General features: G+C 39.9%; 1 protein-coding gene and 1 long non-coding RNA gene across 7 annotated transcripts; one reads left to right on the plus strand and one right to left on the minus strand.

Moving 5' to 3' along the window:
* The first annotated feature begins 28,092 nt into the window (after positions 1-28,092).
* On the plus strand, positions 28,093-228,253 carry SATB2 (SATB homeobox 2). 6 transcript variants are annotated; one of them, XM_030855438.2, is made up of 12 exons: positions 28,093-28,282; positions 37,228-37,306; positions 41,669-41,896; positions 63,479-63,655; positions 112,693-112,819; positions 113,937-114,060; positions 127,828-127,930; positions 149,129-149,601; positions 170,861-171,073; positions 175,304-175,459; positions 192,219-192,416; positions 227,100-228,252. In XM_030855438.2, exons 3-12 carry the CDS (start codon positions 41,728-41,730, stop codon positions 227,559-227,561), a joined length of 2,202 nt encoding a protein of 733 aa, XP_030711298.1. In that variant the 5' UTR covers positions 28,093-28,282; positions 37,228-37,306; positions 41,669-41,727; the 3' UTR covers positions 227,562-228,252. The 6 variants fall into 6 exon arrangements, with proteins under 6 accessions (XP_030711298.1, XP_060158076.1, XP_060158075.1 ...); XM_060302093.1 differs by lacking the exon at positions 28,093-28,282 and adding an exon at positions 32,750-32,780; XM_060302092.1 differs by lacking the exon at positions 28,093-28,282 and adding an exon at positions 34,713-35,138.
* LOC132597598 (uncharacterized) lies at positions 32,096-35,610 on the minus strand. The gene is made up of 2 exons (XR_009564578.1): positions 34,865-35,610; positions 32,096-34,370 (listed from the first exon to the last, which is right to left on the minus strand). It is a non-coding gene; the product is annotated as an uncharacterized lncRNA (long non-coding RNA).
* Positions 228,254-288,358: the final 60,105 nt, after the last annotated feature.

The raw sequence follows: 288,358 nt of genomic DNA on the forward strand, positions 1-288,358 counted from the left end.
CGCATTAAAAGCAAAAAGAGTGAAGCCTTTTCATGAAAGTTGTTAATGAAAATTACAATCATTCCTGATACTGAGTTCTGAGAGAAATTTCTCCACTGAGTAACCATAAAGAGAATACTGCCCCATGACCTAGTTGATAAAACCCTCAGCAACATATAAGCAGCAACAGTATAAGCCCTCCAATGTAGGCAACTAAGGGGAGTACTTGATATTTTTACATCCAGTGAGTCTCATACAAAAAGGGTTGAAAATGTCTCCCCTTTCTTGATTAGAAGATTCTCTTAGATAAGGGAGAAAGATGTTATGAATGTTCATAACATTCGGTTCAAAATACACGTGGCAAATTTTGTTCCTTTGAATTTCTGTAGTCAAATTTTCAATGTTGCAGGGCAGGCTTGGATAGGAATTTTGTAGCAGAAAAGGACTTTCACATTAAACTGTGTAATTCCTTGCTGGCTTTTTATTCCTACCCAGTGCAAGCTATCCTTTTTATAATTCTGCAGGGTACTTAATAAACAAAATTTTATTGTAATAATGATTTGAACTACACAGTTGATTTGCTACCCACAATGACTACTTTTCTCTTCCTTCTATTAAGAGTGGTTTTGTATATGTTTTCAAATAAGTCGATTGAGCAATAAGAGTGATGAAGAGGGTAGCTTAGAGGAAAAGAGTTAACAGGAACTAAAGGGAGGATGCGGCACGCATTTTTGTGTCATCTTATTTTTGTCCTGGTGCTCTTATAGACAGAAGTGGAGCGAATGCACACTTTATGGAACACAGTCGGCCTGGGCAAAAACTGTCCTGTATTTGGAATGAGTTTTGGAAGCAGAACAGAGGTGTGTTTTTCATTATGCCACATTGGATTTTTGCATTCGAGAGTATAATTACCAAACCCAGCCCTCAAACCACTGCAAAAACATCACATGTTTCTTACACACATTTTTTCCCTTCAAACTAGCACTCAAGTGCCCACCAAGGGCCCTGCCCACAGTAGGGTTCGTTTAAAATTCTTTTCAAACACAGTTGTAACATGGCCCTCATCCACAAAACAAGTATTATCAGCAGTTAAATCATAGGATTATTCTTACATTACAGATAACTAGGTACATTCAATGTATAATAGTTGTTATATTAAGACCTTGGGCCAGGCTCTCCCTGTGTATAAAATTGCCATGCAGAAGGCAAGCTCTCATCAATGCACCAGTATCTCTTTCAAGCTTATAATGAATCCGTGCTATAAACTTGAAGTTTAGAAGGTCAATTCAGTTTGGAGTTTAACTTATATTTAAAGTTTAGAAGCAGTGCTAAGGAGAAATAAAGACAGAAAGAGGTAGATATTTTATGCTTCTTTTTTTCCCAGAGAGCTCTTTTGGGGTCAGTGAGAAATTCTAGGCATCAAGCTCTCTTACGATCCTCCTTCCTTACTGCATATTGCAAACCCATGATTCTCCCCACTCACCCCTGCAGGCTGGGGGACAGCAGTTACTGAGGCTTCCTGGGCAGGAGGAGTTTCTAACTGAATTGTGTTCTAGCAGCTTAAAGATTTAATGCAGCTTTTTGAAGAACCTTAGTCAAGAGGAGTAGCATGGGAAAGGGAGTCATTTATCACCTATGGGTTAGTGTGGAATATACACTAATATAATGCAAGAAGCTTACAGGTGGTACACAAACACTTATTTTAATAGTGAAGTGTTTAAAATAATAATAATTATTGCATTTAAATTGTACTTACTATGGGCCAGACATTATGCCTTATCTCTACTAACTCATTTAGTCCTCAGAACTCTAGGAAGAGGGTAGGTAATATTATGGTCCCCTGTTACAGATGAGGAGACCAAAGCACAGAAAGATCAAGTGATTTGTCCCTGGTTGTTTAGGAAGTTACAGGTAAAGCCTGGATCTGAACCTATATAATCTAGCTCCAGTGTCTATGCAGTTAAGCCCTCTCCAGCTCTTCTCAGCCACATCGAGGGCATCCATTGTGTGTAATGAATTGCCTCCTCACCTATGCGTCTAGAATAGTGATAGCTATGTACCATCCTTGGGTGCATAGTGTCTATCTAATGACTTCAGAAAAAGTCAGTTAAATAACTTTCTGCTTAATTCTCTCACATAACCCCAATTGGAAAAGGCCATTCAATTATACAGTATAACACGTATTAGAGAAATACATGACTAGCTGTATTAATTATTGCTATGGACTGAATGGGGCTTCCCCTTCATATGTTGAAGCCTAATCCTTAATTTGATAGTATTTAGAGGTGGGACTATGGAAGGTAATTAGGTTTGGATGAGATCGTGGGAGTGGAGCCCCCATGATTGTATTGGTGCTCTTGTAACAAAGAGCCCAGCGCTCGCTCTCTCTCTCTCTCTCTCTCTTTCTCTCTCTCTCTCTCTTTCTCTCTATCTCTATCTCTGCCATGTGAGGACACAGCAAGAAGATGGCCATCTGTGAAGCAGAGAGTAGCCCTCACCAGACACCAAATCTGCTGGCACCTTGATCTCAGACTTCCCAGCCTCCAGAACTGTAAGAAATAAATTTGTTGCTGAAGCCACCCAGCCTATAGTATTTCTGTTATCGCAGTCCAAACTAACAAAGACATTTATCCATTATTGTATTAAAGATTACTCCAAAACTTAATGGCCAAAACAGCAAATATTTATTATCTCATAATTTATATGGGTCAGAAATGAAAACTTATGTTTATATAAAAACCCATACACAAATGTTCCAAAAACTGGAAATAACTCAAATATTCTTCAGAAGGTGAATGGTTAAGCAAACTGTGGTAAATCCATACTATTGAGTACTACTGAGCAACAAAAAGGAGCAGACTACTGATACATGCAGCAACTTGGGCGGGTATCAAGGGAGTTATGCTAAGTAAAAAAAGCCAATTTCAAACGGTTACATGACTTCATTTACATAACATTTTCAAAATGACAGAATTATAGAGGAATTTGAGAACAGATTGGTGGTTGTCAAGGTCTAGGGAGGGCGAGGAAGAATGGTGGCTGTGTCTGTAAAAGGGTAGCACGAGAGATCTGTGTGATGGAACTGTTCTGCTGCTTGATGTGACGGTAGTCACGTGCATCTACACACGTGATTCCAATTACACAGCATGAAATACACACAAAAGGAGTGCATGCAAATCTGGTGGATGATATCAATGTCAATTTTGTTTGGGATATTATTCTATAGTTATGCAAAATATTGTTGTTGGGGGAAACTGGGTGAAGGGTATATAGCATTTCTCTGTATTATTTCTTACAACTGCATGTGTAGCTCATTTAGATTAAAAATACAACAGTCAACTTATTTTTTTAATCAATAAAATGAATAGAATGAGTACATTAGGATGAGAAAACCTACAGAAAGTAGGACAAAAAAAGTAAAGATGCAAAATATAAGAGACAAGAAAAATGATTATAGAATCAATCCAGGTGGGGAATAAGGAATGGCTGTTATTATGTGGTTTCTTTTGGGGATGATGAAAATCTTCTAAAGTTAGTTTATGGTGGTGGTTGCACAATTCTATGAATATACTAAAAAATGATGAATTATACACTTTAAATGGGTGAATTTTATGGTATGTGATGCTTTTAAAAATAAAGAAAAAAGAATCAATCCGGGAGCGTTAAGACCAGACTAATAGAACTTCCACAAAAAGAGAACATGAAAAATACTAGGGAGGGAATTTTCAAATAAATATTTCAAGAAAATTTCATAGAATTAAAAGATATGCTTTTATAGATTTAAAAGACCTATGTAAAAGACTTAGAACAACGAAAATAATTTGCATACCAATGCACAACAATGTGAAATTTTAGAATACTAGGCACAAAGAGAAAATTCTAAGTTTCCCAAAAGAAAAAAAGTCACAGACAATGGATAAAGAGTAAGGATGTTAACCAGATTTGTTTAAATTTATTTTTAAAATTTACACACAGTAAAATTTGCTTCTTTTGGAGTGTAGTTCAATGAATATTGACAAATGCAGAGTCATGTAACCACCACCACAAATGAGATACAGTTCTATCACCTCAAAAATTTCCTTGTGCTGCCCCATTGTAGTCAGACCCTCCTTCACCAGTGTTCTCTGACAAGCACTGATCTGTTCTCTAACACTATAGCTCTGCCTTTCCCAGAATGCTATGTAAGTGGAATAGTGCAGTATGTAGCTTTTTGAAATTCATCCATGTCATTGCATGCATCAATAGTTGATTCCTTTATGGGGCTGAGTTGTAATCCATCATATAGATGTCCCATAGTTTGCTTATCCATTCACCAGGTGAAGGATATATGGCTCCTTTACAGTTTTGGCTAGTATGAATAAAGTTGCTAAAAACATTCACGTATGGGCTTTTGTGAAAATATAAGTTTTCATTTCTCTTGAGTAAATACCTAGGAGTGGAATTACTGGGTCCTATGATAAGTGATTGCTTATAAGAGACTGATAAACTGTTTTCCAAAGTAGTATATATTTCCACCAATAGCATAAAAGAGTTCTAGTTGTTTCCCATCATCTCTGTCACTTGGTTTGCTCTCTTTGTTCTGTTTTGTTAAATTTAGTCATTCTAAAAGATATGTACTGGTTTCTCAGTGTGGTTTTGATTGGTATTTCCCTAACGACTATTGATGATCAGCATCTACTTTGAGGAAATGTCTCTGCAAATATTGCCCCTTTTTTACCAGGTTGTTTGGTTTTTATAGTAGAGTGTTGAGTTCTTTTTATATTCTGGGCACAAATTTTCTGTCAGATATATGTTTTGCAAATATTTTATTCCAGTCAGGGAGTTGTCTTTTCATTCTCTTGTGTACTGCATGAAGTAAAGATCTAAGTGGTTGTTTGTTTTGCATATGGCTAGTCCATTGTCTCTGCTCAATATATTGAAAAGATTATCCTTTCCCCATTCCATTGTTTTGGCATGTTGTTTGAAAATTGACAAATCATAAGTGTAAGCATTTCTTTCTGGACCTTTTATTCCATTCCACTGGTGTATATATATATATATATATATATATATATATATCTTTTTTTAGAAGATCTTAGGGGTAGGAGTTAATTCATTAATTTATTTATTTTTGCTGTGTTGCGTCTTCGTTTCTGTGCGAGGGCTTTCTCTAGTTGTGGCAAGCGGGGGGCCACTCTTCATCGCGATGCGCAGGCCTCTCACTATCGCGGCCTCTCTTGTTGCGGAGCACAGGCTGCAGACGCACAGGCTCAGTAGCTGTGGCTCACGGGCCTAGTTGCTCCGCGACATGTGGAATCCTCCCACACCAGGGCTCGAACCCGTGTCCCCTGCATTAGCAGGCGGATTCTCAACCACTGCGCCACCAGGGAAACCCCCACTGGTCTCTATTTTTATCCTCAGACACTATCTTGAATATATAGCTTTATAGTAAGTTCAGGTAGTGTACCTCTTCCAACTTTATTCTTTTTCAAAATGGCTTTGGTTATTTTAAATTCTTTGCATTTCATGTAAATTATAGGATTAGCTTGCCAATTTCTTAAAAAAAACAAAGAAACAAAAAGAAACAAACCTGCTGGGATTTTTATTGGGATTGTGTTGAATCTATACATCAATTTGGGAAGAATTGACACCTTAACAATATCTCATGAACATGGAACATTTCTCCCGTTATTTAAATCTTCTTTCATTTGTCTTAGCAAAGTTTTGTAGTTTTTAGTATACAGGTCTTGCACTTTGTTGAATTTATTCCAGAGTATTTTATTCTTTTTGATGCTATGGTGAATGAAATTGTTTTCTGATTTTCACTTTCAGATTGTTTGTTGCTAGCATAAAACAATTGAATATTTATATTAATCTTGCATGCCATGACCTTGTTAATCTAGTTTATAAGTTCTAATTGTATCATAGGTTCCCTAGGATTTTCTACCCAAGGGATCATATTGTTTGTGAATGGTTTTATTTCTTTCATTTCATCTGCATGCCTTTACCTTTCTCTTACCTTATTATACTGGCTAGAACCTCTAGTACAATATTGAATTTAAGCAGTGAGAGTGGAAATCCCTGCCTTGTTCTTGATATCAAGGAAAAGCATGTAGTCTTTTACCAGTAAATATAATGCTAAGTGTAGGTTTTTCAGAGATGCTTTTTATCTGGCTGAGGAAGTTTTCTACTATTCCTTGTTTGCTTGTAATTAAGAGAGGGCATCCTATCTATATATGGGAGCTCTTTTCTCTCTCTCTCCTGGATTCAGCATAATTTTTCTGCCCGTTGTCATTTGCCCACAGTTATTCATGAGAATTCAACCTGGAGTGCTAAATTCAAAGAAACGGTCAAGACATTTTCAGTCTCTTCACTGTGGCCAACATGGGCTTCTAAAGCAAAGACAGTCTGTTCTTCTACAGCTTATTTTTCTTTAACAAAATCTAGCTTGTATGCAATTAGTAATTAGGATAAGGATATCAATATAATGCAGAAGTTGTGTTCACTTAAATGGGATTTTTCCTAGGTTTTTAACATTTTGTGCCAACAGGTAACAGCAATTGAAACTAAAGCACTTAACACAGCTGAAGACAGGAAAGCCATGGGGGTACAATCGCCCCACAGTCGTCTCCTTGGCTCAGTCTTACCTGATTGCCTGTTTCTCCCCATCACGGTATATTTTTCATTCTTTGCTGTAGTTCAGCAACCTCAACAATTCCTTTCAGATATGTTTCATTTATCTATTGCTGTATAACAAGCCACCCCAAAACTTAGTGGTTCAAAGCAACATAAATGTTTAATTTACCATTGTTCTGGCAATTTTGGTGAGGCTGGGAAGGAACATCTTCTCTTTGTTTCACAGTATCTGGAGCCTCAAGATGACTCCAGTGGATTGGAGGCTGGAAGACCTGGGAGCTGGCTGGGTTTCTCTATTTCTGTCTCTTTTTCTCTCTCTCTTCCCTTTCCACATGAATAGTTCAGACTTCCTCATAGCACGTTGCCTTCAGGGTGGTTGCACTTCTCACAGAGCAGGTGACTTCTCCCAGCGGCAGCATTCCCAAAGTCCGTGGTGGAAGCTCCAAGTTTTCTTGTGATCTAACCTCAGAAGTACTAGAACATCCCTTTTGCTGCGTTCTGTTGGTCAAGCAAGTCATTAGGGCCAGCTCAGATTCCAGGAGAGGGAACTAGACTCTGCTTCTCAATGGGAGGAATAGCAAAAAAACTGTAACCATCTTGCATCTACCTAAAGCCCCTTTCATCAAAACTATTTGACTTTTTTTTTAAGCTTAAATTCCATATTTACTGGAATACTTTTATTAGGAATTTATCGTATCTTTTAAAATTTGGCTAGTATATTCATTTTAAATTGTGCTAGTTATTTATTTAGATGGTGCTCTAATTATCAAGTTCCATAGATTTTGGGTGGTTTGTGCCAACTATATTTTGTCCACAAACTTTGTTGTTTTGAGTGCAAGATTTCACAGAACTCAACATTTTCAGGAATACATATATCATGTATACCCCATTACAGCAGAAACACCTGTAAATGCATGTGCTTACAGTCCTAGGGTCTTCACTGAGTGTTCCAGGCCTCTGCTTAGACCCACAATTTCTTAAGAAGCCCCAATTTCTTATTTTACCCCTTGATCCCAATGCAGAAGGACATTGTTACATCAAACAACACTCATTCTTCAAGCAGAAACTGCCACAAAGAGGCAGTAATAAAACTGATCTTCTGTGATGAAAATGTAGGTTGACTTCAAGGCAAAACTGGGAAAGTGATTTTTTTCAGATTATTGTTGTTTCTGTTTTAGTCATTTAGCACATTGTTACGTATGTGGCATGGCAGAGAATCTCATGCAAGATTAGCTGAAGACATGTAAGGCATTCAGTGGGCATAATGCCCAGAGGAATTTGTGTTTGTGTGTGTGTGTGTGTGAGAGAGAGAGAGAGAGAGACAGAGACAGAGACAGACAGAGACACAGAGAGGCACAGAGAGAGGGAGAGAGAGAGAGGCTGGCTGATTTGTCATTCAGAGCTCTGCTGAATTCTTTCCATGCCTACTTGCATCTTCATCACTTTTTTGTTAAGTACTTTTCAAAACACAGGAACACTGTAAGGAAACCAAATACCATTTACAACTAAAGCTAAGATTGACTTTTCTTCCGGCCACTTTCTCTGTGGAAATAAAACCACACACACGTACGTGCACATGTGCGCTAGCGCGTGCGCACACACACACACACACACACAGAGCTTAGCGCTCAGAACTTGAGCACCACCGATGAAGGGTAGGTCCTAGCACCAGATTTCTGACATAAAATTCCATATCAAGATAAGAGCGTTCATAAAAATGCCATATGATTGACTAAATTAGTAGCACTATTGAGATGAAAGTCATGACATCTTATAGTCGCAGACCAAATTTCAACAAAAATTTCTTGACAACCTGCTGTATATTAAGCACCATATGAGAAGGATGTATGAAAAGAAACAAGAATTCATTTCCTATTACTCAGTTGCTGAGGCCGAAAACCTAGACTCCCCTTTGACTTCTCTCTTTTCAAAGCTCTCAGTAACTGCTGTAGAATCTACCATTCCGAACATATCTAATCCGGACGCTCCTCACCACCTCCTTGTGCTGCCTTCTTAGTTCAAACCACCACCTTCTCTTCCATGGACTATAGCAGGAGCCTTCTAATTGTTCTTCCTTCTCCCACCCCGCTCGGACCACATACTGTCTACTCTCCACACAGCAGCCAGGATGTCCTTCTTAAAAACAAAATCAGAGGGACTTCCCTGGTGGCGCAGTGGATAAGAATCCGCCTGCTGATGCAGGGGACACGGGTTCGAGCCCTGGTCCAGGAAGATCCCACATGCCGCGGAGCACCTAAGCCCGTGCACCACAACTACTGAGCCTGCGCTCTAGAGCCCGTTAGCCACTGACGCCCTCACACCTAGAGCCCGTGCTCCGCAACAAGAGAAGACACTGCAATGAGAGTAGCCCCCGCTCACCACAGCTAGAGAAAGCCCGCACGCAGCAACGAAGACCCAACGCAGCCAAAAATAAATAAAATTAAATCTTTAAAAAAAACAAAATCGGAAAGCTCCAACAACACTCAGAATAAAATCCCAAGTCCTTACCACGTCCTTCAAGGCCTCTGTCTCTCTCCTACCTCATCTTTTGTACTTTGCTCCTTGCTCACTCCAGCACACTGACTTTGAACATACCTAGTTCATGTTCAGTTCAAGCCCTTTGCACTAAGCTATTTCTTCTGCTTGGAGTCCTCTTCCCCTCACCTTACCTCCTGCCCCAAGACATTCACTTGATTTGAGTCTCTACTCAACTGTCACTTCCTCAGAGAGGCCTTCTCTGACCTAAAATACCATAGCTTAAAATAGGAGAGGCTGCCAACTCCTCGCTCTGTCCCCTTACCCTGAATTGTTTTTGTCTTCCTAGCCTTTCATGTTAAATATTTATCTTTGTTGTCGTTTTTCTTCCCCACTAAAATGAAACCCCAAGAGCTTCGTCCGTCTTAACTGCTATCATCCCAATGCCTAGAACAGTGCCTGCCACATAATAAATAATAAATATTTGTTGAATGAATGCATGCATGAGTGAAAACCTGTCCTGGCAGAGCTCTGATCTGTATTGGAAGGCAATCTTGGAGACAGCCAAGGGCATACAATGTGATTGTGCTGTGACAGGTGCATGTGCAAGGTGTTTGGGGAGCTCAGAGGACTGCGTCACTGGCTGCTTAGGGAGGGAAGGGCCAGAGTTTTTTCACCTGAATCTTAAGGATTCATAAGGGCTCACCAGATGAAGTCTGCAGAGGACATTTCAAGCAGAAGAAATAGTGGATGCAAAGGCCTGGATATAAAAACATAACACACAGGGAAGCTCGTCATTTCGTCGTGCCTGGAAAGCAGGATGTGCAAATGTGCCGCAGAGAGAGATGAGAGACGAAAGTCGCAGAGGTGAGTTGATCAGGTCAGAGCCAGAAATGACTCTGCGAGAAACCTGGAAGGGCCATTGGATTTGAGGAAGACAAAATCATCCTCAGAGTTTCAGAGAGAGTTTACTGGCCTCTATGTGGTGGATAGTGTGAGGCAGAACAGTCATCACAGGGGGAATGGAGACAAGGTGCACTTTGAGAGAGTGTGGAGGGGGCTTGGTGACCTAGTTGTGGGGGACAGTGGAAAGGAAGGAACAGGCCAGCAGAATTTTAAACTTGGGTGACTTGATGACTGTATCCTAGTAAGGAAACCCAGGTCTGGGGAGTAAGGAAGAGAAATAGTTTCCGCCCACATTTGCCCAGTGTTCTTCCTCTCCAAGCCCCTGGATAGCCATCTTCTACTTTCCAGCCGTCCATTAGTGGGGGAGCCCACCTGCCGGGTTCCACAGCAAACTGCACAGGGCTGGGCTCACACCTCCTCATCCCTTCCACCCACTGAGCCTCGGGGATTAGGTCACACACGTGTGCCTGCCTCTCTCTTTCCTTGAGACAAAAACCTCTCTCAGGTGGCTCTTTGTCTCGAACATAGATTCCTAGCAATTCTGCTCAGACACAGCAAGTCCTAGCAGGGCCAAGACTTAAGCTCAAGCCTAGATCCACCCAAACTCAAGTCTAATATTACTGAACTTTTGTTATTATTTTATGTAATTTTTAAATTATACAACTAATACATGAATACTTTCCCATTATAAAAAAATTCAGACAATACGGAAGTACACAAAGACTTGAGAGTTCCTTTCATGGCCACCCCTTGAAAAAGAAAAAAAGTACACTCCCCCTCCTAAGAGTAAGATGTTTCTCTTCTTCAGTCCTTTATTACACGCACACACACACACACGTTTATATACACACACGCATACATACATACATACATACATATAGAAACAATATATGGTTTTATATGTTATCTTTGGGCTCAGATTATTTTGAAAACTTTTTCACTTAAATATATGTCTTCTAAGATTTTCACAGCAGTAAATGTAAATCTACTTCTTTCTTTGCAAACTACTGAATAGTATTCCATGGCAGAGATGTATATATTTGTCACTGAATCATTCCCCTTCTCATGGATACTTGGGTTGCTTCCAAGTTTGCAAGATTTTAAACAGTGGTACAGTGAGTATCTTTATACACTCTATTTTGTACACGTTTGCAAATGTTTCTCTAATGTGGATCCCTGGAAGCAGAATTGGTGGGCCATCCTAAAGGTGTTCCATTTTAATTTTGCTAGAGGCTGCCAGTTTTCCTATTCTATCTTATTAAGTGCTTCCAGATGTACTAAAACAAGAAAATTTCCTGAAATTTTCAGTTATATCTTGACAGGATCCTTAACTGAGGCTAACATCAATCCAGGGACAAGCCCAACGCTCATGCTGATAGATGTGCAGTATCCCAGAAGGCTAGGAATGATGGGCTACAGGCACAGTTCTTAGGGCGTTATAGCTTTTCAGGGGCCTGCCAAAAGGTTTGGAATCTGAAAAAACTGTTTGCTTCAGTAGATGAAAAGAAAAAGAGAACATTGAGGTTAATACAGATTTATTAACTAATTATAAAATGTAGCATGTGTCAACTTCATGGCTATTAGATTTAGTATTTACAAACGTTTCCTTATTGAGCAACCTGGTATTCTCCTGAATTCTTTCCCTGACCTTCTCTACTCCCTAGTTTGAGGGACCAGCCCAGCCCTCTTGCCTTGTCCTTCTCATGTTCAGGGAAGATATTCACCCAGAAAATATTATCAGGGCTTCCTTTTTTCCCTTCCCTGCTTTGGGGGTCTTTCCAAGGGGATTCCTTTGTGATCCTCTTCAGGAAGGAGGCAAGTTTAACTTGGACAGCAGATTGAGGAAGGGAGCTCCTTCTCCAGGAGGGGGCAGTATTAGGGAAGGAACTGCATTTGTCAGGTGTCAAACACGGTGAGGGGCGGGGGGCGGCGGGAATTCTTCTCTCATCTGCGGGAGAAGACGAAAGGCAGTGAGGGCCTGGAGGGACCAGTCCCAAGCACTCAATGGGTGGGTGGGGCAGGGCCTCTGGGTCACAGACTCTCTGCTATAGGGATGAAGAGGCAGGTAATAGTCGGGATCTCTCTCTGACCTCAGCTTTTATTCTGAATATCAACCTCTTTTTCAGTGAATTTATTTTCCGCTAGTGCTTAATTCCTGGTGTGGCAGTGACATTGCACCTTACTATTTTTCATCACTAAAGTATCATATTTCAGCAGCACTGTGGGCTAAACAGTCCTTGCAGGACATGATGGGGACCTGATCCATTATAATGTTTCTGTGGGAAAATGCTTTGGGGTTTCCAACAGTGGACTTAACAGAGGAACCTCCGGAGTACATCCATTCCTGACTGAGCGCTGTTCACGTGGCCCACATATGAGATGATCAGACGTTTCTGTTTTCCAAGGAAGTTCCAGTTTGTGATTCCCTGGGAAATGTCCCAGGTCAGGGAGTTTTTTCTTCAAGTTTCTCTGTACTAAACTACATAGTACTGTGGATGTGAGATGCCTTATGGATTGACCTGGCTAAATTATGTTGTTTTTTTAAGCTGGTGACTTTGTAGTTTACAAAATGACCCATGGACTTTGGCAGTGTGCAAGCCTTGGAAGCTCAAGATGCATTTCTAAGCGTATAAACATTCCCTTTGGCCACTTGGACTATAAAACCCAACAGGTTCCCCTGCTGGGGATTGTTGGTGGGCTTCCTTTCCTCCTTTTCTATTACTCCTTTTTTTTTTTTTTTGCGGTACACGGGCCTCTCACTGTTGTGGCCTCTCCCGTTGCGGAGCACAGGCTCCGGACGTGCAGGCTCAGCGGCCATGGCTCACGGGCCCAGCCACTCCGCGGCATGTGGGATCTTCCACGGACCGGGGCACGAACCCGTGTCCCCTGCATCGGCAGGCAGACTCTCAACCACTGTGCCACCAGGGAAGCCCTCTATTACTCCTTTGTTCCTGCAGCCCAGCCTGGAGCTCTGGGGTCTTTAAAGATGTAGTGAACTAAGATCTGTTGAAATTCTAGCAATTGCCCAACTACTCGTCCCGATACCCTCCCCGCCCTTCTCCCCAGGAAAATGACCTGATTATAAAACTCTCTTTATAGATACATTCAAGATGTAGTGACCTCAGTTCCCTCCTTTGTTAGACAATGGAGGTTGAGTCTAGGTCTTCACCCTGGAATTCTCTCCCACACACACTCAGGAGAGCTCCACGTGGGCACGAAGGGTCCACTAACGAATTTCATGTTTGAGGAAACCTCCCAAATGTTTAGTTATCTGAAATAAAGCCGCACAGGAAAATGAAAACATCAAATGTCTTTTGCTTTTGGCTGAAATTGCATAAACTCACCAGTTGAGACATTGACCATACGGAGATGTGGAAGAGATGGACCTATTTTCAGAGTTTTCACTGTCTAGCAGGATACTTGGTAAGTACTAAACACATGCTTGTTGAATTAAACTGAGAGCCAAGAAACACTGGAGGTGATTACATTCACCAGCTCTGCCACCCTGAAATTTCCAGAACCCTCAGTTATTCTTTGTCTTGGCCACTGCACTCAAAAGAAGGTGGGTAGCTGCCCATACCTTTTGCTCTGAGGAGCCCTCCAAGGGCTTCCCATACTCCCAGCACATCGGTCACTGTCTCCGCACAACTTGACCTGAAATTCTCACCTTAATACCACTTTGGGGGGTTAAGCCACTGTTCCCATTTAAATACCTACATTACCAGGAGGAGAGGGAGGAACCTGCGTGATTCAAGTATGTGTAGAGATGCGTGTGTGTGGCGTGTAGTGGTTATTAAGGGAAAAGGAAGAGTAGAGCGGCTGGATGCCTGTAGTTCCCTCTTTTTACCATTGAGCCAAAGACCGTTTCTGTCAGGTTATCTCATTAGACCTTTGGAAGCCCTAGAAACTTGGCTTTGAGGATATAGAAAACGAAATGGCCCTGGGTGATGCACTTTAGTGCTACACTCTCCAGTCCAGTAGCCACCAGCCACATGTGGCTCTTGAGCTCTTGGAATTCTGTTCCAAATTGAGATGTGCTGTACATATAAAATACACCAGTTTTCTAAGACGTAGCGTGGGAAAAAACCCATAAAATATCTCATTAGTAATTTTTTTATATTCATTACATGGTGAAATGAAAATATTTTGGATATATTGGCTAAATAAAATCTATTATTAAAATTGGTGCTAATTTGTTTCTTTTTATTTTTTTAATGATGGCTACTAGAAAATTTTAAGTTATGTATCTAGCATTGTATCACTACTGAACAACAGCGCTCTAGTGGTAGGAGGAAATATCCCACCCGAGAGGGCACTGAAGTCCAGTGCACCGGCAGAGGTGCCAGAAGGATGAGACTGCAAAGGCAGAAATGTCACTAGGGGGAAAGGGTGGCCTCAAGGCAGGGGGAGTAACAAAGACTCCCTTGTGTGTCTTGTTGGCATCCTGGCTAAGCACACAGGGACGCCCACCGTCCCCTTGCATCCCAAGGTCTTAAATCGGTTGGCTGATCTCCCTCGTGTTGACTCCTATGGCAGGGGAATGGGGCAGGGAAGAGGAGAAGATCCCTATGGCTCTAAGATTTGGCTCGGGGTTAGCTTCTGGGGTGATCTCTGTACCTTCTGATTCCTGGTTCTATATGTAGAACTTACACTGTAGGTGACTGACATGTTAGCTGTGAGCTCGATATCCCAGTCAGGCTTGGCAAGACTAATAATTCTATGGATTTGACTGATTTAAAATTTTCAGATAATACATTTTAATTGTAAGACCTTGTTTTACTGTTTTCCTAAACTGACTTTGCAGATTAGTGCATAGACTTTGGTATCAAGGCAGGAATAACTGGATTTTTCATAGTGGTTTACAGTTTTCAATGTCCTTTTCAGCAAATTATCACTTTTTATTGTCACAACATCTTGCAAGGCAGGCGAGGCATGTATAGATTTTTATCCATATGTTATAGCTAAGAAACCAAAAAACAGGTTGCCTTGACCAGCATTTGAAAGCTGTTAAGTGACAGAATTAGGAATGGATCATGGATGATCTCATTGGAAACCTTGGCTCTGGTCTTTGGTGGTTTCTTCTGGTGTACAGAGGATCACTGAGTTGGGCCAGGGCATGAGTAGTTAACAGCTTCCTGAATTCAAGCAATTCTGCCCCCTTAAAGATCAGGAAAGTAATTTACAGGGCCTGCACATGCAGATTTGGAAAGATGCCATTTGGGGATCCAGAGAAGGAGCCTAATTGGAGTACCACCTTCCACTCAGCAGGAATGCCTTTGAAGTCGGTGCCTCTGTTTAATTCCCTCAGGTGGCCTCCCTGGTAGCACTGGGAAAGGCCCAGCCAGTTCCTCTGCAGAGAAAGGCTCTGAGCTGCAGGCAGAGCCCAGCAGAGGGTGCTGAGAGCCTACTATTTCAGGGTGAGATTGGTTGGGGGGGGGGGGCGGGGGTGGAGAACTGTGTGCCTTGCAGGGATGGACGCTGGAAGAGGAGGAAACTTAAGGAAACAATGGTTATAAGAGATTTCCTATCCGGTAGAGCGATGAAGACGATGATGGTGAGATGTGATGATGATAATGATGGTGATGGTGGTGGTGGTGATGATGACAATGATGATATAAGTGGTGGCCAGGACTCACCTGGTGGATGTGGTGTGATTTGGAAATGTTAGAGGATCTGGAACAAGTACTAAGTTTCCACCATATGTTTGAGTTAAGGCACCTAGTTCTGAGTTGGCAGCCAACAACAAGCAGGAAATGTGAGGCAGAGAAATTATAGAATCAGAGGGCTGGGGGGAATAGTATACATGATCTCTGGGTCAATGCCACAGAGTATTTCACTGGTCTTGACTGTACCTTTGTGATATTTTTAGAGATCACCATGATCACTGACATACTCCATGCTGGGAAAATAGTTTCAGTTATTTGTCTAGATACTCACAAATCATTGCACAACCAAAATTAGAACCACAGTTATTCAACAGGATGATGGAATCAAAGGAGACCCAAGTGACGTCCAATGCCTTCATTTTATAATTAAGAAAATGAGATCCAGACATGGGAAATAACTTGCCAAAAGTCACATAGCTAGTAGTGACCTTGGATAAGAACTAGAGACAGTGAAGTATCAATATCACAATCAGGAATACAGGCTATGGAATGAGATCTGGCTTCAAATCTGGGCTCTGACAATTATTTGTTCTGTAATTCGGGCAAGTTATGTAACTTTTCTGATCTTAGTTTCCTCATCTGTACAATAAGGATTTTAAAAAAGTATCTAGGGCTTCCCTGGTGGTGCAGTGGTTGAGAGTCCGCCTGCCGATGCAGGGGACACGGGTTCGTGCCCCGGTCCGGGAAGATCCCACGTGCCGCGGAGCGGCTGGACCCGTGAGCCATGGCCGCTCAGCCTGTGCGTCCGGAGCCTGTGCTCCGCAGCGGGAGAGGCCACAGCAGTGAGAGGCCTGCGTACCACAAAAAAACAACAAAAACCAAAAAGTATCTACCTCAAAAGTATTAAGTGGGATAATAGATGTGAAGTATTTACATATTATATGTTAATTGCAAACATTCAATAAATAGTAACTGATATTATTATTAGAATTCAATTTTTCTGACTTCCAGGTCAGAATTCATTCTTTATTAGGCAGCCTTCCCCAGTCCTCCTCAAGTCTTTGGCATGCTTATACAGTTCCCTATTTATAAGTTCTGCTGTGATATCTCCATGGAGGATTGTTTGAACGATATTAAGGAAGTTATTTGACTTCACAGTTTCCTTACATACAAAATGGGAGAAAACTATCTGGGCTCAGGCCAGCTGATATAACAAAAAGACTCCTAAATAGAGTGGCTTAAGCAGAATGGGAGCTTGTTTCTCTTTCGTGTAACAGTTCAGAGGTGGCAATACAGCGTTGGTATCTGTCACGGAATCCCAAGGGCCACCCCTAGAGCAGTGGCAGTGGGAATGGGGAGGAAAGGCTGAATTTGAGAGACCTTCCAGAGGAGGTCACCAGCAGGCATTCTTCTGATAACTGAAATGGCACAGCAAGTCCCCTGAGCCTACTGGAGTCCATCTTTAGCTTCAAAGTGACTTCTCCAGTTCTTGTATTTTCTCAGGCAAATGAGACCAGAGGGCACATGCCTGACACTTTCACCATCATTTCTCTCATTTATTTTTTTTATTGAAGTATAGTTGATTTACAATATTACATTAGTTTCAGGTGCACAGCATAGTGATTCAGTAATTTTAGTTTGTACTCCATTAAAAATTATTACAAGATAATGGCTATAATTCCCTGCACTTGTACAATATATCCTTGTTGCTTATCTATTTTATACATAGTAGTTTGTATATGCTAATCCCCTACCTCTATCTTGCTTCTTCCCCCTTCCCTCTCCCCACTGGTAACCACTAGTTCTCTATATCTGTGGGTCTATTTCTATTTTGCTATATACATTCATTTGTATTGTTTGTATTATTTTTTAGATTCCACATATAAGTGATATCATATAGTATTTTTCTTTCTCTGTCTGACTTATTTCACTAAGCATAATATTCTCCAATTTCATCCATGTTGCTGCAAAGGGCAGAATTTCATTCTTTTTTATGGCTGAGTAATATTCCGTTGTATACATATACCACATCTTCTTTATCCATTCATCTGTTGATAGACGCTTGGGTTGCTTCCATATCTTGACTACTATAAATGGTGCTGATATGAACAATGGGGTGCATGTGTATTTTTGAATTAGTGGTTGGTTGGTTTGTTTGTTTCAGATATATGCCCAGGAGTGGAATTGCTGGGTCATATGGTAGTTCGATTTTTAGTTTTTTAAGGAACCTCCCTACTGTTTTCCATAGTGGCTGCATCAATTTACATTCCTACCAACAGTGCACAGGGGTTCCCTTTTCTCCACATCCTCACCAACATTTCACTTCTCTCATTTAAATGTCCAAAACTTAGTCACATGGTCACACCTAGCAGCAAAGGGAGCTGGGAAATATAGGCCTCAGCTGGGCAGCCGTGTGACAGAAAAAAGAAGAATATTACACGAAAACCTGAAATTTGTCACAAGGTCCTTACTGTTATAGACTTGGGAGTTGCTGCTAATACAAGTGCCGATATTTCTAAAGATCTATTCACCCCACTTTTCACAGAAGAACCTAGAAAATTCTCTTCTCTCAAAATCTTCTGATTTTTGGCTTGTGATTCAAAAGTAATTTACAAGCAAGGTGGTTGCTGGTGGTTATAGAAAGAGTGATCAGGGATTACTAATGTAAAACTGAGCTGGAAAAGGAGTGGGAAAGTCATGAAGCAATTGAGAGAGGTGATGTTTTGATGGAGAGGCAGAGAACAAACAAGGAGGTGCTGTGCTGTGTTATGAAATACAGATGCTGCTTTGACCGTTTGGGGGATACATTCCCTTCCAGGAAGGAGATGCCCATCCAGACATGGCTGACCCAGAGACCCTCTACATCTGCTCAGTCTGGAGAAGGCTTCTGGAGGCCACTCCAAGAGTCTGGGTCCATAAAAATTTTTCTGAAATGCTGGAAAATATTTTCCAGTATCTCTCTCAAGCAGATAATAATTTCTAGAACTTTAGCACCCTTTTGACCTACTTTGGGGCCACCTAACCAGGATCAGACCAGTTTGTGAGATGCTGGGTGATCCAGTCTCTGGAAGAAAATGATTGGGATGGGAAAATCCAGGTAAGGATTCCGGAGGGTATGCCCTGGGGCTGGACTCCAGTAGGCTCAGGGGACTTGCTGTGCCATTTCAGTTATCAGAAGAATGCCTGCTGGTGACCTCCTCTGGAAGGTCTCTCAAATTCAGCCTTTCCTCCCCATTCCCACTGCCACTGCTCTAGGGGTGGCCCTCGGGATTCTGTGACAGGCTTGTTATCCTGTTTAACTTGTCTCCTTGCTACTTGCCGTTTGTTCCTCAAAGCCATCCTGCACATTCTTGCCATGATAATTCTCCAAAATCCTTTTCATGATGAGCCTTCTTTACCTTAGAATTTACCAAGCAGAATTATTAGGGTTCTTTTATATTTCTCTCTCTCTCTCTCTCTCTCTGTCTCTCTCTCCGGAGCTGGACTTTTTCTTATACGTACTTTTAAAAGCCTCTACAATAAACATGTATGATTTCTGTAACAATGAGAAGACAAAGTCAGTTTTAAATGCCTTAAAAATTGGGAAGGAGAAGTTGGGAGCCACTGTGACTCTCATTGCTTCTTCATCAAGTCTGTATCCTTTGGGGCACTATTTGAGGCCTCCATAGATAGTCCTACCCTAGCTACCAAACACACTCTCTCTCAGTTCTTCAAATCTAGGCTGTTATACTTTCTACATGGCACACAGCTTCTGCTCCTGTCAAAACCTGTCTTCTCAGCCCACTTAAGTTTTAGCCATCTTTCCAGAGCCAGTTAAAATTTCACCTTCCTGGGCTATTTTAATTCTAAAACTTATGTATCACTTCTTTGACATTTTATTTATGTCTGTACCTCACCCCTAGAAAACTGATGATACCGTTTTCGTTGTTGCCAACTATTTTACGTGCGTGAATCTTGTCCCCTAAGTGAATTCCAAGTTCTCTTTGAGGACAAGGGTGAGCTCTTATAAATTCCTTGCTTTCCTCTCACCATCTGGAATAATTCTAAATACATAATAAGTAATCCATTTATAATTATATTTTGAGAACTTTATTCACATCTTAGCTAAATGATTTAACATGTGTCAGACCACTTCCTACAAAATATTTGAAGGAGGATTTCATAGGGGTGGTAATCAAGAATACAAAGGAGTAAAAAGCTAATGGGGGAGTTTGGGGTATCAGTAACAACCTGACGGTGTGGCCTTGGGAGACATCACCTTTGCCCTGACTTGCCAGCCAGTCGCTCTCTACGTAACTTGTTTGTTCTTCTGACCACTGCCCCGATGAGTTCCTTAGCAGATTGGGAACTCACTGTGTACACCAAGTTCCTGCCTCTGCCATTGTGGACAGCTCTGTCTGTTCATTTGTCTCAGTTCCATCAGCGTCTGAGGTACCCCTTTCTCCAAGAGGCAGGCTTTAAATGCCCTCAGTGATCACACGTCCTCTAAGCCTGAATTTCCAAAGAGGCTACTCTTCTGCAATTGTCACTCAAAAACAGGAGTTTTTGTGTCAGTGTACATTTGGATATAAAATCTGTTTGCTTACCCATATATTTTGTCCATGATCTGCATGGTCAAGCAGGATATGGTTCTATTAACAGTTAGTCTTAGATTATCAGTTCTTAGAGGATATTCACGTTGTATTTTTTAAAATGCCTGCCTATTTCCTGACCTGAAAACACCCTTCCAAAAGATTGGTAAATGGTGCCTTTAAAAAAGGTCACCTGCATAAAAACTCATCTCTGACTCTTCACTGTTAGGCTGATGATGGAACCAGATAGAAAGTCTAAGTAGCTCAGATCTACTCATTAAAACCACTCCTAATTAGCAGTGTGACCTTGTGACAGTTATGTAACTTCTCTGAACTCACTTTTGAAAGTGAAATGTGGATGATAATAGTACCTATCTAACAGTATTGTTTTAAGGATTAAATGAGATAATACATGTAAAGCATCTAGTAACATTCATAGCTCTTATTTTTGAAGTTGTGTCAATTATTCCTTGAGATAGAAGATAGCTGAACAATGGAATGTACGAACCAGTAGCTTCTCAGTATATTTGTTGAACTGATGTGGCTCTGAGTCCTGGGTTTTGAAGTCCCCAGTGTCAGCAGAGACCTGAGCCTTTCGGTCAATCCAGTTTGGTGGCCATCATTCCAGATCCATTCCCTTTTGCTTCTCCTTCTCCCTTCCCGAGGACTGAAAATATAAACAATACGGGCACAATAAAAACAAATGGCTGTTATGCAGAAGGGGAGGCAAAGGGTGAGAGTTGCTACCTCAGGCTCCATAGCTGGGCTTTAGTTTATAATAACCCAACCCACCCCAAAGAGCCTGAGGGGTTTCATCCAGGGACAAGGGTTCCCCGTGTGTTAGTGGTGTCTGCCCTTAAGCTGCTGTAGAGAATTGATTGGTAAAAAGCAATCAATTTGTGTTTGGTTTGTGGGAGTGAACACACCGTCTGGAAGGTCATTGAAATTTTATTGTATGAATGTTTCAAACTGATGTAGATATCTAGGCAGAGCTCACAAAGGACAAAACATTGAATCAAAGAGAGAACCATACAGAACAGCATCTTGGGTGTTTCCCCTCCGAAAGCCTCTTCCTGGGCCTCACGACTCTGCATTTGAACACTTACATCTGAAGTCAAAGGCAATGGTAGGCCAGGTGTCTAACCAACCTGCCGCAAGCTGATTTGGCCTAGTGTGTAGACTTTGAGAAATCCTCAGGAAAAGAGACACAAAGCCGCAGGACAGAAGAAGTGGGTCTTTGGTGGTAGCCCGTACAGTCTGCTCTGCTTTTGCGAAAGGCTGGAGAGGCCGCTTCAAGCATGGCCCCCACGGGTTTGTGCTTGGTCTTCCAGGTAAGTGAAGAGAATTCTGATTTGGTTTTGCTGCCCCTGAAGTCTCTACTTTGTCATTGTGCCCTTCTGGGGCTGCTGGTGGCCTCAGTGTAGCTAAAAGAACACAACCCAGAGAAAAATCTGACCACAGTGAGAACAGCAGAGGAATTTATAAACCGGATGGAGAATACCGCCTAACCCAACAAGGTATAACCATTTTGTTCCCTAAAATCAGATGACTGTAATAGGGAAATGGCAATATTTTATTTCTTTGTCAACAGCAAACAAACAACACCGGTGCCTGGGCAAATTTAATGCAGAGAGATGTTTCTCATAGTAAGCCTAGGTCTTCTCACCATTTGATAAGACACCCTGTGTCCCTGTAGCAAGAATCAAAGAATCTTGCATTTCTTTTTCTTTACCCTGAACCAATATAATATCACAACTCTGAGGCCATATGATAAGTTCTACCTGCCTGAGCACAGTCCTCTGAAATGACCTCTTGGAAGAAAGTCCTGCTAACCTCTGCCCGTCTTGCCCAGCGGAGGAGCCTCCAGTGTAGGGGAAGAAAGAGTACAAAACAGCTGAGGAAAAGGCTCTAGACAGATGCTTAATACAATTCAGAAAAATCTCACTGGTGATGAAGTGCTATAAGGTCCTTTGCATTATTTTGTCTTAAAAAAAAACTGGATCTAAGAGAACAATGTGATCTAACCTTCAACTCCTTGCTCACTCAATAATTTTTCAGTATGAATTAAGAGAGAAGGCCAATTGGATTAGGAATTCCCACATCATAATAATAGAGTAAACATTCTCAAGGTTTTTACTATGTTCTAAAAGCTGTTTTAAGCAACTTACATAGAGTATTTCATTTAATCCTCTCAGCTTTATGAGATAGCTATTAGTATCATGCCCATTGGACAGATATGAAAAATGAGGATCCGAGAGGTAAGTTAACCTCCCCAGGTTTACACTGCTAGTTAAGTGGCAATGACAGAATTGATGTACACTATAGGTTTAAAATTCCTAAGCATAATGCTTCATTGCCCCCAATATTTACATTATTTTTAAGAATTTTTCATAGTCATTAAAGTTACCACTACAGGAAGATGGATACTATTGTTTAAATACGTTTAATCTTTTTAAAAAGAGACTTCTTTCCTGCACCAGCTCCCAGCACACACTGGCATAACCTCCTTAAGGGTGGTCAGAGTTCTCCTTTCCTTTCCATCATACTCCCTACCCAACATCTTATTCACCACCAGTCTTCTGGGTGAGGAAAGAGGTGCAGGCAGTATTCCAGATTCTTCTTCACAGGCCTCTCCATCCACTGTCTCTTTGAGAAGAGAATGCCTGGAGTCTAGCCTCCAGGAAGGGTGAGGGGGCACGACCAGGGTAAAGTGAATTACCTGTTCTGGAAGCTCACCCCTCTCCTGGGGGAATGAGAGAGAGAAACTCTTCACCGTAGACTTCCACCCACTCCCACAGACACAGGTGGAGAAACGTGGACTCACCTTAGTGGGAAGGGATTTCCTAGATCATGGCGCTAAACCCAGAGGATTGAGCTAAATGAATAGAAAGCTATGGAAGGCAAAGAGGTTCAATTCTTCTTGGAGTAGGGGAGGGAACAGGAAAAACAAAGTAGGTAATATGCAGTTGTGTTTAGAATGCATTCGAGTAAATCTTCCCTGTTATTCAACGCAGCTCACCCACACGGAGTGCCAAGGGAGAGGAAGTCTGAGGTTTGTTTTTATTCGTATAGTTTCAGCTTTGCTGTAGATACTGTTGTGTGTGGTAATTCCTAGGCAGAGGTTACAATGTAGAGTTTCTCCAGCCGGTTTAGTTGGTATTTTTAAGAGGACTCGGATTAAAGTCTTTCTCCTCAAAAACCGGTTCAGTGATTGAGGCTGAAAGGAGCCAGGCTTTGAAATCCTCTCCTACAGAACCAACGATAATCAGAGCAGCCTTATATTCTTTTGCCATGAGTCTGCTGTGAACCATCACAGGTTTAGGCCACAGGAATCTCTCAGACCCCCCAGGTGGGAAGTCACTCCAGCCGACGGACCATGGAGACCCCTTGTGAGATCCACAGCAAGTGTCAGTCTTCAGGGATACAACAGAGCTTACAGGGCCCTAGAGCAGGGCTAACGGGATTGTGTGTTTGAAAGCAAACGTGTCTATTCTGTTCCCTTCCCAGAGAACCTCCTCTTTTTCTGTTGTTGCCATTGTTGTGTGTAGGCTAACTGAAAACTTGGTGCTTTTTAACTTCTAAAAGACTGAAATGGGAAGGGCAAATGACTGGGTTGGGGGGTAAGCAGGTTGATGAGCTGAGTTGCCTTAGTGTCATTCCATTATGAATTTCTATAAGCAGTGCTTCTGAATTGTCAATTTTATCAGCCAAATATAATTTTTGTATGTGTATGATAGAATAAGTATCGCACATCTCAGCCAACCTATGCTTTTCCTTCTTCTCCCCAATTCCCAAAGGACTTTGAAGAAGGGAAATCAATAAATCAATTGGTACCTTGTCCAATACCCATTTCAGTGACATAACAATGCCATTTGCTAAAGATCAGATGTTAGTTATGGAAAGAGACTGAGACGTTTCCATTTGATAATGTATCTCTTTGCCTTTGTGAATCAGATACAAAATAGGAATAGTGGAGTGTCCTTGTAAATAATTATTTTTGTGCTGACCTTATCAAAAATTAATCAGAGGGTAATTATGGAGAGAATGATAAAATATCATTTATATCTCAGGGTTTATTACAAAAATAGTTGGGAATGTTTTCTAGGCTTATCTGATAATATTTCATTCAAGAAATGTCCCTACTGTGGCTAAATCAACTTTTTAGTAATTAGATTTTTATTTTTTTTCAAATCTGATTTTAGAAATGTATGTATTCTTTCCTCTTGGTCCTTAAAAATGACACCAGAATTTAACATTTACAAATCTATAAACAAACACTTAAATGCACTAAATTAGCTCTGATTTTTGGAGAAAAACTATACAACTTGAAAGAATGCGTTTATAATACCAGGAATCCCACATTTTTTGTTCTGTTTTGTTCATTCAGACACATATTTGCACATATCCAATGTTCTTAAATTGGGATAAAACAATACTATTTTTGTTTAGTCTTTCCCCCAAATGCTTCAATGCTATATGTAACTTCATTTCTAAAATTTCCTCCCTTTGAGCCAATACTCTTTTCACACAGACCTTGAAGATTTTATTATCAATATATTATTAAAGGAGTATGCCTTACTAAGAACCCTAAAATATGTGGGAACATAATAATTACAAGGATAATAACCACCGTAAAGTGCATATCTAAAGCCCCATAGTCAAACTGTACTGGACTGAGGGTCAGAAGAGGCGACTTTGGGGCATTTGGGCTTTCCCACCTGGCGTGTGATTCTTTGCCTGTATTCAGCTCAAGTTCCTCACCAGCAAACTACAACTGTAAGAATAGATGGTCTTTAAGTTTGCTTCCAAGTGTGAAATTCTTTGTGTTTGTGGTTCCCCGAAGAGACTTTGATGACTTAGCATTAGGAGAGCTCTTAGAAGGTAGTTGTGAGTTCCTGGGGGAATGCTGGATTTTGTATTGGAGAGCTTGCAGGCTTTTATCTGTGGGAGTATTGACCAGGAAGTCTCTGGTCCCTCAGCACTCCTGTGCGGCCACACTGGGCACAGTGTGGTGGTCTGTGGGCTAACAGTCCAGCTAACTGCTTTCCTCTTGACCCTGGAATAGGGTTGTTCTCTAAACATTGGTCATATCTTAAAATGAAAGCTTCCAAACCCTTGCTTAAGCATATGGAGTCAGAAAGAAAGAGAGTCTGTTGTGAGACTACTACAGCAAAGCCAGCAGGTCTCCTCTGAGCTACTAGTTTGTGCTGGGACCATCTAAAGCTCCCGGAAATAAAGGACTTGGAAACACAGTGAGAAGGGATTAGATCACCTCAAAATTTGTGGAACTAAGGACAGTCCTTAACCACTGGGGGCGGGGGGGGTGTGGGAGATGGGGGTGAAATCTATATAATGAATATATGTCCCATTGGATATGGGCAAAGGTGGTAATCTCGTCACCTACAAAGTTATTTAACTACATCTGGATCTAAAGATTATACTTCGCTCTCGCCTATGTTCTTCGCTATGCAGCAACCGGGAATTAGTGGGCTTGGCCCTGTGATCCCTTCTCTACTGGCAGCTCGCACCTGGAGAGCAGGTGAGGCGGCCACACGCGCTCCGCGTTCCGTTTGCCGCCGGCGGCAGGGCCAGCTTGAGGCCTGGACCCGAGCTGGCCTAGCGCCTGAGGCGGCTCCCCCTACCGGGAATCCGGAGCAGCGCCGGTGGCTGAGCGCAGGGTGGCAAAGCCGCCTCCCCGAAGCCCGTTCCTTCGTGGCTTCGCGGGTGGGATCCATGAGCTGCCGCCGGCGAGGTCCGCCAGCGCAGGGCGGAAGCGTTCGGTCCGAGTGACGACCATTTTCCTGCATAAGCACTTAGCTATGAATAAACATCTGAAACGACGGCTCCTTAAACCGAGTGGCTGCCGCGCGCCTCTAAGTGGTGTGGCCGCGGTTGGGCGGGGGTGAGGGTAGGGGTAAGACAGGAGAGTGGAGGGAAAGATGCGAGGCAAAGGAAGGAGGTGCATGCGTGCGTGTGTGTGTGTGCGTGTGAGTGTGTGTGTGCGTGTGCAGGGAGCTGCCCCAACACGCGGTCCCCGAGTTCAGAGGCGCTTAAGTTACTAACAAGTCAGGGACGACCCCTGGAGAGGTAGCCGACCATCCCCGTTACACGGCGCCCTTTTCTCCGGCCTGCGATCCGTGCGCGCTGCAGGTAGTCAGGACAACCCACCTCGGCTCCGGATGCCCTCGGAGACCCGGCCTCCAGGATCGAGGGCCTCGGCCGGGGCGCAGCTACCTTGCACTCCTAGGCTCTGATACAACCGATAGTTCACTGGGGCCTTCGAATGTCTCAAGTTCAGGTCAGCAGAGGAGTTCCCAAGCTCCAGGCCTCGGCTTCTCCTTCGGGACTTCTCTCCCGGGTCTTGGGTCCTAGCAGTGCCCCGAAGGCAAAGCCGTCTGGAGTGAAAGACAAGAGGGCGAATTGATTTCAAAGTGGGAGAATGCTTGCACGTGCTCGGGGGCCCCCAGCTCGTTTAGGAGCGCGCGGTGCTGGAGCTCAGACTAGGGTGCATTTTGGGCGCGCAGATTTGAGCGATGCACACTCTGCTGGGCCAGAACAGCCATCAGTTCTGTCTGAGAGCTGCCGTGGGAATCCACGTGCGAGGTGGGTGGGTCGAGAACCGAATCTTGAAGATTGGTCACCAGGGAAGCCGAATTTGCAAAGCCTAGCCCAATCCTTGAGGCATTTTATGTAGGCTAAGACGCTGGAATATAGCAGCCATACACCTAACAAAGATGGGACATGAAAAAAAATGATAGGGAGTAAAGGGGTGAGGGTTTGACCTACCACGGGGCATCTTGCCCTTGCCTCCTTCTCCTCAGGCCGAGGGCAGCCCTGGAGGTAGCGCGAGGCGCAGTGGATGTCACCAGACCGCGCCCGGGGTTCCTGAGGTCGCACCCCCCTCCCCCCCACCCCAGGCAAGAACCCGGCAGTCTCGGAGCAGCCAGAGGCCTCCTAGGCATCCTCGGCCGAGGCGGGGCCTAATCTAAGAGCCCGGGTGGGTGTCTGCAGCCAGACTCATACCGCAGACCAAGCTCCAGGGAGTCTAGGGAAAGGAGGCCCGAGCTCCGGGCACTGCGGGCTGCTTCCCGGGAAGTCTCAGGCAGGGGCTTCGACCTGTGAGTGGAGAAGTCGCCTCAACGGCTTTAGCTGCAGGGAGGTTTCGTGGGTCAAGGGTGCCACAGGAGACTGTGACGACCTTCTCCAGCCGCCCGCGCTTTCTTGCCCACCTGGGGCTGAGCCGGAGCGGGGAGAGCTGATGCTCTCCAGCACACGCCCGGTTCTCTGCCCGGGCGCCTAGGCTGAGGGCGCTGGCAGGGAGCTGGCGGGGAGGAGGAAAGGATTCGTTTCCCGCCTGCTTCCTCTTCCTTTTCAGAATAAGCCAGCGATATGGTGGTTGTGCTGTTACAGAGACTGACTTTCTAAACTCCCCTCCCTTCCCAGTTTTTCTTGAAGGTCTTGCAATATCCACCCCCCCCCCAAAACACGCGCGCGCGCACGCACACACCTTTCTCCAACCTGCTCCTGCCCCCACTTTCGCCGAAAATGTAGTATATGTGAAAGGCAGCTCAGTCCAGTGTCTACAGCAGAGCCGAAAACTAAGTGCTTGGGGAGGGGGCTTCCCTGAAGGGTTTGGTGTTTCTGAAGTTGCTGATATACCCCCTTGCAAAGGAGCTCGGCTAGTTGGCGAGTAAAACTCGAGCCCCGGGGTGGGTGGGGAGGGGAGGCTGTGTGCGCCTCTCCAGAGCACTGTCTGACCTCCCAGTCTCTGGGCTGGAGGCCCCTAGGCTCAGCCAGGGGCCAGGATCAGGTTCCTAAGGTAGCAGATGAATCAGACAAGTAATCTCGCTCCTTTATCCTCCCCCGCCTCCCACCCACCCCACCACTTCTCCTTTTTTTCTTTTCGTAGACGGGCTGTGCAATAGGCAGGTAGCCAGAAGCTGCGATGTGGGAATGGTGAGCGATCCCGGGGCTGGCACTGCCCTCTTGGATTTAGGAACCGTCTAGGGATGGAGGAGGGTCAGAGGAACATCCGTTTCTTTTGAACGAGGACGCCGTTTACTTCCCCTAGACTGCTCGCGCGGGGAAGAGCTCGGAGCGGAGGGCTCTCTGGGATGGCTCTCTGAGCAGGTAAATCTGCGGCGGGGTCGAGAGCAGGTGACTGACATTTTCGGTGACGGCAACCAGGCCGGGCAGCGCCCTTTCCGGTTATCAAGAGGATTAACCTCGGGGCCTTGCCTCTGGTGGGATCTCTGCTCCCCCTCGCAGGGATTAGGGGGCGCTCCTTTCAGAGGAGGACCCAAGGGTCGCGGCCTGGGCCCTTCCTTACCTCCGAGCGACCTCTCCTCTGAGCAGGGCGGAGAGAGGAGGGGGCGGCACGCAGCCCGGTCCCTTCTTGTCGCCCACCTCGCCGAGTAGGGTTCACCGGGCCGGTCCCCCGCGTTCCCCCGGGTCACCTTCCCCGCCCCCCACCCCGCAAACACTTGTCTGAAACTTACCAGATTCCAACCTTTAGGCAGGAAAAAAAGTGTTTCATATACAAACCGATCAGGGTATTTGCAGATAATTGCGAATGTCAAATACTCGGGCGTGATGACAAAGTGCAGAGATTGCCAGGGCCCGAGCTCCGCCTGATGGGCGGGGGCTGCTGGCGGGGCTCCCGGGCCACCACACGCCTGCTCAGAGGAGGGGAGGGGGCAGTCGGCCGCAGCTGCCCGCAGCCCATTTAACCGGGGCGGCTATTCCTTAGACCTCTCCGCCGTGGAGCTGCTTCATGAATTCATTCACTGCGTCCTTACTCGAGCCCCGCGCGGAAGGGCAGTGCGAGGCTGGGGACCGCACCAGCCCAGCAGCCCTCACAGCCCCAAGAATGCACAAACACCCCAGGCAAGAGGCGCACACGAGCGGGGCTACTGGGCCTCAGTTGGACGCCGAGGCCCAACGCCCTGCCAGGCTGCGTTCCCAGAGCTACTGCCAAACTGCCACCCTCTGCTGCGTGACGCACAGGAGAGGGGCGAGTCGCAGGTTACTTTGGGGCCAACTGCTGCCCAATTTTAGCGCCAGCATCAGCCCTCTACAGAAGTAAAGACAAACTAAACTAAACTCAAATAAAAGATCCCCCCCCACACACACACACGCACTCAATTCTCCAACCCAGTCCTCCTATCCTGGTTGCAGGAGGCCGTGGTGTCGGAGGGGGGTTGTCCCTGGAGCCACAGCGCGCAGCCTGCCAGAGCTGAGCCTGTCGAGAAGGTGGCTGCTCTCAGCAGCTTTCGGACAGTTCCTCTGAGACCTCCTGCGGGCATGCTCAGAATGTTTCAAGCGCCCCAAAGCCTAACATAATAAAGTTACCCTTGTTAAATTCCAGATCTACTGCAAACCGAGAGGAGCCATTATAGATGGGATGATACAGTTAGTGGCAGATCTGCAGCTTCCCGGCGGTCAGAACAGCAGGGGTGGTGGGGTGATGGGGATTTGGGCGCTGGCCCCGGGGGCTGGAGAGGAGAGGAGAGGAGCAGTAGAAGTACGCACAGTGCGTAAGGCATCGTAAGGAGCACCTCAGGCAACCCGGAGCTGGCTCTTGTGTTCTGGGAGGAGACTGAGAGACCTTGGCGCGATCGGTCCCTTTCCTTTCCGAGGGCCGAAGAAGTGGCGGGGATGCTTCCGAAGGCCGGGCAGAGGGGAGGGAAGGGTGGAGGAGTGCGTGGGCGTGTGCAGCTGGGCTACAGATGGCGGCAAGTCCAAGAGAGCGCGTTGGGACGTCTGTCCTGGGCGTCCCTGTCCCCGACCCTCACCCCGCCCCCGCCCCTTCCATTGAATGCCTGAAGTCAGCATATCCCTGGAAGCCCTTGAAGTTTTACACTACAGTTGTCTGAGGTTTCCAACGACGACAAATTAGAAAAACGCTTCGGCTGCAACCCAGTACCTCAGTCTGAGAGTTGGGGGGCGGGGACGTTACTAGATGCAGAACTGGGGAAAAGGAGAGACTGGCCTCCCCAGCTTTCTCTGCCTCTAAAACTGCAGGGTTGGGGTGAGGGAGGGCAGGGGACTAAGGCCTGGGGCCGGAGAAGCTCTTCCGCAGTTGGGAAGCCAGATCTGCAGAAGCTGGGCGCTTGGCTACTTAGCCAAGGGCCACCAGGAGTGCTCCGGGAGCTCGGCTTTCCATATCCTTACCAGGAAGGCCTCGATCTTGCCGGAAAAGCCGACTGGAGGTCACCAGGGACAAACAGGGTGGCAAGCTCTGCAGGGGACTCATCCAAGTCCAGTGAGGCTAGTGTAGACAGACAACACTGTCTGTCCCCAGCCTGGGTGGCAAGCTGGGGCCCCACGAGTGCAAGATGTGATTCTATTTGACTTTCCAAATCAAAATGCATTGACTGGGGCCCAAAGAGTTCATGGCACATAACTATCTTAATTAAACCTGTTATAAACAGACAAATCACTTCTCCTCTTGCACATAGAGCTCTGGGAGGTCGCATGGGGTCTGGCAGAAGCCTGGCTTGGGGGGATGCTCTTTTTTTAAAAGGAGCATGAATGAGTCAAAGAGAAAAAGAGTAAGAGTGGAGTTTCCACAGCCTCAGAAAACAGGTTAACTGCAACCAAAACATAGGATGGCAGGGAGGTAATGGCGGGGGTAAGGGGGTACTTAAAATCCTAGGGACCACTTGAGTTCACAGAGCAGCTCTGACAGGAACCCGCAGCCCAAGGTGGACCTGAGTGGAAGGGCAGGGAGGGAAGGGGAGGCCCCGGGCTTTTGGGGCAGGCTGAGGTGCCCATTGCTGAGGTTCTAAGTTACCCTACTCAGCCCTGCTCTTTCCTTGCTAATCCTTCCATCTTTCTCTGCCACTGTTTTCAACTTCCTGTCACTCGGAGGACTGCACCAAGAGGACACGTTCTTCCTTAATATGGTCAGCTTGGGGGACAAGGGAGCACCCCTGTGAGTGCCCTGAGCACTTAGAGACTGGAGTTGGCAACACTGGGGAGGATGGGCGGGAACTGGAGGCTGGCCCACAGCAGATGGTAAGGAAAGTTGTCTGTAACCTTCTGGGAAAGCAGGGGATGGCGTGTATACACCCACAGCTCAAGGTTCGCTCCCTCTGCAGCAAGCACCAACACTGGGGCATTATCTGGAGAAGGGAGAAGCGGGTCGGGTGCTCTGATGCCCTCAGCCTGCGGGTGCGGAGGAGAGGTTGGGGAAGTGGTGGCTCAGAGAAGAGTCGGTAAGACACCCTTCTCCGCTGGGAATGCTCAAAGGGCTGAGTCTATCGCCAGGTAACTCTGGTCCTCCGGAAGTTACAAGGCAGAAGGCTACCTTCCGCTGACTTTGGGTCTCACAGACTAAAACAAGCCGAGCTAAGGAAAAGCTCATCAAGTTTTAAACTAAAAGTGGAAAGCAAAAGTTCTCCACAGTACGTAAACACTGAAGGTGTGAGCGCACAGGTTGGGGTGTGTTCCTTGGAACTTCAGAAGCCGGTTTTCCCCTCCCCCCAACCTGGTTTGCAAACATGAATTCTCTTTGCTTTTCATTGAGTAGCTTCTGACCTCAACAATAATCTGGTTCAGCAGTACTCTTCATTTCGTTTAGGCTGACGTTGGTGGGCACTAGCTCTGTTGTATCTAGTGGGGAATTTAAGTTCAGGTAAATTTTAGCATAACACTTTTCTTTAAAGTATTTTAAAATACTTTTTTACTTCCATACAACAGTGATGAAATATATATATTGCTGTGATTGTAGAGAAACATGCTCAGATTGCCTTTAGATTTCCGAGATTTTGTGTAGGCGCCAACACCTCTGTGGACACTAACGAATGGGCTATTTGCAGTTATTCATGAAAGGTCTTTTATATTTTTAAATTGAGACTTGTTCCCAGGTGGAAAAATTCCTTATGACTAAGAATATGCTTTCAAAAAGATTAGAAAATCAAAACAAAAAATTAGATGGCATTATAGTATAGAAGTCTTTACTGAAAACAACAGATATCATTAAAATCTAGGAGTTGAAGTTAAAATGTAGAGAGACTTAATTAAAATGCAAACTATTACGGAAGCACTGCAAAAGTCTTTGTCACATTCAAAGGGAAAAATCTTAAGGACCCCTGCCCTTCTTATATTATACGTGTATTGTGAGACTTGAATTGTTGTTAACATTTTCCTCCTCTGAAATAACAACAGTTCACCTTTCAAAACTCTTCACCATAGAACGACAATGATGATTGTTCTCCAGGAAAAGGACTTTTGAAACAACTTCTTTCACACACTCGCACACCCGACACAAACGCACCCACAGTTGCCGGTTTTTTAAAACGTTGCTTCTGAATAAGAGAGAGAGAGAGAGAGAGAGGGAAAGAGAGAGTAAGAAGGAGAGAGAGAGAGAGAGAGACTGGGAAACTCGAGCTTAGGTAACCAACAAACCCAATTACTAGGCTTTATTGATACTAAAAGGAAAAGTTCCCCTTGTAAAATGTCTCTGAGCTTATTAGTTATTTAAATCAGCCCCAGGGCCGGACGAGCGACGCCGCAGGCTCCCGCTGTCTACTCCTGGAGGAGAGCAGACGGCGTTTGCGCCCTGACCTGCCGCCACTCGCTCGGTCCTTGGCACCGGGGGTAAAGGCAGGCGCCGTAAGCAGAGGTGAGCCACTTGGCAGGGGTGCCGGGCCGGGCCCGCTTGGAGACAGCTCCGCGTGGCCTACGGGGATTAGATTTCAGAAATTAGAATTCAGAGACAGGTGATGAGGCGTGGATGAGCAGGCCAGGCGGACGCCCAGCCCCGGAACTCAGCAGGCCGGCGCAGCTTCCCTAGGGCGCCGCTGGGCACCGGCCGGGGCTGGAGCGCGCGAACTGGCGCGGCTGGCCGGGCGCCCCGCGAGAGTGCAGCTTCTGGACGCCTCCCGAGCGGCCGCTTGGGCGTCCAGGGCTCGCTCCTCTTTTGTGTGGGGCTGGGAGCTTTGTAACAGGGTGGGGACCAGGTGAATTTCCACCTTTGCGTCGTTGTCCCTTTTCATAACTGACAGTCTCAAAACGTCTGTGCGTGTGTGTGCGCACTAGCGCGCGCACGGGGAACAATTGAATTTAAGATAAGCCCCAGCCTACCCACTAAAGTCCTCTAAGCCCGACGTGGTGGCTCTGGAGTCCTGACGTAGCGTCCGGGCAGCGCCAGGTGATGCCCGGTTCGGCGGGGCTTAGCCTCTGGGCTCGGAGGCAACGCATCGCGGGGTGGGGAAGAACCGAGCCCCAGGGCACTGTGAACAGAGCCCCAGGACACTAACGCTGCCTGGGCCTTAGCCCGAGGGTCAAGCCTTGCCGGACTGAGAGAGTGGGCTTTGGGGTTCGTGAGACCGAGAGAACTGGCGAGTTGCCAGCCCAGAAAGCCCTCCAGGTTCCACGCCACTCCGGACGGCTTTGGGCCGCCGGATAGACCGACACCCGCTTGGTCCTCGGTCCCAGTAAGTGCCTGGGACCTTGGGTCTCGCAGCAAGCGCTCTCGCTCTCTCTGGCGCGGTTCGAGACCGGCGTGGGCCCAGAGCCGCGAAACGCTCCTGGAGCCGCTTGGCCTTGGGCTGCCTCGGATTCGGCTTCCTGGGCTCGCTCGCCCCAGCTAGGGGTGGGCGCGGATTTCACGACGCGGGCCGGCCTGCCTGGAGTTTGGGGTTCGGGTGGGGCGCCGCGGCCTGGGCTTTCCAGGTGTACTTTTCATTACAAGGAGTTGGGGCAAACTGAGGGCGCCGGTGTTCTGTCTGCCGGCCGCGTTTTTGTGTTGGGTGGTCCGGTTGTGCCCGGGGCCGGGGACCTGCCCCTGCCCCGCCGCGTTCTGAACCCGAGGACTTGGGGCGACGTGTAAGGCCGGCTCCGGGACGCAGCGGACTGAACCGGCGCCGCAGGTTCGGGCCGCAGCCCACGCGGTGGCGCTGTCGGGAGAGGACGCCTCAGCTCAGGTCTGGGACACGGGCCTTGACCCGGGCTTGGGGGTGACGGGGCCGCGATGACGAGTCGAGGCCGTGGGTTTCTTCGCCACCACCTTGGGCCCGAGATTTGGAGATGGGACCGACCATCTTCTTCCTGGCTCAGTGTTTCCCGACAGAAAAAGCAGCGGGTCCGGAACGCGACTCTGGGCTCCCATCCCGGCCGCCCCGGGGTGGGGGCGGGGAGGTAGCGGCGGCTTCTTTGGCGTTTCGTTTTCTTTCCCTCTTTGCCTTGTTACCCCGTGGTTGAAAGTCGATTTCTACTTAAAAAAAAAAAAAAGAACAACAACAGCAACAACAACAACAAAACCCCCAACTAGATTAGCAGGGCCGTCGTTCTCTCGCTGCGCGGCTGCAGCAGGAGATCCAGCTCTTAAGCTCTTGGGTCTGAAAAAGAATGAAGGGACCCGGGAGCCCTGGGGGCGTTGTCCTGTGTCCCTGGAGTAGTGCTCGGTGCCCGCAGGCCCTCCGCCCTCCCGGGCCTCCCGGCCCGCCGCCACGGCGAAAGCACACCCAGCGACTTCCCTTGGCTTCGAAACCTGTCCGCTGACTTTCCTTGCTCCGGGCAGTCAGTGCCCACCCCCGACGCCCTCTCCCATCCCCTACATGTGGGACCCTGGTGCCGAAAGCTCTCCGTCTTCGCCCGAGGCAGCTCCGGGGGCCGACCTTCGCGCGTTCCCTCCCGAGCTCTGGGCCTCTGCACTGTCTGTTCCCCTGACCCCCGACCCTCTGGCATCTTGGGTGTTCCGCTCACCGTCTAACGCGGACTAGTCGCCCACCACCTTTCCCCAATCAGCCGTCTCCCTGGGACGCATCTCGCTGTCCGGGCTGCAGGGGCTCGTTCATTTGAGGATGGGAGCACGACCTCCACTGCCCCTGCCTTAGGCGGCCCGACGGTCTCCTCACCGCTCCGCCCCCGCCCAGGCCCCTGGAGCCGCTGGGGGAGCCAGGAGGAATTTATCTTTGACTGGCGCGGGCTGGGATTTGTCCGGCTCTGATGCCAACGAGGAAGACGTGCGGATAACGAAGTAAGTGTCCCCCGCCCCTGCGCTCCGGCCAGTCCCCAGACGCCCCGGGGCAGCCTGGGAAAGGGCAGGAGCCCACCCTGGTCGATCGGTCCTTCTAGGCGCGTTCCCCACGGGGCTTTCTGGCGCCGGGCCCTTGTCCCCTCGGCGCATCCAATTTCCAATCCAAGCCCCGCGCAGTTATGCGGCCTGCGAAAATGTTGGTCACCCAGCTCTCCTCGGACAGTCAGTGGCGGAAATTGGCTTCAGAGCTGGTGTGGGCTTCAAGTGAAAGGAACGATTCCCTCCCGCCTCCTCTCGCCCCCAGCAGAGCAAGCCCCGGGCGGGGGGTGGGGTGGGGTGGGGGAGAGGCAGGCCCGCGTGGGTTCCTAGGAGCCGTCAAAGGTTTTTTGACGCTGGCTATTCCCATAGAATTTTCTCCTGTGCTTGCGGCAGTGGAGGGGAAAGGCGGCACAACTTTCCCGTGTTCTCTAAGATGCAGCGCACGGCTGGGAGGGCCTCTTGGGTGACCGGACCTGAAATCCCGGGAGCCTGGTGATAGATGCTGGGCACAGGCCACGGCGGCCCAGCAGAGAGCCAGGATCCCACGCCCAGCACCCGGCACCCTGCGCCGGGGCAGTCGGGCCTAGGCCGTCCCGCGCGGGCATCAGGGAAGGAAGGTTGGCCAGAGTTGACAGCTAGCACGGCACAAACCTCGGTGTCGAGAGACAGAAATCAAGAAATGTCATTAAAAGTGCAGGCCATAAAATAAGGGAGAAGAAAGGCCCGACGAGAGATAGAGAGCAAAAGGGAGAACATGGAAATAAGAAAAAGCATATATACTTAAGCCCAGCGTATAAAGACCCGTTGATTTTTAAAATAACAAATCTCGGTGTGATTATGAAAGACAGACGACCTTTGACTAAATAACATATGAAAAAAATTGGGAGTGGGGGAGGATGGGGGGAAAAGTCTGAGTAGATTCCCGACAAAAACGTCAGTGAGAAGCAATCTGAGGTATAAAAATGTCCCCCAAAGTGAACTTTATGCTTTGAGCACTGGAGCAAACTATCATGTAATGCGTAAAAATGCGTTCGGGATCAAATTATTTTTTGAAAAAGTAATTAAAACCAATTCTTTTCTTGAGTGTGATTTTGTTTTAAAACTGTTTGGAAATAAGCCACTTGAGGAATATAAAACAAAACCAAACAAAACTTTTGAATCATCATAATTTATTTACTGTTTTAAAAAGTAGAATATCCTAGCAAAGGGTAAAAATATTATTTAAAATTTCTTATTGTCGAAATCAAACATGCTGGAAATAATCACTTACTTCAGTTGAAATAAGGTCAATACAAAAATTGTGTAGTAAAAAGCTTATGTAATTTGAAACAGAAAAGGCCTTCATTAGAGACAAAACTCAAGAGGAGAAAGAAAAAAAAAAACCATACCGGGCATATATCACAAAAATCCCTAAAATTCTTCCTTTTTAAATCGAAAGAAATTTGTAAAATTTCTGAACACAAATCTCCAAACATTCAAAATACATTTTTGGTAATAATTCATAGTATTTGACATTTTCTTCTACGTTAAATGCAATTTAAAATTTTTGAGTTCTTTTGCCCCAAATGACAGATTTGTTCATTACCAAAAATGATCAAGAGTAAACTCCAATTAAAAGAAAAATCAATGAATTAAAAAGAGTGCAGAATCTGAAAACAAACTAGCCACAATGTACATTTAATTGTACTTAACTGTAAACTTTATTTAAATCGCCCGTCTCAGGAGTTTAATAATTTAGAATCAATAGTTCCTTTCAAAACATAATAAAATATTTACACTTTATAAAATATTAACCGATTAACAATACGGCTGTGTTGTTTATAAGAGTGTAACTGAAGTCCCCATAATCATGCTGTTGACATAAGCCTGTGAGGTTAGCGAAGTGATCCTTCGCAAAATGTAAATGAAGATCTTCAGACAGTGGTGTTTATAAAATAGCTCATTAATGACTTAAGATTGAATCGCTCCAACCATTCGCATCATCAGATATAATAATAGTGACGAATCAGACAGGAAAGATCCTGGCTAAACCATTTGCATTTTTTTCCAGAAGTACTGAAGTCCTAATATCACCAATTCTTCTAAGTTCCTGGACATTGATCCGGAGGATTCTGCAGTTCAACACCAAGGTAAGGAAAGAAACAGCATTATTATCGTTGTTAAGGTATTAATAAGAAATGCGTCTTTTCCCCATTTTGAAAACGGGCTTAAACTTTTGACAGTGGTAGTAGTTGGCTTTTGCAACACCCTCTTCCCATTCCGACTTGATATTACAGATTTTTTAAAAAAGTTTGTCAATCGAACTTACAGTTTGTTTCTTTGCAGCCCCAAACCTTTTAGCTAGCACCACGAAGTTGGTTTGCTAGAGCCACTTTGTTCTCACAGACTCCGAATTGTGCGTTTTCTCTAACTCGTTCTTTTGGGGAGGTGGGAGGGGGATGAGGTTGTGGACGGCACAGGGAAAAGCAAACGCAGCCTAAAACCCCCAGGCTGGCTCCCCGAAGCTTTGCTATCCATCTCGCTTCCTTTCTCCGCTTGTCTCCCACCGCCTCTCGGGTCGCCTAGCGCTCCTTTGGAACTTGGTGGGCGGCGACTGGGTGCGGGGTCCTTCGGATTCTGGGCTCTGAGACTTAGGCCGGGGGCAGGTTTCACTTCTGGGACCCTTTCTCTTCCAGAGTCTCCCCCGCCTCCTCCCCTGCTTTTGAGGGGAGGCCAGGTGCACGCCGCGCGCCGGTTCGTGCGGCGAGTGGACGGCGGCCTGGCCCCGGGTACACTGGGCTGACGCGGCTTCCCGCGGCGGGTGCACCCGACCGAGATTTCCATAATTGCCCCCCGAGCGCGTTTCCCGAGATCGAATTTAGTTTGGCCCTCTGGCGCCGCCGTAGAGTCAGCGCTTCTTAAGGGAGACCGGCGGCTCAGGCGACGAGATGGTTGGGAGTCCTCGGGGTCCCAGGGGTTAGGAGGGAGAACCAAGGTGTGCGGGAGCGACTAGAGATACCGCCAGCTCAGGAGGCTTCATTGGCCTCAAGACGGGCGGGGACGCGTCCACATTTTCCCGCTTCAGGTCGGGACCGGGAGTGTCAGCAGGCGCCCCCGGGGTCTCGCGGGGGCCGCGGCTCCTTCCCACGTGCTTTCTTTAAGGAGGTTCCGCGTCCAAGAGGGATCTTAGGGACAAAAGCGCGGCCAGAGCCCGGTCTGCTCGGCTAGCGCCCGGGCCACCTTAAATGAGCACCGCGGCCGGAGCCGGGCTACGGGCGACCGCGGCCGCGGGAGTCGGCAAAAGTTTGTGGCTCAGTTACGCCTTCGCGGGACCTGCTGGGGACGCCCCCGCACGGCCTCCCCCGGGATGGGGAGGCCGGGTCCCCACCGCACAGCTCTGACCGCGCTCTCAGCCTAGGGCCCGAGCGGCTTGGGATCCCAGGAGTCCCAGCCCAGCAGCCAGCGGACAGGGAGCCCCGCCGCCCTCGCTGCCACCGCGTCACGGCCTGCAGGCTGCCCGGGCTGCGCCGCTCGAGATGTCGCCGGCGCTGCCAGCGCTCCAGGGACGTCATCCAGGGATGCTCCCCGCCCTGCGACCCTCCTGCAGCCCCCTTCCCTGTGCCACCCGCCGCCCGGCGGGCAGTGCTGGTGCTCCTGCCATTCGGGACACCCGGGCTATTGTTCTGGACCCACGGCAGCGCCAACTGTGAGGGAGAAGCGGCCTTCCTAGCGCGTGCGGCGGCGCGGCGGGCCCGGACGGCTGGCTCCGCACGGAGGGGGAGCTCGAAGGCACCGGGAAAAGTTGTTCGGAGGGGCGGAGGCGGTGCGTGGTGGGCGGAGGCGGTGGGTGGGGGAGGTGATAGCCCTCCTATCTCCAAAGTCGAAAGTACTCCGCGTAGTTAGCAGAACCCGGAGCCGAGGCAGCCGTGGTTGCCTCCTGCGCGTGGGTCTGTGCCTCCGCCGGGAGACGAGGCAACCACCGCCTACCTTGCCGCCGCCTCCGAGCCGGGACTAGTGCGCCTCAGGGCTGGGCGAGGCGGCCGCGCCCTGGACCCGCCGCGAGAAGGAGGAGGAGGACGAGACCCCGGGCCCCAGCTCCCGCCTGTACCCGGGCGCACCCACCCACCAGCCGCGGCCACCGCCTCGCGAGGCCCTCGGTTCCCTGCCATAGGTCCCCCGCCGCGCCGCGCGCGCGCGGTCCTCGCCACACCGCTCTCCCACCGCCGACTCTCTCCTTCCTTCTTCTCCCTCCTCCCTGCTTCCCACCCGCCCCTCTCCAGTCCCTCTGCCTCCTCTGCAGCTCCGCCGCTGTTCGGTCGCCGGCCTCACAGCGATTGATTGATTGATGTTTAATTTCCTGCCAGGCGGGGCCCCCTCCCCCCGCAACCTCCCCGGCCCTCCTCCCCGCCCCCCCACTCTCCTCCTTCAATGCGGTGGACCAGTCTGGCTCGGGTTTAGATCTTTTCCCCCCAACCCCCATCCCGAAATAACCCAGAGACTTCCCCTACCCCCACCCCAAATTATTATTTTGAAGGCGCTAGATCTGGGGACGGACAGGGGGAGGGGGAGAAATCGGAAACCGAGGACAACCCAAAAGGACTCACTTTGCCTGATGACTCAACGCAACTAATAATCATCTCCCTCTCACTGTGTCTCTCTCTGCGGCTTGTCAGTGAGTCCGGCTTCGGCTGCTGGCGGCGGCGGCCGAAAGGGGAGAGGCTGGAGGTGACAGCTTGGGCGGCCGCCGCTTTTCCTCCCGCGTGCGGTCCCAGGTCCCTGCGCCTTCTCGCTTCTCGGTGGCACCGGCCCTACGGCTCCGGCCGCGCCTCCTCGCGAGCTAGCCGCCCTGCGAAGCGGCAGCCCCGGCCCGCCTCCGCCGCCTCCCAGTTTTCAGCCCTTTCTCGCCAGAACGGGTCTCCTTCCCGAAGGTGTGAAAAGGCTTTTTCAGCCTCCTTCTCTCTTCTCCCCTCCTCTGTCGCCTCCTCCCGCGCTCGCTCGGGTGTTCCTTTGGAGGAGCCCTCCTTTCCCTCTTCTCCTCCTCCCTCTACTCCCCCCACCCCCCATCATCATCATCATAACAACCATCGCCGCACTAAGAAGACACCCTGACCCAGGACCCTAAACGTTTGGACCTGGGAAAGAGGAAAGGGAAAGGAGGAAAGAGAAAGGAAGACTAGGAGAACACTGCAAGGCAAATCACCAGAAACTTTCCACCCTGGATTCTCTACTTTTGCTCCATGGACAGAGCCCCAGCCAGCCAAGTTACAGACAGACTGTGAGCAGTAAGTACTCAGCGCGAAGGCGCCCGCGCCAGGCTCCGGAGTTCGGGGAAGCCCCGGGGTCCTGCTGAGTTCCCTCCCCGCAGCTCTCGCGCTGTTCGTTAGACAGCGCAGCCGAGGGAATCCGGGCGGAACCTTCGCCCTCAGCCCTGGCGCTCTGTCTCTACATCACTCGCATCTCTTCTCACCTCTCCTCTGCCACCCCCACCTTGTCTCCTTGAGCCGTGGCCACGCGGCTTCTCCCACGGCCAGAGCGCCCGCGAGGATTCCCAGCGCACTTTGTTGTGCCGGGTTCCTCCTGCTTCTTGGGGATGTCAGTGACAATGTGAGTGCCGTTTCATCAGGTGTTTCCTCCTCCGCCGCCGCCCCCCAAAAATCCGGGGGTGCCGAGATCTGCGGGTTCCGTGAGGAGCGCGCTGCCAGCCAGGCGACCCAGGAGAAAACTTTTTGGAGAGATTTTAAAATTGGGGTTGATGAAGGCTGCTCCCGCACCTAATAATTTAAATTCTTTTGCTTTTGTAATTTATGCGGAAGAGCTTTTTAAAAAAATCACTCAGGATCGGATGAAGATTAGAACTTTCCAAAATAATAACGATTGTAGACCCCGCTTGAGGTTATTTTGATGAATACCGCCAAGTGTTTGGGGATGCTTATTAATGTGGAATCAGGGTTGATTTTGTGCAGAGTGTGTGTGTGTCCCAGGACGTGCTCGGTAAAGGTAAAAAGCGGGGATTCAAGGGTCTTTTTGGCAGGCCTTTGCCTACTGCCCCGCGATTCAGAACGCATTCTTCTTGTGGTTAATTTGTTTTCATATGGACTTACGTACACCCGCACCCACTCCTTGAGTGAGTGAGATGTCTTCTTAGGAAGTACACTCCTTCCGCAGCCCTGACCCCCCGACAGCAAGGTCGGCGCACTGGAGAACGGGTTATGTCAACCCTGTCCCAATGAATGGATTACTTCTGGGCGCCCTGGGCGGACTTCGTGACCCAGAGCTAACTTCTGGGAGCAGCGACTGGGCAGAATCGCGGCACACCAAGTTCTGGGTTTCCTTTGGGCCGCCCAGTGTAAGGTTGGGACCGGCTTCCCTGTTCGGGCCCCTCGGGCAGCGTGGGAGGAAGTTTGTGTGGCTTTGGTGCAGCGCTCTGCCACTGGCCTAAACGTCTATCACGTGTGTGAGCGGTTTTCCCTCTTTTTTTTCCCTCCCCCTTTCCCCCCCCGCCCCCTCCCTAGGTCCCTGTGCATTTTATTGCGACCTGCCGGTGGGAACTTTGTCTCCGAGTCGGAGCAGCATGGAGCGGCGGAGCGAGAGCCCGTGTCTGCGGGACAGCCCCGACCGGCGGAGCGGCAGCCCCGACGTCAAGGGTCCTCCCCCGGTGAAGGTGGCCCGGCTGGAGCAGAACGGCAGCCCCATGGGAGCCCGCGGGAGGCCCAACGGCGCAGTGGCCAAGGCCGTGGGAGGTAACAGCCCGGAGCAGGGAGGCGCGCGCAGCCCGCGGCCGGGTGATAAAGGCCCGGGTGTCAGGGTTCAGGTTGATTAGGCGATGTCGCGGTGTAGGATTACAGGAAGTGAATTCCAGGTTGCCAAATAATGCCCCCGTCGCCTCTCCTCTGCAACTGGTAGCTTCATCTCGAGTTAAAACAAGAAAGTGGTTTACCCGGAGGGTGGCATTTTTTGGGCACTTTGCCACTGTGTGCTGAGGTGTTGGCAGGTTTATGTCACAGCCAGCTAACTGTTTCTAGATTTTCCTAGAGAGCTTTTTAGTGATTTAACTCTTTTGCCTTGCCTCAGAGTATCTGTTGTAGGGATGAAGTTTAGGTGCGTTCGCTTTTATGGACTAATGTTTAATGTTCAGGTTAGTACAGGAGCAAGTGTTGGTGTTACTTTGTAGTTAGGACAGTGCTTCGAGACAAATGATTAACAACTGGGAATATTTCCAGCCACATTTCAAGTGGGAAATAAGGAATCACTATGAATCTGTCAGGCCCTTAGAGACTTTAATGCTACCGTTTTTTTAAAAATAAAGTTTAAAGTCATGCATTTGTAACTTTGTTATGAATTATAGCACAACAGGTAAAAATAGCATAGTAGTCTTATTGACTGCCTGCTGTTTTTCTTTCCAAGAATTTAACATTACTTAAAATCTTTCGTAGTTTTTGCTATTTAAACAACCACTTTCTTTTAAAGTGGTTAGGGAAAGTAATTTTATAAAATAAAGATATGCAAGAAATTTAAACATTATTGAAATATTTTGAGGTTTATATGACATTTCCTTAGTTGTTTTTTAAATATAAATGCACAGTTCTACATGGCATGCAGTTTTTTTGTGTTTGACGTCAATTACTAGTTTAATCTTTTTTTTATTTTGCTTCTAAAGGTTTTTTTCCCCCCTAATATTTTCAGTAGTAGTCTGTTTAATATAATTCTTATATTAGCCAGCCTGAAATGAAACAAAACCCTGGCAAAAGTTAGTGATAAATTCCCATGTTCTAAAGAGCCATAGTTGGTATTTCCAAGTAAAGCCTTAATTCAAAATATCCACTCCCTTTTAAAGACATTTTATAAACAGACAACAATTTATAAAAGAACACGTTTTTATTTTTACTTATTTTGCTATTACTATTTCTTCATGGTAGACATTCAAGAAGGTTTGCCTTAGTTCCTTACATTAAGGAACTAATGTAAGGAGAAGCACTCATTCTCTCAGTTTTAGAAGCTTTAACTAAATTATTTGACCACAGATTGTGACTTATGTATCTTTCATTTTAGGGACTTGAAGATATACTTTAATGAAGCAAAAGAAAACTTGATAGTTTTGTGACTCACTTTTTAGAAATAGTGTTTATTAATGTGTTGTCTTGAGATTGAAGCAATAACTTTGGACTTTTCGGATCATTTTTTAGTATATACATATAAGAAAGAAAAATATATGGTGAATGTGGTGGGACCCAATGTGAGATGGTTATGATAAGTGCTGGTAATGTTGGATTGAAAAACTTTTGGAAATCCTTGGAGAGGATGTGTTCTCAAAGTGGCCTTATGCATTAAAGAAAAAAACCTGGACTGAAATTTTGGTTTCTTTCTAAGCTCACTAAGTTGAAAGAAGTCTCTAAACATTTTAGAATGTAATGGTTACCAATCGTGCTTCCCTACAAAAAGTTTTTTTTCCCCCTATATCTTACTGAAGGAAACTGCCTGATTTTGTTGACCTAGGGATACCCTCAGTGTAAAATAGTGGTTACTTTTCATATTTTCTGAGACTATAATTCACATTTGGCCACTTACCATAAATTTGATATAGACAAATATTATTAAGTCTTGGTGAGGAATAATAAATTTGTTTCGACAAGCTCGTATAGTCACTTTTTTCTGAGCTTTAACTTAATTTAGTAATATCAAAGGTCTTAGCTGCTTCCCAAACTGAAAATAAAGATGACATTATTTTGTCTCAGTAAGTACCATTTATGATACCTAACAGTAAAGCGGTTACAATAGTTTACCTATGGTGGATTTTTTAAGATTTTTTTATAAGAAAGATTTTACTCGATAGAACTTAATAGATTGTTTGGAAAGATTTTAATTTAGAAAGCTTTCAAATATAACAACTTAGAACGTAAAATTTCAATAGTACAAAGTTTTCTTATGAATGTTAATGATTATTTTGTGGGTTTAAGTTTATATAGTTTCCAAATGTACATTGAGATGTTAATAATTTTATTTCATTATGACTTTTAATCATGTATATAGACTGGAGAAAAGCAAAGCCTTTTTAAAAATGCACATTCTAAATTTTAAAAATGTTTAAAATATATTTCTATTTAGCGGTTCTTTTATAATTGAAATAAGTTTTTTTTTTAGAACATAGAGTAAATATAAAATAGATTATATTTCTATCACCCTACCTCCTTTTGTTTAAATTTTCTTTATGAAGCAATATAATAAGTATAGAAAACTACAAAAATATTTGTAGCTCTGCGTCATTTATTACCATTTTCAGATATATTGCGGTCTTGTCAATGTTGTAAAGATGGCTATAATCATATATATTTTAAAAATAGAGCTCAGAATTTGGGAGGATGTATTTGTCAATCTTCAGTGATTCTCTTTTTAAATGCTTTCCCCCTAAAAATAGGGGAAATCATTAAGTTAATTGGTTGCTCAATAAAATGTCAGTTTATCTTACTGCTTCTGATAAATAGGTGAATAAATGCTTCTGAATGCATTGGTTGCCCTAATAAATTCTGTTGCTGTTATTCTACCTTTTTTAGGGAGAGAGAGAGTTTGCTATGTTTCTGATGAGAACTAAAAAAAAAAGAGAGAGACATAATTTTAGTGTCTGGATTTGACTAGATGAGGTGGTAGAAACACTGTCACAGTCTTCAGGGTTCTGTTTTAATAGGGGACGTAAGAGTGTGTTGTTTACAATGTGGTTAGCTTTAGAAGACTATTAGAAAGTAGATCAATTTTGTTTTGTATTTCTAACACTTTGTAGGCTATATTTGCTCTTATCTAAGCAGTGCGTTTTAAAGCATGTATGTAATAAAATATAAGTGCTCATATGTGTATGACAGTCAGCTTTTATAGAAGGTCCTGGAAAAAAAAAAAGGCTAATATCTCTTTAAAAAACATATGAAGGCTGGGAGAGAGTTTAGAGCAAGCAAGAGCACCATGGTGTTGACAGCTTTATATCCCTGCTGGGTAACATTCACTTACTAGAATTGGCGTCCTCTCTCAGCTAGTAATTCACTCCATAAGGATTTTGAAAAAGGATGATTAATGGTGGGGAAATTTATATTTGTGAAATTGTTGATTAAAACTTACAGATCTATTTGAAGATTTAGAAAAAGAAAAGATTATTAAGGATGATGAATATAGAATCAGATGATCCTTTTACCACCATTAGCATAAGTACCTAAAATGTTCTGCTGTATGTAATGCTTCAGCCACACAACCTACAGCATAAAATGAAAGTGATGCCAATCAAGTTTCCAGAGGAAGCAAGGCATTCTGCTTTCCTCCTGGACTGCTGAAAGGCGCTGGCCAGTTGTGCTTTAATAGCAATAAATTACTGTGCTTCATTCATTGTTAACACAAGCATTTTCATTTTTTAATGTTTGGCTTAAAGAAGAACTTTTCAGACAGCTTTATTTAAACTGAATGAACAGCGCTTGAGTGTACCAGATGGTGTATTTGCTGATAGGAGGCATTAAACATCAGAAATCTTTTTGATATTTTTCATTTTCTTATGAATTTTGATGACTTTTTTTTGTGTTAAATCTTCTAGAGTTCAAGGAAAGATGTTTAAACACTGAGAATATCTGGATTTTTTTGGAAAAAAATAGCTTTTTGGGGAAAAATTAGTTTTTAAAATAACTTTAATTTTGTTGAAGAATTGTCTGTTGAAGTTATCTTGTAACTCTTTGACCCGAAGTAAACCTATTCTTCTTGCTACCAGGCAGCCCCTTCAAGAACATAACTGCCTTGTTGCAAGGGGAAAAAAAATCATTATGCAATACACACTGATGTACTCAAATAGGGAAGCAAATGTGATCATGATTGTTGCGCAGGGCCTCATTTAGAGCTGAACACTGTCTACAACAACAGTTAGTTTAATTGTCTGCATGTGGAACATTTCCTTTTAGATAAGAGTAAAAGAAATGCAGTTCAGGTCAGGTGTAGTCACCATATGAGCAGTTGTAGAGAGATATTTTACTTTTTGAAAGGAGGGCAGATATGAAAGAGTATAGATATTGACCTATTGAAATGTATAAAATATTTAGAAATTTGAAACGTATTGTCAACATAGGCAAAATGGAGAAAACTCATTAAATTCATTTTAACCTAGGATGTTATACCATTATGCTTGTAGGGAAGACTCGTTATTACTTTAAAAGTGAAAAGGTTGTATTTCGGTCTTGTACTCCACTTTTTTTTTTTTTTTTTAAGGGTTTAAGATCTTTTAAATAGAATGAACTTAGGCTTTGGGGTCATCCAACAATCTAGCATGTCCTCTGTAGTTTTGCTGAGGTAGAAAAATAGCCCTCTCTAAAGTGTTTTCAGTCCTTGGCCTGTTATTAAAATAAAGATATACTTGGTTAAAAAAATATATGCAATGGAACATACACATTAAACAGAACATAGGGTATCCGCCCCTCAAAGTCTTGAGCATAATTTGATGTTTTGAGTAATTTTGGAAGCCTTATATTCCATCAGTAGAAACCCCACTGACCATTATATATTCAAGATCATCTGCAGTGAAATGTGTGTGTGTGTGTGTGAGTGTGTGTGTGTGTTAGAACTACATAGATGTCCCTTAAGGTGTCTGTTTTCTAACCACTGCAGACAATAAGCAGTATCCTCTTTTTTCAGGGGGTTGTGACTAAGAGTATCAGTCTGTACATATTAGATATCCTGTGTTAATTCTTTTCTCCTTGTGTGAATGTGTGTATATATTTTGCCTATCTATCTCTGTAGGGAGGGAAACAGACTAATCATAATTTATTAGATATCTAAGAATGTTAATTTTGAGTTATTTTAAGAATATGGAAATCAGTTTTATTCCAGGCAAGACATGGTAATTATTTGGTGTATCTGACAAGGCGTATCTGGTAAGCAGTCAAATTTGGTGGTGCTACTTTGATAATTTAAAACTCTTTTTTAAGATTCAACGTGGAGACAGTTTATATGATATATAAAAAAGACAAATTGACAGAGTTAGATGAATTTCAAATTGCATTATTTTCTTTTGTCTTTTTAGAGTTTTTAGGTTTCTTTTTTTTTTTGACTGAAAATAAGGTAGAAAACTTTATGTTTCCAGTATAGAGCAAAATGACAATTTCTCATCATTAAAAAAGTTTTTTATAACTAGTAATCTCACATTAGGTGCCGAAAACATGTACATAGTTTATTTCATTTCAAGAAGCCAAACTTTATCTTACATAGCATGTAAATAAAGTTATTTATACTCTTTTACCTAATAAGTAGGCTTTTTTTTTTTAACCTATGTAACTAATGTGTGGTAACATAGTTTTACTATCTCCCTTACATGAATGCTGAGATACAATGGCATTTTGGAACATATTTAAGGATGGAGCATTTGACAAAAGTTGTATGTGTAACAGTTTGTCAGTGGAAAGTGACAAGTGGGAAATGACAAATGAAATGTTGGCATCATCACTCTTTATTTTGATAAAAATGTCTCAATTTGCAGTGATATAATACTGTTTCATTTTATTTCATGAGTTGTGTGAGATGCATAAGGGGAATTTAGATTTTGTGAACGGAAAATTAGCAGCCTAAACTCTCTTTTCTGAAGCTTTGGCAGCAAGTTCCCCCTCCCCCCCAACTCCCCAAGAATAAGAACAGCAGTGAAATGTTGGATCTAACTCACACATTTTAACTCATTACTTTTTGGAAAAAAAGAAAGAAAGAAAGGAAGGAAGGAAGGGACAGGGAGAGGGAGAGAGAGAAAAGAAAGAAAGAAAAGAACTGAAAATGGTTTCAAATAGGAGACATTTATGCTTAGCTCAAAAAATGAAGAAGAGAGTTTGCCTTTTGTTTTCTTTTTAGGGATTTAAAAATGAGTGATTTCCTTCTGCTGACTTTGTATTGGGCCTTTCTCACTTCCAATTACCACTGCTCTCCATCCTTAATTGAGGGTGTCAATGTGGAGAGCCGTGAATTCCTTTTATTTTAAGGTGCAACAGAGGTTTGGAAATGTCTATGCGTTAAAAATTGATTTTTATATACAAAGGATTCATCATCCTACTACTTACGGATAATGTGATAGATATTTCAAAGTCAAAGTAGACTGCCCTGCGTGGAATTGGGGTATGAGTTAAAACAAAAGCCAGTTGAGAACTTACAGATTTCCAAAAAAGTACAGATGTGGCCTCTATAGGGTGCGATTTTCTTTATTTTCTGAAGTCAGTGAGCAACCAAACATTTATTTTCTTCTTTTACATGAAACAAGCCCCACAAGGACTTCATGCTATACAGTGTTTATGTAAAAATGCTCTATGGTGGAGTTTTCAAAATCATGGCACTCCATCTATACATATAATTTTTTTTGCTTTCAATTAACAGAATTGTTTTGCTGTTTAATAGCAAGTGATTTAAAAATTGTGGTAAAATCAGTATAATTACGAGGCAGTGAAAGGGTGCATCAAAAATTGTCTTCTACAACTTGTCTTTGGCTTCTCATTTGCAAAGTTTTACTTATTCCAGATTTTTTATTAACCAGGTAAAAATGACCTAAAATGGAGTAAATGTGCCATAGATATACAGTTATGGCAGTTGGGCTTATCGTGTGTATTTTTTCCATTTTTAATTGATGTGTATACCTTTAAAAAATTTTTAAATAAACTAGTGAATATTATAGTTATTAGTTTGACAAATGCTTAAAATGAAGAAAAATCCTTAATAGAAATTTCAAGAATTTGAACCTTGCAAGAAAGTTATGAGCAAATTATGGCAGTCTTATATTGTACTAAGAATATTATTTGTGCTTATGACACATTAGGGTAGTAAAACTCTCTGGGGGATGTATATTTCAATTTTAATTGCTCCCAGTATTATTACTGTTGGTTAGTGGGTGAGGCGGATTAGGTTCTGCCCTTAACTAGTTGCCTTATCATTGGAATGGAGTTCTACCTTAGCACAGTGGGCTGTTAAACTATAGCATAACGTAACAAAAAAGATTAAAAAGTTAAGGGGAAACCCTTCAAGCTACCGTATATGAAAAGGGGTGCATTTCACACCAGAGTAAATGTTAGGTGCCTACTGATGGTTGCACAGTTATTGAAATGTGCACAGCAGCTCAGTGACTTTCTTTGTTTTGTTGAAGACTTGCACAGATATGAACAAATTAATAGAGACTCTAGTTAGAGAAAATGTTTTCCAAAGCACTAAGATCTGACAGAGGTGATTTTCACTTTTCGTAGAAACAATTTTAATTTCATAATGTTAAGGAAAGATGTCTTTTATTTCTTTTAAAAATATTTTTTACTTTAAAAAAAAAATTTGGCTAGAAAGCAAGTGTATCCATTCTTTTATAACTGACTAAGATTGATTTTCAAATTTCCTGATTATTCCCCACATTAAAATTGCATGTTTTTCTTGCGTTGGTTCCAATTATTTATATATACATATAAGAAAAGCAAAAATTGATCGCTTGTAAGGAAAACGCATTCATATCAAAACTCTTCAAATAGCAATGTTTTCAAAACATTATTATTATTTCTTTTTGGTTAACAGAACAAGAGCTTTCTTTAGTCATAACCCGAAGATGCTAACAGAGAGGCATGATAAATGTCTCTTTAAGTGTCGTAGTAAAAGAAAATGACATGCCTTCTGAGGCAGTGGAGAGTTTATGTTGTTTCGGACCCATTTCCCAAGCAGTGATCGAAGACAGATTACAATAACAATTATACAGTCAGAGATGCAATATCCATTTCTGCTTTAATTGAGTGAAAGAATAATAAAAACATCATTAAGAAAAATGAGGGGGACCTGTCACACAACGTACAAATTTTTAGTCTTGAAGAAGATGCAGAATAACTCAAGTACTTTTCACTTACTTTGCTGTATTTATTAGCTAAAATCTGTTTTGGGGAGAGACCATTTGGTTCTTGCTCCTCCCTGGGAAGTTCAGAGAGGAGCCCCCGGGAGGTAGTTGCTCAGGAGACATGAGAAGTGCTCACTGATTTGTCTTCATATACAGTTTACGATGGGAAATCAGTTTCTTATATCCCACCTGAGGTGTAACTACCTTCTCTCTCTCTCTCTCTCCCTCCCTCCCTCCCTCCCTCTCTCCCTCCGTGTCTCTCTCTCTCTCTCTCTCTCTCTTTCTTTCTCTTTTTCATCTATGTAAATGGAAGTAAAAAGTAATGAATGTTCCTCTTGTTACAAAGTCCTGCAAAGTAAGGGTTAGGTGTGGTCCCTGGATCTGCTGTTCTTCCTCCCCTGGCTGAAGGGGAGGGAGAAAGTTGAAGGTGAATAATGAGCACCCTTATTTTTTCTCGGTTCATGTGGGGTGTTGGGGACCCCGAGTTTCTACATGGACACATCACCTGACATTCATGTAGGTGACATAGACTGTCACCTGAGATGCACAGGATCTGGCCTCCATCTGCAATCATTGGAGCCATTGAATCGATAATCCTTCACAATGCTGAAGCCTCCAGCCCTCATTACCCAGAGTAGAGCTTTCAGCAACTTGGAGCGAGCTGGCTGGCAGCCGCTGAAATCAGTGGCTAGCGTTCTTTCACCCTAGGCTGTATTTCTTACTCTATTCATAGAATTGCGTGTGCCTGGAAACTTGGGTGATGACAGTGGAGTTAGCCCAGACAGTGGAGTTAACCCCTGCTCGTTGTGGGGATACTGAAACCGCAAATGGTGTTGGCCATCAAAGCAGCTGGAGCCCGAGGTTGGACTTAGTGGACAGAGATAGAGGAGACTGTGTCTTTGGTCTGTAGCTAAGAGTTTTCTTGGGTTCAATATTTAAAAACCTTCCTCAAAGCAAAATGAAAGGAATAAGATAGGCAGTAAACCCTTCCTGGTGGAGTTCTCATGATCCCGGAATTGTCCCAAGCATAATCCCTTTCAGACTGGAATTTATGTCATACAGCTCAAAAGGCTTTTTTTTTTTTTTTTTTTAATTCAGTTTAGAGAGTCTAGTTAATAGTGCCTTCATTAAAATACTGTTGTCAGCAAAAGGTTTTTCAGTTTTAACATTTACATAACCTAACATCATCGACTAATGCCACGAGCTTTAAGGGTCTATTAGTGGTTCCGTTTTTTTTCTGGGCTTTATAATTTAAACCTAAACATTAATTCTGGGAGGAACTTGGCATAATGTCTTTTTGCCTTGGAGAGAATTTTTGTTGTACAATCAAAAAAAAAACCTATATATTTTTTTTCATACAGTCACCTTCTCCATGTCTCCCCTCCCGTAAGTAAATAGCAGTTAAATAGTCAAGGTTTTAAAAGGGCTTATTTAAATCAAAAAAAGAAGTGATTATTTTAGGTGAATTTAACAATTTTCCATTAGTTCATATTGCAAACTAGTGCTTTTGATATTAACAAAAAAGATCTGTGAGGCTGCTAATGCAATGAAAGTATTTTTCCTCTCTCTCATACTAAAGTCACGTGGCAAATTTTTTTTAATAAAATTATATTTGAGAACCCTTGAAACTTACAAATCAGTTACCTGTCTTATTTATTAGAAGCTGAGAGACGTAAAAAATTCTTTATGTCACCTGAAATTATAGCATTGACTAGGAGGAAAGAAGTTGGGATCTCAGTATTAAGTAATAAAGGGACTAAATTCCCCAGTATTAGTTATTTTGGAAAACATACTTAAACTAGGATTCTTAAAATGATCTTTTAAATATATGATATTAATACTATGTTAAAGTTGAGTTATTATAGGAATCTGGTTACAAGGTAATTGTGAAATTAAGAAACAATTGAGGAAACCCTGTGATGATCAGTTGCCATGATCTGCAAACCAGAAAGTGTTCAGAACCCTAGGAAGAATGCATGCCTGGAAATCGCTCATGGAGGAGAGTGAGGCTAAGTCAGGGTTCTCCTGAAGCTTTGCCGGCTTTCAGCTTACCAGGCTCCATTTAGACAAGATTTTGTCCTGTATGTAGGTTTGGCAGATGTGGTATTAGATGACCAAATACCCTTCATTATTGAGGAGCGGTATTATAAGAGGAGCAAATTGTTCACTGAAAGGGAAGTTATTACACATTTAAGACCCAAGTAAAGACATTTTACAAGGGTAAACCAGGTGATTCTGATTTTTTTTTTCCTTCTCAAATGGATCTCCAGGTAATATTCAGCACAACTCACTCTATTTACAGGTCCATTCATATAGTAAGCTTGAGCCTTCAGCACGTTTTTACAGGTAACTTATAACCAAACCCCACCGCCCCCCAAACTAGAGCTTACTATTGAAAGCCTGCCAGTGCCGTCACAAACGGTCATTAGTTCCCAAGAGACTTGGAGGAAAAAAGAACTGGAGGAGAATGCCATGACTTCAGTAAGAACCATTTTGCTGCATGTGTATATTTTTGCTGCCATGGCAAAACTGTCTGGGGGCTGACCTTCATATTCAGAACTGATACCACACACTCTCCCATGGAAATGTATAGAATTCCAATTAGCACAGGGTCAGAGTATAAATGTACCTCTTTTCACACTGTTCCAAGTGGTTAATGGAAGACAAGCTGCAAAGTAATTCCCTTAGTCCCCCAATAAAAAGATTTATAGCAAGATAATTCTCGGCCCCATAATGGGAGTGTTGTAGGTTTGCGTTTGATATTTATAAGACTGAAATACAGTCCATGTGCCCAAACTAAGCATTTATTGTAAACAAGTTAACTGCCGAGAGGTTATATTCTGTCCAACATAATTATATTGAAGATTGATGTATAGCTTGAAAGCAGGTTTGAGGGAGACAGTTCTTTTTAACCAAGGAAGGCTTCTGAGACGCAGCTCTTTTCTTCCTTTGATGTGAGTCAGTGAAGTCGTCTTTCTCACAGCCAGCCTCTCATGTATATAATAAACACAGGCTTGCTCTCTGAAAACATATCTGTTTGTCATCCTACTTCTATTAACAAAATAAAGAAATGAACCTATATTCACTGAAGCTGTTAGGTATAGTTTCTTTTGTCATCTTTACCTGGACCTGGGCAGTGATGGTGCTAAGATAACATAGTTGCTGTCAGTATGGCAGGCAGGTGCGTTCACACACAAGCCTAAACCTACATCTCCGAGTTAACCTCCAAAAGAACCCCTTTCTCCTTTCATGCAAATTTTGAAAAAGAGCCTTTGCCTTGTCTTTCTATTATCTTGTGTTGAGCTTGTGAGATGAGAACTATTTTTGAAATTGTGGCCTCCCGGGATGGGGAGAAACTATACTAATACGCTTCATTTTATGGCTCAGAAATTATTCTAGAGTTAAAGAACTTGTGAATCCAGGGAATCTAGGGAGAATGAAATCTTTCTGAGGTTGAGGTACTCCATATCTGGGATTACCCCCAATTTAAAATAGTACAGTGCTCTTCCAGGGTTTCTGTGCTTTAAGGAAGGTAGAAACTTACATTTTCTTTAGGATAAAGATTTATGACTTTTTTTTCCAGGAGAAAGAAAAAGGGTTTTTGTGACACTTTTCAAAGATAGTTAAAAATGGAATAACATTCCTCCTTTGGTTGGGTGGTATCCTTTAGATAACATTAAGAATGAGAATAAGAGTTTCAGTGGATTTACATGCAGTGGCTGAAATGGTCTCTTTGGTTTTTTAATATCAAACTTAATAGTGTCTTTTGGAAATGATATAAATTATAAAGGGGATGTCAGAAACATAACGTGAAAAAAAGCAGTGTAATAGTTTTCTCTGTTCTGTTTTTCTTATTTAAGTAATTGCTATAAATTGTACAGGTACATATAAGCTTAAAATATCTTGTGTGGGAAGTATTCCATCAGTGGGGACCTGAGTTTCCCCAGTCTGTATGCTGGGTTTTATTAACTTCATCTCAGTCACAATAATAATATCCTATGTATTGCCATCCAGAGAGCCCAGTGTACCCTTAGGGAACTGCAGAATACACAGCATGATTTTGACTTTCTTGCTTTCTCCTCCTGTTCCTTTCTTTTTCTTCTCCCAGTGTTAGCCATTTCAAGGACCTGGTTGCTGTTACATCTCAGTGGAGGCATTTGTTGGGTATAAGAATGAGAGTGGCTTTTAGTGGTTGGGAAAGGATGGTAATGGCTGCCTGTCTGTTTAAGCTCGGCCTTGTGAAATCTGCATTCATTTCACAGTGACGATCTTTATACATCTATTAAACATCCATATATGTTTTGCTGTTTGAACCCTAAACATAGACAGTAGGATTTCCTCTTGTAAGGGAGAAAGTCTTTATTTTTCACTATACAAACTTTACCTTTTCAGATTTTTATTTGCTAAAAATCTCTCCACTCTAGTATGATTTCCTTTGGGGCTTTGCACCAGTGTTTGATCTCAACTTTTAATAATTTTGGTGAGTTAAACTCCCCAAAGAAAACATGCTTGTGCTCTGAAATATTCCCACTAGAAATCTGGGTAGTCTTGTCTTATTGAGAGCCGAGTGCTTGATTCCTTTATTAATTCCTTGCTAGAGAACCTCAGTACAGTTAAGCTTTCCTTACCACTACACTGGAGAAATCAATCAAGGGTTTTTATTTTAATTATTAAATTAGATAAAATAACATTTAAGGCAGAGCTCAAAACCTGAGATGACGAAGCAAATGTTAGTATAAAGATAATTTTTATTAACCCCTTTTTTGACTCCTGGGGCTCTGAGTTGCAAATAGCTTTTCCAGAGAGGATAATAAGAATGAAGGGAGCGGCAAGTACATCTCTAGTTCAATACTATTTAAAAAATTATCCTCCCAGAAACCTCCAGAATAAAATTTTACTTAACGGAGGAAGGAAATCCTAATGTTGATGAATTATGGTACAGTCATTTCAGCATGCCATTGAGTCTCAAGGCTTACTAATACATGCATTTCTAACCCAGTGAGAAAACAACCTCAAGAATTTAGTTGGGGATACTTACACAGTATGCCATATGTTTGAACTCTTCTGTGATACACAGACTTGCATATTCTACTTTTTTTCCTTTTCTTAATTTTTTTTTTTTGATTCTGGGATCAGTAAACATTTTGTCTCTCTGTAGTTACTACATTTAGAAGAGATGCCGCAGTCCTTCAGTGCAGGACATGGGTAGGACTGCAGATAAGATGCCCAGGGCTCCAGGATGTGCACAGTCACAGAGCACAGTGCTGCTACCCAACAGAGTCCTACGCCAGTTGACTGTGATGCCTTCGTGGTGATAAACCAACAATTTCTGTGGACAGTGGTCATGCCAGGGCCCTGTGGTCTGGTGCGCTTCCCCCAGAGAACATGGAGTGAGCTCCTGAATCCACTTGTGCGGATCCTTTCCTAGAAAGCTTTCCTTGTCTACCAATGCTGAATGCTGTGTAGTAGGGCCAAAGTGATGTGGACAAGTTAGGTAGCCAGGGAGTCATGAGACTTTAGAACCGACACTGCCTGTTAATGGTGGTTACTAATGTCTAGGTGGAATTAGCATTTTGTTAAAATAAACAAACATTTCTTTTGGGCCTGCTGCAGGTCAGCCTGGGAGTGGAAGGGAGAGTGGGAGGGTGAAGACTTAATCTAAGTCCAGTTCATGTTGGAGAAGGAAAAGACCGGCCTCTCCTTCACTCTAACTGGACATTCCTGACAGCTGGGAATTTAGTTCCTTGGGTCAGGCTTGCTGTGGCTGTGTTCCCAGGTGTAGCTCAGGCATTTTTGTTTAGATAAGTAGGCACCCTGTGCCTCCTGTGTGCCTGTGAAATCCCATTTTGCAGATTGCCAGGCCAACTTGATCCTGCCACTGCGTTTCTATAACTGAAGAGTACTGAGAGACCTGGAGTTTATCCTTCAGCCTTCAGATCTGACTTCAGGTTGAATTGTGGCTTCTCAGTTTGGGGACAGGCCTGGAATCAGAGGTCTGGAAGACCAGAACCCATCTCCCTTCCCTACCACTTTAAACCCAATTTGAGCCTTTGAGGTGATAAGTGAGAGGACCAGAGTTTACGAGGCCATCCCTACCCCTGGCCTATTTTTCGTTCTTATCTTCCAAAGTTAAGACCTGCCCCAAGGGCTGCACAGTAGTGTCTGGTTTTACTAGAGAGATTTCTGAAAATAAAATATTTCTTGGTAGTCTTACCTCTCCCCACCTCCCCACAGAGTAAGTGGCGTCAAGGAGCTATATTGTTAAAGCTTTACTTGGAGGCCTAATTCTCAGGTCTAAGCAACTGGGTCATGGATGAACAGGAGATCGAATTTCTGCATATGTGGCTTCGTTTGCACTTAGAGTAATTATTAAGTGCATTTTGCCTTCCCCATAATTGTAGGATTGATTGGTCCTCCACCTGTGAACGACCCAGGACTTTCAGCTGTCCCACCTCTGTCTCTGCTCCTGCTTCCTCTTCGGGAAGAGTTAAAAACAAAACCAACAACAAAAACGAATGAATCCTTCTGAGAATCTGTAGTTCAGAAGCAAAAGACAGAAAGGAACTTTGGAAAGTGGAGCAGTTTAGGGGAGCTTGGAGGTCCTCTGGGCCACCTGTGGGTGGCTCTTTTGCCCCCAGATGTTTTTGCTCTTCCCCCCCAAGACTGGTGAAAGCATGTTTTTCTTTATGACAGTACCTCAAATTCTTTCCATTAGAAGTTAATGTGGGATACAATGTACTTCTTTTAAAATGAAAATATATCTGAGGAAATTAAGGGACTACCAAGCCATTGAAACAGTGAAGTGTAGCATCTTTTTATCTATTAATCTCTTTGGAATTTCAGCCCCTGGGGGAATGGGAGGCTGGAGTGGAATGTGGAGCCTGGGGCCACCAGAGCTCAGGAGGTTAGGCCCTGGGAGTGAAAAGCAGGGGCAGAAAAGAAGAGAGTAGGGAAGACACACTTGATCCATTTTGAGATTTTGCCTGGGACCCCAAGAAGGAGGTGAGGAACACCCTATCCTTTCTTTCTATTTCTGGTAGCAGTTCTTGGTGCTCAAACTTGCCTTTATTGTTTTAGGGTGGGAGGAAGCATCTACAGGTTAATATTGGCGAGTTCTTTCTGTTCTTGTCTGTGACGCAGGGTGTGTGTGTGAATGTGAGTGTGTGCTTGTGCGTGTGTGAGAGAAACAGAGACAGAGAGGGAGAGGATAGGAGGTTAAAGAGCAAGGAAGTGGGTGTTTTGTTTTTCTAGTAAATTTGCAATAAGAAAAGATAGCTGCCACCCCTCACTCCCTTCTCTGCCAGTCCTTTGGAAAACCCTGTATTATTCACTTGGTCTCCAGGGTAGAATTTGTTTCATTGTTTCTGGGGTTCTATGATTTATCGATTGTGGTGGTTGCTGAGCGTGATGTTTTACCCCAGGTTCAGTTTTATACAAAGAACAGATATATATGAGAGACTCTGCCCTAAAGCCTTTGTAATCTTCATTTAGCCCAGGGACCTTCTCAGGTAATAGAACCATATCTACTGCCAGCCGGAGGGAAGGGAGTGGGCCCTGTGGCCGCCTTTCTTTTGGAAACAGATGGTTTTAGGAGCCCTTTGAAAGAGGGGAGGAGAAAGGCTGGCTTCCTGTCATCTCAGACTGATTCCTGTCATTCAGGGGGCAGGTCCAGGAATGAAGGTGGACCCAGGAGGCAAAGGGGCTGGGGAGGAGACCAGAGACCGTTGGCACCACACAAGAGAAGGACCCAATATTTGAGCCTTTCTTTGTCTGTGAGTGACTGAAGGGCAGGATCTGTGTTTGGTTCCTCCTCTGCGCCCAGCACAGTGCCTGACAGGTGATAGGCCATTGAAAGGCAAATTCACTTACAAGCGACGCAGGTCACCCACTGGACACAGCAAGTGTGGTGAAGGGCCCTTTACTAAAAGCCCACACCTTTAGATTTCTGTGGACATGGGCTTTGGAGTGTTGTTTTCGACCCCCAAGAAAGCTGTGTGCTTGGGATTTAAAGTTGGTTAATCGGAGCTGCTCTACTCTTTCCTCTCTTGGTTTCTTTGGACATCTTACTTATTTTCCTAGAGTTTCAGCTTCCTTATTTATCAGATGAGGGTAATAATAACCCTCCCACAGGGTAAACGTGGGGAGGAAACAAAGGTAAGTATGTATGTCAGAGTACACGATGACTTAGGAGGCGCTGTGCAAATGAGCGTGTTGTTTTGTGTCCAGCTTTCGCAGAAGGCGGTAGAACCCTGTCATCTAGACCCCCTGCCTCTGGACCTTCTTTCATCTTTCTCTGTTAGGTTAGATCTAGCCCATTAAAGAGTACTTGTTCCTCGGGTCACATTCATGCCAGTGTCTTGTCATTTCCTGAACACTGTAACTGTTCTCTAAAATGAAGGGAAGGGGAAAAAAAGCCTTTCTTTAATAAAGAAGTTGGATTAATATAATTAGGAATAAAACAATAGCCTACAATTTGCTCAGTGATGCGGAGAAGATATCACGTTAGATATTGGAGTTTAACCAAGAATCCATCTGTACTCAAGTCTCCTAAGATCTGGAGCACAGAGGAAAGATAAGTGAGGGGCATCAAGACAATCGCACAATTGTCCTGCTTATCAGTTTGTGGTGTATTTATCCTGGGTCAGAAAAACCACTGTATATGTTGGTATTTGGCAGATTGCTTAGAGCAGCTTTGTCTGATCGAAATGTAATAAGAGCCACGTGTATAATTTTTCTTGTAGCTTCTTTTAAAGAAATGGTAAAGAAACGGGTGAAATTAATTTTAATAATACATTTTGTTTAACTCAATGTATCTAAAATATTATCTCTACATGCAGTTCATAAAATTTTTTTTTGTGTTAAATATAATTATTTTTTGGTATTAAATTGTTGAAATTGAGTGTGTATGTCACACGCCACATCTCAACGCAGGACTAGTCAACATTCAAGTGCTCCGTCACCACTTGTGGCTCCTGTATTGGATAGGCAATTTTAGAATATATTTTAGAATATAAAGTATGGTGCTTTTAACACTTTCACCCTTTTGCTCTGGGGCCTGTTGAACATTTTTGGCCTTAATTATTTGCATCTGCAGTAATTAGGCCATTCAGTGATTATTAGTATAATTTTTATTCTGAAGAAATGCTTTTTAGGAAGTATCATGAGCATTGATTATGGACCCTGAAGAAAATGATTGGTCTCATTTTTTTCCTCTGTGAAGTGGTATTAATACTGTTTTTGTAGAAAGAAAACCAAATAGGGACTTCCCTGGTGGCGCAGTGGTTAAGAATCCGCCTGCCAATGCAGGGGACACGGGTTCGAGCCCTGGTCCGGGAAGATCCCACATGCCGCGGAGCAACTAAGCCCGTGCGCCACAACTACTGAGCCTGCGCTTTAGAGCCCGCGAGCCACAACTACTGAGCCCGCGTGCCACAACTACTGAAGCCTGCGTGCCTAGAGCCCGTGCTCCGCAACAAGAGAAGCCACCGCAATGAGAAGCCTGTGCACCGCAACCAAGAGTAGCCCCCGCTTGTTGCAACTAGAGAAAGCCTGCGCGCAGCAACGAAGACCCACAACGGCCAAAAATAAATAAATAAATTTATAAAAAAGAAAACCAGATAGGTTTCATTATTTGAGGGCTACCTGTCAGACAGTTTAACTACCTTCCGCTGTTTAATTGTCACGACCAGTCTAGGATGTAGATGCTATTGTTCCGCATTTCAGCTGGGAGGAGTTTGAGCCTCAGAGAGGTCAGGTAAATTTCCCAGGATCACTCCCACAGGTTAGTATGGTAGTGCCAGGACTCCACCTAAGAGTGCCTGCCCCCGGGTGCAGAGCCGTCCTCTCCCCGCACGCCTCTGTTCCCTCTGTTCCCAGGGCTGTGCTGGTGAAGACCAGGTTAACGCTTCATCATTATGCGCGCTTCTTCAGAGATCATGTCATAATGAAAGTGACAATTGAGCATCATAACTAATGACAGTTGGGAAAATGCATTTTTCCAGTAGAGAACGTCCCGTTGCTTATTTTTCCTCTGTGATAACAGAATTAACCATTTATCCCAATTGTCAGGACAGCTCTTAATTTTTAGCAAATGGCTAGGGCTGTGTGCCTGTCCTCTAGATTAAACCATTTGCTTACCTCCTGCAATTGTAAAAGGCTTAGCGAGGCTTATAATCAAAAGGTTCAAAGTTCTCTACTTGATCATCTGAAGATGGGTCTGTGCTACAATAAAAGAAAAATAATGCCATAAGCTGTAGGTATAGGGCTAGAACAAGAGTGTCTTTCTTTTTCTTCTTGATCATTTCTGAATTTTTATAGATGCAGTTTAGTTTTATTGCTGTTATTCTTTTGTTGGAACTTATCTATTAATTCTTCCCATTCTTTAGTTTTTGAAGTGCTTTCCACATACTCTCCCTATCCTTTCATCTATTGTCACTTTTTTTCTTCCTTTTTTTCCCCCTCTTTTTTCCTGGAGCGAATGGGGGGACAAAATGGATAAATATTTTTTTTGATATATATTTCTACTCATCCTCTTATAGTTTTCTTTCCTAGGGATTTGCTGTTTTTAAAGGCATTTAAAACCTATGCCTTAATTTTCTTCTTCCTTACATTTGACTTCAATTGTACTGTTTTACCCGTTCTCATTTCTCTTGTCATTGTCACTAGTAACTGCATCTATTGTTCCTGCCTTCTTCTTCTTTTGTAAAAATTGCGTTTCATTGTAAAGATTTCATTGTTTAGGTTGCTCCAATTCTACTAAAAAGGTACATTTTTTAGTCATTAAATATAACCTGTTTATGATCGTTTTTGGTATCACATGTATATGTGCTTTCAGAACAGATTCTGTTATCATACACTTCTGATTAATACTGTTTTGTTTTATAAATGACTTCAAAGTCCTTTTTTTTCCTTCTTTTTTTGAAAGTAGGCGATTGCCTGTGAGGGACTGGCGCTTGCGTTTTGGCTGTGAGGAGTTACTGCTGTCACGTACTAACAATTGCTTCCTTTACTCACTGAACTAAAATATTTAGGAAATATTTTGGTCATTGCCATTTTCAAAACATAAATCTCTACATGGTATAGATCTTTGTGCTTTAGTATTGTATTTCATCTCTAACTCATGAACTGTTAATATTACTAAAAAAAATTAATGGGGTCTTAAATTTTTTCACTTGACCATAGACTTGAGGAAGATTTATGGTTCCTAAGTAATGGATACATGATAGCTTGTGGAGCAACTGGATTCATTTAAAGGTCTTATCTGTGATTCCCAGATGAGTGACGCTTAGATGTTGACATTAGGAACTGCACGTGGATTTTCGGCATTGAAACTTATGTACACACAGGTATTAGTGGTGAAGTAGCTTATGGCACCACTGACTGCACGGCCTTATGTGTGCTTACGTTTAAATCATTAAAAAGAGAAATCAACCTACTTCCTTGGACAAAGATCATATACCAGTATGTAAGAGTTAAAAGGTCTAAATGGGGGCTATTCCCTGCTGGTAAGGACTCTCACGAATGGGTCCTATAAAATGCCATTATGCTTGCTTAGGAAGATTTTACAACACTTTTCAACTGCATTGAGGGCAGGAGCAAGGCAAGGCTTGTTTTCATTTGTATCACTGGAGCCACAAGGGATACCTGGCACACAGTAGGTGTTCAGGGAGTAAGAGTTGGATAAATGAATGACCACAGAGACAATTTGGAGGAAATCTATTTTATATTATTCACTACATGTCTTACATGCAATGGGGAATAAAGCAGACATATAAGTAAATAAGCATTTGCTATGCCAGTGCTGGTCACAATTAAAAAAAATATTTTGTAAGGCACCACGTGGCTAGGCTCAATTCTCCTCTTTATGTAAAACAATCAGTCTGCTCCATCCTTATTTCCTATGTTCCGTGAGTCTATACCATAGATAGTATATGAGCAATGGACGATAATGCTGCTTTGTTGTTCCTTGGCGTGAACACTAAGTTAGTAGTTGTCCCAGGTCTGGTATTGTGTGGCTTGCTAGTCTGTCGTTCAGGCTTGGTAATAATTACCGTGATCTTTAATGATAACAATTCTTAATGAGTATTATTAATAATGATTATATTTAATAATTACGTCCAACACTTACTATCTTTAATAATAATAATTAGCACATGGGAACCAGTTGCACCACTGTATTATCTTTAGCAGAAAAATCTAAATCTGTGACCTGGTAGTTTGCAGAGTATCTGTTCCCACCCTCTGCTTTCCAGATCAGAGTGAGTCAGGAGGCTTCTAGGGTCTGGACAACAGGGAGGGGCTTCTAGAGAAACTCCTCTGCGTTCTGTGTGTGAGAGGCCATACTTGCACGTGTCATTTTACACAGAGGTCTTATTTTTATTGTGAAGTGACATCATCATGAACAGCCCGTCTTCCACCTCCCCCATCTCTCTGCCTGCCCGCTCTTCCTTCATAACCTTTGATTTTTCTTGCACGAAGAGAAGACCTGGAGTAGATCCTTACTCCGTAACATACTAATTTGTGTGAATTATGTAGGGCAGAGTCCATGTTTATTACTCGTATGTTGGTAAAATTTTGATCTTCTTCTGCCATGGCTACGTTTAGATTTAAATACCTGTATGACTTTTTAAAAAAAATAAAAAACATTTTATAAAACACTTTTGGCAAATTAAACATTTTTTAGCTTTTCACATATTGATACAAAGGAGAGAAATATTTCAGTGACAACAGATTTCAACAGATTTTCAACTACACTAATTTGCTTTATTCTTTAGGGTAGTTTACTTCTTTTCTTTGAAAACCAAGCAGAGGTATTCCTTTCCAGTGATAACTGGTGTTATTATATAAAATAATATTTTTTTAAAAAGACAAAGTTTCATATTTGTATGTATATTTTGACATAAATGTCAGTTAAGACTTACATGAGCAGGGTATTTTCAGGTTAGTTGATGGCCTGTTTACCAGGATTTAGAAAAATAAAAGATACAAGAGGGGCTTCTTTTAAATTCCTATTGATTTTCTTGTACATATTCACATAATAGCTTAGGACCATTACTAGGTATCTTACAACATTTCTAGACAAAAGCAGATCTTATCTGAAAATACTAGTCCTGATTAATAGTTAATGATAGGACCGTAGATACGAGGATGCTAGGATCTGGAAGGTCACTTTTATCTCACCTATGCTCCGGCTGTGAACTTGAGGTCTCTCAGTCAGGACACCTCTGATTGGTGTGGTCCACTTTTTAATGACTAGAATCTGAGGGATTCTGCCACTGCTCGGGGCAATTCTGCTGCAGTCTGATAGTAATAATGGACGGGAAAAACCCCCCACAGTTTTCCCATTAGGCGCATCTGACTAAGAGGCTTGTTTAATCCAAACCACTGTCCACAGATGATAACTGTCTCTTCCCTTCTCATGATGACTGGGGTTTGCTTTGTAATGTTTGTGTTTTGTTCTTGGGTTTTGTCCCTGCAGGTTTGATGATTCCGGTCTTTTGTGTGGTAGAGCAGTTGGACGGCTCTCTTGAATATGACAACAGGGAAGAACACGCAGAGTTTGTCCTGGTTCGCAAGGACGTGCTTTTCAGCCAGCTGGTGGAGACCGCGCTCCTGGCCCTGGGCTACTCCCACAGCTCCGCGGCGCAGGCACAAGGTATTCTCGCGTCTCCCCTCTCCTCCCCGTGCCTCGGGTGTGTCATGATTTGAGGAAGAGTGTGTTCCCCGAAATAATTCTCCAAACAGGGATCGGAGGAGAGTGGTTACATCTAACATCTTTCCCAAACAGTGAACAGCAGGATGTTTCATGGAGAGTCTGGTTTTCTGGTTGCATTGGGAAGCATTTGACCAGTACCTCTAGAGCTACCAAAATCCCATTTCAAGCCATCACTTGCATTTCAGAGTGATCATCATGGGTTTTTTTGCATTAATAACTCTCTTATTTTCTCTAAGTCCCCAAATCGGTATTCTCAGAGTGCTGAGACATTTGACTCCTAACTTATCCAAACTTTAATATGTGAATTATAAGCTTTCAGTTTTCTAAATTTATTTATTGCTTTGGGCCTGCCGCTTTTACACATTATGATCAGCTTTTAGTTAAATAGAAAAAAATGTATGCCTCTTATATACTGTACTTTTGTATCTTTGAAAACCTCTCTGTAGTTCTGATGTGGTCCATTCATTAAAAAAAAAAAATGCTCAGTGTCTTTGTGATCAATTCATTTTACCTATTTAATTAAATATAATTAAATATTAAAATTGCATCATTATTTCAGTGTGAATTGTATAGCACTGGGGAATCCATTGTGAGCTTGTGTTGCCCATTGTTCTTTTATGCCAGATAATTGACAAAACAAATAGCAAAAAATCCCCAAACCTTGGAGAATGGGAAAATAAATTTTTGACCCAATGGAATGATGATCTTTGTTTTTTAGCTGAAATTATTGAACTGTATAGATTATGATAATGGTTAGAACTAAAGGATAGAAACAAGTGACTTCCAGATCTTGTTCCATATATTAATTTCCTTTATTACTGTCCTTACTTAACATTTGTGTATGTGCCATGGATTTTTGCTACTTTTTCAAATGAATTCCTCTTCATATACTTACTAAGAACTATTAGTCCAAGCCTCTATTTATTGAGAGAAGGAAGCTATGAGAGATTAAACAGTTTATAAAAAGTTACAAAATATGGTGACCAAGGACATGGAATTTAAATTCCCCAGCTCTTGACTCTGATTTTGTAATCAGATTATTACTGTTTAAAAAAAGTTTTAATTAAATATTCAAATTATATCTTAGTTCTACCAAGAAAGCAACTCATCTGAAACCAGGAGGTCAAGAATGTTTTTCCAGGGCCATGGATTGTTGTGAGTTGAAGTGCAGTCTGAATCCCAGCACTTGGCCTGTCTGGGTGCAGTAATACATACAGCTGAATCGTAGAGTCCACTGCTTTCAAAGCAGTGTGATAAAGGATGATTCATTTCCTTTCCCTGACAACTTTCCTTCTTGGGTGAGGGATTCAAGATTTGATCCCGAGCAAATTGCATAGTGGGCACCATTGCTTTTATTTCATGCTATGTACCTAAATGAAATAAAAGAATCCCCCCTCCTTCCCCCACCGTAAACTTTTCATGCCATTTTAGGGATATTTTTCTCTGAATGTAAAGGTCATTGTATCCCACTGCTTGCATCCTGGTGTGCCAGCTTCCTGTTTGACAGGGCTATCCATCTCAGTTAGCATGGCTGCTCAACACGCCGTGAGCTCACATGTGGAGCACAGAGCACTAAGTGGCCAAGATTTGATTCTTGGCACATGCTCAGGGAAGGGGCTCTCAGGAAATTTGCACGAGGGAGCCACACTGTTCCATTCAGTAGTGTGGACTGAGGGTTCTGCTCACCAAGGTGAGATCCACTAGCAAGAAATATGGTCTGCAGTGGAGGATTAAAGAAGAAAAAAGTCAAAAGTGAATATTTGCTTCCCCAAAGTTTTTGAAAACCACGGTTAAAAATGACTAAATATTACACTTTTTAAGAGTTGAATCAACATCCTGAAGGTGCTCTAGATCATGATATAGTTTATTTTGTAGGTAAACAAGGGTTTTATCGCTAGGTCCTGTACTATAATTTTACAGATGGGGAAGAAAATCACAGTTTGTTTATTTTGTTTTAAATTAGATTGCTGATCTCTGTTTTGGGTAAATGGAAAAACTTGGAATTGTTTATTTGGAAATGAATGTATTAGATCTCTGTTGTCATTCAGGTCATCACACTTGTGCATTTCGCTGCATACTTATTACAGACGAAACAGAGTGCATGATAAGACAGGTCGTTCATGTGCTGGAGAAACAGCAGAGTGGGAGGAATCTAGAAAAGGAGGCAGAACAAAATGTGACTGCATATCTGAGGCCTGAGGTTTTATGTGTCTAGTTTTTTGTTTTGTTTTGGTTTTATTTGTTTGTTAGTTTAGGTAATTCCCCCAAGATGGGAAAGTCATTGGGTGACCTGCTAGCAAATGCATTTGTGGCAGAGAAACTGAGTGTTTCCGAACCTCTTCTTCCTGTGTTGGAAAAGTTGGGCCAAAGTAAACTTCAGGGAGAGCTGGTTTCGTGAGCCTATTTTACAAATTGAGACTCTTGAAATGTGATTTTTCATTTTGACATGACCAGAAAAGGGCTTCAATAATTGAATTGGAATAGTATTCAGATTAGCAATGTCATTATTTTGGAGTGATACTCACGTTCCAATGAGAGACAGCATACCCATGTTCTCGTGAGCATAGGATAGTCAGTTTCTTTTTCTGAGATGGCATTTCCTCCAGGTGAACTGAAGAGATTTTATTAAGAAAGAATATTTGCTTATAAAGAATGATAGAAATTCCACTAAAATGGAATTTAGGGATTGCCAATCCTGCCCCCCCCTCCCCATTTTACTGTACCTTCTTTATTTGAAGGCAGATATTTGGACCCAAGAGAGGATAAGGGCACAAGATAATGTCATAAATCATGGGCATTATGTTTTTAACTGACCTAAACCCTCCCTATCCCAGAACACATACCATTTACTCTCTGTGATTCTCAAGGATATGAGATGCAGGATTCATCTGACCTGCTGTTTTGCATATGCAAAAAGCCTAAAGATGGCAAGCTCTTGGCTTTTTCCGGAATAGGTAGCCTAAAGTCTAATGAACAACAAGCACGTTTTATGTTATATGTTGAACTATGAGTCAATATATGTGGATCAAAAGTAGTCTTCCAGTCTTTTGGAAGAGGAGTATTAACCTAGGGAACTGCTCTGCAGTAACCCTCCCCCACTAAACTCTTCATTCCCTTTATTCGTCTTTCTTGTTTCCTTTTCATCCTTTCAGTTTTGCTCCATAATGCTTTTGGTAATAGTCATGGGCCTCTCTGCATTGTCGAGAGAGTTCTTTATCTCACTGATTAAGTAGCTATTTGTACTTACCAAGATGGTTGGTGGACTCTGGGAGGTGGCAGTGATGGCATCGTGATTCCTCACTGTGTACATTTGACTTAATTTGTAAATGGGTATCTTTTTCCTGCTTCCTATTTAAAATTTATTTTAAAATTTATATTAAAATTTATTTTTGACAAGAAAATTTTATTTAAGAACAAACATGCTGAACAATAAATAAGCAAAAATCCTTTCTGGCTGGTTATTTTTGGGGTCATGAGTATGTAAAAATTATGAGTTCAAGAGGAAATGTTATTAGTCACCAGTTTTTCTTACTTGTGTTAGAATAATTAAGTGTATATAGTCATTTAAAGTGATGTTTTTAACAAGTGACACAAAAAAGCATTTAATACAATGTTATGTGAATCAAGCAGAGTGCCAAATACAGTCTCAGTTATATAAAATTTCACTTATATGCATGGGAAAAAACAAAGGAGATATATTAAAATATCAACTGGGTGGGTAGTGGGATTATGTGGGATTTTCTTCTTTTTCTAATCAGAAAAAAAAAAGTACGAAATTCCACTTCCTCTATGAATTCCTCTCTGAATAAGTGGGAAGTTGTTATTTCCACCATATTATCCAATTTTGATGAACAGTTCACTTTGTCCCTAATTTATCCATAAGTGTGAAAACTTGTACATGATACAGATGCATTTCTGTTGTTTTTTCAGTTTAATATTAAAAAAAGAATCAGGAAGTCATTAATGAGCCCCTGTGATGTATAAAACAAGGGATTTCTTAGTTTTTTAAAAAAATTTATTTATTGAAGTATAGTTGATGTACAAGGATTTCTTAGAGTTTTAATAGTGCTAGGTAACATAAATTGAGCAATTGCTATTTGTCAGACACTCATCTAAGAGATTTACATGTACTGACTCATTTAATTCTCATAACAGCTCTTTGAAGTAAGTTATATGTTTCCCATTTCATAGATGAGGAAACTGAGGCAAATAGAGAGAAGTTAACTTTCCCTGGTGCACAGGGCTAGTAGATGGAGGAGTTGAGATCTGAAGGCTAGTTAACCACCTCCTGAGTCAGAGTCCTTAACCACAGGACTGTCCAGTGACAGACCTGATCACGGGGAATGTAGACTTGGGGTAGGAGTCCATTCTTTTTTTTTTTTTTTCATTCTTATTTAATGCTTGTTCTTTTGATCTTTGACATAAGGCCTAAAAGGAAGGACTTTTTGGATTGGGTGCTTACTAAATATATAGTAATTATATTTATTTGATAATGATTACATATATTCAATAATGATAAATTATACATATTTCATTTCCATGATGAAATATATAGAGATATTTCTTCAAGGTAACTGAGATAGATTTCGTTAAAAACAAAAACCTCACAGAATTTTTTTTTTTTTTTTTTTTGCGGTACGCAGGCCTCTCACTGTTGTGGCCTCTCCCGTTGCGGAGCACAGGCTCCGGACGTGCAGGCTCAGCGGCCATGGCTCACGGGCCCAGCTGCTCCGCGGCATGTGGGATCCTCCCGCACCGGGGCACGAACCCGTGTCCCCTGCATCGGCAGGCGGACTCTCAACCACTGCGCCACCAGGGAAGCCCCAGAATTGTTTATTGAAGCCAACTCCTAAAACTAAAAAGTGGGCCTACAGTAGGTTGAGGAATTCAAATATGCATTTTTTGCTTATGAAGGCAAAATGATTCCTGATATGCAAATAAAGCATATTCCTTAGCAATTCTCATCTTCAAATTAATTAATTCAGTAGTATGAAATGCCTGCTGTGTGTCAGTCATTGTTCTAGGTTCTGGGGATAAAGAACTGAAAAAAAAAGTCTTGTTTTCATGGAGCTTACAGAGAAAAGTTTAGTATGTGGATGACTAGTTGATTTTCACCCTCTGAGCTCAGAAATATTGAATATTGAGGCTCAGAGAATAGAAATGCATATAAAATTTGTTTACAGGTCTGGTGCTAATTTTTAACTAAATGTTCATTTTACTCCTGAAAAAACGCTCAAGAATTTCTCTTCCTCTTGTTAGCTTTTGGAAATAGATGACGAGATGGGAAATAATGGGTTAAAACTTCTAGGAAATCGTACTTTGCATTATTAAAGGAAAGCTGTTTATTTGCCTCTTCTGTCCATTGTTGTCTTCATTTTAAAGATAGGCCTAATGTGGGCTTTGATTTTTATTGGTGAAACTCTTCCGCTCTCACAGGCCCATTTCTTCAGAACACAAGGGTGGTACTTGTGCTAGGCATTTAGTCGATGTTAGAAGAATGAACAAATAAACTTGAAGATATTTATCACCCTGGAGAAATATGGATTCCTAAAAAGTGCCAGTTTACTGTCTTTAATTATTAGATTTGGACTCGTGAGCTGGAAACTATTTTGTTCCCTTATAACAGTGACGCAGAGCGCAATGTGCAGTCTGTAGGAATGCAGGCATCGTTTTCTTTTTTTTTTTTTCTTTTTTTCTTTTTTTTTTAACATCTTTATTGGGGTATAATTGCTTTACAATGGTGTGTTAGTTTCAGGCATCGTTTTCTGACTGAATGAAAACAGTTCTTAAGGTTCCTTTTTGCTAAATTTTATCCATGAAGAATTTTTGTGTGTGTATCACTGTGAAGTTGGCTCCCATTCATTAGCTATTTTTATCAGAACTGAAATATAATTTAACTCCTTATTGATCAGCGATCACCATTTCCAGGTTATTCTATGTCATCATTCCACAGTCAGTGATGTTTTGGCTATGCTTGGGGTGGCAAAACGCTCCAATAATAACTGTTAGACTCAAAGAAGTAGTTATTCAAAGGGTACTTAGGGGATTGCTGAGATCCAGATTCTTCTGATCAAAAGTTAGAGATGTTTTGTCAGTATTTATCTGGACCTCATCTGTTTGAAGGCATTGTATGTAGGGTGAATAATTTCAGTCTATGAACTAGTAACTATGATAAGAATAAATAGAATAAGAGTTAAAACCAAAGCAGTGAGAATATTTATATAAAAAGGAATGGAAGTAGAGTTCCTTGTGCTATACAGCAGGTTCTTATTAGTTATCTATTTTATACATATTAGAGTATATATGTCAATCCCAATCTCCCAATTCATCCCCCCCACCCCCGCTTTACCCCCTTGATGTCGGTATGTTTGTTTTCTACGTCGGTGTCTCTGTTTCTGCCTTGCAAACCAGTTCATCTGTACCATTTTTCTAGATTCCACATATACGCATTAATATATGATATTTGTTTTTCTTTTTCTGACTTACTTCACTCTGTATGACAGTGTCTAGGTCCATCCATCTTCTCTATACAGTAGAAACTAACACAACATTTTAAAACAACTATACCCCAATTAAAAAAAAAAGAAAGAACTACCATATAACACAGCAATTCCACTCTTGGGTATATATCCTAAAAACACCCCCAAAACAGTAATTCTAAAAGATACATGCACCCAATGTTTATAGTAGCATTATTTACAATTGCCAAGATATGGAAGCAATCTAAGTGTACATCAGCAGTGAATGGATACAGAAGAGGTGGTACATATATACAATGGAATACTACTCAGCCATAAAAAGAGAATGAAATTTTGCCATTTGCAGCAACAGGGATGGACTTGGAGGGCATTATGCTAAGTGAAATAAGTCAGACAGAGAAAGACAAATACTGTATAATATCACTAATATATGGAATCTAAAAAATAAAACAAACTAGTGACTATAACAAAAAAAAGAAGCAGGCTCACAGATATGGAGAACAAACTAGTGGATACCAGTTGGGACGGGGAGGGGCAATACAGGGATGGGAGAGTAGGAGGTACAAACTATTTGGTGTAAGATAGGCTCAAGGATGTATTGTACAACACAAGGAATATGGCCAATATTTTGTACTAACTAAATGTAAAGTAACCTTTAAAAATTGTATAACAAATTAAAAAACCTTTTTAAATAAAAAATATTTTATATTAAAAAAGGAATGGAATGGCTTAATTTATGTATTATTTATTTATTATTTTATATATTATTCATTTATTAATTATCATATACTTTCCAGTGGACTAGCTCTACAACATACCACATATTGGGAAGAACTTTACATAGAAGCTACTGTTAAGGTAAATTTCATCATTAGAAATGAATACACTTTCATTTTAAGTTATTCAGTGCTTGAAATGCTCTGTTCTTAAATTAATTCTCTAAAGTGTTTTATTATGGGAATATATAACATATACAAAGTTGAGAGACTAGTGTATTAAATACTCACGAACTCATCAGCTAGGATCACCAATTAGCAATTTATGGTTGATTTTGTTTCATCTGTGCCTTACCCGTTTCGCACCTCTCTCCCACTGGATTATTTAAAATAATCCTAGACCTTGTATTTTGTCCATAAATATTTTACTAAGTGTCTCTTAAAGACTATTTTCAAAACATAACCACAATACCAGCATGATGCCTAAAAAGAAAGATAATGATTCCTTAATATCATAAAATATCCAGTCAAGCCTCAAATTTTCCTAATTATTTTATATATATGTATATATTTTTAGTGTTTATTCACATCAAGAGCCATACAAATCTATATATTGCACTTGGTTGATGTGTCTCTTAAGTCTTTGAATCTGTGGGTTTCCCATTCTCTTAAATTCTAAAAAACTCTAAAACTTACGTTTGCTGCTTTAATTCAGAATTATTTTTATTTTGCTAAACTTAATGAAAACCCTAATCCTATAAATGCCTGCAAATACTATGATTTCAAATAAAAAATTAATAAGCTTAATCATAACCTTGGAAAGGAATTCAGAAAAATCACTTTTTGTTTTTCTTTTTGAGAGAGGATGGTTAAAAGACATATGTTGTCTAGAGCTGAAAGGTTTTTCATGTTCTAAAAGTTTGACATTCTCCCTACTGAAAATGTTTTAAATGATCTCTTGCCTTGTCTTTCTTAGTTTCTTTCTTTGGTTCTCTCTCTCTTTTTTTTCTATGTTTTCTTCTTTAATTAAACTCTTATGTTTGGGAGACTCTCAGAAGTTTTTTCTTCATAAGGGCAATGTTGAAAAAAAGGTACATATTTAGAAGTTTTAGGCCTTGGAGCAACCTTTTAACAAACAAGCTGCTTTTTACAAAATTCTGTGGCTCTCAAAAGACAGCTAAGAAAGTTCCCCCAAATTGCTGTTAACCATGTTTCAACCCTCATTAGAGCTGGATGGGCCAAAATATAAAACACTGGCTGGGCTGACACAAATCTCTAACAAGCCCCCATGCTCTTCCCTCCTCTGCTATATAAAATTAAATATTCATGTATGTGTGTGTGCATACATGTTTGTTCACCGGCACATAGCAGAACCTGAAACACTACTTTTTAACTAAATGCCAGGGGAAAAATAATGCTCATCTTACTTCTTTGTCTAATATATACTTAGAAATGAATATCTAATACAAGTGTTTATAGTTCTGTGTTCCTTATATTTGTTTATATTGTCATTAATATGTTATTTAAAATATATAAATATGTAATTATGGCTCGTTTAAAGGTCAGCTGATGGAATTATTGTCTACAGGTAAATCTGTAGAGGGTGAACACCCCATCCAATTTGATTTGTGGAATGCCTAGCTGTTGGGTAGGAAGTACTTGATAAGAAGTGTTAAGGGCAGTGAATTAAAAAACTAATCTTATCTCACTTTACATCTGACCTTGCAATTTCTGCCAGAATGTACAGTTGAAAAAACCATTATCAGTGGAAATAATTCATTTAAAAAAACAGGCTCATTATTTTCTCTATTATGATGGAAGGGTTTAGCAATGTTTACAGTTATCTGTTTTGTTTGGGGCAATTGGCCATGGTGGCCATTAGCTTTGGTGTATTTTTAAAACTGCTTAAAATCCTTCTATTTGGAATTTGGTCATTAATGCCTAAGACGTGGAGGGGACTGATCATCTTAGTTCTGCGTTTTGACATTCATGTAAAATGATCCAGGTTAAACAGATTGACCCACAGTGATATATAACTTTTATTTAATAATTAAAGTATGTCCCAATAAAAATATACAGCTCTTGAGGAGTTATGAGTAGGAAACCTACAATCTAAAACTGGTGATAACTCTGGTACAATTTATATTGTGATTAATTTTTTATTCTATTCCCTTCAAGAGTATAACTGTCTTTTACTAATGTATGGATTTAAAATGCAGGGTAGAGTCATTTGCTGAAGACCCACTCTTTTTTGTGCTTTAAGAAGATGCAGTAGCGATTCCGTTAAAGGAACTCATGCGGTAAAAAGCACATTCAATAATGATACAATAGACAGTGCTGTTACCTTTTGGGTAGATCCTTTATATTTAAAGCTCTCCATTGGTACAACTCTCAGTCTTGGTGCTATACCAATCATATTCCAACTCTTAATAAAGTCTGTTTTGACATTCATGATAAACAGTGAAAAATTCTTGGCCATAGAGCATTTTGTAATATTCCAACGCTTTTTAAAAACTCCCTGCTTTCTTTTTTTTCCCCTTTTTTATATGGATAAGAGCTCTGTCATCTAAATCTTATAATTTCAGTTAATTCTTTGCGAAATTGTGAAATTTCAGAATTGTAGGTCCTTTTACTTCTTATTTTAGTGTACATTTTACTTTATACTTTGAATGTCCAAAATTTCTCAGATACAATTATAATTGTATTTAAGCATTTTTATGAGATAACGACTCCACAGTAATTCATTCATTGCATAGTGTCAGTTGGTGGGCAGCTTATTTGTGACTTATGTAGGCACCTTGGCACACGAAGAGGAGCCCTGCAGTGTCAGGGGCCCCTTCTGTCTGCAGTGTGACAGAGCTCAGAGGAGGGCTGTGCGGAGGCAAGGGTATAGAGCAAGCGTGCAGCTGGCCGTTGGTCACTCAGAGGCTCCTTGGTTTGGTTTCCGAAGTGCCACGTAGATTTCACATGATTGTGATGAGCATTTAAAATCCAGTGCTTTGAAAAGCAATTTTTTTTTTCGACAGTAGCTTTGAGAGTTTTGAAGAGTCTTATATCAAGGTTCTACTTGCTCAAAAGCAGTAATTGGCAAAATTATTTGTGTGTCAATGAGGGAAAACACAAAGGTTTTTCCTTGTCGGCCCCTTTTTGGTTTGAAGAAATACCACCCAGGGCAGAACGGCGAATCTGCGCTCTTGTTTTACAAGCTCGTTACTCGGGTTGGAAAAGATCGCTGCAGGCTATATGCAAATAGTGCCGAGGTTTCTCTCAGTTTCCAGCTCCAGCTCGGCAGAGAAATGCATCCAACACATTCTTTCTGTCCGTTTTGTAAATCAAAGAATGAGATGCTGGAAGGCTCATAGCACAGTCAAACCTCTGTCCTCAGTGATTTGGCTCTACAAGGCCTAATCATCTCCCAGGTGTGAAAACTGGGCCCACCATCCTGGGAGCCAAGTTAAGAGGGTGGTCTGTTCTTAATCAAAAGTTTTGACCAGTTTTACCAGCTTAAGGTGATACTCCAGAGCCAGAGTAATAAATAAAAATTTAAGTGTCGTGTTTTATTATTATGAATACGGTGATTCCTTAAGGGAAGGGGGTGACTTCTTTGAAAGGGCGTCTGCTTTAGATACTCTGCAAGGGAAGAGAGAGATCAGAATTATTTGGGAAGGAAGCAGTTTAAGATCGTTAGTCTTTTAGAGCATCATTGGAAGAAATGTAGCTGAGTTTTACTGTTCCCTTTTCATGGAGAGGAACACAATACAGAAACTTTTAAAGATTATTATACCTTAATTTTCTGGTTCTTTCACACACTATGATATCATTCATTCACTTAACAAATATTTCTTGAGTGCCTATTATGTGTTGGGGACACAGTGAAGAACCAAACATACAGTGCCTCCGCCCTCAAGATACATTCCAGTAGGAAAGATAGAAAATAAACTATAAATATATAATAAAATGTGTGGTAGGACCTGGCAATAAGTTATGCTTATGTTGACTCTGTTCTCTCAATCTTGTCTAGAAGGAGGTTTTGGCAAATTTAGGCTTCTGGAAAGTAGCCGTTTAGCCAGAACAAACTTGAAGGTTTTGAATGGGGTTTGAGGATTAAAAATAAAATGATGTAGGTACTGAAAAGGGTAAGCCTCAGTTTTCTGAGAAATTTACCTATTTGGACTATCTCATGTTTGGAATAGGATAAATGTAATATGTCAGAATTAGCTTAGATTAAGCCATAGTTTAATTTTTGCGAGGGAAACAGAAACTTTTACATAATAGACATGCTATGAATATATTTGATAGAGTTAATATTATTAACTAATTAGTAATATTAAGCTCCACTATTTATTTACTGCTTCTCATACACCAGGTACTGTTCTAGGTGCTTCACATATATTTGCTCATTCAATCCTCATAATAACCCCCGTGAAATGCATGATATAATTGTCAGCATTTTACCAGTCAGGAAACTGACATTCAAAGAGATAAACAGCTTAGCTGACACTAAAAGCCAGCTTCAGAGAATGTGTACTTAACCAATATCCCATTCTGTGGCATTATATTTGTAGTCTGCCAATTTAGTCTGGAATTCAAACTAATAGTAACTATATTTTACAGGCATTAAACCAAAGATTGACATTTTGGAATTGGTAACTGAACATATATATGTTTAAATTGAGTGGGGAGCTTGTTCTGAGTTTAAATAACAAAATGGAACTTGCTGGCTTGGGATGGCATTTTATGAGAATTTATTTTGTGAGACCCCCATTTTTGTATACCTAAGCTCCTTATAAACTTATAAATTAAAAAACAACTTTTTCTAATAACAAGCTAGTGCTTATTAATTATAGAAAACTAAAAAATACAGAAAAAGGAAAAAGAAGACAAACACCCCGCCATTGGACCTACCATCTAGAAATAAATGTAGGTAACATTTTAGGACACTCCTCTTTAGTTACAGTGCTAGGCATTTTTTTACATAGTTGAGGTCATATATGCAATATTTTCATCTGTGTTTTTCACTGAATATTATAATGTATAATTTGCATATTCTTTGTTATTATTTCTAATATTTTATAATAGCCAAGTTTTTGGTTTTCAAAGCAAATGTGAAAGATTCATTTTCTTTTGATGATCTAGAAGGATTTAGGAGTGGTCAGTAAATTAGGTGTTAAGTACAGATGCTGTGCCTAGGCCATGCTGGACAATCAGAGTGACCAACTCCACTGTTTATGTGAGAACATAGTTATCCTTTGAAAATAAGTTTCTTGTAAGTTATTTCATTGCAGGGACTTCCCTGGCGGTCCAGTGGTTAAGACTCCAAGCTTCCAATGCAGGGGCCGTGGGTTCGATCCCTGGTTGGGGAACTAAGATCCCACATAATGCACGGCCAAAAAAAAAAAAAAAAAAAAAATTGGCTAAGTTAGTTCATTGCAGGTGAAAGGCTGATTATTTAAAAAATAATTTTGGCATCGACCTGCTTTCTTCCTTACCTCTGCCTTGTGGTAAAGAGTTAAGTTTTTTAATGTGGGAGAAGAGTTAAAAGACATTGTGTCATTCAGGAAACCTTAGTTAATTGATTGCTTGTTTTGTTTTTATAACAGTCTCGTTCTTACCGCATTTTGGTCATTCTTCTCTTTAAAAAACACATACACAGCATTGTGTGGGTTAGTTACTGAACGCTTACTAGTTTCACAATGACAGTCCTGTGTTAACGATGTCCCTTGGCCCAGGAATTAATAACTGATGACAGTTTGTCTATTTTTTAGCCTCTGGTTTTTGCTCTGTGCAGTAAGATGGAGATTTTCTGAAAGAGTCATTGGGGAAAACTCTTAGGGAAGGTTTCTCCTTGTGTTTGAATTGACTGAGCACAGCTCACTATGGGAGGTAGGGAATTTGTCAAACAAATCATGAAAACTCCCAGGCTTGCAGGAGCAATGAGCTGTAATCCCTTTTTGGTGGTTTGTTTCTAGAGGACCTCAGATCCTGCTGGGCATGGGAAAGAGATGATCATCTCTCCGTCTCCCTTCTGTATTTTATCGTCCTAAGACTGACCCAACTTCTTTGCATAGTCTTCTCTGTAGCTTAGAAGGTGTGAGATGGTCCTAGTTAGAAGTCAGATGTATTTGGCCACCTACCCTGCACCCTTTCCTAACAGTGTCATTGGTACCATTCCGATCATCTCCCTTTTGTGTGCTTTTCTGGAATCATTCAGCTCACACTGAGGTCTGTCCTCAGAGGTGGGGATCACTCTCTTCCTATGTGATAATGTTGGTGGCTCTTGGATAGAGAGAAGTATTTGACTGCAATAAATATTTAGGTGGGTTTTCATAATGGGCATAGCAAGGATTGGTCAGGATTTATGTAACCCAAATCAGATAATAGATGTTAAAATGTACTCATGTGACCAAAAATATCAATTCATACGAACAAAGAGTTTTAATTATGAAACCAGTGTTTTATCGTGAGATATCTTACATAACACATTAAGTTATAATCTGCTACTATTTTCCTTTTTTCACTTGTAACCCCTAGTGGATATTAAAATGCACCCATCTGCAGTTTAAACAAATGCAATTAAGATCAATAACTGCTTTTCTGTCTTACTTATTAAAGGGAAATTTCCTGTTGTGACCAATAAGATTATGAATTTGTCTGAGTCTCTCAGCAGATACTAATTCAGCCAGGTAAATGAAAAAGAATAGGCCCAACTCTGTTGTAAATCGGGGGGATTAAAACACTTATGGGTGTGGTGTGTTCCCCCAGGAGACTGAGGTGTCATTTCGTACTTGGTAAGGAACCTTGGCTGCATTGTCTTGAAGTTTACAAAATTAACCAATTTATCACCCCAAAGAGGACACACCAGTAGGATATTTTTCTCTTGTCTATCATTGGAATACCTCGGTATTAATCAGTAAGACATAGTTTTGTTATGTTTTCATGTATGTTTAGTCCTTAAAAGAAAAAAAGGAGTGGTGTGCATATTGTTGCTAATTATAGTGCTAGTGAACACAGAGCTTACTGTATGCCAGGCATGTGGCACATTTAATGCTCACAAACCATGTGTGGCATAAGTACGATTATCTACATTTTACAGCTGAGGAAGCTAAGGCACAGAGAGGTTAAGTGAATTACCCCAGGGCGTCCAGCAAGTAAGTGATGGAGCCACGGTTCAGATGTTCAAACCCAGGCATTCTGCTTCTTGAGACAGTGGCTTAGTCACTATCCTCTGCCTCTCTATGGCATCATTAGACATTGTTGTGATAGTGAATATAAATAAAAGCCTCTACAAGGCCTAATATAACTAGACTAACTCATTAAAATGCTACTTACTTTCCCCTCTTTTTCCTTTATTTATTTATCTTTTCTTCTTGTAGTAGATTGGGAGACAAGAACTTCAAAAACATTATGAGTGCATTCTACTTAATCTGAAATACTTTGATGCTTCCGGAAAAGTGAGATGAGTTAATTTCATATATAATTGCATGAGGAATTATAAATTATGTTTTCTAAAATACCTATGACACTAAACCACAAAATGAACAGATAAAACTGATTTGTTCTCTGACAAATCAAGATATATGGCAGTGTTTTCATTGCAAGTGCCGTTCGTGGGGATGGAGCAGCTGAGTGTGCTACAATATGACACAAACGTTCCCAGGCAGCACTGCTTTCACACGGGCATCCCGAGGTGATTTACAACACGTACTAAAAATTTTTTTAAAACAGTGTCGGGCAAAGCCCAGGTTGAACTTCTAAAGTCATGGAATGCAGATATATTTTTCTAACTGACCTTCGTTAGCATTAACTTACTCTTCAGAAATAAGGTTGTTTTATCCTGTGGAGAGAATGGACTATTTTCAGGGCCCTGGGGGAGTGACATTTAGAAAATTCTGTCTTCAGTGCATTTAATAGTTTCCTGGAAGGTATGTGTTGTTCTTCTAGAGGGTAATTTATTCATAGTAAGACTGAGTAATAATTCCTTTTTCTTCCCACTGGACTAAAAACAGAGTGTGTTGTAGGTCTCTGTGTGGTGAAAGGCTAAAAACTCAAAATTTGGATGTTGTGAGTTCAAGCACTTCTCAAAGGACCTGTGTCCGCAAGCTGCCACAGTCATTTGTTTGCCTTGAATTTTTAAAAGTCTTTGAAATGTGTGGAACCAAAATAGTTCTGTTTGTAGTACTAGGGAATCTGGGAAAATAAGTGCTGTCTTCTGTGTGGGAGAGACTGATATGGGTTGATTGCTGGTAGCACCTAATCACTGCGTTGGTTTTGTTGGGCGGTGATGGATTTTTCACTGAGTCTGCCAAAATCACTCACCTGGTCCCTTTTGTGATCCATGACAGGTGATTTATGGTGGGTGGGTAGGAACAGGAGGGGAGATCAGATCTTTGGGTCAAAGACAAAAACAGAACTCCATAAGGCAGATCTTGGTTTATTTTGTATGAGATTCCAGCCCGATGGATGAATTCAGACATAACAGGAGATGTTATTGTGTGTCACTAATACTTGTATTAGATGCTTTATTTAATGTTTTCTTTTTGGGTACGTTTTTTATTATGTGTAACAAAAAGGTGGTTGAAAATGGTTGTCCAATTTAAATGTGAGAGTTTATTAAACAGACCAAATCAAACAACAGATAGTATTGTACAACACTGTGAGGATGTAGAAGGAAACCAGGCTAAGTTTTGAAAGTAAAAGTCACTGATAACATTGCACAGTTGTACATTAGTTTTAAAAAAAATATTTAACTTCCAACTTAACGAACATAAATGGTTAAAAGCATATGGATTTCCCAGTTTCTTTTCTTTAAGACATTGTTAGGAATTGCTCATGGTGAACAGTTGATCAAGTGTCTTCTGTCGGACCAGCTGAGAGCTGTCTAATGTGGTGGGACAGGGCCTTGGGTCTCCAGTTCTGTGTCTTCTGTGGTGCTGCTCTTGTTGAGGACAGGATAGTATAGTGTGTTGTTAGGTGTTGTGAATTCGGGAGAGTGACTGCTGGGCTTTTTACCTTGCTTTTACCACCGCCCAGCTCTGTCACTCTCTGCCCCTCATCCTCATCTATAAAGTAGGGGTAACAGGGACTTTCCTGGCGATCTAGTGGTTAAGACTCCATGCTTCCACTGCAGGGGGTGCGGATTAGAACCCTGGTCCTGGTCGGGGAAGTAAGATCCCACATGCCCCGTGGCCAAAAAAAAAAACGGTAGCGCTGACAATAATCACCTCCTTCCTAGGGTTGTTTGGAAGATTAAATGAAACAATCCAGATAAGGAGCTTTACACAGGGTAAGAGCTGGGTACCTGTTAGTTGCTAGTATAAGTACTATTATTATTATTACTTTACAAAGCAGAAGCTAGACATAATGTGTTAATTTCCTTTGTTTTCTGTGGTCTCCATTCATATAGCCCCTTATTCTGAGATTCTGGATGTGAATTACCAATATTATTTCCATAATCATTTTGATTTTCTTACAGTATAGGAAGAATAGATCTTCTGATATTCATTGTGTTTTGATCAACAAAATCCTATTCCATGGCTCTGCATCAACTTGGAAAAGAATTGATTTCTTTTTTTGTAGACAAAGTATTCTGTACTACATTGACTCCACTTTTTTCAAAGAATTTAATCTTTTTTATATATGCTGATAGAAATTTTATAAAATTTCTCCCCCCAAGTCATCTGGTTGAAATTGTATGTTTTAAAAAATGAAATAGCCTTATTAATAACAAATTTAAAGAGTTTTACATTTCACTAATGGCTTTGTAATAAAATGAGCTAGTTTTTAAGTCAAGTGACAAACACTTTGTGTCTGTTCGATCTTGTCCTTCTATAGCGTTCTAAATATCAAGTTACCTCAGTACAAATGCAGCTTGACTACAGTGAAACCATCTAGTTTAACACAGCTTTTCCACAGTTGGATTGAAAACCAGGCTATTTCCCCTCTCATTCCTCTTCCAAAATAGTTGTTCATATCTTTTCTTCTGATGTGGTTCCACTTGTGGAACTGCCTCAAAGCAAATCTGGGGCTGTGTGGAGCGGAAGGAATGTAAATGTTTTCCCTGGGGACACATTGTCAATAGGTATTTGTGTCCTAGAAAATTTGAATGTCATGTTACCTTTGAATCACGGCTCCTTCTTTTCATTCTCCTTCCTGGAGCATCTCACAGGAGATAGCTTCACTTTGGTACACTTTTACCTGGACGAAATGATCACAGCTTAAAGAGAAAAAGTACATAGTGATATTTGTGTGACTCAAGAGCCCAGCTAGATAAAGATATTAGGTCACGTTATGCTATATTCAGTTACGTTGCAGCATGATGCAGTTAGCTTGTAAATTAGGGCAGTAAGAAACGAACCGGCAGTGAACTCCAAAGTAGCAGTTTTCATTTATTGTGATTTATTTTTTTTTCCCCTGATTTCTGTAGTCTTCTTCAATTCTCACTGTTTCTCTCCCTTTTCTTAGTATTTAAAATATTCCTGTCTCAACGTTACTTTTCTGATTACATAAGTCAATATTTCTTTTTATTCCCTTAATATTGTTCTTTTGGGTATGCCAGAGCCAGTGTCAATGTGAATAAAATTCAAAGTTTAAATCAGAAAAAAAAAAAATTCCTGTCTCCCTTCCCTGCCCTTTTTTGAGCAATATTCTATTATTAAAAAAAAAAAAAAATTAAGCATGCATTTATTACTTGTGGGAAAATACAGCATTTGAAGACCTTTTTCCTGCCAGCTAGTAGATGTGTGGTCCCACTGTGTTTTGGTGTGTGTTTATTTTAATATTAGAATTACCAACTGAAAGCTATTAATACGCTAAGAAAAGTATAATTATGAAGGTAAATCTGTATCAAAAATTGCATGGTGTACCTCAAAGTCAAATATAATTATTAGGGGATAGTCTCCTATTTGATAATTATCCATTCATAGATTTGTACATAAAGTAGTGTTTTAAAAATTGTGTATTTTTAAAATTCATTCAATTTCCCACAAAGTATAATCCACTAGATTTTAAGCAAAATAACCCACTTTGGTATAATAGAACCACACCTATATCGAAATAACTAAAACACACTAAAATAGAAATATAATGTTTCTTCTGCCAAATATTATGATGACTCCTGCCAAGTCCTGGTGCCCACTCCCTTCTGGATCCAGTTGTCCTATTTTTAACTTTCCCGAGTACTCACCCCTGCCGAGGCCTGTGCATATGACAGCTACCTCTTTACCCTGTGGCCATTTGCAGTGGTAGTGGGAGCAGCAGTGATGCTACAAGTCGGCTGACAGGCTTGATGGGGCTGGGAGCAGCCTGCAGAGAAGGACAGCTCACAGGGAGTGGTGCTGGGCCTGGAGGCTGCCCTCAGAGGGCTTGGAGAGTAGGATGGAGTATCACGTCAGGAAGGAGACAGGCTAGACCAGGAGGGGCACAGTGCAGGTGTCACGGGGACTAGCTTCTAATCATAAAGGTTTACATGGCCACCGCAGACCTGTGGGGGAGGCATTAGAGAGGTGATGGGTCACTGGACACCTAGCAAGCACGATCTCATTTGGGGAGTGAGGGATGAATGTATTTAATGCAATTTCTCATGAATGAAGGAGCCACCTTCCCATCAAATCAAATATCTACAGATTTTAATGCAATTTTGATATTGTTATTATTGTATTGTATGTTATTAATGTTCATTCAGTTATTTTTTAGCCAGCATGCATTTAGTATTAAATGCTTGTTAAAGCAATATCATTTTTAGTTATAGTATCTAATAAGTTAAGACAATACTATATAGCACTGTCAGTGTTACATATGGCTAATGATTAGCAGCTTTTCTCAGAGATTTACAGTAATATTGATGACTTAGTCTCCATTCCAATTAATAGTGTATGTAACAGTTGCTTTGTTTTAGCTTACTTTGAACACTTACTTGGCCATTGGGCAGATGACAAACTTAACTTTTCCGGTGTTTTTTTCTTTTTGGCTGTGTCACATGGCTTGTGAGATCTTACTTCCCTGATCAGGGATTGAACTCAGGCCCACGGCAGTGAAAGTGCTGAGTCTTAACCACTGGACCACTAGGGAATTCCCAGAGTTAACTATTCTGTTACGGCAGATAACATTTTCTTTAGGGACTTGCAGTCGTGGAGCTAGTACGAGTTATAGTAACCCTGTACTGTGAAGAAGGACAGCATGTTTCTCACTTCAGGTCCTATATTTTAATATGTAAATTTTATGGCTCTCATTCTTATCTGAGTTATTTTGTTTTTTAGATTGTATTCAAATTGCACAGGCTCTCATCCTGTAGACTTTTCCTCCTTTTATGATTCCCAACTTTTTGCCGTCTGAGCTGAATGCTTCCTCAGTATTGCTAAGGTGTAGCCTTTACTTAATCAGAACACGCTGTTGCCCTTGGCCAACACGTCCTGCTCTTTACCCCTGTCTAGCTGCCGGTGATCATTTCTGGAAGGACAGGTGTGTGCTGACGGATCCCATTGAGACCCTGCTCCTGCTGGAATCATTCTGTTTCATTTGTGATCCACAGGGAGAGCAGTGACCAGCTAGAGGCTTTTCTTAAGCAGAAGCCACATGGTGCTCCGAATGGAAGGTTTTTGCAGACTGCGGTTTGTTACAGGCAGGAGAGGCTGGCGCAGGAGTCTTGAGTGAGCGCTTTGACACACCGAGTAACAGCCCATTATCACTTGTGCTGATGTCAAAACAATACCGCAGTTTACTCCTGCTGTCACACATGCTCCCTCGTAAGTCATTAGAGTGTTGGCGTGGACTCTTTCCGGGAGCAGTCAGAGATGCATTAGGAGAGGGGGAAGTGTTTATTAATTCAATTTAAGAAGTGCTATTAATTATCTGCTCTGTGTCAGGCGCTGTGCCGGGGTTGGAGGTGGGGCTTCCATGCCAGAATGACAAGGTCCTGCCTTCAAGGTGCCTCTTGCCTAGGAGAGCACACGAGTGCAGGGGCCGTGGTAAAGAGTAATCTTGGAGGGGGCAAACAAAATTACTTTGAGAGTTCAAAATGGGGAGAAATATTACCAGGTTGGAGGGATCCATTTAGACTGATGAGGGAAGTGATATGTGAGAGGAGTCTTGACAAGACTATAGGATGTTGATGGGCAGAGATGAGGTGAGAGAGGCAGTTGGCAGGGAGTTCTGTTTAGCTGTAGGCAGGATGTGTTTAGGGGAGATAGCAAGACTCAAGAATCTATCATAAAGAGCTTTGCATGCCAGGTTGAAGAGTTAATGTTGATTTAGTGGTCTCCTGCTTGAGACCTCCGCTGAAAGGTTTTTGAGTCTGGGCAATGATATGTTAGGAATATGTCAGTGCATAGTAAGATGTTAGTTTAGGTATTAATCAGTTAAGATTGCAAGTGACTACATGTAGCAGAAACTCTACAAATAGGGGCTTTTTTTGTCTTACGTAGTGACCAATCCAGGATAATACAGTATTTCCCAGTGCTGCCAGGGACACAGCCTCCAGCTCTCTTCCTGGCTTCTCTTCTTATGTTTGCAAAATGACTGCTGTACCTCTAGACATCCAGTGCAGATTCCAGGCAGGAAGAGGGTGGGGAAAGAAGGACAAAAGGCCAAATACCTCTCCTCTTGAAGCTCTGTCTTTATTATTCTGGAAGGGATTTCATCCCCTAGGACTTTGTCATTTATCTCAGTTTCAGGTCTAGAGAGCCTGGGAAATCAAACTTTTTATTCGACACAGTGCTTCTAAGAAAAAAATTGGGATTCTTTGGGAAGAAAGAAATGGAGAGTGGATATTGGGTAGATAAGTAGCAGTGTTGGCTGCAGCTTGTTTGTGAATCTGTCGTGGGAAATCAGGGAAGACTGACAGCAGAGGGGCAGAAAACTAATCATGCCAGCAAGGATTTCTGATTCGATTCAGAGAGAAAAACTTCAGTTTGGTTTCAGTTTTAGGTTTGCTTAGTGAAAGACTATGGGACAATGAGTTAGGGAAACGAGGCTTTAAATCTGGCACTATTATTAAAAATGCATGTTTTTGAAGAAGTCACTTCTCTGAACTTCAGTTTTCTTATCTATAAAATTGAGGACTTCAAAACCTGTGAGCCAAAATCTATGATGCTAAGAAATGATTGCATATGGGCTTTTGAATACTATTCTCAGATTAAACACTGAGTAAGTTATAAAAATAAACATACGGATTATGAGAAGATATACATTTTATTTAGAAATGTTTTCTTCTAATTTGAGGAACCAAAGAGCTAGCAAAAGCATTTCATGTATTAATTTTAAATAAATTTTTAAAAACAACATTGTAATATTCCTTGGCACTGGTGTTTTCTGTTATCAACTATACTTGCATTTAGTTACTGTTAAGGGAAGTAGGAGATAACAGATTCACTCCTGAGCCCCTGCTCTAACAGGATTATTTATAATGTGACAATTTATTACACGGTCTTTTCCTGATAAATAGCTCAATTACATTCTCCATGTATTTTACAGTTCCATCTGGGACAGCTCGTACCACGCAAAGCAAACTTGCACAGTTTCTATTTTTCGTCTGTGACTTGTTCCCGTTAGGGGAGGTGTTGTCTCTTTTGATCCATCCCTGATTTCCTCCCAGACCCACCAGGACAAGGTACACATGCCTAGCTCAGATGTGTCCACATTGTTTTAAGTAAGGAGGGAGATTCAAAGAAATAGGAAACCTGGCCACTGCCCCTGAGGGACTTATTACTTACTTGGGAAGAGAAGACAAAGACACATAGAATTCAGAACAGTACAAAAGACGAACTAACAACTAACGAAGTGCTGGAGGCTGGAGTAGGCGTTGTCGTCTCTGTGTGTTGGGGGGTGGGTGTGTGTTAGTGGGGCGAGCAGCCATATGAGGGGTCCTTTTCTGGCTCACTCACTCGCTTACTCTCTCACCTTGTTGGGGGGCTTTTCTTCATCATTTGTCCTGAGAGTTCTTGTAGCTTTGATTTCTCCCTTTCTGTCGCCTCTTTCTGTTTGGTCTACAGAAATGCTCCATCAAGACCGCCCCGAACTGAAACAGAGATTCTCGGTATTTATTCCCTGACTCAGGCCACCACCAGTCTATCTTTTCCTTGTTAAATGTATTCAGAGTTTGCATCACTCCATTCTTCTAATCTAGCTTCCATCCATCTCAAATCACTTTTCACAGTGCTTTTCTAGTCACCAAATTTAGGGGCCCCATGATCTAGCTTGTCTTCTTTTCATCTCCTTCCAATCATGGAACGGCTTGCGTTTTCTGCCCTCATTCAGAGTTGAATTTCTCCTTGTTCCTCAGATGCACCATATTCTTTCATGAATCTTCGTCTTTATGCATTTTCTGAAATGTTTGCGCTCTCTCCAGGTTGCGTGGAACACTTAAGAACCAATTACAATTGTAGTTATCCTAGGAGGATCATCCACTGTCCATTCACCAAAGAGCATTAATTAGTGCTTTCTTCTCTATGCTCCTAGAGCACTTATCTTTGTAACAGCAGTTAGCACAATAGATTATAGTTTATCTGTTTACCTATCTTTTCTCCCCTGGTCTGTGAGTTATTCTAGTCTAGAGACCATGTACAATCCACACCCACTGCTTGCCATATAGTCCGTACTACTGATACATTATAACCACTCTCATTGCTAAAATACTGGCTTTAGAGTCACACTGCCGGAGTGCATATGTTGACTACCACTTGCTTGCTTTGTGACATTGAAAAAGTGTGCAAACTTCCATGAACCTCGGTTTATCTGTGAAGAAGAATAGTACCTACCCTCATAATGTTGTGAGGATAAGATGACATACAAGTAATGTTCTTAGCATAGTGACTAGCACATGGTAGGTATTCATGTTAATAGAATATTTGTTAAAAAATATGTTAATAAATAGAACAATACTCGTTTGGTGGTAACACTGTCTACGGCCTCTTTCACTTTTTGTTTGAATGTAAATATAAGCAAGGAAAATTAAGGGTGTTGTCGTGCATAAATATGCTTGGTGAGCTTCTGGGTGGCAAACTCTACTCAATAAAGATGAGATCTTTATCATGAGAAGAAAGAAACTACACAAGATCAGCAAATGCCATTTATTAGCAGTTACTATTTGGGCTTCTTTAATTAGAAAAAAGCCGCTAGGCATCTAAGATCACTAATAGAGCTTTAGAAGTAAGAGGCACAAAGGACTTTTATGACTTTTTAGAAAACGTTTTATTTTTGTATTTACAAAGGTGACTGTAAATGTTTTACCAGGCCTTAAGTGTATGTTTTGATCTACCTTTGCACTTATTAACTGCTTATAGTAGGAAAATTCATCATAGGTTTTAACACTTGCTTTTATGATAGCCTTATGATGTCATTCTTGTGTAGTACATTGCATTAAAAAATAAAGTGACCACCCTGAGAAGTCGGTTAAAATATCCCATAGTTAAAGTTATAACAACATGTGCTGGGAGGTCAGTTTTTCAGAGTTGTCATCTCCCTTCAAGATTGGAAATTGGTAGAGATGACAATCCCCAGCATTCTTTGTCCAATTCTTTGGGAAGATGATACTGGAAAATACTGAGTTGTGATAAATGAGGCATTAATAGGTCCTATTCTGACTGTCAAGTTATTTGCATTGAGGAATGGGTGGGTGATCTGTAATAGCAGTTTAACTCACATGCCAGTTGAGATGAGAGTATTCTGCCCGAGGAACAATGGCTCGTTTTACAGTGTGGCCACAAAATTCAGCATGGTTGATCCTAACTGCCTCAAATATCATTAAACTAATCTCAGAGCCTGGGATTAAGTTTGGCTGACCAAGTGTCCTTTTCAGGTCAGAGTTCAAGGAGTCCTGGTAAAGTTTCAGGGAGCAGGGAAGACAACCTGCTCTTGATATATTTTCAACAAAGATTTTGTTCTATAGAGTTTTAACAATCCCTCAAATACCCTTAACTGCTAAAATAACACAGAGAAAGGCAGTTCATAGTCTCAAAAATAGTCTGTTTACACAGGTTATTAATGACTCTGGCCTATAGAGTGTGTACAAACCAAAAAGAAAAGTCAGTGGGGTGGGGGATGGCATTGATGGAGAGAGAGGGAGCCGTGCTGACGCACTTCCTCTCCGCTTCATTCTTTGCACTCCTGTGATTAAATCCAGACTTAGCAGCGGTATCATTACATTGGGAAGATGAGCTACAGACTCTTTTGAAGTTGAATTTCTTAACATTACCCCCTGCAGTAGAAAGGGCATTTGCACTGTGACCAATCTTTAAAAACAAACCAATGCTAGACAGCATGCATATTTTAAGCAAAGATTCCTCCTTTATAAAAACTTGACATTTGTTGCAGGTGGTGTTATAACACCATGGTATAGAAAAATCTAGTTTTGATTTTTTAAGTAAGGTATTGAAGATATAAAGTAAGCAGAGCTGTAGGGCACAGATTAATTTAGCCATGATAAATGTGTTAATTCACCATCTTGTCCATGGAAAAAGCTATTCCTCAGGGAAATGGTATTAACTATGCAATATCTTATAGCTGAATATTACTCTGTAAAATGTTGGAGATTTACACATGATCTGAATTCAGCTTTCTACCTATTATTTTATTCAATGCCTTTTGTACATCAATAAATCTACTATAAATTCCCTCCCCCTCCAGTGCAGTGTAGATCACAGCTGAGTAGTGTGTAGGGCTGCCTGTGAAAAGGGAAAAACTGGAATGGACTATTAGGATTGGGGTTGAGCCCTAAAACATAATTAGAGATCATCTCTTCCCACCTCCCACCATATTCCGGAATCTCCTCCAGTTTCTCTGGTGGAGTGTTACTAGCCTGTGCTTCTAGGGATGGGGAACTCACTCCTTTTCGAGGCTATAGATGTCTGTCACGTTGCTCTAGTTTTATCATTTCCTGAGGATTGTAAAAGAAAAAAGGAAATAGTCTTCAGACAGTGTGTACCAATACTACTTCCTTTGTAGGACAGTTCAGATATTTGGAAAGTAACGATCATGCCCTCTCTAAGACTTCCTTTCTGTAGGCTAAACAACCACAGATGTCTGCGTGTATATTTGGTCCCTTTTCTATCCTTTCATGCTCTGTATCACCCTTGTCTTTGGTTGCTCTCCAGGTGTCCTTGGCCCTTTGAAACTAACTCATCTCATTACCTCACATGTGATCTTGACTTTCTAGAAATGCATTAATTGTTTTTGGCAGATGTTCACAGTAGTGGCTCATGTTGAATAACCTTAATGAAATCAAGATTTTCGCTCTTTTGTTTTTTTCGCAAGAATTTAGAGAAGGTCAAAATTTATATATATATATATGTGTGTGTGTGTGTGTGTCATATATATTGTATATATATCAGTATACATGACACTAATATATTAATTCTTGGTAAATTTCATTTTGCCTTATCTATTCAAGTGTTAATGGCCCACTGAGATAATTTTTTAAGTAATTAATTTTTTGGCTGCGTTGGGTCTTCATTGCTGTGCGCAGGCTTTCTCTAGTTGTGGCGAGCAGGAGCTACTCTTTGTTGCGGTGCGCAGGCTTCTCATTGTGGTGGCTTCTCTTGTTGTGGAGCACGGGCTCTAGGCACGCGGGCTTCAGTAGTTGTGGCTTGCAGGCTCTAGAGCGCAGGCCCAGTAGTTGTGGTGCATAGGCTTAGTTGCTCTGCGGCATGTGGGATCTTCCTGGACAAGTGCTCGAAGGTGTGTCCCCTGCATTGGCAGGTATATTCTTAACCACTGCGGCACCTGGGAAGTCCTGAGATAATTTTTAATCTAAATTATATTATCAACTATATTGGCTTTGTGGACTCTACACATTTTATAAGCATCTTCATCCAGATCATTAGCAAAATGTTGAATGGGCAGGGCCAAACACAGAATGCTGGGTCATAACCCTGAAGACCACCTTGGAGGCTGACTGTTTACTTGGAGACTAGTTATTATTGAGCAAGGCACAAACGACCTAACTGTACTGTCTGTCTGGTCCACTAAGGTATCATGAAAGCTTTTCTCAAATACTTCTGCCATTCTTATACCCCTCGTCAAAGGACATGATTTTAATTTGGCTTTAGACTTTCTTTGTGGACTGAACTTTTTTTACTTCTTACATTTTGAACTTGGAGTTAACAGTTTGACTTGTTCTAGAATTCGTCTATTTCTTCATGATTTTATGTATGTATGCATTTACTTATTTTTTACTATCGGATATCACATCTACAAATTCCTCCAATACCCTGGGATGTGAGTTTTCTGGGCCAGGAGGCTTACACTCGTTTACAGCGGTCCGATGTTCTTTCATGGCTTTATTTCCTGTATTAGCTTTCAGGGCCTTCTCAAGCCATTGTTCTAGCATTTCTAGTTTGAAGCTTCTTTTGCTTTAGCAGAAGAAAAATGGGGATAGATGGGTAATTGGGTAGTTTTGCCTCCAGTCTTTTCATCTTTTTACATGATATCATCTCCCTTAAGCAGTTGTCCTGTCTTTTCGTAGATCATCATTTGGTCCCTGATTTTACCAAACACCTTTGTGAATGTTAGCAGGTTTCGCTTGTCTCAGGTGTTTTGGGGCTGTGACCTCTTCGTTAAGATTCTTTTAGAGATTCCTGCTTATTTCTCCACTCTACTTTCTACACTTTTTATGTAATTTTCAAGTTTTAAGCTCATAGGAGAACTTCCTAGGCAGCCACACAAAAGGCTTTCTAGTGCAGTGTTCAGATCCTGACCTCATTTCTTACTAGGGGAGCTGACCTTAGGAGAGTACCTGAAATTCTCTACACTTCATCTCTAGAATGGGTTCAGAGCCCACCTTACTTTAGGACAGTTTTAAAGATTAAGTGAGATTATTTTAATGACCAAAGAGTGGCATCATATTCAATGAATGTTATTCTTATTACTATTATTTTTCATGACGATGCTTGTTCATATTCTTTCCCATTTTTGTGACTGTACAGGCATTTTTACAGCCTCACATCTCTTTTAAACCATCTCCCTCAAAACAGCACTATCCACAGAATCACACCCATACTTTCAGCTTTTTGATGTCTGCTTTCCTAAGCGATAGACTACATACCTCTTTCTAACAATGTCATTGCTTAATTTACTGTAAATTTCAGGAGAAGCGGGCTTTTGTACCTCTGAGACTCCTATGGCTCCATGTATTTCAAGTTTATTCTTTTGATTTAAGCCCAGCGTAGTTTAGCTTCATAAAGGTGTTCCATATGCTTTCCGTAGTGAGTACCATGAGCCAGATGACTTCTGGGGGTGGCTTATGGCTCTTAAGATACTAAGCTCTCAGAAGGCTCTGTGGAAACCTCTGCTCCTCAAGGGGGTAGACTGTCAGCTGAAAATGTTGGTATTTCCCTGGATTTTCTCACAAAAGACTATACATGGTGAAAACTAAACGTATTATTAGCATATAGGGCTGGGAATTTAATGGGCTTAGGGGAAAATAAGTAAGAATTGTGGAAACATAATTATGAAAATATAGGGTTTCACCGTGTTTACATTTTAACTTCCTACCTTGTTAGGTGTGTTAATTGTAAAGACTGCCTGCTTTTTATCTGTAGTATGCAGAGAATAAATAATAGTACTTACCACGGACCATGCAATATTCATATAATTAAGCATTCCTAAATTTTTGGAATTCCTAAGTAAGAATGAATTTGAAAGTGTCTGGCCCTGAGAGCTTTTTTCTTCTTTTTTCCTTTTTAAGAATATATATTTATATATAGAAATAAGCATGTGGAGTTTGATTTCTTTACCATGAATAATTGTACTAAAATATTTCTAGGACATGTTCTAAGTTTGCAGCTCTATGTGCGAAGGTTCAGAGAATACTTTTGAGGAAACTCCTTTCGTTTTCCCTGAAAAAATGATGGTGGTGGAGTACTTAAAAAAAATGTAGCTTCCCTCTCTCACCCATCACTTTCCTGTTCCCTCTGGCCTTCCTATACTTCCCCTGGGGAGACACTCTCTATTCTAGTATCTCCCTGAGAGGCCTGCTTTGCTGTGAGGTACTTCTGTAAGTGCAGATTCTTGGGCTTATCCTGACCTAGTGCATCCAGTCCCGTGGTGGCAGACCCCAGAATCTTCATTTTCGTAAATTCTTTTTTTGGTGGGCGGGTCTCATGTCCCCAGGTTTTGAGAACCACCTCTCCAGTCCAATTGTCGCTGGCTTCAATAATGTCAGATGAAACCAACATTATGCAGTGTTCCTTCCGAAGTGCTTTGTTGTTGAAGAACAGGCTGCTGGTGGGCCAGAACAGATTGTCACCATGTAAATGGGGTGTCAAGGGACATAATTTTATGGGCTCACACCTATCTCTCAGCCAAAGACATTTCAGGTTAGTCGTGTGCCTGCACTGGTAAAGGAATATAGTCTCATTTGAACTGGGACAACCCTAGTTCTGGGTACATTCTGTGGTATTATATTTGCCAACTCATATTCAGCCCATGCATTTATAATTACTCAACTGTTTCCATGCATTGAGTCATTGCAGAAAAGCCGCTTCTTTGTAGAACCTCATTAAGATTTCAGCTGCTAACAGATTTTATTTTACAGTTCCAGCTTTCATGATATTAAGATATGGAGATTTAGGCTTCTGGGAGGGGTTATTTACAAGTTTAAAACTCTTAGCTATGGGAGCATCACAGTTATTTTAAGGGCATACCAAAAAGGGGAAAAATGGGTAGTCCGGTATTCTAATCAAAGTAATGTAATACTTTGAAGGCAAAAAGAAAGAATGCCAAATTGCCTTTTAAAAAATTACTTGTTTGGGGGCTTCCCTGGTGGCGCAGTGGTTGAGAGTCCGCCTGCCGATGCAGGGGACACGGGTTCGTGCCCCGGTCCGGGAAGATCCCACATGCCGCAGAGCGTCTAGGCCCGTGAGCCATGGCCGCTGAGCCTGCGCGTCCGGAGCCTGTGCTCCGCAACGGGAGAGGCCACAGCAGTGAGAGGCCCGCGTACCGCAAAAAAAAAAAAAAAAAAATTACTTGTTTGGGATTTGCATGATTTTATTTGAAATGTCTTTTAATTTAACGCAATGTTTTTATAAATGTTATTTAAAATTCTGGGGGCCTAAAAAGACCCACATATCATTAAAGCACTATTCACAGTGTTTGTATTTTTTTTAATGAGTATACTTTCTTTACGCTAAGTATACATGGTAAATGAATCGTCTCTGGCTTAACTGGCATAGATTTCTTTTGTGGTTTTACCCCAAATTGTACTGAGCCATTTTATACCCTGTATTGCTCTTTACCATGGTATTTTAAAACTTTCTTCTAAATAATGTGCACTATTTTAATTAAGGTAAGTAACCATTAACTGAGAGTTATGGGTTATGTCAATTAGAGCTGCCACTTATGTTTTATCTTCTATCTGTTAACATAATAATCATTCTTTAAGCCGCCCACAAAGGGAAGTGAGCTAAGTCAGAGCGAGCAGGTCCATGTCAGGAGTTGGGAGTGCTAGCCTTTGAGAAGTGCTTATCTCCTTCCTTGTCATGGTGTTACCATTGCTTTCACTGAATAGGCATTGGCTGCTTGTCCTGTTTGGTAATCCTCTTTAGTATTTCCAACGGGGAAGTCTTACTCATCCAGCGCTTAGGGGCCCTTCTTTCCCTCACTGGGCATCTGTCCAGGGATCATTTACTTGCTGATTTGTCCCTTGTGTCCTTGCCTTACCTATTGTTTCTCCAGCCAGGTGATAAGAAGCCCCTTGTTGACAGACATTGTTTTCTGACTTCTGTGTCCCCCTGTGTTTTGGTGTCCTGCCATCCCAGGAGGCACCGTGTAGATGTTGGCTGAATAGAGGATGAAGGCTAGGAGAGGAGTTAATTTCTGCTAACTGACCAGATGCATTTAATTTGTTGGTGTTCCTATCCAGCCACTTTGAATATCAGGCTTTCTTCCTTAATATCCTTTTAGGCAACATCGGAACTGTTCATGTTTCTATCTAAAGGTTTCTAAATTGGACGATTTCTCATCTGAAAATAGTCTAGAATTTATAAAAGAACAGAGATTTCTGAATGCAGATAGCTTCCTTTCGTGTGTAGGTTGTTTTGCTTAATGATTTGCAAGGAAAGCACAGAATTTTAACAGTAATAAATTCATCCATTGTAGGAAGTTTGAAAACTACAAAACAGTGGGAAGGATAAAGTAAAATTGCCCTTTGATATCACCTGTGGTCCAAGATATTTCTTATCTTAAAAATTTTGCTGATAAAGTTAAAGATTTCTACATCCCTTTTAGTTTCTTTTCCTTTCCCTCCTCATAGGCACAGGACTATATCTGTATATACTTAATATAGCAAACATTTTCCGTGGCATTAATTTTTAATGATTTCCTAATGGTTGATGGTGTGGGTTATACCGTAATTTACTTAACCATCCCGTTTGTTTTAGGCATTTAGGTTGTTTAGAGCTTTTCTTTTTTGCAGATAACTCTTTAATAAGTATCTTTGTATTTGATGTCCTTCTATGTTTATGACTAATTGGAGTAATGTTCAATACTTTTTAAAATTCTCGACTATATTCCCAGGTGACAAATTCATGATTAATTTTCATTGATATTTAAGATGTTAAATTGTCAGACTTCAGGCTTTAAATTTAACTTAAAACTTAATGAGTTTCTTGTCATTATAGTTAACCTGGAGTTAGAAAATAAGTAGAATTCGGGCTGGTGAAGGGCTTTATTGTCCTGATTTAAGGGTCAAACTGAAGAATTTATAAAGCATGCCTGCAATTACAAGACAGCTATATCTGAGTATTCTAAGGTATAGCAGTCATTTAAAATGCATGGCATTCATAATATTTAAATGTTTTATTATGAAATACGGCACACTCACACAAGAATATGTCATGTACATGCTTAACGCTAAAGAGTAAACAGTAAGACAAGTACCCTTGTATTCACCACTCTGCTTAGGAAATAGAATATTACCAGTACCTATGAAACTTCTTCATGTTCTCAGTATGATTGATGTTTTTTGTCATCTGCGTTTGTGTTTGTTTTCAATGTCAAGGAGCTCAGTGATATTGGGTAAGAAGTTTTGTAAATGTTTAATCATCTTCAGTTCCACTGCTTCCACCTCATCCAGTTGGCCATCCCTTCTCACCTAGCATGTTGCAACAGCCTCCAAACTGGCTTCTCTGCCTTTCACTCCTGAGCCACTTTAGTTCAGGACCTCAACACAACACTCCCTCCACCCCAGCCTGCCAGAGTCATGGCTTAAATACAAAAACTGAATAATGCCATTCATCTGCCCAAAACCCTTCCTGGTTTTCTGTTTGATTTAGACTAAAATTCAAATACTTGGCTGTGACCTGCAAAGCTCTGGCTGTCCTGGCCTCCATCCTTAAGCACTTACTCTCCCCATTTCTGCTCTCAGCCACACGGGCCTTCTTTAAGTAAGCCTAGGCCACATCTTTCCTGCTTCATGACCGTGTATACATTCTTTCGCCCACTTTTGCTCACTACCCTGTTTTCACCACATTTTAGTGAAAACTTTCCTTTTCATTCCTTGAGCCGTTTTCCCTATCTGATTATTCTTTCTCATAGCATCCTATTATTTTGTGCTTAGCGCTTGTTGAATTTTTCATTTTGCCTTTGTTTATTGGTTAGACCTAGTAGACTCTTAAGTTTCATGAGTGTAGGCACCATGCCTATCTTGTTCACTACCGTGTACCTCTAATACCTGGGTAAACACTCCAGAAATGTTAGAACAATTGAATGAAAAAATTTAGTGCTGAATTTGGAAGAGAATATTAATATTACAAAGCTTTTTATGTTCAAAAAGCATATATGTTATTTTGGTCCAACAAAATACAGCTGATTCAGTTCATTGAATTAGGCCTACATCCCTGTATCACCTTTTGCTGCATAAATATATTATTTTTAATTCTAACCGACCCATTTATTAAATGTGAGCAATTTAGGTTTCAATACTCCATTAGGGATTTATTTTCTCTCAAGTGCTTATCATAAGTATTTAAAATAGAAAGATTTAGGTAACATAATATAGTAGAAAGGATCTTGATATAATGGAAAGAATGTGGGCTTTGGAGTCATAAAAACTTGAGTTTAAATAGTAGTTATGCTGTTTGTTAGCTGTATAATCTTTGGAAACTACGTAACCTTTTTGTCCTCTGGTGTTCTCATCTGCAAAATGTGATGATAACATCTACCTTATCGGTTTGTTGAGAAGATCAAAGGAGGTAATAAATCCTAGCACTGTGCTTCCCACAAAATAGGCACTTAATTCATGATATTATTATTAGAAGCTATGTGCCTATAGCAAGCTGCTTAATCTTTTCCTGCTACTATTTCTTAATCTGTAAAATGGGGATAATTCTTACTTTATGGGAATAATTTGAGGATTAAATGATACAATGTATGAGTGTATTGATGTAGGACATCTAGAGCAATTCTACCTGACTCATAGTTGACCCTCAATCAACGAATAAGGGTGATTGATAAAAAAGGACTTGAGATCAAGTTACTTAGTGGGAATTTGGAGTCTTTAAATTCCATTGATTCATTCAGTACATATTTATGGGGTGTCTGTTTTATGCCAGGTGCTTGGCTCAGTGCTACAGCTGCAAGGATGGCCAGGATGAAACTCCACGGAGTGGCCTACAGTTTAATGGGGAAAGGGGATTTTACATGAACTGTTTAGTAACTTACCTCATGAATAAATACCAGCATAGTGAGATTATCTTGGGGGGGAATAGGAAAAGGGCTGTTCCATCTGGAGGTATTGTTGGAGTTGGATTTCAAAGGCTAAGCAGGAGTTCTTCAAAGCGTAAGAGGTGCCATGATATGGGGGAAAAATATCGGCCATGGCATCAGGCACACCTGGCTTCCAGTCTCTGCCACTTAGCATCTTTGTGATGTTAGGCAAGTTATTTAGCTTAATCTAAAATGGAGCCTCTCATATCTATGTCATAGGATTTTTGTGAAAGTTAATACAGTGAGAAAGTGTTCAGCTCATAGTAAGGACTTATATATGTGGGTTCTTTGCAACCACCTGGAATTTTGTCCTCTATCACAGGAAGTTACAAAATGACCTCCACTCCCATGGGTCCATAGTTATACTGTCTTGATCTGGTCAACCATGAATTTTTTTCACTTGGTTAAATCTTTTTTAGATCTTTGTTTTAAAAGTTCAAAGATTGACTATTCACCACTTCAAATTCAATTTGTTAGAACATTTACTTGGCTCTTTAGGAGTTTCACTGTCACTCATGGTCAGAGAAAATACTGTCCTCCTTCCTCTGGGATTCTAAACAAGAAATCCGTCTTCTTTTTTTTTTTTTTTTTTCCGGTACGCGGGCCTCTCACTGTTGTGGCCTCTCCCGTTGCAGAGCACAGGCTCTGGACGCGCTGGCTCACGGGCCCAGCCGCTCCGCGGCATGTGGGATCTTCCTGGACTAGGGCACGAACCCGCGTCCCCTGCATCGGCAGGCGTACTCTCAACCACTGCACCACCAGGGAAGCCCAGAAATCAGTCATTTTAAACTCTTTGTCATCCTGCTTACTCTTGATAATGTCAACAACAATGGCAGCTTACATTTGGTTAGCAGTTTAGAATTTACAGAGAACCTGAATTCATATTACTTCATTGAATGCTCTCGACAACTCTTGAGATGGAGGCCATTATGATCTTGTTTACAGGGGAGGAGATGGAGAGGTACGGAGGGGTAAAGGACTTGGTCTTCTGATTCTAATCCAGTACTTCTAACTTGATAGCACACCTGCCTTTCTCTTTTGCCTGTCTTCAGATCCCATCATTCCTTCCAAGGTTGCCAGCATTCATCCTCCTTTTTCCTTTAGACTGCAGCAGTCTTGTTTAGTTCTGTATGGCCCGGGTTATGCAGCAGTCTCCTATGACCTAGATTCTGTAGCTCTAGGAAAGCTTGTACCTGCCTTTTGTTGATTTTGATAGATTGGTATTTCTCCATCATTTCTTGATGCTCTCCAGTGGCTTCTCACTGCCCCGTGAAGCAACCTCAGGATCCTTTTACATTCCCCCTCAAAACCACCAGTGATTCTTCATTCCTTTTTTAATTAAATTTTAATTTATTTATTTTTGGCTGCTTTGGGTCTTCGTTGCTGCGCATGGGCTTTCTCTAGTTGCAGTGAGCGGGGGCTGCTCTTCGTTGCGGTGTGCAGGCTTCTCTTGTTGCGGAGCACGGGCTCTAGGTGCGCGGGCTTCAGTAGTTGTGGCTCGTGGGCTCTAGAGTGCAGGCTCAGTAGTTGTGGCTCATGGGCTTAGTTGCTACGTGGCATGTGGTATCTTCTTGGACGAAGGCTCAAAGCCGTGTCCCTTGCATTGGCAGGCGGATTCTTAACCACTGTGCTACCAGGGAAGCCCCTGATTCTTCATTTCTTGACCTTAATTCCACCATCTTGTTGAGGTATGGAGTGTACTTAAGATGTGGCTTCTTTGAAGTGGAGCCGTTTTTCTTGTAACATCCTTGGGCTCCTCAGCACCCTGCTAAGCACCTTCTACATGTCTTTCTAAAACAGCAGAAACCAAATTCTTCCATGATGGCTCTCTCTTGGGACACCCATGTCTATATTAACTCCATTTAAAAAAAATTATTTGATATACTTACCTTTGTGAGTTTATTCTTCTTTTCTAGATCTTGTGTGGCTTACATTACTCATCATTCATTATTGCTGAGTTATTTTTCAGAGTCACCCAGGCTTGAACTGAATGACTTAGATTATAAGTTCTTGGGCTATAACGAGCACTGTCATTTTAAATTATTCTACGAGCAGCAGAAGCCAGTGTTGAGATGATAATGGTGATACTTAATATAATGTTTTTCTCTGTTAGACAGATCATAGGTTTATAAATAATGATTAGTCTTGGAATCTCTGCTAGCTGCAGCTTGTTTCCCACATTCAGGGTATATTTCCATTTAGCACGTCTTTACAAAATATAAAAACACTAAATTCAAATTCAGATTGATTAAAAATTATACTGTAGAGGATGTGAAGATCTATTACAAGATATGACTTTTTTTTTTTTTTTAAGCATTTGTGATCCCTGCCCACTCCTTTGCCTAGCACCTTTTATTTTGTTATCTTTGTTTTAGTAAATAGCCATTCAGGAAGATGGTTTTGCACAAAAAGAATGAAAATAAAGGCATGAAAGAAAATGTATGCACTACCATCTCCTTGTCTCTCCCTCTGAGATTTTATGTATGCTCGGCTTCAAAAACCAGTTTAAAAATAAAAAAGATGAGGGCGGTTGCAATCTGCTCCATTTTATGCAGATTAGGTATGGCCCTCCGGCACCTGCCAAATTGCTAATATGGCCTTCCAGTTGGGTCTGATTAGTGTCAACCCAGATCTCCTTTTCCATTGAAATAGAAATATATTTGCTGGGAATAAGTTAACAACAGAGGTGATATTTTCACTAATAACCGTGGGTATAACCGTGTTTTACTTGGACAGTTTCTCAGTGTCAATGAAGCAGACTAACCTGGGCATTTATGATTTCCTTCACTCTCATTTGGCTTCTACTCCTTGAGGACTTTGGGGTTTCCAGAGTCCAGTGGGACTGTGACTTCCCTTTGTGCTATGATGACTTTGAAGGTCATTTTCCTCTGCATTCCAAATGCAGTGTTATTGTCGGTTTTTTTTTTTTTTTTTTTTTTTTGGTAAAACACGTCGGTAGGCTTTACATTTGCAAAAGCAAATACCTTAAATTGGCCAGAATGAATGTTTGTTTAAGGATACCCACTCTGGGCAATTGAATTTTTGGATTATTGCAACAGTTATTTTCAGTGCCTCAGGGTGAAGCATTAATTATCTTCCAAAAAGATAATTGAGACAGTAAATATGGAAATCTCTTATGACTCTATTAGAGCAGATTTTAAGAAAATATTTTGATAGCAATGATTGCATTTTGTAGGAAAAGAAGAATAAAAGGTTTGCATGACCAAGCAGGGGCTGGAAGTTCAGGAAGAAAAAAACTGGGGCCCTATCTCCAGATTTGGGTGCAAAAGAGTTATAGAAAATAGAGTCAACTTTGTCAGTCATCTAAATCAAGCCCATTTTGAAAATTGCTGCATATTTAATGTGAGCAGTATCTCCTATGGAGTCATTTTGTAACTCAAATTATTTTCTTGCCAGTGGAGGAGCAAGCAACATATTAAATAGTTGACTTCGTCTACATCGTCATGACTAGACCAGAGAGAGAAGTAACTGTGCCCCAAATACTGTAGTAAGTTCTTTATGTGGATTTGCTTCACATGGAATGGTTTATGGATGAATAAAAAAATTTGGTTTTTAAGGCTCTTATTCTGGTTTATTATAAGCATTATTACATGCACCACCCCACCCCAACATTTTGCATAATTAATTAATTACCATCAGGTAATTCAGTAGCAGGGACAAGAATTACAAAGCTCTTGTTTCTAATTTCTTTATTTTACTTGGTAAAATGCAAATTGAATGCTAAAATTAATAGTCATATAGATGTGATTGGGGAAGAAATTTGCAATCAGTTTTGAACTCATAGCTCTTAGAACATAATCACGTTTCAGTATTACCATGCCAGCGTTTTTTTGAGCCTCTACTAAGTGCCAGTCATCAGGTGAGGGCACTCAGATGAATGAGATAGTCTCTGATTGATTAAAACTAGTTTTGAGATGTTTCCAAGTGTGTAAAAACCACAAATTGATAAATAAATGTCCATGGCCATTTAACTTAAGTACATTTAATGAACTGTGAATGATATGGAAAAGTATTTTATCAGAAGTTAAAATTTAGTAACTTATTCTTTGTTTCTGGTGTGAAATAATTTTACTGTGATATTGGATAACTTGGTTAACTGCTTTCTTCTAGTATAGCAACATAGCAATACCACGATAAGCATAAAATAAACACCCAGTTTATTGCTGGATCATTATAAAGTGAATATAATATACTGTTGAACAGCTAAAGTGAGCATAAAAGGAAAATTTGGGCCCCTGAAGGTACATGCTGCTCATCAGTATATGAAAGAGTAGACGTGAAGAAAATCAGTCTTCTTGTAGTGAATATTTTCTGTACTCCTCCCATATATTGTAGAATATATATGTTAAAACAACAAAATAAAATAACAAAAAATGAAATAAACTGATTTTTTTTTTTTTTACATTTGACTTAGTGACCTGACTATGTTTTTAAGATTTGTGATTTTTCCTTCCTGTTAGAGGTGGGAAGGTGATGGTGGCTTGACAGAATCAAAACGAAACACCACTCAAGATGTTTCAAGAATAATTGAATTAAAAGTCCGCTTGATATCACAGCCCCTGTGGGCTTCTTTCCAGCCTTTCTTCTAATGGAACACAACAGAAATTTACAGTATTAGGTCTCATATAATCCCTGTCTTCTCCTTGTCTTCCTTACCAGTTTTTATTTTTTAATGCCCTGAATAAAAATAAGTCTGTTTACATTTTGAGGATCTTGTGTATCAATGATTCCTAGGGAATTTCTTAGTATTTATAATTAGATAATTTTGAAATTTCAGTACCTTGCTCTTAATTTTCAGAATACTTCCTGAATGAATTAGATTTATTTACTTATGTGGGTTATGCTAGGGGCTTAGTTCATATACAAATATATCTTTAAGGAGAGGAAATTACTTATTTGTGGAGGTATAAAACACTATATTTCTTCTATTTCGTGCTATGGAAATGCAAAATTGATCTGAGTGTAACTTACTTTTCTAATAATTGTGTTATTGTCTTTCATTCACATAAAATAATCCCTGGGGAAAGCCACTCTTAGCTAATAATTTTAATGTAAAGAAGTGATGAGCACAATTATATTTATTCAGGTAGCAGTCCATTAGTAGTCGGTAAGCAGCAGCTTTGTTATTTTAGTTAGAAGTGCAGTTGGCAGAATGATATTCAGTTAAAAACAATCCTGATTGAGCCACGTTCCCTTTTTTGGTTGATATGAAAGCCATTGTTGTTTTGCTCACCAACTGGCAGACCTTCAATTATCCTGAATTTAGAAGTTGTTTACTATACTTTGAAAGTTTAAAAATGAGCCCTCCTTGAGAAACAAAGAGCTGGGTGCTTGCCATTTTTAAATTTTTTTATAGAAAAGTAGAATTTTAATGAAAGAAAAATCAATCTACCAGTTCAATGTTGAGTTTATTTTCACAATTTTGAAGTCTTAATGTGTTTTTTAAATGCTAGTAATCAAAGCCACCATTATTGGTCCCCAAAGTATTCGGGCAGTGTTTTGACTTAGAGTGTCAGAGCTGTGAGGGGGAGATCATCAGTAAGTCTCTGTGGGTGGGGTGGATTCCTTGAGAAGATTTGGTTTGAGGGTTTCAATCCCTCAGGCCTTTCTCCGTGGCTTCAACAGCTGTCTAGAATATCTGGTCTTCCTGGATGTCCAGGGTGCCAAGAGTGTGAGGACTCAATTTTCTACCTGTTGAGGGTTAACAGGATGCTAGGGATGGAGTCCGGGTAGGAAACATCAGTTGAACCTGCCAGGTGAACTAGTGCTGCCCATTGGCCATTGGCAGAGTGGCCAGCCCCCCTCCCTCCTCCCTCCCTCCTCCTCCCTTCCTCCCTCCCTTCCCCTCTCTCCTTCCCTCCCTCCCTTCCTTCCCTCCTTCCTCCCTTCCTCCCTCTTTCTTCCCTCCTTACTCCCTTTCTCCCTCCCTTCCTTCCTCCGTCCCTCTCATATCTTTGTGCCTCCACCGTCTGCCAGGAACTGTGCTTACAGTCTAGTGAGGAATCGAGACAATAAGTATTTACAAGTACAGAGGATCTCTGGGATGCTTTGCATCAGAGGGCAGGGGTGAGATGCAGTTCCTGACATCCCTCTCAGATTGCAGCCACTCCTAAAGATGGTAAGATTTCCTGCTCAAAGAAATTAAGTGACTTGCCCCAGTCACTGAGAGAACAATTTCCAAGCCCAGGCTCTTTTGACTACGTCAGGTGACTTGCCATGTTGGCCAGTGACATTTTAGAAGATTCACGTTTTTGCTTAAGTAAAAACATTGTAAAAAATGTAATGCTTACCTCTTTTATGTTAACTTACAATTCATGAATGCCAGCATATGTTTATGCAGCACTTTATAATTTTCAGTGCCATTTAGCTCATGTTATTTTATTATATTACCATTTTGTGAGTCAGGCAGGGGAATTTTTGTTGGTGGTGGTTTTATTCTGGTTTTGCTTTTAAATCCCCATTTTATAGAAGAGAAAATAGGTGCCCAGAGAGGTTAAGTGAGTTCCCCATAGGTGCAGGGCTACAGCCAACGAGGTTCAGATCCAACACCAGACCTGGGTATCCTGATTCCCAGTCTGCTGCTCTTTCAGACAGAGTGGCTTTCTTGTTTCATGACGGTCATGCACACACTGTATTTTAGGCATCCTCATGCTTATGGGCCTGTAGCTAGGGTTGTATGAACAGTTAAACTGACACGGCCCTTGCCTTCTGGCAGCATATAATCTAAATAAGGTAAAGAGTTCCTGGAGTTTATGCCTATACAGGAAACCCTTTTCTTCTGCTATCACCTATTCTCCCCATGCCATATCCCACAGACTTAAGGAGGTCTGTAACTGTGTTACAATGCACTCCTAACTCTATTTGCCTTCTCACGTGCCAGAACTTTCTCCTTTCTCTTTGCTTATCCTCCTTGACAGTAGTGAGGGTATTTGCTGGTGAGTTGGAAAAACGGAATCTGGGAATCTCTTGGTTTCCTGCCCTTCTTCTGAGGAGAATCAGTGGATTGATCTGCTCCTTGCTCAGGTTCTCATTTTTACTAGACGCTTGGGCAGTGCTTCCCAAACCTGGCTCATCCTCAGCATCTCCAAAGATCTACTCTGGAGCTGCTGTTCCACAAGTCCAGGTGGGGCCCACAACTGCTCTAGGGATAAACTCGATCTTGAATGCTTTAGCCATTCACTTAATATGACCACTCTCAACAGGACAGTTTAGTCTTTACTAAACTGCAAATTCCTGGGAATGGGGAGGAAAAAAAAATCCATTTCTGACCTTCCCCTACCCTCCAGATCATCTGAAACTGTTCAGCCCATCTACCATGGGATAACTAGACATCCTGTCAGGGATAATGGTTAAGTTTGTACTACAGTTCGGTTACCCATTGATTTATATGGCATTTTTCTGACATGGCTGAATATTTTAGGGGGCTCAAATAGACCACTGTCATCATTCATCACTATGTATGTTGTGACTATAGATCTACCTTTTATTCACTTCAAGAAACATTTATCTAATGAGAGCATACCTCATATGTATTGGGCCTTTCGCTTCTTTAGTGTAGCCGTTAAAATGGTGGTGCTATAGTTAAAAGTTTGGTTTGCCGCTTCTAAATACATTTCCAAGAAAATGGAAATCAAGGAACTATCAAAACTTCTTTGAATGTAAAATATCTGAAACCTGCAAACCATGTACATTTTTAGATTTAATAGTAGAGTATGTGTGAAGATGTACTGAAAGTAAAAATTATTAAAATGTTCTTAAAGGAAACTCCCAAGAATTTAAACAAAACAAAACCCCTCCAAATTAATAGCAGTTGCCATTTTGTAATCATTATAGCTGTATTTGCTCCCATGTTTTGTAGTTTCTTAACAAATTACTGTGAAATTAGGTTAGTTGGAACATGAATAAATGTACAACATAAATGAGTATACTTCTGCCTTCATATTATATGGCAGCATTTTCTTTGATAATCGACATGCCCTCATAATATTGCCCTTAAGATCAGATATTATATAACCTTAAATTATAGGAAACAGAATATGCCTGAAGGACAATTCTGCAATATATAATTGGGAGCATGCAGTTGATAGAATTTCCAAGGGTGTTGAGCCCAGTGACAAGGTACCTGGAAAGCTGGGTCCTTAGGGAAAATTTGTTGCCACATTTGAGCTTCCATCTGAAAAAAATACATGTAATTAATTAAGATGGGAAATATTCATGCATAACTGTATTTTTAGATCTTCAGTGCATACTTCTTACCCCAGAGGATGCAGAAACAGTGGCTAAACCTAAGTTATGAATAGCATCTGCTAGAATATAGCAAAGTATGTTTAAAAGAGTATACATTTTCCCCTGTGTCTTTGATTATTGAAGATACTTTAGGGGGACAAATGCTAGAGGAAAATCTCTTTATGCAAATGTATTTCTGAGTTGAAAGGAGGAGAAGTTTGTTTGTGTTACCTGCCAAAATTAATCATTTAATTCTAAACTCTTTCAGATAATGATTAAACTGAGAACAATAGTAAGAAAATATATACCAGATGAAATAGTTTTTAAGCAGTGGCAGAAGCTTAGAACTGATCACAAATAATTTCTCATAACGCTTTTCTTTCTCATTTGTCCTATTCCCCCATGTAATAGTTTTAAATGGTGCTCTTATGAAATAAATAACTAAACACCAACCATATTTTTTTCATATCCTGAACAATATTTTGGCTGTTTTTCAGAAGAATCGGAATTCTGAAAATTAAATAAAGGTTTCTAAAATACCAACTTCAGAAAGTTTTATTTAATTTGTGGAATAATTTTGTTCTCTTTTTTTTTCAATAGGGTCTTTATTAATTTAGTCTAGTTACTTAGTGCTTATATTAAATAATCTAATAAAAGTAAGGGTTATAACATAACGTTTCCCAAATGTGAAGCAGCATCTATTACATGAGACAAAAATCTTTATGCTGCAAAATGTAAAAACCATGTATAGAGTTACAAGGCATCAAATGGTACTGTATGTATTTTTTTAAGTAGAACATTTTTGTAGCATAAGGGGGTAGTCAGCTCAAGAAAAGATTGGCAGACAGCTGTGTATCACTATAGTTTATTCTGAAAGTGCTCTAAAATTCATATTTCAGTTTTTCAAGGCCAATAATATTCCTTATGATCAATTCTCCTGATACAGATATGATTTAAGATTAAAGTTAATGTCCTAAAGAGTAGAAACCTACCTTATTTGTGTTTGTCACTAATACCCAAATTGCTGCAGGTAGAGCTTTCTCTGTGTGTTTGTGTGTGTGTGTGTGTGTGTGTGTGTGTGTGTGTGCGTATTTTTAGATAAATTCATTTAACCAGTACAGCCTCAGTATTTATTCTGAATTGTCAAATCTTCTGTTTTGGTCCGGTGTTTTCTTTTGTATTATTATAAATACAGGATTAAGTGTATTGTAGGTTCCCAGACAAGTATGTTTTGAAGTTTCATTAATTTGTGTAAGTTATAATGGTACTTGAATAATGTAAAATGCTGGAAGAATGCTATTTCATTTACCATTTACTTTTCCCTCAATACAAGACATTTGAAATATAGATAGTCTTTAAAATAAAAACTGAATATGTAGGAGTTTCAGTAAATTGTACTGGGGTACTGCTAAGCTGTGAATTAAAAAAGGAAAATATGTACACTTCAAAAACCATTTTTGTTTTGCCTTTTTTCTCTTTCCTCATTGAAAAGTCATTCCTACCACAGGTTTCACAATAATAACTACAATTTACGTCCTTATGCTGCTACAGTTTGACGATATACCACAGTCAGGCCACAGGTTAGAAACACAGGCTGAGTTATTATATACTGCTGGGTAGTGATTTCCTGTGAACTGATTTATGGATAAATAATTCTATGTTCTTATTATATAGGACAGTTTTTAATTTCTTTAACAAAGCATAGCTGAACAACAGAAAATTACACGCTATAACATAGGGACACGACCACTCTGAGGAGGATAAACAGATGCGATCAATGTCATGAGTTCTCCTATTTTTAAAAGGGGCCTCATCAGCAGTTGGTGTATTGTGGAAATAATACCGCTAACCAGAAGCCCCAAGGCTTAGTTACTCTGAGACTGGGATTTTTTTTATTGATACTCTTTTGCTGAGATCTTTTCAGGGAGTTAATGAAATGTATAAACCCAAGCCTTTAGATATTAAAGCTAATGTCTCATTTTTTTCCCAGGCTGAGTTTTCATTTTGCTTTGAAAGTTAATGTTAAAATGCACCTGGAATAAAAGAAAATTATTCATTGAGCTGTTCTACAGGAATACTGCTGATATCTTGCTGGTTTCCTATATCTGTCTCACAGATAATTTGTGGGCTTTATCCTACAATATACCCAACATATACCTATTTTATCAGCATCTATCTGTATGCTACCACAAACCGTGAGAGCTGTTCTCTTGTACTTTATAGGTGATCTGTTGCAGGCCTTCATGAAATAAATATTTCTTGTATTTGAGGTACAGGGGATAAAACTATCATTTTGGTTTATTTTAAGAATGGTTTCACTTAGCTATGTGTTTAGCAATAATAAGCTTCTCTACTCAGTTGTGAGCTCCATAATTACAGGGATAGTGTGTACTGGGTTATCTTTGCATCTTAGTGACTTATGCTGGAGACACAAAAGAAAAATTTGTTAAATGAATGATGATTAATGCTTAATATAAACCTTGTGATGTTTTATTGCTTATATTGTATTATCGGCACATTTTATGTATCACTCAGAAGTAATCAACTTTCTAAAAACTTGAATCAAATATTGATGAACTGTAACGTGTATTGTCACCACTCTTGTTTTCACATAGTTAGAGGTACGAATGATATGAATGATGCATATGAATTAGGCATCTACTGAAAAGAGTATTTGGTTCCTTTGAGATAGGCTCTAAACTGATAAAAATAACAAATACATATGAACACAAACAGCTATTGATATTTCTCTTTGTGATACGTCCAGTCTGGCAGAATACTGCATCGAAAGAGTGAAAAACTGGTTTCCATTATTGCATCTTTTTAATTTTGGACAAAACTTGCCTCCATTCCCAACCTAATTTTATGTCACTAATGGGAAATTTACCTACAATTGCATTTTTTTATTTGGTCTAAAAGCATAACATGAAGAGTGGATTGGTCCTCTGTATTTTAGTGAACAGATTTGTCTAGATATAAGCAATTTTATTTATATTATGCTCAATTCAATCATGTTAACATTTGTATGAATTTCAACCCCAAAATAAAGGCCCATAATTTGGGACTCAAAGACCTTGAAATTGCATCTTTAATAATCCTCAGCACCAGGCATTTTGTAAATGTTCACAGATGATAAATTCTTTGGAAATAGGAAAGATGATGTGGGAAACAATGTTTATGTCTGAAATGGCACTGTTGAGGGAGAAGATTTTTTTCCAGAGAAGCTGTCTCTTCAGGCCCTGTCACCTGTTTGCTCATTAGTCTCATATGTTCCTTTGTTTAACATTAAATGTCAAGACCCTGCCCCATGTGTGACTGTGTGATTGGGCACTGGCACACGGGCAGAGCTGAGTAGAAAGGATATTGGCCCAGTAGTTAGAAAACTTGTCAGCTGAAGCCCTGGGGCCTGGTTCTGGCTGTCACCCACAGATGTCCTTGAAAACTCACTCTTCTCTGATCTTCACCTCACTTTCAGGTGTCATACTGACCGCCTTCTCTCCTTGTGAAGATGAACTAATAGTTTGGAAAAAAACGCTTTGTAAACTGTAAAGTAACATAAAGGGATATTGTGATAAAGTAAGCTCCTTCTAAGATATACAAACTAACCAAGAGTATTTACTGTGCAGCTGTATAGAGAAAGGAATTACTTCAGGCTGGGTTGATGAGAGTTGGAATTATTCTTGGTGCAGAATTTGAAGAATGTGTACGATTTCTAGAAATGAATGCATGGGATCAGTACTCCAGACAGAGTGAGAGTGTGATATATATTCAGAGAAGAATTGGGAATTGCCATTTATTGAGCATGTACTGTGTGCCTGGCTGGGCTTGAGTGTGTGTGTGTGTGTGTGTGTGTGTGTGTGTGTAAAGTACTGTCTAATCATCATTAGTTTTCCTCATATTTTGATTGGGGCTATAAAACCTACTCATGGAGTGTAAGCATTAGAAATAATTCTGTATACCTATAGTTATGCTGTTTTTATTGAGATTTCTCCAGCACTGCAAGTCAGATATCCCCAGTGGGAACATAACCTCTCTTCCTTCTTTGTTCGCCTTCACTGTACTAAAGCATTTCTTGGGGTCTGTATCCCTCCTTAGAGGGAGCCAGGAAGAGGCTGTCATAGTTGTTAGATATACCTGTTTGGATTATTTCAGCTCTTTTTTTTCTCCCCTCAGAATGCTTCCCTTTTTTAATCCACCTGAATTCCAGTATAGGTTAATCATCCTAAAGCTTTGATGGTGTTACATCTACACCCAATAACTTTCAAAGATCTATTTTCCCCTAACTTTTACTGAGCACTTATTGTGTGCCATCCCACTGCTACATTCTGATTCTCATTTTAAGCCTCATGGCAACCCTAAAGAGTAGGCACTGTTATTATTCCCATCTTACAGGTAATGGAAACCAAGCCTTAGAGAGACCAACTAAATAACTTGCCCCAAATCTTGCAGCTGACAAGCAGAGGAGGCTGGGCATGGACTCACCTCTGACTCCAGGCCTTGCTCCTGACCTCTGACCCATACGGTGCGTTACTGAGTTGGGCATCTGAGGCCTTCCAGACTTGGAACCAAGATCTTTTCCAGTCTTTGCTTCTGAAGTGCCTCACACTTGAACCAGTATGACTTTACAGGCTACTAAGAAGAGCGAGTGATTGATGTACAGTCTTCCTTTGTGATTTAAAATAATGAGGGCCTTTTATAGGCACTTGACTAAATTAAAGATTAAATGATATTGAAGTCATCCCTGAGTAAATATTTTTGAAATAAATTGACTGTATCTTTCTTTTAGGGAGCATTAAAAGATGTCTAAATAATTACTGTAAATGATTAATTGTTGGGATTAATGATATCCAGGCTCTGTACTAAGGGCTCTGCATTCAATCTGCACAATATTCCTATGAGGTCAGTACTTCTATTGTTCCATTTTACACATGAGAGGACTGAGGCATAGAGAAATTCAGTAACTTGCTACAGTTACATGGTTAGTAGGTGGAGGAGGCAGGATATGAACAGAGGCAATTTGACTTGGAAGCCGGAATTCTTTGTCACTATGGTCTACTGCTTCCCGTTTTGATTTCCTCAGTTAACACTTGACACCAGCCCAAGAAATATTTCTGTCTATTTTATATCAGGGAAGGAGGACTGTATTTCCAAAGAGGGTTATTAATACTTTAGACAGAGACCTTATTTGGAGGAAAGGCTTATTAAAAAGAGTTACTCCAAGTCCCTGCCAGGCTGGAGGAGAGCAGCCTCTGGACATCACTGTCCTACCAGATCTGGTTCCTGCAGACTCTGGTAGGTAGTTGAGCAAAGAGCATGACTTCTAGGTGCAGGTTAGTCAATATGGTGCGAAAAAGGAAAAGCACACGCACTTCCCATTGTCTGAAAATAGCACGTGTCAGCAGCTCTCTTCCAACATGTAGAAACCACCCTGTAGCAGCTGCTCTCTGTGGAGGCATTAAGTGTTGTGAAGACACCTGTATGTGTCTAATTCCAGCCCAAACAAGTCTCCTTCCAGCTCATCAAGGTGGGGAGAGAATTTATCTAAATGGAGATTGCTATTTTCAATAGAGTGACTTGTCTATCATTTCCTGTAGAGATTCTTCCCCCTCCACCTTTTTTTAAATTGAGGTATAATTTACATACAATAAAATATATGCATATTAAGTGTTCGGTTACATGGATTTTGACAATTTTCATACCCGTGCAACCACCAGCCAAAACTAGAAAATCCCCTTTATGTCCCTTTCCAGTCATGCCCCTGCTGTCTGGAGGTAGCCGCATTCTGACTTCTCATAGATGAGTCTTGCCTGTTCTTGTATTTTATATAAGTGAAATCATTCAGAGATATTCTGTTGTCTCTGGCTGCATTGTGGTATAAACTTACAGCGAAACACTCCTCAACAGTAAAAAGGAATGAACAATGACACACACAGCAGCATGGATGAATTGCCTCTAGAGTTATGTGTTAAAGTTTACAGGATTCATTTGCTTCATGCTACCTTCATATTCTTAGTAACCAAAATGACCCACAAAATTGGCTGCTTCTACTTGCCTATGATAGTGTGCAGTTGCTGACTTCATTTTTTTCTCCATCTAATCTCTTATAATAAAATATCATCTTTAGAAGATGGTCAGTTTATACTCAACTTATGGGCTATCACGATAATGATGTTTTAAGGGGATTAAAATTGTGGAGTGATTTTTTAAAAGAAGGAACTATGTTAGACATGTTACATGGTATCTTTTTAGTACTTTCACATGTCAGAAGGAGTAAAGGAAGCAATGAAGCAGACCCAGCCTCTCCTGGATGGCTGTCCAGTGGGCCCTGGATGTTCATTTTCATGACTACTACATGCTGTGTGCTGTGCACTTTTCATTGTCATGAGAGAGAATGTTAGGAAAACTATCCCCACAAGAAAACAGCTTTTCTTGGCAAGTGAAATATGACTTAAGGAGCCAGAACTGGAGACATACGGTACTATGAATGAGAGCTGTGTTACTTTACTGGATCTGAGTCCAGGCACTATTTATACTGCAGCATATTCAGCACCAGATTGTTAAATCTTAATACTGAAACAGTGCATCATTTTAATATTTTTGTTCTGTTTATTCCCTGTTTTCAAGCATTATGTCAAGCATTGCGCATTCATTGATTTCATCTTGGACAGGACATGTGCCCTGACCAGAAAGTTCATTTCCTATTATTGAAATTTCAGCCCATAGCTGTAAAACAGCATTTTGTGAAGCTTTTAAAAGTTCACTTGTGTATACAGGTGTTCTGTCTCTTTGGTGATAAAATATATTTTTTGAAAGAACAGTGTAGTTGGACTCACCTGCATTGTCAAAAATAAAAATAAAAATGCTGTTTCTCTTCTATCACTAAAACGTAGCTGTTTTGGATATGGGACAATTTTTGATATCCTGGGGACCATTGGATTTTTCACAGCATACAAATAAAATGTTTGTTACTGTGTCGTTTGTGAAATGGGCTTCTCTTTATTTTTCTTCATCTATGTTATATGCGCCCCGTGCACCAGATTAGATGGGTCCATCTTGTGAATAACTTAGCATTTTCACCACGTGTTGCTGAAGCTGTCCCATGAGTCTGCCCAAGTTTGACCAGGATTTTTATTCTCTCTCCATTGTCACGAGTGTTTACCATATGTAGCAGGAAACCCGCAGGGAAAGGGTACCACTGTCACTGTAAAAAGAACTGAGGAATTAAAAAAGAAAAAAAAAAGGAAGTTGAAAGCATCTCTGCTATTTCTGATCTGTGGTCAATCATTGTGCTATGGAAAACAAGCCCTGTGCCTCGTGAAATGTGAATCTGGAAGTGAACTCTCACTGCTTCTTCAGCTCCAGATGCTATTCGCACTGGGGTTCACACCACAACCAGGATGTGACTGTGTGTGTGCTGAGCCCACACACAGGAATTTTCTTGTACAATTCAAAACCGAATCTTATATTTACTTAAGCCTTGCTTTTTTTTTTTTTGTCTATGAAATCAGCAGTTCGGTATATTTAGCATCAGTCTTAAGTTAGACTGTGAAACAAGACTTTGGGGGAAGGAAGTAACCGTATGGTTTTCTAAGTAATTTAAGAAAGAGGAAAACATAAAAAAACTGATTGTCCATGATTAAACCTCATCCTTTCATTCTCATCTTCCTGTATAGTTAACTCAATTGTCAGCCAGAAAGAAAGCGTCTATTGCACTGGGTTGTAAAATATCTCTGAGTGGGCCTTGAATGTTGACTATTGGATGACCTTCCTAACATTGAACAAACAATGGGAGGGTTTAATAAATAGCAGATATGTGTTTATTATGTTTTTCTTCCCTGTGCAGGAATAATCAAGCTTGGGAGGTGGAACCCTCTCCCCCTCAGTTATGTGACAGATGCACCCGATGCGACAGTGGCCGACATGCTGCAAGATGTCTATCACGTTGTGACGTTGAAAATCCAATTACAAAGGTGGGTGTCTCTGAACATCTGCCCTTCCTAACTCTCAGAGCTGCTCCGTTGATCATAGAGTCGCTACGGAGATCAGCTCATCCTGTCTTTGTTAATTTCTAGACATGGGATGAATTGAAAAAAAAAAAGAAGGGGGGGGGCCGTCACCAGGCATCTTTATAGTCCACATTCCAACTGTTTTATGTTTTGTTTTCAGAAGCAGTGAAGTGGTAACCTAGGGGAAGCTTGATAAATCATTAAAAATCTGCAGCCTTTAAAGGGGAACTTTCCACAGCCCCTAATTTAATGAGTCCTCTGGTTAAATGCTTAGCACATAATATTTGAAGAATAAACACCTCTGCTGTTTCAGGCTTGTGTTTGACGGGTGAGTTTGGTGCCCTTGTAGCCTGCTTACCAAGAAGCTGCTGGTACTGGACGCCTCTTGCTTTCCTCTCTGGTGGCCTGCAGAAGTTCTGGGGATGATTTCTTTTTTTCAGATACAGCATGCAGAACAAATTATGCTCTAAAGAATCTAGAGTTTCTCTGCAGAGTCTTGGATTGTGAAGTGCCAGCAGCTCATGTGATTTAAGGAATATTGTCCTTTACTGTAAAGGTTTTGAATCTACCCCTTTTGGAGAATTTACACTTTAACAGGGACCCACCATTCCTGTCCTTGTCTAGGAATGCTTTAATGTCTTTTCTTCAGTTTTTTGTTAGCGAAGTGACATCTCTGGATTGTTCTATGAGGGTGAAGGGTAGACCTTCAAATTTGATGAAGCGTTTGTTTACATTTAACCTTAGGAATGTCCAATAATTAAGTTTAAATTGTGGAAGTTTATAATCACACTGTCATGCCATTTCTATCAGTAGACTGGAGAAATCCTATTTTAAAAAATTGGCATCTCTTCATATCCGAAGTGACCGGTTTTCTCAGGCTAGTGTGAGAACCAACTGAAAGAGACCGTGATGGGCTCTGTCAAGGTCCTAGAGAAGCAGCTTTGCTCCCTTTCCCTCATTTTGGGCCCACATTCAACCCTGTTCTTTGGTGGTTCTCCTAATGCTTCACAGGACCCAGGGGTGACTGCTGTACTCTGCATTTAAGGGTTTGCATGACATTCATTCTTGCTGTGTTTTCCAGTTGTTCGAAGTTGGAAGACTTGCCTGCGGAGCAGTGGAACCACGCCACGGTCCGCAATGCCTTAAAGGAACTGCTCAAAGAGATGAACCAGAGCACATTAGCCAAAGAATGCCCTCTCTCCCAGGTCAGTGTCTTCAGGAGAAATGAAGAAGCCAAGGGTGGGCTGTCTGGCAGGAGGGGCACACCTGCTCAGACAGCTGTCTTTTATTTTATATTCACACTACATCTTAGGTGGAAAAAAATATGGAGGTTGTGGTGCTTTTTTTTGTAGAGGAGAACTTATCACTTATTGAGAGCTCTGATATAGTGGGAGTCACATTAAAACATTTTACACTCACAGTCTTTAACTTCTTACATATGTCGTAGGAGGTAGATATCAGTGTCTCCATTTTATAGATCAAGAAAACAAGGCTCAGAGAAGCACTTTACCTGCCTAAGCTTACTGAGCTGGTTAAGTGGCAGGTTGCAACCCCAGCTGAGACCTCCCTTGCCAAAGCTCAGGCTTCAAATCACTGTGTTACTTGGTCAATGAAATGGGTCAGCCATGCCAGACCCGTCTTAATTTGTTTTTATTTGTTTATTGAGCCTTTTCTAGGTCTAGCAGAGAGAGATGATCTTTGCATCATACACGCTTGTAGAGATTTGGGAGTGAGTTCACCACATGAAAACGCACCACGAGAAAAAGTGATACTCTGTTTTTACTGAACTGATCATAAACTAAAACAGGCCACAAAAATAAGAGATTGAGAGGATCAAAGGGAGGAACAGCAGAAGAAAGGTCTCGTGGTTCCATTTGTGTTCATGGGTGAAGGCCCCACTTTTTCTAATAAGATAATATTTTGGTGGCTATGGGGAGTGGCTTAGAACTGCTGTGAAATGAACTCAGGTTAACATTATCTAAAGCCATGAATGGAAATCCATTTTCTGGTGTGAGTTGCTACACTTGATTTAAGGCAGTAGACTGACTACATGTCTGTCAAATTCAAGGGAAGATGACAAGAACCATAGAAACTTGATGTGTCCTGAGCTATGTTCCAGGATAATAGTCTTTGAGGGAAGCAAGAAGCCTAGTGGTTAAGAGCTTGCATTGTGGAATCAGTCAGATCTGGATTCGTGTCCTGGCTTACAAGCTTTTGTGACCTCATCTTTATAAGCCTGTTTCTTTGTATGTAAAACCAGGAGAGTAATAGTTCTAAGTCATATAATGAGGAGTAATGAGATAAATCACATAAATTCTTGGCCTGGTACATCACATACAGTGATACTCCATAAATAGTACCAGCTGTTATTCCTGAGACATGATATTATTGGTGTGAACGGAATAATTTTTATATGCGTCTTGGAGGGTGTTTTAGAATTTAGATCCTCTGAGACAAAGCCTGCTATTAATATTTTTGCTTCCAGAAATTCAGGACGGCATGTACCTGAGTGGTAGATTGAAGGGGACACCATCAGTTATATCCCTACTTTTGTGCTTACAGCTTTCACATAGGCCATTTCAATACCTACCTGTAGGTATGTCCATAGGTGCTAAAGCTTGTTGCTAGAATTTTGATTTATTCCAATGTGATTGCTTATGAAGTTCTAAAAATAAATATTTTGAATTATTCTGATCATATACAGGGACTGGATAAAGAACAATTTAGGGAAAAAAATTTCAATCATTTCTCCTAAATTTTTCGATTAGTCACAATTAATTTTCTCTTGGATTTACTTGAAAGTCAGATTGGGCTTTGCCTAGAAGTGGACAAGCTCCTAACAATATCACCAATTCAGAATTTTATCCAGGGCTTTTGAGGCCTATGGGAATTTGGTCAGAATTGATCTATTGTGATTATTAGGTTTGGTTATAACTATAAAATGTGGCTAGAGGGACAGCCTGAGTGGAAAGAACCCACATTAGGGGCTGAGCACCCTGAGCTCTCATCTCAGTAATTTTTTTGTTTGTTTTTTTGGCCATACCACGTGGCTTGTGGAATTGAACCCGGGCCCCGGCAATGAAAGCGCTGAGTCCTAACCACTGTACCTCCAGGGAATTCCCGAATCTCAGTTCTTCTATGTTGAATGTGTGATCCTGGGCAAGCCCCTCCACTCTCAGAGCCTCATTAAACTCGTCTGTAAACTGGGCATGATTGTATCCACATATGTCACATAATTTGCAGGGTTGTCTTGAGATTCAAATGAGAACATCTTTACCCCTGCTGTAAAAATCCTCTTTTCTCCCCCATTTTCTGTTCTCATTGCTTGCCCACCTAGTTGCCCAAGCAGCTAGTTGCTGTTACTCTCATATTAGATATAACGGATTCTACCACCGCTGTATCTAAAATCTTCCTCTTTTGTGCCATTGCCTTGTTTAGACTTTTGTCACCTCTCATGTGAAATATTTTCAGTCATCCCGCATCATAATCTTTCTCCTGCCACCTGCTTCTCCAAAGCTAACATTGTGCCATTTCCTCGTCTACAAGCCTCCAGAGACTCCCCCTGCTCAGCCTGTAGGAAGAACAGACTGCATAGCATAGCCCGTGTATATCGTCAGATGCCACTAACCTGATTTCCCACCAGTCGCCTTCCTCCCTCTACCTACATCCACTCTGTGCTCCAAACCATGCAACTAATTGTTCTGAAACATTAAACATTGCTCAAACTTCACCAAAATATTCCCAAGGGTGGGAGCAACCTAATTAGTACCATCAGCACTTCAAGTCTGACAAAGCAACTTATGTTACTTTTACAATTCATGAAAAGTAATACACAGTTTACTCCATATACCTGTGTTTCTGCTCTTTTTAAAAATGCCATAAAAATCGCTTTACCTGTGAAATTATTAACCTCCCCTGTGCACATGAGAGTAGTCCTCAAGGGAGGTGTGCCATGTTAATCTGGGGCTTTGCTGGCCCCTGCACACGATGATGGTGACCTCAGAGTCCTGCAGTGTGATACTACCTTGCTTTTGCTATGCGATTTCTCTCGGCTAGCATGCGCTACTCTCTTCTGCTTTAGGAAATCTTTCAAGTTCCAGCTGGAAAGTCACTGCTGGTGAAGAACCCTGACCTTCTGATTAAAGTAGTTGCTTCTTCTGCTTTTAGTAGCCTTTTGGACACACCCCTGTCACAGCACTTATCACAGCCTGTTGTCAGTGTTATCTGCCAGTTCTTGTCACTTACTGGACTGCCCAGATAGCAGAAGCCATCTCTTATCTCCGTGTTCTCAGCATTCAGCACAATGTATATCTTCCATGTTGTTGTTACCCTAATGCGGGAGTTCTAAACTTTGGCCCAGTTGAGCTTTGGGGCTGGATATTCTTAGTGTTGGGGGAATGTCCTGTGGTCCTGTGTATTGTGGGATATTTAGCAGCATCCCTGATCTCTATCCACTAGACGCCAGTAGCATCCCCCCTACCCAAACCCCCCCCCCCCCCGCCCTGTGACAACCAAAATGTCTCCAGACATTGCCAAGTGTCCTTTGATGGGAGGAAAATCACTCTTGGTTGAGAGCCACTGCTCTCTAATGTATTAATTTAATAAATTCAATATTAAAATGTTTTAGAAAGTTTTTAAAATGTAAAGTTTTATTATTTCCAGTGTTCTTGGCAGCTCTAAAATGTTTTGAACGAGAAACAGTGAATACAGTACTTTGGTGGTTGATGCCCAGTACATTTTCAATCAAACAGGGGCTCAGTTCTGTTGCTTAGATATGGAAGAGATTTGATTGAGGCTTCCGGTATGCTGTGTGATTATGGAAAATCTCACTGGGGGAGTCCTTCTCAGCCAGCATGGGCATGTAATGTGGGCACCTGAATTAATCCTATGGCTGTTACCCTGAAACGTTCTGGATTATTCACTTAAATTGCATAGCTGGATTGCATTTTGGTGTGGAGATAAGCTCACTCATTTTGTTGGTGGTTGTCACAGAATAGGTGCATACATTTTTGTGCAATCTGTGCAGTGTGAAAAAGAATGAATTTTTGTTCTGAGACAGTGAAACAGTAATTTAAAAATGTATTTTACCAGCTTTAGTGGGGCCCCAGTTAAGAGTCAGGTACTTTACAATGGGCTGGGGGTACAGTGGTGAGGATGAGAGAGATGAAGCTTTCAGTATAGGAAGAAGAGAGTGGAGCACCAAATACTACTTACTTTAAAGCAGAATGGTAGATTATTGGGCTATCTAAAATATTCTCAGTTCATGAGTAAAAGATGCCTGCTTTTAACATAATTCTCCCTTACTACCCCCAAGCCAAACCATATTAGGTATTTCCTCACTTAAGTTGGGCAATTGCATAAAAGAATGATTCAGTGGCTAGTATATATTTTCTTGAACATCCCAGTGGTCTACATTTCAAAAGAGCAGCCTTGAAGGCAGAAGGAAAGAGTGGAAACGTCCATAAAAGGGCAACAATTGTAGGCTGAGGCATATATATTTAAAGGGAGGGAAGTCATGATTTAGCTGTATTCTGTCTGGCCAGGTGCTTGGAAAGTATAGGTTGTGTTTGTGTGTTTGTGTATTTATTTTTGATTTCACCTTTCAAAATGTGTTTAAGTGCTGACAGCCTCTTCCTTTTCCTCTGATGTCCCCCTGAGTCACCACTTCCAGCCTCTTCCATCAGCCTATAGTCTGTCCCAAGCATCCTAATTTCCTATACTTTAGACCCAGGTCTCCCTTATTAAAATGGTCTCTAACTGTTCCAATTTGAAAACATTACGAACACATCTTTCTGTGGCTCACTAATTTTTTTTACTGAAGGAAGAGTTAAAAGACAAAACCCCAGGTCCTCAGGGTTTCAATCCATTAAACTAAGAAGAGCTAACAGTGCCAGCCTTGGTCACCTCATAGGTTATTAGGATGATCCAATAGAATGACAATTTGCAAACGCAGGCGCACCTTCCAGCGTCCCTCTGCCTCCCCTCCTAATTTTATCTCTGCGACACTAGACATGCTTTTAAAAATTTTTTTTGTGGTAAAAATACATAACATGAAATTTATCATTTTAACAAGTTTTAAGTTTACAGTTTTTAAGTTTACAATTCAGTGGTATTAATTACATTTACATGTTGTACGACCATCACCCCCCCCGCCCCCACCCCGATCTATTTCCAAAACTTTTCATCGCCCCAGACAAAAGGTCTGTAACCATTAAGCAATAATTACCCATTCATCTCTCCCCCAACAGCCCCTGGTAACCTCTATTCTGTTTTGCGTCTCTATGAATTTGCTTATTCTAGATGTCTCATAGAAGTAGAATCATAGAATATTTGTCCTTTTGTGCCGGCTCATTTCACTTAGCATACAGATACATTTTTAAAACAGCTCTGTCCCATGCCCTTAGTTGAGGTTTTATTGCCAAATATTTGAGGAGCAAGATGACTGATGGGAGTTTTTGAACTGTGAAAAGGTTACTAGATTTCCAGTATGATGGTGATGTAGTGTTTATATATAGTCTTTTAAAGACATAGATTGTAAGATAATGATTTCTGTCATCCTAGGCAAGTCTTGCCCATTTGGGGATCATTAAAGGAACAACTTAAATGTACAATATGCCAAAATAATGAGGCAGTGAAATCAAGCAGCCACTTGGGTCAATAGAAAAGAACAAATTGATCATGCGCTCATCTACAGACAAGTGGCTGATCAACTGCCTGGACCAGTATTGTCTTAACCAGTTGCCAACTGTTCATTTCATTTAATCTTAAATTCACAGATGTAGTGGGGATGCATGCTGTCCCGTGTGAACGAGGTGCCAGCTGTCCATTTCAGTTATTTTCATGCAAGGTTGTTTTAGATCATGGCCCAACCTCATGAACTCTTGTCAAAGAGGGCTCACAGGTGACAACTTCTAAATAATTTCCAGTGGGTGATTGAGACGACCATCTGAAATGATTGCGTGGAGAGGAGAGAGCTGGTGTCCGCTGGCTCCACCTCTTCTGTGCTAGGCCTTCTATGCACACCAACTCTGAATCCTTACAGCCTCTGAGGCAGGTATCAGTATTCCCCTTTCACAGACGAGGGTGCCCCTGTCAGACAAGCAAACCATTCGTCAGTTCCCTAGGGGAGGAGCTCTCGAATCAGCCCAGGGGAAGTGTTTCTTTCAACCAGAATGGCAAAAGCTTTCCATTCTGAGAGTATAACTCAGAAATGGGGATGGAAAGGGACAGTAGAAAGTGGCCAAGTACCATTAATTTCTCATGGTAAAGTAATTCCTCCAAATTATTTTTTTCCCTTTCCTATAACCTTAATTGGAGTATCATTATGATCTCATGTTTAATATGTTATTTAACGTATTACCAAGCAGAATGACAAGGCTGAAAACAAGCAAAGAATGCATATATCATTCATTGCCTGCATCATGCTCTGTCTTCTGTGTTCAGGTGGGAAGGGGGGCCGTGAGATGCTAGCTTCTCCCCCTACTTCTTGCTCAGACAGGGCATTCTCACCTATGGACCATGTAACCATTCACTTTGGTTTTAAAATGTTCTTTTTTACAGTGAGTGTATTAGGCATCTGAAGTTTAGCTACTCTTAGTATAATTTTGCTGTTCAAACAAATCTCACTAAGCCAAAGGAAAAGTGGTGAGAGATACACAATTATTTTATCTTTCTTTTTTTGGGGGGAGGAAAAGGGGATGCTCAGATCTCTGTCTTTCCAAGTATATTGTACAAATCGTCTTAACCTGTGTTTATTGTTTTGCTTTTTCTGTTAAGTTTTAAATTGCCTTTAGGTTCCTTAGCTTTCTCTGATTCTACACTTCTTAACTCATATAAGGGGCTGAAACTTTTTATTTTTTGTCACCTTGTTTCTTGCTTTGTCTAAAGCATTGGTTGCAGAATCCACTTGGAGCTTGTGCTAGCTGATGGAGATGGTGATGAACATTTCCCATGAAACAGTGTGGCCTGGTGGTAGCGTCTCTTTGTGGTGCCTCCTGATGCTATTTGACTTTGGGCAAGATGCTTCTTCATTCTGAGTTTCTGAGCCCTTGGTTTGAAAAATGCAACCATACTTATAATCACAGGTGACATCTCTTCTCTGGGCTAGTCAGAAACAAACAAGTGAGTTTAAAATTTGTCTCAGGAAGCTAAAAGAAAATTTATTTTTCTTAGCTATAATTTCTACTTAGCTGTAATAAGTATTAGTAACAATACTATAATATTCTCTTGCAGTTGACTTAGAGCAAATTCAAATGAGCTAATAAGCTTTGCAGTAACTAATTCTGATATGTTTTGATTCCTCAAAACCTTATTTTATTAAAAAATAACTTTTAAATATAAGTGGCAGATGTGTCAGAGTGACTGCAAATGAGGAAACGTAGATTTTTATCCCCCATCTACATTCTTCATATTTAGAATTTCATGATTGATTACAAAGAAGCCTGAAACTTTCAAAAATTTTTCTGTAGTTAAGAAGACATGTTAAACCTTCCTATTTATTTTAATACGTACTATTTTTCATAAAATAGCTTTGTCTACAGTCACTGTCTGTGTGCTGTTTATGGCTGTGACTAAGTATGAGAGGGGCTGCCTCGATTGCCCATTGCACACATCATCCTCCTTTCTTTCTCACATCCCACCACCATGAGAAGTGAAGCGTGCTTCCTAAATGCAAAGTCATTTTAATATTATTAGTCATTTAATATTAGCCTATTTAATTATAATATAAATATTCATATTTAATAAAACATAGTCCCTTTGTTTAAGTGTTAAAAATAACAGCACACATATCTTCTGGGTTATTTGAATCAGTATTACTTTATATTAACATGGATACTGAGGAGGTGGCTGTATTCTGGATTGAAAAAGTGACTCATATCATGTTCATTTATCAAAAAGATGGAGGTATTCTAAAAGGCCAATTATATGGTTGCTCTTGAATGATTGGAAAACATAAAAGAGCAATGTAGACTACAAAATTATATACATATTTTAAAAAGCAGTGAATGGAAATTAGATATTTTTTGGCAGGGTGGTAGGTGGGAGAGATTTTAATTATTACTCATCCCATTTTGCAGCAACTGTATCTCATCAGGTCTAAGATGCTACTGATTGTAAGATGCATCCCAATTTCAGTGATATTAAAGTACAGTCATCCCTTGGTATCCCAGGAGATTGGTTTCAGGACCTCCATGCGGATACCAAAATCCTCAGATTCCCAAGTCCCTTGTATAAAATGACATAGTACTTGCATATAACCTACGCACATCCTCCCATATACTTTAAGTCATCTCTAGATTAAATGCTATGTTAATAGTTGCTGGGGTGTGTGTAGAAAATTCAAGTTTTGCTTTTTGGAACTTTCTGGAATTTTTTTCCCCAAATATTTTCAATCCACAGTTGTTTGAATCCCTGGATGAGGAACCATCCAGGGATACGGATACGGAGGGATGACTGTATTTTTAAAACGTGGCTGTAGAATGGATGCAATGTGGTAGATACAGATTCTCTGTGCTCCAGGACCTCTGGAGAACACTATGCCTTGTAGAGTAAAAGTCAGCATGTGCGGGGTCTGTGTTAGCCCCTTTCAATTTTGTTTATAATGAATTAAGTTTTGATGTTTTAAAAGTAAATTGACATAACATTAAGATGACCTTGTAGTGTGCGTCCAGAGTATTCTAGCGAGGCCTAGTGGTTCAGACTCAGGCTTTGAGAATATAGCAGTCTAATTTAGGGTTAGAAAATGTTCATAATTGAAACTGTAATGGCAAGACATAACATGACCTTTCATCTTAAATATCCCCAAGATGTACCTCTTCTGTTTTTAAAGCTCTCTCAGGTTGAATTATAAAAATTTGTATCCGTAGAGCTACTTTAAGTGTCAACTAACTGTAAAGACCTGCAGGGAGTTAATATGAATAAAAGGTGCCACAAACTTGAAGAGGCATTTCTGGTGACTAAAGTTTCTCGTGTTATAGGAAACTGTCTTTATTTGCTACCCAGATCCTTTGCTCAGTTCATAGCTTGAACCTATTTATTTTTTGTTCTGTTGTCAGCAGAGTTAGAAACTCACTTATAAAATATGGGGAAGAGAGCAAACCTGACTGAGTCTTTGGGTAGCCAACTCCTTTTTTTTCCTATTACCTTTAAATTATTATTATTATTTTATTATATAAGTTTCAGATGTACAGCATTTACTGTTTGACATCTGTGTATACTACAAAGTGATCACCACCACAAGTATAGTTACCATCCAACACCATACAGTTGAGCCCCTTCACCAATTTCAGCTACCCCAAAACCCTCCTCCCCTCTGGTAACCACTAATATGGTCTCTGTATCTATTAGTTTGTTTTCATTTTATTTTTTTTAAGATACCACATGAGTGAAATCATATAGCATTTGTGTTTCTCTGATTTATTTCACTTAGCATAATGCCTTCAAGGTCCATCCATGTTGTTGCAAATGTCAGGATTTCATTCTTTTTTATGGCTGAGTAGTATTCCTCTGTGTATATATACCACATATGCCAACTCCTTTTTATTTATCATTATTTTTTTATTTTTATTTTTTTAACATCTTTATTGGAGTATAATTGCTTTACAATGGTGTGTTAGTTTCTGCTTTATAACAAAGTGAATCAGTTATACATATACATATGTCCCCATATCTCTTCCCTCTTGCATCTCCCTCCCTCTCACCCTCCCTATCCAACCCCTCTAGGTGGTCACAAACCACCTAGCTGATCTCCCTGTGCTATGCGGCTACTTCCCACTAGCTATCTATTTTATGTTTGGTAGTGTATATATGTCCATGTCACTCTCTCACTTTGTCACAGCTTACCCTTCCCCCTCCCCATATCCTCAAGTCCATGCTCTAGTAGGTCTGTGTCTTTATTCCTGTCTTACCCCTAGGTTCTTCATGACCTTTTCTTTTTTTTTTCTTAGATTCCATATATATGTGTTAGCATACAGTATTTGTTTTTCTCTTTCTGACTTACTTTACTCCATATGACAGACTCTAGGTCCATCCACCTCACTACAAATAACTCAATTTCGTTTCTTTTTATGGCTGAGTAATATTCCATTGTATATATGTGCCACATCTTCTTTATCCATTCATTTGTTGATGGACACTTAGGTTGCTTCCATGTCCTGGCTATTGTAAATAGAGCTACAATGAACATTTTGGTACATGACTCTTTTTGAATTATGGTTTTCTCAGGGTATATGCCCAGTAGTGGGATGGCTGGGTCATATGGTAGTTCTATGTTTAGTTTTTTAAGGAACCTACATACTGTGCTCCATAGTGGCTGTATCAATTTACATTCCCACCAACATTGCAAGAGGGTCCCCTTTTCTCCACACCCTCTCCAGCATTTGTTTTTAGATTTTTTGATGATGGCCATTCTGACTGGTGTGAGATGATATCTCATTGTACTTTTGATTTGCATTTCTCTAATGATTAATGATGTTGAGAATTCTTTCATGTGTTTGTTGGCAATCTGTTTATCTTCTTTGGAGAAATGTCTGTTTAGGTCTTCTGCCCATTTTTGGATTGGGTTGTTTGTTTTTTTGTTATTGAGCTGCATGAGCTGCTTGTAAATTTTGGAGATTAATCCTTTGACAGTTGCTTCATTTGCAAATATTTTCTCCCCTTCTGAGGGTTGTCTTTTGGTCTTGTTTATGGTTTCCTTCGCTGTGCAAAAGCTTTGAAGTTTCATTAGGTCCCATTTGTTTATTTTTGTTTTTATTTCCATTTCTCTAGGAGGTGGGTCAAAAAGGATCTTGCTGTGATTTATGTCATAGAGTGTTCTGCCTATGTTTTCCTCTAAGAGTTTGATAGTGTCTGGCCTTACATTTAGGTCCTTAATCCATTTTGAGTTTATGTTTGTGTATGGTGTTAGGGAGTGTTCTAATTTCATTCTTTTACATGTAGCTGTCCACTTTTCCCAGCACCTCTTATTGAAGAGGGTGTCTTTTCTCCACTGTATATTCTTGCCTCCTTTATCAAAGATAAGGTGACCATATGTGTGTGGGTTTATCTCTGGGCTTTCTATCCTGTTCTATTGATCTATATTTCTGTTTTTGTGCCAGTACCATATTGTCTTGATTACTGTAGCTTTGTAGTATAGTCTGAAGTGAGGGAGCCTGATTCCTCCAGCTCCGTTTTTCTTTCTCAAGATTGCTTTGGTTATTTGGGGTCTTCTGTGTTTCCATACAAATTGTGAAATTTTTTGTTCTAGTTCTGTGAAAAATGCCAGTGGTAGTTTGATAGGGATTGCATTGAATCTGTAGATTGCTTTGTGTAGTAGAGTCATTTTCACAATGTTGATTCTTCCAGTCCAAGAACATGGTATATGTCTCCATCTATTTGTATCATCTTTAATTTCTTTCATCAGTGTCTTATAGTTTTCTGCATACAGGTCTTTTGTCTCCTTAGGTAGGTTTATTCCTAGAGGTTTTATTCTTTTTGTTGCAATGGTAAATGGGAGTGTTTTCTTAATTTCACTTTCAGATTTTTCATCACTAGTGTATAAGAATGCAAGAGATTTCTGTGCATTAATTTTGTATCCTGCTACTTTACCAAATTCATTGATTAGCTCTAGTAGTTTTCTGGTAGCATCTTTAGGTATATCTGTGTATAGTATCATGTCATCTGCAAACAGTGACAGCTTTACTTCTTCTTTTCCGATTTGGATTCCTTTTCTTTCTTTTTCTTTTCTGATTGCTGTGGCTAAAACTTCCAAAACTATGTTGAATAAGAGTGGTTACCAACTCCTTTTTAAATGAGTGTGAACCGACTCTAGTGTAAGACCATCTGGTGATGAAACCAGCAGAAGCCCAGATACTTATTTTCTTGCCACATAGATTGACACTCGCCACTAACACAAGAGTGTTAATGAAGATGCATCTGGAGCAAAGTCAAAGTAGGAAGTCCAGGGACTGGGGGAAATGTGGATTATCTGAGACCAGAGTAATATGGATTTGTGTCCTGGTCTTATGGGCCAGGAAGAGTTGAGGGGCAGCTCCAGGCAGTACTAAAAACACTTCCCATTTTAATCTGCTTTCTAGATCACTTTGTGATAGAAGGTTTAGCTCTGGCTTCTGCCATGGCTATGTATCTTATGCCTTTCCAGAGGGTAACATTCATACAAACAACGTAGAAAGATGACAAGTACATTTGCAGTTATTCACATAAACCAGAGTAGCTGGTGCATCTGTTATTAGGCTGCTTTCATGTTAAATTTTTCATTATTTTGACATTTCAGTTTGGCATTTTTAAATTTCATCTTTGTCCCTTTTCATCTGTTATATTTCAGTGACTCAGATATCCCACATCAGAACTGTGTTAGACACAAGGGAGAGAAAAAAAAAAGAAACAGACACTGTCCTCGAGGATCTCACAAACTGGGACAGAGAGAAAAGCTCAGCCCAGAGAGGGAAGGAACTAGCCCAGCTAGCCAAGAGTCTTCTTTACTCCTTTGTTAATAACATACAAAAGCAGAACCCTGCCTCAGGAAGATTAGGATTCCATTGAGCCTCTAAGGCAGCAGGCAAGGCTCCAAGTTCTGTGATACACTCAGGTGATACTGGCTCTTTGTGTTCTAGGGCTGTGTTCAGATCCTCAGATTAAAAGAGTTCTCTTTACTATCTCCCCTTAGAGAACCGAATTGTCATTTAGAGATCAGCAACTGCAGGGAGGATAGCCATCTGCTATATAGAAAGAACCAGAGGTTTCTGTGAATTGAATTAGGACCTCCCTCCGCCATCAGTACTGCATAGTGATTAAAAAAGAGGGAGTCTGTGGGCTTATAGAGGAAACTCTTAAATGGGAGTCTATGCAGGACTGTCTACTGGCATTTGAACCTAAATAACTTGTCAATGCCTTGATTTATTGTTTTCCTTTTTATCTTGACTACTTTGTCGAAATGACATTAGAAGTTCCAAGATTTCCCTCAACTGTTCCGTACCTGGGGAAAACTTTTTTAAGAAAGATGAGATTTCAAGGCAGGATATAAAGCCTTACGTAGGTCATTTGGATCTCTTGACTCGTTTATGTCCATTTGTTTTTAGACAGAATTTGCAGAAATAAAATCTATGTATAAAACATACACATGTACTGTCACAGTCATTCAGGTATAAGTTAACATCTGCCACGAATGTTGGTCCAAACATGCCATATTGACTGAAAACATATCTCTGTATGAAATTGAATTCAAGGTGTGCAGTTATAATTTTTAATTTTTCAGTGGTAAGTTAGGTTATGCTCCCTTTCTCTTTCCTGTTAACTGCAATTTCAAACAAATCAGCTAAAGGGTTGAGCTGAGGAGAGAGAGGAATATGAAGAGCAAGAAGGAATCAGGTACTTAAACACTCAAAGTTTTAGCTTTGATGCATTTTTGCTTGAAACACAGAACAAGTGTTATGTTTAGTTTCCCCTGCTCTAAAATAGCACTGTTAATTTTTTCATTTGGTGATTTTCACACAAGTGCTAATGACACGTTTCTATAAATTATATTAATTTAACTTATCTCCCTAAATGTTGTTCTGTAGCGTGTAGCACGGATGTTCTCAGACTCTTGGCTGTGTAAGCTTGTTGCAGTTGGAAGCGGAACAGAAACATCTGAGAGGCATTATTTGGATTACAGATGCAGGAGCATCTGATCTCACCTTTTGCTCGGGTTCCTAAATCACAAGTGTTCTTTCCCTTTGCATTCAATCTCTGTGTCCTGCCCCCTCCATCTTTGACATTGCTCCAGCGTTGGTTTTATGGAGACTGCACTGTCATTGTACAAGTTAAAGGGATAGTAAGTTTCGTTAATCATATTTAATAGTTTAGTTTGCAGGAGGGTGACTGCTTCAAATTTAAAAGACAGAGGAGATTGGTATGGACTATAATGTGCCCTTTCTTGTCCCTGAAAAGGAATACTCATATTTATGGAAAAATAACTATTTTTTTTTTCTTTACAGAGTATGATTTCATCCATTGTAAATAGCACATATTATGCCAACGTGTCAGCAACCAAGTGCCAGGAGTTTGGGAGATGGTATAAGAAGTACAAGAAGATTAAAGGTAAACTGACTTTTATTTTTGAAGCCTATTTTCAGTTTCTTAGGTCAAGGAGTTGTTGATTCTTGGGAATTTATGCTAATTTAGATACAATTTTTAATAAAATTTTATATACTTTTTTATAAAGGTAGGATTCTTTTTTTTAATTGAAGTATAGTTGGTTTACAATATTGTGTTAGTTTCAGGTATCTAGCAAAGTGATTCAGTTATACATGTATATATATATGTATATATATATATGTATATTTTATTCAGATTCTTTTCCATTTTAGGTTATTATAAGATATTGAATATAGTTCCCTGTGCTATACAGGAAAGCCTTGTTATTTATCTATTTTACATATAGTGGTGTTTATCTGTTAATTCCATACTCCTAATTTATCTGCCCACTTCTCCTTTGGCAACCACAGGTTTGTTTTCTATGTCTGTGATTCTGTTTCTGTTTTGTAAATAAGTTCACTTGCATTATTTTTTCAAGATTCCACATATAAGTGATATCATATAATATTTGTCTTTCTCTCTCTGACTTCAGTCAGTATGATGATCTCTAGGTCCGTCCATGTTGCTGCAGATGGCAATATTTCATTGTTTTTCTGTGGCTGAGTAATATTCTGTTGTATGTATATACCACATCTTTATCTATTCATCCGTTGATGGACACTTAAGTTGCTTCCATGTCTTGACTGTTGTAAATAGTGCTGCTATGAACATTGGGGTGCAAGATAAGATTCTTAATATTTTCATCAAGAGATCCAGATTGGCTCCCTTAAAACTAAGATGGTGTTAGAACTAAAGTAAAATTCTTAGCATAATATATGAAGTGTGTAGTTTTCACAAGAGATGCTTGTGAAGGCTGAGATCTTTAAAAATATTTTGAAGTTGTATACTTCAGAGAGGCATGTCTATTTAAAAAGCTCAATCAATAAATCATTTTCATTAATTTATTAATGAAAAAAGCAGTCATTCTAGGTTAAATCAGCACTTATAGTTTAAGTACCAATTATCAAATTGAAATGACTGTGTGGTATCAGGAAATCTTTGGTCAGAAATGGAGTTTTGATGTTGTGTTTATTTGGAGACAATTCCAGAACAGTGGTTTAAGCAAAGGGACTCTGCAGTCAGGAGGACTTGTATTCAAATCTTTGTCTTCTGTTTACTAGCTGTGTGAGCCTGAACAAATTATTTAACTTCACCAAGACTCAATCTCCTTATCTGAAAATTGGAAGTAATAAAAGTAAGTCACTGGCTAGCTGTGAGGACTAAATATGTTAATACTGGCGCAAAGTAATCTCTTAATAAACAATAGCTATAATATTGTAACAATAATTAATGGTAGTAATTCTACTAGCAGCAATATATTATATGTAGAATTATATCTGGTCCTGAATACACCATTCTCATATAATAAATGGCATGCTATTTAGGCCATCCAGCCCTTTAAATATATGTGATATTTTGCCTTTGCAAATTTTTCGATGCTGGAAAAATTCTGTTGTTCTCACCCCACTTCAAATGCTATTCAATTCAAATGCTACCAACCCCTGAGGGGATTGGGGGATAGCTTGGTAACAGAACAGGTTGATGTTTGAGGGTTCTTCTAGTTCATATTTTGCATGATTATGACATCATTCATCATGCTTTATTATAGGTATTCAGAGACTTGCTGATGGTTCACTGCCCCTGTTGAGAGGGTTAAATGACAATTTATGGTAGGCAGGTAAAAGTAAAGGATTAATTTATTTGTTTTTACTACCTGTAGTTTTCCTCTAGGGAGACAGTATGGAACTAATGCCTCTTGGCTGTTGAGTATTTGGGAGTTTGTTTACAAGGTTACCTTTTGAGAAAATGAGCTTTATTTGTATTGGTGGCACATTTCTGATTACAAAGGAATGAGAGCATTTTATGCTAAATATACAATTTATAAGGAAAGTCAAGTTGTTGAACTACCCAGGAGAAATTAAGTTCACTAAAAATTGAATTAAGATCCATTCCTTTTCAATATATTCTAAAATTCTTAGGACCCTCTAGTTTCTGGCTTGGGTACTTGCTTTACAACGTTATTAATATTAACTCCTGTACAGGATAAGATGAATAACTCCTTCTCATTATAAGACATGATTGTGTGGTTCGGAAGTGTTCCTTTTCTGTAAGTGTTGTCTCCAAGTTTTCCCTTTAAAATCAGATTGTTAAAGTGCTTGAACAATATCCTCTTTGCCTAAAAATCAAAAGAATCATGCAGCTTCAAGGTCATTTGTTAGATCCAATTTACTTGCTATTATAAGAGAAAGGAAGAGAGCGTTCTCTTTTAATAGTCTGGAGTATAATTCCAGATTCAAAAAGACTGGAAACTCTTCACTCTAGTGTTTTCAGAATCGCCACTACAGAATCTGTGTGTGTGTGTGTGTGTGTGTGTGTGTGTGTGTGTGGTCTGTGTGTGTATATATCTGTTCACACACACATTAACACTTATGTCTTCTACTTTTCTCCTTTCTTTCTTAGCAAGTCAATTCTTCAAGCTCTATTTTTTTCTTCAAGATAGTAAATGCACAGTTAAATCTTTAAGTGCCATAAAAGCAGACTGAGACCTTGATTTCAATCAGGAGGTCAAGGATCCACACCTGAAGAGGCGGCCAGCTGCTGTGTACACATGCTATTCAAAGAGATGGAGCTAGTCATTGCTGTTAAAAAGTGTGTGTGTGCATGTGTGTGTGTCACTAGGAGGAGAAAAGGGAAGGTTAAGGTATGTGTGAAGTAAACACAAGCTGCCATAAAACAGTTCAAGTGGTGTTGATTCATCAACCAAGGGAGTGGGAGGAAAAACAAAGAATTCATGACAGGTATAATGGTGTAGAGAAAATAAACACCCCAGAGAAGTGCATTTTATTAACTTTCCACCTTCAGAGAAAAGGAAGTGTTGGACCTATTCAGGAACATTTCAGTCCTTACAAGCTTTATGCTGTGAATAGATGTCACTGTGGGAGTTCCTATCTAGTAGAATCCATTTCTCATGAGAAAGCAATGATTTTGTTTGTAAGATTTCTATTTGTGTCCATCCATTTTCAAAAAAAGTAGTGAATTTCAAATCTGGAAATAAAGTAGCAAAACCAGAATTCTACCTTAGGGCTCTTCCCGGGAGCGCAGAAGTCAGAGTTCTCTGTCTTTCCTTGTCTCCCCTCCCCCACCTTGTTTCCATTCCATAGTTACCAGTTTACATGAATCATTGCTGATGTTCAGTATAGAAGAAAATCTCAAGCTAGCTTACTGATGTCTCAAACTAAATGCAGGCTACATTGTTAAATATGTTTCCTATTATCTGCTAATGTCTGTTTTAATAAAACAGTGGGAACTAAATGGTTGCTTCTTAATCAAAACCATGATTTCCCAAACATAAGCTATGTGATTCTGTTACAAATTGCCACATATAGATCTCCTAGGTCAAATTTTTTTTCTCTTCTCATAGAAATAAACAGTAAAATAATTATATACTCTGAAAGATCAAAGTAAACATGACTAAAACCTGACAAAAATAAAAGTCTACTGAAAGGTTTTAGGAAAAAAAGATCAGATTGCAAATTCTATAGTTAATGCTTAAATAAATATGAGAAAAATGAATAATCAATAATTTGATATCATTAAAAACAGATGTAAAGACTATATACAAATGGAATTGTCTAAATTTTGAAGTAAACATTTTAATGTGCATTTTTTGAATTTGTTGTTATTATAGCTAAACTATTTACACTTATTCTTGAAAAAGTCCTAAGTTGGTTTGGCTTAGCATGTTAACGTTATTTTCCCCAGTGATCACAGCAAAGCACATTCTGTTTACCTTTTTCCTTTAATTTCAAAGGCAATCATAATTGACACAGACATATTTGAGTTAACATTAGTGTTAATTCAGGATAGATGGGGAGACAGTTTGTGTACTCTGGTTTTAAAGTTCAGAACCATGAACCTGCTTCCCAGGAGTTTTTGATACTGAAGAAAATGAAGTGGTTGAATGTGGTAGTTGGTTGGTTCAGATGGCATTCTTTTAATTGCTGTTCATCTCATACTGTAATTGCTTCTGGCCTAGATTTTACAACGTAGCGCTCATAAGCTCCCAGGATTCAGAAAAATACATACATTTTGTGGAAAAACAAAACAAAACAAAAAGACCAATATTAACGGTTGTTTAATGTGTAGGAGTCTTAGGACCCAAGGATAATCCACCGGGGCCTAGAAACATTCATGCTATTAATTATTTTTCAGAATTTTGAGGGTTATGTGGGATTTACCTATCAATTTTTCTTTCATAGGTTCTACGCATTTTATTAAAACAATATTTTTAACCTCACTCTTCTTTTGGATTAAGTCTATTTAGACATACACTTGCCCCATCAGTTTTATGAAACTAAGTGGCAATTATGTGCAGTACTATTATTAATTATACTATTATGGCAATCTAATTCTGCAAGGGATCTTATAAGAATAAGAAAGTACCTTAACAAAGAAGCACTCATATGTTTTAAATGTTTCCTAATTAAAAATTAATAATTTAAAAGAAAATAATTTTATGTTTAAAGTGTTTTTCATCTGGCACCAAAAGCAAAATGAACTGCTGTCTTCGGTCAGGTCAGTTTCAAGTCTTTAATATGTCACAAGAATTAAGGGGTCATTGAAAGTTCACACAATTCTAGTGGATATCTCCAAATTATTTGTGTCATAAAATAATACCACTAGAATGAATGGACCTAACCAAACCCTATACTGTGGCCAGAAAGCAAAATGATCCCCATCACTTTCCTTTTCTCAGTCATTGCTCAAGAAGCCCCTGATTGCTAGTTGTCTTAATTTTGTTTGTTTATTTGAGCTTATTTTGCAAAATATTAAAAAACTGGGAGAAATGAGGATTTTAAAAACCAGTGTTACTTCCTCAAGCCTGGTTTATCCTAGTAATCAGTATTTTATCTGACCCTGTCTGATCTAGTCTTGCAAGATCAAACGTCCAGGCCAGCAAGCAGACAGTAAACAAAGCCTGTGAAGGGTTTCAGTAAACACAAAGATTAGATGTTGAATGAAAATTAAACTCCTTGAACTAGTTCTCTGTACTAAAGTGGTTAAGTGGGTTGTGATTAAAAGAAATAAGTAATTATGATCATTATAGCTGAAATGATATAATGTTACCACATTTAAAGCACCTCTTGTACCCAAAAATGATTGTGTCATTTACAAAGTGGTGCCTCGAAGTTGGATAGAGAAATCAGTGTCCCCTGACCTGGTTCCATAAGGCAGCCCTTGCTTAGCCATGGTGGTCAGGACAATGCCTTTAATCAACTGCTGGTACGTCTGCCTCTGCTGTTGTTTAGCTCTGATGAGGTAAAAGTAACTTAACTTCTTTTGTTTTTTAACATCTTTATTGGACTATAATTGCTTTACAATGGTGTGTTAGTTTCTGCTTTATAACAAAGTGAATCGGCTATACATATGTATAGCCCCACATCGCCTCCCTCTTGCGTCTCCCTCCTACCAGTAACTTAACTTTTGTCTACTTAATTCTTCTGGGTCATGAAAGAAATTTGCTTTCCGTTTTGGATCTAAATTAAGGTGCTTGGCAAGGAAGTTTGTCTGCCCTCTGCCTATATTGCACCTTGTGTAAAGTAATGACAATATCAAATCCTTGAATTTTATATATGTATTAGATTAACTGAAACAGAAACATCACTTCTGCAAACAATCACTTTCCTTCTTACTGGTTTTCCAAAAATTGAAAGAGCCTTGTGCATTTACACTGGTAAACACTGATGTGCCTTCACTGATCACCTTAGCCTTCCTAACCTTCCAGTTAGGAGCTTATTGGTAGTGTCACCAAGTGGAAGAATGGTACGTGGGGAATGCCTTGGACCCTAAGCTCAGATGTGGACTCATTTCTTGCTTGAATCTTAAGAAGCTTCTTGTAGCTGGACTGGTAGCTGCTTCTTTAGCCTGAATGTGTTTATTCATAAATGTTTAAAGAAGTAAAAACAATCATTTGTCAACAGTGTGGTTTGTAGATGGAAAGAAACAAACTTGCTATCTTCTCATATTTATAAGCCATTTAAAAAAGAATGGAAAGGGAAAAAGGATCTGCTTTTCTAACCCCTTCCTTTCTTCATCCATCCATCCATCCATCATCTATACTTACTATCTGAAAGAATTATAAGACACAATTCCTGGTTTCAAAAAGCCTACATTCTCTATGAAATAATTAACAATATAACATATTTTACTATCATTCAAAAATAAATTTGAGCATCTACTATATATACCTGGCAGGATTTTAAGTGGGGATCATTACCTAGTCCTTCCTTGCAAGAAAGTTACAGTCACAATTAGATAATTAATTTTAATAAAATGTTTAGTGAGTATCTCTACTATAGCCCATATTCAGTGCTAGAAGCAGTGAGAGACATTCAGAAACACTTAAGATATGGTTCCTACCTCTAGTTGTGTCACCCTCAACCTAGCAGGGGGTGGCCGTATAAGTATATCTGGCAAATATATAACAGTGGTATAAACTAGTATAGTGGTAACACAGAGAAGGGTCCATAAATTACACCTGCTGGGTGTCAGGGGATAATTCGAGAAGAAGTAGCACGTGAGTTATACCTTAAGTACAGATAGAGTTTTGCAGAGAGGACAAGGAGAAGGAAGAACATTTCAGGCAAATGCAAGTTCCTGAGTATAGATGCAGGGGTGCAGAAGAGCATGATATATTTTGGAAATTATGGGTGGTTGTCCAGTACGTCTAGAATGGCAGTGCATTTATCATGATGCTGTAATATAACATGCCCAGAATGGCTAAGATTTTTGATTGGTGAAAAGGAAAAGATAACAGCATGGCAGGGTGTGGGACTGATGGTGGCACCAAACATTGGTGAAAGAGCAGAAATGTTTGGGACCTGGCTGTGGGGAGTGTTCGTGTTATAGTGATGAAAAATAAAGTTGGGAAGGTAGTAAACACATCTTAGGGAACTCTGAAAGCCCAGTTGAGATAGACTGAGAATCATTGAAGGTTTTTCAGCAATGAAGCAATAATGAAAATGGTGGTTTTAAAAAAAAAAAAACACCAAACACATCCTCTAGAAGCCATCTAAAACCATGTATGGATATGAATATGTTTATGGCAGGAGGGGAGGCAAATGGGAGGGAGAAGGGTGGTGTGCATACCCTGGAGGATGCAGACAAAATAGAATCTATTGCAGTAAGATGGTGAGGGAGGTAGAGCTTTGGCTCTGGTGGCAGGAATGAGAAAGAGAGAAGTGACCAATGCAATATGTGTGTGGGAAGAGAAAGGGAAATCAAAGTAGAGTCCAAGGTTGCGAGCTTAAGTGACTCTTGATGGTTTTGACAGAAATGGGATGATATAAACTGAGAGGAAGTTGCTGATGCTTCAGTGAGAGTTGGTGAACTAGGTAGAAATATCCCCTGGGCTGTTCAAGGTGTGGAGCCACCTGACCAAAAGACAGGCCTAGAGAATAGATTCTGGAGCTAATTTTTTAGATGTAATAGTTAAAATGATACCAAAAGAGGATTCTCTGAAGGGGAGAGTGAGGACAGGAGGGGTTGGAAGCTTTGAGAGGTAAAAGGGCCATGGGTTAAGAAGACATGATTAGGAAGAAAGTGAGACTTCATGGAAGCCAAGGGAAGATGGGTTACCAGTGGAGAAATGTTATCAAGGGTGACAGGAGGAGGAGAAGGAGAAGAGGTGATTGGAGGCTCTTAACTTTGGCAAAAAAGGGGCCATAATGACATTGAAGGGAGCTATTTCCCTGTCGTGTGAGAACAAAGAGAAACTATATGCATCTGAGATGGAAGGTGGCAAGGAAATGAGGATAGCAGATACTGCGTGAATGAGGAAAGGATATAAGAGCAGCTAACTGCAGCATTAGGGTTAAGTGTACCCATACTTCCACCCCACCCCAATACTCAGGAGAAAGACGATGGAGCCACAGGAGGCCAAGGGCTCTGAAGGGGAAGAGGGGTGGTAAGCAACAGTTCACGAACTAGGAAGGGATGGGGCACAGAGGATGCTTTACCTTTGAAAGAAAGAGAAATAGCTTTGCTTCAGAACCTGGAGGAAAGGAAGGAAGATGGATAAGGAGACAAGTTTTTGGAGATGGAGTGAGTGGTAGAGAATGAGGCAGCTCATGCCATGTGGTAGGGGTGGGGGCGGGCTGTTATGATTATCTAGCAGTGAAGGAGAGAATGGTTGGTATGGGGGCTTGGTGGCGAGCCCTGAAACAGGTTCTGGACCAACTATGTTTGGGAAACAATGAGAGAGAAGCAGGGAGTTGAACTGAGATGACCTAGTTAAGGGTTGTGGGCCAGGGCTCTTTAGTTCTTAGCATTTTCTTATAGTGGGCTTTAGATTTCTCATAGTTTCAGATTTCCTTTTGTCTTGCTGAGAAACAAAATTAAAAACTCAAAAACAAAGATCTGGTGGTGCTTGACGAAGAATCTACAGAGTTGTGAAATGAGAGCTTTTGTGTGTAGACCAGGAAATATCCAGCTTATTTAAAATCTGGTATGATTGTGGTGACATCCTCTTATTTTGAGGAAACCCATAGGTTAAAATCAGAGAACTCTCTTGGTCTCTTGATCGACTAAATAAAAATTATTACTTGTGTTTCCTCAGATGATTTACAGAGTTAAAAGCTGAAAAGCACTTATGTTTGCAAGGTGCTTGAAGCTCTTAAATATAAGTGCTATGTAAGATGCTAGGACTACCATGACAATTGTCTACGGTAGATAGTTGTTTAACGTGCTCTTTGTCTGACTGGTGATACGATTCTTACCCTATGTAAGAATTTGAGATTATCTGACCTTGGACTTCTGAACTCTCAAGGGGATGGACATAAATCTAGAATCATCTGGGGTACAAGCCAGGCTATGAGTTCTAACATTTGGCCTTTCAAGCTGTCACCTTCCAAGTTCCATGTTCTGTAGTAATTTTGATTCTTGAATAATCTCCCTACTAGACCAAAAATCCCTTGAAAGAATATCTGGGGGACTCATCCATTTTGTGCCATCCTCCAAGCCCTGTGAACATAGGACTTTGTATATTGTAGATGCTTAGTAAATATTAATAGAATTGAATTTAATATAGATGAATTTATTTGAACATATGCACTAGAACAGTTTTATTTTTGGACATATTATATTGTTACTAAATCTTATTTGCTATCGGACGTCTCAGTTGAGAGAAGAAAGAAAACCTTTGTCTTATTCCTGATCTTAGTGGAAATGGTTTCAGTTTTTCACCATTGAGAACGATGTTGGCTGTGGGTTTGTCATATATGGCCTTTATTATGTTGAGGTAAGTTCCCTCTACGCCTACTTTCTGGTGGAGCCCTCATCTCCCAAAGGTTAGAAGAGACTTATGTTAGGAGTGATAAGGACTTGCAGTAGGAAGTCAGTGGGTAAAAAGGAATATTCTGTGGGGACTTGTGTCAGGTTTGGAGGTTGGGGCAGAAGTGAAAGATGTCATAAATACATCAAGTCTGATGAAAGTTGTAACATGTTATAATCACATATACATGTTCATAATAAACTCAGAAGGTCTGGAAAAAATATATATTGAAAAAAAGAGAAAACCTTTGCTTGTTTAATTCATATTACAAATGTCCTTAGCAAATTAGTTATCGGTTAAAATCATTTTTTTTTCTGTTAATTATTGAGCTAAAGATTTAGCAATTGTTAATCAGTTCCACTGAAAGAGACAGTAACATCTTTGTTAAGTAAAAATTCGGGACCATTTATGTAGCCTAAGAAAAACATCCCTTTGAGGTGTTTCCAGCTGGTTTATTGAGTATTTTACTTAAAATAATGGCCCCAAACATTTAAGTCCTGTGAAATCAGAGAGAATGGCCAATGGAAAATAATGAATTATGGGTTGATTATTTCTTTGATTCACTTTTCCTTATTAGGTTGAATTAAAGAATTAATCCACGTAGAATGCTGAATGATAATGTTAAGTTTCTGAAATGTCATTTTTTTCCTATCGTGTGAATTCATCTCTGAAATTATAGTTTTAAATTAAAGCAAAGAGTAAAAATCAAGATATTATTAGATAAGTAGCTTTAACCTATACAGAAAACTGTAGGAATATTTGAAATGATCAGTGTTATCAGAGTATTATGAAGCATTGTTTTTTGTGTTTTTTTTTTTTTTGCGGTACGCGGGACTCTCACTGCTGTGGCCTTTTCCGTTGCGGAGCACAGGCTCCGGACGCGCAGGCTCAGCGGCCATGGCTCACGGGGCCCAGCCGCTCTACGGCACGTGGGATCTTCCCGGACCGGGGCACAAACCCGTGTCGCCTGCATCGGCAGGCGGACTCTCAACCACTGCGCCACCAGGGAAGCCCATGAAGCATTGTTTGAAACCAAAAGGGACGATAGCATTCAGACACAGTAAAGGTGGATAATGCTTACTTTTTCCATGGAACATAATCGGTCCTATGAACTTTTATTGTCAAAAAACAAAGGTGTTCAGCTACAAGTTGCTCTATGGTAGATAATATATGTTTTTGTGGATCTTAATATGATGGGAAAAGGAAGTTGATAATAAGGGGAAAATATACCTAAGAAAACCAGTCATATGGTATTATCACAATGCCGGCTGGTACACTTCGCTTTTGGGGCTGGAAGCATTTTCCTTCCAAGTCTTGTTTTATTAGGAGTTAACAAGTTGGCTCTGAATATCTTGCTCTAGGCAGAGACTTTGCAAGCAAGTTCTCAACCCGGAGACAGATTCTCTTTAACAAATTTAGAGGAAAAAAAACCCTTTCGGTTTCATAGTCCTAAAAGACGTTTTTTTTCTTTGCCCTTCAGCCCTTTCAGACTCCTAATATTTTCTTTAATTATATATAGTGAACTCTTCTGGTTATAGTTTTGTTTTTAATTTCCAATAGTGTGGGATTTGTATCTGGTATATATGGAATATTGGCTTTAGCTCTTGAGATCATGTCTGTCTATGTTTGTGTTAACAGAAAAGCAGTTTTTATATAACAAATTGACTTTGTACCTACAGTTATTGACTAGGAGAGAATAAGTCAGGAGTATTTTCAGTGATTGGGCATGTTCAGTGTTGGCAGACAGGATGCTGTTCTGGTTTGTCAGGAAAATTAGTGTTATGTTTACATTCTAAAAAGAGTTTTAACTCAGTGAAAGACTTTGGGTGGACAGTAGGGCTTTTTAACGTTAATGTGTAGCCTAGTTCGGAGAGAGGAGTCTAAATAAATATCAGGTTGAATCATATGTAAATGCCATTTTCGTAGGTCAGAATTGTATGTCGCCAAGTTCATATAGTAGTTCAATCATATATGAATTTATTGTGATTGCCTGAGATCCTCAGGTTATTATCATGTTACATGAGTGTGCCTACCCCATTTTATTTTTTGTTGGTTACTTGTTTCAACCAAACACTTCATATTTACAGAGTTTATAAAGAGTACTTGCAAAAGCTCTCAGTTGCGTGATTCATGTCTTTCATCAGTCAGGTGGGACTCTGTGCTGATGACACTCATTTGGGGACAAAGCCTTTTGGCTGCAAGAAAAATAAAAGAATGGAAGGATTCATGAAAATAAATATAGTGAGTGTGAAACTGTATTACAGATGACTAGAATGAGCTGCTAAATAAACAACAAAATAGGGATTAAAAGGAGCTATGTTTTATCATCAAATAGAAATGCATTTTATATCATAGGCAGTTGTTACAGGCCCATCTATACTCAGTTAAATTGTCTGAAGCAGATCTATAGATGGAGTTCTTTCATGCTAGTATTATTCAGTACTGTATCTGTAGGGGCTGTCATCATTCTGGTACATAGTAATTGATTAATAAATGTCTGTCATATGAATTAAAACAATAAACAAGCAAACGCGAATAATCCTATTTTAGTGATTAGCTCATTCAGTTGGGAACAGTCGGTAATTTCCTCACTGTTTAGAACTGACCGGTTTCTGCAGTCTGTCACATCGGGAAGGTTTACAGGGCATAGAGTAGAGGCTTCAGGATGAGCCCTCACCATTCAGATAACTCACCCACTCATCATGTCACCTATGCATTTTCACGCCGCATGTGCACATGCACACACACATACAAACAGAAAGCAGGGCTTGTCTGTCGGAAAGTTGATGAGTCCTGACTTGAACCCTAAAATTAATAACAACCACATGTCCCAAGTTGGGCAGGTTAGCGTAAGCAGTGGAACAAAGACTTTAAAGGTCCTAAAGACATTGGTTTGATTTCTGCTACTTGCTTTAATAGGTTAGTGACATTGTTTTTTTCTGAGCTTCAACCTCTTCTTCAATAATGTGGGCATAATAATATCTATGTCATACAATTGTTATGTGAGAATTAAATGACAGTGATGTGTAAAGGGTTTAGCTCAGTGCCTTAGCTACTATGTAAGTGGTAGAAGGCTAGATGTTACCTGCAGTCACTTATAATAAAAACATTTTTCTCTAAAGGGAATACAACAAAAGTACTTGTGAAACATTTAGGCCCCGAGAACTTCACTTTGAGTTATGCAGAAAAAGAGAAAAAAACCCCACTAGTTTTCACTGGTCTTGTGATTTATTATGCTTATGAGGCTAGAGCCAGTAGTCCTAATCATTTTAATTTTTCCTAACTATTTGTCTACATTTGGACTGCTGTTTGTCCCTGAACAAGTTACCTGACTTCTCTGGTATTAGACAGGATCATTATCCTTAAAATTGGGGCCCAATGTTGGAGTGTAGTGTCACGGGAGCAGGGAACTTGGGGTGGAGGTTTGGAAGTCCAAGGCAATGATATGCTCAAGAATATCTTTTCCCTATGCTCAAGGTTTGGGTGCCCATTCAGAATTGTCGATTTGATTGGCAGCTTCCCCACCAAGAGTGCCAAATGGCCAGCCTGTGTCTTACCTTGTAGAATCACTTTTTGAGGCTGAAGGAGTCACAGAGAAATGCACTATCCTTTTTTATTTGGCTTGTATTCTTCTATCCAGGGTTTCCAGGATTTGTTCTGGGGAATACTGCAGTGTTAGCTTATTAAGGAATCCATTAGCACTCATTCTTGCTAATCTGTTTACATTTGTATAAGCATCTTAATGGTTTAAGGAAAAATCCATAGGCCAGAAATTCCAGAAATTTCTCAGTGCAAAGCCTTTTACCCAATTCATTTCTTTCCACTCATTATAACTATGGACAAAACCCCAGGGCTTATTTCTCAAAGGCAATTGTGTTAAGGTTTGCATTGAAGCACTAGGTTCATAGTTCTGGAAAAAATTATCAGTCTTTTAAGCAGTATTGATAGATAACCTTGCAAGAGCGATACTACAACTGCTGCTATTGCCACTGTAATCCACTATTATTCCTGTTGCATTGGGGAGTTTCACAAAGAGAGATATCTTGGGAAAGTCTTGAATTTTTGCTGAAGAGTCAAAAAACAGAAGCAATTATTCTGAGAAAGGGAATTGTTTTGAAAATCCTAGCAGCAGTACTCTTTAAGATGCTATCAAGATGCTGGAAGGTTGCTTTAAAACCAGTTTACAGGTAATCTTTCTCATTTTACAGGTAATCCCAAGATCACCCAGCTAGTTAGAACTCAGGTTTAAAAATCCCAGTTTGCTCTTCTTTCCACCTATCCTATGCTGTCTTGCTTTGATTGACAGACATCTCTACATATCAGATGCTTTACCTTTTGCTCATAAATCCTCTTCAGAAAGTATACTTCGGGGCATAAAGTCATTGGAGTATATTTGGAGTATTGAAATTTTACTGGGTTTACTTTATATAGCATGTATAGCAAATATAGATGTAATAAAAATAATGAAATCTAACAGAGAAACACTAAACTGAAGAAGAAAAACTAGTGTGTGTGTGTGTGTGTGTGTGTGTGTGTGTGTGTGTGTGTGTGTGTGTATTTCTTTTAGTTAGGACCTTTTTGATACCTACTCATTCCCTGGAAAATAAAAGCAATCCATTAAACATTTGCTTTTTTAAAATACTGTTGCAATAAACTATAATGGAAAGGAATCAAAAAAATATAGATATATACATATATATGTATAACTGAATCACTTTGCTATACACATGAAACCAACACAATATTGTAAATCAACTATGCTTCAATTAAAAAAACTGTAGGACACTCTCCGTCTTTCTTTTGGTTAATGTAAATATAACACGTATACATTTGAAGCATGTTTTATTCCTTAAGTTTTCTTTCCATTTTTTATTTATAATAAATTTTGAAACTTAAAGCCATATTTATGTAGCATTCCTGTAAATTTAATTTCAAGAGTTGTGAGATTGTCATTTTATTTCCCATCTATGCTGCTGTCTCCTAATTTGAAGGTCAGGATATGAACTATTAAGCCTCATTTGGAGAAACTGAATCCAACATATTCCTGCATATGCCATGAAGCATGTGATTCTAAATTGACAACGAATTCTTCTAAACTGTAGGGATTTGTTTTAAAAAGTAACATGATGTAACATGGCATAGTTACTTAAACCAAAGGAAAGGTTGCAATTCTTTAGATGACCTTTGGGAAACAGCAGACATTGGTCAGAATGTCCTAATCAGGAAATTTTGAAATGTCAAGCCTAATCTGTTAATCATAATTATATAGATATTTTGTGAAATTTACAGTAGCCCTTTAATAAAGATCTTTCACATAGACACTGATCATCTAAAATTTACTCTTACAATTCTAAGATAATAATATTTTCCCTATGGCAAAACTGAGATCCAGAGAATCTCCAATTTGCTCAAAGAGACCCCACAGCTAGTAAGAGTTAGAATGTAGATCTGAATGCAGTTTTCTAGTATCAGGTCCAGTCGATGCTTCTTCAGTATAACAAAAACTAAACTAATCATCAACAAAAACTAAAAATATATCATAGAGAAGAAAATTTAAAATGTTTAGATACATTTATAGGATAGTGAACGTTCAGTCAGATTGAATCCTTCATGTCATTAGGTTTTAGAGAAAAAAATGGAATATGACAGTTACAAATGTCTGGTATAATCTCAAAAGACAACAACGACATAAAAGCAAAGACAGTATAGAGCAGCGATTCTCAAACTTCAACATGCATAAAAATCACCTGGCAGCTGTATTTTGTATAATCTCAAAAGACAATAAGTAAAAGCAAAAATGATAGAGACATTGATTCTCAAACTTTAGTGTACATAAGAATCATTGGAAATTTGGTATACATAAGAACTCTAAGAGATCCTGAATTTGTATTTCTAAGAGTCTTCCAGGCAATATGGATGTTGATGGTTCAAGGGACTATATTTTGAATATCTCTGACCTAGCGCAAAACTGAAATGTACAATTTACGTCCATCCATCTATGCCAGTACACACACAGTCACAGACACAGACACACACAGGCAAGGTGAATGTAATAGTAATGGTAAACTGCATAGTGCCAGATACTGTTCTAAGTGTTGATATATATTCTCATTTAATCACACAGTAATCCTTCATGGTAGGCATAAGTTTTAACCCACATTAAATATGCAAGGAAACTAAGGCACAGGGAAGTTAAGTAACCTACCTGAGGTCACACATCTACCAAATGGTAGAGCTGAGATTTAAACCCTGGCAGTCTGGCTTAGAAATCTCTGCTTTTAACTATTATAACATACATCTTTCCCAACAGCTGAAAACATATTTACCCAAAATTGCCATAAAGAAATTATAATAAAAAATTAAGAGCCAAAGAGGAATATAAGACAAGATTTATATATAGACATATATTTTCTTGAGTATTTAGAATGTTCTTGCAACCACCTAAGATACATATGTATATATCAGGGATTTGTGATTATTAAAATAAGTACTTGACTTCAAAATGTACTTAAAATTGCATGAAATAAAATGAGATTTTTTAACCAAATATCTTTTCCTTGTAATGTGGATAAATCCCTGGGGAGGAGTGTCACTTTCTTGTCTATGAGCAACCTGCCATAGCCAGCGGTCTTGGACATTGAATAGCTAATGTTCATAGGGTGCTCTTGGTTAGAACATCAACTCTCTGAGCTTGGGAAGGCTTCAGGAGCCCATGGGATTCTAATACAGGGCTACAAAGGCCTCTCCTACTTTGGAGTTATATAGAACTCCAGAAGCTCAGAGGGTGGTTACATAATTGTTTCCTAGTCTGTGCAATTTTCACTCAATCCCAGAAAGCTCAAAGGAATTGGCAAGGTCCTACTGGAACTGTGAGTTTCTCAGAAACCTGAGCAGACTCCAGATCCTAGTTATGCACCGGCAAGGCCCCAGGACTGGGACCCTCCTCCAGAGGTTAAAATAGCTACAGAGAGCTGCTCAGCTACCCAAGGTAGAAATATTTCAGCCCCACTTGCCTCAACAGCCTCAAGCCACACTCTGTTTGGGGACTTGTACTTGAAGCTGGGGTAATCATTCCTTCCCAGGCACTTCCCACCTCACAGATTGCCCTTTAGGACTTTGCCAACCGTAGAATCAAATTCACTGTGAATTAAATTGCAGCTCTGATGTAAAGTCCTGGAAGCAGTTGTGTTTTTAATGTCTCTTTAATAAGTAAGCATTTTGGCTTTATTGAGAATATTTTCTGTTGTGAATGTGAACATTGTGCTCGTCATGAGAGGCAGTGCTGCCTTTTATCCTTCAGGTTTTTAAGGATTTCTGATCCATGGCTGAGTATTGCAGAGATAAGATGGGCCCTCAGAGCCAGGGAGTTACCTTTGGTCTTGGTTTAGTTTAAAGTAGACTTAACATAATGTTTTCTATCAGAATGAAAAAGCAAAACACAAAATCAGGCACTGCTGTTAGGTCTACATTTCAGTCATTGTGGTTACTTTCAACAAATTTAACAAGAAAGAAAGAAAAAGGGAGGAAGAGAGGGAAGGAGGGAGGGAGGGAGGGAGGGAAGGAAGGAAGGAAGGAAGGAAGGCAGGAAGGCCAGAAAGAAAAGGGAAAAGAAATACTGAAGACCCAGGCTCAGCTTTCAGACTGAGTCTGGTACATTGTTGATGCTCCTCTGACTTTTTGGTAAGCATTTGTATTTCATCTGCTGTGACATAAGAGGTTAAAATATTATTCTGATATTATCTGTATAAGAGTGGCGGCAGAAAAAAAAGAAAAAAGTTTTTCAGATTTGGCAAGATCTGTGCAAACCGTTCCTGAAACCATGAACCTTGGTCAGAAGAGATGCAGCCTGTGGGTGAGCATTTGATGTTTAGGCATTCTTAAAGTTGGGATGATTGGTTTGTTTGTTTGTTTTTTCTTTATTCTTGGAAGTAAAGAACTTGACTTTTATTGATAGAGCTGTCAGGGACTGGAGAACATTGACAAAGATTCTTTGCTTGACCAAACTTTAGACAGGCTCCTGAACCTTCTCCTAGGCCCATCTGTGCACTTCCTTGTAAAATCCAGTTTTACAAGAACCCTGCTAAGTCAGTTTAACCAGAAACCCCCAGCCTTGTATCTGATCACCCTGGATATCTCATTCTCATCAGGTTCCTCATCCTCCACCATCCCCCAGGTGATGTCTGATCACCCTAGCCTGTCTTTAGCAAAGAATCCTGTTAGGTTGGTTTAGCCAGAATCCCACTTACTCCTGATGTTTCCTTTTAGTAATTTTCCATCCCCTGACCTCCACCCTGCTCCTTGGCTATAAATTCCCACTTGCCCATGCTGTATTTGGAGTTGCGCCCAATCTCTCTCCCCACTGTAAAATCCCATTGCTGTGGTCCCTGTACCTATTGCGATGGTCCTGGATAAGGTCTGCCTTAACATCTTTAACAAGTGTTGTTGAATATTTTTTTCTTTAACAACATAGCGGGTGTCTTTAGTCTCGTAGACAAAATTTTGACACTGGTAGCCCATGGATGGGCAGGATCTAGTTTTCAGAAATGTTTTGTTTGGCTTTTATTGTGTTTTGAAAATAGAATTATTTGCCAATACCTAAATTTAGGAGCTATCATGTAAAAATCCAGATTTTTCATTTTTTTGAAAAAAAATCTGAAGAAGATGTGGCACATATATGCAATGGAATATTACTCAGCCATAAAAAGAAAGGAAATTGAGCTATTTGTAATGAGGTGGATAGACCTAGAGTCTGTCATACAGAGTGAAGTAAGTCAGAAAGAGAAAGACAAATACCGTATGCTAACACATATATATAGAATTTAAGAAAAAAAAATGTCATGAAGAGCCAAGGGGTAAGACAGGAATAAAAACACAGACCTACTAGAGAATGGACTTGAGGATATGGGGAGCGGGAAGGGTAAGCTGTGACAAAGTGAGAGAGTGGCATGGACATATATACACTACCAAACGTAAGGTAGATAGCTAGTGGGAAGCAGCCGCATAGCACAGGAATATCAGCTCAGTGCTTTGTGACAGCCTGGAGGGGTGGGATAGGGAGGGTGGGAGGGAGGGAGACGCAAGAGGGAAGAGATATGGGAACATATGTATATGTATAACTGATTCACTTTGTTATAAAGCAGAAACTAACACACCATTGTAAAGCAATTATACTCCAATAAAGATGTAAAAAAAAAAAAGAAATGACAATATGAGAAAGACAACTGGCTGAATCAAGTTAGTGGCTGCTTTGTTTGGAGTGGGCAGGGTTTCTCTCTCTCCTCCTAGTATCTCTGCTGCTGGCTTCTCTGGCTGTTGTGCTCTACCTGCATGTGTAGACATTTGCATTTGCAATGCCTTCATTATGGCTTACTAATCAGTTAATACTTCATGGTGTTACCACATGTCTCTAAGGATGCTTCCATAGTTACTGTTCTTAACTATATGAGACTCTAATGCTCTGGGAACTCATAAGGAAAAGGAGAATTATTATGTATAATCTTAAAGGACTGTGGACTGACGTTATTCTGATTCTTACGGCACCAATTTCATAGAGGTTTCATGGAGCTCTGACATTTGTTTTTTTATTAATGATGGGATTTAGATGTATCTTAAGAAAGTAACTCAAATGTAATTAAGTCATTGAAAGATGAAAATACTGACATTTTGGAAAATTGGCTTTTGATCAAAGAATGTATGCATTAAGAGGGTGTTTCTATGCTTTTTAAGTAGAAAAAGAAATGGATAAACCGTCTGCTTCTTAAGTACCCGAAAACATAATTTTTGCTACTTGAATTTGCCTTTATTTTGGCTGAATTAAAAAGCAAACAAACAAACAAAAGCAAATCAAATGTCTACCTGAGGGCAAATATTTCTGCCTATAAAGTATGACTTTACTCTGGAAGCAGTCCGTGGTCTCTTTACTTCTTTCAATAAGGAACTTACAATAGTAACTTCTGTTCTATGAAAACTGTGTTCAATTACCTTGTTTGAAGGCTCTTTAACCATTTGCTTGGCTTGGTTTTCCAGATTGTATACCTTAAGGTTTAATTAATACAATGAATAAAAAACGTTTGCCTTTAGAGAATAAGATTAAAATAATTTGTTCACCTTGAACCTTATGAAGGAAAGTTGAATACAAACTATATGAATTACATTGAAAGGATTAGGTTGGAAATTGAACTCCTAAAGAAGTTTGAGGTAAACTTTTGACTTATTTAGGGGTTCATAGGAAAGTTAAGCAATCACTCAGTTTTTTAAAAAAGCAGGAAGAAATACTGTATATGTCTGAATATAAGGTGCTCCCAAGATGTGGATGTTTATCTATATTACCAATGAGAAGTTTTAAATATATAAAACCTTCAGAAATATAGATAAAATGATCAGATATCTATTTACATATGGTTAATGTATTAATTTACTTCCACATATGTACTTGAAAATCACATATTACATAAAATATTAATTTAGAAATATCACTTTCCTTGGCTTTATAGTTCATTGGTTGATTTTATTCAAATTTTTTGCATGTGGTTTGGTTCTAGTGACTTTGTCATTACTTTGAGTCATCTCAACTAGTTTTCCAGCACACATAATTTCCTAAATTTTTTGAGACTCAGCACTTTTTTGATCAAATATGATTCTGTCGCTGTAAACCATATACCAATTTACAAGCGCTATTTGCATATAAGGGGGGCAGTTATTTTAAAAATTTGTCTTATAGGTGAATACTTTTCTGCTCTCCAGCATGTAACCACTCCAAGTAGTGTTCTTTAACATTGTATTAATACGCTTTTGCATTATCATATCAAACACTTTCAGCTGTAGGAAAAAATTACTAAATCTATGAGGAATTTTTACTTTAAAACACAGATTTTGTTAGATTACATCCATAAGCATTTAAAGCTAGTAAGGATAGAGGTTGTTTCAGCCTAATGTGTTTTCCCCAAACAAACCTTTGCTTTACATAATAATGTAATACAAAGTTTTAGGTAAGGATTTGACTCTGATGTGACTCTTTCCTGAGGCATATTCTTGAGGGAAGAAAAGAATCTGCCTCATGTATGAACATATATGATACTTCCTTTTTTTCTCCCTTTCAAGGTTATTCCTTAAATCTTTACTAAAGTTTAACAAAACATAAAAGATAGATAACCTGGAGAAAGGGAGAATTTTATTTAATGGCAAATCAAGGCGATGTTATTAATTTTGTGAGACTTTTTTCTTATCCTAGTGCAGATCACAATCATTAAAATATCCATTTCTTAAAGAAATATTCCTATAAAAAAGATAGCAGGTGAGGAGATGAAAGGATATACTATGTGACAGACATTTTGTATAAATATTTCCATAGCTGTAAAATAGTATTTATGTGAGATTTTTATTGGGAGGTAGCAGTTACTTTGACAGGAGACGTTGTCCTTGTCATTTCCTGATAACCATGAACTACACCATTAACCACAAACTACAGAAGATGAAAACAGCTGGTGCTTTTGTCACAGAGGGAGATGATACAGCTTGGGAATATGAGAGGATTTAGAATTTGTAATGGTTAGTGGTTTCTGTCTTGCCTATTTAATAAAATGCCTAGTTTTAGGAATTAAAGAAAATTGAAGTGGCAAATATTTTTACTTTCATACCATAACCTATGGAAAAATCTATTATTGTAACATTTTCCAGGAAAGGATAACTCACTTTTACTCTGGGGCTTCCAGCTTTGTATGAAAAACGTCTACGTCATTAATATACCAAAAATATAATTTAATACTACGTGTATCAGAAACAAATTATGCCAATGTCGATAATGATGAATTATCATTTTTATCTTTTAACAGTGGAAAGAGTGGAACGAGAAAACCTTTCAGACTATTGTGTTCTGGGCCAGCGTCCAATGCATTTACCAAATATGAACCAGCTGGCATCCCTGGGGAAAACCAGCGAACAGTCTCCACATAGCCAAATCCACCACAGTACTCCAATCCGAAACCAAGTGCCCGCGTTACAGCCCATCATGAGCCCTGGTCTTCTTTCTCCCCAGCTCAGTCCACAACTTGTCAGGCAACAAATCGCCATGGCCCATCTGATAAACCAACAGATTGCCGTTAGCCGGCTCCTGGCTCACCAGCATCCTCAAGCCATCAACCAGCAGTTTCTGAACCATCCACCCATTCCCAGAGCAGTTAAGCCGGAGCCAACCAACTCTTCTGTGGAAGTATCTCCAGATATCTACCAGCAAGTCAGAGATGAGCTGAAGAGGGCCAGTGTGTCCCAAGCTGTCTTTGCAAGAGTGGCATTCAATCGCACACAGGTACCGTTAGCAATGAACGTCATAATTGGTGATTCAGAATAATACTAAGGACAGATTGTGGCAAGTATTAGTTCTTTCTTATCTCTTTAAAATTTTTTTTATGGATCTCAGAGCACGTAGAATTAGATTAATTAATAATCCTTAGTTCATGAAATACTATCACCATTGATCCATACTTGGCCATATTAATTAATCAATTTCAGTAATGTAACGAATGTCTGTGAACCCACCACCCAACTCAGGACCTGAAATGTTACCAATGACCTGGGTCTCTTTGTGTGTTCCTCCTCTCCTCCCTTTTTTTCATTTGCTTTTCCCCAGACGTAACCCTGATCTTGAATTTTGTGCTTATCATTCCTTGTTTTTTAAAAAAACTAGTTCTAGAACTGTTCATGCCCAAACAATCTATTATTTACCTTGTCTTTGAACTTTATAGAAAGAATATCACTATATGTCATCATTTCTATAATTTTTTAATAAACCCTTCAAAATGTACAAGTTAGATTTAAGATATTGATGAAGTAAAAATGGATAGATTACTCATATTTTTAATGTTTTGAGGGAATTATATGCCAAAATAATATTAAATGATAAGACAGTAAACGGTTTATTTATTTATATCTTATTTTATAGAGGGCTGCTTATAATTAAGTTCGTTCCCACCAGTGCTAAACGTGAGTGTGCATCAGAATCACACTGTTTTAAGGCAGTTAAAACACAGATTGCTGGGCCTCTTCCCAGAGTTTCTGATTCACCAGGTCTAGGGTGGGACCCAGAAGTTTGCATGTCTAACACGGTCCCAGGTGATGCTGATACTGCTGGTCTGGGTCCCACTTTGAGAACTAGTAATCTAGCTCTTATACTGTTGTCCCTCTGGTATCTGCACGGGATTGGTTCCAGGAACCCCCCACGAATACCAAACTCCACAGGTGCTCAAGTCCCTTATATAAAATGGTGCAGTACAGTTGGTCCTTCGTATCTGTGGGTTTCACATCCGCAGATACAGAGGACCAACTGTATGAGTAACAGAAAAGGAAAAGTGCCTAATCTTAAGGAGCTAACCAACCTGGTAGTGAAAAAAAAAAAATGTACCCAGATAATTCGAGTAATATGTGAAGTAAGGTGAATAATGCAGGATAATGTGCGCAGCGATTACAGGGGCTGTTCATGAGGAGTCATTAACTGTCAATAGAGCGAGTGTGGTAAGTCTTCAGGAGGATGGTCGGTTTAAGTTAGCCACCCTACTAAATGCAAGGCAGGAAGCCAAGCTCTGTGCAGATGCAAAGGTGAAAAAGACCATGGGTGAGCACATATGTGAACAACTGATTTGAGTATGAGGTTGCTGGGCAGTTAGACCTTGAAGGGTAAATAAAATTTAACAGGAAAACACGGAGAAGAAGGGTATTTTAGGCTAAAAAAAAAAATGCACAAGAAAAGTGTTGATTCAGCAAAAGGCGGGATTAGTTGGTAGTTGATAGCAAAGCTAGATAATAAAACTAAAGGTGGAGGGAACAGATCTGAAAAGGTCTTGGGGCCATGCTAAGAACTTTGAACTCTATTTAATAAGCACTGGAAACACTGAAGGTTTTATGTAGGAATATGCTATAATCCAGTGATCAGAATTGGATCTTAGGAAGACTTTCTTCCCCTTAGTGATCGCAAGAGGGTTAGGGATATCATTTAGGAAGCCGCCTTAAGCGCCCAGCTGAAATGTGTAGAAGTTTTGAACAAGACTGACGGCGATGGAGTAGACGGTACAGTCAAAAAGCACTGTGAGAGTAAAGTTGACAGTGCAACTGCCTGGAGTGCAGGTAACGCCAAGGTTTGAGCCTGGTGACTAAGAATATAGTGAAATTATTTAGAGAATCAAGGAGGGCATCGAAAGAGATGGTTGGAGTAAGGTTAAAGTGATTATTTTGGATTGGGCTATTTTGACTTTGAAGTGCTAGCAGACTTCTTAAGTGAAGATGTGCAGCAGTCATTGAAAATAACAGTTTAGTGCTAAGAAGAGTTGTCAGGGTTAGAGAAAGTTTATTCACAGAAGTTTATTCACAGAGCCTGGGATTTAAAGAGACAGGGGAAGGAGGGGCGAGGCCACCGGCACTACTAACACTAGAAAAAGAGACAGAGAAATGCCCAGAGAGGTGGGGGCAGGTGGAGGTGGAAGAAAAGGGAGATGCTGATAAAAGTATAGAGGACCTGGGTAAAGAGTTTCCAGAAGGAGACTTGTCTGTGTCTGGAAAACTAAGTCTGGGAACGGGAAGCTTGAAACGGTGCCATGAGATTTGGCGATTGGTTGGGAGAGATCTTCGGCAAACTTTAGAATATAATTTCATTTGAGTGGTGAAGGCAGGAGAGAGAATTTAGGAGTTCAGGATGGATTAACTCTTGAGGATACAGAAGCAGTGGCTGCAAATTACTCTTTCCAAAATTTGGTGTTGAAAGGGAGACCAGAAATGGGTTGACAGTTTGGATGTGAGAGGGAGTCAATTTGAGATAGAAGAATTTGTGAGGTAGTTTGGGGCCTCAGCTGAAGTCAAACAGCATGAACTAGTGATGGAACCAACCACTGTGGTTTGGTAACAGTCTTCAGCCACGCTGGAACTGCAGGAGTCGGAGCAGGGGAGAAACGCAGTGGGATTGTTTGAGGTTTGGTGCTGACAGCTTAGGTATGGCAGGAGACCAAGAGGGGTGAAATCTCTAGCTCCCTTGACACCTAGCTAACTTATACATTCTGTTATTCACAGAGTCAATACATCATTTGAAAATGAGTCCGGAGGTTCACAGAGGGCTGCACATGTTCCAAACATCACTCTACCACTATTCTCTTGTGACTCAAAGTACTAGGGCTGCATTTGTGTGTCCACAGTTATCTGAACTGGGGTTATGAAGAACTCTGATCCTTTGGGGCAAGTCTGTTGCATACTATTATAAAACACAAAGTAGAAGGATGCGTCTTTTAGTCTGTATCTTGCAGTTCTGTGAGTGTGTGTGTATGTGTGTGTTCTTTCATCTATCATTCATGTGCATGAATAGGCATTTCAAGGCTAGCCAACATTTTATTGCTGGTTATTTATACCGCTTATTTGGAGAAGGATAAAATTGAGAGCATGGTCGTATTGCTTTGGATTTTAGAATCAAATACAGTATACATTTCATCCAAATAGCATGAAGCATGAGAGAAGAAGGCTCACGATGAGGCTAGACAAAAGGTGGGCTGTGTTGGTGTGAGGAAATGCTGTGCCAAGGCCCTAGACTCCTGGAGGTCTGTCTTCTCCTGCCCAACTCTTCTTGCCTATTTTTGGGGATTAATGATTTTTCTTCGGCATTGCTATCTTTCAAGTGCCAAGTTATAAAAGGTCTAATTGAAGCATGGAACGCATTTTATTATTTTCCTCCTGCCATTAAATTTGTAAGATGGCTACACCCAGAAAGAAACATTCACATTCAATCAACGTGAGCTTGAGTTCATGGGCAAGTCTTGAGGATATCAAATGGAAACTGCATAGGAATGTATGAGTATTTCCTTTTAAATTTCTGCTTTTAATTTGGGAAAGCTTTTCATCCCTCTGGGATCATAACCTGTTGTGTATAAAGCCCAGCCTAATCAAGGTAGATGGTATTGACAGAATGACATAGTTTGAACTTAAGCTGGAGGTCAACAGACAGATTGTTTCTGCTGTATATACTGTAGTCACTAACAGCAAGGTTGGACAGCTGGGTTTCACCAGCAGCATTGTTAAATGGAAAATGTGGTGTACTATGCCCCACGAAACCAACTGTGGATTTTCCAAATGGTAGGCTTTTTTTTTTTTATCACATGAGTGGTAAAATGATTTGTCAGCTATAATAAACAAATAGAATTAACTTTATAGATAATAACATAACTTGTTAATCTTTGGATAGAAAAGAATCTCAACATTTTTTTCTTAAAGCAAACAAAATCAGATTTTAGATGGACACCTAAGGCCAATATTAGTCTTGTAACAACTCAGTTGTTTTACTGATATGTAGCATATCCTCAGTTTACTGAATATTTTTCAGAAATAGTTCGTGATAACTATTATTCATTTATTATCAAACTCAATAAAAAGCAATTTGATTTGTCACCCTATAGTTTGTGCTCCTGGATTTGTTTTTGATGATTAGACCAAGAACAAATCTAGCAATTAGTTCCTCTGTGTGTGTGTGTGTGTGTGTGTGCGTGCGTGTGTGTAGAACAAAAATCACATGCACGATATTCATAAATGAATCTAGAATTGTAAAAAAAAAAAGTCTAGTTTTTCATGTTTAAGACTTCCAGATGAAAAGCTCAAATTCATAATAAATAGCATTTGAAAATAACAGTTCTTCAAAGAAAAACTATTAATTACTTTGTGTGTCTGATCCGTTGCCACTATATCATTTGGTGTTGTAAAGTAACATAATTAAGGGAATGGAGCTATATTTCCAAGAACTTGCTTTTTAATACATTTTAATCTTAATCCGTGTGTCTTTTAAAAACATAAAATATATTTGTTTGATAAAATGATCCCCTACCCATACTTCATGGCAAGGTCATGACTTCTGCCAGAGTCAGAGATAGACAACCTTTTGCCAATCTGATTTTATTATTTATTATTATTTTTTACATTTCTATATTGGTTTCTTAATACTGTCGAAACTAAGAATGTAAATTAAGTCACATGTTCTGGGCAAGGGAAACAGCACGTTTGAGATCATGTAATGCCAAGATGTTGAATCTTCAGCTTGGGCATGAGACTAATGTAATTCTAGATGCAGGGAGTAGCAGAGCATCACATCCTATCTGAGCCATCAGCATGGTAGAAGCCTATTTTTTCCTTATGACCTTATATAAAATATACTCGGAGCACCATCGCTTACTTCTTTGCTAGACTTTTGAAAGAAAATGTTAGCCCTACTTTTCATGTCTCTAAAGACTTTCATGACAAATGGGACCCTATGAGAAGAGTAAGATAAATGTGATGTTTTCTGACCTGATCATTAATATTCAGGCAATCCTATGACACATTTCTAAGCATTTCTGTTACCTGTGGTCACAAAGTAATGTGATACACCAGAGGAGGCTGAGGCAGATAACAAGCCAGCCCTTTTTTCCATGCTTCACGCCTCCCCCAGCACCCCCCCACTGTCCCACCCCATGATTTACTTCTTTTTTACAAATTTAATTTAGTTTTTTATACAGCAGGTTCTTATTAGTTATCTATTTTATACATATTAGTGTATACATGTCAATTCCAATCTCCCAATTCATCCCCCCCCACCGAACAGCTTTCCCCCCTCGGTGTCCATACGTTTGTTCTCTACATCTGCGTCTCTATTTCTGCCTTGCAAACCGGATCATTTGTACCATTTTTGTAGATTCCACATATATACGTTAATATACGATACTTGTTTTTCTCTTTCTACTTCACTCTGTATGACAGTCTCTAGGTCCATCCTAGAGACTCTACAAATGACCCCATTTTGTTCCTTTTTATGGCTGAGTAATATTCCATTGTATATATGTGCCACATCTTCTTTATCCATTCATTTGTTGATGGACACTTAGGTTGCTTCCATGTCCTGGCTATTGTAAATAGAGCTGCAATGAACATTTTGGTACATGACTCTTTTTGAATTATGGTTTTCTCAGGGTATATGCCCAGTAGTGGGATTGCTGGGTCGTATGGTAGTTCTATTTGTAGTTTTTTAAGGAACCTCCATAGTGGCTGTATCAATTTACATTCCCACCAACATTGCAAGAGGGTTCCCTTTTCTCCACATCCTCTCCAGCATTTATTTGTAGAGTTTTTGATGATGGCCATTCTGACCGATGTGAGATGATATCTCATTGTAGTTTTGATTTGCATTTCTCTAATGATTAATGATGTTGAGCATCCTTTCATGTGTTTGTTGGCAATCTGTATATCTTCTTTAGAGAAATGTCTATTTAGGTCTTCTGCCCATTTATGGATTGGGTTGTTTGTTTTTCTGATACTGAACTGCATGAGTTGCTTGTATGTTTTGGAGATTAATCCTTTGTCAGTTGCTTCATTTGCAAATATTTTCTCCCATTCTGAGGGTTGTCTTTTCGTCTTGTTTATGGTTTCCTTTGCTGTGCAAAAGCTTTGAAGTCTCATTAGGTTCCATTTGTTTATTTTTGTTTTTATTTCCATTTCTTTAGGAGGTGGGTCAAAAAGGATCTTGCTGTGATTTACATCATAGAGTGTTCTGCCTATGTTTTCCTCTAAGAGTTTGATGATGTCTGGCCTTACATTTAGATCTTTAATCCACTGTGAGTTTATGTTTGTGTATGGTGTTAGGGAGTGTTCTAATTTCATTCTTTTACATGTAGCTGTCCACTTTTCCCAGCACCACTTATTGAAGAGGGTGTCTTTTCTCCACTGTATATTCTTGCCTCCTTCATCAAAAATAAGGTGACCATATGTGTGTGGGTTTATCTCTGGGCTTTCTATCCTGTTCTATTGATCTATATTTCTGTTTTTGTGCCAGTACCATACTGTCTTGATTACTGTAGCTTTGTAGTATAGTCTGAAGTGAGGGAGCCTGATTCCTCCAGCTCCGTTTTTCTTTCTCAAGATTGCTTTGGTTATTCGGGGTCTTCCGTGTTTCCATACAAATTGTGAAATTTTTTGTTCTAGTTCTGTGAAAAATGCCAGTGGTAGTTTGATAGGGATTGCATTGAATCTGTAGATTGCTTTGTGTAGTAGAGTCATTTTCACAATGTTGATTCGTCCAATCCAAGAACATGGTGTGTCTCTCCATCTATTTGTATCATCTTTAATTCTTTTCATCAATGTCTTATAATTTTCTGCATACAGATCTTTTGTATCCTTAGGTAGGTTTATTCCTAGAGATTTTATTCTTTTTGTTGCAATGGTAAGTGGGAGTGTTTTCTTAATTTCACTTTCAGATTTTTCATCATTACTGTATAGGAACGCAAGAGATTTCTGTGCATTAATTTTGTATCCTGCTACTTTACGAAATTCATTGATTAGCTCTAGTAGTTTTCTGGTAGCATCTTTTGGATTCTCTATGTATAGTATCATGTCATCTGCAAACAGTGACAGCTTTACTTCTTCTTTTCCGATTTGGATTCCTTTTATTTCTTTTTCTTCTCTGATTGCTGTACCATATCTTCTTTATCCATTTGTCTGTCCATGGGCATTTAGGTTGCTTCCATGACCTGGCTATTGTAAATAGTGCTGCAATGAACACTGGGGTGCATTTGTCTTTTTTTTTTTCAGAATAAACTGGATTTAATCAATTTTATCAGGTTCTTTCATGAATCTCAGATATTCTTGTATCCTGTATTATTATTTTTTCTTTCAATTTCCATATATATATTTAATATCTTTATTGGAGTATGGTTTCTTTACAATGGTGTGTTAGTTTCAGCTGTATAACAGAGTGAATCCACTATACATGTACATATGTTGCCATATCTCCTCCCTCTTGCGTCTCCCTCCCACCCTCCCTCTCCCACCCCTCTAGGTGGTCACAAAGCACCGAGCTGATCTCCCTGTGCTATGCGGCTGCTTCCCACTAGCTATCTGTTTTACATTTGGTAGTGTATATATGTCCATGCCACTCTCTCACTTCGTCCCAGCTTACCCTTCCCCCTTCCTGTGTCCTCAAGACCATTCTCTACGTCTGTGTCTTTATTCCTGTCCTGCCCCTAGGTTCTTCAGAGAGCTGGAAATGCTTAACCAATGTCTGATAGGTGCAGGAGGGTGAAAACCCAGCTCCTTGCCTCCATCGTAGGGACAGCACTGAAGTGTGACTTCCCCTCCAGAGCTCTCTGCAGGATCAGGCTGAGGCTGGGACTTTGTTTGGATCTCCTCCCTTCTCTGACCTGCTTCTCCCACTCCTTCACCAGTTTCCCTCAGAAGCACTTCCTGAATAAATCACTTGCACAGAAATCTTTATCTCAGGATGTGCTTTTTATCCCAGATTATAGATCAGGGTCATTGCTAGTCTAATTGGCCTTTGGATATGCCATGGGATAGTAGTTTGAATAAAAGTTATCTTCAATTTTATACCTACTACCTTCACAAATCTAAGGCAAGATGTTATTATGGGAATAGTGTAGAGGTTTTTATTGTACTACTTTGTTTTGAAAATATTATCAGTATTCATAAATCATGAGCAAGATGTTGTTAAGGAAATAATATAGAATTGTATAGAATTTTTTACTGTACTACTTTCTCTTGAAAATATTATCACTATTGTTATTTTAAACTGAGTCCCCTGAATTCAGTGGGATAATATTGATATTAGCCAGATTTACTTGTGGATATTGAATGTGGGGGGGGTTTGGTTAGAAGAATGGGGGAGAGAGAGAGAAGGAATAAGACAGAAACAGACATTGGCTATGAGGCCCTATGAGATCTTTCAAACTTGACTTAAAGCCATCCTTACTGAGTCTCAAAGATGAATTATGTGATTTATGTGAGTTTCAGAGTAGCTTTGCTTCTCAGCCCTGCCGAATCGCCAGTGCTCTGTCACTGATGCAAATGGGTCTGTTAGGCTGATAATTTCAAGAAGTAATAGGACCAGTGCTCTGTCAGGTTTTATTTTTTTGCACATTCATTTTTCCTTCTATCCCAGATTTATTTTAGTGTTGGCACACTTTCACTTATCAGTCCTATGGACATGAAATAAGTTGCTTGGCTATTTACTGTGTTTACATCTTTGCATTTTGACAGTTTAATTATGAATCCTAACCTAAAGCATTCTTTTGCCCCTGTCACTTTATGGACTTAAAAAAAAATCAATCAGAGGCTTATGACTATATGAAAAGGTTTGTGACTATTTTACAAGGCTTAATATTGCCCAGGAATGGTTAGGGGATGTCCACTGACCTATAATAAGAATGGTTTCATGAAATATGTACAATAAATCTTCCTTAATAGATAAACTATTCTCTAATTTATTTAAAAATCCAATGACCTACATATTCATATGTTCAGAAATCCCCCATTTACTAACATTATTTCTCCTTTGAGACCTTCCATCTGAGCAAATCTGTTAAATGAAGTAGAGGAAGCTTTGATCGAAACTAGGCTAAATCCGTCAGAACGAATGCCCTGCCACGTGTGAATGGGAGCATTAGAGTGCCAGCAAAGGGAAATGAGGTGTGATTCTCTGCCCCTGTCTGCACCACTAGCCCCTTGCCTTGAAGGTGGGAGTCAGGAAATATCCATACACAAAGAATTGGCATTAAGAGGTTTGTATTGTTTGAAAACGAGACTTGTCACATTCGTTATTTACACAGTGTAGTTATTTTTCTTTTTCCTCTAGCAGATTATGCCATAACTCAGAAAGTTCGGGTTCATTTTGTGTCTCAGGTAGCTCTCCTGAGCCAATTCTTAGAAACATGTTTTCAGTAGAAGCCCCTGTGTGTTTTGCAAAATGTGTTATTCTTCTGCAACAGAAAGGCCTCTAATTTGGTGTCTTGCTCCTTCTTTAGTTTGATGAAAAAGTCACAAAGTTACACAGTTTACAACCTTTTGTCAAAGGCCTTTTTTGAGAAAGCTGTTCATCTTGGTTTTATCTGATAGAGAAGAGGATTTTTTAAATCCTTTGGGAACTCATTTGGTTGACCTGTCCTTATTTGCCTACTTTTTATTTTTTATGAGACTTTGCAAAGAATCTGCTGTTTACATATCAAAGCCACATCATTTGAAAAAACTTAAGGCCAGGGTCATAAATACAGCTTATGAAGTCACTCAGCAACCAGAGAATGTTTTCAACAGATTGGAAAATTAAATTGAATTATGTATCAGAAAAATTGGCAGTAAGGTCAACAGCTAGAAATGTAAATGTCTTTGTGTGAAGTGACATGGACTTTGCTTTTTTGCTTTATTGGCACTGTTTTTATAGTATTTGCCCACCCGTATCATTAAGGTTAAAAATGTCTAAGGACTTACTAAACATATTTCGAAGTGGCACAGTTAGGAAGAGATGTGTAGCAACAAAATGAAAATTTTAGCAACCAAAATATTTGGAAGTCTGAGCTTTTAGTGTGTTACCAGTTAGTTTTTTCGGGGTTGGGGGGATCTTCTCTTTTAACTTTGTGTTTGATTTATACATATTGTTAGCCAAAGGTAGGCATGATTTAATTACATGTACAGTTTATATTTGTAGAAAACTTGACCTCCAGGATATTTAGAATTCTTTCTCAGCTGACCTCTGGTCTCAAGTCATTACTTCTCAATATCCAGTAGAGATATAGGCACTCAGCAAGTCATACAGGAATAGAATACAATGTAAATCCAGGGGTCTTGACTCCCTGGTCCAGTAAGCTGGTTATAAAATGACAAGGAAACCTGTGAGAAAAAGGAAGTCCTCCAACTGAAAGATGAGCTGTAAATATGAAATGCTGCAGATCAGGCATGAACATGTTATTGGGTTTTGAAGCAAATAACATACTCTCTTTTGATTTCAGCGTTAAATTAATAAAGTAGGAAAAGATGGCCCTGCAAGCTTCATGAAATAGGTACTCTTTCATTTCAGAATCACTGGCTTGAATTCATAGATGTAAAGATTGTAGTAATATTAATATCTCCTAGGATAGCAGTGTCTCAAAGTTATTCAGTGACTTAAGGATGGCCCTCTAGATAGTGGTCTCAATTTAGTCCTCCTTACATATAAAGACTATCATTAATTAGCACTTTTTAGGCAATTTCAGCCCAAAAGCATGGGGGAGATGCTGTCTCTGTTTGTGCTCTGGGTAAAGAGAATGTTGATTCAGTAGCTGTCAAACGTATACCACCCCTATTCCCATTCCTAAATCTAATTGAAATAGAGCATTTTATGTAAAAGAAAATATGAAGACTCCTTTTTCCCCGTCCTTCACAAAACTTGTACCAAAGAATCAGAGGAAAGAAATATGACAGCACTCTCTTCTACCTATTCCTTTCATCCCTGATCAGTGTGCAAAGTCCTTAAAAATTAGTTGCTGCTGGGGTTCCCTGGTGGTGCAGTGGTTGAGAGTCCGCCTGCCGATGCAGGGGACATGGGTTCGTGCCCCGATCCGGGAAGATCCCACATGCCGCGGAGCGGCTGGGCCCGTGAGCCATGGCCGCTGAGCCTGTGCGTCTGGAGCCCGTGCTCCGCAACGGGAGAGGCCACAACAGTGAGAGGCCCGCATACCGGCCAAAAAAAATTAGTTGCTGAACTATTATAGAAAATTCAGGTTTTTCTACTTTACTCAAAAAGACTGCCTTTTGATGATGGTTTTATAAGTTTTTGTCACTATTCTCTAACAAGGAGTGATTGACTCGTTTCACACAGATGAGGGGGTCTCTGTCCTAAATAAGGTATTTCACTTCTAGTGAGTGTGTCTCAGTAGACGCCTGCACTTTTAGTGGAAAGCCTAGTTTTATTATTTATCTAGTTTCTCCAAGTCCTGGGTGATGTTTATAATTAAAGTAGAATTTTTATAGAAGAAATATAAGGAAACACTAGCTTTAGATTCCATTATTTATATGCTTTTCACCTTTGCTTATTCAAAGTAACTTTAAAAAATACATAAATGGTTCCTTTTTTTGCCATTGATTGAAATGATGACCATTTGGCCTGGGGTTAAGTGCATGTTTGTTCAAATAAAGTGAATTAAGTTTAAAGGCCAAAAATTCTGTGAGAAAAATATAACTGAATCACTTTGAAGTCAATTGGAAATTACAAGGTTGTTTAAATTCTATCTGCCAGTTTTGTGCCTAAAATTATTCCTGTAGACAACAGTATTTACTTTCAAATTTCTCTGACTACAACACCCAGTAAGAAATAATTTTTACATCATGAGCTAGTACACAAAGACACACTCACACATTTGTGCACATATGTATGTCTGTCTGTTTTGAGTTCTATCTCATTTCCAACTATATCTTTATCTATCTGTATATTTATTCATGAAAGAAAAAAAAAGCCTTCATGAAACAATGCATGTATGAAGCACTGTGGTAATTTTTAATCTATTTAATTGCATTTTGTTATAAAAACTAGTTATGGTATGCTAAATTAATTTTATCATCCACTGATAATTGTGACCCATGCTTCAACAATGATGCAGATTAAGGCTGATTTTAGAAGTTACTTAAGGAAGGAAAGTGGTTTTACTTCCTTGAAGTATAAATGAATATCTTAGTTTAGTGCTGTCCTGAATGTCCGTATGCTCATTTCACTTTAGATAATTTATTAAATTTTTTTTTACATTCTCCTCTATCCCAAATAATTTTAATTATTCTACTTCCCAAAAAATTTTCTTTTAAATATTTTCTGTGTTCTGTATGGGAAGACATCTAGCAAAATATAAGTGGAGGGCCTTGAATATATGAAGTTGCAAATTTAAAATAAGAAATGTACTTTGATGTTAGTTCTGTCTTTATCCATTCATTTAACAAATAATTATTAAGCATTCAGAGACTATGCTGGGGTTATAATGAGGGCTAACGGTTATTGAACATTTAACACATACAGGGTACAGTTGTAAGCTCTCTAGGGAATCCTATGAGGGAAGTGCAATTATTATCTCATTTTTACAGGTGAGGAAACTATGCCATAAGGAGATTAATTAATCCTTGTCCAGTTGAAGCCCAGTTTTGAACCCAGCAATTCTAACTTCAGAACTCATACTCATATCCCCTTTTTTCTCAATCATTTCTGTTATCATAGAGCAGAAAGACACAGTCCCTCCTTCAAGGAGGTATGAGGAATAAACAGACTTTTAAACCAGTAATCCCATTGTGGTATGATAATATGTAACATGTTGCATGTACTGTGTAAGAACAGATGCTTTTGACCCTGGAGGTGATTGAAGCTAAGGCAGAAAATGTTCAGCAAGAAAAAATAATGTTTTATAATTATTTCAGGACAGAGTCAACTCATATGTTAATAGACTGCTTTTCTTCTTATATCTGAATGCATTTGATACATTTGAGATATAAATATGCACTAAATGTATGTTTTTGTTTTGTTTTGTTTTTGAAAGTACTATTTTTGCCAATGTTTTGACAAAGTAGCCAAAGCTAGTAAATTTTTTGGAAGTTTGCCAACAGTTGTTTCGCAGAATACTCATGGAAACTAGGAATAACCAGGGCCCAGCACTTTGTGAATTCAATAGTCATGGTGCCAGGTACTTGAGGTGTTAGTAGAAACCATGTATGTGCCCAGAGCTGAGAACACCACTGGTAAATGTTTCCAAAAGGAACCTGTTCAGTTCTGTATTTGCTTTTGCCTTTTGGTGCTAATGTGTTTAGAAAATTTTGACTTAGATTGTGCACCATCCCCCATTCCAGTACCTAAGACTTCCTAGAGATAAGGAAGAAAATGAGACAGGACTCTTTATTTAATTGCATCTATCGTTGTATAGATTAGGTAGGTAAAAAGTAGTAAAGTTGCCAGGAATCTGGTTTTGGCTAAGTTCCTCCACGGTACATGCTCAAGTGTGGCTTGGACAAGGGGATTGCAGTTAAGAAAGCACAGACTGCGTTGTTTTCAAGAATGCTCTGTTGCACCTACTAACTTTGTTTTGCATGCTTACAGTATTCTGATGTGTCAGATGGCACAAGCGAAGTTTTATTATATATACTAGAAAGAAACCTGTCTGTGAGGGAAGTGTTTCATTTAATAAATTGTAGGTTTGGGGTGCATGGAATATTTGTTCTAAAGTGGAGTTTGCATGGCACAAAATTTCAGTATTTATTATCTTATCGTTTTCAATAGGTTGTATGAGAAGATCTTGAGTTATTGTGAGTTAGGCTTTTAACATGTGGTCCATCAGGGCCTGCTGCTGACTGTTTAGCAAAGATGGGACTCCCACTTCCAGAAAAATGAGAAATATGCATTTGATGCTTTCTTAGGGCTCTATATTCCTGTATATCCCCAACTAACCACTAAGCACAAAATGTACAGATTCTTCTCCCAAGGTGTTTACTGTATGATGGGAGAAAGAGGTTTTATAGTTACACAATGTAAAGATGGTAAGTGTCATAAATGTGAAATAGAACTAGTGCCATCTCCCTTCAAAGGAGGGAGAAAGTATTGCCAACTGCAGTGTATATACATATACAGATATATACATAGTCTTTTAGTGCATTATAGAATACATCTCTACAGCAACATTTGTCTGCAAATGTTACTTTTGTATATGCATTTATATTTGCAGAGTACATTAATTCCCTTTAGATGCTCAATTCTATCTACCCCCATGGTACAAAAGTGCTATATGCATAGGCTGTCTTTTCTAATAAAGAAATATTATAGTAAAAGAGAGGTTTTTTATTAAACTAATGCAATAACAACATTTTCTTTCAGGATTTAACACATCATTTTTAATAATAAAAATCAAATTGTCATTGTTGTGCCCTGTATACCTTTTATTCAAATCAGACTAAGTACTCTGGCTTTATGGCTGAGCAGTACTCTAGGGGGTGATGGGGGAGGTGAGCATTTTTTAGCATAACACAAATGAATTTCAGTAGTCGGCTTTGTAGTGGGGTTGTAGATTATGAATATGGGACCCAGGGAAACCTGTTTATATTTGTGAGCAGAGGAGAACATGCCTCTCAGGAACGTCTAGAAGGAAATGAGACTGGAGGTTAGGAGAGAACTGATTTCGCTAGGTCAGCTTTCAGGTGGTAGGATGTCAATATCCTGTCCAGCCAAGCTCGGTTCACAGCTTCAACTAACTGTGCATTAACCACTGAAACTGAAGAGTTCACTTTGTACAATTAGGCTGAGAATTTGGTATCACCTGGTTTTCATCAGAGGATACCACTTTTTGGCTCTCACGTCAGCTGGAACCAGACATTTCAGAATTGTATGAAGTTAAGGCTAACCAATAAGCATGGAAAAGGGGTGGTGAAACGTGAAGAGTACCTTCAGAGGGAACTATGTGATAGACAGGTCATGCTCAGTGACAGGATGTGGGGTTAGCCCATATGGGTGCCAGGGCCTCTTCCACCTCTGACCCTCTGTAATTTTAATCTGTAAAATGGGGGTATATGTGCCTTTGAAACTTGATTGGTTAGGACATCATTTGTTTTAAGCAAATGATGAACTAAAATATATTTTCAGACTCACTACTACAAAGTAAATATGTTTCAACCCATACACCCTTAAAGAGATGTAACTTGATTTCCGAAAAGGACTTTCATTTTAAAAGCTTATATACTTTATTATTGATACATCCAACAATTAATAATTAAAATACATTATAAAGGAATAGAGCTAATTTTCTCTAAAATAACCAGTCCAAATGATTCTGTAGAAGTGGCAAACATATATTTTTCCCTTTGGCATTGCAATCAGTAGTACATATAAGCTTTCTTTGGGATTTATATGACATTCTAATATCTATCTTTGTTTGGGTTGTAACCTAACACTTTCAAACTATGATATGCTATGTATGTTATATGATATATGAGTATTTCAGAGGTTAACTTCAAAAGTTTATGTTAGAATAAATATGTGAACAGAAATATAATTTACAGAAATGAAAATAGTCTCCGGCTAGTTTGAGGTTTTTTCCAAAGCATAGCACTGGGGTTTGGCTGGGCCAGTTTTTTCAATACACACCTGGTGTATATCACTTTAAAAAGTAAATTATGCCTCATTAAATTACAATTAAATGGAATCATGATCATTTGTTTTCCTGGAAGGAAGATGTTTTGCATATTGAAAGCCTAATTTGTTGCAGGTGACAAAAAGGCTGAACAGATTAATATCACTTCATTTTGGGGGTAGTGTTTGCTGGTTAGTTTGTGTATACTCCAGTAGTTCTGAATTATATTAATGTGGACTATATTATTTTCACTTCAAAAAGTCTTCTACCACTTTATCAGTTTTTGCACTTTTTTTTTTTTTTTTTAAGCTTTTAAGGAAACAGAAACTTCTCTTGGTATTCTGGATTAGTCATGCTCTTTCTTTTTCTTCAAGTGTTCTAATACTATGCAATCCCTCATTTGCCCTCTCCCTTTGCCTGGTCTCATCACTATCTCTATGTCTATGCATTAGGTACATTTTGAATCCCCGCCAAGTTAAATACCACCTCTTCCAAAACGTTTTCCCTGAGTCTTGCGATGGCAATACTTTCACCCTCTTTTGAACTGAGATGGTACTAGTTCTGTCTGAAATTTATGACACTTATCTTTCACATTGTGCTTCTGTAAACCATTGTATAGTAAACTCCTTGGCAGCAGAATCTATGTCTTATTAATCTTTCCATTCTTTTATGAGCTTTGAACCAAGTTGTAAATAGGGAGTGAATTACTAGACTGATCTGTCATTTTTTGGCAATAGGCATATTGAATTTGGGGGTTCTCTAGATAATCAATGGGAGATATAACCTAATCATAGAGAATTACAAATGTCTAGGAAGTATGAAGAGATACCTGTTAAAATCTAGTCAGTAATGATCTTCAGTGACCTCTCCTGCAGTGACCTGGGAGGTCTGATGGGCTCAGGCTCAGATTCCTAAAACCTGGCCCAGGCTTGGGTTCTCTTCTTGTTCTCTTAAAGGATTTAAGAGGATTTAAGGGCCCATCAAAGGCAGTTTCTCACCCGTCCCAGATGAAGCCTCAAGGGCTAGTACAGAAACTTGGAAGTAAATTTTATAGAGCCAGTCATGGTAATGTTTCCCAAATATTTCTGAGTATCAGCATGTATTTTGCACACTAATGATTTGGAGCAAACTATATAAATTGTTGAAGGAATATGAAAATCATAATAAAAAGAAAAGCTCTTCAAATAAGAAAGCTCTTCAACAGACATTGCAGATTCAGAAACTCTAAGGTCATTTAAGACGTCACAAATATTATTAAAATACTAGTAATAATAAGCATAGCAATTTTTTATTTAAAAAATTAGCCCTAGTTGTTCTTTTTTTTGCCACATCACGTGGCTTGTGGGATCTTAGTTCCCCCATCAGGGCTTGAACCTGCACCCTCAGCAGTGAAAGAGTCAAGTCCTTGCCCCTGGACCACCAGGGAATTCCCAGCCCCAGTTCTTTGTTTTGTCTGTAGAGATAGCCTGTATTAGCAATGAAGCTAGATGGCATTATATTATCTCTTGTTTTGTGCTTTGAATTATTTTGCTTTTATTGAAGTTTTCTGCCAACCTCATGTATTCTTTGCTGGTGCTGGAAATAATACGGAGCTTACAAAATCCTCCATTAAAAGACTAGGGAGAAGGCCAATTTGAGGCTCTTTTTGCCCAACTCCCTTCTTTTTTCAGTGACCTGTAACCCAAGAGCTCTGGTAGAAGGTGCCTTTCTACCCTGTGCAGAGGTTTGTTCTACTCCTTTTCAGTCAACACGTTTCCTGGTCTTACACAACCTCAGCTAACACCATGGAGAGAATTGTTTATAATCTCTCCCTTGAGAAGGCTCTGTTGCCTATGATGAGGAAAACACTTAATGACCACTTTACTGAATACTTGCAATGTGTTTTAATAAGATTACTGATATGAAATTTTAATAAGCGATATCCTGGTTAATTTATTAATTTCCCTCAATTTTCACATTCTCAATATTCATGACCTTTCTCTTCATAAAAGTACATCTTTTTTTCAGTGCCCGGGTGCCATGCCAGGTTCTCTATATCTCAGGCTGCATAATGGGAATGTCCAAGTGACACCTCCTGCCTGGCTGGTTGATAATTAAATGCCAGACAACATAGTAGCAAGGGCTTTAGAAATATTTATGCAAGATAAATTATTAATTTATGTTCTATTCAAGACAGTTTCAATATGATAAACATTTACTTATCTTGATAATTAGATGGGGTGATTTGTGGTATACTTAAGTTATGCCGTACATTTTCTTCCGATCTGTTTCCCCTATGATGATTTTAAACTAACTAAATAAAACGTGCTTTACATTTATGTGCCCGCAGAATTTTGACTATGTTTTTAAAAATCCCTGCTTAAGTCGTTAAAAGCACATAACCAAAATGAAGAAGGCTCAACAAAACAACTAAAACTCTTCTTGTGCCCACCAGTTAGCCACTAGTTATTGAAAATGTCTGAGGTAAAAAGAATCTGCTTTGGGACCAGGGTTACACGGATGAGACTTTAAGTAAATACTTTAGAACAGTGTTCTCATTCTCCAGGGCAGCAGTGGCCACCTTGTTGGTTTGAGACTTTATCTTCAATTAGGCGAATAAAACAGAGGCAACAGTATAGTCCACCAACCCCTTAAAATACAAATATTGTGTCTCATTCACTTCAGAAGTGATGCTGATGAGCAGTCATTTACAAGGATGCTTTGTCTTGATTTTTCTTAGAGATGGATTCATTTCCCTGTAAGGTTGTCCAACATGTAAAAAATGCAGGGGAAGGAACTCCACAATTTCAATGTGGGAAAAAAAGGTAAACCAAGCTGAACAAAAAATAAATAAATAAAAGAACGCTATCCTTAGGAGTGATTTTGTTTTCTATTGATTAGGAATAAACAGACTTACAATTTTGAAGTTTGTCCATTAGAACAATATTTTTTGTTTTTTCAATATTTTGTATGGAAGATTTTTGCCATAGTGTCCTCCACAATTTGTGTAAATAATTTCACGGAAGAAAGAGTTTACAGACTTTGCCTTTGAGAGATCTTAAGTATAATCATATAACCAGCATAAAGAATATATCCATGTAGATCCTAAAACTTTTCCAAATTTGGTAGTCTGACATTTAGTAAAATGCTAAAGTTACTTATGAGAGAGAGAAAAAGACAGAGAGAAGGAGAGTGGGTACCAACTTGTCCTTCATGTGCAAAGTTCATTGTTAAAGAAAGCTCAGAAAATATCAATCTTAGTATCTTATTAGTAATGGAAATTGGTATTGATCGTCTTTTATGCTTTAATTTTTTATTTAATTTTAATTTTTTAATTTTGTTGAAGTATAGTTGATTTACAATGTCATGTTAGTTTCTGGTATACAGCAAAATGATTCAGATATATATATATATATTCTTTTTCATATTCTTTTCCATTATGGTTTATTACAAGCTATTGAATATAGTTCCCTGTGCTGTACAGTAGGACCTTGTTGTTTATCTGTTTTATATATAGTAGTTTGTATCTGCTAATCCCAAACTTCCTCCCCTGCCCTTTCCCCTTTGATAACCATAAGTTTGTTTTCTATGTCTGTGAGTCTGTTTCTGTTTTGTGAATAAGTTCATTTGTATCATATTTTAGATCTACATATAAGTGATATCATATGGTATTTGTCTTTCTCTGTCAGACTTACTTCACTTAGTATGACAATCTCTAGGTCTATCCATGTTGCTGCAAATGGCATTATTTCATTCTTTTTTATGGCTGTGTAGTATTCCATCGTATATATAGAAATTGGTGTTGATTTTAAATTCACATCCCTCTTGCTTCTGCACACATTAATTTGGAGAATTTTGTCTTAGAAACAAATTTGTTATTAATATTTCAGGTTGCTTAGTCCAAGTGGAAAGTAGGATAACTTAAGGCAGAGCTGACTTTTAATTTCAGAAAGAAAATTAATACTTAGATTGTATAACATTTTCTGGAAGACAAGTGTCTCACTTGTTGCTTCTTTCTGAAAGCATGACAAGAAATCAAGATTTTCTTAGAATCATTTCAGCAGTAGGGTAGTTTTATATACATGCCCTACCTTGACCTTTCCTTGGGCACTCACGCACACAGACACACACTTGTTAACGTTTTTTTCTAGCTTCATTGTATGGCATATTATAGTCTCATTTGGGAAGACTTCTCTAATCAAAGTAATGACAACCAAACGGGCAAGAGGTATCAGATGGCATGCCTCTTGTAGGTTCCTTATAGTAAAATTGTCTTACATGATGTTTTGAGTGGTGATTACTCCCGGAAGCTGATAACAGTGTGGTACACATTCCTGTAAGTGACATTTGCTTCACTATATTATAATGCATTATTTTTTAAAACCGCCTACCTTACCCTGAGGATTTTTGGCCAACTAGAGATGGTATATTTCTTTGGTCTCCAGTGCCTATTGGCCTGTTGGCCAAAGACGGCCTATTTAGCCATCTATTACAAATCTGATCGTGTTTCTTTGCATTAATATCCCCTAAGTGGAAATGCCTTTGGCATCTACTTTTACGATTTGGGGTTATCCCCATCTGTTGTAAGATACAGAGGTTAACATCTTAGCTTTTTCTGGGAGATCATCCTAGGCCCTGATCTCATACTGCCCTGAGAAGGGATGTTAGCTGGGAATGTAAAGTGATGCCTCTGTGTGATAATCCAACAAGTGCGCAGAATGGAAATGGATCTGCTTCTGCCCCAAGTACTGCCGTGTTCTAACTCAGGTCTCTAGCCTTTTTTTTGCGTCTGTACTACTTTTCTTTAGACTTGTCAACAGTTTTCTTTTCTTTGTGAATTCTCTGTCAGCAGAGCAGCACATGAAAACACCAGTTTTTTTATGTAAAGCATTCTATTTGGATGGGTCACACAGTCAGAAAGTATCTGAGCCTATCATGGCATTCCCTGAGGTGCGCTGTGGCCTGTTACCGGATGTGACTCTACTTCCGTTGCTTTAATGGTGGGCTTGGAGCGTCCCCATGAGGGCGTCTCATAAAAAGGTTTGGGTGCCCTCTGGTACATATGCAAGAAAACCTATTATGTGTGTGGATTGGGAAGTTAATAGAGGCCAAGTTATAGCCATTTGCTTTGTGTCTTTTTTTTTTCTTCTTGCCATAAGAAACATCTATATTGAAAACAGTGTCCGGTCACACAGAAATTCAGCCAAACTTTTTTTTTTAAGTCGATGTAAATCTCCCATGCTGTTTAAATGTCGGAACTAAATTTACCAAACTTGGCAGATTTGTAAAGCTGAGCAGGACTGCCAAGTGTTCCCAGTTTCAAGCAGAGAGAGTTCTAACAGTTCCTGAAATACTTGTAGGAGGCACCTGGTGGTAATTGCAGTTTCACAATTCTTCTGAGCGCCTACCTTGCTAGCTGGCATCTCTGTACACTGATGATTATTACAGTGATGATAAAGTGTCAGAATAGAATGTCCCAAAATAAGGCACAGCCCCCAGAGAGCAAGCACGTTCCCACCAAATCTTCCTGCTGGAGAACCCGCAGGAATTAGACTGAGGTTCTTGACATCACAGCCAGCTGGTTACACCAAACAGATAAAGGGGAAGAGGGGCGCAATACGGAAATCACACATGCATACCTGCAGATATAACTTGGCCTACTTTTTTTTTTTTTTTCCATTTAATCAGGGATTGTTGTCTGAGATTCTGCGTAAGGAAGAAGACCCTCGGACAGCATCTCAGTCTCTTTTAGTAAACCTGAGGGCTATGCAGAATTTCCTCAATCTGCCGGAAGTGGAGCGGGACCGCATATACCAGGATGAGAGAGAGCGGAGCATGAACCCCAATGTGAGCATGGTCTCATCGGCCTCCAGCAGTCCCAGCTCCTCCCGAACCCCTCAGGTGAGATATTCGCTCCACTGACTTTTCACTCTTAGCCTTGGAGATATCTTGCCTTCACTGCTACTGTGTTTTCCCTCAAAAACTAAGAGACATAATTCCAAGACTTTTTAATCCACTGAACATGTGGGTCAGAAGATATGAATCTCTGACCATATGCTAGTGGTTATCTTTTTCTATATCATCCATGCCATTTCTGTCCCTTTAAGAAAGTCCCATTCTTCCACATGTGGCAGGAGGGCAGCAGTGGGTGGAAGGGTAAGCACTAGATGTCTACATACAGCTGTTTGGTTATCAAAGAAGGGGCCAGCGGATTTGTATTGAAGCTGAGTTTGCGAAGCATTGCTTTTCCTTCAGTTGTGTATTTATTTGGATGGGGACAGCTAGCGTAGTCCAAGTTCTGGGGACAGCTAGCGTAGTCCAAGTTCTGCTTGATGCAATCTGAAAGAGACAAAATCAGGGAGGAACCTGTGTGTGATGGAAGCATGCCAAGGCAGCGGCTAGATCTGAATGACTGGGAGCTCATTCAGTGATCCCTTAGAAAATGGTAGTGGAAATGTAGGCCTTAATTATTTTCCTTCCTACAGTGATGTCCACAGGACCCTGACTCAGCTTTCCATCCCTCCTTTCTTCGTACTTTAAAAGCATTCTGTTCTCAGGTCCTCCTGCAGATGCATACATCTAGTAATGTTGTGTGATTTAAAGATTTTAACTGAAGGGTCAAGGTCTCAAGTCAGCCAAGAGTCATTTCCAATTCAGATCTGAGCCCACTTATTTTTAGCCTACTCCCTACTTCCCCTAAACTTTTACTAATCAACGGATTTATGGTAAAGCCACTCCATTTACTGTTGCTAGCATGGTTGCAGGTTCCTTCTTGAGTGATAGTTTTCAAAAAAATATTTAACAGGTACACATTTGTACAAATCAGAAAAATGGGTACTTTGAAAATAAAGGGTTTTTTTTTTTTTTTGCTTAGATACTATCGTTTTGGGTTTAGGAGTTTGTTTTATGTTAAGTTCTAAGGAACTGATTAAGCAGAATCTTCTAATAGAAATATTTGAGCTTTTTCAAGTATATCCATTTTTTCACACATCTTAACTCTTTTTATATTTTGCACTCTGCAATAGATTTTTTAACTGAAGATAATTTTCTATCATGCACTGCCAAACTGTGATACTTAGACTTTAGTGTTTAGTGAATTATGAATTTTAGTTACTGTTAAACCAAAAATAAGTCTCTTGACTGCTTACTTTGGACCACTGTAACCAAGCTTTTTTATCTTTATTTTTATTTTTTAAAAATTTTGGGGCATACATGTTGAGCTATTGAGTTGGACAAGTTGTTAATTTGCACTAATATTTACTTCTATTAAATTCACCAACATTTTTGCCACTTTTGAAGCCCATTGAATCATTACAGGAGAATCCAGCCATGCTTCATGGCCATTTAATTGGGCAAGTTTTCTCAGAAAATCACTCCTCCTTGTTAGAAAATCACACAGGTCTGTGTGTTTTGTTTTCCACTCCTTCGTAATATTTTTCCAACAAGATTATATCTTAGGCATCTTTTCAAAGACCTGGTAGCTTTCAGAGCCAGACCAACTTACAACACCACACAGTTAAGGTCAGGACCCTGACTCAGGACCCTGACTTTGCTTTTTTAAACAGCAAAAAATCCTGTCTAGAAAATTCCTAGATAAAGGTGCCCTTTAGGGACAAGTATACCAGGGAAATTGAACGTTTAATTTCACAGTTTTGAGATTTCTGAAAATAAATGTAAAATGTTTTTCTCAAAATAGTTTTGAGAATACAGTCATGGCACTGACATTTTTACATTGTCTGGAACATTCTTCTTTTTCTGTTGGTTAAACATTGAGAAAGTTACTGAAGACTTTTAAAATATTTCATGACTACCTATTTATCCAAAATTCTTTACAAAACTATCTCAGTAGCAAAGATCCACAGTACTGTAAGTCTTTCATTGTGCAAATAAATGTCAGAGGGGTACCCACTGATTCAGCCTTTGAGTTGGAGCCAGCAATGCCGGGCACACACACACAGAACCTTGCATAGGTCCATGGAGATTAGTTTCCAGATCCCGTCAGTACTTTGTTATCAGTCCAAAACAAATTGAAGACTTTTCAAGTTTCAAATTCAACCTCAAGAGCCTCTTCTCATAACCTTCAATTGGCCAGTATTCCTCAATGTACTTAACAATAACAAAACAACAGTACAAGTATAAGAATAATCATTTATTGAGCACTTATTGTATCAGATATTGCAAACATTTTGCATGAATTGGATCCTCACCATTTTGCACTGTTGTTCTCATTTTACATGAGGTTTACATTTTAGATGAGGAAACTGAGGTTTAGATGGGTTAAATACCTTGTGTAAGTCACACGGCTGAATGATAAGAGCTAGAATTTGAACTCTGGTTATTCTGATTCCAAGGCTGGGCCCCTAACCGTATATTTCAGTGCTTTGACTTTAGCCCTCAGTGTTCTAGAGAAGATTTGACCAGTCCGGTGAGATTAGTCAGTGAGGCTAGTAAGAAACCTGCTTTGAGAAAGGCAGAAATGGTATGCTAAAATACGCACTTAACAGGAAAAGCACTGAACGTTAATTAGAAGTTTTAAGAAGAAAAGGGAGTTTTCTTGTAAAAGATGAGAGAGGATTGGACTATTGAGGGAATAGCTCAAACTTGAGGGCAAGAAGAAACATGTAAAAACAGCACCAGTACGAATTGGAGGTTTTGGAGGCAGAGTAGCACAGTGATTCCTGAGCCTGTGCTTTGGAGCCTGAGAGACTTGAGTTCAGATCATGGTTATTTCACTTGCTGCTGTTTCCCTTGCTGCCAGCAAGTGAAGTATCCTCTTTTATTTTCAGTTGTCTGCATCTGTAAAGTGAAAATAATAATGTCTAACTCACTGTGTTCTTAAAAGAATAAGATGTGATAACAACAACCAAAAAGCACTTTTTGGAGTGCCTGGCACGTAAAAAGTACTACATCAATTATTCTTATTATTACTTTGCAGTAATTAGAAAATAGTATGAGACAGGGAATTCAAAGGAGAATGGCAAAGGTCACTGAGCGCTCTTAGGAATCAAAGCCTTCCTGGAAACTTAGGACATAACTCCGGCTTCAAGACACTGTTGAGAATGACCCCATGGTGTCCACCCTGCATGCCATGTCTTTCTCCAAACCTGCATACTGTCAATCCAGCAGGGGAACAACAGCTCAGGACATCCTCAAAGGGAACATAGTGGTTTAGGATTCTAGGGTGGGTGGGGATAAAAAGAGAAAACAATCCACTTTAGACCAAATCAGCTGGCCATGCTCAGGAATGCAACGGTTGGGGCAGACTTTTCCCTTTGTCCTGTTGCCCTGGGTTCTGAGAAGGCTGCCCAGCACCCTCTCCTTACACACCAGAGCAAATGCTCTGCAGTCTTTTGGATCAAGTAGATTCAAGCGTTTTAGGGTTATCCTAACCCCGAGAAGTACAGGCACCTTCTATATTGTCCTTCATTTGTCTCTGAAACTGATGGGAAATCATTCAATTAAAACGAGCACGGCAGACTACATAAAACCACAATATGAGTTTAAGAAAATGAAGACGGCACTTCAGAGGCATTCTGAAGCCTCGTTTTATGAAATGAAATTTTGTTTCATTTCCACTGATTTCCTAGGTGAAATTAGGTGACTGTCTGGGTAGCATAATGATGATAATGGTGGGAAGCCATACATACTCGAATGACATACGTAAAGCTTTAATAAAGAATGAGAGAGACTCAGGGGAGTGCATTAAATTGAGTAATAATTTATTATTTAGAGACCTCTACCCATTTACTCATTTTTTCTGGAAGAATTGGCTCTTCCTCCAAGGTGTACTATTTTCAGAAAGAAAAAGGTAACTGTGTGTGTGTTCTGCATGCTTGTGTTGCAGGTAGGTGATCGCTTGAGTTTGGTGCCCAGAGTAGCCATCGTACCTGTGAACTGTCTCAGCTACTGTGAGGGAAAGAACAAGGTTGACAGGACTCTGCATGTCCTATAGGAATGCACTGCAATTATTTCCAATCACAATTAACCTGATTAGAATAATGGACAGGAAGTGTCCCTCTGTAGCTAATGCAGTTTGGCATCAGCTGACTGAAATCCTTTGATAATTTCTGCACAGATGGCTGGGCTGAATGCAGCACTTTTTAAATTATTATTTTCATGGTCTCTTGGTAGGCCAAAACCTCGACACCGACAACAGACCTCCCCATTAAGGTGGACGGCGCCAACGTCAACATCACAGCTGCCATTTATGACGAGATCCAACAGGAGATGAAAAGGGCCAAGGTGTCTCAAGCCCTGTTTGCCAAAGTGGCTGCAAATAAAAGTCAGGTGAGTGGTTTTTAAAAGAGCAAAAGTGAGGGCTGTTCTCCTCCTCCCACCAATAAAAATACATCTGTTCCTATAATAATAATAACAACAATAATAATAATCCCTAGAGAACCTGTCGTGTTCTGCATTTTGCTCTATGGTTTGCTTTTGTTCCCATCAGAGTTCAAAATAGAGACTAAGTCAAAACCCAGTTTTTTTTTCTTTTAAAGAATTGCTTTTCCAAAAGGAATCAGCCTTGAATGGTTTCCCTCCTAATTCTGAATATTGCTATGCATCCTTTCTTTCTTTCTTTCTTTTTGGTATTTGAGCAGAACTTAGTGTGTTCAAAACAGCATCTTCCTGAGACCAAGTTTTAGCCAGGTCTCGTCACCTCTCTTATTCCCACCAGGGAAATGGATGCCTTTGTTATAATAACTGCTTTTCCTCAGCCCCAGAGACACCTTGCAATGTCAGGTGTTTCTTTTATGTACAGAATACAGTTGTTTTTCCAGGAGAAAACACACATCGGGGAGTGCAGAGTGAGTGCTAAAATCTTTAACAGAAAAACATAGACGCTTCTCCAGTACAATTTTTCAGAGTGCTGGGATTGTGGGGAATGGAATGCTCCAGGGAAAAGGGTAGACAGATGCTTAGGTTTTTTATTTCTGAAAGCAGAAACAGTTGATGGGATCTACTCTGTTTCAATTCATTTAAAGGGACAACTACCGCCCTATCCTAGAATGGGTTAGGTTGAGGCGCCTACTTATTTATCCCTGGGTTGAACAATTACCCAAATGCAGGGTAGAGGAAACAAAAGTTAGTTAAAGCTTGATTTTGAGAGTCCTTTGATTCTGAGCTTGATTTCCTCTGTGGCCTTGCATGACAAATGTTTTCGTCCCTGCATATGTAAATGGTAAAATGGTCCACCATCTCCCTAACAAATCTTCTGCTGTGTGCTCTAAAGGAAGGAAGTTACTGAATATTGTGTTAAGCAAGGTGGTTTTTAATGAAAATTAAGTTTTTAAAATGATAGTCAGATGCTATATTTATACTAATTATATGGTTTTGGGAATAGCCTTTTTTTCCCTGTGGTTTTGCAGTAACCTGACTTAAGTTATTTTTCAGATGTTAATAAAGGGAGAGCAGTAGAATATCCAGCAATTTCGAAGAGGATTGAAATATTGGTTTCCCATTTCAATTTCGATGTAGTAATCTTTCCAGATTATTCTTTCTCTCACAATGAAGTCATTGAAATACAGTTTGCTAAGATATAATGTCCAACCATAGTATGAAATACATGAAAAGAAAATACCATAGAGCTTTCTTAAACTGTTAAATGCATAAAATCCCGTGTCCCACATGGCAAAATATAATGAGAGTTGGAGCTGTTAAACGAATAAAGCTGTTAAATGCATAATGCCACTTGGCAAAACTACTGTGCATTTAATGGTTTTCCACTGTGTAATAAAGGACATATGTGGTAAATGTGCAGTAAGTATAAAGCTACACAATTGATTCTGCAAACCTGCCCCTTCGTTGTGACTTGACATAAATATCAAAGCTTCGCTCAGTCCTCCTTTTATAAGCAGCTTTCAAGAAAATCTGAAGGCCACAGTCTGAGAACTTGACTCAGAATGCTTGTAATCTTCCTGTTGACTTGGCACTATTGCTTCTGGAAATAGTGATGCCTCCAGCCTCCCCAAGTAATTCAGGTGGCTGATTGAAAAGTGTGCTTGCCAGTTGGACAAACTTAGCTCTCCAAATTTTTGTTGCCTCCTGAAGAACTCAGTAGCCCTGTTTTTGCCGAATCTGGAGGAAAACATAGTACTAGGAATTAATATGCTAAAGGATGAGATTGAGCCTAAATGGGGATAAGATGCTTTGTTTTTCTTTTTTCCTTTGGGACAATGATTTCATTCTCATTTATGAGTAGGGAACTTTATTTGTAAGTAGCTGACTAGATTTGCAAATCAGGCATTAAGTTTTTTAAAAATGGCATTGCCAAGCAAAATGAACTTAACTGACAGTTTCAAAGGCAATTTAACTTAAGTTATTCACTTTACTTTGTAAGCACTACCAGCATTTGCTTGATAAAAAGCATACTTAGTGAAATCAATTGATGTGGTACTTTGCACATGTATTTGGTGTGTATCCATAAGATGTGTGTGTGTGTGTGTGTGTGTGTGTGTGTGTGTGTGTGTATGGAGTGGCTGAGAAGGCAGACGAAGAGCAAGGGCGCTCCATTCTCTTGGAGGTGAAATTAAGAGAACCTTTAACAGGAACTCTTGTGAACTGTAGTGGGTTTGGAGCCTGGGAGGCCCAGTTCAAACATATATAGTAACCCCTCCCCTTCCATTTTAAATGTCTTTTAAAATAGAAAGGAAACCCTCATAAAATCTCATTCACTGCATGGTGTGAATTACTGTCACCATATTAAGAATAATACCTAACACTGCCTGTGTGTTAGGCACGCTTTGAATGAAGAGTAGGAAAAAGGGAGGACATTTTTAGAGATTAAGGGTGGTGGGCCAAGATGGTCCTTGAGGGCTGTAAGTGTTTAGGGAACAGGCACAGTTGGAGGAGGGGTTCAGAAAAGGAACTGAAAGAGTGACAAACGTTTGCAGTTTTGCCTGTGGTCCTGTTGGGGAAAATAGTATTACTGGAAAGTGTGTGTTTTCTTAGTGGGTGGGTTACATCAGGGCGCATTGGTAGGGTTGTAGACCACCTGTTCCTTTAATTGGGCTTCAGCTCCTTTGTCATGGCCAGGCCAGTCCATCATCTGATTCCACTGAGTGCCTCCTATCTGACCCTTGCCCCTTTCTTCATGGGAGAGAAGTCAAAAAAGTAAAGCAGGGGTAAAAATAAGAGGGAAAAGTATGCTTATGCACGTTTCACCTTTTACTTTTGCTTCATTTTCAATTTAGGATCAATTTTAGGTGGTGTGTGTGTGTGTGTGTGTGTGTGTGTGTTCTGAAGACTGTTTTCCTTTTCTTTCTGCAGAATGTTCAGATTATTGGTCTTCATGGGATAGGATGTACTGTGGTCCATGGTTGATCTCTGTGAACTAGGAGTGGGAGTCCTCAGTAGGAGCCACAGTGCAAAGGCATATGGCATTTTCTACACACCTTCAGTATGGCCCTTACATACAAAGGGCCTCCAGGGAATGAGTGCCCCAGCATGCAATTGAAGTGGCTGTGGGAACTCCTTGTCCCTTGATAGCTTCTTGTAATCTCCCTGTCCCTTTTACTCAAATTCTGTAGGGTTACTTTCTCCTTTCCTCCCCAACTGCAGCTTATCAAATGTGATCTGGGCAGTGGAAATCCAGTAGGGAGCAAACACAGTGACCGTGGGCACCCTCACTGCAGTCCTCCAGGGCCGGCCATCAGTTGCCCCCTTCCCCAGACATTAATTCACGGTTTCTCTCCTGCCTTCTTCTCTTTTTTATATAGTTCACAGTATTCAGCTCATGGAATGCTGAGGATCACCCTAGGCTGGTTTTCTTTTGGAAAGAGAATGAAACTTCCTTTGTTATTTGTATACCCAAAGACCCAACTCTACATATATGACTGTCTTTTCCTACTAGGTTTGGGTGAAAACAGAGTAGGTAGAGGAATGGGAAGGGGCTTATTTTAATCCCTGTTCTACCTTGCCCCCATTAAAAAAATAAAACGAACAAAAATGTTAGAAGGGCACTGGGTTTGCTTTCTTTTTTCTTTTCTTTCTTCCTTTTTTTTTTTTTTTGGCGGGTGTGGGGTCTTGCTTTCTATATTAGGAAGGTAGAGAGAATCTGAGACATTGCAAGAAGGAGAAATAGACAACCTGGTTGTAAAGCTCAGTTGGTGGTAATGAAAGGGCCAACCCCAGAGTCTTCTGGGATAAAAGAAAGGGAGTGATCTGGGAATAAATGGACCCAGAGGGGTCTCTGATGAGATGACATTGGAGATGCCCTCATCTCCACCAAGATTTAAAGACCCCTGCCCATCCTCCAGTTCTGCTCCCTGCCGCGCACACCTTCCCAGGCCCACAGGTTGCAGGAGCTACCACTGGGCCCAGGAATGGGGGGGTCCTCACTCCTACTACAGAAGAGGGAGGGAGGCACAATTGTGATCCCACTGCATCTGGGCAGAAGGAGTTTCTGGCCTTCAGTATACAATTCTGAAATCATTTCCTCCATAGAAGCTGTGTTCTTCATGGTGACTGGATTTCAATGTGTTCTAGGCTTTACGTACGTTAGGATTAAATAGATTTTGTGTACTGACTGGCCTTTATTCCTTATCACTGTCTCACCAAAAAAAAAAAAAAAAAAATTCTGTGTTCTCACCTACTGACTTAACAAGTTATAATCCTAAACAGAAGGCTTCTTAAGCTTTAGATGTAGATTACAACTCAGATTTTATGGACATTCTTCTTTATTGTAAAATATCTCCTTACAGATGATCTACTTTGCTTAACAGGCTAAATGATTTAAAATATACGGGTCTTTCAGACATAGAGAATGGACTTCAGGACATGGGGAGCAGGAAGGGGAAGCTGGGATGAAGTGAGAGAGTGGCATGGACATATATACACTACCAAATGTAAAATAGATAACTAGTGGGAAGCAGCTGCATAGCACAGGGAGATCAGCTCGGTGCTTTGTGACCACCTAGAGGGGTGGGATAGAGAGGGTGGGAGGGAGACGCAAGAGGGAGGAGATTTGGGGATATATGTATGTGTATAGCTGATTCATTTTGTTTTAAAGCAGAAACTAACACACCGTTGTAAAGCAATGACACTCCAGTGAAGATGTTAAATAAATACATAAATAAACTAGAAAAAAATATATACAGGTCTTCATGGCAGATCCTTTTATAAGCAAAAATAAAGACAGACAGCTGTACATAAAGAAAAATAATTGGTATATTATTTGGTTTCTTTCCTTCCTTTTATCGCTCTTTGCTATTGGAGTTTATATCACATTCAGTATATGTGCTAACATTTTTTTCATTCAATCATGGGTTACTATATTAATCTTTGCTTTTGTGTCTCTTCTTAAAAATATCCCAAGCACAAGTTAGTTGTACATATTTCCTTTTTAAAGAAATAGCTTCTATTTTATGATTACTTAAGTAAAACATCCTCGTTTTATTTTGTATTTTTTATTTTTAATTCTCAAAGGCATTTCTTTTCTTCTTTAATGTTATTTATTTTGAATAGGTAGCATATGTTCATTGTACAAGCTTCAAAAAGAAACAGAAGCGTATACAGTGAATAGTTTTCCTCCATCCCTCACCCCCTTAGCCATCCTTAGAGGCAGCCACTGCTAACATTTCTCCTCTATCTTTGGAAACACAAATGTATATACTTTTTTTGTCCCTATGCACAAATGACTAGCATACTTTACATGTGATTCTGCTTGATTTTTTTCTTATAAATCTCAAAGATCTTGCCACATCAGCACACAGAGCCCCTTCTTCTTTTAAGCTGCTGTATAGTATTCAATGGAATGGATGCACCATGATTTATTTGACTCTCTTCCTTTGATGGATATGTAAATTGTTTCCAATCCTTCCATATTAAAAACGATGGTGTTTACATTCCAATTGACCTCCTTGCCAGCAATGCCCAAGGGTCCCAGCCCCATACCCTCACCTAAGACATTTTAAATGACTCAGCTGACTACAGTTTTGGCAAATATAAAACATTTACAATAAACAAAAACGAAACAAAACAAAACCCTGAACAACTGGAACCTCCCGCATCTCCTTCTCCCTTGAGTTGGGCCCCTGAAAGTGAAGCTAGGGCTCCCGCAGGCAGGTCCCGAGCTAGTGGTCTGGGTTGGCTCCCCTGCACGTGCAGTGGCATCTGGGGATGGAGCCGCACACCGCCCTACTGTGCTCCTCCCGGGGCCCACCTCCCCTCTGGGGCCTGTGGGCCCATGCAAGCGCTGCAGAGGCCCATCACGCTGAGTGCCACCTGCCATTTGTGGGGTGGCAGGTGACAGGAAGAGACCACGTACCCCCGAACTGTCACCTGCATGCCCCAGCTTCATTTTTAAAAATGTAGAAAATGAAGAAAAGCGTAAAGGCAAAAACATGAATCACCCATAATTCCACCATCCAGAGATAGTTGCCATTAACCTTTTAGAGTCTTCTAATGTGTAAGTGTGGGTTTGCACATGTGTGTTTATGTCCTAGTTGGGATCACACTGTAATAAGACAAGTTAAAACTATAATTTTCTTAAGGCCAACTTTTCATGTGGGAGAGTAAATTTATGAATTATAAAATATCTTGTTTTATTATTTTGTTTCTTAGCCTTTAGAAACTATTGCCCAAGGATCGGTTTTGCCACTTTGCACAAAATATGGTTTGACAGTTACCTTATTTATTAAGCTCTCTTTATGGAGATGGCTTTATTGGGGCTGGGATTACTCGGACTATTGGAAGTAAATGTTTGATTACCCCAATCTCTGGTATAAAAAGTGACAGGAAAAACTGGCCGTATGATGCCCGTTGGTGATGAGCTGGTGGTCTAAGGCTCACTCGCAGTGCTTTTGCTTTTGTCGTCTTGTCTTCAGTGTGTAAGGCAGACTAAAATGAGGCATGTGGCCTTGACTGAGTAGCTGCCCCCTGCTGCTGGGCAGGTTTCTTTGGAACACATTTTGACAACCTAACAAAAAGCAGTTTCTACTCTTGTCAACTGGGGCATGTATACTACAATGTCAGGTCTGTCCACCAAATTCAAATGAAAAAAATTAATATATTTACACTACACTTACCTTTTTTTTTTTTTTTTTTTTGCGGTACGCGGGCCTCTCACTGTTGTGGCCTCTCCCGTCGCGGAGCACAGGCTCCGGACGCGCAGGCTCAGCAGCCACGGCTCACAGGCCTAGCCGCTCCGCGGCATGTGGGATCTTCCTGGACCAGGGCACGAACCCATGTCCCCTGCATCGGCAGGTGGACTCTCAACCACTACACCACCAGGGAAACCCTACAGTTACCATTTTTAAAAAACTGTTATACCAAGTAGTGAAGAAATTAGGCTTCTCAATATTCTTAAATGCCAAACTAAGTGGGCAGTCAACACAGTGATGCCCAAGCGTCAAGTTGAACCCTTCACTTTCTTCCTTTATCTCTCAGCATAATTCAAAGGATTAGATTCTTTTGAGAAGTGATCAGCAGAAATTCCTGCAAGATCTCAGTTTTTACATCAGTCTTACAATGAGGAATTGGGTTCTTTTTACCACTCCTGCAATTAATTATGTTAACGTTTCATGCCCTAAAACTAGCCTTTATGGGAACCCATAATTAGATATCAATGAAGGTTAATTACAGTTTGTATGCAGCTCATAAAATGTCATATACCTTTATCCATTGCTAAAGTTTCTGTACTGGTTTTAAGCACATTTTTATGTACTGCAGAAACCCTTGAGTTGCATTATTTTGCCTGTTCATGACATGGCACCTTTAGAAACTTGCATTTGACTTTGAAGCAAATCAGGTTGACATATTAAAAGCCATCTTTCTGAACTCTCCAGCCCTCTTTCAAAGATGACATTGAGTTAAACCATGGTTCTTACAGTTGGAGAATGTTGGTGCCTGTGAGTGGTTCCTCCTGTTTTGCTGTAGAGACCGTTTAATCATTTTGCTTGGGACTTCCCTGGTGGCGCAGTGGTTAAGAATCCGCCTGCCAATTCAGGGGATGCAGGTTTGATCCCGATCCCGGAAGATCCCACATGCCGCAGAGCAAATAAGCCCGTGTGCCACAACTACTGGGCTCTCTAGAGCCCATGAGCCACAACTACTGAACCTGTGTGCTGAAACTACTGAAGCCCGCGCGCCTAGGGCCCGTGCCCCGCAACAAGAGAAGCCCCTGCAATGAGAAGCCTGCGCACCGCAACCAAGAGTAGCCCCGGTTCGCCGCAACTAGAGAAAGCCCACGTGCAGCAACAAAGACCCAACGCAGCCAAAACAAAAAAAGATCATCTTGGGCTTCCCTGGTGGCGCAGTGGTTGAGAGTCCGCCTGCTGATGCAGGGGACACGGGTTTGTGCCCCGGTCTGGGAAGATCCCACATGCCGTGGAGCGGCTGGGCCCGTGAGCCATGGCCACTGAGCCTGTGCGTCCGGAGCCTGTGCTGTGCAACGGGAGAGGCCACAACAGTGAGAGGCCCGCATACCGGAAAAAAAAAAAAAAAAGATCATCTTGCTTTCACAGGGCCAAGACTAGGATTAGGCATGTAGGCTTGCTAGGTCTCAGGTGCAAAATTCAAGGAGGCACACACTTTCAGAGTCACATTCCTTAAATTTTGCACATTAGTCGCTTGCTTGCCTCACTCTAGTCCCAGCCCTGATCTTTCAAACAAGTCTTATGCATGGTTTTCTGCTGTGTCTGCTTTCTTTCCCCCCTGCACTTATGAGTTTTTGAGGCAGTGTGCATAATATGTAGGGGTTTTTTTGTTTGTTTGTTTTTTTTTGCGGTATGCGGGCCTCTCACTGTTGTGGCCTCTCCCGTTGCGGAGCACAGGCTCCGGACGTGCAGGCTCAGTGGCCATGGCTCACGGGCCCAGCCGCTCCGCGGCACGTGGGATCTTCCCAGACCAGGGCACGAACCCGTGTCCCCTGCATCGGCAGGGAGACTCCTAACCACTGCGCCACCAGGGAAGCCCTCATAATATGTAGTTTTGTATCATAGGTATGCTAGAATTTGGACCTGAAGTCAGGGACTAGAAATGTTTCGGTTGTTTCCTCCTTGATATTTTAGCCTAGTACATTTTGCTGTTAATATCTTTCTAGTATTTAAGTGGAGAGGACTCCAGATTCATTCTTTTTGACAGATAAGGATGTTTTTTTTCAGGTACATGTTCCCATCTATGTGTATATGTATGTGTGTACATACTTATATAAAGTCATACTAAATCTCTGTCCTGTTATATAGCTATGTATATCCCGTATTTCTACGGTAAGGAAGGCAACAAGATTTTATGAAATCCCCTCTTGACTTGGGCCCTTTATAACAGAGGTTAAGGAGTTGTTAAGAAATAAAATTTTCATTACTCTCAATTACAGATTCACTCTTTGCAAACACATCCATAGAAATGTGAGACACATGCCCAGAGACAGCTGAAAATTAGTTCCCATGAAAATACAGTTTAGAACTTAGTGTACAATTTTGAGAAATAAAAAGAGAAGCAGATCATTTTTACTTATTACATTCAAGGTATAAAATAATTAACCTTGAACTGTAACCAAATGCTCAGCACAAATCTTTTTTCAGGTTTAGATGACCTCCTTGTCAGGGATTCATTGAAGCCCTTGACAAGTCTCCCTTGCAGTTTAGCCTTTTATCCATTTCAGTTTTCTTGATTAGGTTATCTTGAATCATTAGGGGGTTTATTTATTTTAATAGACACTTATTGGATTCATGAAAGGAGAATTCGGTGACTAAGAAACAAGAGCTGAATATTATCTGGCTCATTTCACACTTCAGAAGAGTCTCAACCAGCTGAAGAGAAACTCTTTCACAGTTACAAAAGTTTGTTTGGGGACTTTATGTGCTTCCGTTTAGAAAGTGAACTGCCTGTAGTTAATAATATGAATTTTCTTTTGAGTCGCTCAGAAAACATTCCCTTTTGGTTACATATGCTGACATTTTCTGTATTGAAGATGTGGGTGAGTAAATGGCCTTTTACTTTCTGTTGCAAGAAGCCTTGTGTCATTCTCCTGAAGAACTGTTCATTTGCCGGCTTATTCATTGGGGTTCCTAGATGGGCAAAGGGGGAAGGGGATTCTTACTATTTGTAGATTGAGTTCACTCGTCAGCTCTGTGATAGGTACATCAGGGGGCACAGTAACGACTGTGACAAGGCCTTCCCTTCAAGGCCAGTACAACCTTACTTAACAGGAACAAACGTATTTACTATATCTCTTTTTGGAGATCAGAGCAGACTGTGAACTTGCATTTGTTTCTTAGCAAGTCCTGGTTTGTATTCGTTTTGAAATATTATAAAAACTAGGAAATTTGTCACTAACACAGAACTTAATTTTGTTTTTAAAGGAGAAAATATGGGAACAGGGACATGTTGGAGTTATTACCTGTATCCTGGGGTAGGAAAACAAGCAACTTAGTACACAATGAAATTTCAGTACCACGGACAGGAACCCCACTCTTTCCATCTCCTTCCCCTCCCCCATCACTTAAACCTAAGGCTTGGAGCTAGGATTCAAACCCATATCTGATGGGCTCCAAATTCAGACCCTGGGCTGTATTATTGTTTTCTGAAAGACCTCCTTGTTCATTTGAATAGTCTCAGCATTTGGTATGTAGTTTGGAGAATATGTCACTCATTTATTATCTACTTGAGTTTTTAAACCTTTCAATATTTTTATAAGTGTAATAGATATTGTCCTTCCTCATTCATTTTCAGTGTGAGAGAGCTTTACAAATTCTCATTTGAACAACAGCAGCATACACATGCACACACACATACACAAAAATGGTTAAAATGATGAGAATAGATTTTTTTAAATGATTGATATAGTTTGGTACTTATGAATAGGTCATTTTTTTAAGAATGAAAACTTCTGGAAGATGAAGCTTAGCAAGTATGTAATTTACCACTAGCAGGCCACTGTGGGCCTTCATTGATACCCAGCAACATGATTTCACTATGAAAAAAAAAGATATCTAGGCTAGGGTAAGTGGTGTTCTTGACTTTATCATAGTCCTTTCTCCAAGAACTTCTTGTTAAAAAAGAAAGAAGGAAGGAAAGTAGGAAGGGAAAGGAAAGAAGAAAGAAAAGAATTCTTTGTCATGTCAGTTTAAAAGCCTTCAATGACTCCCATGGCCCATAGGACTAACATGAAATTTCTTTGCATGGTATTCTTTATGACCTGACCCCCACCTCCATTTCTAGACTGTGCTTTAGCCACACAAAGTTGTTTCTGATTCCTTGAATGTGATAATTTTATAAGCCCCTGCATTTGCTGATAATGTTATCTCTGCTTGGAATGTGATTGCAATCACTTCCTCTCCCCACCTGGTGAAATTCATCTTTATCTTTCAAGGCCCACCTTATGAGTCCTGTTCTCTGTGATCACATATTCCCTGAACTTCATGGTCAGAATTACCTAATTACCCTTTGGTGATCTCAGCTAACCTTTTAAGTAAAAAGCATGGCCCACAGTAGATGGGTGATCAGTACAAGCTTATAAACTAATGTTCTGAGAGACCTCTGTCACTGTTTGCATTTATATACTGTGGTAAATTGGATCACCCTCTTTTCTTTATCTTATTCTTGCATTAGAGATGGGGGAAAAAGAGCCCTCAGAACGTTGACAGCGTTGCTTTTGAAAACTAGTGCTCTCCCCCAACACTAACTCTTTTAATTTGAGGCCATGAAACATTCGTCTGGGCTAATTTCTATGCACTCTAATAATTTCAATTCAATCTATTGAGCATTTATTGAACATCTATTATGTGCAAGAAACTATACCCTGGTCTGAAAATGCTAAAGTGGGTAAGAAACCAACAATTTCCCTCCACCCCCATTAAGAAGCTGACTGTTCTGATAGGGGTGCAGGCATGCCCAGCAGTAACAAAATAATCATCAAATTGTGAAAAGGTATAAGCAACATGCTTTCAAATTATGCAGGGGTGAGTAAGCAATTCTTACAAGAGATCAGGTGAGACCATGTCAGCTGAACCTTGAAGTACAACTTCTCATAGCGGGGGTAGAGGGTTGAGTGAGATTTTCCAGGAAAGGGAGTAACATAAGCAAAAGCATGAAGATGGGAATATACCAAGCCTATTCAGGGACTGCGAGTAATTCACAGTGGCCGGAGGACAAGGTCCATGGGGAAATTGAGGGGAGATGAGACCATGAAGGAAAAACAGGAGCAAATTGTGGTTCTTATTGTTGCCTCTTCTAATGCTCTTGAATTGTGAACTAGAGGTGTCTCATTTAAGTAAATCCTCAATAAAACTATCAGTTTACTAAAAGATAAACTATGGGGTTATTATTCATCTTACAAAAAGAAATAATGATACCTTTCTTCAAGTAGTAAGGATTCCTAATACATTTACAACATTATTTGCTTTGTAAATTTAGATTGATGTACAACTTTGTAGGAACATGTGGATTGTAAACAAAATATATCTTGACTGGTGTGAGTGTCACCTCACCTGCATAGTTGGGCAGAGGTGGTCAGAGTTGTTTTTTCTACTGAGGGAAATGTATTTGTTTAAGAGACTGATGAGATGACTAAAATGAGATGTTAATAGGTATTATTTGCTTATGCCCTGAATGCTGGGAACGCTTTATCCATTGATCACAGGGATGTAGCCTTTGAATTTACGTTCTTTCTCTGGGTTCAGATTTTGAAGGTAAAGGTGTTTTAATCATAAATTCCTTAGCATTATTATACTTAGGTTCCAGGTACATTTTCCTATGTAAGTTCCAGGTAGTCTCTGTATTTTTTTTAACTTTTTATTTTGAACACATTTTAGACTCACAGATTTTGGAAAATAGTACAGTTTCCATATATTTCTCACCTAGCTTCCCCTACTGTAACAGCTACATCACCATAGTGCAATGCTCAAAACCAGGAAGTTAGCATTGTTTTAATACATTAACTGAACTGAAAACTTTATTCTAATTTCACTAATATTTTTAATTAACATTATACTAAATATTAATAGTATTTCCACTAATGTCCATTTTTTGTGCCAGGATCTCAATCAGGAACCATATTGTGTTTAGTTATTTATCCTTAGTTTTCTGCAGTCTGTGACCATTCTTCAGTCTTTCCTTTTTTTTTTTTTTTTTTTTAAATGATCTTGCCACTTTTAAAGAGTACTTGATTGGTTATTTTGTTGAAAATCTCTCAGTTAGGGTTTTCCATGATTGGACTGAGGTTATGCATTTTGGGCAAGACCTCAGATACTGTGTTGTGTCCTTTGCAGTGAATCATATCACAGAGTTCATGGTTGTGAATATGTCATCACTGGTGATGTTGACCTTGATCACTTGACCAAGGTGGTTTTATTCTTTGTACTTTGACCCTGATGGCTAATCATTATCTGTTGTTTCTGACAAATAACAAGGTAATAGATCATGGAATGTGGACCTGGAAGGGAACTTAGAGATCATCTTTTGTAAACCCCTTCTTTTATAGTTAAGCTTCCAGAAGATCCAAGAGGGTAACCACTTCTCCAAAGGTCACCCAGTAATTTAATGTCAGAGCAGGAACTTAGCAGTTTGGTCTCCAAATTGAATATTCCGTGCTTCTTAGCTGTGCTCTGGCACATGTAACTTACTTAGCCTCAGTTTTCCCATACTAAAAATGCGAAACTGACTCTGAATATTCAGCCAACCTTTGGTCAACGCTTACAACCAGACTGAAAGAGAAATCACAGCTAGGTATATACACCACAGCTCCTGGTGCCCGCTTACAAGGCTGGCCAAGGCTGGAATCAGATGAACTTCTGTATCAGCATCTCCGAAATGAAAATAATTCTCCTGGAATGCTCCACATAACACATAGGGAGCAACAACAAAAAACCTACTTGAGATTTTAACAGAAAAAGGAGATTTGTTTATTAATAATTCATGAGTTCCCATTGAACATGCACGACAGAAACAGTGCTATTCAATAGAGAATACTGTCATCTGTCACTGTTTTATTTGACATTTACACTTTTTTTTTTTTTTTTTTGCCTGATACTGCAAAACTTTCTTGGATGGCATGCAAAAATTATATAAATGAAAAAAATCCCAGTGTGGGGACTCTTTATCTCTTCTGTGATGGGTTCACTCGGTTACATATGTGTGTGTTCAGGCCATAGCGTGGCACTTTCTGGCACATTCATTAAGCCACCAAACAAGCTAATAAGAGACACTATTGAGAAAACAGAGATAAGCATCCCAAGTGGGCCGGTGGAAGGATCATGTGAATAAAAAGATGGAGGGTGAGATGGGAAGTGAGGTGGAAGAATAGATTTCCGGGAGATAAGCGTACAGATCCGTGGAGTGAGCAAGTGAGTCAGAGTGAGGGGAAAGCGAATCATGGCTGCCATGAAGAAAACTGACAAAAATACACTGCCATTTCCGATGCAGAATAAATATTTATAGACGGCATCAGAGGAGCTCCACCAGCAGGGAATATCGGCATTTAGTAGAAGAGCAAGTTAGACTTAGGAGCACCTTGCAGTTTTCTGCCACCGTAAGGCTCTTGACAATGTTTCTGCTCCGTAGGTTAGTTATTATTTATAAAAATCACAGAACCAGCTGATACATTCATAAGCTAATTATTGAAGCAGCTGGGTACACATGGTGCAATATGTCCAAGGCTGTGAAGTATCACAGATTTCTTGGGGCCTGCTGTGGTGAGGGTGCGCTGTTGAAGGCTCCATCCCTTAATCTGATCAGCCAAGCAAACACTTTGTGGGGAAACTAGATTAATAACCCTCTAAATACCATGAATGTGCTTCGTCTTCAAAACTGGGTTCCCTTAAACATGCTATTAGCTCAGCTCCATCAGGGATTTGAGGAAGTTCTCTGGTGCCCTAAGAACAGGGTCTTGTCGCCTACCTCCCTGTGCCAGAAATTAATTTGGTTTGCTTATGTCTGCACACATGATCACACTTGTGTCTAATCCGCTCCCTAATAGCTTCAAGGTCAGGACCTTGCATGTCAGTGGGCAAATTGAGCACTACACTTCTTAAAGACTGATGGCAGACAGCACACAGTCCATAACGAGGTCTGTAGTTTGTTCTAAGTGGTTGTAATGAGTGCAGATTATAACAGCGCATATAAATCAAATGCGGCAATGAATGTTGTGCGAGACATTCCGAGTATCATAAGTGGAGATACCACTCAGCTGTCACCTGTCTCATTTCAAGCTGTGGCTTCCCACAATGCAATTCACTCCTCATGCGGAACAGCAGGTGCTGTCCTCCTTAAGGTCTGGGTATCTCAGAACTTCATCTTTTAACAGATGCAGGTTTTTGTTTTTATTTTCTGTTAAACAATTGGTCTCCATGCTGTAGCCTCCCCTGGGAGATGTTAAACATACCTGTTGGAAACATTTGAAAGAGTTCAGTTGGAGACTTATTCAGATCTGTGAAAAGACAGAGAAATGGAGCTTACTTTTTCCACAGATGGTTTGTTTTCCATTTCAAGAATTCTTTGCTTTGTACAAAGAAACCCTTGAGGAAACACTTTGGGACTAGGAGATTTTTTTAAATATAATTTATTTCCTGATAGGGATAAAAATTGAATCGTCTTCAATTTTCATATATGTTGCACCTTGAAAATCAACCATTACCTGTCTCTCAATTGAGTCGGAAAAAAAGAAATCTATGAAAATACTTGGGAAAACATTTCCAAGCAAATGATTAGATATCTTGTTTTCATTCTTCCTAACCCTCTAACTCTCCCCAGCTCCCAGTTTATTGCAAGAAAAGATCAGGTCTGCACAAATGTGGCCTCTCACTTGTAAAAACAAGGCAGTGTTGTGTTACAGATTAGTTTATAAATCCCCAGTGGCTTCACAGTTCAGTGCCTACAGCTGCTGCAGATGGGCCTGGGTTTTTGTCTCTTTGCGGTGCTGCAGCCGGCAGTTGAAGGAGAAAATGGAATGATCAGGTTATTAACATGGAGGCCGCGAGGAAGAGGCTGCACAATGAGAACAGCTGGTGTTGCTGTCTTGGCTGATGCAGCGGAGATAATCAAATCTTGCCTTTTTTTGGGTAAAGGCAGAAGACACAGTGGAGAGTTAGACAAACAACAGCTTATGATATTATAAGGGGTTTTTATAATACGTGTCAGGAACTTTCATTGGCTTACAAGTTATGATATAGAATTTGTTGAGGTTCGGGATTTATTTTTTACAAAGTCGTTTGTGTTTACTTATGCACCTTTTTAGAAAAATTCTTACTCTTGCAGGAGGCGTGATGTGGGACGGTTCTTGTTTTTAAAATTAGCAACGTAGCTTGGAAATGATGGGTTAGAAAGCTACTGCGTAAAATATTTTGACATGAGTCAGTGAGCGATGTTGACAGCATCCTCTGTATTATTTTCATATAATCCATCATTATTTGCATTACAGTTTCTTTCTTGTGCAGTTGCAAGAGAACATCCGGATGCCAGAGTTGGGAGGCAGACATTTGCAGGTGTGACCCGTCCGACTGCCTACCTTCCTGCAGGTGTGGCTGAGGCAGGAAGGTGATGGTTAAAAGGGCCTGGAGCCCATTGCATTCAGAGATTGAGCAGGAGTACAGTTTTTCATTCTAGCTGAGGTTGTTATGGAGGAGTTATTGATAATTGTGAGGCCATTTCCTCCCTATTTATACTTAGGTATTTTTTCTTCTTTAGAATTTGCCATTTTGCAATACATGTTTGTTCATCTTCACTTTTTTCTTGGAATGGAGTACTATCCAGTTGGGTAATTTTTAAAAATTGTTGCTGACGAACATGAATTACTCTTGCTGAGAATTGGATAGCTACAATCTTCCTTGAGTATCTTTTACAAAGGAACTGTAAATTAATTGAGAATATATTCAATAGGAAGGGTGATAAGATAATTAATAAAGACCAAAGATCCTCAGGTATTGGTGTAACTATATGCGTGGTCATTGGTTGGTTTTCAGAGTTGTCAGGCTGTATCACTGTTTTCCCAGTTTGGTGGGAACAAGTTTGATGTAAAAATATGATAAACCGGTATGGTACTTGACTGCACTCAAACCCGCCTCTGCTGCTCTGCACTCTTCAGGTTAATTCAAGTGACCTTCTCTGTTTCTAGGGCTGGCTGTGTGAACTGCTCCGCTGGAAGGAGAACCCCAGCCCAGAAAACCGCACCCTCTGGGAGAACCTCTGTACCATCCGTCGCTTCCTGAACCTTCCCCAACACGAGAGGGATGTGATTTATGAAGAGGAATCGAGGCACCATCACAGCGAGCGCATGCAGCACGTGGTCCAGCTTCCCCCTGAGCCAGTGCAGGTGGGCGTCCCCTTCTCCCACAAACCAGAGCAAAGCTGTTGGTGCCAGTAGCTGTGAAGGGTCATAGGGGCACACCACATCACCTCCCCTCGGAAGGTGTCTCATGCCATGTCCCCAAAAACAGAGGGCCCTGTTTTCACAGTGGGCACAGTGTGTGTGTGTGTGTGTGTGCATGTGCACACCTCTCTCTCTCTCACACACACACACACACACACACACAAATGACTGAGAAGTCTAATCCAAAGGCAGCTGCTTTCCTGAGAGCATTTTACTTGTGGGATTGTGAAGCCAGAGAACTCATGGAGAATTAAATCTCCCAATTGGAAGCCATAGTTCATTGTTTCCATCAGTTCATTTTCTAAAGAAAAAACTCTGAAGTAGCCAATGAATTGATCCAAAATTCCTCAAGGAATATTTCATTAGGCTGAGGAAAAGAAATTTCCGCATGAGCTAGGGAATACCACTGAACTCAGTTGAACCTTTGAGAGAAATTGTGACAGACCTTAGTATTTTTTAGATGAGTTCCTGCTGTGTTTGGTTTCCTGTCTTTTAGAAATCTACCTTCATTTGGGTTGCATGTTTTGTTTGCTTAGATTTTTGCTCTCACTGAGAGAAATAATATTTATTTCTGAGAGTCATTGATCTTAACTACCGACGCTTGCTGTAGTCTAAAGTCAATTACTTTCGGGAAGAAATATTAATGAGGGTTTCTACAGTTACACCTCTTTGAGTTGTGCCACAAATTGTTTTGTCAGACTGTGAGACTTATCCTCCTGTCCAATACCACCAATTCCAACTGCCACCAAAGAGGATCCTCTAAGGCCTGTCGGAATCTCCTTGTGTGTAGCAAGAAGAGGGCCATTGAGGCAGGAGTGCATGCACGTGTGCACATGTGTGTGAAGAATGGAAGATGAGGATGAAAGAAGTGTGGGGCATGGGGTCTTGATCAGAGAGCATAGGAGAGACGGTAAAGGACACAGTGAAATGCTCTGCCTGAGGTTTCCTGTCACCTTTCCCCTTACTCCACCCTCACATCCCCTGGGGAGAAGCCAGAAGCCAGTGGGGCCATTATATCACTTTGCATCCAAATATTGACATCTCAGTCAGTGCTCTCATGCTCTCATTGGTCACTTTCCAAAGTCATGGAGTGAATCGCCCAGATCGTTAGACTCATGAGTTCATAGAGCTATACACATACAGGAGCCTCTTATAATATCCACAGTGAACTCAGAGGGGAGGTAAAAAGGGGTACTTGGTTAATAAGTGGGAGAGCCCGCTGTCCAGGCTCTGGATTAGTGCTTGGGTGACTCATTCCCCGGAGATGAGTCCCAAGTCTTACCCTTCAGGACCAGCCTTCCCTCTCTTGTCCTTTCCTAGCTGGGGCCTCATCCAAACACCAGGGCACCTCCTTATAGATAATTAGACCAACGTGCTGAGTCACATGGAGCGGTGGTTTTTAGATTTTGAGTTTTAGTAGAAATTAAAATTAAACAGGGGCACATTGTAGGTTCACCAACCTTTTATTTTAGAAAATAAATTTATTCAAAAAATTCAAGGTGGTGGAAGTAAGAGCAAATACTGAAATGGAATGTACTTTAAAAATATTATTTTGGCTGAATTAGAAAGACCATTAAAATTAGTTGTTATAAAATATATTTACAAATAAAAATTAGTAAAATTGTCTAAGTAAAAAAAATTCAATGGGCACTCACGTTTGTTATTCATATATTTCATACAATAAAATAACAAACAAATTAATGAAAAGGATAGCCTTAGGCAAAAGATCTTACAAATGTATAAATTCAGTCATATGAAAAACTCACCATCACCCTTGTTTTTCTCATTTTGATGTGAATTGATCCAAACATCTGTGTTGAACCAACACAGGGCCAATGACTAGCTTCAGGAAACTACTGACTTTGTGTGGACTTTTCATTCAGGGTCCATCTTAGTCAATCCAAGCAAGATAGAAACAGAACAGGAGTGAAAAAAATTGATTTATTGTAGACATTAGTAGCATTTCTTTTTTATCATAGGATGATGACAAAGTTGAAAATTTAGAGAAGTTTGAGATAAGGATACTAATACTTGTTTTCCATTAAAATGAGGACCTCCCTTCATTTGGATGATGGCTCTTGTATATTCCTGTCTCCATTCTTTGTCCAGAAATTCTCATCTCTGTGAGGTCCCTGTGTTTAGGTAGCTAAAATGACATTCAACATCGTATTTTGTCTTTTAACTGACCATTCTAAGTAAAGTAAATCTTAGAAGCAGGCAGCCAATTGATTTATGAGTTTTATTACCTTTTATGTTAGTGTGTCAGAACTAAAGTGTGCTGACAATAATGGCTAAGAGTCAGTCTGTAATTTTCCTTTTCAGTTCTAAGCAGTCTGTGGCTATTAACATTAACTTCTGATATCACTAAGAGAATTCACTTATTTTATAAAAGATTATTCCTATCACTCAGCTCTTAGCTAAAGAGTTTACAAATAAGGTAATTTTCTTTACACTGACTTTGTCTTAGCCATTGACCTTGATCCCAGAACAACTGTGAAAGTCTCCAATACATCACTTATTTTTTTTTTTTACGTCATGCCTGTCCAGATGACACTGCTTTGAATGCTGTATTTCTCTTCCGTGATATGAAAAATGAAGAGAACTTGAACTAACCAGCAAAACTCTTGAGACTGGAGAATAGAGTTAGCACAGCCTCTGTGATTTGGGAAGGACTGTATTCAAAAAGGTCCCAGACTACTTAAAAATGTCTGTAATTGTCCAGAAGTTAAGCTGTTGGACTCAGGGTTGGGATTCACTTGTGCCTTTGTATCAATTAAAATTTTAGGAAGATATAATTGCTTACATGTTTTAGGAATTTAAAAATTCATATGTTGGTAGTACTAGTTTGGTGATGTTACATTTTGTCTAATTAGGCAGAAAACACACCATTTTAAAATTTTTAACCTCTTTATTGGAGTATAATTGCTTTACAACGGTGTGTTAGTTTCTGTTTTATAACAAACTGAATCAGCTATACATGTACATATATGCCCATATCTCCTCTCTCTTGTGTCTCCCTTCCTCCCACCCTCCCTATCCCACCCCTCTAGGTGGTCCCAAAGCACTGAGCTAGTCTCCCTGTGCTATGTGGCTGCTTCCCACTAGGTATCTATTTTACATTTGGTAGTGTATATATGTCCATGCCACTCTCTCACTTCGTCCCAGCTTACCCTTCCCCCTCCCTGTGTCTTCAAGTCCATTCTCTACATCTGAGTCTTTATTCCTGTCCAGCCCCTAGGTTTTTCAGAACCATTTTTTTTCTTTTTCTTTTTTAGGTTCCATATACATGTGTTAGCATACAGTATTTATTTTTCTTTTTCTGACTTCACTCTGTATGACAGACTCTAGGTCCATCCACCTCACTACAAATAACTCAATTTCGTTTCTTTTTATGGCTGAGTAATATTCCGTTGTATATATGTGCCACATCTTCTTTATCCATTCATCTGTCGATGGACACTTAGGTTGCTTCCATGTCCTGGCTATTGTAAATAGAGCTGCAGTGAACATTGTGGCACATGACTCTTTTTGAATTATGGTTTTCTCAGGGTATATGCCCAGTAGTGGGATGGCTGGGTCGTATGGTAGTTCTATTTTTAGTTTTTTAAGGAACCTCCATATGTTCTCCATAGTGGCTGTATCAATTTACATTCCCACCAACAGTGCAAGAGGGTTCCCTTTTCTCCACACCCTCTCCAGCATTTATTGTTTGTAGATTTTTCAATGATGGCCATTCTGACCGGTGTAAGATGATACCTCATTGTAGTTTTGATTTGCACTTCTCTAATGATTAGTGATGTTGAGCATCCTTTCATGTGTTTATTGGCAATTTGTATATCTTCTTTGGAGAAATGTCTATTTAGGTCTTCTGCCCATTTTTGGATTGGGTTGTTTGTTTTTCTGATATTGAACTGCATGAGCTGCGTGTATATTTTGGAGATTAATCCTTTGTTTGTTGCTTCATTTGCAAATATTTTCTCCCCTTCTGAGGGTTGTCTTTTCGTCTTGTTTATGGTTTCCTTTGCTGTGCAAAAGCTTTGAAGTTTAATTAGGTCCCATTTGTTTACTTTTGTTTTTATTTCCATTTCTCTAGGAGGTGGGTCAAAAAGGATCTTGCTGTGATTTATGTCGTAGGGTGTTCTGCCTATGTTTTCCTCTAAGAGTTTGATGGTGTCTGGCCTTACATTTAGGTCCTTAATCCATTTTGAGTTTATTTTTGTGTATGGTGTTAGAGAGTGTTCTAACACCATACACAATTTCATTCTTTTACATGTAGCTGTCCAGTTTTCCCAGCACCACTTATTGAAGAGGCTGTCTTTTCTCCATTGTATATTCTTGCCTCCTTTATCAAAAATAAGGTGGCCATAGGTGCATGGGTTTATCTCTGGGCTTTCTGTCCTGTTCCATTGATCTATATTTCTGTTTTTGTGCCAGTACCATACTGTCTTGATTACTGTAGCTTTGTAGTATAGTCTGAAGTCAGGGAGCCTGATTCCTCCAGATCTATTTTTCTTTCTCAAGATTACTTTGGCTATTTGGAGCTTTTGTGTTTCCATACAAATTGTGAAATTTTTTGTTCTAGTTCTGTGAAAAATGTCATTGGTAGTTTGATAGGGATTGAATTGAATCTGTAGATTGCTTTGGGTAGTATAGTCATTGTCATAATGTTGATTCTTCCAATCCAAAAACATGGTATATCCCTCCATCTGTTTGTATCATCTTTAATTTCTTTCATCAGTGTCTTATAGTTTTCTGCATACAGGTCTTTTGTCTCCTTTGGTTTTTAAATTGTTAAATATGGGTGAAATCAGTGATTATTAAGAGGCTCTGATGATGCAGCATATTAAAATACACACAGAAGTCCACTCCACTTGTCATGGAAAGGTGCCATTTAAGTTTCTTTAAGCAGTTAGGGTACACTATTTCCCAATTTTTTTTTAATTATAAAGATATGAAATGGTGACCTTTGTGCATAATTACTCACCAGATATAGTCTGTTAAATTAGAGATCCACAGATGTACTGGATAAAAGAAAGAGCTTGGAATCACCCCCTCCCCATTCAGTGCTTTCTGTGATGTTGAGAAGTCCGTTAAGAGTCAGAGCCTCTTTCCTCACAGAAGGAAGGAAAATTTTCTTGCCCTTTGTTTGCAAATAGTTTACTAATTGGTAGTCTTATATTGCATGCAGATGTGTTTCTTTTTTTTTAAGCCCATGAAAGTTTTGAAAAATTCAAGCCCACGTTTAGAAATTAGGATATTTCATTTAAAATCTGGATTTCACATAGCAATCCAGAAATTCAGAAGATCTGACCCACTGGGCCACATGGCTGGAGCTGACATACTCTATTCAGGACACATCCTTGCCATCCTGCTGCAGGATCCCCACTGCCCACATGCTATTTCCATGCACATATGTCCCATCCACTTTGTTCACTTAGGCTGCTCCTGTCCCGTCACTCTGTCCCATTGAGACCAGCTTGCCCCACGAGTCCTACATCCGAAGCTGCCACACTAAAGCCACACACACCTTTGCCGTGTGCTTCTGATTTCTTCCATGGTAACCATTGTGTGTCATTTATTTTTATAATTTTAACACCTAACAATCCTTGAAATGCATATTTGATGGAATTTCCCTTCAGGGATGAAGCTAGGTTATAGTTGGGCTTGGGTCCGCTAAGGGGTATAGTCGGCCCTAGGGACTTGGGGGTCCTGGAGGAATGAGATGTTTTTTCCTTGGGAATTCAGTTCTCTCCAGGTTTGATGTCATATGGAATTATCCCGTTTCTCCAGTTTTCTTTCTGATATTCTAAGTCTCTTTTGAACCCCCATTTAAGTTCCTACTGTCTAAAACATGATTTTCCAGGCTCTGAACACACCTTGCAAACTAGATTCACCTACACTATGGACCCTCAGTGGGGGCAGTATTGCCCCAGGGAGTAAACATTGATTCTTGGGGGCATAAAAATCTTGTTTACAGTTGTTTATTGCCCTCCAAAGGGACATAGTACATAAAGAGATATTCTGTATATCTGGTATTAAAATTTCATGATGCAGGGAAAATGATTAGGAAAAAATGCCTACAAAGGCTCCTTTGGGGAATAATAATGAAAAATAAATGTTGCAAAATGCTAATATACGTAATATTTCTGGTTCATGTATGGATAGCGCAAAGAAGACCAACATAGGTGAGATGAAATGGTATGACAAACTAAAACATTCCACGAAAAAGGTGAAATACATTCCATTGTTTACCTCAAACGGTTGGAGACAAAATGATTTCTTGTGGTTGTAGTGATTTTACCACTAGTGGTTATTATGACCTGAGGCCCTATCGTGAGGGGCCTCAAACTTAGAATCAAAAACTAGTTAAGTCAGGGTATTCATTATTACCAACTCCATTTTACAATTGGAAAAACTGGAGCAGAGATGAAGAGCCTTGCCTGAAGCCAGGATCGCCAGCTGAATGAAAACACAGGCGTTTTTGGCATTCAGTCTTTCCTCTGATTTCACTCTCAGTGCAGTAGAGAAGAAAGGACATCGCTCATGCTATGACTAGGTCACTGAGTGGGGTTGATTGGGAAGCATTTGCCAAACTGTTCCTGTCTGTGCAGTTTGTGCTTTATTGCTTTATTATATTTCCACCACAGTGTTTCCATGGGTTATTTTGTAAGTCCAGGAATTCTGAGCTTGCTGCTGTGCGGTTTCCTGACAAGTACTTGTTTTAAAATTCCATGCCGTACACTGAGGAAGAATGTGAGAGACCTGGTGTGTGACAGCTGACACCAGCTTTATACTTCAGCTTGTCTGCATTGCCACCCACTCAGGGTATTCTCAGCATTTTCTAAGCTACCGAATCCCTGTGCTGATGTCAACCCGTGGTTCTCAACCAGCGGTGACTTTGCCCCCATGGGCTATTTGGCAGTGTCTGGAGACATTTTTGATTACTATAACTTGGGGATTCTACTGATATCTACTGGGTGGAGGCCAGGGATGCTGTCAAATGTCCCATAATGCACATGACAGCCTCCCCACCAAAGACTTATCTGTTCCGCAGTGTCAATAGTGCTGGGGCTGAGAAACCCGTGTAGAAACCCCACCAAGGTTGTGGGGGGCAGCATCTACTTGCACACGTGAGAAACTGAAGCTTAGAGAAGTTTAGTAACCTGCTCAAAGTGGGACCTTAAATCCACATTAGTCTACATTCAGCGTCTGACTTTTTTCTCTGTGCTAGAAAGAACTGCTAAACATGCAGCAGCCAGCCTTCCCTGAACACTTGCTGTTATAGCTGTCTGGTATTAGGCAAAGCTGTTTACGTACATCATTTAATTTTTAATCATTCTACTGAAGAGATCTAGTTTTGTTAGCTTCTTTTTTACAGGATATTCAGTGCTGTGAAACCTGTAGCTCATTGGTGTGATGTCAAAGAACTGATGTGACTGAAATTTTCACTTTCTCTTCAGCTTTTTCGGCATTTTTGAGGTAGCTTTGGAATGTGACTCTCATTGCTAGTGTTTAAGGGTATTTGAAATCTATGATTAAGCCCTGAGAATTTGATCATGGCTTTCTGCTTCAGCTGTAGGTATATTTTGATTTGTGAATTTGCTTTCAAAAGGACAGTGTCTAAGAATATAAATAAGCTAATTAATTAATCAATTAAGGATGTTTGCAAATTCTTTAACCAGGTTACTAGAAATTCTCCCATTTTGGATTCATTCCAAGCTCCTATTCAAAGCCTGCTATCTGAATGTGGCTCTAGAGGTTTGAAACTCTACCCTAGTTGTGAGGAAATGTGCAGATAGACACCTGCCATTTTAGATGAAGTATTATAGCAGGTGGGTATACATAGGTCCTCAGTCGGGAAAACTTTGGGAGTCCCTGACCATCAGTCAGGAGCCACGCTAGCCTTTTTCTTATTAACGTTATGCTATCCTTCATGCATTTATTCAACTTGGAGAGCGTTCCTCATTTCTTTGTGACCAGTTAGCCTTTCAGCACATCCAAACTTTTAAATTTGTCACCAGGAATATAGAAAGATTTGGAGGTTATTTACAACTAACTCTTTTTATTCTAGAACATGGACATTTCTATCTTGGATTCAGCTTCTTCCAAAGTGTAGTGAACAGGTTTCTCTTGGTGGTGATGTGAAAAAGTTTAATAACTTCCTTAGAGTTGCTAGCTGATAGATTGGACATTAGCTATGGCTTTGTTTTCTCTAGAGATTTAAGCAAGTTGCTTGTCTACTTTTTAAATTTCTTAAAGTAATTTTTTTTTCTTTTGCAAGACATAGAAATTCCAGCTTAATTATTGGAGACGTATTCAAAGAAATTGAGGGTGAAAGAACTTCATGAAAATCCAGGTGTAGGACTGTGAATATGTGAATTCTCTGAACCTGGGACTTGTAATTCAGCAGCTGGAGTTCGTGGATTCACCCCCTCCTTTGCAATCCTGGATATAACATACCCCCTCCCCATATCAGCTTCTTCCTGCTATCAGTCTTTTTCTTTCTGCTCTCATCTGATTTACCATTTACTCTATAGTTGTCTACCATATGACTTCTGCTTACTATGCATAGTTTCTCTGAATTATAATTCTACCTTCTCAAAACCTTGACCTGCCCATGACCTCTGCTCTACCTCATGACTTTTTTGTATGCCTTTATGAAATCCAGCTTCTGTTACCCGCTCTTACTTATTACTTTAAATACTTATAAGAGAGAAATTGGCTGGTCCACCTTATCCCCATGAAGGCAAACTTTCTTGACACTTAATTTCCAACCAGTAATGTGATGCTTAATTTGGAAGTCACTGCATTTTAGAGAAAGGGCTTTGTTGGGCACAAGGTTAGAATGACCTCAAGGAGCATGGGAAGTGGAAAGCTAGCTGGCTGCAGACCACCTACAGGTAACCTGTGAATGCCATGTCCTTGTGCTGGGAAGTTAAGGCCCTTTAGGAGCCCTGCATTTGTCAGGATAGATGGTAGCAGGTATGATTAACAAGTCTAATATAAAATTCTCGTGGGGCTTCCCTGGTGGCACAGTGGTTGAGAGTCCGCCTACCGATGCAGGGGACACGGGTTCGTGCCCCGGTCCAGGAAGATCCCACATGCCGCAGAGCGACTGGGCCCGTGAGCCATGTCCACTGAGCCTGCGCGTCCGGAGCCTGTGCTCCGCAATGGGAGAGGCCACAACAGTGAGAGGCCCACGTAGCGCAAAAAAAAAAAAAATTCTCGTATCAAGGGAGATTTATATGACTTTTTAAATGTAAAGTGCTCTGGACATGTAAGCAGTAAGGAACTAATGCCTAAGAGTGATTTTAAGTTTGTGTGTATCCAAAGTATTATGCCTTTATATTTCATTGCAGTTTTTCTAACATTTATCATGTACATCCATGCTTTCAGGCACTGTGCTATAGATCCTGATAGGAATTAAACTTAAAATTTTATCATACTCTGTTCTGGCTCTGCCTATTTACTGTTTTAAAGCAGGTTCAACGTTTTACCAGGCTTATCATTTTAATAATTGGAGTTAGCTTTCTATTTCTCATTCTTCATGGGGTTGTTCCAGTGTTTTTGCCAAGCAGAGCTTGCCCTATTAGTGACTAAATCTTCACAACACACCACCTTCCAAATTAAACATCCAGGGTTAGCTATTGGTTGGAAGTGAAATGTCAAGCAGCTGGGTTCCACTTCTCCCAGTCTTTTCCTGTCCTGTGGCAGCATAGAGAACCTTGGTTTCCTGAGTAGCTTGCTCTTCCATAATTGCTGTGTTCTTTAAATAATAGTCTAATTGCATTTTTGAGAGGCAGCGCAATCCCTTCAGCTCATGCTGTGGGTTACTGATATACTCCTTGTTTCTCAGATCCTAAAACTGAGTAGAAGGCACTTTGCCCAATGCCACTCTATAGGTGAAGGGAAGAAGCAGGATTAGCTGTGTCACTTACATCAGGACACATACTCCTCACTGATACGAGTTTCTGCACTGCTCAGTGCTCAGAAACCACTAAGATCACTAATATAAATTACATTTATTTATGTCTGTTTTTAAAGGTTTTGGGACAGCAAGGTACTCCTCATATATATTGTCATATTCTTTTCCTTCTGGTAAAATTAAAGTAAGAATATTATAAAACCTTTAGCACCTTGGCCTTTTCTTGATGTTCTGATAGAAAATGAGACTAAACATAATACTTTTGAACATAAAGCTTAGTTGTCTTTTGAAAAATATATATTGCTATGGAATAGTTAGAGAATGTTCTTGCTATTGTTCTGTTGGCCAACTCAGTGTAGCTATTTTCTCCCTCCCTCCCTACTTCCTTCCTTCCTTTCACTCTCCTTTCTTTCCATAATCTGAAACGTCTGAAACACTTTTTTTTTTAAGCTGAGAGAGCTTAGGGCAATGACTAGTAAATTTTGTGATGGGGCAAACTGATTCAATGCGAGCAATGTGGAGCAAATTGAGAAAGAGAGGCAAAATAGACCAAGTCAGTGCGTTCACATGCATCCTGCCTTCTCCACCCACAAAAAAAACCAACAATAAACTTAAGGCACTTGTGGACATTGATGTGTCATTGTTCTCATGAAGGGCCTTGCCACATTTCATCTGTGAGAAGGAAAATACCTCCTTTATACTTTTATAGATATCTAGCAAAGTCTGGCTTTTGGCAAGGCTGATTAAAATTGACTGATAAAACTGTTTTCAGACCCAAGCTGCAGACACAATTGAGAGGTTGCCATTTTTATTCATTGGTTCAGCAAATATTGGTTGGGTTCCTTCAGTGTGCCAGGTGGCGTTCTAGGCACCACGTATATAACAGTACATGAAACAGAGTTTCACATTTCACACATCTATTGAGCAGCTCTCCCCTTTACTCACGTAGATTGCATTTTTAAACAGACTTCATTTTCCCTCTGGCTGCCTTGCCTTAACCTAGAATTCGGACTACGATTTAGTGGAATCCATAGATTGTATTCCTTTCTCCGATCCCGATCTTGGGTGCCATCTCTGTGCCTCAGTTTTTCCAGCTGTTTCCCGAATGTACTGGGTAATATCTTTAAAACACATAGAGCCTCTCAGAGATGACATTACCTTAAAAAAAATGTTTGAAGATACCAAAGCTAACAGATCTTCTGAGTCTATTCTCTAGAGTCCAAAGAACTTCATCCATGTGGAGAAGCCCTTCTCTGCAGATGTACATTTCTGTTGCTTCTGCAAAGACAACGAATACCTTTCATATCAACAATTAACTATGAATGAGAAGCATTCCAGTAGAAATTTTAAGGAGGTAGTGAGAAGCAGCTCCCGTAGTCCTTGAACAACACATTTTCTGCCACAACGAGCTCATTATTAAGAGGGACTAGTTCACACACCTGACCCTCCAAAGGCCCCAGCTTTATCAACACCAATGAGCCAGGTGGTTGGTTCAAAACAGTGAATTAGCCCATACCCCAGTGCCAAATAATAAGGTTGCCACTTGGAGAAATCATCCTGGGTGAAGAGAGAGAACATGACCAGGACAAAATAAGAAGTGTCTGTCTGTGTGGTCGGGGTGAAATTAGGGGTGGAGTAGACATGCTTATTATCCATCTGTTTTTCATCAAAACTGTCTTTAAAAATGCTGCTTGGGTCACTAATCTACATATGCAGTTCTTTGTAAAACTATGTTAATCACTTCTGTAACACATTAGAATCCACAAAGTTGTGAAGATGCAGTAATGATGTTTTAGTCTCTTTGGTCCAGTATTAAATAAGCATTTACTATCAGCAGCTCTGTACAGGCTCTGACAGACTTAAGGAGAATGAAATTTTCTCTGGTCTTGAGTCGCTTGGAGGCTACCAGGGAAATGAATACAGACTTTTGCAGAACAGGCTATGTATTCGTAGGCTGAGCAGAGATACAGAATTTGCTAAGATCTTAAGACAGTCTTTAATGGGTCCCACATACTGAAAATAATAATGGGTGGTTTTCGTGTTACTTCAATTCCTGGCATCACGACCTGGAATTCTACCTCTTTCCCTCCTAGATAAGCAAGTAAACAGAAGAGGAAGTAAGTATGAATAGTGTCATTGTAGAAGAATAGAAATCAGTTCTAATTTACCAAAAACAAAACAAAGGTAGAAAAGTAAAACATTTGCAAATTTTACTATTGATGGTAATGAATTATTTAAAGTGTAGTTCATGACAAATGCGTCATGTACTCCATGATTGAACGACACAGGGTTAAGAACCTGATGATAAGTGTAACCGTTTGATTTTAATTTTGAAAAATCATGATGCCTTGCTCACAGAATGGTAGAAACAAACGTAAATGCTTCTTTTGAAGTCAGCACCTTCTGATTATGATTTTTAAAAGCACATATAAAGTAGATGATGGGGTTTGCTTAAATCTGAGTGTAGTTGAAAAGTTCTTAAATACAAAAAATTTTTCTGTATATGTTCATTAACCCCTAAGCCTTTCTATTCAGTGTTTCAGGAACTAGAGCATCTTGTAAAGAAAGAAACTACTTTCTATTTCCAATGAACCTTTGACCAAACGGGAAAAAAGATGATAAGGTAAAGAAAAGGGCCTGTAAGTGACTTTGACTCCAGTCACAGGGTTGTGACCTTGGACAAGGGGTTTTATCCCTTAGAATTTCCTTTTACTGTTTTGTAAACAGTTATAACCTGGATTAGGTGATCTCAGAGACTATTCTGATCTGAAACACTCATTCTGTGAGTTGGTTCATCTATTTCTGATCCCCATTTGAGTATTTTCATGCAAATGTAAAAAACAAAAAATAACACAAAAACACATGGCCCCTGGGAGGTTTAAATGCATTTTGGAAAAACAAATTAGCATCAACATAACAAATTATGAACACCTTTTAGGGGCTCAGAGAGATCCAGTTGATTTTCTTATGATTGATAGTTACGACAATTACAAGAGAAAGCCAGCCACTGAGTTTTAAACTATCGTAGCCAAACCTACCTACTGTGGCTTTTCAGCTGTTTCTGTTTAGTGTGGATCTAATGTAGCTGAAAACTACTGCTGATTTTTATTAAGTTGAAGTCTAGAACTTCCCCTTGTAATGATAGACAAGCATACTTTCAATTAAAGGAAAACTGCCAAAGTCCTGAAATTCATTTATTTTATTATTACTCGGTTTAACCCTAGAAATGGGAGATCAAGCAAACTAGATAGATTTGACAGTTCCGAGGTCACAAGTTCAATTTCTTCACAAGTTGTTTCTAGATCTAATTCACTGCAAATCATATAGCCCTTCACCTTTCGATATGGAATCTTTTAGGGAATTGTATATCACATCAAGTTCATCCTAATCCCTTTGGGGCTGGGAAAATGACAGGCAAGTTGGGCCAGGTGAAGGAATTCCAGTGACCAAGTCTGGAAAGCACAGGAGGGACGGGTATCACTTTCGGTAGCAGATCAGGGTGTGCTGGAGTAAGCTTACCCCAGTTAGCAGGAACTGATGGTTAAGTTTTCAGGAATTTTGGAAGCTGGTTTTTACACCATTAGTAGAATGGAACTGGCCATGGTTGAATTATTCACACTGTAAGAACTGGCAAATGATTCAATTGGAGCTTTTTTTCTGTAGAGAGTCTGTTGTTAAACATTTACCAGCACAGCACTGAAGAGACTCCAATTAGCTTTTTTTTTTTAAAAAGCTCTGTGGATATCCATGTATTTATTTTTCATAAGTAAGACATGCCAAAAGCCACTTTATGAAAGAAAGGTTTAGGTGTTTCCATAGCTGAATGGCTGATTGGTATTACAGCTAACTTGATCACTCAGGTATCAGAAATAGTTATATATTTAAACAACCGTCGTTTCTACTCTTTCCTCTTCATGCTCTCCTTTAGTTTACATTTACTGCTCCATGTTCATGGCATTTGTCTTTGCATTTCTTTCTGTGTGTGGTATACAAGGCTAACTGAAGTACCTGGTTAGATTCATTTTGCAGAATCAGAGCCATGAAACGTAACGAGTCCATTACGTTGGGATTCCCTAGTGCCAAACACCCAACAGATTTGGGTAGAACACAGGGGTAGTTATTTTAACAGAGTTACTTTGTTAGATATGATAAAGTGAACCCTGACAGTGCACTTCAAAATGAGGAGTCGATTATTTTTTCAAAGTACTCTAAACTTAGGGAGCTAAAATCTATGATGTGAATGCTTAAACATATGTGGATATGGAAAGGTCTTTTTATTTCTATTATGATCTAAATGAACAGAATGTGCCAAAGTGAGCATATACTGTTTAAGTGCAATGTATACATGCAAATGGTTTCTTAAATATAGTTTTTCTTATTTCAGTTTTTTGACAATTCATGTCAACAGTGTACTCAAAACTGTGGTACTAGAAGAGCAGAAAGGGAATTGTGGTTGACACATGTCAAATATTTCCATGTAGGTATAATTTAGGAGTATACGTTTGAGAGAAATCCTTATTTGAGTTTGTGCTTCATGTGAAATGAAAGCCTCCCAAAGAGATAAAGCTAAAATAGTCAAACAGTGTGTGTAGTAAGTTAATACAGTCATTTCCTTAGTAATGAAAGGAGAGAAGCAAATTGACGGATTCTTTTGCTTGTAAAACATAATCTGGATCAAATGCATCAGTATGTTCTATCAGTTGATGAGTCTTTGATATATCTTCATTTTAGAACTACTGAGGTACCAGAGGAGAAGTTTTCTTGTCACTTTATTTGCAAGAAATCAACCAATTTATTTTGAGCTCCTAGAATAGATATTGCTAGAGATGGCATGCTGTACTTTGATGATCTCTTCATGTTTGCATATGTGAAGCACAGTTGTCCAGTGCACTCTATGAACATGTAATGTCCTCTGTGTTCTGTGTCACCATTACTCACGTATAGAACGTGTATGTAATCAGTTCCTATTTTATGTCACATTCATCTGCATTTGCAGCATTTCAAAGACTAGTCTGAAACATCTTGGCACAGATGGGGAAAGCAGAGTTGCTTATAAGTTCCAGAACTACAAAGACACAGATCAAACATATGATATTAATAAATAGCTTGGATGGGGGGAGGGGAAGGATTAAAAATTAGGTTATTTATTTAGAAAGTTGAAACTCTCCATTTGTGATCATTACTCTGTTCTTGAAAGGAAATAGGTGCTGGATTTTGTGTTTTGTTTTTTTGCTCCAATCCTCACGTTTCCCTCCTCCCCCTTCCTCATGTTTCGAATTAAAACCTAAAGACAGACTGAAAGAGTATATATAACTGCAAAAAGGATGTGGTAAATCATGGCAGAAGTTTGTGATCTCACAGACATGGTGGTGTCAGGGGCTGAAGACCAAAGGCGAATCCTTAGCTTCCAGTGGATTTACTTGAAATCCTTCACCCTTGTAGCCTATCATGGATAATAGCATATCATGGATAATTACATTTTTACAAACGGTAGAGAAAATCATTTTGACACACACGTAGTGTTTTCTAGCCAGACCAGCTTTTCAATCTTTTACAGCTTTCATGCATTAAGGCTCATATTTTCTTTGTTTATTTTTAAAATATTATCATTAATAATAGGTTTGTTCTGCGGTCAACCTCTGAGTAGAAGATACTGAGGAAGACCCTTTTTCCCCTGTTTGTCCTAAGTCAAACATTCGATACCTTTTCCTTTGTAGAAGTTTGTGTTACTCGTGTTTTTCATTTAAAAAGTTATGGCAACCAAATTTTCATGGAGATTTTTAGGAGTTTTGGTCATTTTTCAGCTTATTGCTATGTGAAACAGAATGAATTGTGTTTAGTGACCAATCGCTGGGGGAAAAAAACAACAGAAGAAGAAGTCATAGAAGAAATAGTGTCATTGACTTTGCACTACCATGAGATGATGTGAATTCCGACCAGGTGAACCTGAAGAAGGCTGTCCCCATTAGCCACTTACCTGCTTCAAAATTCCAGGGCCCAGAAAAAACTGGGGGACAATATTCACTTTCTTAACCCTTTCTGATCAGATGTGGTATTTCATTTTGAAAATGAAATTAATTCCCCTGAGGCCTTTGAAACTTTAATAATACCCAATAAATAAAATCATATCTAATAACTCAATGGTTTCATTTGGCACCATCATCGTCTTCTAGATGTACTGCAACTGCAGAAACATAAATACTTGCAGGCTTCGAAAGCCCAGTTTCTATTTGCTAAATAAACTTAGCTGCTTTAAATTCCTCTGTGTATAGTCATTAATACAATCCACTTTGACAGCATTTAATTAAAGTGCTTTTCTCTATTAAATTCATTAAAAGTTCTCCCCCAACCCCACAATGTGTATAACTGCTTTCCAGATGCTGAGTGGTAGGGACCTGTGAGGCTCACTTTAAATAACTTCTCATTTCTCTCTGAAAATGTTTATTACATACAGTTTAGAAACTGTTAAGTATGACTTAGAAAGAAAGTCAGATTTCAGGACATGCTCATCCCTTCAGCAATTTCTTAAAAAAAAAATTAGTTTAACTCATCTGAATAAGCATTTATTATCTGCATAGTCTTCTTATACTGTGTCAACACTCCTAGGCACTTAAGCTGGGAGGTAATAAAGATCCGATTTCCATATCAGAGTTGGCGAATTTGCATTAGTTCTCAGCAGGTCTTGGCCTGAATGCCTTTTCCTGCAGATTCAGGGAGAGTGAGCTGAACAGTCCAGTATTAATAGATTATTGACAGTTTAACGTCTTGGCACCTACTTAGCCCATGAAGTGTAATAACCAGGAAGCTGTCTGATATGAAAGCAGTCAATAGCATTCAATCAAAACCTTTCAGTTAATTGCTGGTTGACCTTAGAGATTTCCTTTAGGCAATGCTGTCTTCAGTTTAGACCAAAAGGACTGTATTTATTTGTAGAGTTTATTCAGAGATGATTATTTAATATCCATTGCTCCAGTATATGTGGTAAAATTTGCCTTTTCTGTGTCTACCACATGAATTGTCTTTTTGGCAGTGCTTTTCACAAATATTCCCTTTACCAGTTCTACTTTGAAAATATCTCATTAAATCTGTTCTCTTCTCAGAAATAGAAAGTTGGGAATCTTGAGGGAACACATGATCAAGTGTTTTAATATGATAATAGAGTTTTTTTTTTTTTCTTTTTCTGCGGTACGCGGGCCTCTCACTGCTGTGGCCTCACCCGTTGCGGAGCACAGGCTCCGGACGCGCAGGCTCGGCGGCCGTGGCTCACAGGCCCAGCCGCTCAGCGGCACGTGGGATCTTCCCGGACCGGGGCACGAACCCGTGTCCCCCGCATCGGCAGGCGGACTCTCAACCACTGCGCCACCAGGGAAGCCCGATAATAGAGTTTTGATAGAATTCTTTGCTCAGTCTGGAATTATAATTCCAACAGAGAATCTGACAAAGCTAAAAAGTATGCTCTCAATAAGGGTAATTATATAATCCCTTAAAGGCACTGCACCTGAAAACAAAAATGTTCTTTAATGCCAAAATGCTTTTCTGGTCTCTGTAAGTATAAATGAGATGGCTTATATTTAGTTTCTAGATTCTTTCTTCATGGATTTTTTTCCCCCATGGTTTATTTAGTTTTAGTTGAATGTTTCTAAAAACAAATTTTAATAAAATCTAAATAAACTACAAAGGTGGCCAGGAAGCAGCAAAGGCCATTTCTGGCCCTAACTTTAAACCATTGGCCTTACTCGCTTTGGACTGTGTGGTGTTGGAACCACAGTGGTTGACTCAAAGTGGCGGCAGAAATACATACTTTGAAAATAATTTTGTTACTTTCCTTTCTTTTTGGTTCTTCCCACGCGAGTTAACGTCACTGTTTCTCCTCTAAGGATAGGCATTTAATATTTGTTTTGGAAAAGACCTACAGTGCTTTCCATAGCATTATGTAGATAGGCAGCGTTCCTTCGCATTTCATTCCATTGAGGGCCATTACTGTCTCAGGCTTTATTGTGCTACCTGTGATCCATTTTTAAGCAAATACATCTAGTTTTTATAATTTTCTCTCATTGTTACTTGTTGTTTTGCCTCCAGCAGCTTTTTTTTTTTTTTGTCATAGAAACTGTCTGCTGGAGACCTTTTGAATTCTCTTGATAGTAGAAATATTTCTGGAGATTGGGGAGGGGGAGAGTGAAGCAAGCTGATGAATATGTCAGTTTTTATCCCTGACAACAGTGACACCCAGAACGCATGTCTCTGAATGTCAGTAACTTTCAGGCAGATAATTGGGGCGGGGGGGGGGGCGACAGGGGCAGAATTAAAGAACTGCTTGAGCCGCTGTATGGTACTGGTGGCTTGTGCCAAGTGTGTGTGTCTGTGAGTCTAGTAAGTCATTACGAACTAGTGTGATTTAGCCCTTTTCAGTACTAAGTGTATTTTTAAATGAGTGTCGGTGTGAACTGGCCACTTTTTCCTCCCTTACAGCTATTAGACGTTTTCTAATTTTTAAGAAGACTTTTGGTCTATATAATATGGCTATTACCAATACAGAAGTATTCTGGAAGTTTTAGGATAAATTTTAAGTTTCCACTATTCTCTCAAAACACAGTGCCTGACCCTGTGCTAAGTGCTGAGTGTGTGGAGGAGAATGTAACACAGAATCTATCCCTAAGGAGCTCACAGATTCGTGGAGAGACAGGTGTGTGGACAGATGACTGTAGTACAGCATGTAAGTAAGTACAGAGAAAGAAAAGCACAAAAGATGGGCACATATGCCCAAAACCGAGTGGGCCGGAGGACCCAGAAGGCTTCTAGGAAATAGTGATGCTAGGGTTCCTTACAGAATTCCTCACTGGAGGAGCTTTCCAGGTAGAGGGGACAGAGGAGGCAAAGGCACTGAGATTAGAGGGGCAAAACAGCACGAGGGTGGGAACTATAGCTTTTAGAACCATTGGAGCACAGCCTGAAAGGCAGGGTTCAGGAGCAAGGACGGAGCAGGGTCACCTGCTGCACTCAGGTCATGGAGCTTTCTTGGATGTGCGAGAGGCCTTGACCCATCCTGAGACCACTGAAGGCCTTTCGCAAGATGCTGTGTTGGCTGTGGCCGGGAGGCCTTTTGCGAAGTAATGGTTACTAATTCAGGCAAGAGATTTTAAAGTCTAAATAACAGCAGTGAGAGAAGAATGGAAAGGGGAAAATTAACCAGCAGCACGTGGGATTGGCTAGATGTGGAGGCTCAGAGGAGGGGGAAGGAGTCAGCGAGAACTCTCAGATCCTAGCTGGGGCAATGTGGGGTCTTGGAACACCAGTCGAGAGCAGTAATGATTAATTCCCTGATAATGTCAGTTGTAAGTGTGTTTGTTTTGTACTGAGTTTTCAGCTATTAAATTAAATCCACCCCTAAGCAGATTCACATTTGGAAGTGTAATGACTTGACAGTTCTAGTTTCTGAGGACGACCTACACAGGATAAGCAAATATGCTTAGAAAAGCCAAGGCAACGTGGCACAGAGACAAAATTGGACTTGCTTGGTGAATCTGAGTAGATAAGGATGCTGCATGACCGGCCTTATGGGAATATAATGGTTCATCGGCAGCTTGGAGACTAGAATCTTTCTTGTGGGAAGAGGAATTGCCAATCCAGTTACTTTGCCCCAGGGAATTAGGAACTGGGATTTCTCTTCCCAGTGACCATCCTTGGTACCCTGGGAGCAAAAGACTTATTTTCCTGAGTAAACCACGGTCTAAGTAAGAGTGCCTGGCCCTGTCTGCTTTTCCTCTCGCACCTGGTGTATTTACCACAAAGTTTAGAAGCAAAAGTTTCTCCATACCTGATTAGTAAGATGATCGATGTGGACAATGTAAAACCAGTATCCTCGTAATGAATTAAACGTGGTTTCAAATTTAAAAGAATACTCTAGAATTAACCTTTCGGAAGTTTCACCTCACATGATTTAATTTTTCCATATTCTTTTTTCCTTGAAAGAAAAGAAAACCAAGGAAGCCAGTCTCTGATGAAATTAAATGAAATTGAAAACTAAAGGGTGTGTTTGATAAGCTCTCATTTGACACCTTTTCACTGCTAAGTCACAAGGAATCTCTGTTGACACTTCCTAGAGATCAGTGGCCCTTACCTCACAGTCTGAGGGGAAAACCCTTCCTTGATCATTTGACTTTGTTTACCCAGTTTGGACGTTAGGGAATAATAAACCGTAATATGTCCGTGGTGTGGTATTTCTAGATACTTTATCTTTTACCAGAGTGGTTGATTATAATGCACTGCTTAAGATTTGCTTTCTATAAAAGGAATATTTGTACTTTTATGTGTTTGATTCACACAGTGCAGTTTTCTCAAGTCCTGTTATTAAGTGGTTACATCCAGAAAGCAAAAAATATGCTGAGGTAGTATTTTGTTGGCGAACATCTAATATTTTCACTAACCATAACTGTCAGATTGTTCTGACTTCTGAGTGCCCCAACTGTAAAAATTATACAGAAAATGTGGCCTATCAAGGGATTCTAAACAGCCCCATGTGAGACCTCAAACACATGGATTACCTTCTTTCTTCCCCCCACCCCCCTGGTAAAAAATCTAATCCAAACACCCTTTCTCCTTAAATAATTTAAACACTCTTCTTTAAGAAGCTGGAACGCAACATAACTGCAGTGTCACTAGTGCCATTACAATTATGGGGATTTTTCATCTTATACTGAGTCTTGGCTGAGTTGTGTCAGGCAAAATCTCTCTTTTTTGTTCTGGCAAATTTTGACAAAATTGGGTATATATATATTTTTAAATGGTATCCAAAGATAGAAAAAGTAAAAATTCCTTTATTACCCACTCAAAATTAACATTTGGGAGAGGAACTTCTCCATAATGTATTATAATTTTTCTTAACTTGTTTGTCTTCACTTTTAACCATACACTTGAAACATTGAATAGTTTCCTCTGTCATTTTTAGTGTTATTTTTATATTTTAATTGGAAGATGTTTATTCACACTAAAATGAATTTTTGTTCAAAACTTTTAAACAGAATAATTTTTGTATTTTTCCCAATTTTCCACCTAAACAGCAGTAAGGGCATGTTTGTTATATGTTAGACTCAGGGGTTTGTGATTTGTGGATCAGAGTTCAATTTTGTGTGTGCATTTTCTCATCCGAAGAATAAATACAACAGGACCTATCGCCATTGTGAGATTAGTTTGTTATTGTTTTTAAGAAACAAGAAGGCCAAAGGATGGCGAACCACTTGGAATACATACTAATTATAGGATTTGAATGATTAAATTTAACATAAACCCCCAACTCACATCATATAATCTGTATGTAAATCAGGAAGAATGATGTTTTAGTTCAATGAAGCTTATATAATTTATTGAGATCCTATGACTTAAAGTGTACACATTCTTTCCCCCATATCATCTTTGTTTCTAAGTCATTCTTTACCAAATACGTGTTTTCAAGTTATTTTTGTCGTTGGATTTCTAAATAGTAAGAGATTTCTAAGTGGTTTGAATTTTGACTCTAGTGCTTTACCTCAGGAATCATTATTTTAAGTCTTCGTTGATGCAGTTCTTGGCTGCCTACATGATGTCTGTTCTTGTAGAATATATATATTCTCTACCTCCTTTAACTTAACATGTTTTCACTTAAAAGGAATTGAAACTCTGCTCTAGTTAAACTTGTTGGATGCAATTTATTTATCTGAAGCAGTTTCTGTACAAGCATAACTCAGAGATATTGCCAGTTCAGTTTCAGACCACCACAATAAAGTGAATATCACAATAAAGCAAGCCAGTGTATATGAAAATGATGTTTGCACTATACTGTAGTCTATTAGTTGTGTGGGAGCATTTTGTCTTAAAAAGAAAAAAAACAATGTATATACCTTAATTTAAAAATACTTTACTGCTAAAAAAATGCTACCCATCATCTGACAATGTGGGGTTGCCACAAACATTCAATCTGTAAAAAACGCAATATCTGAGAAGTACAATAAAGCAAAGCTCAATAATGTATTCTATTCTTTTAAGCTTACCTTGAATCTGTTTTAAAAAGTCAAATTTCAGAGCTTACTGGGTCATGCATGTATCACTGGCATTTGATGAAGTTGTTTTCATTTGGTTTACATTTTTACTTCACTTGAGAATTATTTAGCCAACTAGATTAACTGTTTAAGAATTCTAATGGATCATTCTTATCCTGAACCTTTGCACATCTTTCTCTCTTGCCCTTTTGCCATTGATGAAGTGTCATGAATTTCCACGTTGGTTCTTTTAATACCATTATGAATTCCAGGTACGTATATCATCCTAACGTTTTACACTCTTCATTATCTTTAACTTAACTTTAACTTGATGTAAGAGCTCTTCTTTCATCCATGCTGGTGCAAAAACCACTCTTTTCTCAACTATACCAATGAAACAAGTCATGCAGTCATTTAGAAATCTGAATCCCAGAGGTAACTGTCAGCTCTGGTCATGTTACTCTTTACTCATTTTAACTCAAATATAAGGTCTTTAAAGACACTTTAATATTATCTGTACCTTGAATCTGATCTTCAAAAGATAGGCCTTCTCTATTCATTTTGAGGCAAAGTTTTGTGTTTTGGGACGACATTGTGAAAGGTGGTGGAGGTGTATGGAAACAGGAGGAAATGGATGCTCATGGGTGTCAGGCAAATGGGATTGGGGTAGGTGGGCTGGGAGATGGTTTCTCCCAGGAAGAAGGACACATGGTTGTGGCCTGGACTTTCCTGAAGAGTCTGCTCTTCCTGAATTCTCCCATGAATTCTGTTATGTTTGTGGAATGATTTTGGTCACGTTAGGTCCTAAATGGGCAAATAAACCTATATATCCTATGACGCTGATGAAGGGAAAGTTATAATTGCCATTAGGTTCAATATATGTCTATGTTTTATCTCTCTTACATTCTAATAGAAGAGAGAATTGTTTTTTATGTGTCATGGAGTCTATTTGATTGAAATATGGCTACTCATCTTGACCCTGCTTAGTTTGCTATCAGCTCATCTCCTTATATTGGAAAAGCAGCTCACCCAGCTAGCTACCTCTTCAGGGTTTACAGATTCTGGCCACTCCCCAAAGTCAGATTGATGACTATGACACATTTTTTAACCCAAGCCATATCGAAGTCGTTGGTATAGTTGTTCTCAATTTGTTACCAAAGAGGAAATGATATAAGCCAAAGGCTGTTTTAAGAAGCTTCCTCTAAACCCCCAAGTTTATTTTAACAGATTATTGTGTCACAGTGTTTTTATGCTTTTATCTTTGGCCAAAGTGTTTATTTTGAGAAACAATTATTAAACTGCATTAAAAACATACACGATGTTCCAATACCATCTTGGTTACAATATTAGAGGAAACTCAGACTAAGGCTGGATGAAATTGAACACATATTTCCATGTTAGACTTCCTACCGTTTTGCTTGTTTGTATTGATTTCTCTCGACATGGTCTTCTTTTATTGAACTCTACTCTTTTTTTTTTTTTTTTTTTTTTTTTGGTTCTTATTCTCTCCCCCGACCCCCGACCCCCAACCCCCTTCCCATAGCTGTATGTGCTAAGAGCAATTGTAAAAGGAGACCAACTTATATTAAACCTGCCTGGAGTCAAAATGTAATCTAACACCTGTAGTCCGCAATTTGTCATCACTTCATGGATACTTTTTTTTTTTTAATAACAGATTTCCTGAGTTTTGACCTTAGGATACTGTATAATCCAAAAAAAAGCAACGAAACTAAACCACGGTTTTTAATAAGTCTTATAACGTTAGGATGTGAAATTAGAACCATAAGAGCCAACTCAAGTAACATCATTTGAAGTTAGAAATAGTGCTGAGTTGTGTACCTAGGCTGATATGTTTTGCCTGTGAAAATGTCTCAGAGATAAAGTCAAGAGGCAAATCGTAATGCATGTGTACTTTCTCCTACACTCATTCTTTCAGACTTTCCTAGGTGACTGAGATCAAGTAAGGATGTTATTAACTGTAAGGTCCATTTTGTATTTTATAGTAAAGTGCTTGGTTTTCATTAGGGGAAAGACAAGGCTATATATTCAAAGTGATTCATGTGGTACAGAGTTTTCAAACTTTTTGGTGTCAGGGTCCCCTTTCACTCTTACTATTAAGGACTCCAAAAATGTGCATATCTATCAATATTTACCATATTAGAAATTAGTTCTGAGAAATCTTTTAAATGTTTGTCTGAAAATAATTATAAATAATATTTACATGTAAATGATATATTTTTATGAAGATAACTATCTCCAAAACAAAAAAAAAATAAGTAGAGTCCCATTGTTTTACATATATATTTGCAAATACTTTTAATGTCTGACTTAATGGAAGACAACTGGATTCTCATAATTGCTTCTCATTCATTCTGATACAAAGTGTAGTTTTGGTTGAAGTAAATGAAGAAAATCAACCGTCACACAGACATGCAATTAGAAAAGGAAGGGATATTTTAATAGCCTTCCCAGGAAATTATGATCATTCTTCTTCTATACAAAGCTCTACAAGTGGTAGTTTCTTAAAGGTTGGCTGCAGAGTAGAATCTAAAATCCTATCAGTGAACTTTCATACTTTTTCACATTATAATTCATTGGTCTGCCTTGCACTTTGAATGGATCTTTTACCTATTCATAATTTTATAGTATCATGCAGTGCTCATTTAGAAAATATTGATATATTGAGTTATTCAGATCTTCTAAATGTTGACACATTTCATTGTATGACATATTTTTTAAAATTTCTTAGATCACCGCCAGTATCATCAGGGAAGTCTTTAAGTATTAGGGAACTGTTAAGCTTTTAGTGGAAGCTACAGGTTTTCCAAAATTCTGATTTTTGCTTGAAAGGTAAAATTTAATCATTGGCAACAAATACTACCAGGTTTTTGTTTTTTTTTTTTTTTTGAATTGACAGGTTTACTTTATTTTTAAGAAAATATCTGCCACATACCCAAGTCTGAATAATCATAGTTTGCCTGTTGGTTGTTCCTTCAAGTAAAAATGATATTTATTCCAAGACAAAGGTGCTAGTTCAGCTGTCAGCTCATACCATCTCACAAATGCTCTTTCTCATGAGAAGCATCTTAACTTCAGTATGCCACAGAAGTGCATTATGTGTATTTCCCAGTTCCTCACACAGACTATTAAAATGAAGTATACTCAAGAGTTGAGATTTAACATAATTAATACCACATTACTGCTTCATCAGAATATTCTTAAATGAAAGTTGCATGTTTACTGTGTGTATGTGGCAGTGAAGAACACAACTACTGGTGAAGTTTGGTGCCACTGACTTGACTTATGCTAACAGGCCAGCAGTTTCCCCACCATTGCTTTTGTACCATCAGTACAAGTTTTAGCACCGTCAAAGAGGCAACTAATGTCTCAGTTTTGCCATGAAAATAGTTTTGATTCATGGACCTCTCTGTGGGGATATCGGGATTCCCCCAGGGGACCGTGGATCACATTTCTAGAACCGATAAAGGAGGTCATCTTAAGAGGATCCCAGGTTGTGCATATAGAAGGTGTCACCCTGAAAGGAATTATGATTATGAGGTGTAATTCCATGTGACAGATGCTTTAGCGGCAACTTCCACGTGCTAGGTGCCATGTGGAAGAACTAAGATGTGTGCAGTATATGAAATGAAAGAAATAAGACAGCTTATTGGTGGACTTTCTCCTTTGTAGATCTGTAGATTTTTGGAGTGAAAAGACACACAGATCTCTGAATTTGTTGCTAATTTTCATAACAAGTGAAGGTACAGAAAACTACATGAGGCATTATACTGCTGATTCTTAAAACGTCCTCTCATTTTTTAATGACAGAAACTACTTCCGGAAACCTTACTTATGACAAGAACTCTGCTAAGTACTTAGCATGCATTATCTCACTTAATCCTCATAAAACTACAAGGAATATTTTACAGATTAACAAACGCTGTGGCTCTGAGAAAGAAACTTGCTCACAGCTGCAAGGCTAGTAAGCATATGTGCTTTGGGGGATAAAGATTGGATTCAAAACGAGAACTTTGTGACCTCACAACTCCTGCTAACAAGGTTTATGTAAAAGCAATCTTAAGGATTATGTGATGCCCTGGAATTGTTTTTAACACAAAAAAAAATGGTTAAAAAATATATATACATATATATATATTTGCTCTCAGATACCTGCTAGATGTAAGTTCCTATAATGAGTGACAGTTTCTTTACTTTTAAAACATAGTTTTGCTACAAACGAATAATAGAAAGAAAAAACAATACGTTGTACAGAACAAAAATAGTAACTGGTCTGCAATTAAAGAAAGAGAGAATATGGAATTAATCCAGTGCAGCAGAACAAAGATGTACTGAGCACTTATGTGTGCCAATATGTAGCTTATAGTCCAATAATGAGATAGATGTATAATAGTTCTATTAATTATTAATTACTAATGCTAAATTCTCCCCACTGAGGTTTTGAGCTAAAATTAACAGTCTTAAGTGCTGATTTTGAAAAAAAAGGGAAAACTAGGGGGTAGAGCTAGGTTGCTGAAACTTACGACAAATATCTCAGTTATATGGTATTTTACATATAGTATATTTTAAAAATAGCAGCACTTATTCATTTAACAAATTCTAATTGAGTTATGCATGAGGGCTTTCCAGTTGTGCTAACCAATTGTTCTCATTGCCTGGTAAATATATTTTCTCAGGATTTTTAGTGGAAGAATGCTTTCCTTCTTCGGGTCAACTATATTACATTCTGTTATTTTAGATGAGGTAAAATTAAACAAGTAAAAATAATTCTGAGATTAACTCAAATGCGGTTAGAAGTCATCTCCTATTGATGCACATCACCACGTAGGACCTGAAGCTCTGGTGAGGCTCACTCCTGTGGGTGAGAGAGGGGGATGTGGCCACCTGGGAGCCAATTTTAACCTATTACCTATTACCGCAGTGGATCAGCCACCCTATACAGTCACCTCCTTAATAATTTCTCATTTTCTCTATATAAAAAAGACCACAAAGTCTCGGCATATTATAAGTAATCCAGTTCACCCCATAATGATACAGTGAATTATATACTTTCCTAAACTTAATCATTTAGGATCTCACTTCCTTCCCTGCAGGCAAAAGCCATTATTTTTTGCACATGGCTTCCAGCTGGTTTTCATTGAGGCCTTCAAAATCTATTTGAACACTGAGTGGTTTAAGAAGAGCTGCTTTATCTTTCTTAGTCAGCTTTTGTCACAGTACCATTTTGTCCTTGTGTTTTTAAACTTTTCAGTTTCAAAGGCAGAAAAACAACATATATCCTTATTACGATTGTGTTTTGTCACTGGGCAAGAAGGTGTTGGGTTTTATTTAGAAGTTGATATCTCTTTTGAATATATTTACAACCTTCCTTTCTTCATCGCCATCTCCATGTTCATTTATACACATGTATGTCATATTTCAGCCTGATGAGATTTTAGTGAATAAATAGGAAGGCAAGACTTACTAAACTTTTAAGTTTCTATTTGATTATGTCTTACCCATAACTTGTTCATCAACAGCCAACTGTTGGAGACAGGACTCCTTACTAGAAAGCTTTGTAAATTAATAGGTCCAGTTACTATAGACACTCCATAAATATCTGATAAATGGATTTTTTTTTTTTACTCAACCCGAGGTCGATGGTTTTAAACATAATTTCTTTTAGACATGATAAGCACTTCTGATGAAGAAGGCAGCCATCAGTTAAATGTAAGTTTACCATTCTCTCTTTTTTTCCCCAATTTATTTATTTATTTTGGCTACACCGGGTCTTCGTTGCTGCGAGCAGGCTTTCTCTACTTGCGGCGAGTGGGAGCTACTCTTCGTTGCAGTGCGTGGGCTTCTCATTGCGGTGGCTTCTCCTGTTGCGGGGCACGGGTTCTAGGCAAGAGGGCTTCAGTAGTTGTGGCATGCGGGCTCAGTAGTTGTGGCTCACCGGCTCTAGAGCGCAGAGTCACTAGTTGTGGCGCACGGGCGTAGTTGCTCCGTGGCATGTGGGATCTTCCCGGACCAGGGCTTGAACCCATGTCCCCTGCATTGGCAGGCGGATTCTTAACCACTGAGCCACCGGGGAAGTCCCCGTTCTCTTGAGGATAGAAGTGCCGATGCATCCTTCTGGTTGTTTTTATGATAGTGTTGCTATTTGTGATACTATGTTGAAAGTCCAGTAATATATTGATATTATGAGCTGAGTATTTCTTACTTAGTGTGTGGATACATGAATATTTCTCTTCTCTCTAGTATTAGTGGTTGTTTTTCAAGTCCTGCTGTGTTTGGGGCTAGATCAGAGGACATGACTGCAGGTCACAGTAAGGGTAGACCTTACTGACAGTAGAATGCCAAGGCCCTGCTGCTCTGGCTCCGGCCCTGGCAGCCCCTCAGTTGTCATTTCTCTCTAGCGGAGGGCTGTCCGAGCTATTCCTGTGATGGCAGTGCTGGTGGCAATGTGCTGTCTAGTATGGTATTGCACAGGGTGGTTATCTAGCACTGGAAATGTGGCTCGTGTGACTGAGGGAACTCAGTTTTTTCTTTTTTTTTAGTTTTAATGAATTTAGATGTCAGTAGCCGTATGTGGCTAGTATCTGTTGTACTGGGTGGCACGGCTCTAACATGCTGCCTTCCTTGCAGTTCTTCAAATATACCAAGTGTACTCCTGCCTCCCTGCCTTTTCACTTGCTGTTTCCCTTGGTCTGCTTTGCTCTTTTTCATGGTTTGGTCCTCACTTCCTTCAGGCCTCTGCTCAACTCCTACCTCCTTAGGGAGCCTTCCTTGAACCACCGAATCTAAAATAACTTCCTCTGCCCCCAGTTCTCCTCCTTATGCTTGGCTCTATTTTTGCTTATAGTATTTATTACTACCTGATATCTTATTTATGGTCTGTCTCCTCTACTCTAGAGCCTCTGTTCAATTTTCTTATGTGATCTTGTGCACAGAAGACAGGAGAACATAATGTTTAAGGGCACGGGATTTAAAATCAGATATGTTTTAGATATCCAATCCTGCTAATTAGAAGCTATGAGGCCTCACACAAATTACCTATACTCTCTGAACCACAATTTTCTCATCATAAATGGAGTAAAAATGCTTACTCCAGTATTACTGTGAAAAGAAAATATATTTTTAGCAGTTAGGCCAGTGTTAGGCTCATAATAAACTTTACATGAATGCCAGCACCTATTATTAATATTAATAGTATTATCATTACTATTGAAGCCACCTTGATATTTCACTGCTGCGAACCCTAAGAAACTAACAATAGAAGCTACAAAAAAAGAAAGAGGCTTTTAAATAAACCTTTTAAAACTCTCTTTGTAGAAATTATCAATATCAGAAATGAATTGCCGACCAGATTAATTTAAGTTCAGTTGTGATGGAGAAAAATCCAAACCAAAATGAGATAGGATGAATTGTCAGGCTTCAGTTTGCAAAGGTCAAGAGGAAAGGGATGGATAGCTATCTTTACAGAATGATATATTCTGTTATTTGGGAAAGTCATGTGAAGAGAGATGAGAGACTTTAGGAATAGAAAGGTCAACTGCTAGGCCCCTTTTGAAAAAGGGGAAAAAGGATGAGTCTGGAAAGTGTGCAGACTTGGGCAGATTTACATAAATATCTGGGTAGCTGCTCCATTATACTTACCTTTTTTTAAAAAAATACCAGAAAACAATAATCTGGGCTTGGGAAGAACTTGTTGGGAAAGAGCCTATCTCTGTTCAGATGACAGGGCATCCTCTGTCTTGGTTGCAGTAATTGTAAATTTTGTGGTTTCAAAGAGTCAATCAGCCAGAAATGTATGCGTGACCTGTCAGATGAGCTGAGGAACAGGATGGCGTGTAGTCCATCCAGCGGGAATCAATGACATGACCTCAGGCCGGAGTTACTCAGGGTACTGGCTGGGGACAGGGACCAAACTTGAGTCATTCTAGTTAACAAACAACGAGTTTCAAACATCTCTGAGAAGTTCAGACAGAAAAACTAAAATTCACTTAAGTGGGTGTTCAGAAACCTGTCCTATGAAGACGAGACTAAAAGAGTTGGCATTAGTTAGTCAAGATGTGGGAAAGTGCAGAAAAGGTGACTTGATCCCGCTGTTTAGATGGAGGGTTTGGGGAGAGCATTTGGACTGATTTCCCCGCCTGGGGAATACCACATCGTAAGCAGTAGGCTCTGCTCTGTTTTTGTTCAGAGTATTCACACCACTGGAAGAAGCACTACACGACAGTAAGAAGAATTTCCTGATTGTTTGTCATAATAATAAGCTACTGCAGGTGGCTAGTGAGGAAATGTATGCAGTTCTTTTTTTTTGCGGTACGCAGGCCTCTCACTGTTGCGGCTCCTCCCATTGCGGAGCGCAGGCTCTGGACGCGCAGGCTCAGCGGCCATGGCTCACGGGCCCAGCCGCTCCGCGGCATGTGGGATCTTCCCGGACCGGGGCACGAACCCGTGTCCCCTGCATCGGCAGGCGGACTCTCAACCACTGCACCACCAGGGAAGCCCTGTAGGCAGTTCTTTTTGCTAAAAATTATAGAAGACAATAAATAACTCTCTGCCTGGAGTAATCAGAACATTTCAGGGGAATGAAGATAGTTGGGACAGAGTAACTTGGGGACTCTTTTCACCTCAGATGTTATGAATATTGCACTCCTTCCTATCTGCTTGAAGATACCAGAAATATTATTTAACCTTCTTCATGCAAATATTGTCATGGCTCCCAATATAGAGCATCATCTGACCTGACACAGGATATCTCACTTTCTAGATCATTTCCATTGCTGCTAGCTCTCTGAGAAACATCTTCCTCTCCTCTGATGGCAGCCACATTGTCATTGTTCTGTGGAAACCTACTATCTTAGACTGTGTTTAAAATTTCCAATTTTGAGGGTGTTCCTGAGATGCTCCATGTTTCTAGGTTGTTCTGGATCCAAGTAGCACCTTCACAAGGAACTGTGAGGACTAAATGAGTTAATCGATGTAAAGTTCTTAAAACTGTCTGGCACAGAGTAAGCCCTCAGAAAGTGGTGGCTACTATGATTATTGTTTCTCCATTTCATGTGTGGCTTCTCTGTATCTGTGTGTTACTACTGCTAGGTTCAGAGTTAGAAGGGGGGGCAAAATAGGCCAATTGGTGGGACCTCAGGAGAAGAACGAACCCTATCGTGCAGAAAGATTATAGTAACTTCAAAGTATAGTTTTTGGAAAATCTCTTTAAATCTAACCAATGCACAATGGAAAACCCCTAAAGAACCAATCTAATTATTTAATTAAGTGGAACCGTTATGCTGACTTTTACTACAGAAGGCAAGCATAATTTTAAAAATGGGGCATTTTAATTCTCTTTTGTTTTCCAATTATCGCAATTGCTCTAAAAGGGGGTCCTTGTGCTTGAGTATACATGTTGTGTGGGTACATATTCCTATGTAATTTCAGTCTCTCTCCTTCTTACTGACCCCCCCCAAAATAATCTTCACCTGTTGATGTAGAGGTTCATGTATTACAGTGCTCAAGCTGCCCAGATTACAATCTTACAACCTCAGAGCAAATACCTTCCTGCCATCAAAGCTGCCATGAGCAGTGTGGGTCCACCGTGCAGATCTCCTCTCCCTGCCAGCTATAATTAGGATGTTGAAGTAATGGAGCTCTCACTTTTTTGCTGATGCCTGCTTACCACAGCAGACCACATGCGTTTACTCTTAGTTGAAAGGGGTAAAGAAAATGTCAAGAACATTCATTTTAATTGGTCGACACTATATGGACCTTCAGTGCCACTGTTTATGGTCTTCTGTTTTAGATTTCTTTCTGCCACCAGCCATCAGCTTATTATAATGGGTATTCTTATTTGCATTTGATTATCCTTTTATTGTTATTTTGATTGTTACTTGTTATGAATTATTATTTTAAAAGTTTAATCCTCTTCTGTTACCTAAGTAACAATGTCATCTGCCCTAATATCTATTAAATTCTACAGAAAAGACTGACATTTTCACATCGGTAAGAAATTAGTTTTTCATCAGGTAGTCCCTGAGACTAGGATAAATGGCAGAGATCGTTTTCTTAAATGCTTGCTTTGATGTTGATGTTTTGTAGTTTAAAAAAAATTTGTCATCTGTGTAGTGTGTGGTGGTGCTGGTAGTGGTGGTACCAATGTTTCTCTCGTGTAACTAGGCATGTTTTCTTCTTCATTGACTGGACTGAGTTCCCCCTGAACTTTGGAAAATGTTTAATTTGTTACTCTAACATGGAAAACACCACCTAAAATAGGAGAGAATGGTAAAAGAGAAACATGTGTTTTTTAAAAAGTGAACTCACTATTCTTAAAGGTCTTGGGAACTTCCAGGATATTAGACACTGATCTGAGTGGAGGAAATTCGGTCTTTGCCTTTGGAGTTGACGTAATACTTTCTAATGGGAACCTTCCGGGTAGCCTTTTGCTGTTATAGCACTGCCGCTGATGTTGCAAGGTGTGAGCAGCAGCTGAGTTCCTCTTCAGGGTCCCATGCGCCCTCTCCAGGAAGTCCTTCTCACATAGGCCTCTGAGGGGGACAGGGGCGAGTTGTTTGGACAATCTCCTCTGTATTGCTTTCTCTTTCTTTAGTCAGATTGAAAAAGTTCATAAATATTAAACTGGGAAACTTTTCCATGCAGAGATGACGCTGAAGAAGCAGTTATGAGGATCAAGAATAAGCTTGCCTAACTAGTGTCAAATGACAAAACTAAACCAATGTAGTAATCAGTTTGATGTCCTTTATTCAAGAGGAACAATCCATGGGTTGTAGGGGGTACAGTTCCTCACAAGCAGTGGAACACTCTTCCAGAGGGATTTTGGGCCAGTTTTATAGAGCATTAGAAGTGGCGACACAGAAAACAGGGCATGATTGTCTGGGGTTGCTTATCTGACCTTATTTAGAAAGATCAGAGAGCAAAGAAGTGAGTATGGAGCCCAGAGCTGGCTTTGCATATGGGGATTTGCTGACAGGATACTGTGTTTCTGGTCAAGCAGAGCATTTATAGCAACATGAAAGTTCAATCTGCTGATGTGGCACCCCAGGCAGGAGTGGCTCCAACTTGGATCTAGTATTTAAATACTAGAGGTTTTTGTTTCAGTTTTGTTTTGTTTTCTAATGAGTGGGGAATAGGTAGAAATGAAAGAGAAATTTAAATTAATTACAACTAGAAAACCTTGACATGAAGGATAACAAAAAAAAAAAGGAAGTGGATTGCAGAACAAAGGATGAATAGTTTGTTCTCTAGCCTCTGCTGGACTGGTGGCTGGGATTCCTGGTTTTCACCCAGGCTACCCAGGTTCAATTCCTGGGCAGGGAACCAAAATCTTGCTTCAAGCCACCACTCACTGCTGTCTCCTTGACATCAGTAATACTGAGGAGGTCCATTTATATGAGTGTAATCTAGTCATTTAAAGGGCATAATTTAATAAAAAATTATGTCTTTTAATTAATTTGGAAGTTTTTAAATTTTTAAAAAACATTCTTGTTTAAGGATTAAGATCAGGGCTAAAAGAAAATAAAAGTTGTTCTTAATTTTATGGAGAATTGATTTTCTGACTCAAATACTTATTCCACTGTTATACTCTAAGAGTAATTATGAGGCTGATATAATAATGACTATCATTTATAGGATGTTTGCCCTAAGCCAGAGGTGAACAAACTCTGGCCCATGGACCAAATCCAGTCTGCCACCTGTTTTGTTTTTTTTTAATTAATTAATTAATTTATTTGGCACGTTGGGTCTTAGTTGTGGCACGCAGGATCTTTCATTGCGGTGCATGGGCTTCTCTCTAGTTGTGGCGTGTGGATTTTTCTCTCTCTAGTTGTGGCACGTGGGCTTAGTTGCCTTGCGGCATGTGGGATCTTAGTTCCCAGACCAGGGATTGAACCCGAGTCCCCTGCATTGGAAGGCAGATTCTTTACCACTGGACCACCAGGGAAGTCCCTGCTACCTGTTTTTATAAACAAAGTTTATTGGAACATAGCCATGCTCATTTGTTTATGCTCACACTATAGAGATGAGGCATCACAACAGAGACGGTATGGCCCTGCTAAGGCTAAAATATTTCCTATTTGGCCCTTTGCTGAAAAAGTTTGTCAACCTCTGGTTTAAGGCAAGCACTGTTCTTTACATGCATTATGTCATTTAATCCTTCCAACATCCCTAGGAAGTCAGTGTCTTATCTTTCTTTCATAGATGATGAAATTGAGGCTTAAAGATGTTTAGTGTCTTGCACAAGGACACCCAGCTAAGGGGAAGAGTCTGGACGTGAGCCCATGTGATCTCATTTGTAGAGCCTGCACTTTTCGTCTGGGTCCGGTTTCTTTGTCATTGGGCTTCAGAGAGGTAGCACACCACGCTAGTTAACAGCAAGGCCCTGGAGCCGGATCCTTTGAATTCGAATGACCTTTGGCAACAAATGACTTAACTTCTTTGTGCCTCAGAATGGAAACATTACTATTATTAACCTCTTGCTTTGTAGAGGAGATTCTGAAGAACCTTTGTAGAAAAGATTCTTAAATTCTTTTAAGTTTTCAGAAGACCTGAACTTACCATGACTACAGCATCACTACAGTGCTAGCTAGACAACACGTATTTCACTGGGCTGATGGCTTTTGAAAGGTGAGATTGTGAATCACATGTTAATTTTGTTTAAATTTTAATTTTCAGGTCCTGCACAGACAGCAGTCTCAGCCAGCCAAGGAGAGCTCCCCTCCCAGAGAAGAAGCACCTCCCCCGCCTCCTCCGACTGAAGACAGTTGCACCAAAAAGCCTCGGTCTCGCACAAAGATCTCTTTGGAAGCCCTAGGCATCCTCCAGAGCTTCATCCATGACGTGGGCCTGTACCCTGACCAGGAAGCCATCCACACTCTCTCTGCTCAGCTGGATCTCCCCAAACACACCATCATCAAGTTCTTCCAGAACCAGCGGTACCACGTGAAGCATCATGGGAAGCTCAAGGAACACCTGGGCTCGGTGGTGGACGTGGCCGAGTATAAGGACGAGGAGCTGCTGACGGAGTCGGAGGAGAATGACAGCGAGGAAGGCTCGGAGGAGATGTACAAAGTGGAGGCGGAGGAGGAGAGTGCGGAGAAAAGCAAGGCGGTGCCTGCTGAAATTGACCAGAGATAATGTGAACTGCCACCAGGCAAAGCAATACATCGGTCCAAGGATTTTCTGTTTTAGTTTCTTTAAAAACTTTTTGTTGTTGCTTTATTTTATCTTTGTCTTTTTTTTGGTCTGTTTTGTTTTCCTTACCTTTTTTTGACATTTCTCTGTTGCACAGGATATACCTGTAGACTGAATAAGTTCAGTATTTCTGAATCAGACATCGCCTTGGCAAAGACACTAAAGTGTTAACGCTTTACAATGGACTGGATCGTAGTCATTATAATCACAGGAGACTCTGCCTTCATTATCCTTGCACTTATGGAAGAGACACCAGGCAAGTTCCAGGATGAAAAGACCTATGAAATAAATGAAGGAAGCTACAAGTGTGTGTGTATATGTATATGTATATATCTATATATTTACATATATATATTAAATTGCATGGGACAGAGAACTTTACAATCCGAAAGAATAGACTGTGAAATGAGTTCTTAAAGAAGAGACTTGTTTATGTATTAAAAAAACCACTTCACAGTGAGTCGCTTTGGCTTTTTGATAAACTGCGGCCTGCTCTCAGGGTGGGGTGACTATTTTTGAATTCCTATTTATTTTCTGTGTTTGTCCCTGATTTTTTTTTTTTTTTAATTCTATGGCTTCCTATCTGGCAGCTTGATGGGTAATTTTTGAGGTATGTATTTAACAAAACAAATCAACACTGCCAAAAAAAAAAAAAAAAAAAAAAAGAAAGGAAGAAAGAAAGAAGAAGAAAGTAAAGTGAAAAAAAAATCAGGGCACCTTAAAATGATACCAGTCAAATTAATCTTAAAGACACAATGCACACTTAAAATGACTCGCATTCCGTTATTCAACTTGTCGTTACTGTAGTGAACAGATGCGTTTCTGTGGACTTCCAAATGAGTAAAGCTGAAATTCAGTACAGAGAAAACTTGTCCATTAGTGCAGTCTCGATAAAATGACATACTGATGTCATACAAATGGAATTCACAGTATGAGCCACATTTTATTGTGAAATTTATTTACCTGCTTGTGGCTTCAGATCTTAAAACTAGTAAGCCTGCTCATTTAAAACTTGTTTATTGTTGCTGTTTTCTTTTTCTTTTTTTTTAAAATAGAAAATAGTTCAATGTAATATTAAGTTAGAAAAGAAGTTGCTGCCCAGTTAAAGGGGCTCCCTCTCAAATAAATCTCCATGCCTTCATCTCCCGAAAGACGTTTCTCATTTCTGTCTCACTTTGGGCTTCCTCTTTGTACGTATTCCATGCACCTAACCAGACGTTTTTAGTCCTTGCTCTCACGCACCTCATCCCTTCCCTACTATGGGGGCAGCCCTAGCAAGAACCTGTTTTTGAATCATTGTGCAGCTCCAGGCAATAGAGTAAGCAAAGCAATTTCAGTGGAATCACCTACTCCTCATAAACGGAAACATTTTCCCAGTTACCTACATAGCAGTTACCTTACATAAAGCAGAACTAATGCCGACTGGCTGTTTAGTGGAATGAGCATTAAAGCTGCACTCTACTATAGTCCTCCCCCGCCTCTAGCTTCCCATCAGAAACCATTACTTCCCACTTCTCCTTCTAGTCATTGCAAGAGGAGACCTCACCTTCAGGACTGGCCAAGTGAAACTAATCTCGTGCTTCAAGGTGGCCATCAAACAGTCCCACACGGTTGGATTTTTTTTAGAGTTGTGCTCTCATGCAGCCTTTTCAAAGACCTCATGCAATATCACTTTGAAAGTTATTTTCTGTTTACTACACAAACATTGTAATATAACTGTTAATACTATTTATATATTTGAAAGGTATAAAAGGTCGGAGTTAAAAAAAAAAAACAAACCTCTATGTGTAGATATTAACTCAGAACTTACAATATACAGGGAGAAGACATGTTGCAATACAAGCTAATTCTAGCTGCTCAGTAACCTCTGGAGTTTTTAAAGGGACATTTTCCTGTACTTTTTCAAATAATGATGTTTAAAAAGTTATCTTGACATGAGCGTCATATACCTTTGCAAAAGGATGGTTGTTTGCAGTCAAGCCCTGGGCCCATCCTTCCTGTTTCTGTAGTGCTGCAGCTTTAATCAGAAAGTCCGTGGTTGCTGCTTCCTAATATCCGAGTTACTCTTTTCCAAATTGTCTTCTTACACTGTTGCTGAAGGTCACTCTGTACACGTAATGGAAACTGATTTTGCCAAGCTCTTACAAGGTGGTTCATCTATTGATGGCATCCGCATTTGGTATCTTTTACACTTCAACCAAAAATTTATTAGGTATTTTTCAATGCTAAGTCTTGCCTTTTATTTTTTAATTTCACTGCCAAGTTTGCAGTGGTTCTAAGTGAATCTGTGGGCATTTTAGCCTGTGGTCTTGCCAGATCTTTGCGAATTACAATGCATATATGTCTATTTATTCAATATCTGTCATATAATATCTATTTGGAAGAAGAAACTTTCTCTTGTAGTGCCTCTTGACAAAGCACAATTTCCCGCCTTTTTTTTTTTTTGTGAAATGAAAAAACAAATTGTGTTTTATTGCGATATCAACAATGTGAATAAGGATTAACATATTGTAAATGTTCTTTTTTCCATGTAAATCAACTATCTTTGTTATCACTAAGTGATAATTAATTTTTAACTTATGTGCATTGTTAGGCTGTTAGAATTTTTTGGTTGTTAAAATAAAATGCATTCAAAAAATACGACTTTGTCAAGTATTTTACTGGGCATTGCCCTCTTTCCTACTTGGTTTTCGTGTGGAATGAGACCTGGTGAGTGTAAGGAAAATCCATTCCTTTATTTACAAGACAGCTTGTACCTGCAATTACAGATGTTTGAGTCCTGTCCAATGCAAGAATTTAATTGCACATGTGAATGTATGTGCACCTCTGTGTGTTTATAAACGTATGCATGCTCACATCCTGGAACTGGCAACTGGGGGAGTTATTTGCCCAGATGTTTTGTTGTATACAAACAAAACTCAATTTATGAAGATATATTGATGGGCTTGCTTCTTTATTTTTCTAGTGAATATTTTCTGTTTATAATTAAAAACCCACAAATGACTGCGTGTCAGGAAACTTTTGGAGCACATATGTCCATGGTTAATGGACATAATAAAAGTCTTTTATATTTAGAGCCGGCTGCCATAATGCGAGCATAGAGGAATGCCGGAAGGATTGATGGATCTGAGAAATGTGTGAAAATGATTTTTTAGAAAGTGCTCACAACGGAAAAAATTGCTCTAAAGGCTAAAGTTAATAAGGAAGGAGCAAGTGCTTAGCTTCAGAACTGACAAAGAGAACGTCAATTAAAAAGTGTTTTCTTTTTCTTTTGATATGGTAAATTGTTTTTCCCGGCTTTTTTTTTTTTTCTTTTTCCTTTTTTTTTTCATTTGGTTGGCATACAGATGTAATTTTTCTTTCCTTTCTTCCCCAGTTTCACTTGCCTTTTTTCGCATGATAGTTGACAGCCCGTGGACTGTGTAGATAAGTTTGAAGGACAGTTTGTGGAAACTGGGTGTTTGCAGAAAGGCGGACAGCCCCATAGCACGGTGCTAAAGGTTTTTAAAGAAAAATTAGAGATTCAGTAGAGGGTGGAACAAGTTGCTTATGCAAATTCACATGAATTCTGCATTTGGGATAAAGACATAGAAGTAAAGCATGTGTGAGATAGTCTGCCTTTTAACACAAATGCTTTCCACCTGCCTGAGGTTGTGTTCTGGGGGGGGGGGTGTCATAATTCACTAGAGGTGACAAACTCAAAACCGGGTGGCTCTGCCCATGGATGGATTGGCTTTGGCCTAGAAGGTGGTCTCTGTGCTAACAACTTTTATTTCCAAGGAAACAAAGTCAGAGACTTCTTGACTATATGTTAAGTCATGTCATCTCAGAGCCATCACTTTACGGGTTGAGTTTTTGTCTTTTCTTTCTTTTTTTTTTTCCCTTAGAAGAGATACTTTCCTTTACTCTGTTATTTCGCTTTCTGCAAAGTTTTAAGCAAAGATTTAAAAGTCCCCACATTTTTTCTAAAGAGCAATCATGGCATAATTAGACAGTAAACACTTATTTAAACATGTACTCTGTACCAGATAATTTGCTAAGAGCTGAGGTGACAAGGAAAACTGTATGATTTAACGCTCTCCCCTCAAGGAGCTTATATCTTATTGGAAATGTATGATATAAATCCAGGAAAAGTGATATTATCATTCAACGGTTGTCTCCAGACAGATGTTTATTTGTTTAGTGAGTGATACAAATATGTGCTATAATGTAGAGAAAGAAATTATCATTATTTGTGAGCTAGAATGGTCTTGAAAGGTGCGTTACTTAGGATTGGCTGCATGTAATTTTAAAAAATACAAAGTAATCATAAGAGAAGAGTTTACCTATTTCTTACATAAAAGAAATTGCTGAGGTATTCTGCCTTCACGAAGTTGTCAGGTACTCAAACTCCTTCCAGCTCCCAGCTCCATTTTTCCCTATGTTCCTGTGTTCCATCTTCCTCTTAGTCCAGGATGATTGCTAGAGCCTCGCCATCACATCCACCTTTCAGACACCAGGGTGGAAGAAGGAGTAAAGAATGGCATACTCCCTTTCTTTTGTGGGACTTCTTCAAGTCCCCCACGTAAATGCAAGGGAGACTGGTAAATGTTTCTAGCTGTTCCGTTAATTCCAGAGAGAAGGGTAGAGTGGATATTTGGTAGGCAACTCACAGCCTCTGCCAGAGAAGATATCCAGAAGGATGTTGAAGATAATAGTAGATAAGAAGAAGATAGCGAACAGGCACATTTATCCTGCTGCTACTTCTGGTACCTTGTACCTCTTCCTCCTTCCCACCCTGAGTTCTTTTCCTTGCTAACTTTAAGAATCAGTCCAAGCACCGCTTCTTCCAGGAAGCCTTTCTGATCTGCCCTGCCAATGTGGTTACGAATCCTCCTGTGCTCACATAACATTCAGAGTATTCCACATTGACAGAACTGTCCCAGTTCTTGTGGCATATTGTGGTTGCTGTATTTGCTCAGTGGGAAAGTGTGAAGTTTTTCTTTGCATTCATCCATGCAGAGAACGAGAGTGGGCTGGTGGAGGTGACATGAGCCCTGGGGAAATAGGTGTGACAATGTTTCCTCTGGATGAGCATGTCTAGGACTGGCACATTGAGTTGGAGACAGAAATGAAGAATGAAAAGTGCAGCGAGGGCCAGGTGATTTAGAACTCTGCCAGCACAATATCTCAGGGAGATGGTAGAGATAGCACCTAAAGCCAAGACTGCATGTCTCCCAAGCTTACATTTCCACCCCCAGTATCACACCACCTCTCTTCATGTCCTAGTGTGTCCTAGAAAGGCGGTATGAACTGAACATCAATTTATTGGCCAACATATTTTGTATGAAATGACCTTTTGACTTCTCTTCACACACTTTTTCATCATCTTGTCTGAGTATGACATTTCTGATGGAGTTTTGTTCTAAAGGAAAAACCTATTTTAAAAAACACCATGCTCTGCTTGTAAAACTGTCCCAGAAAAAATCTAGAAGTAGCTTCTTAGGAGACATTTTAAGAGATTTAAAGTGTTACCTTCACATATGGAGAAATAATTACAAAAATATTCCATTAGCACTGTAATGAATAGTGCAGAGCAATGATTAATTAAAGAGAGAAGTATAATTTATTCACTATCCATTAACAGCCATAATCCCGTTTTAACGCAAAACAGCACAGACTAAGGGAGTCCTGGTAGTCTCTGTAACAACTTTGGACTGTGCAGTCCTAGGAACCCTTGCCCACCTTAAGGAAAATGTAAGGAGAAAATTCTTTCTAGATTTACTCTCAAGTTGGTTGTGAGAAGGCAGTGAGCTATCCTAGGTTCTATTTCTTACCAGTTTTGCAGCTTGCTATTTTTCAGATCCTCAGTTTCTTCATCCATAAAATGGGGCTGATGATTCATCGATCTCAGAACCGTTGTTATAATTAAAGAAAATAACTAGGTGGAAGCATTTAGAACACATCCTTCCTTTCTTCCTTCCTTCCAAGAGAGAAAGAGAAGCAGGATATAGGAAGATGCTATAAATGACTTAAAATACTTCAGATGAGTTTTAGAGCAGGATTAAGTCTAATGTTTTTAGAAGTTGTTTCACACTATTGAAAGCATTTGTGCCTGAAGGGCTACTGTGCGCCGTTTACGTCCCGCTTTTGTCCCTCTCTTTCTTCCACTGTCTCTTATTACAATCTCTTTCGTTCCCTCCCTCTCTTCCTCTTTCCTTCTTCCTGTCAAGAGCTATAATATGGTTTTCTTTCCAAATGAGTAAGAAAATGAAAGAGACAGTTTAGTAGGCTTCCGAAGTCTTCAAAATTAGATGTTTCAACACGAATGGCACCCACTCTCTTGTTTTCCTCCTGCTTCGCTCCTGCTCGTTTCTGCTGTGTTTTGCGGATTCCTTCTTTTCCCTCCATGAATGCTCAGGTGCTGCAGGTGCCTTCTTTGAGCCTCCTCTTCCCAGATCCACACTCCTTCCTCATCCGCTGTCGGGACACTAAGTGTCCCCGTGTGCCGGCGACCTCCACTTTCTACCTGCAGCCTAGACCTTTTCCGGGTCTCCAAACTGTCCAGTTGTACTGCCTGCTCACACTTCCACTGAACATGTCCCCAGGTGACCTTATCTTCCTCCCCAAATGTGGTCCACCCAGCTGATGGCAACTCCAAACTTCCAGTTGCTTGGACCTAAAACCTTGGCTTTATCCTTTATTATTTTTCTGTCAGCAAAGTTCTTTTGGCTCTACCTTCAAAACACATTCACCGTCTGACAGTCTCTCACCTTCAATACCGCTCCCAGCTCGGTCAGAGGCACCATGCTCTCTCACCTGATCTGACCCTCTCTAACCTCCTTCCCTTCCGCTTTCCTCCCACTTCCTGGGCTCCAGCCACATCGGCCTCCTGGCTGTCCCTGGAATAAAGGGCTCATTCTGGCCTTAGAGCCTTTACTCTTCTCCCTCTTCACTCTGCCAGGAGAGCTTTTCCCCCGGACAGCTGCACGCTCACGCCTCAGTCCCCCTTAGTCTGCTCAGACGTCACCTCCTCAATGACAACTACTCTGACCACCTTATTTAAAATTGCAACAGGGCTTCCCTGGGGGCGCAGTGGTTGAGAATCCGCCTGCCAATGCAGGAGACACGGGTTCGAGCCCTGGTCCGGGATGATCCCACATGCTGCGGAGCAACTAAGCCTGTGCGCCACAACTCCTAAGCCTGCGCTCTAGAGCCCGTGAGCCACAACTACTGAGCCCACGTGCCACAACTACTGAAGCCCACGCACCTAGAGCCCCTGTACTCCGCAACAAGAGAAGCCATGACAATGGGAAGCCCGCGCACCACAACGAAGAGAAGCTCCCACTCGCCACAACTAGAGAAAGCCCGCACGCAGCAAAAAAGACCCAACGCAGCAAAAAATAAACAAATAAATAAATAGATTTATTTAAAAAAATTGCAACAGACCCCACACCCACCTTCTGGATCCCTTTTATCCTACCCTATCTTATTTCTTTTCATAGCTTCTAACATAATGTATAATTTACTTATTTTTCATGTTTTTGTCTACTTGTCAGTTCCTTAACCCCAGTGAAAACACCAGGAGGGCACAAAGCGTGTTTTTTTTTTTTAAACCAATCAATATTTAAGTGGACTACATTTCATAACAGTTTTCACCTAGTTGGATTTTTCAATTTTCCCAACTTCAGCCTGGATTAAGGATTTAAATTACTTTCTAGAGATGAACTTCATCTGAATATTTCTTTAGTGCATAACCAAGGTACCTGAGACCTCAGGAACTTCCAAGACTGACATTTGCAAGCCCACATTTGGATAATTTATGGCCTGTGATTCTATGCTGTCTTGGAAGATAGAATCACTGAACCACGGATTCTGTTGTCTAGCGCATCCTCTATTCAAAGCAGAAATCCCTTTTCAGTTTGGAGGCGTCTTTGGCTGGAGGCCAGGCAGTCTTTGTCGCTCCAGAACTAGGAGCTTATGACTTTGGAACTCAGCCCAGCCCACCTTGGGTCAGCTCTGCTGTCCCTGAGCTCTTACGGATGCCGTCTAAGACCCCCGGGCTCTTCCAGTAACCACATCACATATTTGAACTCACATTGGATTTATGACCACTAAATCCTTTAAGTTCTTAGTTTCTTTTATTGACCATGTGATGTAGCCACAAAGAGAGCTTATGTCATTCAGACTGCATGAATAGAGATATACCGCTTAGGTCAGGGAAGTGATCACCCTATCCTCTTCAAACCTATCAGGCCACATTATGGCATTATTTTCAATTCTGATGACATTTTGGAAACGTATCAGTACATTGAGGTATATTCAGAAGACACAGGGTGATCAGGATGGCAAAGGACCTTGAGAGCTTATTTTCTATTAATTTATTCGATTCAATCATTTTCTTATTCATCGACCAACAAGCCAAATTTATGAAATGTCTATTGGATTGAAATCACTGTGGGAGAAACAAAGTTAGGATCTTTAGTTGACAACAACAGAACTAACTCTAGCTAGTTAAGCAGAAAAAGGAATTTACTAAAAGACATGAGAGCGCTCAGAGAATTTCTGGGAGGGTCAGAAAATCAAGTTCAGAGGTGATGGTCAAGGTCTAAGACTACTCCAGTGGAGACTACACTGCCGTCCCATGAGGTGCAGGCATCAGAACTTGGCCCCCTGATCCGAGGCATGGATGCCACCTGTAGAACCTTTACCCTTGCTGACTCTGAAGGAAGGGGCTCTGCTACTGCCCTTTACAGAATGGAATCCACGTGGCACATTTTTCTTTATTCCACTCCCTTCCAAGTTAATGTCTCATGCAGATGCGAATGAATGAAATAGTGTAAGTCATATGAAAGGAAGGTTGGGAAAGTGAATTTCTGTCCTCTGTCTTGGGGAAATACAGATTCATAGGTGGGAAATTCTCTAAACATAGGAGAAATAGTCAGAGGTACTCAGGGCCCAAAGCATGCCAAATACCAACAGCAATGAGATTCCTAGACTGTGAGCTCTTTGAGGAAAGATACTGTGTCTTATTCAGACAACATGGTGCTTGGTCTGAAATCAGAAAGTTCTGGTATGAATCCTGACTACTCCACCTCTTAGCTCTTTGTGACTTTGGGCTACTGTTTAACCTGGATCTCAATTTCCACATCTGTTAAAAGAGGAAAATAATACCTACCTTGCCGTGTTTTTGTGTTTGAGAAGCATGGTTAAAGCTTCTAAGCACAGTGCCTGCCTATAAATGAAAGTTTTCCCTTAACATCTTTGTATCGCCATTACCAGGGATGGAGCCTGGTACACAGTGTTCAGTTTTTTTTAAATGTGGGAATGTTTGTAGAAGTCATGGTATTTGTCTTCAAGAACAATATTTCAGTGGGTAGGTAACATGTAAACCCCAAAATACTAAAGCCCAGGATGGAACAACTTAGATCCACTGTGGATGGGAAGGTTAGTGTCGTCCAAGGTACTGATGACTGCTCTATTAGCAGAAACTAGGAGTGGCCTCACACCGTACTCAGTCCTGCTATCTCACTCCTGTAAGTGTGACTCAGTGTGCACTTGGTCAAAGGTAAAATTATCTCCATGAATCATCCTTCTTCTGTATTCAATTCAATCTACTAAATATTTCCTGATGGCAGGCCAACTCATTAGATTATCTGGGAACATGTTTTATAACTAATTCCACGGTGGGCAATCATCAAGTTGGGGTGCTTAATAGCAGAAGGATGGTCAAAACATAGGAGAATTTTTTCTATATCAAAGACAGGTCACAGATGACACAGCTTTGAAAGCCTCCAGGCTCAAATCATGGAGGGAATTCCCTGGCGGTCCAGTGGTTAGGACTTGGTGCTTTCACTGCCGGGTCCGGGTTCAATCCCTGGTCAGGGAACTAAGGTCCCACAAGCCACAAGGTGTGGGGAAAAAAAAAAAAATTGTGGAACAATGGGGTTTCAACAAATTGTGTGTCAAGATGTTTGCACGTGTCCAACATTGCTTTCTTCTTGAGGCCCAGGTCTGGTGGCCGTGAGGAGGCCCAGCCCTGGGAATAGTGGGGACACTTTGCAATCTCCAGCATCAGCGTGGAAAGATGCGCTTATGCCCAGCCCCTTGTCAGCAAGTATGGCTCTCAAATATTTGCTATTTTGGGAAATCCTGTGTTGGGAAGATAGTCCATGGTTATCACTGCCAAACACTGGGATTTTAGGGAGCAGTAATAGCCACCCCCTCAGACGTGGTGGCCAATAGTGTTGTCCAATTCATATTGGCAAATAAAGACATTCAACGAACAATAAAATTGATAAAACTACCGTCTGCTCTACCATCATTACATCAGAGAAAGGACCTTTAATCACTCCCAAATTTGGGACACATACTCTTACAATGAAGTAGGTCTTAAACAAGTGAGGGAAGTTAGCCAATTTGCAATGAAATGTTTGTCTTGCTCTTCTTTTTCTCCTTTTTCTGGGGAGCAGTGAAAACTTTGTCACCACCCAGAAGTTAACTGCAGATGGACATTTGAGAACCACTGTTCTGAGTATTAGGCTGGATGTGTACTTCCCCAGAAACTCTTATCTTTTGATTGAATCAGGCACCAAGAGATCCACAGTGAAGCCAAAATGAGCTCAGCCTTCTCAGAATTGACTCAGCTGTGCTTTGCTGGTATCAAGGTTTGTTACAAGAAACCACTTATACGGACCTTGCTATTGCACTTGCTGTTACATTTTTGATGTCACTCTTGCCTGTAATGTCTCTCCGTGGCTCCCAAGTGAAATTCCACGTGAGAAATTTCTTTTCCAGTTGAAAGTAAAAAAAGATCTTTGTCTCTCCAGTAGAACGGATATGCTATTTACTTTTTCTGTTAATGAGAACAACTGAACTTCTTGAGTTGCCTTGTTTTGCCCTAGCCACTAGGAAGCTCAGCGTTAACTCGAATGTGTACTCATAGCTGCTGAATTACCCTGACTTCTAAATGGGAAGGAGGTGACACCTCGAATTACCCAGAAAGCTGAGTTCGGAGAGTACAGGGGTTTTAGTAGCAAGTCATTAAAAATTTAACCTAACAAAATTTCTTCATACAGGCAAATCCATTCTTCTAAAGAAACCAGAGAGCTCCCCCAAGTTCATACTCGGGGCCACCTCATAGGAATGTGCCATTCTCCATAGCACAGGTGTGCAGGAAAAGGGTCCAGTGGAGGCTCACCAAATCCTGTGCTCTGGTGTGGGGTGTGCTTCTGACCAGAGAAAGGGGCCCTTCTCTCTAATTAACACCAAGGCACAGAACGGGCCAGGAGTGCCTCTGCCTGGACTCGTGCACAATCCATTTGCGGATATGTAGCGCATTCCAGCATTTGCTCCTCCGAGGTCAGAATGCCTCATGTGAAGATCTCATGATCTGTGAACAGGGAAGCTCTCCTAGGCTGTCTTGGGCTTTGCACTCTGTGGGGCGGAGCCACATCGCTGCTTCAGTGGCCTTTGGACAAACGACAGAGCTTTGACTGAGTGAGATCGCCAACCTTCTTTTTTTTTTTTTTTTCTTTTTTTCTTTTTTCCCATCTAGGCTTTAGTAGACAGGCCAAGACAAGAAACAAGAGAGCTACCAAAAGCAGTGAAAAATTGTTAGTCAGAACTTTTGACTGATTGGTGCCTCCAGTTTCCCGCAACATATGCCAGATGTACAGCTTCTTACTGTATGTAGTTACATATGTGTCCTTTGCATAAAACCTCTCTGGCTAAACCTCAATCCCTGACTATTATATATTCTGAATAAAAGCGAAACATCTCAGCATTTGCAAAAATTCAAGATTTATCAACATATTGAGCTTTTACTAAGTCATGAATTCTTGATTTGTATTCATAGTGCTTTTGCATATTCATAGCCCTCTTTAGCCAAAGATCTTCAATATTCATTTACTATGGAGTGGTAAGTATATATTATTCAACTCCATTTACCAGTGGGTAAACTGATGCCCAACGCAAGGCCTGATCAGAGAAGCCGAATAAAGAGCAAGATGCTCTTAGCCCCTCAGAGAGAGAGCCCCAGCTGTCTCCCTCCAGAAATAAAGGCCCGCGGCCTGCTTGTGATTCTCACTTCTCAAGCATCAGGGGAATCAGGATTTTTTCCTTCTGGATTTGTTGGAATGTCTTGGATAGAGTTTTCTCTTAAAGTGCATGAGACAAAAGGATAGCCCAGAGAAACGAAAAATAGCCTTCTTCCAAATTGCTTCGAATCCATGATGCCAAAGGTTAATTGACCAGATCAGTTCCTCTTAAACCTAGAGGAGAACAGGTAAGGAGAATCATTCGTTTGCTCCAATAACCAATTAATGGCATTGATTGAGCTGTAAGGATCCTCTCTCCCACTTTTATTAGAGAAACAGAGGTCGATTTTCTTAATACCTTCCTTTAATACAATCTATTCCTTTATTTTCTAAGTAATTTATTGAGGATTATAACTACAGATTTACCAGGTGCTGACTGAAGAGGAGTGTACAACATAAAAAAATATTTCTGGCTAAATTTAGAAAATTATAAGAGAAGAAATCAAAATGATCCCTTGAAAGTAACCAGCTTCTAACACACATGTCAAAAGAATGTTGACTTAATATTAATACAAATATGTATTAAACATTTCTCTATGGAGATTGCATTTTGCAATAAGTTTTTTTTAAAAGAATGCCTTGTGTGATATTGAAAGGAAGACCATCTCAAAAGGTATGTTGTTGGGAAAAATGACTATCCAGCTCCCTAAAATGTTAACTTGAAAGCTGGTGTCAGGAAGCTCCGTCTCTATTTCCCCTTAAAAACAAATAAAATAAATGTAATCGCTCAGACTATCAACTACACCAATGCCTGTTTTCATCCACGTGTGTTGCCCTTTAGACAGCAAGAGTGTGATGAGTAGCATTACTGTTGGTTTTTATTACTAATAAACACATAATGTAAACTGAGCTCATAACAATCTAGAACAAAGCTCTCCAATAGAATTTTCTGCAATGATGGAAACGTTCTACATCTTTGTTGACTAATAGCCCCTCACACATGTGTAGAGTTGCCAGATTGAGCAAAAACAAAACAAAACAAAGCCTCCAAATTTAAAGAAGCAGGGCACCTAGTTAATTTGAATTTCAGATAAACAACAGACAATTTTTAATATACATACGCCCCGTGCATCATTTGGCTCAATAAATGTTAGCTATTATTATTGTTATTGAAAATTATTATTGATTCATTTGTTTGTGTTTGACTAGAAAGGAATCTATAGCTATAAAGTGTAAAAGGCAGCAAAGTCAAGTTCTTTGAGGTGATTAAAAAAAAAAAGAAACAAATCAAAGCCCTACAACTTGGAATAGAATGGGACTTATTTTCTTCTGGGCTCTGTCGGCTTTCACTGTTTAGTAGCTAAAACCATGGCTAGAGACCAAGGTGCATCTTTAAACATTTCTTCCTCATCAAACTACAATTTCCAGGATCCCTCAATTTATGCAAAGAGGTATGTCTCCTGAAAAGTTGCTTTAAGTCAGTTTTACCTGAATCAAATAATTCAGGACTTACTCTCTGTTTAAAGGAATATTAAGGGAGTAGATATGTAGACAGGTGATAGATAGATAGATGATAGATAGATAGATATGACAAGTTATCATATAGAACAAATAACCCCGTCATTTAAAACATCTTTGATATCCATATTTAATTTCTTTGAAGTGTTGTGTTTCTATGAATGCCTGTGCAGGGAACAGATAGCAGATGCAAAGTGTTTAACCAAAATGAGGTTAAATGAAGGGCCCGTCTATAAAGGTGTGGCTATTGTTAAAGGAACCAGGAAGGGATGTTGGGCAACCCTGGGAGTAGCAACCACGGAAGCTGTTACCGCAAGTCGGTCTGAAGGAGGCAGGATGTGGAAAGGTAAGAGGGGCTGCATGACAGGATCTCTGGTCTCAGAATATTGAAGTCCTTCAGAGCCACAGCAAGGTAAGGGCATAAACCATCGCTTCTCTCCACGTTCCAATCTCCTGTCAGTTCCTTCCATTTCCAGAACAACCTGAATCCAGAGGGCAAATGGTCCTGGGTGGTGAGGCAACAGAGATCAGCCTCCGGGACACAGAGCAGAGAATGGAGGGTGTGGGGTGGATTTGAGAGCCGAATAGAGAATAACTAGCACACTGAGTACACATTATCTTTCTTTAAAACTCAGATCACATGTTCATGAACATTTTGGAAAAGGGCTACCTATTCTTCTTGTGTATGAGTTTTCATCACTGAGTTAGTTAGGAAAATTTTATGCAAAATTAAGTCAGTCTTAGAATGTCTAGTCAACTTTGTTGAATGTGGGAGTCAAATTATTTATATGGAACACAGACAAGAATTTTGCCCTAAAGTTGTATTGTGTGTGATATGAGTATTAACCACACTAAAAGCAATTATTTTCACGTGTTGCAATATATCAAGATAATAGTCCTCTATCTTGATCTCAGGCTCATGTGCACACACTCTCTCTATTCAGAAGAACCAGATGGTTAAAATGAAGATAATTCTCATAGTAATTGGTGGTTTCTTATAAGATTTTATTGGGAGGGGTGAGGGAATATCTAATTTGCTTATGGAAGTTTATGTTACTGAATGCTGCTATCTTTCTCATTGTATAGTAAGGGAATATTTTTAAAACTTAATGAAGAACTGTTTCCTTTGTCAGGAACTATTATAGATATTAGATTAAAAAAGGAAGGGGCCATGCGTCATGGTAATAAACTTTTCAAAATTTAAGCCCTATTAAAAGGAATTTACCCTGAAAAAAAATTTACCCCGGAAAAATAGGACATTCCTTTCGCATGTTTGCTTCCAGAGACACGCTTCTCATTTTATCAGGTTTTCCTTTAAAAATCATAATTCCAAAGAGTCCTCAACCCCCTCCATAATAGAATGCTATGGTTCACTTATTTAGAGTGGAATGATTAAATGCAAGGGGGCCAGGTATGAGACCTTCAGTAATTTAACCTCTCAGTGCATTCATTTTACCCATCTTTGAAATGGTTATAGTTACAGTATCAATCTCACTGAGGTGATGGGAATTTAATAAATTAATATATTCCTGGCATGTGGTATATGCTCAAGTGTTAACTATTATTGAAAAATTATTCATTTATTTCACTTGTGTTTGGGTAGAAAGGAATCTGAGTGTCAAATGCAAAGGGCAACAGAATAGAGTTCTTTGAGGTGGCAACGGAAATAACAATACATCAGAGCCCTACAACGTGAGTAGGATGTGTCTTAAGAGATTACCTACTCTGACCACTAAAGCCAGAAGAGTTCAGCAGGTTGTCTACAGTCTCCAAACCAAAATCCAGGGCCCGTTTTCTCACTGCAATGATTGCTCCATTCCTCCACCATGCTGCCTTTCCAGAGCGTGCTGGAGTGCCCTCAAACCGGCTTGGTGATCGTTACAGATTTGGGAATGTTGTGAGCTAATTCTTAAAAATTAAATGCTATAAACTTAGAATTAAATGAATTATATTAAAGTGAAGATTATAAATACTCAAAACTTATCACGACATAGTTATTTTCCAACCAGTTACTATCGTTTGTGCCCTTGAGGTTATTTGCACCTGTATATGATGGAAACTCTGTAGAATGATGTGCTACTCTGAATCTCTTCCCAGCTCAACGCTTGGTGATGTCGTGTTGGTAGTTCAAAACTGGCCGTGGTGGCAGTATTTGTAGCCTATGAATTGGCAAGTGCTACAAATCAGCACCCTCTCTTTTTTTGGGAGAGGTGCTTGTTAAACACTTACCAGTACACCATTGGTTAGACACTGATCCTTTTTCTTAGTGCAAAAGTGGGATAGTAGGTATTAAATTGAACCAAACTTGTTAAAAACCTAGGCTGAATAGTTGATTTCAGGGCAGTAAAATGCACAGAATGGGAAATTGATTTTAGCTGTTAGTGAATTCTAATGAATAGCAATGGTAGCAATAGCAATCAGTATTCTACTGATCTCCTGATGTAAATTGATCCCTTATAGAGGGCTGTTTAGATCAATGGGTGAGGTATTAATTGGGAAGTCAAGGTTTTTTTGGTTTTCTTGTTTTGGGGGCGGGTGCGGTTTTGCCAGGGCTCTTCCTAAAGACAGCACGCACCAGAGAGGTGACAAGGAAGGTTTGGAGTGACCACCGAGTCCCTTGACACCATTCACTCCCTGTAGTTCCCATGGAAGAATAATTCTCAGAAATCATGTACCATCCACTAGGAGAGAATCAAGAAAATGGCTGAAGCCACTAGGTCTGTGGGCCTGAGCAGCTGGTCTTGGGGGAGGACTTGCAGTTTCTCACCCTCACCTGGGGCCTCTCCTGGGACAAGAGTGTCTTCCCTTTCACTGTGGAAAGGAGATCCGGCTTTAACTAGCCAGGAACACCGAGACCCTTAATTTAACACTATGTCAAATTAATTGCCTTGTTTGTTTTTATTCACATTTTATCATTGCTGACCCCAGGAAACTGATTGAACAGTGTATTCAAATCTCTGATCATCCGCCTTGTTAGGACAGGATCTCAGACCCGTTCACAGACTTTGTTAAGTGAGTGTGTGCTGTTGTTAATCCACAAACAAACATTTTTGTTGTTGTTAGTTCACAACTCATCTTTTAAATGTTTTTCTTCAAATTTTCCGTCTGTAACTTGAGTGAGGTCAGGATGGGAACTCTAAAGCATTAGTCAGGGGTGTGAGAGACTAGGGGACAGATGTACCTGGCAGGCAGTTCTAGAAAGGCTAGTGAATTAAAATAATCGAGTGGCTTCAAAGCCATCCAGCTGCACAGAGTCAAGGATATCTGGCTGCAGTAGCAGGACTTCAGCCGCGAGATGGGTACAGAGGCCCGAGTCCAGCCCCTGGGATAAGAGGTCAGAAAACAGCAGGGTCTGGTGAAGGTGGGGCTGGATTGGGTGGCGACGTTGATTATGCCAGTCTATGCAGGTTTGAGTCCTCAATGAAGTTTAAAAGCTCTATGCATCTCAGTTTCCACCAGTATAAAATGGGAATAATTATTTTGCCTACATTATAGCATTGTTGTGAGAATTAATTAATATATGTAAAGTACTTCTGAAAGTGATCGATTTTCAACAAGACTGCCAACAGTACACAATGGGGAAAAGATAGTCTCTTCAATAAGTAATATTGGGAAAGAATACCTACAAGCAAAAGAAAGAAATTGGACCCTTTTCTTACACTGTACACAAAATCAACTTAAAATGGATTAAAGACTTAAACATAAAACCTGAAACCATAAAACTCCTAGAAGAAAAATAAGAAAACTTCTCGACATTGGCCTTGGCAATGATTTCTTGGGTATGGCACCAAAAGCACAGGCAGCAAAAGCAAAAAATGGACAAGCGGGATAACATCAAACTAAACAGCATTTGCACAGCAAGGGAACATATCAACAAAATGAAAAGGCAACCTACAGGATGGGAGGAAATTTTTGTAAATCATACCTGATAAAGGATTAATATTCAAAAAATATAAAACTCCTATTCAATAGCAAAAAGACAACTCAGTTTTAAAAATGGGCAAAGGAGGGACTTCCCCGGTGGTCCAGTGGTTAAGACTGTGCTCCCAATGTAGAGGGCCCGGGTTCAATCCTTGGTCAGGGAACTAGATCCCGCATGACGCAACTAAAAATATCCCACACATGACAACTAAGACCAGCACAGCCAAATAAATAAATAAATTTTTAAAAAAAATGGGCAAAGGAATTAAATAGACATTCCTCCAAGGATGACATACATGGCCAACAGGGGAAAAAAATGGTCCCAACATTACTGATCATCAGGGAAATGCAAATTAAAACCACAATGAGATATCACATCACACTTGTTGGGATGGCTATTATAAAAAAAAAAGATAACAGATATTAGCAAGGGTGTGGAGAAAAGGGAGTCCATGTACACTGTTGGTGGGAAAGTAAATTGGTGCAGCCACTATGGAGAACAGTATGAAGTTTTCTTAAAAAATAGAACTACCATATGATCTGTCAATCCCGCTTCTGGGAATATATATATGAAAGAATTGAAATAATTCTCAAAGATATCTGTACTTCTATGTTCATTGCAGCATTATTTACAGTTACCAAGACATGGAAACAACCTAAATGAATGAATGGATAAAGAATATGGTATATACATACAATAGAATATTAGTGAGCCTTAAAATTGAAGGTAATCCTGCCATTGCAGCAACATGAATGACTGGAGGACTTTATACTAAGTGAAATAAACCAGACATAGAAGGACAAATGCTATAAAAATGTATATGATGACTCAAAAGTAGTTAAATGCATATAAGCAGAGAGTGGAATGGTTGTTGCCAGGGGTGGGGGGGGGAAGGGAACAAGGAGGTATTAGCCAAAGGGTACAAAATTTCAATTATGCAAGATGAAAAAGTCCTGGTCACCTACAGTACAGCATAGTGCCTATAGTTAACAGTACTGTATTGTATATCTAACATATATAAGATATATATCAACCCATAAGAGGGTTGATCTTATGTTAAGTGTTCTTATTACAAATAATTAGAGGGAGAACACTTTTGAAGGTGGTTAGATTTTTGGCATAGATTGTGATGACAGTTTCATGGGTGTATACTTGGTTTCATGGGTGTATACTTATCTCTAAACTCACCAAGTTGTACACGTTAAATATGTACAGTTTTCTGGATGTCAGTCATGCCTCAAGTTTTTTCTTTTTTATATATTTATTGCAATATAATTGCTTTACAATGTTGTGTTAGTTTCTGTTGTACAACAAAGTGAATCAGCTATATGTATACATATATCCCCATATCCCTTCCCTCTTGAGCCTCCCTCCCACCCTCCCTATCCCACCCCTCTAGTTCATCGCAAAGCACCAAGCTGATCTCCCTGTGCTATGTGGCTGCTTCCCACTAGCTAGTTTACATTTGGTAGCGTATATATGTCAATGCTACTCTCACTTCGTCCCAGCTTCCCCTCCCTGCTGTGTCCACAAGTCCATTCTCTATGTCTGCATCTTTATTCCTGCCCTACTACTAGATTCATCAGTACCATTTTTTTAGATTCCATATATATGCATTAGCATACAGTATTTGTTTTTCTTTTTCTAACTTACTTCACTCTGTATGACAGACTCTAGGTCCATCCACCTCACTACAAATAACTCAATTTCATTTCTTTTTATGGCTGAGTAATATTCCATTGTATATATGTGCCACATCTTCCTTATCCATTCATCTGTTGATGGACATTTAAATTGCTTCCATGTCCTGGCTATTGTAAATAGTGCTGCAATGAACATTGGGGTGCATGTCTCTTTTTGAATTATGGTTTTCTCTGGATATATGCCCAGTACTGGGATTGCTGGGTCAAATGGTAGTTCTATTTTTAGCTTTTTAAGGAACCTCCATACTGTTCTCCATAGTGGCTGTATCAATTTACATTCCCACCAACAGTGCAAGAGGGTTCCCTTTTCTCCATACCCTCTCCAGCATTTATTTTTTGTAGATGTTTTGATGATGGCCATTCTGACCAGTGTGAGGTGATAACCTCATTGTAGTTTTGATTTGCATTTCTCTAATAATTAGTGACGTTGAGCATCTTTTCATGTGCTTCTTGGCCATCTGTATGTCTTCTTTGGTGAAGTGTCTATTTAGGTCTTCTTCCCATTTTTTAATTGGGTTGTTTGTTTTTTTGATATTGAGATCCATGAGCTGTTTGTATATTTTGGAGATTAATCCTTTGTCTGTTGTTTCATTTGCAAATATTTTCTCACATTCTGAGGGTTGTCTTTTCATCTCATTTATGGTTTCCTTTGCTGTACATAAAGTGTTTTTATAAAGACAAAAGATCTCAAAAAATGGAAAGATATTCCATGTTCATGGCTAGGAAGATTCAATATTGTCAAGACGTCAGTTCTTCCTAAATTGATCTATAGATTCAACACAATCCCAGTCAAAATTCTAGAAAGTTATTTTGTAGATATTGACAAACTGATTCTAACGTTTATAAGGAAAGACAAAAGATCCAGAATAGCCAACACAACATCGAAGGAGGAGAACAAGGTTGGAGGACTGACACTACTTGAATTCAAGATTTACTATAAACCTACAGTAATTAAGACAGTGTGATAATCATGAAAGAATAGATGAATAGATCAATGGAACAGAATACAGATCCCAGAAATAGATTCACACAAATACAGTCAACTGATCTTTGACAAAGGAGCATAGTCAAGTTAATGGAGAAAGGACAGTGTTTTCAACAAACTGGACATCCTTGTGCAAAAAAAAAAAAAAAAAAAAACCTGAGACACAGACCTTACACCTTTCACAAAACTTAACTCAAAACAGATGATAAACCTAAATATAAACATAAAACTACAAAACTTCCAGAAGATGACATAGGAGAAAATCTAGGGGACTTTGGGTTTGGTGATCAGTTTTTAGATACAACACCCAAATCATGATCCATGAAAGAAAAATTGCTAAGTTGAACTTTATTAAAGTGAAAAGCTCCTGCTCTGTGAAAGACACTATTAAGAGAATGAAAAGACAAACCACAGGCTGGGGGAAGATATTTGCTGAACAAATATTGATAAAGACTTGTATCCAAAATATAAAAATTTCTTAAGGGTCAATAATAGGAAAACAAACAACCCAAATAGAAAATAGGCAAAAGGGTTGAACAAACATCTCATCAAGGAAGATATACAGATGACAAGCACGGAAGATATGCTTCATATCATATGTCATTAGGGAAATGCTAATTAATACAACAATAAGATACCACTACACACATATTAGAATAGTAAAAATTCAAAACACTGACCAAATGTTGGCAAGGGTGTGTAGCAACAAGAGCTGTCATTCATTGCTGATGGGAGTACAACATGGTACAACCACTTTGGAAGAGAGTTTGACAACTTCTCATAAAGGTAAACATAATCTTACCGTATGCCTAATCCTGGGTATTTACCCAATTGAGCTGAAAACATGTCCACACAAAAACCTGTACAAGAGAGTTTATACCAGTTTTATACATAATTGCCCAAACTTGGAAGCAACCAAATGTCCTCTAATAATAGGTGAATGGATAAACAAACTGACACATCCATACAATGAAATCTTATTCAGTGATAGAGAAATGAGCACAAATCATGAAAAGACATGTAGGAAATCGAAATGCATACTGCTAAGTGAAAGAAATCAGCTTTAATGGGCTATCTCCTGTAAGGTTCCAACTATATGACATTCGCAAAAGACAAAACTATGAAGATAGCGAAAAGGTCAGTGGTTGCCAAGGGTTCAAAAGAAGGAAGGTAGGAAGAAGGAATAGGTGGACATTTTTAGCACAGTAAAACTAAAAATGTGTCATCATTCTGTATGACACTGTAACGGTGGGTCAGGACATTAGACACTTGTCAGACCCCACAGAAGTGTACAATGCAAAGAGTGAACCTTAATGTAAACTATGAACTTTAGTTCCTAATAATGTATCAATATTTATTCCTTAATTTTAACAAATGTACCACCCTAATGCAAAGTGTGGGGAAACTGTATGGAGAGACACTATATAGGAACATATCTGCTCAATTTTTCTGTAAATATATTATTATTTTTTCAAGAAATGTGTCCATTTCATAGATGAGAAATCTGAGGCTCAGGACACAGAGAAATTAAGTAGCTTGATAAAGCCACTCAAGCAATTACCATGGAAGTAGGTAATCCAGAGAAGAACTCAGGAGCAGAAGCTCAAAACTAGGAGCCAGTTTTCCTAATCTAAGTGCAAACTCAGTTTCTTTAAGCCCTAAGCAGAAGCTCTTTTATTAAACAGGTATATTCTGTTGTGACGTGAATGTGGGGTCCCAGAAGCTATTTTAACAAGCGCTCCATGTGATCCTGATATGCACTAAGACTTGAACGACTGTCCTGGGCTACTGATGGGGAGTCAGGAATCAGGCAGGCATAGAACCAAGCTTGGCTTGACGGCATGAGAAACAAGATGGAGCTCCATGTAGATGCCTGTCTGCTCCAGGAGACCCTTCCTGCATGTCACCTGGAGTGGCTGAGCTTGCTCGGGCTGCAGAGGATGCCTGCAGAAGGTGTTAGGATAGAAGGTGTCCCCTTCCAGGTGCGAAAACTTGTCTATGGAGTTTAGGAGAAAAACACTCAGTTTAATCCCATTTCTTTGCATTGAGACTAAGGAAATACTTTTCTTCATCTTCATGACTTGGTATTTGAAGGAGGAATCTTTCATTCATTTAACATGTATTTATTGAGTATCTACTCTATGCCAGGCATTATTTAGGCTCAGGGATACAGCTTGAACAGGCTGTACTGGTCTCACAGAGCCTTCATTCTCAAGGGGACAGACAGGCAAATAATAAAACAGATTTTCTTTTCTTAATGATGGTATTTCTAGGTTCCTTGCCTCTCATAAAGCTTGTATTTTTGCATCTCTCCTGAAGTGTATGTGAGAGAGCCTCACAGGAGAGTTCCTCCCTCAGTTACTCTGTGTAAATGTACCACATTGTTCCGTAGATCTGGGGTGAGCAGATGTCCAGCATCTTCCATGCAGAGAAGAATTACGTGCTTGAGTTGTCGCTGAATTCATTCTCCATGTGATGAAGAATGTACATTTCACATCGTTTTGAATATTAAATGACAAAAAAAGGAAAAGAAAATAAACCATACAAAAATAACTGCATGACATTAGGCGAAGGATTTAAATTCACCAAAACAAGGAAATTCCAAATTAAGGCCAGATATTCAGGACCACACTGCCTTTTCAGCCACACTGATGTGAGTTACCAGGATTCTTTCTTCACTTGGTGTTTTCTTGGCTTTTCATTTTGACACTCAGCAACGTAGTCACTACTCACGAAGAAATGATCTCCACTCCCTCAGGTTATCCTGTTTTCTTTGCTGGGATTGGTATTTAGAATTTTGACTAAGCAACTTCAAACAGAAGGGTTTGTTTGTTTCAATTTTGCCTGAAAGTTGATCCTCTTTATTAAAAATTGAGGCGTTGCAAAAGAAAGATCATAACTGATTTCAATACCGTCTTAAAAATACCTCCCCTGTAAATAAAAATCAAAGAAAACTAAGGAGTAAACTCCATAAGAAAGGAGGCTCCCAGGGAAATTGTAGAGGTAGTCAAACCCTAGAACTTTGTACCAGTATGTACTGGAGTATATCAGGAATTGCCAGTCGTAAGGCTGCTTTACCAAAGAGAAATCAAGATATCTTTATCCCTATTATTATAATTTTCTCCCCCTGACTTGCTAAATCTACTCAAACTAGTCTTTAAGCTCTAAATCAGTAGCTTTCAAACTTGACTGCATTTAGAACCCCATAGGGAGCTTTAAAAATTCCCAGTGTTCAGGCCACACTCCAGATGAATTATATCAGGATTTCTGAGGATGGGATCTGGCCATTAGCATTTTTAAAGCTCTCCAAATGATGCCGATGGGCAGCCAAGTCTGAGAGCTGGTGCTCTAAGTAACTGGTTAATAAGCCTCGTGCTAGACAGCTATTTGCCAATACCAAAATAATTGTTCTGTGTCAGAGAAGGATGAGCGAAAGAATGTAATTGATCTAGCTTTTCTTACTTTCCCCTCTGAGAGAGAGGAAAAAAAAAAAGTAAAAGAAGGCTCAAGAGAGATTTGATACTATCGAGGAAAAAGAAACAAATTTTAATGTACTTAATAAATGTTGAGCCGAAAGTGAGCCAATTGGTTTTTCTCCTCAGTAAGAATGTATGTCAGTCAGACTAAATGGAAGAAATTAGGAGGCTGTGAAGATGAATTAAAATTTAGGCCGATGGTATTATTTAGCAAGCCAAGAATGACAGTGTTTGAACGTATCTTTTATCCATTGCAGGTACAAATTTTTACCAGGTGGACAAGGTGGAGTGGGGAGCGGGGGAGGAGTAGTACGTTGCTAATGGGCGGCCCTGGGCCTGCTGCTGACAAGTTGAGGGTGAAGATCCAGGAAAAAAAAAAACAACTATTCCTGAGATTTTCTAATTGAGGTATTCATGGAAGTAAGTGACAGAATTTGCATAAATATAACTTTCCTAGTATTTGGTGGTGGACTATGAGGGGGCATATTATTTATTTATTTTTTTTTTTAAAAAATTTTTATTTATTTTTGGCTGCGCTAGGTCTTCGTTGCTGTGTGCGGGCTTTCTCTAGTTGCAGCGAGCGGGGGCTAATTTTTGTTGTGGTGCGCGGGCTTCTCATTGCGGTGCCTTCTCTTGTTGCGGAGCAGAGGCTCTAGGCGTGCGGGCTTCAGTAGTTGTGGCACGTGGGCTCAGTAGTTGTGGCTCGCGGGCTCTAGAGCGCAGGCTCAGTAGTTGTGGTGCACGGGCTTCGTTGCTCCGCAGCATGTGGGATCTTCCGGACCAGGAATCGAACCCGTGTCCCCTGCATTGGCAGGCGGATTCTTAACCACTGTGCCACCAGGGAAGTCCAGGGCATGTTCTTATTAATGCTAATAAAAGGAAACTGAAATGCTGGTAGCATTAGTGTATCAAATTGTGTAGTACTTGATATTCCTGACATGCAGATATGGTTTTCACCATATCCCCAATTGGTAAACTGGGTAAAGAGATACTTGGGGCCTTTTTCAGGGCAACAGCTGGCAGAAGAATAACTGAGCCTGACTTTGAGCTCAGTGGCGTCCACAAAATAATGTGAGCACTCATTACGTGGTTATAGCACCAAGGACCACTTTGGAGTAAGTGTGTTTTTGACTCATCAAAGCATTACTTCTGATACCCCATCTAAGAGATGAGTACCACTGGCTCCCTCGGTGAATTTCTATTTTATGCTTAGAGCAGATGATGAATGAGAAGTGATTTCCTGATCTTTTTGGATAATCTGGATTTAAAACTCACAGATTCTCCAGAGGCAGGATTATTTAATCAGAATAGTCATAACCAATGGTAACCCTTCATTTTGTCTCCAGAAAAAAAAGTGTCTCCAGATAGCAAAAGTGATGTAAATGGAGTCAGAGGCAGGATTCCAGACTCTGCCCAAGTCACTGTCTACCTTCTTATCTGTCTTCCAGGTCAACATCCTGATAATGTACCTAGAGAGTTAGGGCAGTGAAATTGTTAAGACTTAGACTGTTTTCTGTTGGAATCCTAGTGCTTCCTTTTACTGGCTGTGAGGCCACCAGCAAGTTCTGACATCACCTGAACATCAGTTTCTTCATCTGTTAAATGAGGAACTTATGATAGTTTTGGACATAAGAGTGCTCAGTATTGGGTCTGGCACGTTGATTAAGTAGACACTCAACCAATGCCAGATGTTCCTGTTGTTTTGTTGGATTATTTGTTCCTATTTAAATAATCTTTCATCAAGTTGTACTGCCAATAGATGTAGAATTTCTGTGTGACAGAGTTAAATAGACCCAGATTTGACCTGATGTATTGAATCACCAGAGACCTGGAACTGTAAGATATTTGTTGTGCAACTGTGCATTTGTTGTAAGTTTCTTTTTGCGCCCTTTATCCTAAAGAGAATGGTAGTTTGACTAATAACTATAGTTGACCTGAAGTCAAAATCAACTCTCTGGGTGCTTTTAAGTGTAAATTATCAAGTGATGTTGAAAATAACCTCTGACTGGCTCGTGAAGAGTTTAAAAATGAAGTACTTCAAATCAATGGAGAGAGTATAAACACCACCAAATGACAATCAGGAGTTTTGTCAGTATTTATACATGTGTGTGCTGACCAGTCACGCCACAGAGCTCAAGTCTGCCTGGTTGAGAATGAGAGCTGCCAATCTAATCAGAAAGTATCCAAGCATCTTTGTCACAGCATTTAGGCTTATCCCCTATTACACAAGAGGTGGAAACATCTAGCAGAGGGGGAATTGGGCAGTGTTGAAGAATATGGGGCTTTGGATTCTACAAACCAAGGCGCAAGCTCTGTTCCTCTTACTCAACGTCTTATCTTGAGCAACTGACTTATATCTTCTGATTTTGTCTATTCATCTCCAAAAAGAATAGTACCTACTTCAACAGACCAACGTGAGGCTTAAATGAAATAAAGCACATAAAAGTTTTGGTACGGTGGGTGGCATATGGTATATGTTAGCTCTTATCGTTGTTGTTATAATCATTATTATTATTAGATCCAGGGACTCTTTCCGGAGCAGAGGAGGTTTAGGGAAAAGGAAATGTAAAAATTACTCAAAAAGAAGAAAACTGAGCTGAACATATACTAAAATATACTCCAACCAGCTTGGCATAGTAATTTGACATAGGTTGCGATGTGGACGTGTGTCTTTGTATATTTTGACCACACTCACCGTTTTGTCATTTTTTTTTTAAACCAAGAACTACTGTCAGCTTAGAAAATTATGTTAAGTTTTACCATCACAGAAAGATCAAAGACCTACCTAAGTGATCTCTGATAACTCTGTAATAGCTAATTACTAATGCAACTAAAATGAACATGTAATAGAAGATTGTTGCCCCCTTTCCTTGCTTTCCTTTTGGAAAGTTATTTTGTAACGTATAAAAATATTTTCATGAGATGTCTATTTCTCCTCATGTGCATAGCACATCTAAAGAAACCATGATAACACTGCAGACAAATTCCAGTCTAGTTGCTGAAGTCGGGTTGGCTATTGGCTAGAATTCTTACGTGCTAGCTCACAGGTCTAAGGGGAGGGGCCCTGAGGTCAGTAACGAAGCTGGGGCAAGAGGCCATGACAGCTTCCAGGAACATCTCCCATTCCCAGTTGTATTAGTTTTTAAGAGCTACCTAACAAATATCACAAACTGAGTGGCTTAAGACAACAGAACTCTGAAACCAAGGGGTCAGCAGGGTCATACTCCCTCTGAAACTGATAGGGAAGCCTCCCTTGCCTCTTCCTAGCTTCTGGTGGTTTGCCAGCAATCTTTGGTGTTCCTTGACTAGTAGATGCGTCATCCAATCCTCTGTCTTCACATTAACGTTCTCCCTGTGTCTTTTCATAGTCTTCCCTCTGTGTGTGTCTATATGTCCAAATTTCCCCCGGTTATAAGGACACCAGTCATAATGGATTAGGGTCCACAAATTAGACTTCATTTTAACCTGCTTACTTCTGTAAAGATCTTATTTCTAAATAAGTTCACGTTCTGAGGTATTGAGGGGTAGGTCCTCAACATATCTTTTTAAAAATGATTTTTAAATGTTATGGGACATAGTTTACCCCATAACACCAGGAATCCTCATAGTTAGACTGGATGGATCTCTGAGGCTCTACATATAGTTATGGCAGTTGAGGGAGGACAGAAGACATCAGACAAATTTAAATGTCTCCAACTACAGGGCCTTACATTTTCAATTTCTTAAAAGTAAATCTTGTCATTATGTTGTGAATACACTCCATTGTATTTTTTTGTGTTAAAAATGTAAATTTGCAAAGGGTAAACATTTAGAATTCACTGTAAGTTTTGTAATCTTCTTGTGGCATTTCTCTTTCATTGGGAGCCTCAACAAATAAAAATAGCTAAGGTCTCTGAGCACGAGTCAAGTGTGTCTTCATGACTTAACATGACTTGAATCTCTTTTTCAAAGATTTATCCCAAGGTGGCAACTATCTTCCTTTAATATTTGCTTTCCAGCGAAGAAACATTCAGACCAGGAAAATCTGTGACATATTCCATTATTAAGATCAATTTCAGGAAAAGAGAATAATAGTTAACAATAATCACAGGTTCATATATAAGCCAGGCACTATACTAGGGGGTCTCCTTATATTACAAAGCCCCATACTGATAGTTGTTAAATTTAATGAAATTTAATAACATTTAGCAGTGAAAAATATTTAACTCATAGCGTTATTGACTGTGTAACTTTGAGAATAAACACGGAGAGATCTTTTTAAATTCTTGTTTACTTATTCTGATTTTCCCCGCTTGTGCTGCTTTACTCGATTACTTTGTATGATGTATTGTTTCCAAAGTTTCTCTACTTCTTGTTTTAAGAATCCAAACACAGCATTGAAAAGGAAGTCAGTTTCTGCCCTCCTGACACCTGACATGCATTGAACATTGGCCAGTTGGCTGTATTTAAGAAATGAATACACTATTTGTGCATTTTATTGAAACATATACATGTTTAAGCACTGTGTGAAAATATCCTCCTGTATCTTATGTTTACATTTACTTTGAAACTTCCTAGTCCTTGAGGTATTTTTATGGTCAGGCACATATGCATGCAATGATTGTATGACCGTCCTTGGATTATATATTGTATCTAATAACATTAGCTTTTTTGCTCACCCCTGGGCAACCTTTGAAAATAAGACAATAGTCTCAGTTGTTTGTTTCCTGGAGAACTGTTAATGATTAAATTGAAAAAAAGAAGAATTTCTTTTACCTCACTGCCTAATTTTTCATGATTCCATACAATTGCTGTGTACCTTATCTTTGTGTAATATATCCCATGCAAGATATTAACTTCTATAACACTAGTGTACATTTATTTTTGGCAAAGGAGAAAGCACTACCCTACCTAAAGACTTTAGTTCTTTCCAGTTGGGGTGGTTGGTTTTTTATATTAAGTCTTGTCTGCAGTCAGAAAATGTTGCATTCAGGCTTTGCTTTAATGGTGGTTAGATAAAGCATCAATCTGATTTGGATACTAACTACCTTGTGCCTGAATCCACATAATAACTAATGTTTTCCACATGTGCCCAGCAAATATTTATGGGTGTACTCCAGCGTGACGTGAAATACTAAAGAAATGTGAGTTACTATGACTGGGCTAAGAGTTTGCAGCATCTGAGGAGCGTTCTTCAGGGCATGCTTAGGTGGACAACTCAGTGTAAAATGTGGGAGGTGACTTTATTACCCTGGGGAGGATGAAGCATCTACAGGGTATTTAGTGGAGGGTTGGGTCCTCTGTTAGGCTTGGGAAAGTGGTGTCTGGGCTAATCCAGAAGTCCTGCCTGACAGGCTGGGCTGAATAGAGAAGACAGTTTGCTTGCCTGATGGCTTGACGTCTGAGTGTCTGGACTGTGTACAAGGATAAAGGCATAACCCTGAGCCTTGTATAGTATGCCCTCTTTCATTTGCCTAACAGCACTGCTAGGTAGGTACTAGCATTTGCTCCCATTTTATTCTGAGAAAATAAGATTAAATGCCTTCTCCTTCTTGGTCATGAATAGCAAATGATGGAGCAGATATCTGAAGCCTGACAGTTTGACCCTGTGTACCCCTTTGTTTGCAGTTAGCTCTTTATAATTCCCTAAGTGGGCTATATGATAGAATGCAAAGTCTTGGGTCTTATGAATAGACAGCCCTGGGTTCAAATTCCAATTCTACACTTAATAGGTGGGTGTCTTTGAGTCCATTATTTAACCTTTCTGGGATTCCATGTCCTCATCTGTAAAATGAGATTGCTATGATGATTGAATGAGATCATCTATATTAATGCCCAGCCTGACAATTATTAAATGTTCAAAAATGGTAGCTGATTTCCCTTCGAGCCACTGGCTTATATTCCATCCAGCACCTTAAGTGGGTCTCCCAGTACGGTCCTTACCTGTTGTGCTGGGAAGGGTACCATGGTCATGCTGCTAACCTGCCACTGTTCTAATAGATGTTTCTCAGATTTAGGGCCTTGGCCAAAGTTCCAGGACTTTTGTTTCCCTTCAAGCAGAGGTAAATCCACCACACACCCTCCTTTTAAGTACTGAGGGCTGCATCTGTTTTAGACCAAAAATAATACCATGTGATTGGAAATGTTTCAGTAACATTATTTTTGTGTTTTATTGAAGCAGAGGTTACAATTATTAGCGACACCAGTAACTTCAGACATTTAAACACAGTCTTGACTTCTCCAGAGCAACCCACATCCCTGTGCAATTGTTAGTTTATCTAAATACCTTCCATCCAGACTTTAAACTGGAACCGGCCTCTGTGGGAGGTGGTCCCTCTGAGGACACACTCTCTACCGTGCGTGTGTCAGTGGCAGGCAGACAAACCTGGAACTCAGCTGGGGGTCGCGATAAAGGTGACTCTGTTCTATTAGCTAGTAATTTGCTACCTGGCTTGGGTCACTTCCTAGTCACTGCCAATTTGGTTAGGTTATCCCAACTCCCTATTTGAAGCTGACCTTAAGGATTTAAAAGAATTAAAAGCAGGGTTTCCTTCCCTTAGAGTCCACTCCTTTTGTCACATGATCTCCTGACAGCATCCATTTCAGCCAGTTTCTCACATCCCAGCATCTGTGCAAGAGAAGGAAACTCAAACAAATAAAAAACCAGCTTATCCTACAGAGACTCCAAAACTTCCCTCCAGCTGTGGGCTAAACATTTTTGTTGCTTATTTGTTTCATTTTAACAATAGTTTTTATAATTCCTTTTAAATTTGAGGTAAGTAATTATCAGTAGCATGGGTAGGCATATTGTATTACTAAGAGAAGATGAGTTACGTCTCTTCTGAAAAAGGCATACCTACCACTTATCCTCACAATTATTATGATATAGGAATTATTATCTCTACCTATAGGTAAGGAACCAAGGCTCACAGAGTAAGGCATTTGTACATGATCATACATAGGTGGGGCCAGGATTTGAACCACGGCCCGTGCCGTCCAAAGCCAGTAGTTTTCCAGCCACTTCCTGCTGCTTAAATTTGGGAGAGGCAAAGAGGCAAGGCTTGCAACCTGAACCACAGGCCCCAAATTCCTGTCACAAGAGTGGTGGCCTCTGACAGACTGGGTTTTTTTAATGTATTTATTTTATTTATTTTATTTTTGGCTGCGCTGGGTCTTCGTTGCTGTGCGCAGGCTTTCTCTAGTTCCGGCGAGCAGGGGCTACTCTTCCTTGTGGTGCACTGGCTGCTCACTGCGGTGGCTTCTCTTGTTGCGGATCATGGGCTCTAGGTGCGTGGGCTTCAGTAGTTGTGGCTTGTGCGCTCTAGAGCGTAGGCTCAGTAGTGGTGGCGCACGGGCTTAGTTGCTCCACAGCATGTGGGATCTTCCCGGACCAGGGCTCGAACCCGTGTCCCCTGCATTGGCAGTCGGATTCTTAACCACTGTGCCACCAGGGAAGTCCCAGGCTGATGTTTGCTGTTGTTGTTTTTTAAACCTGTCTATTCTCACGGAAACATTAAACATGTAGTTGGACGAATCTGCAATTTACTAATACACTTATATCCAACAGGAAGTTGTGGAGTGTGCCACGCATTACACTTGGAGGATATGTGGAAGACATTCTCAGGAACCAGGCAGAAGATTGGGAGCTACTAAAGACTTTAAGTAGGGGTGTGATGTGAATCTATTTGAGGTTTGGAAAGATGTTGACAGCAGTATGGAGAATGGATTAGGAGAAGGGCTGAAGGCAAGACGGTACAAGAAGGCATTTTGCTGGTCCAAGCAAGAAATCATGTGGGTCTGACCGATACTTTCTCACAGCAAAATTTTAGAATAACTCAGACCTTCAGTGAGTTAGTGTACCAGGTGGGATTTCTTAGTAAGCAGTCCCAGTATTAGACAAGTGTCTCTCTTTTAGTACCTCTCCCATTCCAACACTTTGGAGGAGGAGATGATTTAGTTCTTGAGTGCCACCTTCCCTTTTCAAGGCCTAACTCCTTTGGCGCTGGGGGCAGAAGTGGCATGTTGGATTATGGCGAGATGCATCAGTGAGCCCCAAGGCCTTGTGTCTGAAACAATTTTACCCACTGAGAAGCTCTGTGTAGCTCAAATGGTTGAAGGAGAGGAAGCGAAGGAAGAGTCTTGTTGAGAGGTAGGACGGTGTCTAGATCAGGAAAGCTCAGTCGTATCCCATGAGACAGTGGGGAGGTTTTAAGTCAAGCTGTGTGGAGAGGTGAGGTAACATGCACATTTTCATTTTATAAAGATCACTCAGGCAAAACTGGAGGCAGGGAAACCAGTGAGAGATTGTTGCAATAATCCCAGTGAAGATAATGAAAGACTGAACTAAGTAAGTGGTTATAGTAAAGGAGAGAAGAGGATGGAAGAGAGAGGGTAAGGAATTAGAATACATTGGGCTTGGTGACTGATTGGATGTGGTGTGGGAGGAAGTCTGAGAGGGATGCTGGATATCTCCAGATTTCTGGATTGGCGGATGTTGGTGCCTTGTTCACTAGGATGGAAGACGGGAGAAAAAGCTTGTGTGGGTGGGTGGTCAGGAGCTCTGGGACTGTTGCATTTGAGGGTCTGTGGGACCCCCAGGTGGAGCTAGAGGTCTAAGAAGCAGTCAGATAGAAGAGCCCAGTCTCACAAGAGAGGCCCAGAGTGGATAGCCTCTGAGCACAGGTGTCTGTTGAAGAAAGAGGAGTAGATGATGAGATTGGCAGAAAGTGAGTGAGGAAAAAGAACCTGGTGATTAGCAGCTGGTTTTAGAAGAAAGGATGTAAATTCTCACCTACCTGCCTTCTTTAAACCACTCTTTTTTTGGGGTAGGGCATGTATAATGAACCTCATGTTCAAACAGCAGAGAATTTCATCTAACCTTCAGGTGCCTAGTTCATTCATTTTTATTATTGCATTTTTAAAAAATTTAAATCTTCAGGGTTTCCCTGGTGGCGCAGTGGTTGAGAGTCCGCCTGCCGATGCAGGGGACGCGGGTTCGTGCCCCGGTCTGGGAAGATCCCACATGCCGCAGAGCGGCTGGGCCCGTGAGCCATGGCCGCTGAGCCTGCATGTCCGGAGCCTGTGCTCCGCAACGGGAGAGGCCACAACAGTGAGAGGCCCGTGTACCACAAAAAATATATATATATATATATTAAAATCTTCAAACAAAATGTATCAAGACTAATTAAAAAATTAAAAAATCTTAATTACTCTCATCACTCAACTTCACTCAATCTCTTCTATCACAACCCCTGCAAAAGTTGAGAAGCTGTGTCATAAGACATCTGGTGCTTTCTCCAAATGTCATTCATTCATTCATTCTTTTTGCATTTATTTGCCCAATTTTCCACTAAATATTTATTGAGCATCTCCTATGTGTCAAGTGCTGTTTAGGCCCTGGAGTCCTAGTGGTGTATAAGACACAAAGGCCCCCTAATCTCATGGAGTTTACGTGATAGTGAAGGGTGATACTCAGAAAACATAGAAATAAATAAGGAAGAAAACTTTAGCATGTCCATTGAAACATTGCCATATACTTACATTATCTCATGAATGTAATTTAAAAGAAAAAATTATTGGTAGAATTTTGACATGCATGCAAGTACCAACAGATTTTTGGGCACCTTTATAGTGTATTTCCATTGTTAAATTTTCTGAAATCTGTTGATCTATAGGATGAACACTCAGGTAACTTTCTTTTTTTTGTTGTTATGGTTTCTGAATAGACTCCCCCTATCTCCTCTCCTGTTAATTGTCTGCCTCTGGATCCTGGAGAGAGAGGAAACCAGGTACCACATTGTATGACTGCTCAGACCCTCCCTGCATGAGCAATGAGGGCGGCTCCTGGGCTGTCTGCAGAATCCACGGGTGTGAAAGTGTACTCGCTCCCCAGGAATGCCCTTCTCGAAGCACAGGGAGCCAGGAATGCAGAATAGACTTGCTCATCCAGGTGTATTTAAACAATCTCTTCCTTAGTAACACCCATGAAAACAAAGTTCTTCAAGTCACAGAATTAAGTGGTCATACAGTGAGGCAGTTGGGCCAGTCAAAACTGTACTTGAACGAATAATTCAAGAGCTTCTTTATAAAAGTGACGGGTTTTTAAATGGTCACCATATGGGGGCAGGCAGGTGGCTGGCAAAGGTTTCTGTCCTGCTTTTGCTAGACAGGCTGCCCTCCAGTGTGCTGTCAATGAAGGGCACTGATACAAAGTGATTCCTGAGTCTCTTCCCAGGCAGTGTCTTGACAGAGGCCACTCCTGCCTGAGCAGGCAGCAGGTGCTGGACCAGGCTGAGCCCCGAGCTCGCCCGCAGTTATGCTGTCAGCCTCTTTCAGCTCTAATTCTTCGTGACAACTGCCTACCTGGACTATGAGAGTGGCAGAAAAACCTCTGCAAAATTGATGTGGGCTTTCACACCGAAGAGTGGCTTCTCATGTTATGTGAGGCAGAACACTTTGTTTCTCTTTGCCGGTGGGAGACAGAAGGTTAGGGTCAAGACCTGGGCAATGGTGTAGATTTGAAAATTCAAATTTGCGGTTGACTCGCCCTCCTCCCTGGCTCTGCGCGTCACATACATTTGTTTTCTCTCGAATGTCTGAGCCTCGGCTGCTCTTAAAATATTACCAAAAGTTTATCTTTGAACTGGATTCAATATGACATTAAGTAACGTAGAAGGCTGACAATGAATGTAATGAGTCAGCGCTTGCACTCTGGATGAGGTAGGATAGATCCCACGTTGTCCCTGGTTGTCTGGATCAGGTTGAATGTTTTGTGTGAATTATACAGCTGATTGAAGCTTGTTCAGTGGTTCATAGTCGATCATTTATGCTGAACCACTTAACATCCCTCCTCTGCACGGATCAAAACCACATTTTTATCCCAAACCTTGTCATATAGCTCATCAAAATTATGAAGACTCAATTAAGTGGACTTAGTTGTTTTGTTTCCTGGCCTTTAGGAAAGGCCCTTCCTCTCCTACCCTGAGAGGCCATAAACAGCTAAGCGGTAATCAGCGAAGTAAAATATTAAACACTACTTATTAGAAAATCTAATGAAATAATGCATGTAACATGCTTATCAAGATGCCTCAATAAATGTTAGCTTTTATTTTTTATTATTAGACAGTGGACTTCCCTACTGGTCCAGTGGTTAAGAATCCACCTTCCAGGGCAGGGGACACGGGCTCGATCCCTGGTGGAGGAACTAGGATCCCACATGCCGTGGGGCAACTAAACCCACGCGCCACAGCTACTGAGCCTGCGTGCTCTAGGGCCCGCGCGACACAACTAAAGAGAAACCTGCACACCACAAGGAGAGATCCCACATGCCACAACTAAGACCTGATGCAGCCAAATAAATAAATATTTTTTAAAAAGATGCCTCAAAGAATGTTAGCTTTTATTCTTTAGTATTAGACAATGATTTATCACTGGGACGTTTGGCACTTCTGTTCAGATACTGTTATTTTCCTCTCATCTTTGTGGCTGGAGAGGTAGGAATGGTACAGGGAGGTGGTTCATTTGTGTGTACACGTCTGTTAGGATCTAATGGAGCAACTGTATGAATGTGTAGGGGTGCTTCCAAATGGGCGTCCTGGGAGATGCACCTCTGCTGTGTCTCCAGAGCACACAGATCTCTAAAACATGTGAAACTTAAGGCCATTTCCAATATTATCTAAGCAATAGTTACTGGTATTCTGCCACAAGGTTGAAAATGGGCTACATAAAAACATATGCCTTGAGGAAACATTGTGAAATAAAAATCTCCTCTTCTTTCCTCTCACTGGATACTCTTGGCGTTCCAGGACTGTCTGTGCTATAGTCCTGGTAGCATCTATCAGAGAATCATTTTTGAATAGGCAATGGTGAACCCATTTTGGTGGCAAAGATATTTTTAAAAGTTAAAAAAAATTTAATGGTGTCCCAGGTATCAAACATTTTCTATAATGTTCACAGGTTTAAATACTAATCTTGGACTTATTATATTTTATGTTACTTTATTTAGCAAACACTTTTATAGCATTTATTATATGCCAGTACTATTTTAAGCACTTTTCAAATATTGACTTCACATGACTATATGAGGCAATTACTATTATTAACTCCCTCTTACAGATGATGAAACTGAGGCAATGAGGATAAGTGATGAGCCCTGAGTTTATGTTCTTAATCACCATGCTGCCATTCTCTTCAGTGTTTCAGGGCAGCCATGCTATATTTCAAAGAGTACATCAAGCTTTGAGGCTAATTTTTCCCATATGAACTTGGGTGTCTTACAGGATATCTTACTAAACTTCAGAGAAGTTTTAATTTTGTAGTTTTCTCTTAAAAATTGGAAATTGCTGCTAACTGGTTGTTTTAACTTTGAGCATGTCAACTTTTTTGAGTGTAAAATTTTTTCTTTAATATAAAAGACTTTGTCAAAGTCCTCTCCTACCCTCATCCCCTCAGATAATTTTAAAACAAAAAATGGGAAATGGTAGCCCTGAAACATGCCCATGACTGCCATCTACCTCTGGGAACCCTGCAGGATATACTTGGGTTGAAAGAAAATCTCCCCAGATCTGGGATCCTTAAGAAGGTCAGGACCTGAGGGGCAAGGGGTTGCAGGTGCAGAGCACCGATGTTTCCAGTACCACTGCTGTGTGTGCGTGCGTGTGTGGTCAGGGGAAGCCTTGCTGTTGGAGCCTGGGGAGGAGAGAGCAGATCCTGCAGCTGCTGGACAAGGCCTGCGCTCTCGGTGCAGAGGCCCTAGCTGGCTGCTGGCCCTTCATGACCAGTCTCTGAGGGAAGAAACTTCCACCTTCTCCCTCACAGCCAGCCAGACAGCACTGCCCTAGACTACAGATGCTTGAGCTGCATGGTACTCACGGACCCGCTTCATGACATGAGCTGACAGGAGCAAGCAAGGGGAGCTCAGTTACTTGAAGAGGATGCAGTTGCCATGTATAGAGGAAGAGTTAAAGAAAGAAGAGGAAGAGAACTTGAAAAACAAAACAAAGAAAGAAAAACAAACAAAAGAATTGAGGGGGCTTCCCTGGTGGTGCAGTGGTTAAGACTCCACCTGCCAACGCAGGGGACACGGGTTCAAGCCCTGGTCCAGGAAGATCCCACATGCTGCAGAGCAACAAAGCCCGTGAGCCACAACTACTAAAGCCCGTACGCCTGGAGCCCGTGCTCCACAACAAGAGATGCCACTGCAATGAGAAGCCTGTGCACCACAATGAAGAGTAGCCCCCGCTCACCACAACTAGAGAAAGACTGCGCAGCAACAAAGACCCAATGCAGCCAAAAATAAAAAAATTATTAAAAAAAAATTGAGAATGCTTTAGCAGTACTTTAGGAAATGATGAGAACAGTAAAACCATAATTTTCAAATGAACAATTCCTTAGTGGAAGGGATAAAGAGAATTCATACCACTAAAAACAAAATTAGTGATCTGTAACTTCAAATAGAGGGACGCTTTTAAACACATAGCAAAGAAATGAAAATCAGGAGTGAAAAGATAGCATAAGAGACAAGGAAGACAAATCCAGGAGATCTAATAAACAACTTATAACAGTTACTGAAGGAGAAAAAGGAAGAAATAGAAATGAAGCAATAATGGTATGTATGCATGTGCGGTACCATGCATGTGTGTATGTGTATGAATAAATCCCTGAGCTGCAGGAACACTTGAATTTTCAGATTGAAAGGGCTCATCAAATCTCAAGATGGATTAAAATTTAAAAATGCTCTCTAGTAAGCACATAATTCTCCCCTACCTCCTCTGCATTATTATCTATTTTAGATGGGTACATTGAAGGAGGAAGATTTTTTTTCTGCTTTGCAAAGAAAAATATACAGTTAAGTCCACTGCAAAGTACTTTTTTACAAGGTGGGGTTGCAACAATGACCAAGACAGATTCAATCCTTACTTCAGAGGTTAGAGTCTAGTGGGAGTAGTTCATAAGTATTAAAATGGTGTGTTATACACTATAATAGGCAACCCAGGGAGCTCACATAGGTGATGACTACGGAACTCAGACTGGAGGGAGTGCATGAGTTAGCCAGAAGAGGAGAAAATGTTCCCAGAGAGGTAAGGGAACTCATTTTGGAAGACTTGGGAGAAACATTTCTGGTAAGATTCAGGGAGAAGATTTGGGGGTGAGGAGGTAGAGAGAGAGGAAGCAGAGAGCTAAGCTAGGGCCAGATCGATTAGAAAGCACTTTCGAAGGTTTGGGCACAATTCTGAGTGTTTTCATCTCCATGATGGCCATATGACAACATACATTCCCATTTTTCAGATGAGGAAATTGAGGAAAGGAGAGGATAACTAACTTGCCCAACGTCACCCAGCTAGTGAAACGGTGGAGCCAGGCAGTCTGGCTCCAGAGCCCACACCCTAAGAATGTTGACAAAGGAAGGCTTTTATTTTTCAGCACTGGTTGACCTTAGGAACCGTATCTAGTGGTTTCAGACATAAGAGGATAGTCTTGGCTGGGCTACCCTCACGTAGCCCCACTGCAGTAGCTGACACACATGCCCGCCTGTCGCATCTGTGGACTTATCTGAGTGCTCTTAAACCATGGGTAAATGATCCCCAGGCTGTCTTTAAGATAATTAGAAACAAATGGAAAATAGTTCTCCTGTATTATCAACAGCTTATCAGAAAAACTTGTGTCTTAAAATGTGCATTCAATTTCTAATATTAAAAAACGTAGTTAAAGCCATATGTTGGATATTATCACGCATCTTTGTGAAATTAGTAGGGGACCCATTTGAATAACCATTTTGTTTAGATCAAACTTACTGGAGGTTTTCTTTTTCTTTTTTTTTTTTTAAGTCTTTCCTCCCTTTTCCCTCTGACCCTTCTGCAAATCCAAATATGAAAGAAAAACTCTGTGTGTGTGTGTGTGTATGTGTGTGTGTGAATGTGTGCACATATGTGAGTGCCTGCAATGGGGATGAATTGTCAAAAACCAGAGCCTTACTTTTGGAAGGTCACTGTTTGGAGAGATGCGTGAAAGGTGAGGAAGTCGGCAATTGTTCAAGAAGAACATAGGTTGCTGGAAATTAGTACACGGTGGGCCCAAAAGGTCTCTTCCTTTCTTTTTTGGCCTAGAACTTTGGTGAGAAGTAGGGGGGCTGATGGAGGAGTGCTGGTCTGCTTTGTCTAATCTTCTAGTTTTCCCCTAAATGCCTAATGACCATATCATGTAGCTCTAGGAGAAAAGCCTTTTAAAACCTCTGCCCAACCAATGCTTGGGAAACTTTAATCATTGTTGTTTTGCTAATTTTCCCATTTAAGTCATCATACGTAAGTAAACACTGGGTTGCCTAGATTTCCTGAAATGAGCAGTCCCTTGAAAGGTATGCCTTCAATACTATCTTCTATTTCTAGCGAATGAGAGTCATGCAAGGAGTTACACGAGTATATTTGGGAATACAAAATATTAAACAACCATTTTGTACCAACAAGTGAGCCATCTCCACCCACAAGTTGTGCAGACATGAAACTACAATGGGCCCTAATGAAAATTAGGCAGAAAATCCATCAATTATCATCAACCAGAAAGTTAGATGTCAAGGGTTCTATGGATTCCTACAAATGAAAAAAAATCACATTTTGTAACAAATTAGTTGGCTTTCCATAGAAGACATAAGCAAAGAAGTAAATGTCTCAAAAAAAAATAAAAAGGGTAAAAGTATATTTCTGATCACTGAAACTGAAAGGGACTTGTAAAACACAGAGTTTAGCCAAGGTAAGAAAAACAAAAATCAGGAATAAACATAAAATCAGTTGATTTAGTCTGCCTTAAGTAAAATTGAACAACAACAAAATCTCTTGATTGTAGGAGCTGAATCAGCAAATAGAAGAAAAATCTCCCAAGAATCAACCCTATATTTACAACCCACTTGAGGTTTTTCACTCTGACAGACTCGTCACTAAGTATAGACGGTCCTCCCACTGTTGGTTTGTACAACTTTAAATTTGTCTCTTTCTTTGGTCTGGGCCCCAGGATATATTCTAGGTTCAGACTGCGTCACTTTGTGCCTTTTAACTGATGCTTCGTCTATAACAAAGAGGCTAAGATTTTCCATGAGAAGCTTTTCCATGCAAAACCTTGTGGACAGCTCACCTCAATGCTTAATAGCGCAAAAATAAGGAAGGCCATTGGGAATGTCACTCGCTTTGGTAAATATGTATGGAGTATCTACTTCGTGTAAGGTAATTGGTTAGATGTATCAAGATAAGCAAACCTTAGTCCTTTATGGCTGTGTACATTCTAGTGAGAAGGTAAGACAGGTGAATATTCCACTTTGAGACGAGTAGGATTAGAAAAGAAACAGGGCTAGGTCTTTCCATGTAGACTGTCCTAATCTTCCCTCCTCTGGCACCTCCGTCCTGTCCATCTTTGCTCGTTTGAGGTTGGAAACTTAATCTAGTGATAGTTCTCAAGTCCAAGGTGCATGAATGAGAAAATGAGAACCGAAATAGTGACAATAGAGAGGAAGGGATAGATTGAGAGACTTTCAGCGGCAGAACGAACAATAGGATTTAGCAGCAGATAATGTGAAAAGGAAAGGGAGTCAAAGGCAACATCACGATTTTAAGTGAATGGTGAGGGGTTGGCAGGTGGATGGAGAACTCTGGGAGAGATGGTTTTGAGGCAAGATGATGATTTCAATCTCAGTAGCTGACATACCAATCCTGGGATCAGTTTAGATGAATATCACAGATAGAATTTTAAGGAGGGAGAACAGTTTTGTTTGTTTTGTTTTGTTTTGTTTGCGGTACGGGCCTCTCCCTGTTGTGGCCTCTCCCATTGAGGAGCACAGGCTCCAGACGCACAGGCTCAGCGGCCATGGCTCACGGGCCTAGTCGCTCCGCGGCATATGGGATCTTCCCAGACTGGGGCACGAACTCGTGTCCCCTGCATCGGCAGGCGGACTCTCAACCACTGTGCCACCAGGGAAGCCAGGGAGAACATTTTTTTAAGTGAAACGCTCAGATCAAAGTTTAACAGACAGGTTTTCACAAAGAGATGGGCCATGTAGGATGGGCAAGGTTTTAACAGGTGGCATGATGAGTAAAGATATTGTGAAATGCCATTTTATGATATTTTGTCTTTATCCTACAGGCAATGAGAAGTCACAAAGTTTTTGAGCTGAGTGACTTTTAGACTTTTTTTTTTTAAGATGAGATGAAAATTACAGGTTGAAAGGAGAGACAGGAGTTGGGGAGAAATGCAAGATTTTTGCAGTAATAAAAGGGTGAGGGATTAGGAAACTTAGGTTGGTAACAGTGGGAATGGAAAGGAAGAGACAAAAATGAGAGATGTTTTAAAGGAGGGACTGTGTCAGTGAAGACTGTGGTTTAGGGCTCAGGAAATCTGGTTCCAGTCCATGCTTTGACACTTCATCACTATGTGAACTTGGGCAACTATAGTCGTTTGGTACCTCTCTGAGCCTTAATTTCCTGACCTGTAAGATGAACATAAATAGCACGCCATCTCATTGCACTGTTGTAAATATTATAAAGCAAAAATCACATAAAGTTCTTAGTACACTGTCATAAAACTAGTTAAGAAGGGTTTTTAGTACTAAAAATAGAAAAATGTACATTTGCCACAGTAATGATTGTGAAGAGTGAAAGAATCAACAGGACCAGGACCACTAGCCTCTGAACAACATTCGAGGTCATTCTTTTTCTCGAACACTATCACATGTTTGCAGCCAAGTAGTTGTATAAGCTCATTTCCTGCCTGTAGAATCCCGGAAGTCTGATAGCCTTCCTTCATTTTGTCCTGGCTCTGACCCCTTCAGTCCAGATTGGCAGTGTTTCTGCTGAGATGGTTGCCTGGAATCCGCAAGTCACGTGCCTAATCCCTTTAGCAAATGGTTGTCCAGCCACACCCTTGGAACTCTCTCCAGAGTGTGCTTCCATTTTTTCACGACATGGATAGGCTGAGTATTTTCCAAATCTAAAAGTTGGGGTTCCTTCTGCCTCTTCAACTTATCTCTCTCCTCTTGCATTTTACTTTAAGCAGCAAGGAGAAATCAGGGTGGACCTTCAGCACTTTGCTTAGCAATCTCTTCAACTAAATATTCAAGTTCATTGGCTATAAGTTCTACTTTCCATTGCACAGAATACAATTCAGCCAAGTCTTCTACCGCTTTATAACAAGGACCATCTTGTCTCCAGTTTCCAATAACGTGTTCCTCATTTCCGCCTGAGACTTCACCAAAAGCACTTTTAACTTTCACATTTCTAGCAACATTCTATTCAAGGCATTTTAGGCTTTTTCTATCATGTACCTCAGAACTCCTTCTGCTTCCATGCATACCCTATTCCAAAGCACTTCCACATGTCAAGGTATTTGTTATAGCAGCACTCCACTTCCCAATACCAAAATCTATATTAATTTGTTAGGGCTGCCATAACAAAGTACCACAGCTGGGTGGCTTAAACAATAGAAATTTGTTGTCTCATGGCTCTGAAGTTTAGAAATCTGAAGTCGAGGTGCTGGCAGTGTTGATTCTTTTAGGGCTGTGAGGGAAAGAGCTCTTTCAAGCCTCTCTCCTTGGCTGATAGTAACCTCGTTCTCTCTGTGTCTCTTCATATGGCATCTCTCTATGTGATACCTCTTTCTGTCCAAATTTCCCCTTTTTATAAGGACACCAGTCATATTGGATTAGGACCCACCCTAAGGACCTCATTTCAACTTGATTACCTCTAAAAACCCTATCTCCAAATAAGGATACATGCTGAGTCACCCATAAAAGTTGAATTACAAGGGTTGAATTAAGAGGGTTTTACAATCAAATTTTTCACGTGTGGATTTTCTAAATCAATCTCGTGTTTTCAGAGGATTACAATTTTTTGGCATTTCTCGTCTGTTTTGTTGAGCACCTTCAAACCCAAGAGAAAGCAGGCAAAGGGAGAACTTTTTGCCTTTTACTGAATGAGAGTAGCTTAATGGTGGTGGGGGCTGGGATGGGGAGAGCAACGAGATGGTAAAATTGGTTCCTTTTCCAGCCTTGCCATATATGGGTCTCTTGGCTCCCAACAAAATGAGCTTACTTTGATGAACTGCTTTTCCATTTTAGTCTTTTCTCTGCCAAAGTAGAAACCCCTTCTGCACAAAGCTCTTAATAAGGACATATAGAATTTATATCTCCTAATAGAATTTAATCACAAGACTGTCTAGTAATCTGCTTCAGATTCTTTCATGTGAAAAAATTATCTTTTTTTATGGCTATTTGAGAGTTCATGTTGGAGACAACCTCATAGAAATTGCAGAATAGGCTCTTTACGGTAGAACAACTGAATGCTGTACAATTTTAAAGAAGGTTCTAACCTATAGAAAATCCTAAAATTCCAGTGTATTTGTACTCTAAGAATGATATTAGAAATATTAACTTCTGAAGCATCTTCCTCCTCACATCATTATATTATACTCTATGGACTCAAAATTCTTAGGGTTTCTGTACTACTAACTTAGTTGTTTGCTTTTCCTTTATGTTTGACCCTCCTTCTTGCCTCCTTTCTTTTTATTTTTCACTGTGATGTACTTCCTGTTCTATGCAAAAATGAGGCACTTGACCAGAAATATTCAAATCTATGCGCATGCACACGGAAAAGAGCCTGCTTATTATCTAAGAAATCTGGATCAGACACTTCCTGATTGTCTGCAACATTTTGTCAGACTCTCCGTGAGTCCTGTCATCTGGCACAGATTCTTTCCCTCATGGAAGGCCTTCCCAAGCCTGTGTCTGGTTTGTCAGTTCCTATCTTCTGACTGACAGAGCCAACTTACTCTGCGTTGATCGTCACCCCCTTCACCATGCCAAGGAAACAGATGGAATGAAAGAAATAGGAATCAATAAGATTAAAAAAGTTTAATTTCCTTGGTCTCCCCACAGTATGCCACCTTCAATTCCAAAGCTACAGTTTTCAGAGAAATGAATATAGCTCCTTTGAAGAAAAGTAGACTTTCAGAAGCCTCTTGATTGCTTTGGTGTTTGCTTTGCCACAGCCTGTTTTCTTCATTTTCTTTTTCCTTTCTTTATAATTATAAAATTTATTCTGAGTATAATTTTCCCTCACATTCACTTTTGTTTTGACTACGTGTTAGTTATTAAAAATGAGAAATATGAAGAAGCCCCACGTCAGTGTATGACTATATATGCTTAGGTTGTAAAGTGTAATAGAAAGAACACAGACTTTGAAGTCAAACAGTCTATGATTCAAATCATGGCTCCATTATGTACAGGCTCTGTGATCTTTGGCAATTTGTTGAACCTCTTTGAATCTCAGTTTCCTCATCTTTAAGAATATCGATCTTATTGTGTTGTTGGTAGGTTTTGAGGGGAAGCCCATGGAGTGTCATGAACAGAGCCTGATACTGTCAGCACCCACTGATGGTACCCATTATTACTCTTTACTCGTGAACTGCTAAAATACAGAGGCAGATGCAGAAAACAATGAAGGGTTAAAATATGGAAAACCTTTAAAAAGGTGGTCATGAGATTTGGTACTTTTTCAATTGGAGTAGATAATGTACTTTTTGGCACAAACCAAGAGACTGATAGTAAAGTTTTAGGCACATGCTAAAAGATTCTGTAGCTTTTAATGGCCTATGGGATTTTATGCTTGGAAATAGTTGTCTAATGTTATTCAAATTATAACCATATATAAGCCCAATATTTCTGGTGGGATGTAAGCAAAAAAGTATCAAACCACACAGAAAATGCCAGTTGATTGATACCATTGTCATAAAACTCCCTGCAGAAGCACGTTACAACTAATTTTGTTAGAATATTTGGTTCACTAATATTAGCTAAAATGGTAGAGAAGACGAGGATAAGCTTCTGTCAAAGATAAGTGAAGCTAGACACTAGTTAAAATGGTAAGAACAGATTTTAATCAGTAACATACTATGGCAATAGGGAAGAGGGTCCAGAGTGAGCTGAACTCAGTTTGTACAGAGGTGACTGTTTTAAAGAGAGAATGAGGGAGTAGGGAGGGGCCTGAGTGGGAGCTCTGCAGGGTAGAGGAAGTGAAAAATTACAAAGGGTTGGTCAGTGTAGATGCTAATTGGGCCAGCTGTGTGTTAGCTGACAATTGTTGAAGATAGGATTCTATCCTCCCACAGAGGCTGAGATACACAGGCTCTATCCTTCCTGAAGATTACATTTTAAAGGAATGGCTTTCAGGTCCTTGAGAAAGACATTCCTGAAGTTATAGGAGAAATGTATACATCTCCAAGGGATAGAGGAAGTAGTAACAATGGTAAGCCCCTTTTTAGTAAATGTTCTAAGAAAAACTGGTGAGTGGCCTACTATCAGGCATTGGCTAGAAAAAACAGTAAATCATACTGGCAGCTTTGAGCTTTCTCAGGCAGGTACTTTAAGGGGGTTGGGATCATTCTAGGGGTGTAGCCTTGAACTGTTAGAAACTATTTTAGTGTTTAAGTCATTTAACGTTAGGAGAGGGGGATGTATGAAATAATTTGTGTTGAGAGTCTGTCAGTTCTCAAGGTTGAGGCCTAGTCAGGAAGAGGGCTCAGGGGAGCCTGACTAGGGTCTGGTCAAAGAGAGAAACTTTGTCATTTCAAGTCAAGCAAAACTGCTGATATACAAAAGTGGATGTAAATAAAGAAACAATAATTTATGCACCCAATAAAAATTTTGACCACAAATTATATACCAGGCCCTGTGCTAGGCTCAAACAAGCATGGAGACTTGCCCTCATAAAACTGATAATCTACAGGGGCACACAGACAAAAGAGACAAAACAAATCAAAAATCTCATCATAAATTAATTATAAATATAATTTAATTTTTACATCTGTAAAACTTTTTAACAGATAGGTTGTGGTTTTCTGTGGCCTTTTTTTTTTCTGGCTGTTTGTTTTGGCAGAAATTTTAAAAACTGATAAGATTCAGGAAGCTATTAGGTTGAATAGTCTCATAGCCTATTGATGAAAGCATACATTGGTACTATTATTTCTAAGCAAGTATTTCAGCAATATGTGGGGAGAGACTTAAACATATTCATACCTTTACGTTCACCATTTCCACTTCTAGAAATTATTACTAAAGAAATAATCAGAAATAGGTATAGTTATATATGTAGTATATGTTTATCACAGTATTGTTTAAATAACAAATAATTAGAAACAGTCTAAATGCTCAGTTTGATGGATTATTAAGTAATCAAGGTATATATTGTAAGTTTTATTTTATAATATATATATTTTAAATTAAATATTTATTATATAAGATACAACTGGCTCCTGCACTTTCAAAATGCTATTAAAATGCTTGCTTGGGGACTTCCCTGGTGGCGCAGTGGTTGAGAGTCCACCTGCCGATGCAGGAGACAAGGGTTCGTGCCCCGGTCCGGGAAGATCCCACATGCCGAGGAGCAGCTGGGCCTGTGAGCAATGGCCGCTGAGCCTGCGCATCCGGAGTCTGTGATCTGCAACGGGAGAAGCTGCAACAGTGAGAGGCCCACGTACTGCAAAACAAAAACAAAAACAAAAAAATGCTTGCTTGCTCCCTTTGTGGCTGTTGAGATGTCTGACGAGTGGCTGACAGCGTCTTGGTACTCTGGTTGGGTGTCAGGCATGAGCATCTGAAGTGGGAGAGCCGAGTTCAGGACATTGGTCCAAAAGAGAACTCTCAGCCCCATGTAATATCAAACAGCAAAAGCTCTCCCAGAGATCTCCATCTCAATGCTAAGACCCACCTCCACTCAGTGACCAGCAAGCTCCAGTGCTGGACACCCCATGCCAAAAAACCAGCAAGACAGGGACACAACCCCACCCATTAGCAGAGTCGCTGCCGAAAACCAAAATAAGATCACAGACACCTAAAAACACACCCCAGGACGTGATCCTGACCACCAGAAAGACAAAATCCAGCCTCATCCACCAGAACACAGGCACTAGTCCCCTCCACCAGGAAGCCTGCACAACGCACTGAACCAACATTACTCACTGGGGGCAGACACCAAAAACGATGGGAACTACGAACCTACAGCCTGTGAAAAGGAGACCCCAAAGACAGTAAGTTAAGCAAAATGAGAAGACAGAGAAACACACAGCAGATGAAGGAGCAAGGTAAAAACCCACCAGACCTAATAAATGAAGAAGAAATAGGTAGTCTACCTGAAAAATAATGCAGAGTAATGATAGTAAACTGATCCAAAATCATGGAAATAGAATGGAGAAAATAAATATTTAACAAGGACATAGAAGAAATAAAGAGCAAACACACAATGATGAACAACACAGTAAATGAAATTAAAAATTCTCTAGAAGGAATCAAGAGCAGAATAACTGAGGCAGAAGAATTGATAAGTACCTGGAAGATAAAATAGTGGAAATAACTACTGCAGAGCAGAATAAAGAAAAAAGACTGAAGAGAATTGAGGACAGTCTCAGAGACTTCTGGGACAACATTAAACACACCAACATTTGAATTATAGGTGTCCCAGAAGAAGAAGAGAAAAAGAAAGGGACTGAGAAAGTATTTGAAGAGATTATAGTTGAAAACTTCCCTAACATGGGAAAAAAAAGTCAATCAAGTCCAGGGACTGCAGAGAGTCCCATACAGGATAAATCCAAGGAGAAACACACCAAGGCAATATTAATCTATCAAAAATTAAATACAAAGAAAAAATATTAAAAGCAGCAAGGGAAAAGCAAAAAATAACATACAAGGGAATCCCCATAAGGTTAACAGCTGATCTTTCAGCAGAAACTCTGCAAGCCAGAAGGGAGTGGCAGGACATATTTAAAGTGATGAAAGGGAAAAATCTACAACAAAGATTACTCTAGCCAGCAAGGGTCTCATTCAGATTCGATGGAGAAATGAAAACCTTTACAGACAAGCAAAAGCTAAGAGAATTCAGCACCACCAAACCAGCTTTACAACAAATGCTAAAGGAACTTCTCTAGGCAGGAAACACAAGAGAAGGAAAAGACCTACAATAACAAACCAAAAACAATTAAGAAAAAGGTAATAGAAACATACATATCAATAACTACCTTAAATGTAAATGGGCAGAATGCTCCAACAAAAAGGCATAGACTGGCTGAATGGATACAAAAACAAGACTCATATATATGCTGTCTACAAGGGACCAACTTCAGACCTAGGGACACATATAGACTGACAGTGAGGGATGGAAAAAAATATTACATGCACATGGAAAGCGAAAGAAAGCTGGATTAACAATTCTCATATCAGACAAAATAGACTTTAAAATAAAGACTATTACAAGAGACAAAGAAGGACACTACATAATGATCAAGGGATCAATCCAAGAAGAAGATGTAACAACTGTAAATATTTATGCACCCAACATAGGAGCACCTCATAGGACAAAGCCTAACAGCCATAAAAGGGGAAATCAACAGTAACACAATAATTGTAGGGAAGTTTAACACCCTACTTTCACCAACGGACAGATCACCCAAAATGAAAATAAATAAGGAAACACAAGCTTTAAATGACACGTTAAACAAGATGGACTTAATTGATATTTATAGGACATTCCATCCAAAAATAACACAATACATTTTCTTCTCAAGTGCTCATGGAACATTCTCCAGGATAGATCATATCTTGGGTCACAAATCAAGGCTTGGTAAATTTAAGAAAATTGGAATCATGTCAAGTATCTTTTCCGACCACCACACTGTGAGACTAGATATCAATTACAGCAAAAAATCTGAGAATAAATACAAACACATTGAGGCTAAACAATATGCTACTTAATAACCAAGAGATCACTGAAGAAATCAGAGGAAATCAAAAAATACCTAGAAGCAAATGACAATGAAAACACAATGACCCAAAACCTATGGGATGCAGCAAAAGCAGTTCTAAGAGGGAACTTTATAGCAATACAATCCTACCTCAAGAAACAAACATCTGAAATTGAAAACCTAACCTTACACCTAAAGCAATTAGAGAAAGAAGAACAAAAAAAACCCCATAGTTAACAGAAGGAAAGAAATCATAAAGATCAGAGCAGAAATAAATGAAAAAGAAATGAAGGAAATGATAGCAAAGATCAATAAAACTAAAAGTTGGTTCTTTGAGAAGATAAACAAAATTGATAAACCATTAGCCAGACTCATCAAGAAAAAAAGGGAGAAGACTCAAATCAATAGAATTAGAAATGAAAAAGGAGAAGTAACAACTGACACTGCAGAAATACAAAGGATCATGACAGATTACTACAAGTAACTCTATGCCAATAAAATGGACAACCTGGAAGAAATGGACAAATTCTTAGAGAAGACAACCTACTGAGACTGAACCAGGAAGAAATAGAAAATATAAACAGACCAATCACAAGCACTGAAATTGAAACTGGGATTAAAAATCTTCCAACAAACAAAAGCCCAGGACCAGATGGCTTCACAGGTGAATTCTATCAAACATTTAGCGAAGAGCTAACACCTATCCTTCTCAAAGTCTTCCAAAATATAGCAGAGAGAGAAACACTCCCAAACTCATTCTATAAGGCTGCCTTCACCCTGATACCAAAACCAGACAAAGATGTCACACAAAAAGGAAACTACAGGCCAAAATCACTGATGAACATACATGCAAAAATACTCAACAAAATAACAGCAAACAGAATTCCACAGCACATGAAAAGGACTATACACCATGATCAAGTGGGTGTTATCCCAGGAATTCAAGGATTCTTCAATATATGCAAATCAATCAATGTGATAAATCATATTAGCAAAGTGAAGGATAAAAACCATATGATCATCTTAATAGATGCAGAAAAAGCTTTTGAGAAAATTCAACACCTATTTATGATAAAAACCCTCTAGAAAGTAGGCATAGAGGGAACTTACCTTAACATAATAAAGGCCACATATGACAAATCCACAGGCAACATCTTTCTCAATGGGGAGAAACTGAAACCATTTCCACTAAGATCAGGAGCAAGACAAGGTTGCCCACTCTCACCACTACTATTCAACATAGTTTTGGAAATTTTGGCCATGGCAGTTGGAGAAGAAAAAGAAATAAACGGAATCCAAATTGGAAAGAAGAACTAAAACTGTCACTGTTTACGGATGACATGATACAATACATAGAGAATCCTAAAGATGCTACCAGAAAACTACTAGAGGTAATTAATGAATTTGGTAAAGTAGCAGGATACAAAATTAATACACAGAAATCTCTTGCATTCCTATACACTAATGATGAAAAATTGAAATAGAAATTAAGGGAACACTTCCATTTACCACTGAAACAAAAAGAATAAAATACCTAGGAATAAACCTACCTAAGGAGACAAAAGACTTGCATGCAGAAAACTATAAGACACTGATGAAAGAAATTAAGGATGTTACAAACATATGGAGAGGTATACCATGTTCTTGCATTGGAAGAATCAAAATTGTGGAAAGGACTATACTACCCAAAGCAATCTACAGATTCAATGCAATCCCTATCAAACTACCAATGGCATTTTTCACAGAACTAGAACAAAATTTTCAGAATTTGTATGGAAACACAGAAGACCCCGAATAGCCAAAGTAATCTTGAGAAAGAAAAACAGAACTGGAGGAATCTGGCTCCCTGACTTCAGACTATACTACAAAGCTACAGTAATCAAGCCAGTATGGTACTGGCACAAAAACAGAAATATAGATCAAGGGAACAGGATAGAAAGCCCAGAGATAAGCCCATGCACTTATGGTCACCTTATTTTTGATAAAGAGTCATGTACCACAATGTTCATTGCAGCACTATTTACAATAGCCAGGACATGGAAGCAACCTAAGTGTCCATCGACAGATGAATGGATAAAGAAGATATGGCACATATTTACCATGGAATAGTACTCAGCAATAAAAAGAAATAAAATTGAGTTATTTGTAGTGAGGTGGATAGACCTAGAGACTGTCATAGAGAGTGAAGTAAATTAGAAAGAGAAAAACAAATACTGTATGCTAACACATATATATGGAATCTAGAAAAAAAAAAGTTCTGAAGAACCTAGGGGCAGGACAGGAATAAAGATGCAGATGTAGTGAATGGACTTGAGGATATGGCAATGCAGGAGGGTAAGCTTGGATGAAGTGAGAGAGTGGCATGGACATATATATACTACTAAATGTGAAATAGACAGCTAGTGGGAAGTAGCCACATAGCACAGGGAGATCAGCTCGGTGCTTTGTGTCCACCTAGAGAGGCGGGATAGGGAGGGTGGGAGGGAGACACAAGAGGGAGGTGATATGGGGATATATGTATCGGTATAGTTTATTCACTTTGTTGTACAGCAGAAAATAACACACCATTGTAAAGCAATTATACTCCAATAAAGATGTTAAAATAAATAAATAAATAAATAGATAAAATAAAAGGGGAAAAAGAAGATACACCTGAAAAGAAATTTATCAACATTTTATTGTCAGTTTGTGTGTGTGGGGGGGGGGGCAGGGGGTATTAAAGTGCTTTTCATTATCTTATTTACATTTTTCCCTGTTCTGTTTTACAATAAATGTCTTTTTATCAATAGAGGTAATCATTATACAATTTTATGAAACTGCTTTAAATATTATTGCTTAAATGAAACTCACCTTCTAGTAAAAGTGCTTTTTAAATTGTATAATGTGATAAAAATTAAAGGGATTCCTATTATTGTCACTGGAATTGTTAGTTATTTGTTCTGTGGGCTGCATGTCAAGTCATAAAAATTTAGGGCTGTGTTTGACTTACATTCGGTTTTTGTCTTGGCGTATACGTTTTTTGAAGGAAGAGTGTAATTCAAGTACTATTATCATTAAACTACTTTGTATCCCTCAGAAATACAACATTACATGGAATTCAATATAGAAACAGACTAGATGTGGTAAAATATGAACTACATACACTTCACCTGCATCTGAGTGGATACAAACAGGAAAGGAATCCATGTTCTGTGTAGATAAACGGGGTCACTTGTCTCAATCCCATGTATAAGTGCCGTCTCAAAGTTTCCTTTTCTCTTAAGAGCCTCTCTGTCTCGCTCCAACTTTCTGTTCTTTGAGTCTTCATTCTTTATATGCCCTTTGGTCTTCATGTTGCATCTTGGGCTATATCATGAATAGCTCTTCTGTGAAACTTTTCCTTAGCTGCTGATGGCTCAGCTGTGCATAATTTAGGGCAGTGCACGATATTAAAGGGTGGACAGTATCTTTAGAATGGTTCATGGACCTTGTCACAAGTAACAATAGGCATGTGAGGAGGGAGTGGGGAGTTGGGTTCTACAAGAATGTTCGCTGGGTTGCAGGTGTTAAGAGGCTTGTAGAGGTGGATGAGGATTTTTATTATTATCTTACTAGGCTTTATGTTGGGTGGTTGAGCTTCCATAGAAATGCTCACAATGTTCTTATTGCTTGAATCAAGGTTAAATAGACAAATGCATAGTAATGTCCCTGGCCCCTTAGTTAAAGCTCTCTTAGGTTTTTTCTAACAACCTGCCACATAACAATATGATTTTCCTGGATTTATAATGGTCAATGGCTATTGAATTCATGTTAGAATTTTGATTGGAATATTGTCTGCCAAATATTTACAATATATGCTGAAAAGAAGGATTTACATATGCTTCTGATCTTCAAATATACATGTATATACATAAATATATATTCAGATACACATATATGGTGAAAATTAAAACAAGAGTCACCATTAAATCAAAACAACAGAAAAGCACCAATTAAAAACCCCCAAAGGGGCTTTCCTGATGGCACAGTGGTTGAGAGTCCGCCTGCCAATGCAGGGGACACGGGTTCGTGCCCTGGTCCGGGAAGATCCCACATGCCGCGGAGTGGCTGGGCCCTTGAGCCATGGCCGCTGAGCCTGCGCGTCCGGAGCCTGTGCTCTGCAACGGGAGAGGCCACAACTGTGAGAGGCCAGCGTACTGCAAAAACAGAAAACAAAAAACCCAAAGATCTGACTTGTATACAAAGGAGAAAAGGTTTTAAAAATATTGTCAGATTTTGCAAGATATGGATACTAATTTGTCAATATAGGATATAAAAGAAGGAGGTCAAACTAATAATTATAATGTGGTCAAATTGAAGATTTTTTATTAAAAGAACAGTTTAAAGAGGAATATAAAATAATTAGTAGGCTTCACTGAGTTTGTGATAATAAAAGCAAACAGGACAAATGTAAATCTATTTATTTAACATGAATTTGTTTGCTACAACTGTCCACTAGGCACCATGTTAAATATATGAGGAATGCACAATTGAATCACACATGTAACCTGTCTTAAAGTGCGCAGAGGGAAGACCATGTGAAGACATGAGGAGAAGATGACCGTCTACAAGCAGCTAGAGCTTTGGACCTTCTAGACAGCCCGTTGTGTAAAATTACTGAGGTCATTTATTTACTTGATAATAGTTACATTTTACGTGAGTGCTGGGTCATGGTGGGATTTTGCCACAGAGGCTGAATCAAATAATTAATTAATGGTTCAAGATGCAGAGCATCAAAATATTTGGAATTCACTATCTTCCCTAGCTGAGATGTAGTCACAAGGGAGAAGGTAATACTTAAGAATTCTCTGGCAGGCATGTAAAAGAAGAAAAAAATGAATTAAAAATCGAAAGAAAATAAGTAGGAGATGAAAAATTAAAAGTAGCAACAAGAGAAAGAAAAGTAGGCCTTATATGACTAGAGATGGGAAAGGGAATTTAAGCCTATGAGTCCTACCTCAAATAACACTGGGTTTTATGGTTTGATTATTTCAAGACTAAAGAAGTTGTAGTTTCAATAAGGTTTCCTGTTTTCTAGATTTCTCAGATATTTCAAAACATCCCAATATAAATAACCACAGCACATTAACCATAGAATGCATTGTTCCATGGTTGTTGCAGTATTTGGCTTTTAATCACCTTTAAGTGTAGAGGACATTTAAAATTAAATAATCCATGAAGTCATCTAGAAAATAAGAAAACATGTGATTACCATGCGTTTATTAGTGAGCCACAGATTCCTTGCTGTTTCAAGCCAGTAGGAGTACATGAAAAGAAGCCTTTCATAATAATTCAGCTGTAATAACATGCCCCATTTACAATATATTAGGAATATACTTCTCTTACTGCTGATTTAAAAAGAAAGAATATATCAAGAAATTATCTCTTCATTTGAGTTTATTAGGAAATTGTGTATCAGTTATGTTCAATGGCAATTAAATTCCTCCAATTTATTATGGTATACCTTACATAAGTTGTCAAAGAGAACATGGTGTAAAATGTGTATACTACAAGGATAGTTTGTGTAATATGGTAGAATGCCTGTATCACAAGATCTGGAAGACCTTGAAATCGGTCAAATTCTAATGATTCGTGCAGCTAGGAGACCATGTGATACAACGCACGGTATAATCTCCTCTTGTCCTACATTATGTGTTAGAAACTGTGAAAGAATTCTTCAGTTTTGTAGCTTCCTTCAGGCTCTACCCAGAGCATCTACATAGCATGATATTCTACTTTGTTTATTTGTGCAGCTGTTTGCTATAGAAACATAAAGAGGGGTTTTGAAAACAATTGATTTTTAAAAGAGATTTGGGGTTAGGAATATTTTGGAGATGTTTGTTAGTCTTCCCATTTGAATTTAAAGCAGCTCTGAACAGCCACTTCACTGCTAAGTGTTGTGATTATGAATGGAGCACCTCTGTGTGAAACTATCAAGTTCTTCTTACAAGATCTTCCAAGCAGAAAATAACCTTTCATTTCCTGGCCTTTATCTCCCAGAAGGAGGGGAGGAGAGTTGCAAATAAACCCAGCTTTATGCAAACGCAAGAATATATGGTGTAGGTCAGAAGGGCCTGAACCAAGATGGCGGAGTAGAAGGACGTGCTCTCACTCCCTCTTGTGAGAACACTAGAATCACAAGTAGCTGCTGGACAGTCATCGACAGGAAGACACTGGAAATCACCAAAAAATATACCCCACATCCAAAGACAAAGGAGAAGCCACAATGAGATGGTAGGAGGGGTGCAATCACATCAAAATCTAATCCCATAACTCTGGGTGGGTGACTCAAAGACTGGAGAACACTTATACCACAGAAGTCCACCCACTGGAGTGAAGGTTCTGAGCCCCATGTCAGGCTTCCCAACCGGGGGTCTGGCAACGGGAGGAGGAATTCCTAGAGAATAAGACTTTGAAGCCTACTGGGATTTGACTGCAGGACTTCAACAGGACAGGGGCAAACAGAGACTCCACTCTTAGAGGGCACACACAAAGTAGTGTGTGCAGTGGGACCCAGGGGAAGGAGCAGTGACCCCAGGGGAGATTGGACCAGACCTACCTGTTAGTGTTGGAGGGTCTCCTGCAGAGGCAGGGGGTGGCTGTGGCTCACCATGGGGACAAGGACACTGGCAGTAGAAGTTCTGGGAAGTAATCCTTGGCATGAGCCCTCCCAGAGTCCATCATTAGCCCCACCAAAGAGCCCAGGAAGGCTCCAGTCTTGGGTTGCCTCAAGCCAAACAACCAACAGGGAGGGAACCCAGGCCTACCCATCAACAGTCAAGCAGACTAAAGTTTTACTGAGCTCTGCCCACCAGAGCAACAGCCATCTCTACCCACCACCCATCCCTCCCATCAGGAAACTTGCATAAGTCTCTTAAATAGCCTCATCCCCCAGAGGGCAGACAACAGAAGGAAGAACAACTACAATCCCATGGCCTGTGGAACAAAAACCACATTCACAGAAAGATAGACAAGATGAAAAGGCAGAGGGCTATGTACCAGATGAAGGAACAAGATAAAACCCCAGAAAAACAACTAAATGAAATGGAGATAGGCAAACTTCCAGAAAAAGAATTCAGAATAATGATAGTGAAGATGATCCAGTACCTCAGAAAAAGAATGAAGGCAAAGATCGAGAAGATGCAAGAAATGTTTAACAAAGACCTAGAAGAATGAAAGAACAAACAGAGATGAACAATACAATAACTGAAATGGAAACTACACCAGAAAGAATCAATAGCAGAATAACTTAGGCAGAAGAATGGATAAGTGACCTGAAAGACAGAATGGTGGAATTCACTGCTGCAGAACAGAATAAAGAAAAAAAGAATGAAAAGAAATGAAGACAGCCTAAAAGACCTCTGGGACAACATTAAATGCAACAACATTCGTATTATACGGGTCCCAGAAGAAGAAGAAGAGAGAGAGAAAGGACTAGAGAAAATACTTGCAGAGATTAGAGTCGAAAATTTCCCTAACATGGGAAAGGAAATAGCCACCCAAGTCCAGGAAGTGCAGAGAGTCCCAGACAGAATAAACCCAAGGAGAAACACATCGAGATACATAGTAATCAAATTGGCAAAAACTAAAGCCAAAGAAAAAGTATTGAAAGCAGCAAGGGAAAAATGACAAATAACATACAAGCTAACTCCCATAAGGTTAACACCTGATTTCTCAGCGGAAACTCTACAAGCCAGAAGGGAGTGGCATGATATACTTAAAGTGATGAAAGGGAAGAACCTACAGCCAAGATTACTCTACCTGGCAAGGATCTCATTCAGATTCTATGGAGAAATCAAAAGCTTTACAGACAAGCAAAAGCTAAGAGAATTCATCACCACCAAACCAGCTCTACAACAACTGATAAAGGAACTTCTCTAAGTGGGAAACACAAGAGAAGAAAAGGACGTACAAAAACAAATGGAAAACAATTAAGAAAATGATCATAGGAATATATATATCGACAATTACCTTAAACATGAATAGATTAAATGCTCCAACCAAAAGACACAGCATGGCTTGAATGGATACAAAAACAAGACCCATATATATGCTGTCTACAAAAGACCCATTTCAGACCTATAGACACATACAGACTGAAAGTGAGGGGATGGAAAAAGATGTTCCATGCAAATGGAAATCAAAAGAAAGCTGGAGTATCAATACTCATATCAGATAAAATAGACTTTAAAAAAAGAATGTTACAGGGCTTCCCTTGTGGTGCAGTGGTTGAGAGTCCACCTGCAGATGCAGGGGACATGGGTTCATGCCCTGGTCTGGGAATATCCCACATGCCGCAGAGCGGCTAGCCCCGTGAGCCATGGTCGCTGAGCCTGCACGTTTGGAGCCTGTGCTCTGCAATGGGAGAGGCCACAACAGTGAGAGGCCTGAGTACCACAAAAAAAAAAAAAAAAAAAAGTTACAGGAGACAAGAAAGGACACTACATAATGATCAAGGGATCAATCCAAGAAGAAGATATAACAATTATAAATATATATGCACCCAACATAGGAGCACCCCAATACATAAGGAAACTGCTAACAGCTCTAAAAGAGGAAATTGACAGTAACACCAAAATAGTGGGGGACTTTAACACCTCACTTACACCAATGGACAGATCATCCAAACAGATAATTAATAAGGAAACACAAGCTTTAAATGACACAGTAGACCACATAGATTTAATTGATATTTATAGGACATGCCACCCTAAAACAGCAGATTACACTTTCTTCTCAAGTGCACATGGAATATTCTCCAGGATAGATCACATCTTTGGTCACAAATCAAGCCTCAGTAAATTTAAGAAAATTGAAAGCATACCAAGCATCTCTTCTGACCACAATGCTATGAGATTAAAAATAAATTACAAGGCTTCCCTTGTGGCACAGTTGTTGAGAGTCTGCCTGCCGATGCAGGGGACACGGGTTCATGCCCCGGTCTGGGAAGATCCCACATGCCGCGGGGTGGCTAGGCCTGTGAGCCATGGCTGCTGAGCCTGCACGTCCAGAGCCTGTGCTCTGCAATGGGAGAGGCCACAACAGTGAGAGGTCCGTGTACTGCAAAGAAAAAAAACAAACAAAAAAATGAATTACAGGGGAAGAAACGTAAAAAACACAAACACATGAAGGCTAAACATAACGTTACTAAATAACCTGAGATCACTGAAGAAATCAAAGAGGAAATCAAAAAATACCTAGAGACAAATGAGAGTGAAAACACGGTCATCCTAAACCTATGGGATGCAGCAAAAGCAGTTCTAAGAGGGAAGTTTACAGCTATAAAAGCCTACCTCAAGAAAGAAGAAAAATCTCAAATAAACAATCTAACCTTACGCCTAAAGGAACTAAAAAAGAACAAACAAAACCCAAAGTTAGAAGAAGGAAAGAAATCATAACGTTCAGAGCAGAAATAAATGAAATAGAAACAAAGAAAACAATAGCAAAGATCAATAAAAGTAAAAGCTGGTTCTTTGAGAAGATAAGCAAAATTGATAAACCACTAGCCAGACTCATCACGAAAAACAGGGAGAGGACTCAAATCAATAGAATTAGAAATGAAAAAGGAGAAGTTACAACAGACACCGCAGAAATACAAGGGATCCTAAGAGACTACTACAAGCAACTATATGCCAATAAAATGGACAACCTGGAAGAAATGGACAAATTCTTAGAAAGGTATAACCTTCCAAGACAGAACCAGGAAGAAATAGAAAATATGAACTGACCAATCACAAGTAATGAAATTGAAACTGTGATTAAAAGCCTTCCATCAAGCAAAAGTCCAGGACCAGATGGCTTCACTGGTGAATTCTATCAAACATTTAGAGAAGAGCTAGCACCCATCCTTCTCAAACTCCTCCAAAAAATTGCAGAGGAAAGAACACTCCCAAACTCATTCTATGTCGCCACCATCACCCTGATACCAAAACCAGACAAAGATACTACAAAAAAGAAAATTACAGGCCAATATCACTGATGAATATAGATGCAAAAATCCTCAACAAAATACTATCAAACAGAATCCAATGACACATTAAAAGGATCATACACCATGATCAAGTGGGATTTATCCCAGGGATGCAAAGATTCTTCAATATACGAAAATCAATGTGATACTCCATATTAAAAAATTGAAGAATAAAAACCATATGATCATTTCAATAGATGCAGAAAAAGCTTTTGACAAAATTCAACACCTATTTATGATAAAAACTCTCCAAAAAGTTGGGCATAGAGGGAACATACTTCAACATAATAAAGGCCATATACGACAAACCCACAGCAAACATCATTCTCAATGGTGAAAAGTTGAAACTGTTTCCTCTAAGATCAGGAACAAGACAAGGATGTCCACTTCACCACTATTATTCAACATCGTTTGGAAGTCCTAGCCATAGCAATCAGAGAAGAAAAAGAAATAAAAGGAATACAACTTGGAAAAGAAGAAGTAAAACTGTCACTGTTTGCAAATGACATGATACTATATGTAAAGAATCCTAAAGATGTCACCAGAAAACTACTAGAGCTAATCAATGAATTTGGTAAAGTTGCAAGATGCAAAATTAATGCACAGAAATCTCTTGTATTCCTATACACTAATGATGAAAGAGCTGAAAGAGCAATTAAGGAAACACCCCCATTTACCATTGCAACAAAAAGAATAAAATACCTAGAAATAAACCTTCCTAGGGAGACAAAAGACTTGTATGCAGAAAACTATAAGACACTGATGAAAAAAATTAAAGATGATACCAACAGATGGAGAGATATACCATGTTCTTGGATTGATAGAATCAATATTGTTAAAATCACTATACTACCCAAAGCAATCTGCAGATTCAGTGCAATCCTTATCAAATTACCAATGGCATTTTTTATGGAACTAGAACAATATATCTTAAAATTTGTATGGAGACACAACAGACCCCAAATAGCCAAAGCAGTCTTGAAGGAAGAAAACGTAGCTGGAGGAATCAGACTCCCTGACTTCAGACTATACTACAAAGCTACAGTCATCAAGAAAATATGGTACTGACACAAAAATAGAAACATAGATCAATGGAACAAGATAGAAAGCCCAGAGGTAAACCCACACACCTATGGTCAACTAATCTGTGACAAAGGAGGCAAGGATAAACAATGGAGAAAAGACAGTCTCTTGAACAAGTAGTTCTGGGACAACTGGACAGCTACATGTAAAAGAATGAAATTAGAACACTCCCTAACACCATACACAAAAATAAACTCAAAATGGATTTGAGACGTAAATGTAAGACCGGACACTTCAAAACTCTTAGAGGAAAACATAGGAAGAACTCTCTTTGACATAAATCACAGCAAGATCTTTTTTGATCCACCTCCTAGAGTAATGGTAATAAAAACAAAAATAAACAAATGAGACCTAATGAAACTTAAAAGCTTTTGCACAGCAAAGGAAACCATAAACAAGACAAAAAGGCAACCCTCAGAATGGGAGAAAATATTTGCAAATGAATCAACAGACAAAGGATTAATCTCCAAAATATATAAACAGCTCATGCAGCTCAATATAAAAAAAACAAACAACCCAATCCAAAAATGGGCAGAAGACCTAAATAGACATTTATCCAAAGAAGACATACAGATGGCCAAGTAGCAGGTGAAAAGCTGCTCAACATCACTAATTATTCGAGAAATGCAAATCAAAACTACAATGAGGTATCACCTCACACCAGTAAGAATGGGCTTCATCAGAAAATCTACAAACAACAAATGCTGCAGAGGGTGCGGAGAAAAGGGAACCCTCTTGCACTGTTGGTTGGAATGTAAACTGATAGAGCCAATATGGAGAACAGTATGGAGGTTCCTTAAAAAACTAAACATAGAACTACCATATGATCCAGCAATCCCACTACTGGGAATATACCCAGAGAAAACCACAATTCAAAAAGACACATGCACCCCAATGTTCATTGCAGTACTATTTACAAATGTCAGGTAATGGAAGCAACCTAAATGCCAATTGACAGATGAATGGATAAAGATGTGGTACATATATACAATGGAATATTACTCAGCCATAAAAAGGAACGAAATTGGGTCATTTTTTGAGACGTGGATGGATCTAGAGACTGTCATACAGAGCGAAGTAAGTCAGAAAGAGAAAACCAAATATCGTATATTAACGCATATATGTGGAACCTAGAAAAAGGGTACAGATGAACCGGTTTGCAGGGCAGAAATTGAGACACAGATGTAGAGAACAAACGTATGGACACCAAGGGGGGAAAGCAGTGGGGGGTGGGGGTGGTGTGTGATGAATTGGGTGATTGGGATTGACATGTATACACTGATGTGTATAAAATTGATGACTAA

Source organism: Globicephala melas, chromosome 7 (genome assembly GCF_963455315.2).
Source record: "Globicephala melas chromosome 7, mGloMel1.2, whole genome shotgun sequence".
Lineage (NCBI taxonomy): Eukaryota > Metazoa > Chordata > Mammalia > Artiodactyla > Delphinidae > Globicephala > Globicephala melas.

What these genes read in the sequence shown, in the direction of transcription:
- SATB2 (XM_030855438.2), top strand. Translation starts at nt 41,728, where the DNA reads ATGGAGCGGCGGAGCGAGAGCCCGTGTCTGCGGGACAGCCCCGACCGG. An exon ending in TTGAAAATCCAATTACAAAG is followed by an intron (nt 112,820 to 113,936) that starts GTGGGTGTCTCT and finishes TGTGTTTTCCAG; the next exon opens with TTGTTCGAAGTTGGAAGACT. An exon ending in TTCCCCCTGAGCCAGTGCAG is followed by an intron (nt 192,417 to 227,099) that starts GTGGGCGTCCCC and finishes TTTAATTTTCAG; the next exon opens with GTCCTGCACAGACAGCAGTC.